Raw genomic sequence first — 286,008 nt, 5'->3', positions numbered from 1 at the left:
GTCTCACACAAATACACACACACAGAAACATGGATATACTGTACACACACACACACACACCTGCCTCTCTCTCTCCCACCCCTCTCTCTCTCTTTCTTTCTCCCCTTTTTCTTTCTTTCTCTCTCTCTCACACACACATACACGCACACGCACACACACACACACAAATTGTCCTAGCACAAAACCGTTCCCACAGTCCATCCCCTCAGGGGCAGTGTGAAGGTTAAGCTGGCCTGACCCTGTGTAAAGGCAGAGTATCCTCTTCTGGCCGCCTCCCTGCCCTCATCGCTGGGTCACCTCTGCGGGTGCTGTCACTTAGCAGACCACAGAGTCCAAGCCATGGAGTATTTATGAAGGCTGCTGCACCCCACCCTTCTATTGACTCTCACACAGGTATTGATTTCTCTGCATGTGATGAGAGGCATCTTGCTGTGGTCACTGCTTTCAGCGGAGAGGAGATGGGAGTGGGGGTGGGGTGGGGTGGGGTGAAAAATGGCCAACACTGTGTGGCAAATTCAAATGAGGAAAACAAGAGCAGGCCATACTTTCACCTTCCTATTGCTGACCACTGACAACTACCATCACAAGTACGCAAAAAACATTCTATTGGGTACACCTACACCACCCCCACAGAATGTCCATCTGTGTAAAAAGGTCACCTTTGTCAATTATGTAGCCAAAAAATACCAGTGCAGTGTGTACCTGTGTGGCATCCACGATGGACCGTTCTCTTGCCGTGAGACGGCTGCTGCTCGGAGTCGTTATGCCTGCGGAGGGCGCCACTGAACAGCGTCTTCTTCAACTTCCTCTGGCTGGCTTCCTCATCCTGTGGTGCACACAGAAAATGGCCTCTTTGTGAAGACAAAGAAATTACATTTATCAGTGGGCTCTATTTTAATTAACAAGGCAGGGAGCCCTTTACGCAAATTATTTCTCTCTCTCTCTCTCTCTCTCTCTCTCTCTGTGCGTGTGTGTGTGTGTGTGTGCGTGTGTGTGTGCGTGTGTGTGTGTGTGTGTGTGTGTGTGTGTGTGTGTGTGTGTGTGTGTGTGTGTGTGTGTGTGTGTGTGTGTGTGTCAGTATTGCTCATCTCTTTCTGTGATAAAATCTGTTTTATCTGCTCTGATTCATCCATATCTGCGACCAGGCGGATGAGTGTGTGAAAACATAGCCTGGGTACCTGACTGTGTGCGTGCGTGCGTGCGTGCGCGTGCAGTGCATCTCACACGGCTCTTCTCACCTCTCCCTTCCCTGTGTGTTTGGGACCGTGCCGTGTGGAGCCCACCCTTCGGCGCACAAACGGGGGTCTCTCTCCAACCTCCAAAGGAAACTCAGGGGGAACCTCTCCAATCAGCTCCTGAGAAAGGGTGGAAAGAAAATAGGTTAGTTAGGTTAGTACTGAATAATCTAGAACACCAACTGCACCCTAGTGTCACTTTTGCTAGTTTTTTTATACAGTCCATGCTAGTCACACATTTTGTTCTGAAAAAGCCAACGCCTTGATGTCCAGTAAACGCTCATCCAAAGCCATAGTTCCCTTAACTGAAACACGTGTCCGCTATCCTCTCAGCCTCCCTCTTTCCCTCTGTGGGCTGCAGCTGAGGCCGATTAAGTGTGGAGAGTTTGCAGGGGAAGAAAGCACCCTCAGCAACAGAAGGCCTGGGCTCACACGGCAGCCATGATGGAACGTTCTGGCAACCCACTGCCACACTGCCAGCCAGAGACAGCAGGCCCTGGCACTGGCACTGGGTCAGCGATGGATGGCACAGGGGGAGGTGGCGAAGGGGGAGGTGGCGCAGATGCACACGGATCAGTTGTTATGGGCTGGTTGGTAGGTGATGCGGGCAGGTGGTGTGTTGTGACTGGTGTTGCTGGATACTGTATTGGTCGATGGTTGCGTGTTGAGAACAGTGTCAGTGAATGCGTGCTAGTTTGTTGTCATTGTTGTTGTTTGTGATTGTATTTATATCAGTTAGAGGTTTTACTTCTGTTTTTTTTTGTATAGAAACTAGTATTCCCTTGGTGAAATAAAATCACCCAAATCACATAAAAACAAATATTTGAGTCATTGATTGCATGTGTCTGCATAAAGTGGATCTAAGTGGATATCAGGGGACTGAATGTCAGTACTCATGCCTTTGATGATCCTGGACTGCAGCCTGTCAGGCCGGTCAGTGGCTGTGTTTTAGCACATGTGCTGTGGAGTGCAGGGTGGAGGCTGTGGCTCAGGAGGGGGATGATGAGTGTCAGTTATGCAATGACAGACCAGCAACCTCTGAGGCATGCCTTTCCCGGAGATGGATCCGATACGTCCATTCCTGAGAACTGGGGAGGGTGCGGCCCCCACCATTTCTGTTCCTAGCTAGGCAGGAAGAGACAGGATGAGGAGAGAAAGGAGGAGGTGGAGGAGGTGGTGTGTGAAGGGCAGGCGATGCTTGGGGGAGTATATCAGCGGGGCCATTATGCATTGCAGTGGTCCGACATTTTTGTTTTGGTGGTTGGTGGTGATTGGGTGAGTTAGTATGTGGTGGGTTGGTCAAGTGCTCATGTTTGTGTACAGTGTATTTTCAAGAATGTGCCTTAAGAGCGTTTGTGGTAACTGCAATTGTTCTGGAGTTGCTGGTTGTGCGTTAGTGATTATGTCTTTTATGTTGTGAATGTGGTCTACGAGGGATTCTGTGGTTACTACTTGATTACAGGGTCTTTTCACTGAGCAATAAGGAGAAAGTTGTTTGTTGGTTGTAAGTTATCATAACTGACTGAGGACCATCTCAGTAACTGTACATTTTGTGATCATTTTGTTCCAGTTCAGTGACTGACGCTCACAAGACTTTTACTTTTACTAAATTTACTACATTTTGACTGCATCACCTAACCTGTGGCCATTTAAATTGAACCATGACAAACTATTTTTAAACCAAGGCAGCAACAAAAATAAATAGCTATTATGCTAGAATACTGATTTTAATAATTCCATCTATATAAAGAAGCATCCCACTTGAATATGTGCTACACTGCCTATTGCCTTATCCCTGTTAACAAATCCCAGCCTGCTGATATTCAGTGAGCAGCACTTCCTCTCTCGTGAGACTGCTTAATTAGGGGCAGGTCTGCTGGTGTTGGCAGCACTGACCGCTTCCTGCAGGCAGACGCGTCGCAGCTCGGACAGACGGGTGTTGAGGAGCGACTGCAGGCTGCGCCTCCGCTCCTGCAGCTCTGAGATCCGCTCCACGCGCTGCTTACTGTCCTGACCGGCCTGCAGGTCTGCACACACCAAAACACACACACACACACACACACACACACACACATGCACATGCGCACACACACACACACACACACAGGAAAATCACATATTGACACTCGGATACAAGACAGAGACTCAGACAGTTAAGTATACACATACAAATACACAGCTCTTAGACAGTGCAAACATAAATAAATAAACACACGAGCACAGACATGTTTTGCACACACATACAGTAACACACATGTATACATATTACACATAACATAAAAACAAATGCATAAAGCAACACACACACACACACACACACACACACACACACACACACACACACTGGCAGGCAATAATGTCCTTGGGCATTTTGAAAGGTGCTTCACTACAGTGCTTACATTTTTTCTGCCTCCATACTACTGTTATTATTATCTGATATGACAAAGATCTGTTATTTGTAGCTGAATTTATTCTCACCATGGCTTGTGATCAGGTCACCCTTGACCTCCATGGCATGAGTCTTCTGTGTGACCTCGCTGCTCTCGCTGTCTCCTGATTGGTTGCTTACCTAGACAAAAGCACAAAGAAGCCACTGGTTACTATGGTGACACTCTACATTTAGATTTCCTTCCTGCGCTGATATGATTCGAAGTCTGAGAATTTGTTGTCTACTTGCCTCTAATGAAACTTACATAGTCAAACATAGATCATGTAAAATTACAGAGTATTTTTCTGTTTCTGTATTATGTGACATATTTTTAAGCTACAAAACAGAATGTATCACAAAAAGGATGCAGACCTTTAAAAGGAGGTTGAGAACTTGTTTGAAGGCAGCTTGGTCTTACCGTCCGGCTGTGGTCATAAGTGCTGTAATAGTCTGGGCTTGTGGCCATTCACTGATGGCTGCTGACTCCAGACCCTCTGCTCGAAGCCCTGTAGTATCTCAAAACGCCCTGCGGGGGGAGCCACTGTGTTCACCCCCAGATTTCTTCACAGGCAGCGCTCTGGAACACACAACAAAGCAACAGTGAGCAAAACAGCTGCCAAGCCGAACATAGGGGCCACAGTGAAAGACGGCCTTTGAGGAGCCTGCAACCTACACACGGGCCAGCAGCGATACAAAAGTAGTGTATCTCTCAGAGCATAACAACAGAGAGATGGTGGTTAGGGCGTTTTTTCTTCAAACCAAGACATATTTTGAGAACAAGCCTATAATCAGAACGCCTGTCTTGATTTTACGTCCAAACACCGCTTGTCACTCAGCAGATCCATCAGAGGCGCACGTTCGTCCGCTCGGGCCCTTTGAAGTGGCAAGGCTCATTTGCAGGCTGCTCACCACGTTGTTTTCACTCCGTTAAAAACATGTGTGTGACCCGGGTCAGGGCTTTCTGACCTGTAATGAGCCCTTAAGGCTGCCTGGGGCCGCCGCGCTCCCCCCGCAACCTCCGCAACCCCCCCAGCCACATGGCTGACCCTCAGAAGGGCCAGGAAAGGCAGGAAGTCCAGCTCAGCGTGGGCAGGAAGCGGCTAGCCGAAGCGGGAAGCCGGAGAGGGAAACAGAAATGGCAGGCCGGGCACGCTGCGCTGATGACCGCAAAACAATACTCGCGGACACCCGCAGTCTAATAACACAGACCACTCACTTTCCAGGCACTAGTCAGGGTAGTTTTTCTCTCTTTCAGGAATGCTCAAGGAAAGATGTGGCGCCGGTAACAATCTAGGGGCAATGGCACACAAACAGACTCTCACACACTTGAAGGGGTGAGTTTTTTTTACACACACCTCAAGTGCACTTGCTGGCCACTTCCTGCAAAACACTCTCTCTCTCCCTCTCTCTTCCCTCTCTCGCTCTCTTCCCTCTCTCTCTGAATCCCACAGATGCTCCGCCAGGCCTCAGCACCTCCCATTGCCGTGCCCAGAGGCTAGTCTTCCGCGCTTGTTTTTCATTTCTCATGGTCACCCAGAGCAGAACAATTGTGCTCAAAACAATCATTATCATTTCCGTTTTGGGTCACTCGCATGGTTTGGTAGGGTCTTGGAGAACTGATTTGTAAGAGGAAAAAAGGCTGTGCTGAGAAGATTCAAAGTAAGCGTAAGTAACACTGTGTGCAGGACACAGTTGCAACAAAGGCTGGCTGACAGACAGTGTGTGACATATGTCTAAATAACAGGTATGTGAGAGATGGGCTGAGGGAGTGACTGAGTGAAGGGAGCAAAATGCTACGTGTGCTGAGCTGTGCAAGTGGCTACAAGAGCTCTCACACATGCCATACACATCAGATAACACACATACATACTCTCTTATGTACACTTTTTCTGCACACAAACTGAGAGAGATACACACACAGAGACACATACACACACACACCACTCACTCAAACACACACATACACACACATATACACACACAGACACAGACACACAAAGGTCAGTGAGAGGACAGATGAAAGTGAGGGAGCTAGCTGACAAGCACAACAAAAACAAACACATGTTGGTAGAGCAAACATACATGCCATGCCTGGCTCCGTTTATTTAGTGTAGCGTTACACCAAATGGAACACCACCGCGGCTAGCACCACAGTGATAAGCCTCTCACCGGCCATTGGTGCTGTGCCATTATGAAATCTCATTGTAGGCCAGAAGATCAGCTTTCATCTCCGGGCTGCGATGATTTCAGTTGTGCCAGAGAGCCAAGCCGCCTTACACCACATCAACTTTTCACACAAAGCTAAGTAGCTTTAGCAGCACTTACACTAGCCACCACAAAAGGCCTCTATGTTGTTATTGTTTTGTCTGGGAATGGCTTTATTGCTTACTGATGAGATCTTTTCAATAGCAACCTAAATAGAAAGTGGAGCACAGACAGTAGCTAAAAACGTGTGTGTTTGAGCTCATAATGGCAGGCTGGACTGTTTAAACAGGCTCTGGTCTCTGCAAACTACATGGAGATGATGCTCATTGTTAAAAGCAGTCTTGGTTTGAAAAAGATGAACTGAACTGATGTGATAGATAGAGTATGTAGTTCCTGTGTAGCGGGTGAAGATGTATATGTGTGAGAGACAGATGGAGAATGAGTGTGGATTGGCTCCAACTGAGCGTGTCTGTGTGTGTGTGTGTGTGTGTGTGTGTGTGTGTGTGCCAGACACCCAGAAAAACGAGACAAATGGCGGGACAAATGGCCTCCTGTCCTCACAAGATGTTCAGGCATTCAGGCAACTTCTCTGTCATGTCCGAGCTTGCATCACCTCTCTCTCTCTCTCGCAGAGCTAATGTGGAGCAATGGAAAACTCCTGTCCACCTATCTCCCATTCTCTCTCTCTCTCCCATTCCCCCCCTCCCCATTCTCTCTCTCTCCCTCTCTTCTCTATTATTATCTCTATTATATCTCACTCTTTTTTCTTTATTTGCCTTGTTCTTTACCCCAATGCTTTGTGTGCCACAACACTGACATTTTGGCATTTAAAGGTAGCATTTGAGATGTCAGCAGATTTCTGTTTCTTTGTTGGCATGCACACCTTCATGCCCATCTCTCTCTCTGTCTCTCTCTCTCTCTGTCTGTCTCTCTGAGCTGAAATCTGCCCCAACCCCCCACCCCCTCCACATTTTTTGTTCCTGCAGAAATATAAACGGCAAGACTCAGCAGATTTTTCCGCCTGGACTCGATGCGACCCCCCTCAACCCACAACACCCCAGCCCACTCCCTGATCCCGGTGGATCTGACGGACCCATATTGCATGCCGCTGGTAATTAATCCCGCACAAACGAGGAAGTGTGAACACAGCTGCATTTCCACATGGCTGCACCTATCCCAACCACAGGTTCTCCCCTGTTGCCATAGCCACGATTTACAGTCGCCATGGGCTCCACTGTACACACAATGGCTGAGAAAATGACTGATTCTGAGAAAAAAAAAATCTGCTTCTTTCATAATGCAATTATTTAGGTCATTAAACATTTCACCAAGTGAACTTCAGTTGAACTTTTTTGTAATTATTAAATGCTGCTGTTGTTGTTGAAAACAGCATATGAAAGGAATTTCAGGAAAAAAATGTCATGCCTCAAGTAAGCAGAGTGAATAATTCATGCACAACCTTTAGCTAATACACAACCCCCAGCAACACTTCCAAAGCATCCAGTCCATCGTGAAAGGCGATGCATAAACTGCCAACTGCCATCCTTAGCAACAAATTCACCCTCAGCAACAACAACAAAAAACTTGTCACCTCATTTTTTGAACTGAAGAGAGTTTGTAGATAAAAGCCACCACTGAATGGGGCGGCATTTGCCCACTTTACCGCATGAAGGTCAACACATGACCAAATGGCTGCCCCCCGTGCCAAGCTCCTGCAGGTCTCTGGCACCTCCTGGTCAATCCCATGGATCCACTGACCCTTAAGCACCAGTGGCCAAAGCGCTGGAGGACTTGACTATCCTCCCATCTGTGTTCAGACAACGGTGTTGAAGCGTGTGGGGAGATCACCTACTGCTGCCAGTGCACTGATTACTTATTTATCAACAAGCATTTAATTATTTAGGCTGTTAACACTGCTGGTATTTGTGGTTGTGATTAAGAGAGCAGCGATTTCAGGCAAATGGATGCAAACTAATTGGGAAACTAAGTGTTTAAGCTACCATTTGCAGAGATCTGCAATATGTAACAACAATTTGTCCTTCCACCATTGCAGTGAGCTGTTCGTAACCCCAACTATGCACAAACCAAGTGTTTGTTCCTTGAAGTTAAAGGTGCCTTCTGGATGTAAAAGTTGCTCCCTGACCTAGCGAGGGAGTGTTCCTGTTTGGAAGATGAATGGGAGGAGAGACAGAACAGCGCCACGCCTCCACAAGGCTCTGGGGAGTTTTCCAGGTGCTCCCAGCACCTGCAGAAATGACCGTACGTACGCGCAGGTCAACCGCCGCGACACACAAACAAGATTCCGCCCATACTGGAATGCGCTTCTTAATGAAAAGAAAGGGCAGAAAAGAAGAAGAAGAAAAAAGAAAACACAGCTAGGGGTCACTACGCAGGAGACAGAAGAATACAACAAACCCTCCCTAAAACCCACGTCAAGCAGCTGTGGGCAAGCAGGCAGGTCAGAGGCTAACAGCTGAGCTCGTCTGCTGTTGATGACTGAAGATTACCACCAGTCGCCCCCCCCCCCCAACTGCCCCTGGTGCTCATCGCTGGGCAGGGGCCAAACTAAATTTGCCCATTCTACAACCTTCTCCACCCACACTGACAGCACTAGCCAACCTGCTCAACACTGGGCGAGGCCGAGGGCACTCTCTCACACACACACAGAGGCACACACACACACACACACACACACACACACACACACACACACACACACACACACACACACACACACACACACACACACACACACACACACACACACTACTTCCTCTGACTGGCAGGGACAACAGCTCCAGCTGAGCTGCGGGGGTCGGAGGAGACGCAGGAGTGGGCGACGACAGATGGCCTCAGCATATGCGACCGAACTCGCCTCAGCTGCTCGGCGTCAACCCGCAAAACCTTAAACATTCAAACACATTAAACATACATGGGGTTTTCACTGGCCCAGAGACCGTCTGGTGGGAACTCAGGTAAAAACAAACCAAGCTCAACCCAAGCTGTGCTAACAAGTAAGGGGTGAAGAGACACTCATTAGCGTTACACAGTAAGAAACAAATGTTTTGACATGGACCACCAAACTGAAACGGCAGCCAGGTGGTGGAACTGGCTTGATGCTCTTTCCATCCCTTCAACCTGTGTCTGTTACCCCTTCAACCTGTGTCTGTTACCCCTTCAACCTGTGTCTGTTACCCCTTCAACCTGTGTCTGTTACCGAGGGAGAGAACCTCAGCTGCTAATGTTGATTGTGTGAAGATGTGTTGATTGTGTGAAGATGTGCTCTTAGCACAAAAAAAAACAGTATGACCAAGCAGCATGACCAAGAGAATCACTCTAACAAAAAGTTATGTTATGCACCATTACATTCATTTGACATCACTGTGCATGTTGGGTGAAGCCTGACCAGCAGCAAGATTTATTTAGGGCAAAAATGGGCAATAAAAAAACACTATTGAAGCATCAGCCTCTGAATGCGGTTTTCCACTTTCCACTCTGTTGGACTCTTCGCACCAGGCGAAACACCTTTACATACAAAGACCTCAACATAGGGTGCAGACGCCAACCTCGAACCAGTAAAAAAAGACAGAAAAGCCACAGACCGGACATGGCCCCACTGTGTTCCTCTTGACCACCTTGGGCATGCACCCTCCCTCAGTTATTCCAGTGGCGACGAGGCAACTGCACCCAGACAGCAAACGCATACATGTCATACCAGAGACTTAATCAACTGAGGCGGCCCTCGTCAGCTGCCCTAGCCTCACAGCACTGGTCCCCTGGCTCTCTGTGCTGCATATCAACCTCATTCAGATCTTTCTAGAAACCACCCAGGAGCAGAGATATAAAATATGGGAAGTAGAAGTAAATCTTGCAGTAGCTGTTGTTCGTCAGGTGACTGGGGATGAGGGAACTGCCCTCTTGGGGGACAAACAGCAGCTACTTGCACATCTGGTGGGCATATGCCCCCCCCCCCCCCCCCCCCAGTTCCACCCCCAAACTCCTTTTTGTCTGGGGGCCAGAGGATGGTGGGGGGAGAGAAAGAGGGTATCGGCATCAAGACGCAGCCAGCCTTCATGTTTAACAAAACCACAACACAGAACACATTCCACCACACAGCCCTGTGCGTCTGAACTGTGTTATAAAAACTACAGACGCGGATTACGTGCATGAGAGGGATTCAAGAGACGTACAACATGCCTCGTAGCGTGTTCCGAGATCTGGGCGAAAAAACAGCCGTCGCCACTGCCGAGGAGATCCACTTAAGTCTCCGCCGGTCAGCAACAGGCTCGCTCTCATGCAGCCTGCCGGCTACAGGGGATTTACGGCTTCTTTTCATTTTTTCTTTCAGTCTTTCTGTTTTTTCTCTCCCTAAAACCTGTGGAGAACCACTGCAATGATTCTCCCAAACCCCTGCAAAAACCAAAAGCTATGAAAAGGATGAAAAGACCCTATGAGAAGAGCTTATGAGGAGAAAGGGAAGCACAGATAGAGAGAGAGAGAGAGAGAGATGAAGAGAAGATGAAGGGGAGGAGAGGACAGAGATGAGAGAAGTTCATATGTGAGGGATAAAAATGCTACACGGAGAACATACAGAATGATGAGGGAGGGATGAGAGAAGAGCTCATGAAAGAAAGAGCGACCAAGATGGAAGAGGACAGGGCAAGAAAGAGAGAGAGCGAGAGAGAAGTAGGAAGACTCGGGGTGTAAGGATATAAAGGGTTTAAACTCATTAAACCTTAGATAACACACAGACTACAGACTGCAAGACCACTCTAAGACAAAGTTAATTTAAACATGAGGACTGCCGATGGAGAGGGAGAGAGAAAGAGAGAGACAGAGAGATGACAGGCTACATGGCAAATGTACGTTGGTTTGAATGTTTAAAGCTAGAGGAGGATTTATTTGTGTGTGTGTGTGCATGTGACTGTGTTTGTGCATATCTGTTTGTGCATGTGATTTTTAATGAATGTGTGTGTGTGTGTGTGTGTGTGTGTGTAGGTTTTATGTGCATTTATGGTAGGTTAGATCCGGCAACTATAACAATCTGGCTTCTGTGATCAGTGCTGTGTGCATGCACAATCAGCAGAATCAAAAGACAATACAACGTGTTGCCGTGTTTTTCTTTTACGCTCACATAAACCCAATATTCCAATCTGCACGCACTCTCCATTTCAGAAATAAAGACCTACAGAACACAAAGGGCCCGAGCTTGGCACATAGTCTCTGTGTGGGTCCGATTTGCATGCATCAGCCACATTTTGAGCAGACTTCAGCGACTACACCCCTGCACAGAAGATTTTTTTTTGCTCTCGCTCTCTTTCTCTATTCTGTCTGACAAGCCAAACAACACATCACAGGGAGAAAAATCTGCTCGTTGTTTCGCAATTTTTTCTTTAGTTTTGATGTGCTTATAGGCATCGAGAGACACACTCTATCATAAAGCATTCAGAGACAGCTTCTCTGCAGGCAACCAGTTCTATGATACCCACACACCCATCTGAAGTAGTCTACGGGGTCTGTGACTGATTGTAGACCAGCTCAAAATGTTCCTAGTACACATTAGGGATGCTATTTCATTATAGTGTCAACAAAATACGGCAATCAATACAATGCTTCACATCACCTGACATCACACATGACACAATGGGATAAACTTTCAGGTTAGAGCCTTCTGATAGATTTAAATATAACCAGTACCACTTACTGTCCAGGGGTGCGTTTCCCAAAAGCATAGTTGCTAACCTGTTAGCTAACCTGTGAAAGTGCATTGCAACCAACAAAGTTGCTAACTTAGTTAGCAAAATTGGTTTTGGGAACGCACCCCAGTTAAGTATTTAATAGCCTTAATTTCTATTAGCAATTCTAGGCAGCAGAAGTCTGTTGTTATATTGTTATACCAGTGTCCTCTGGAAAATGAGGACTCCAGTCCCTCAATAAAAAAAGTAACCGAGGAGTTAGCACCAATGGGAACTTGGAGGATGAGAAAGTCACATGTTTCCATGAGACAAAAGGCTTCCTCCAGTCCAGAGTGCAAAGTAAGTGCAAACCCTCTCAGTCAATGCATGATGATGAACAGTGTAAACCTATAAGCTTCTACAAAAATGGTTGCAGTGCATGATGGCAGACTGTGGTATGCATGAAGTTCTAAATCAAGTCACTACAGTGAACTGCAGCTATCCCATATCTATGCTGGTACATATGTTATGCTCCTCTGGAATGATAACATTTGTCACGTTTGCCCATATGCCAACATTCCAGAGGAACAGCTGATTAAGAAAAGAACGGTGGCCAGTGAGACCTATGCTGACAGCAACCAATAGTGATGACCAACCAGTGTTTTAAAATACAACCACATGAACATAGACACATTCAGAAATGATTGTGTTGAGTCAGGCAAAGAAACAAACACAAAATCCATTGTCAGTTAATAATATAAAAGGAAAAGCCTTCGCCATCATAAAGAACGATGTTTTTTAATGTTCTACTCAATCTATGTTATCGGCTCTTGCTCCAATAAACTGATGAGGACTTAACCCTGCTCCAAATAATGGCAAAATGGTTTCTAGGTAGCACTCCAAACGCTCTGCTAATCTCCTACCTGCCAGGCAACAACCCTGCTCGCCGCCACAGATCAACATCCCAAGCAAACACCCCATAAACTGCACTCCACAGGGCACGCTGTGAGACCCTTGTTAACACATTAAAGAGCAGATACTTGTCACACTCCACACAGTTGCCTGGACATCACTGATAAATCATACTGACATCCTGGTTTCATACTGTTTTTAATCACCATAAATCTAAACACCAAGACTTCATATTGCCATGTTAGAAAAGGACCCAGGAGAGAAGTTCTCCTCCTGCAGTGCCTTCCATGCATTCCTGCATGACACTGTAACTATACACTTCAGGTTTTACGCCCATGTCCCCATTTAAATAAAGCATGTCTCTTTAAGCTAAGCTGTGGTAAGCACATACAAATTTCAGCTGAGTCTGTGCACACTACACCTTTTTTTTCCGAGCACAGGGGGAGGCTTCACCCTGCATTAGCCTCATCTTCAAACCTGGTCCAGGCCTCTGGACTTAAACTCAATGAACCGTCCAGAGTGCACTGCAACCCCCCGAGGACTGGAAATGAGGTGGGTCGCCATCCTCGCGAAGAAGGACTTTGCACAGATGCATCCGGCTGTCATTACCAAGTGCAAACAGTGAGCTGTAATAAAAATGCTGTTACAGGTGCCTTATAGCTCCAGGGAATTGTCCACAAAACCAAAAATCAATCTCAGAGACAGGACTAAGAGTGATGTTCAAATTAAAATTGCAAATGTAAGCTGTTTGATGTCTGAGTGTCATATTGTGTGATGGCTATACTGTACATCATAATGTAATCATAGTAGATTAACTGCACTGTAACGTAAGTGATATGCCTGAAATTCCCATGGGAATATAGGGTACAGTCAGAATGTTTCGGCTGTGTCAGAAAGTTAGAGGAAACTTATTATGATGACCATCCAAGAAAGGCAGGCTATATCCACAAGACAACAAACGACTGTGCACCACTTCAACACAGGTAAACAGGATTATGTCTTAATTCAATAAGGATACAAATGAAAGAGTAACCTACATTCATAACAACCAAAACTCGGTGTAATGATTTACACATTAAAACCAAACAGTATAGCCTACCATTGGGGTAACATGTAGGCAACGCACAATTTCTATTTATGTGAGGACACTGCACAGTAGCCTTCAATAACACTTACCTTCAATGAAGCTTGTGGGTCAAATTAGCTTTTTAGATACAGTCGCCATATCGCCTTAAAGTTCAGTCATCTTCCATGGCTGAGCCTCCTTAAAAACCATTATTTGTAAGCATCAATCCCATAACAGATATTCCACTGTAAAAGGCGACTGTCAAGATGCAGAGGATTCGTTCATACAGAAAGATCCTCCTTCACAAAAGAGCGCAGCAGAATGGTTTTCATGAGAGAGAAAAATGGCGAGAAACATAAATAAAACGCGAAAGGATTTCCAAACAGCTCGCATACGATGCCCCCTGAGACAAGAGCGACTGTTTCAGACTGACTTCTACTCTCAGGTTGGAGGAACTCTGCGCACCGAGAGGGGCGAGACCAAATACTCCCGTGAATGGGGGGTAGTAGGAAAGCGAACGGCTCATTTCTGCGAGAACATCAATTGGCATCAGAATTATTCCAACTGTCAGGTTCATGAAAATTACAGATTGAAAGAACTGCAGTTCGTGACCGACGCGCTCACGTCACCCATTACCAAACAGTTTGTCTTAAATCCTATACTCCTACTCCTGGAGTTCCAAAGTCTCTCTCACCTGTAAACTTCTCACTGTGCCGAGAGCTTGGCACAAAAAGTTCACTGAAGTTCGTCCAAGTCACTTCAAAGGAAGACCAAGAAAGACTGGTGCTGGCAACGTGAAATGATGACCATTCAAACACGCAGCTCTAAAATTCGAGTCCCGTGTAATAGTTAAACTGCTTAACGTTTTGTCCAACGAGTTTAATAGTTTAACCTACCCACACACTTTTGAACAGACAGCAGCCTGTTTTGATACAAATAACCATGTTGCATCTAGTTACTGTAGTAGGCCTACCAAAAGGAGATTGCTATCTTTCTTTAATGGCCAGTGTGCTCATTTGCAAACCAATAGCTGGTAATTTGCCTTCAAATGGGAAGCTTCATTGAAATGTATGCTCATCCACACCCAAGGGTTTTGCATATCTACATCTCAGCACAAATTCTGTATACAAGTTAGTGTCAATTTATACATGTTAGTGTATTTAGCTTACACCGCAAAAAAGGATTATATATTATTTCTCTTATTTTGGATCACTTTGTCCTCCAACTGTATCTAAGTAGCATACCAACATTAACCAAAAATATTTTATTTATCTTACGTATTACTAAACAAAGAACAAATTCACAAGGTGACTAAAATGGTTTGTCATGTAGGTGAAAAGTCAGTATTATCAAAAGGTTGGGCAATGATACCGGTGTGTATGACAGAGAGAGAGAGAGAGAGAGAGAGAGAGAGTATGCATGTGTGTGTCCAGTAAGCCTGTGTTCCCTTTCAAGGGCACACATCTTCTAACAGAGTATCCATCACATAGAGCACAAACAGTTTTTGACTTCCGTAATCAGTGCCATGTGAACACTGAGCTTTTGAACTCAAAAAAATATGCCACACTCCATATGGTTTAGAATCACACTGCTCTTATGTGCTCACCATCACAAACCACAGATTTACAGGCCTCCTCCATACATGAAACATTGCATTAAACACTTAAAGCAATTTATGTGATAACAGAATCAGCACTACATAAATACGCAGAGCAAGAACAAGCGCCAACGCACAGCGGCAGTCAGTCAGCTGCTACCCTGTCATCTGGGATTTGCATTGGGGAGAGCGGGACAGCCTCTGTATAATTTTGAGCATGTGGATTGAATGGGGGGAAGTTCAACCGGAGCTTGGTGAACGGAGAGCATCTCCTGCCCCTTTTCCTGGAATTCTCTAAGGGCCATGGTGGCGGCGGGTTCTCACACGAGTCGAGAGCGACTAACTGTGCGAGTGTGTGTGTGTGTGTGACCTGGTGCTGGGGTAAACTCCCGCAGAACCTATGGCAGGAGGTTCATCAATCAGACCAGTGTGACACACAACAACATGGTCCCCAAATGATAACCAATGCGATTAAATACAAAGCCATTCTGCTATGGTTTTTAAATCAAATCCCCTCTAAATCATAAATGTATATAATTATACTGTATGTCAACACTAAAATGCTGTTTCTCCACTCTATGAGAAAGTAAACCCTATCATTTTTCATAGGGTTGTAATTGCATTTTGTGGGGGGAAAATCCTTACACAACATGCAACAGCAGAAAACTCCAAAAACAGGACGAGAGGAGTGAGGGGGCAGAAAGCTGGTGCCATCCAGGCACCAAATGGGGGCTTGTTTGGGGATGTTCTGGGACTCTGCCATCTGTTAAACAGATCGAGACATAAAATGCTCCCCCACCTTCCCCTCACACAGGTGTTTACCATTAGCCAAGGTCTGAAATGCTACTTTACAGCAGTGAATTCTTCCTCCAACACACTTGTTCCCGAAAACCACAACACAGGAGTGTTTGGCAACAGTGCTTGTCAAAGGGCCTACATACAAATTAGAGGAGTAGGCTTCAGTGGCACACAACAAACCTCCTGGTCTTTGTGTGGTGGCTTGGTGTGCTAACATTATTCCATTGGAAAAGCACAAGTTTATCTATAGTCTTTGGGCTATCAAAGCAAGCTTTGCTCCACTGTTCCATTAATATAAAATATATGATCCTGAGTGTTGGGAACTAGGATGTGTTGGGTCTTATTTCTATGTGATCATGAGTAACACATCTTCTTGGGTCTTGTTTAAAAATTGTTCATGTCCTAGTTTATGTGTATATGCAAATACAACAAACCAACATAAGCAACTCCCTGATTGTAATAGGCAGTAATGTATGCCTTAGGAAAATCCCATCCACATTTTCATGTGGGGGCAGAGAATCAGCCATGTTTCCAGGACAATCCTCTTGAAGGTCTTGCTGAATCTTCTCTGAAGCAAAGGCACACAGTCCTCTGCTGAATGGAATTCTTAATGGAAATGGGGATTTACTGCAGTCTTAAGACAATGGGCGCCATAGCAGCCAAATGTGTGCTGAAACGTCTAAACACTGTAAATGTGTGTATGTGTGAGTACGCTGGGGGTGGTGGGGGCGACTTCGTAACAGCTGATCTTGACACATTTAACGCAGCTCCTTTCATTTCATGTCAGTTGGCAGAGTCATTTTTCTCTCTCAACAAACCTTCTCCTGGATTAATCTAGACAAAACCCCCACTCTCTCCCTGCAGAGTCAGTCCCTTCACACAGCTCCTGCTCACTAATCCAGCGCTTGTTCAAACTCGCCATGAGGAGAAGTGTCGGTCTCCGAGACGTGGTCACACTTCACTGGCCCCTCCGCTATTCTCCAGGCACACTCGTTCGAGCTGTCTCTTGTTCAGTGAGCGCCAATCTTCATGAAGACTGACCACACACTGCATTGTGCGTACATTCCCTGTACAAGCTCATTTAATCTAAGTTCCATTCAGCTCGCTTGTGAGAACCCTAATGGGCAGTCTGAGAGACAGTGATTACATCAGAATGAATTAGTCTATATTAAGAGAACCTACGGGAGGCCTCAGCTGCTGAGCAGTGCACTAACAGACTGGACATGACCCAACTAGGTGTGGCTGTCTGGCTGCCTCTCTCATGCTATCACATTACCTGATGAGTAATAAAGTCAGTGGACATCTGCGCTGCTGAGTGAACACGCATGAGTACGCCGGGGGAGCAAGAGAAAGCACAACAGTGGGGTCAGGCTCATCATGTCAGAGAGCTGGGGCTTTTTCCTGCACCGAGAGAGAGAGAGAGAGAGAGAGAGAGAGAGAGAGAGAGAGTGAGTGAGAGAGGACGCTACCTCGCCACCTTCACAGGACACAGCGAGGCAAGCCCCTCCCTGAGCCGCGCTTCCTCTGCTTCCTCAGGAGGCCGGGGTTCCAGTCCACTCCCAGGCCCTGCAGACAGCACAGCACAGCACAGGGCCTTCACCTTTCACTTTCAGCTCCACTCTCTAACAATAGCAGGAGGGCCTACAGTACATCCCAGCATATGCTACACACATTTAAGAAAAGCAGTGAGATAGTTGATATTTGAAATAGTGTGCGTGCTTCCAGAACAACAGGTATTGTAGATTTAAGCAATAAGCCCCGATAGGTCATAGGTTCCAGTGATTTTAAAACAGCTAAGGGGCGTTGTTAAGCATGACACGAAGCACTGGAATCACTGGAACCTACAGACTCGAGTGGCTTATTGCTTTTCTAAAACGGTTACTACATATATCAATCAATATATCAAACAATTTATTCATAGATAATCATTCTTCCACCAATAAATATATTTCTTCTATCAGAATGGTTGCAAAGCAACGTCGAGACGCAGCAACTTTAACATTTGTATTAATTTGTGCTGGCACAGTAATGAATGTGGTCAACGTGAAGGGTTGCACTGGGTTTTACAACGACAGAACAGGATTCAGTCAATCATAATCAAGGACCAGAACTATCCGTTTTAGAAATGTCCAATAAATTAATCACTGCAGTATATTTTAGCATGGAATTGATATACTGTACTTATCTGATCAACAATGTCAACACACTGTATCTCTATACAAGGCTCTGGCATCATCCGGTACACAGTGTGCAACAGAAGCATGGCCCACATTCATCACTGTGCCTGTTTCAAACCCAGTAACTTTATTGTTTTATGACTGACCTTGACGGTTAGGCATGTTTGTACGAAAACTGAAGTGAACGTGATGATGAATGTGTGACATTTCATTAGTGTACACATAAATACATGTCAACAGGATCTCATTTGCAGACACAAGTCAATGCTCTCCCATTTGCCTTGAAGAGGCATTTCTGTGATAACCACAGGCAGATCAGCTACAACACCTTTAAACTTACACTCACACATGCCTAAATTACATATGGCATGGGAGGCAATGTGGCATTATGTAATAGCTTTCCTACCACAGGAAAAAGTGATTCAGTAATGAAACCTGAGTGTTGTCCTTAGAGCTCACAAAGGGGCTTTAAGGAAAGGGAAGGGGGGAACTCCTGACAAAAGCACCCCCCCCCCCCCTTCTCCAACAACAATGAGCTATCCAGGCCAGCTCATTACTTTGTAGTTCTTTTGTTTTTGCAAGGCAAGGAGAGAAGACTTCACAAATACAGTGCAAGAGGAGAAAAGAGAGGGGGAGAGAGAGAGAAATCTTAAGCCTCCTTAGAGACCAAAATGCTCTTTGACAGAGTTACAGAGTCCAGGCCCTTTGGAGTTGGTGCCTTTAATTTGACTTACAGAACTGAGGACCACAGGGGTTTCTCTCTCTCTCTGTACTCCCCAGTGGCAGCTGTGGGAGAGAGGACAATCCTAATAGTCCCTTTAAATTAAGCAAGATCCTCTGAGTTCTTTTAGTTCTGCTGCTTTGATTTATTGTGTGATTTACAAGTCCTAGCAAACCACAGTTCCTGACACTCTTGGCTATGCACACGCTTGTGTAGAATGCTGCAGAAGGCTCTGTGGTGATAGTCAGTCTGTGATTCAAATGTTGATGATATTGCTCTCTCTCAGGCGTGTTATGTCTTGTGTAATGTCTACTGTTGATAACACACCCATTTCCTTAAATTGTGTTCATTCTGTATAAGTGAGAGTTTCAATTTATTGCAAGCTTATTTAATTCCAGAAAAAAGCAGGAGGGGGAATGGCAGCCAAGGAGAAAGAGGGACAGAGTGGGTAAAAAGAGACACTAATGAAGTATTCCGATGCAGAGGTTTTGCTGTGAATGTTAAGACGAGACATTCGGATGATTTTTTAATGTGGCATCCCACCACTCTGCCAATCTCCCTCACCCCCCCGACAGTCTGCTTTCTCTCGGGCTGATGGGAGACTGCAATGGCCTGTGAGAAGAACTTCAAACAGCCACGGCTCTCTCTCTGTTTCTCTCCCTCTTTCTCTCTCTCTCTCTCCCTATCTGTCTCTATCTCTCTTCTTGAGTGGCTTTGATATTGGGTGCGAGGAGCTCGTTGCTGAGCAGAAAACCCCAACACAGCCCTTGGTGCACTGCTGGTATTGCTGCACCAGCAACTCTGCTCTGTCTCCTCCTCCCCCTGCCACCCTCATCCCCACCACCACCATCAATCAGCCCAATTAAGAAAAAAAATACCCGGCCCATACAAAGCACCCTCGAAATCAGCAGAGGGCATCCCTTCGCCTGAAAAAGATCCAGTGAACTCCTAACCTGCTAAATCACTACCCAGTGTCTCTGAGCTCGGCATTTTAGACCTCTCTTTAGATAACAGTTTATTTAGTGCGCACAAAATGCCACCCGAGTGCTCCAGAGGCGCTGCCCTCGGAGTTGACGAGCGATGATTAAGATCTGATGATGGGGGATCTCACTCTAATTAAGAGGCTGGTGGCCCCCCGGGGGTGGAGGCAAATCTTCCAGCTTTGCTACAGTGAGCACAGGCCAGCCCCCTTTTTTGGAGTTTAATCAAAGTGTGTGTGGGTGTGTTTGTGTGTGTGTGAGAGAGAGATAGAGTGTACTCATAGAGTGTGTATGAGTGGGTGGATGTATGAAAGAGTGCATTAATGTGATTGTTTCTCTGACTGTGTGTGACGATCACTCCACATGCGTGTGGAGCCTGTGTGAATTTTTCTGTGCATGCTTGGAGTAGTGTGTGTGTGAATTTCTTTTCACATATACTGTTGATGTGTATGGGAGCATATATTAGTGTGCGTGTGTGTGTGTGTGTGTGTGTGTGCGTCCCACTGCAGGGAGGATGAACAGCTGCACTGTGGAGGTGGGGGGGAGGTGTGACGGCCCTGGCAAACTAACCAAAACACTCCACAGGGTCTCAGGCTTGTTGAGACCTGTGTTTCTCACACTCCCAGTCTCCCCGTGAGCTGCGTCCGGGCTCTGGGAAGCTGGAGGCTGGTCTGCCTGAGGTTAGCAGGTGACGAGCTCTGTGCGCCTAGATCATTAGCACCAATGAGGCTTCCAAGAGTAGCATGCTTTTGCATCATCACATCTACTCTGTTTGGCACTATGTGTGTGTGTGTGTGTGTGTGTGCATGTGTGTGTGTATGTTTGTGTGTGTGTGTGTGTGTGTGTTGAATGGGAGGGCCTCAGAGGCTGTGTTGAAAGCACACAGACGACGGCTGTTTTGTGGAAGTCCAGGAAGGGAGCACCTGTTTTTTTTGTCTTTTCCCTTCCCCTCCCTCCTCTGGTTCTTCCAAGTCCCACGTGTTTCTCGTACCTGCTCCATGCCCTACCTGCCTTTCATCAGCACCGCGCAGCATTCCCAGCATAACACCTGAGGGGCCTGGGGCTACCATTCCATGCTATCACCATGCTACACACAAACAAGCGCTGAGGTATTAGCAGACAGACAGACGTGCCTCTCGGCAGGTTTAGCAGAACAACCATTACGTGCGGGAGGATTAGGGAGCAACAACACACGCTGGTAGCGATGAGACTGTGAGTTAGGGGCTGGGAGCAGACAGATAGCGCTGCGTTATCACAGCATGAACGCCCTCTGTGGATATCACTACTCATGTGAAGCACGGAATAATACAAGCCATCCGTACAAATTAGTGCATTGTGTGCAGCCAACGAGACGTGTGCAATCAGACACCGACTGCTTACTAACATTCAGTATTGAAACAGTGCAAATACTTCAACATCAACCCATGTATTAACTGTTAATGTGTCTACAGAGCTTTAACCTGATGAGGTATTCAACAGGTAATGAAGAGCTACAGAACAGTATAGAACCCAGGAGGTAAGAGCTCACATATACAGTAACTTAGTGTGTAGGTTGCTGCAGTGCAGCAAAAAGTGCTTGGAAAGAGCAGGGCAGAGTCTGAGGCAAGAAACACTTAAGGCAGTTCGGGTTAATCCATCACAGTCAACCCTGAAATAAGCAGTAATTGCTATCATATACACAGTGTAAAGTCAGACTATCCTGTTTTGCAGAGCACTTCACTGCATGCTGATTAGGGAGGCACTCAGACTGTAAAGAGGACTAGACCGCTGGCCACAGAGCACCACGGGGAACGGGGAACGGGGAAGAGCAAGAGTGCCCCCACTGGCACTGACCAGGAGCTACACAGACACTGCAAAGCAAAACTTCAGAGGTTCTGATCAGCTGTTAACATTTAGTTCATTTTACGACCATGTTGATCCAGAAACACTCCTGCCATTAATGAGAACATGACTGCAAGCAGTCAAATATTAAAAAACATTTTCGTAATTGAATATCCTGAAATTAAGATTAAAATAAGTGTCAGAAAATACACAAGCCACAATTCAAAATCCATGGAAAATCATTGAAGCTTTCTAGTTACTATAATGTTCTGAATTCATTAAAGTCAAATGCAGAACACAGAAATAATTCCATCTTCTCTGTGCTGTGTTTAGGCTGATAAAATATGAACTATCCGAGGGCAACAAATGCAGCGTACTGTGGCAAATGGTGTCTTTAACTGACTGTGAAATGTTTGCCGCTCCTACAATAACACTCCAGGGTGAGGGATTCCGTGTGTTTTTAGGATGATGCAAGCAGGCAAATGCTGGATGATTTTTTCCCCCCACACCCATTGTCTCATGCACCATAAGCTGCCTAAGCTAAAAGACTAAGCTTTAAAGATGGGATACTGATGGAAAGCAAAAAACTATTTGTTCCCTAAGGAGTTCAAGGCCAGGTCAATTTATGTGGCTGAAATGCAATCTTGGGGGAATCAGCAGAGAGATGGGCAGATGAAGGTGATGAAGGTGACTTATGGGACGCCCAGTGTGCGGTGACAGGAGAGACAGAGACAAGAGAGATGGAGAGATACTATATCGCCACGGCTACGCCGCTGTGTCTCTCCTTCTAGCTCCTCAACAGGCTGTTTAGATTCACTGCTCTAGTTCAGCCTGTTCTGTTCCCACCTCAAAAAAGAAGTTAGTCTCCCTCCCTCCCTCCCTCCATCCATCTATTTCTCTCTCATCTTGCTTTCCCTCTTCTCTTCTTTCTCTTTCATTGCTGTTGCTGCTGTCTCCATGCGCTCTCGCCTCCACTCTGCCAAGCAGCTCGTCCTTGACACTGCAGTGAGCGCTTCCCAGCACAACTCTTTTCTTCCCCTACTACAGTCACACCCACTCTATAGCTCGCAGTCTCACACCAATCACTCTCACTGGCTCGCCTTAAATGCTTCTCTCTGGAAAGAAGAACAGCAAATGAATGAAGATCTCCTGCTTCCAAAGGAGTGGCTCTGTTCATGATGGAATATCCTTTAATGCCCTGTAGTCAAGTCTCTCTCTCTCTCTCACTCTGTCTGTCTTTCACACAACCACTCTCTCTTTTTCTCTCTTTAACTCTCTCCATCTCTCTCTATCACTCGCTCTCTCAGTGTTTGCTTCACAACATGACCTACATTTTTCTGCCTGAGCGAAGCGCACAGATCTGTCACAGTTCGACTTCTCCACAGAGCCACAACACTCAATGAGCTAAACTGTACGACGTGGGGGAGACAAATGTGTGTCGGGGGGGGGGGGGGGGGATTTAGAGAGACAGAGAGACATAGAAATAGACATTGGGAGAGGGAGAAAAAAATGAGGAGACAGTCAACGGCAAAGGCAACCACTGCATGGCAACAATGTGGAAAATCCCCTACTAAAAATAGCGGCATATCGCGAGGCTAGCTGCTCTGACAGTGCAGCCAATAACCTTTCACCCCCGGGGCGCTGGTGTGGGGGGGTGGGTGCGGGGGGTGGGGTCGGTCCGTCAGAGTGCATTTGCGTGAGTGACTCAGATCCAGATGTCGGGACTGAGCCGACAGGGTCACGTTCACGTTCAACCCCGCTCACTCGCTCGCTCTGCGACGGGGCGATGGCGTCTGTGAGACAAATGTGGCCATGTGATGCGCAATGGCTGCAGTGACTGCTGCAGTTGCCGACGAGCGCTTTTAAGCTATTGTGTGCACAGATGTTGCTGTGGCAGCCAAAAGCACCTCCGTAGTGCCATCCAGAAGGGTACTCGGCTGTTTACTTTTATTGAGTGAGGAGGGGGGTATGTAAGGGGGTCGTCCTTCAAACGCTCTTGGTGTGTTTCGCTATACAGACATTCCAGCAGCATTGGTCACACCCCAGTACAGCGGCTGTCCCACTGGTCAGGTCAATTTGCCTCAGACAGTTGATGTCTTTGAAGATCCTCGATAGCCTCATCCTTCATGTCGCTCCACGCAGGGACTCTGCCAAATCAGCATGTAAATGGCAGGGCCCCCTCTTTAAGATGGAGGATTATTCAGGTGGATGTGTGGAGAGGGGCTCTGAATAATGAAAACCAAGTTGAAGTGCCCCGTTTAACTGCAAGGTGTGGCGACTAGTGCTCAGTTTCTAACATCATTCTTCCCCCTCAGAGAGTAAGAGCAGAAAACTTCAAAATTGGGCAAAGTAGTTTGTTTAAAATCACACTGACTTTTGAATGAAGTGAGGCTCTAATTCCGTTTTAGTGGGGGTAGTTGGTGCATTTAGGCAAAAGCCATTCATTCAACAGACCACGACAACAGAATTATTTAGACAATAAAACATTCACAAAGGTTACAAGGTGAACCTAAGTCCCTGCTGAACACCACAGTGAACTTGAGTGAGACCCTTTGAAAGAGCCATCTGACATCAGACCCAGAAATGCCTCGTAATTAAAATGTGGCCAGCGAAGTGGAAGCCCCGCTGCTCTTTGAGGAATGGCCAGTCCGTGCAGGAGTTAATGCTTTCTAGTATGTGGGAAAAGCCACTAAAAGCCACTAATCTGCTTAACCACAGCCTATCCCGTTTAATTTCGTCCATATTGTAAAGCACTATTGACAAAACCATCCGGAGAGAGTGTGATTTGGTGTGACTAGTGTAATAATTCACTGGGTTTTATGCAGGGCTTTGAGGAAACTATTTTAATCTGTTTTACATCAAAGCGCACTGACCGAATTAAAGCCCTCACAGTGTTTCTCTTATGATAATATCTGACAAGGCAAACAGTCTCGATCCTGCATCATATGGGTAGTATTACCTGACTGCAGCTTTCTTTGTCCTTCCACACTACCAGAAACTGCCCTGCACTGCTCTGAGCTCTGAGAGTCAATCATTTGAAATAGTTATATGTATTTCTTCATAATTCCATCTGTGTTAATAATATTGTGTCATATGAAAAGGTTAATGGCTATGTAATTAAAGGTTAATAGCAGGCTGTGCTAAAGGTTATGGCACTGTAATTAAAGGTGATTATTCACATCTTTTTAGGGTAAGCAGCCATAGCTCAGTCAGATTTTCAGAGAACAGAAGGGCCAAACCCACGGAGCGGACTCAAAAGGCTCAGGCAGAGAGTTGGCAGATGTACTCTCTGTGTTTGAAAACATGAGCGTAAGCTGCTCTTCAGTCGGATGAGAGACTGTCTGTCTCCTGCCTCTGCCTACCTTCACTCTGTCAAAACACTCTCTACCTTTCACTCCTCTCCCACCTGTTTCTCATTCTCCATCCAACTTCTCGCTTTTTAGCATTCTCTCTTTGCTACTCAACGCTCTTCATCAATGTCTGACTAACTCCATCCTTCTCTCTCACTCCTTTTTAACTGACTATCTATCGCTCTGTCCTTAATCTCATCAATCACAGCTTTACCCATGCTTGTAGTCTGTTTAGTTGCACTGAATCCCTTAAGCACCGAAATAATTTTAGCCTCGCTAAATTATATTATATGATTTCTTATTTTGGCTATAAGTATTCAACCTCGTCTGATAGCACTTTGAACCTGGACCTGTTTCTCATTATCATGCTTGTCCTGCATGGAACTCCAAATGTGTATTTATTGGTCTTTGTAAACTATGGGAAATATCTGTGTTATTTGCTTTCATATCATTTCAGATGCTCTCTCTGTTTTTTCTTCTTCAGGCCAGATGATCTCCAGGGGTTTCTTGTTTCAATTACATGGAGATGCTGACCATACCGCAAACTATATCCACCTTTCATTCTCTAGCACAGGTTGTAAGGGATGGCTTAGTAATGGTCTTGCTGTGTTGCTGTAACTAATGTGTAATATTTGACTCTGCAGTAGGAGCCATATGTCTGCAGCTTTATCATTACACATGTGCTGACCTATTTGGACTACTGTAACACAGCACAATAACTATCATTGCACACTACAGTTCAAGATCTCAACACTGAACAAAATATATTTAGTTTATACAAAGTAACATTTTACATTTAAATAAATACCGCAGGCCATATAATTTACTCATATCAAGTAGCATACACCATCTTTAAGCCGCACCAGAAATACAGTATCTTTAAGAAGTGGCCTGAATGCACCAGTTAATAAACACTCAGCCATGTCCAGTTATCCAGTTGTGACAATGCTGATTTTATGACATAGTGGCCTCAATAACCTCCTTAGTGTCCCCCCTCCCCTGCATGCCCCTGTGAGTGCAGGGTACAGTGTGGCAGCTGAAGCGTGCAGCTACAGTCGTGCATCAAGTGTCTCTGGCCAAGGCCTCCTCATTGTCCTCAGCCTCTCTCCTTCTGATGGCTGACCTAGCTATGTCACAGACACAGTCTCACACCCAGCTATCACCAGCAGCCTATATATAATCTGCCTCTCCTCCGCTGCCTTGTCTTCTCCCTCCATCTCTCTCTCTCTCCCTCTCTCTCTGCTCATTCCCTTCTACCCTTCCCTCTTCTCACTCCTCCTATCTCTCCTTCTGCTCTCCCTAGCTGGAATCCTCTTGTCTCCTCTACTTCTCCCCCTCCCCTCTCAGCCCAGCAACAGCAGAGGTTGGGTTTTTAGAGTGCCTCTAGTCACTATCAGCATCAGCATGTGCCCTTGCTGCTCAACTCTCTAGGGCCCACATAGCACAGCACCATGCAGCGCTACCCCCCCCCCCCCCCTCACCCCCCCATCCCACACACACATCTTCTCTCTACCTTTTCTCTCTTTCTCCCTGCCTACATCTCTCCCTCTTTCTGTCCCTCTCCCTCTATCCTCTCTCTCCTTTTTTCCCCTCTTCCTCTTCTCTCTCTTCCTTTATCGCTCTCTCCTTCTTTCTCACTCTGTCTCTCTATCCATCCCTCTTCCTCTTTCTGTGTCTATCATCTCCCTCTCTCTCTCTTCCTCTCCATCTGCAGGGCTTCACACCTTGGCTTTGGCACACTAAGCAGGGACTGCGTCGAGAGTGCAGCAACCCACATTTCTCCCCAGCTCTGGCTGTCCCAGCTGGTGGGGGTGCAAGGCGCAGGCAGAGAGGGTGAGAGAGAGAGTGAGAGAGAGAGAGAGAGGGAGAGAGAAAGAGAGAGTGAGGCAGAGAGCAGGAGAGTGGGAAAGAGAGAGATGGCGAGGGTGAAGGATGGGCGAGGGAGAGAAAAAGACTTTGATTTAGGCTCTGTTTAAAATATTCACCCAGCCTCCAGTGGCACAAGTGTGTGTGCTGCCCTGAATGTCTAATTAGAAACTCGAAGCAAAGGCTGTCCTAATTATGCTCCGCACAGGATTCTCTCTCTCTCTTTTCCTCCCTCTCTCTCTTCCTCCCTCTCTCTCTCCCTCCCTCTCTCTTCCTCCCTCTCTCTCTTCCTCCCTCTCTCTCTGGTTTTATATCTCCACCTTCAACCACAAATCACCTAATACATCAAAATGCTCCCTTTTCTGCCATCACCCCTACATCCTACCCCTCCCTTATCCTACTTACATGTGTGCTGCTGTGCACCTGCACTGTTTAGTGGACGGGCTACTGCTGACTGAATATTACATGGAATGCCACTAACTACGCCCTCTCCATGTTCCTATCGACTCAGACGGAGCCTGGCAACAACACCACCCTCTTTTGATCGATTCTAAAAATGTCCCAGTGACACTTGTGGGTGAATCTTGAGGAGATAAAAAAAGAAAACAGCAAAGTTGTAATCAGCACAGCAAGGCACAGTGCATGGCGGCAGTGTCTTGGAGATAGAGGGGGCTAAAAGTGGAAGCAGTTCAAAGACCTCCCGCCTCCTCCTGTTTGATCCTAATAATTTAGCCCCGCCACATAAAAAAACATCAGTGATTCCATATGTGCTTGCCGCCTATGAATGGAGGGAGAGAGAGACAGAGAGCGAGAGAGAGGAGGAGGAGTGGAAAGGGTGGGGTGGATTAGTGGAGAGGTCTCCTCTGTAATATAGGTTAAGAGAATTATGCCTGTGGAGCCCTTTCCACCTCGGCCCCAGGGCCGACCCAATTCACACATGCAAGAGCTTGAAGGAAACTCAAGGAGTAATCCCATGATTACACTGCATATAATGATCTGCAAAAAGAGGATAATAGCTTAAGTCTCTTTCTTAAGCCCAGCTCAGGCCCAACTCGCACCAGAGTTTGGGCCGAGTCTTAACACTTTGCATGTCCCATTGATATGATTACATTTATATGAGAGAATGGATGGGGGGAGAGAGACATATTTGCACTGGGAAATGAGAACAAGTGAAAATAGACAGAAGGTCGGAAGGACAGTCCTCTGTTTAAAATTAATGAAGTGTGAGGGAGAGAAGGAGAGAAAGAGAAAACATCAGCATGTTGCTGAGGGTGGTACATTCACTGGACTGGGTTACTGGGTTTAGAATGAGAGGACTGAGGGAGCTGTTGCAATGATCAGACACAGGATGAATAAACCTCTCTTCTGTCTCTTGTAGCCTGCCCTTAGGCAGATCCAATTAGCCTTACAACAACTTAACAATAGCTGTCAATCTTAAGCGGAAGTTAGTGGGCAATATAAATGACATCTGTTTTTCATAGTTTGACTAGAAGGAAACCAGTTACTGACCTGTGCACTGGCATGATGGCCAAACGAATGGCAAGTGGAAAGTCTCTACATTTCAAGGTAATTAAACGGTCGTCTTGCCAGCTGCTTCTAGTTAACAGTCTGTTTCATTTGCAACCAGTGGACCTGTTCCCGCTCGCTGCCTCGCTCCCAAATGGCACACGCACGTGGCATTGTTGCAAAGCGCGCTACCAAGCATCCTAGAGCAGATGCAACCCTCCCCCACATAGCGGACTGAATACATGTGTTAACATAAATGAAACCAAAATGAGGCCATATAAAAGAGAGGAAAATCAAATATATTGGTGCTTTTGATGGTCTACATCTTCAACACGCTATCCTTCCTACCTGTATATGTACACGAGGACACCTTCGCTGCGCACAGACAACTCCCTGGATCAAAGATGCCATTTGAGGATAAATAAATAATCAACTAAAAAAAAACATGTATACCTAATAAAACACATTAAGATTCCGTGATTTATCACTGGCTGTAGGCTGAGAATGCTATCACAAGTTATCAATGTGTGAATTAATGTTTTTAAATGGGCTAATTGCACTTAGGCTAAGGCAGTTACATTGCCCTGTTTTGGTACAGACTACACCAGCTGTGCAGCTAAGGCAGTCATTCACAAGTTGGTCTTCAGTATTCTAAAACGGTCATTATTGAACTACATTTAGAAAATTGTGACCTACATTGTTGTCTGTCAAGTAGGTCCCCAAACAACACATCAGGACCAAATGCGTCAGCTGTGTGTATGAATGACAGCTGTACTGACACATGTAACAACATTACATATTGCATTACATAAGTTACTAACTAAAGGGAGAGGTTAATACATTTCCAGTTCATATTTACCTGAGGTAGGATGTTGCTCCAGTGTTTCGGTGCACAATTCCAGCTTTTTGTTCTTATCATAGAAAAATCTTTATCGTTGACAAATCCGCCATAACAAATCCATGTGATGTCCAACTGACACGCGTATCTCTTAAAATCTTCGCTTTCATGTAGACTCAGAAGTAAGGCTATTTAGCGCATCTTCAGCGGATGAGAGATGCTCTGCTCACCTCGAGTTAACTGGACTGGATGTCCACATTCCCTCGTGCTCATTGTGTGCCTCTGTTTACTTGGAGACAGGCATGCTTTCTATTATCCCCACCCCTCTCGCATCGCTTGTACCGCTTCACAGACAAGGGTTTGTTATCATAGCTTTAGGTACACTCCGTCGCTCACGCCAATCACATAGCCTACAATTGGTCCGATTCTACATTATATTCTCCCATTTAACCCTTTCAGTGGAACACATGACAATAACTAAGAGCACATTAATTATGATGGGTCTATGCGCTGCAGAGTAAATACATGAAAAATCAAATAACAGCGGCAATGAATTTAAGGTGGTTGCATTATTAATGCAATTTTTGCGGAGCTGTCGTTGACCATGTTATATATATACTGCTCAATATATATATATAGTGAGCAATTTGTTGACAGGCCTGTAAAGGGTTAATGCCATAATCCACATCAGCCTTGAAAGAGATGGACTGAAAAAAGATAAATCATTGTGTTTGCCACAACACATTTGCTCAAGGTAGCCAAATGAGAAATGAGGACCTGTACTAAGAGTGCATTTCATATGCACATCTTAAAAATAGAGCCACAGTGCGGGAAAGGCGCTTGGTGAGAAAAAGGTGTGAATAACGCCATGGGGCGAAATCATCGCTGGCTTGGAGATTGTGTAAATCCAGTAATCATTTAGGGTATGTCATATTTAAGCATCTACAGGATGATAATACTGTAGTGCAAGTGTAGGCCCCATATACCTTTTGCCCTTCCAGCAAAATCATGACAATCAATGAAACCAGTTCCCTGCTATTTTGTAGGCTATTATTGTAGCCTATTGGGAGTGTCAGTATGTTGTGGTTTACCAAGCCTGGACATTAAAACAACTTATAATGTCCTCAAATTTAGCTTAAATTACTCCTGAAAATGTACCAAAACCCCTTAATTTATATGCAGTCTTCCTTAATTTGTAAAAAATGGCATTCATTTTACCTTAAATGCCATTTTAAGGTGTGACCCCTTAATCTACATTTAAGGTGTCAAATCAGGGGTACCCTTTATTTGTTGTGATTAAGGGGGTAATTAAGGACAATTTAAGTATATCTTAATTTTATTTTAAGGTGTTAATTCAGGGATTCAAAACTTTATTCAAACTAAAGTGTTACAGTGCAAAGTTTTCAGACTATTTCAAACTAACCTTTGCCGTTTCTATATTATTTTCCATATTGTAGTCTAAAATAGATGCAATTCAGTTTCTCACCAAACTACAATATTCTACAATCAGAGCGCAAATAGGGGGTTTAGAGTAGTTTAAAAATTTTATTAAAAATAAGACCATTGTGAGACTAAGAGAAGATGAAAGGTTAAAGGGTCTGAAAACCACATATGAACGGTGTGTTCACTCTACTCTTGTAACCTTGTACTCGATGACTATAGTTCATGGCCAGTTTTTAGCCAATTCAACAGGAATGGTTTTAACGTCTGCAACTGCCCAGAACTTCTTCCAGCTGGCACACTCAATGAATGCAGTGTGAGTGTGTGTGTGTAATGGGAAGATATCACCCATCTCCTAGATCTGCCTAAGTCACCGCTCCTGTAGTGCCACATGAAAGGCTTCTTAAAGGCTTCTTTTCAGGCAAGTTCCTCTTCATATTAAAATGAGACAAAGGAGCTCTTTCAAGAGCAGGCCACGCTAGCCACGGTGCATCCATGCACTGAGCGCCTCTCTTTAAACTGCCAGCAAGAACGGAGCTCAAGTGCAGGTGGCTCAGAGTGCTGATTGACATGTATGCCTCTGCTACATGGGCCACCATGAATATTAATAATTATGCTAAATTAAGGATTCCCAGTTGTTAATTCTTTATAACGAACAAACAAACAAATAAGTTAATGAATAACACATGATGCTTCCTTTCAGTGTTTCAACATTTTTTTTTCTGCTAATGAACAACCTACATTACTATTATATATTCCTTACTTTCTGTTAGTCCAGCACCCAAAGGTAGGCCTACAACAGCTAAATGTGGGCCCAGAGCACAGCCCTCTTTCCAACAGCTCTTCCCAGAGTAGGCTTCATCTGTGTGCATTTGGATGCAGGTGAGGACCCCTCTTGGCTCCATCATTCCACCTACTCTGCCACCCATGACTCGGGCCATTCCAGCAGAGAAAAAAACATTCTCCTGCCCACTCAAGAGGTGACACATCTACCTGTAGGTGTATCTGAAATACTGTATTGGGGAGCTCTTACAAGTAGGCCTACAGTCATCCACTTCCACATGTTTTTAAAGGCGCTCCGCCATCCTCTGGACAACTTTGTTACTACAACTTTGAATCCTACTCCAGAGACCTGACTTTGCCCACAGAAATCTCCCCGCGGTGTTCAACACAGCATTTGTCCCCAGGCCTTGTAGGAATGACACACTACAAGCCACATCATTACGATGCCAACCCGTTTACGTGTTTGGAACTAACTGAACCAAGAGACTGAGGCAGAGTTGTGTTATATCATTACAGCTGTGTGTAATACTTTTTGTCTTAGTTACTTTCCTGAATGTTGATAAAGTCTTGATGAATGTGTTATTTATTTTCTATCATGAATAGACCGGGAAATCCATAGTTTAAAAAACACACATACTTTAATAAAACTTGCTGTCTGTGCTATTGTGCTATCTGTGAAAAAAATGTCAGTAGAACAAGAACATATTTCAATAGAAACATTTAGAAACATTAGAATCATTTTGAACCATTATCAACATTGATTCCCCAAATGTTGTATTTTACAGAGCACAATCCTACTTCAAGTCACACAATCCAAATGTAATCTAGTCATTCAGATTCTGATAGATTGAATAATGTAGTACTACTATGACATCCTAAAGCAAAAGTTAGGGGAAAATATTTTCAACATAGTAACTTAACAAGAAGGACGAACTGTTGGAACAATTCCAGTGTGCAGATATTTCTCAATCTTACAGAGCAAACCGATAAACAACGATTTACATGGATGGACATATTTTGGTATTGTTTGTTTTGATTTAAAAACATCCTCTGAGGTTTATAAAGAAGGAAGCCAAAAATGATCCCACGTGACTTAACTGAAAAGAGGAGAAGAATAATCATAATCAATAATCCGTCATCAGTGGTTTAGCTCAAGTTTAAACAGCACCTTGAATTGTTAGTCAATGCAACATGTTGATCTACAAGAAAGCTAAATAATTTCAATCTGGTTTAGTCAGATTAGATTTACTTCCAACAACTGTGAAGCAAAATAATACTTAGAACAGTATGAATGTAACACAGTAATATTTAAATAGTATTTGACTTTTTAAAAATCCAATTGCTTTTACTTCCACTTACAGAAGATAAAGAAGGGAAATTAGGTAATTATAAATGTCTTACAATGATTTTTTGGCAATGCGAATCAAATCTTTTTCAAGACAAACTGTGTGATAAAATGGCAAAATATGAAGAAAAGAAAAAAACATTTGGAAAACTTATTTAAAATGTTAAACAACACTTTAAGCCCAAGTTATACAGAGTAGACTGTTCGTCTAGTAGCACCTGGAGTGGTAGTGGACCTCTTTTCAACCACAGAACTGGAAAAAAAAAAAACATTGACATCCAGAACTGAAAAAACACAGACATCCACAGAGAAGCAGTGATACTGGGTAGCTGTCCTTGCTCCATAGCACCAAGAGGAACTTCAGAGGTTATATGAGTCTTATCTCTTTTTACAACAATGGGAACCCCAACGGACCCAATTTCAGAGTGGAAAAGTGCCAAACGCTGTCAGCTCTACAGGTCTGATCAAACAGGCTGGTGCCACTTCCCCTTGGTGACCTCTCTCTGTGGGGACTTCCTCGGCTGCACAAAGCACCTGTCCATGTTGCATCACTGTGCCTATCGACCTGCAACAGCAAGGCAAGGAGGCATGTCCGCCCCCCCCCCCCCAAGAGGTAGAGAAGAGCACCAAAGGTCTGCCATCTCAGCTGCACCTGGCTCCAAGCCCTCCATCATGTAGTGTGGATGACAGATCAAAAGGCAAAGAGTGTATCTGTACAAGTACAGACATATTGCTATGGGTTTTCCTGAAAGGTGTGGAGGCTTTGCCTACTGTTCCTTCATTGTAAGACACAATAATTCAACCGGGGAGAGCACCAAACTGTCAGTGGCCTTCAAAGACTTGCCTGGTCTCTGAACTAACCAGAACCTCAGTCCAGCAGGAGAAGTACCCCCCTCCTCCTCCTCCTCCTACACAGGTTAGTCAGACGAGGGCGGGTGGCATCTGTCGCAGCTCTCACCCTCCTCCTCGGGATCCACCAACAGGTGGCAGCCGGCCGCTCGCCCGCGGAGCACGGCCTGGTTAGCCAGAGCAGAGCCCCATGGGTAGCCCTGGCACACAGCCAGGCCCTCCAGGTCCAGCAGCAGCTCCACCACAACGCTGACAGTGGTGAGCCGAGGCGGATGGCGCTCGTAGACCGGGTGTGCCGGCGGCAGCGGCAGGCCCTGCAGTCTCAGCCCGAAGTGGAAGCCCGGCTCGATCTGGAGCACCGTGTCGGCCATGGCTGAGCGGCGCGAGCACTGAAGCAGCTGCAGCGCCGGGCCCTTGGCCAGCACGGCCATCCAGTGGGCCGGCAGCACAGTGCAGCGCAGCGCGGCCAGCAGGTGCAGCAGCTCCGGCTCGCCCGTGCCCTCCAGAGGCTCCGAGCCGTCGGCAAGACTGAAGATCCCAGACATCTGGAAGAAGAGAATGAGAAAACGGCAAGAGGCAGAAGGGAGGTACAGGAGAGAGTGTAAGGAAAAAGAGAGAAGGAGAAAGACAAGTGAGAGAGTGAGAGAATTTAAGTTAATGTTATTTTGTTTAAAGTACAACACTAAACATGTAACACACTTCAGAAAAGACAGTAGACCGTCATGTATAGACAGAATGAGTAAGCTAGAAATACATTTCTTTATCAGGGCAACAAGTCATCAGATTTTCATTGCTCTACCTATAATACATTTGTTTAGACAAAACAAAAAACTTTGAAGTCATTTTTCTCAGTTTGACACTCTGGTCAGTTACTGCCTTTTGCCTTTGTAGGGCAGTATGGTTTTGGGAGTTACTGTAAACACAACCCTCTATTTTTAAAATCGAAAATACAATCAAATTGAGGATAGATATTTATCCACATGATAAAGGAAGTCTTTAATTACCCAAAAATGACAATAACTCATTTTCGACCAAAAATGCAGTTACTGCCTTTTGGCTTTGTAGGGCAGTGTTTACGTAATGAAGTGATAGCTTAGTAAATTCCCGCAATATGGCAAAGCACAGCGTTCCCTTTCTGCGCATAGAAAAACTCGGTATTAGCGCTTTCTCTGTACATCCAGCTCAGAGTTATGCTTCAAGTCCCATATCAGTTAAGTTACCCAGACAGCTTATTTCCACCTGAGAACCATTGCAAAAATGTGCCAAGATGCAGAGAAATTAATCCATGCCTTTATCACTAGTAGGTTAGACTACTGCAATGCACTTTTTACTGGTCTAACAAAAAAGCATATAAAGAAATTGCAAAACTTTGCTGCTAGACTTTTAATTACGACCAAGAAGAGGGAGCACATCAGCCCTGTGTTAGCTGAACTGCACTGGCTTGCTATAGAATTGATTTTAAGGTTCTGTTAATGACTTACAAAGCTCTAAAAGGCATATAACCTTCAAATATCTCTGAGCTTTTAATATCCTATCAACCACAAAGGAACCTTAGATCTTCCAATGCTAATCTTTTAATTGTGCCCAAAGTGCTCAACAAGCAAAGCGGAGAAGCTGCTTTTATCCATTATGCACCAAAGCTATGGAACACCCTGCCTCTATACATCAAACAGGCAAACTCTGTAAACATCTGTAAAAAAGACCTGAAATGTGAGAGCTTTTAGTTAACTCACTGTTATCTTGTAACCTATTTCTTCACATTAACTCACATTTTACTGCCGCTATTTACTGCTGCGATTTATAGGGTCTTCCTATTTTTACTGCATTAATTGTGATGTATGTGTTGTTGTATTTATCTCTTGTGAAATCTCATTTTTACTTAATTCTAAATCTCTGATGTTATATTTACTGATTTGCTTGCTTGTTTGTTTGTATTATTACACATTTCTTTCTTTCTTTTCTGTCTATTATTGTGTTAAATGCTCCAAAAGTAAAGCACTCTGAGCTGCATTCTGTGTATGAAAGGTGCTATACAAATAACACTTATTATTATTATTATTATTATTATTATTATTATTATTAAAAATAAAAGATGAAAAAATATTTATAATATATATATATAAACATTTAATCACTCACAACAGGTGGTAAGTCTTCTGGTTCTACTGGCTCCTCTTCGACTGGCTCCTCTTCGACTGGTGCGCCCATGTCCATGCTCACCATCTGCACGTCTTCACTGAGCCCCACAGCACCTCCTGCTGGTGGAGCTACGAAACTGTACACAACCATGGGCCCCTGAAAGCACAGAGCAGAGTCGTATAGAGAGTTTGACCAAGTAGGGAATCAAATGGGTGCCATGTTGTGGACCAATATTTCTGTAAGGGCCTTTTACATATTGACAAATGTTGATGATAACATTTATATGCCTGTTATAATGGTGAAAATAAGTGATTTATTTCAACATAGCATATTCGCTCCATAGGGTTACGCCGTAAAGTCATCTGACGTTGCGTTGGTATCCAACATGGTGAGAGTTGGCCAAACTCTCTCTATATATATGGCTCTGGCACAGCACAGTGACCCCTGCTTATGCCTAATGGAAAGAATACACATTTTCCATATTAACATGCACTTTGAGATAAGTATTTTTCTCTTGTGTGTGTACAGCCACTACATGTTTCTTGTACCATACTAGATTGATTTCTGATGTCTTTGTATGAAAAAAGGTTTAGGCAGAGTTCTGTATATCCACCATATCTATTTTGTGTTTTGCTCACCTCTGATCCATTGGTTTGGAGATAGCTGCGCTGCAGCTCCATCTGCAGATTTCCGTTCTGAGGAGAGGAAACATGACCAGAGACAGCAGACAGGGGTTTGTTTACATTTGAGTGGAAACTGGGGGGTATTCCATCAACCTCGCTAAAGGCCAAACCTGGCTTATTTCGATAAGTCTCGCTAATTTTAGTGAGAATTCCATTCCATTAACGAGGTTAACGTGAATCCCAGTTTGGTAACCATGGGAATTTATGCCACAGAACTAACCTGCTCCGTAGCAGGTTAACTTTCAAGCTAAATTAAGCTGTGTTGCAAAAAAAAAAAGTCGGAAAACGAGTCCAAAAAGATGGTTCCGTCAATCTGTGCTCTCGTCACCTGTAGCCTACAACTTCAAAAATAGAAGTAGCCTAGGCCTATAGAAATGTTTTTACCGACAGTGCACCAAGCATGGATTTACACATTCATTAGCTCCAAAGAATGTATGAAGATTATACGATTAAAAATGTTTTAACTTCACATGCGTGTGGTTCTAGGAATCGTGCTACTCTGCGTCATTTACGTTCAGTGGTGGTGTAACGTGCAGCGAGACAGCATATGAAAGGATTTATATTCTTGCGTGTTCGCAGGTTCGCTTCCCATACGAAGTATTAAGGCTACATTGTTTATCACCTTGATGATGGCATTTTTAGTTATAATTTTTGATGAAAGACATATGTCTACTGCTGATAAAGGGTCATGCACATTTGGTAGGCTGTTCAGTGACAGCTTTGCCAGTGGGCTATATTATATCTGATGCAAGCCAAAGGACAATTATTCTGTAGCCTAGGCAGCTAATAAATAAAACTGCTTCATGTGTCGACGATTGTTCATGAATGTCAAATCAACTGTGTGCTACACAGATCAAAAACTAGGCATAAATTGAATTGAAAGCCATTGCATTTATGATAATTATTTTTCAAACACTTTGGGACTTATGGGAGACAGTAGGCTATTATGTCGATACTAATTTATTTTATGACCACCTACACCTAGGACAATAATTTGGAGTGAACTCTTTTAATATAAGAACGTAGTCTATAGATAGTTTTGAATATATAGCAAAGTTGTTTTTGAGTTTATACTATTTATTCATTCACTCGTTTTGTTCAAGCATAGACTGTAGGCTATAGCTAGTCTATGTGTTCAAGAGTGAAGCCAATCAACCTTGCAATTGATTTCAAACCATTAGCATTGTTGTTTTAAATGTATGCTTTCATTATTCTCCAATTTCTGTAGGCAATCTATTTTTTTCTCTCGATGTTAAATTTGATGACTTTCGATGAAAATCCTGTAGATGGCGCTTGCCTATCGAACAGAAATCATCTAGTATCGTCTTAATTTTACGACATATATCGTCTTTTCGTCAATCTACTGTTTTGGTCTACTTTTCTACCTCATGCACGAGCAGAGATGAAGCTGAACTAAACCTCGCTTGAATAAACGAGGCCAAGATGCCGCTAACTTGAGTTAATGGAACGGCTTCAGCCCCAAGTGAAAGTCTACGCTAGTTCAAGCCAGGCTATTTCTGTTAAGCGCCGCCTTCATTAGCGAGGTTGATGGAATACCCCCCTGGAGTTGCTATTTGTAACAACAAAACAATAACAATAAAGGCTTGGTGAGACTAAGGTGGTGTCAATTACTAAACCAGGGTGCTTGCCCTTTCCCCCTATTATTATTTTTTCATATACAGTGCCTATAAAAGGTATTCACCGCTCCTTGGATATTTCCACTTTTACTGCTTTCATAAATGTAATCTTGATCAATTTAATTTGCTAAGTCTTTTACAATCACTTACAAATATTCCCATATATTAACTTTTTAGGTCACTTTGACATTAATCGCTTATTTTGCATTATATACTTTTAATTAATTAACATTACTTTGTAGAAATCTGCTTTGTAGAAATCTTTCAAGTCAAAATGAAAGCAGATTTCTACAAAGTAATGTTAATTAATTAAAAATATATTCTGTATTTTCCGGACTATAGGTCGCTAATATAAGTTGCATCAGTCAAAAAACGCCTCATGAAGAGGAAAAAAACATATATAAGTCACACCGGACTACAAGTCGCATTTATTTAGAAATGTATTTCACAAAATCCAAGACCAAGAACAAGAACTTTTTTTAAGGAGAAGTTCAGTGTGATTTTGACCTAAAGTGTGTTGAAACATGATACCGAGTGTGAACTTTTGTCTCATAGCCCATCTCGGCTTGTCCCCTGCATTCCGAAATCCGGCGCTAGTTAGCCGATGCTACGAACAGGTTTTCAGTGGGAGTATAAATCATCTTGTAAATAAACTACCAGTGCTTTTTCAAAGTTCTCAATGTCTCGTTTTAAATGCCAGGGCCCTCGGAAGTCTACCAATGAAGTGTGGAGTTATTTTGAGCCTCGTAAATGGTGTAAAATAATTATTTATTTGCATGGCTAGCCCAATGCCCAAGGCACTCCCAATGAAAACCTGCTGGTAGCATCGGCTAACTAGCGCCGGATTTCGGAATGCAGGTAACAAGCAGAGATGGGCTATGAGATAAAAGTTCACACTCGGTATCATGTTTCAACACATTTTAGGTCCATATCACACCGAACTTATCCTTTAAGTGCGAAAAAATATCTGACCTGTCGCTCCCGATCTCATTCCACAAGCCTAGAGTGCCCTCTCGCGGCTGTAGACGGTAATGTTTCATGAAGCGTTCATGTCAATTCATACTGGTGAACATTTAAAAACATGTTAAATTATATATATTTTATATGACAAACTATCAAAAGGGGAACTTATACTGTAGTCCGGAAAATACGGTAATGCAAAATAAGTGATTAATGTCAAAGTGACCTAAAAGTTCATGTCAAAGTGCTTTCACTTTGACATTAAAGAGGGAATTTTTGTAAATTATTGCAAAAAAAGGCCAAATTAAATTGACAAAGATTCCATTTATTAAAGCAATAAAAGGGGAATTATCCAAGGGGGGTGAATACTTTTTATAGGCACTGTATGTATTAAAACTTTCATACTTTTTTCAAGACTTTCACCCACATTTCCATACGTTTCCCTGCTTTCCAGACCTTGGGGCACACCATTCATGAACAGTAAGTACCTCCTCAGTACACTAAAGGAATCCACAAGTGTCAGTACGGTGGAGGCAGCTCTTTCTCATGGGCAGGTCAAGTGATGGGTCTGGGTGAACTCACATGAAAGACTATGGGGAATGTGTGCGAAGACTCCTCAGTGTTCAATGCGCCACTGACATAGTCATTGCTGATGTCATCATTCTGAGACAGGGAGACAAAAGATACAATGCAAAATTGCAAAGAAAGGATGCTCATTGCTCATTGAACCAATACACAGAACCAACCAACCACTTTTTTGTCTTTGTTTATATCTGGTACCGCTATAGTTATAGTATAGAGTGTACTGAGAAAAAATATCAGGCAGTGACAATGCTTATGCTGATGAAGAAAGGATTATTAAAAGAAAATAAATAAGTGACAGTTACCACAGCTACCTGTTCTAACTCAAACATGCCATAGTCTTCATCATCTTCGTTGCCCTCCTCCTCGTCCCTGTCCACACTCTCGCTTCGTTTCCTCTGCTTCTTCTCCTCCTCGTCATCTGGGTCTGTGTAGTCTTCCTCCCAGACCGGCCTCTTGTGCTTCCTCTTGGACCGTGGCCTAGTGGGGAGGATGTACTGCTTCATATCATGCTGTTTGGTCTCATACTTGGCCTGCCTTTTGGAACCGTATTTCTGGAAAAGGACACCACAAATATCAGCGGCATGAAATAGGTTTACATTATAGCAGTCTCTAAATAAACACTATTTCAATGTCTCCTGCAGGGCAGACAAATCATGGATTGGCTGAAGGACCAGTTGGTGATTCATTTAATAGTTTACAAATAATCAATGAATTAACTGTTGCAGCCTTAGTCTATCTTCTGAACTCAGCATTTTGTGTCTTGTTATCCTGTGTTGACTGATTTATGCGCCAGCAAGCTTTCTCACCTTAAAAGTACCCTCATAAATACACTGTCGAAGTCGGCACTTCTGCTTCTTTGTGTTGCGGCCCCCAAACTTGGGCTTGTCCTTGCAGTGGTCACATTTCCCACAGTCTGTCCGAAGGCAGGCCTCACACTTGAAGCACGTTCGCCGTTGGCGCTTCTTTTGAGCCTGAAACTAACATAGTGAGAGCAGGTGACTGACCCAAAATTCCCAAAAAAGTCAAAACAGAATGAGAAAGTGACTAAAACCTACAATCAGGTTCTTTAGATAAATAGTTTTTCAGGCACGTTTTACATGGACAGTTATTTTGTCATGCCGATTAAACTATTCAGAATAAAAATTGTGTCACCTGTTTGCATGGGTCAGGTTCTAATCTGATCTGGTGCTTACAGGCTCTGGATAATCTTTGCTTGGAATAGCCATTGCTGCTTTGCTTTTCATTGAGAAGCTACAGAAGGCAACCCGATCGACTGTATATATGGCTATTCAATCAGAATAAGAACAGAATACACCCCCCAATTTTATTTTAATTATACGGTTCTTTTTGGATTGGCAGTTATATTCTGATCAAGGTGTGTCATTTTTATTCCGATTGAGCCCTTATTCCAATTCTAATCAGATTAAAAGTGTCCATGTAAACCCACCTAGTGATGCTTGAAGTGTAACTCTCGCTAAAATGCAATCTAGGGTCTTTTTGTGAATGTACCCGAGTCAAACTTCCATTTAAAAGCATAATTAGGACGAAAGTGCCACTTTTAAGTTTGACCGTATTGTCGTTTTCGGGTCAAATGGCCTTTTGATTGGGAGTGCTACTATGGCACTACTACGATCGCATCAAAATCACTATTTTTAAAACAATAAGAAGGCTCGACACAACATGAAAATTTGCTCAAAGTATCACCAGGGTCTCAAGGGTCGCTTGAGTTCAAACATGAACTCAAGCATTGAGAACATTGTTTGTGTACACAGAGTTTACTAAAAAGAAAGGTTTTGAACAACTCACTTGGTTTTTCCGCTCGCCGCCATCTTGCCAGTCAAGAAGTGAGTTGTTCAATACATTAAAAAAAAAACATGAAAAAAGTTTCATGTTGTGTCACGCCTTGTTAGTGTCGTGATTTTGAAATCGTGATTTTGATGCGATCGTAGTAATGCTTCTAGCACTCCCATTCAAAAGGCCATTTGACCCAAAAAAACGACAATACTGTCGATCTTAAAAGTGGCGCTTCCATCATAATTTTGCTTTTAAACGAAAGTTTGCATTTTGGCGAGAGTTAGGCTTTAAGGTTTATTCTCAGGACTTACTTCAGCTGCTCTGTCTTCATTGTCTTCAGAGTCACTGTTCTGAGGATGCTACCATAAAATGAGATTAGATCAGATTAAAAAATTTTTTAAACCAATTAAATTCATTAAGATTCACAAAAACAATTACCGTCAAATCTTAAAGGAGACAATGTCACACATGAGCCATTAATGCAGCAATAGTCGACATACACTCTCACCACTTTGCCTTTTTACCTTTTTAGATTTGAGCTCTGACAGTCTCTGGGATTTCTGCAAAAAAATAGACAGTAAATGTGTTTGTGCCAAGAGGTAGATTGTAATGCTTGTATAGACACTGAGTAACCTCCGATATGTTTACTTCTGAATGAACCTACCCAAGCAGCTTTGATATGGAGCTCAAAGTAAATGAATCCCTCCTGACTCCTGAGAGACTTTAATAGCGCTTTTTGTTTTCACACCAGACAACATTGTCACTGACTCTCTTTGTGACATACTTTAACTCACTCCTTATGCTTAACTTTCAGGTCATCGGATCTCTCCACACTCACCCAGGGAGGAATTTTCATTTCATGCTCTGAGCTCTTGACTTTCTTCTGAAATTTTACCACAAGACAAGTGTAATTTAATTTAATTTATTTAATATTTTTGGAACTAATAACATCAGCCTCATTAATCAACCTGCTAAAGAGGTTCATAGAAGATGAAACGTGTGTCTCAAATAGGAAGTGATGGTAAAAATGACTCTCTGTGAAGCTCCAAAACATTTGAATTAAGCAACCTTACAGACTCTAGGCTCACCTCTGTTTTCAGGTTTGCAGGATTGGCAAGGACCCACTTGCCATGTCCAATCTACAACACATCAACACAAATTAAAACACCACCAGACAAAGCACAAATTAACACAAGCATGGCATAACAACATGCTGCTTCAGACATTTTTTAAAAATATTTATATATTTTTTCTATGCTTTTAAATTCGATAGCACAGTGAATAGAGTGACAGGAAGTGAGTGTTTTTCAACCTTTTTTTAGTGTCTCTGGTAGGTTATTTCACACACTGTCTTAGTAAAGTGTACCTTCTAGGGCGGCTCAGAAATGAACACCAAGTACACATACCTTCTTGAAGACAATGTTCCGGTTGGGATTGTTATTATTCAAAGCTGTAGAAAACAACGAAAGTTTTCAGTTTTCAATTTGGTTAAGTGACACACAGGCTATAAGAACCGCCAATAATCCACATCATGTCAGTATGTGACTGTTTGTCATAAAACGTCTGTAATCTGTAATGCTTGGAAAAGCCTCTGATGACGTACGAGTGCATGAGGTACAGAGCTCCTTATTTCCCACTGAAGAAAAGGGACGTCGACACTTCGCACAATCCCTGGAGGACGACAGAGACAAACAACCACATCTCAGTATGATCACTAAACTTCCTATGGCTAATGTTTGATGAGAGACTATACTGTACCAGAAGTATGGCTATAATAAATTACAAATACAATTTTACAAGACCATGAAACTGAGGTCTGAAAATAGAAAAAAAATGTTCTACTCACAATCTCACAAGGCTGCTCAATAATGGCAAAAATCATGAATCAATTATTTTGATTTTGCACGATTGCTCAATACTCAAAAAAATAAAGAGAAAAACAAATAAAATAAAAAAAAATGGTGCAAAAAATGTTATTTATAACATGGATTTATAATTCAAGACCAAACCAGAAAAATTGTTACAAAATAGAATATGCTATGTTGTTTTAATAATCGTTGGAAGTAGTAATTGAAAATCTGATTTCAATCAATTGCACAGCCCTACAATCTCACCAAAATATATCATATTAGGGATCGGCCGATATATCGGGCCGATATTTGCGTTTTGGCATCGGCCGATAAGCCGCTGCATTCGCCGATAGTTTTTTCATTTACATACAGGTTTTTTCATTTACACACAGGCGTCCACAGGCAGCTCTGTGTTGCTGGAGACGCTGCAATTCATGTGCAGACTGCCCCTCCCCCACGAGCAGAGTGCTGAAAGCCTGCTCTTCACAACAACAGTAAACTTAAAACTTTCAAAGCATCTTTTAACTGTTTGACTTAGCTGAAATATTGCCATACACTTTGAAGGTGGAAGCAAGTTTGTGGGACCAAATGGAAAACACGAATGATAGATAGGTAGCCTACTTTTTTTTTAATGCTTAATGATCGTTTATAAAACTGCTTGCCATTGTATTTAGGGAGCTGCAAATAGCTAAGTTGTAGGCTATCCATATTCATGCGGTAGCTGTTACAAACACTGGTCATATGATTAAGTAGCCTAATGCCAACGTTGTTCCGTGGTATTTGTGGGAGTTTTATTCAGCGACCACCTGGCTGAGTGTTGGACGCGTGTGGTGTGTGTGTGTGTGTGTGTGTGTGTGTGTGTGTGTCTCCCTCCCTGAATGCCTGTTCTATAAAACATGCTTGCCATTGTATTTAGGGAGCTGCAAATAGCTAAGTTGTAGGCTATCCGTATGCATGCGTTAGCGGTAGCTGTTACGAACACTGGTCAATCATATGATTAAGTAATGCCGACGTTGTTCCGAGATATTTGTGGGAGTTTTATTCAGTGACCACCTGGCTGAGTTTTGGACGCGTGTGGTGTGTGCGTCTCCCTTCGAGCGGGGCAGAGTTGCCATCGCTTTTCGTTTTTATACCTTTTGACGTTGATGCCGTTTAGAACAGAAACATCTGACACCACGTTATTTCCACGTTATTTTCCTCTGCTGATTTATGTTCTGTGGTTGACAAATCTGGCAGCTTTTTTTAGAAAAATATAGACATAGAAAATTTTAAACCAAGCAGTCTAAAATGACAAATCAAGCACTTTATTTCAATAGCTACTTTTCAGGCTTATTGTTTTCTTAAATTTTTTGACATTTTGTGATGACTTGAATTATGTCTTATAATATGTCAGCAAGCAATGCATCATCAAGGCTGTGTTGTAAGATGTTGATGAAAGCATTTTGCACAGTTAACCATATCCAGTGCACCCATCCATAAGTTCAATAAATGTTCCTTTTTTAAATTGAGACTTATAACATTTGTTATCATCATTTGTAATTATGTGTCATTTGTATGATGTAAACTGAGGGAGCAAAATAAAAGCAGTATCGGCTCCAAATATCGGCTCAAGAAAATCGGCAGCCTGTATCGGTCATCGGCTAAGGCTGATGGAAAAAAAATCGGTATCGGTATCGGCACTAAAAAATCCATATCGGTCGATCCCTATATCATATATACATCACCCTATTTCAGAAGTTGTAACATAAATTTAAGAGCTCACCTGACCACTGGGCTAAGCCCAGGACGCTGCCTGTTCGCAGTGAGCACCATTTTTGGATCCATGATGTGACGGGTCAGTGGAGGTGAGGGGAATCTGGGCTGAACCTTCATAGAGACATGTCTATGTGGTGCACCAGAACGCACTTCATTTTTGGGTCTCTCAACGGGACTCACTGGCTCCAGCGCAGGGTGCAGCCACAGGGCATTGCTGGCGAGTTTACTGGGGCTGGTAGCAGGGCTGAGGTCTCCAGGGTAGAGTGAGGGTGAACGAGTGGCCCGTTGCACCAGCGGGGAGATCGGGGTGAGGTGTGGGGGGCTGCCGAAGTCGCTGGAGGGTCGGGATGGCTTAGAGTTGCGTTTTGAATTTGGTCGCTGGGGTGTGATGACGCTTTGGGGTGTTCCAGGCAGAGCAGTCGGGGTGGATGACCTTTCAGATGGGGTGGTCTGTCCTGATGAGATTCCGTGCTCTGAGTTATTGAATTGTTTCTGCTAAAAGGAGACCAACAGGATATATCCAATTAATACTTTTATTAAGCCTAGAATAACTAAAGTGAATTGTTGTCAGATATTAAATTCACCAATAATAGTTTTGATTATTCATTCATCATTTTGATATGTTTTTAACAAATCATCCAATTTCACTTAAATTCAAATATATTTGAATATTTTCTGGTTTCAGTATTCCCCTTTGATAGTAAACTGAATATATTTAAGGTGTGGATAAATCAAGACCATCTGAACAGCTCATTTTGTAATTTTGGAAACACGAATCAACATTTGTCTGATATTTTATATAGACCAAACATTTAATCCACTAAACAAACATATTAATTAATAAAGACAATGTCAGTAAATAGCTACAAATTGTAGTAATTGAGGGCAAATGCAAATCTTAGTGATAAAACCCTTACATATTCTTGTCATCCTAATGGCTTGTTAAGATTTACATACTACAACTATGTTTAATAATTATGCACCTTTGATTTTGTCTTGAACAATCCCCCCTTGAAGTCAAAGCTGCGGAGGTCAGTGCAGGTGAGGTAATTGGCAAGCGCAACTTTACTCCTCAGACGGACACCATCTGGACTAAAACAGAATGACAGAAAGGGAAGATTTTTTAAAACTACAAAAATAAAATAAAAATAAAAATGATTTTTATTATTAATTTACAGTTGCTGCTTTACACAACGACCTGTTTGTACCTCATATAGTAGGTGTCTGATCTATTCCCTGAGTGTCGGAAGATCTCTTTTCTCTTCCATCCTTTTCCCAGATTTGGGCAGTCAACCCACAACTCATCGAGCTCAGCGGGAGACCTCTTCTGCTGGGAGACAGTCCAGCTGAAGAAAAACAACAGTCATATGCAGGGCATGTGTGAGAATCGTTTATAAGAGCCGTTTTAAATTATTAACACCCAACAGAAGTGGTAGCCTCATCTTGTATAACTTCTACAGGTTTTTCAATAGGCTGTTCGTCATTATTAGTGGAGCTGCTGTTTAGACAGAGTTCAAAGGCCAACTAAAGAGGACTTCCTGAGACCCCAGTGCCCAGTGCAACTCTTTGGTGGCAGAGATGAGAGAAAATCTCCAGAGTTGCCATTAAGGCAGAGGTGAACTGCAGCTCATACCTAAAAAAACACCCAGTGGAAGAGGTTTACATACACTAAAGAAGGTCTCAAAAAAGGTCTTATCAAAGCAACCACATACAAGCCATCCCGATGAGTCCTCTTCAACACGTCTCTCCCTGTGCCAGCTTTCTCGTGACCACCTGTGTGGAACCCCTGGTCACCATCATTTTCGTCCTCCTCAAAGTCATCCAGGGGTTCCAGCCAGCCTGCAGGAGGGGGCCCATTGGGGAGATCCCCAGCCTCAACCATGGGGGGAATCACTTGTGCCTCCATCCTATGCTCGGATTGAGGCCAGCCCTTTAACCGAGGCATGGACCTCTCCGGCTCAGATTTTGCCACTTCTGTTTCGGTTGTCATGGCCGCTTGGTTCCATGCAACACCATCATTAGCAGCCCTGTCTGTTCTGGTTTCACTTCACCCAGCAGGTTCCTTGGTCATTTGCATCAATTAATTAGATGGAGGCTAAGAGGCTAAACACCTGGAAGCTAAGTAATTTCCTGCCCTCTTTTGTCACCAGTAATATTATGTCTAAAGCCTCATGTAAATTGGGGTCTCTTTCTCAATAACCAAATCCAGTTGAAAGACATACATGAATTTCAGTTGTTATAAGCAGTAATGAGATGTCATTAATCCACTTCTTCAGTGTTCAAACAGAAAAGTCAAAACTGTTGAGGAAATGCACAGATTGAGTGGCAAGTGAGGAACAGAAAAGGATGGGCAGGAAAATAAAGAAATGAGAACTGAGAAATGAGGATAACATGACTGTATATGACCATATGGTGGGGTCAACATCTTACCCTTATTCCATGTCCAGATCAACTTGTTCACTATTGGATTAGGAAAAGTTTACCTTCTTCATCCTACAAAATAAGATGAACAGAGTGTTACCAATCTACCCAGTATGTTATAATACAGAAAGTAGACACAATTATTGCATATTTCCCTGTGATCCCCTGCGATTATCTGAGTGAAATCATTTTGCTTTAAAATAATTTCCATTGATCTGCATAAAAACAGATGGATGAAAATAATAGATAAAACAACAAAGCCTCAAAGGCTAACAGAAATGTAATTTCTATCTATATGATCTTAATGGCCAAACTGCAATCTCTCCTTAACTTTACTGGAAGCACAATGTTTGATACGTTTTTGATTGGGGGACAGGCTACCCCCACTTTGTTTCCAATTTTTGGAGTCTGGGCTGCCTACAGAGACTGCCAGAATGGGCAACTAGCCACTATACTAGTACTAGGTAACTATGAGTCCACACGGCGAAAACTGTGCTTTTGTGAAAACGGCCCGAAAACTAAACTTTCCACCGACTCTCCAACAGGTTCCAGAGTGGGATTTTTTGAAAACGATGCTTTCTGATCGTTCTCGTATGAATGTGACAAAAAATTGTATGGGTTTGAAATCGCATATGATCACTGACTGAACCTTTAAATGTTCTTTAATACCCAAATGAGCTTATTTGAATTACAAAGATGCCTAAAGCAAAGATTTTGAAAAAGGTTTAACAGTTCTGAGATCCATTAGAATGATGAATTTGGCACATGGGAAGTGTTAACATTGTTCCACAGTAGCCACACAATGCTGCGCCTGCAATCATGTGTGACGGCCTTCTGCTTATTGTCTACTTGTTTTCAGGTGTGCTCAGGACTTAACGAGCTGATGAGCTGCACCTGTACACTAGAGTCCTGATAAGAGGACCGCTTCCTGTCCCGTAAGGAGGGCCATTCTTACTTTGGGTTTTGGACATGCTACACTGCACTCAGACACATTACAAACACACAACATCCATGCATTACTGATGACTGACTTTGACCCACCTCACACTGTTCGTTTGTTTGTTATTTGGTTAGTTTGGTTAATAAATCCATATTTTAGTTAAAGATCCAACCTCTTGACTCCCTCTTTTGTTGTGGCCTTACCCCTAGGTCATAACATGGGGGCTCATCTAAACAAACTTTTTTTCTCATTAGTTTACATTTTAGTCGCACATTCGTTTTTAGATTTGATTTCTGTGTTTGCTCTCTTTAGGTTTGCCTGCAATTGTCTTTTGTTTGTCACGTGCCTTGCCTTGCTTGGGTGCAGGAGGGTAGTTAATTTGTTGCATGAAGCATATTTGGTGTGGGATTATAGTATGTTGGGATCACCTGGATGTGTGCTCAGGTGCAGAGCATCAGGTAGGCTAGCGCTGGAAATCCCACAGTTTGTCTTTTGGCGCCGGTAGAAGCAATAATTTGGTTAGCAGTCGTAGCACTTGATTGGTGTCTGCTTAGGTGCAGGCCAGCAGGTGTGATTTGGTTGGACTGCTGCTCGCATAGGCGTTCGGTGTAGTGCCGTAATTTTTTTGGGTCTTAGGTTCTCGCATATTAGGGTTTGAATACCATTTTGGAAATGCGAGGTTTGTTCTTTGGTTTGCATTATTGGCTTGAATGCCATTGTGCAAGAATGTTTGTTTATTTTGTTGCTTGTGTGTTAAATGTGCGACGTATGTTTTTCCGTGACTTGCCCCAGGCTGGTCTATGGTCATTGGAGCCGTATTCACATAAGTTTTGCTGACATTTGTTTCAATATTAACAGGTTTCATTGCCTGTGTTTGGTGAATGCGTTGCACTTCTTTGAAGGGGGGTGAGAGGTTGGTTGGATAGTATAGATAATTTTGGTTTCTTCAGTTATTGGTGGAATTTGTCAGAGGTAAATGGCCTTTTGGTTTATGTTGGTCCTAGCCTTCGTAGTTTTGTCTTGTGCCATTGCTTAAAAATTGTTTGCCACTTTAATTTGCAATGCACTCTGTTCTCCCTGTTAGGCTTTAGTGGCGTTTCCCCTTTGGGTTGCGTCAAGGGGGGTCATAGTGTTGTGGCAATGCGGTTTGTGTCAATCATCTTTGGATGATTTGTCTCGGGAGCATGTTCGTGGGAATTTGTGGGGTTGCCTATTGCAGGTCGCTTTGTAAACCCACTGGTTTAAGGTGCACAACAACCCACCGCAAATCCACATGAAGACCATAGGTAAGTTTAGCTAGCTTTGGGGCAACGTAGTTAGTGGGAAAACTTCTGGGGTTAGTTTTGCCTCATGCCAGCTAGAGTGGTAAACGCCTGCTTACTTTCTTTTTATGATTTGTTTGTTTTGCCTTGGATTTGCTACATTTGAACTGTCATACTGGCTATTAGATTATTTTTTTTGATCCGTGTTTTTTGATTGGTTGAGCAAAGGCACATAATTCAATTGAGACCTAAGAGTTTGAATTTGCAGAGCATTAGAATGCCACTGTGATTATCTGTTTGTTCTTGACATCTACCTTTTTACTTTTTTCCAGGGTAAGCTGGAGTGCTGAGATTGAATGTGGTGCAGACAATACATTTTAATAATTGCATATTGTAGTTTAATGTTAATTTTCCATATTGGATGTTTTTTGGGCCCTGTAGATTTAAAATTCAGAAACCTATGGTTTCTGTTTTATGGGGGAGGGTGTGACTGGCTGTTAGGCCTTCTGCTTATTGTCTACTTGTTTTCAGGTGTGCTCAGGACTTAACGAGCTGATGAGCTGCACCTGTACACTGGAGTCCTGATAAGAGGACCGCTTCCTGTCCCGTTAGGAGGGCCATTCTTACTTTGGGTTTTGGACATGCTACACTGCACTCAGACACATTAAACACACAACATCCATGCATTACTGATGACTGACTTTGACCCACCTCACACTGTTTGTTTTGTTACTTGGTTAATTTGGTTAATAAATCCATATTATAGTTGAAGATCCAACCTCTCGACGACTCTTTTGTTGTGGCCTTACCCCTAGGTCATAACACATGTTTGTGCTTATTCTGCCTTGTGAGCTATTTAATCCACCAATGCTGATTACCAAATTGTCATTAATCGGCCTTACTGATTGGCCAACTGATTAATCGGTCTATAACTACTTGGCCTAGATTATGCATTATATCAATATTAACAACTCAGTTGGAGGTGATGGCTGAGAGGAGGATGCTTCACAAGCTAATGACCATCCTGAATGATAGTCTTCTTAAACTGAAGAGCACCTTCAGTGGCGAGAATCTCCCCCAAATGTTCCTTTAAGAGATGATATTGGGTTGTCTGGCCCCGCCTATCTAGATCTTCTTTCAGGGAGATCTAGTCTGGAACACGATAGTTCATAACCATTTCCCTCAGACAAGAAAAATGTCAGGCCAATCAGCGACGAGAGGGGAAGACAGAAACCGAAAGTTATTGTGATAAACAGAAACGGCAACACCTGCAAACCAGGGCCGGTTCTAGCCTACTACACTTGGGTGGGCTGAAAGAAATTTTGGGTGAGCGACATAGCAAAGAGCTCAAAATTGACATGCACACAAACAGCATGTTGATGTGTATTCAGGCCTGAGTTTCAGAGCTTCACAACAATGAGGTTGAATTTACAGAAGGTTTCAAAGTACAGAATGTGTTTAAAGCTTGTAGTAGCGGTTTGGTCTTATCAGCAATTTAAAGCTTGGCATGCATCACTACACATTTCTGGACATCATCTGGTGAGTATTTTTGTTTGATTCTAGGCCTACTTGTTATTTTACATTGCATTCAACCAAGCCTACACAGAAAACTATGCAATAATCTATATTCCAAATAAAATGTATCACAGTGTATGTATGTGGGAGGGGAAGGTGTGTGTGTGTACGTGGATGGGAAGGTAGATTGTTTGTGTGTGTACATCAGGACGGATATTTACCTAACGTACATACTGCACATTTCAGCTACCATTACACTCAACACCAACTCATCTAGGCCTATATCCGAGCTGGGTTTGAGGCTGCAAAAAACAAAAAAACAAAAAACTCTTGGCTTTGTTTTGGGTGGTCAAGACACAATGCTAGCCCACCCTGGCCCATCCCAATGCAGTTGGAAAAATGCAGAAATATATTTTCAGCAAAGGTAGACCACTGTCTGTTGATGCTGTTTATTGGCAGTTTGTAAAGTTTAGGCGAAGTAGGAATTAGGCTAGGCCTTACTAGGAATCTCTGATCAATGTGATTGGTAAGTCATGGACCAATGATTTCAAAGTTAGTGCCCGTCGCGATGCAAGTGTTGCAAACGTTTCCCAATCGAGTCACCACTCTCTCACTTCGTGATTGAGTTTGGGGTTTTCCAGCCTAGATATTGGGTGCAGTGGGGTGAGAATTGAACGACACACGATAAGAATCTGGTATCTCAAGGTACAATTGCCTTGTCTTTGCCAGCTTTCTGCATACTATACCGGCAGTGTTTGCTATCCGAATCTGCAAGTATAGGGCTTGAAACTGAGATTCTAGTATTTTTGCTTGTTATGCAAAAATAGCCTGTTTGCCGTGGTCAGAGAGGCTGTCTAAAGCCTACCCTGGTGTTCAAAGTTACTGGTTAGAAATTATGCAAAATCTGAGTTGGTGCCTCACATCACTCAAAGAATTGAGCCTATTCCATAAAAACAAAGACAACTACTAAAATACCAATAGATGCAATTAAGCCAAGAATATCCATGACATTAATCGGCGAATGTTCGGGGCTTACGTCGGATGTAAGAAATATGTCACTAACATTCGAGCGCCCCCTGGATGTTCAGAATTCTGCTCCAGTGGTTAAATAGGCCCAATCTTGTGAGAAGTCGGTCACTAAAGTAACTATACAGTAGCCTAGTTACATTAATACAAACACTAAATTAAAGAATTAATCTCGCCAAATGTAGGCTACACTGTACTGGATCTGAGTTACAGCGAGGATGCACGAGTGGCCTCAAAACGTGTACCCCCGCCCCCTAGTAGGCTATGGAAGGCGAAACTGAAAAGGGGGAGTAAATAGCGAAAACACGCGCTGTGTTGCAATCGAAAATTCACTTCAGAATCGCATGTTAGTTTGAACTAATTTGCAGGGGTGTGTATTAAAACACGCTCTTTTTCACTGTAGCCTATAATGGCGCTTCTGTAAAGTAGTATTTAAACTGCTTTTATCCAAAAACGGGCCATCCAACCCCCCTATTCCTCCATTTGGTCGTGGTCTGAGATCCCACTCTACGCGGATTGATGTTGCTGTGTCACAGCCGGTCACCTTCATGCAGTGTTTCCTCACACACTGAACCCAAACATCTGATCTTATGTGAAATGTACGAATGTGTCATTCATTCTTTACTGCCACCACAGTAAAATAAAATAAAAAAAGTGAATGTTGTATTGTTCAATGGCCGTGGTTGGTACATTCGTACCTCGGTTACTCTAAATGATTGTAGGCTATGGCCTAGGCTACAAAACTCCAACGGGTTCCTTTAAGGTTGCCGTTTGAATTAAAGTCAAATTAAAGGCATGGTGAATGCCTGCATAGCCTAATGCAGGCCTATAATGCTGAAAATAAACACACAAAAAAACAAAACAAAAAAAACATAAAATCTTAGGATAATGATTATAGTTTCTTGCTTATCTTTGGTCGGCCGAAGACCAAAAGCACTGATAAGGTAAGGAGTTGCATAAAAACGGTGTCGAAGTGTCCACAATTGGGCCTAAAGCCTGGCCTACTCAAAGTCGGTGCTTTTGAAGAAAGGGAATCCTTGGCTTGAAAACTAGATATAAACTACTGTGTATGCCGACTATTTTGCACATTTGAAACACATTCACAATAGTTTAGCCTATTTCAGCATAGGGCCTATTTAAAAATATGTAACCAAACCACAATCAGTGTTAAACCCCATCTTACAGTTCACTTTGCAACTTTGACAGTTGCAACGTTGAAATTCTGAGTTTCTGAGTTTTTAACTTTACCTGTCAGAAAGGTAAACTAAGGTTAGAATATAGATATAACCTACAATTTATAGCTATTACACTAACACTCTCTCCAATATTGGGTTAACCCACCTTGGGAATGTTACAAATAATCTTGGTTGCTTGGAGTTATAAAAACAAAACATCAATATGTGGGAAAGTCATGTTTCCTTAAAGCTTGCACTTATGCAAACAATGTTACCTTGCTGTGACAGAAGGTTGCAAAACACTGGACATAAATTATTTAATAAATCTACAGCACGCACGATCTAATATTGTAGATTTCGTTAGTGGAATTAGCCCTTGTGGTCACCCAACAGCTCCAACTCCTTTCTACGACAGCGAAAGCTTGCTCACGGTTTCCAACTCGACAGGAAAACATCGGTAGTCTACGGACACGAATCGCTCCATAGTTCAGCGATTTCATGGACAAAGTCCTCATTTAAAATACCACGACGTCATCGAGTTGAATAGACATTCGAGTGTGATGACAAACACGCGTTGCATTAAACCACATCTAGTGTGTAATAAAAGAAAATAAGTCGATTTACTTACTACAACGTCGCCTCGAGAACCCCCGTCTTTGGTCTATCGGTCCTGCAGCGCGAAACACTGAGCATGTGCAATAGGCGTGATAGCGTGGCTTGAAGCGCTACTCACGAAATTCGCCGCTACTCGCTAGCGAAAAGTCTACAATTCAAAGTAAAATCTTACCGATCCGATAGATGTAAACCAGAGAGGGTGTTAGTAATCAATAATATTTGTGCAAACTGTGAAATACAGTTTCAGTTTGCTAGAACAATACAGAATAGTTACCCCAACCACATTAAGTCAAAGCAAAACGAATTGTCGTCTACGAACATTGTTTGAAACAAAGAAATACTGTCTCGAACTTCCAAACTCTTTGAAGTCTAGATTTGTTTGACCTATTCTGATTCAGGTCTGATTTGTTTAACCTATTATATACACCAACACCATGGCCCATGTAGTCTAACCAAACTGGTTAGTTATTTAGAGTTAAATGAGATAAGGCTTTGTTCAACGACTTCATTGCAAAGGCAGAGGGCTGTCGCCGGGGGGGCTTGGCCAATTAACAATATTTTGCCAAATATAAAAGTCTATTGCTGATATAAATCACGAATTAGCCTACTCTACTAGGCCTATTCTAGTAGACTAAAACACGGCTTGATTGGGTAGCAGATAAGTCGAGAGCAAAACACCAACATTCCAACACCAAATATCAACACCTAGCCTAGTCTATAATCAATTTAAAACCCCTAACCCATTTCTGCAAGTAGACTACAACTGGCCTGGGCCCATTCATGATCACTTCAAAATACAAACTTAAAACATAATGGTGTGACAAATTGCTAATGACAATTGGGATAAACTATTGGAACAGTAGGCCTGTCCAAGATACATTTGTGGCCACTTTCATCTCATCGGAAAGTGTCTGACTGATAGACATTGTATGGTATATAACCTAAACAGACATTTCTTGAATTTTGTGGAGCATTTCATTTGATTGGTTAATGGCCTGTAAACAAGTAGGCCTAGCCACTTATGTTGTTGTCTGATGTTTTTTGCTGGCATATGACTTTTTTGAGTTATGGAATCACATCTCATTTACAGTCGATTTCATTTTCACATTCAATTTCATATTACTACTTTTTCTAAGTAACTTGTCTCCCAGGTGTAGTTCTGATGTAGATCAACTTCTTATAATTTCTTAATACACTGCAAAAAATAAAATCTAACCAAGTGTTATTAATCTTATATTAAGATCAAAAAATCTATTTGGTAGTTTTTAGTATGAAGAGACTAATCTAGCGCTCTTTCGAAAGATCAATTTGAATTATTTTAAGGAGTCTTATCAAGACAAATTTGCTCAACGTACTGGCTTGTTTTCAGGATTAGACGTCTTAAAATAAGACAAACACTTCCTAAATTAAGTCAAATGATTTTATGAGAAAGCGCTAGGTAAACGTCTTTATACTGAAAAAATACCAGATTTTTTTACGTCTTTATACTGAAAAAATACTAGATTTTTTGATCTTGATATAAGATTAATAACTCTTGGTTGGATTTTATGAGATAAGCTGTTTTTGCAGCTCCCAGAGATATGATCTCAAAGCAGTATGCCTAACACTGGTTATTGAACAGTCACCATTTCTGTGAACAAAATTGATTAGGGGAAACAATTGGATGAACTGCAAAGCAAGTGCAACTGCAAAGCGATCTACTCACCAAATCTGTCATGATTCAGACACACATATTGCACATCATGAACCATACCATTTGTGCCCTTCGCATTTATGCCAACAAAAAAAAAAAGAGTATTTAAGTACTACCACAATGTTATGTCACACATTTAATTATTTTATTTTGGAGGATTGTCTAATACATAATTCTTACTCAATAATTTTCAGCACCTTGCAGCCTACTTAGCTTAAGGCCACACATGATTAGCAATGAATTTTTTTTTTAAAAAACTTGATGTAAACACAGTAAACTAAAAAGAAAAACAAGTTCATAAATCGAGTTCATCTTATATTTCACTTATTTTTTTAAAAGTATGGTGATCCATTCCACAACTGTCCCCTGGACATCTTCCACAGGGTTACAACCTATAAAAATAGAATAATGTCAAAACACATCCCAAAACAGGTATACTCTAATTCCGATATTTTATGCTGATATGCACAGGAAGCCATGGACTGAGACCTGAGATTATCTCTCCTTATTGGTGCGAAGGTCTGTGGTGAGGGGGTCGTGCTGAATGGTTTGGTGCAGCATCAGAGCTAGCAGGCCGGCTCGATTTGTCATCGCTGTGCGAACGTTCCGTTCTTGTTCAAACAGCTCATCCAGTTTGTACCACTGTGAGTGTTGAGGACAGAAAGAAGGGAAAACATAGGTGAAATAGTATCCAATCTCAGACCTAATGAAAATGAACTCAGTGTAAAGACCCCAGGCCCTTGAACATCCAATCAGTTCATGTAGTCTTTATAGTGATGAAAAATGCCAGAAGAATCTTCAAGCTGCCTGAAAGTGGGTTAGAGCCATAGACAGTAAAATAAAGAGCAGTTAGCCTATAGCTAGGCTATAGCTAAAAGAGAGCTATAGGCTAACTGTAGGCCAACAAACAGTGAATTATGGTAAACAAAAAATGTATTACTTGTGTCAATTATTATAACCTTGACGACCTTTGAACCAAAACTTTGAGTACCTAGTCAATTCATGTAGTCTTTTTAGTGTTTTTTTGTTTTTTGTGGAAGCATCTATTTTCTATACAAATCCTATGAAGTTCAGCGTTCAAAGTGCTCAGCACCCACGAAGGAAAAGCACTCTTGGTGTAGGCTGTTCTCCCTCTGTGCTTAGAGTGCATTGAGTTGAAAACTGTTCAACTTTTTATAACAGCACTGGGGTCGTCAATGTTACTCCTACTGCTGGCCAATTGAAATAGAGGAAGGTGTGGGACCTACATTGTCAACAATGTCAGTAGAGCCGGAGGAAAAACTCAGTCAACCCAGTCATATGTGACAGAAAGACTACTGCAACCAAAACTACAAAGCCTAGAGGGATGACCTATTGTAATTCCAAATTAGCTTTTGTTTGTCAGGGTCATAGGTTGGTTAGCAGATTACTCAACATCCTATTAGCTAGTTAGTTAACATCAAACAACGTTCCAAAAAGGAAGTGCTAGCAGACTGTTATGGAATCCTAGCAACAATAAAACATTTGAACGAAGTGCTCTGAAAATGAGATAATGGGCAGGTTTGGTGGACACAGGCCCTAACTATGCAAGGTTTGAAGAGGATCTATAAAGCCACTTGGGACACATAAGGGGCATTCAGACATGTATGGACTTTTTGCAGTTCCTAGAACCTCTTTTTTAAAGCATTCGACAGCATGGAACTGGGGACTATTGAGTTCCTTTGACCATCCCGGGGCAGGGTTTTTTCATTGCGCTTAGTGACCTAGGTCTACTTTGATTGGTCCAACTCATAAGCCAAACCCACTGTCAATCCTGAATTTGCAGCCATGCCATGTTTAAAATCCACGCTGCCTGTGTAAGAAAACATACTATTATCAGAGACTTTATTAACTAGAATGGCCGGCATGCAGACTCTGCTCTGGTCCTGACCCAAATGGATAGGGAACAGCCTTGTGCAAACGGTACATCACTGTCTGTTGCAATTCACCTGAAATATGTAGGCCTACTCATACGACACACGCACACAACTCAGTAATGTTAAAGCTAACTAAACCTCATTTCAGTTTCATTTGCCCTGTCCTGGATCTTTTTGTTCTGTTTAGTTCAGTTTAAGTTGCATAGGCTTCTTTAAGTTAGTAGTGTTTTCCTCCACTCGCTTTGACATGCCTGCTGACTATCAGTAATACAAATCATAATATCCAAAAAAATGTGTAACTAACGAGATAAACAAAGAATTCCCCAAAATATCAGAGGTAATTGCACACACTTTAGGACACCTAGGACAGTTTAGCCCAGGGGTCGGCAGCCTTTTCTCTTAAAAGGGCCATTTGTTTAGCAGAAAATAAAAATAAATCTGTCTGGGGCCGCTAAGATATCGGAACCATTTAAAAGAAATCATTTTAAACATCTTTATCTTTATTAACCTCAGGCATATCTGGCATACTCGACATACACTGCATATATGCCGTGTTGTACAGTATAATATTTTCACTAACTGTTAATGTGTTGGAACAGCTTGAAGATTAATGACTATATGAAACTGTTCAAATTATTTTATAACTTCCATTTTTAGAGAAAGCCAGGGAGCCACTGGAGAGGAGCTAAAGCAGCGACTTTCTAATGAGGAGACACAACACTCAAAAAATCCTACATAGAAAGTCATGGGATTAGTTTGTAACAGCAGTTGTCTACACAGATCCCGCCCCTTCCGTGGCCAAAAGTCGATATGTAAATACATCATGCCAATCATGTGATTTGATCTCGAGTGTGGTTGGTGTTGTGAAGCCTTGCTCACATGCAGTTCTGCCCGAAATAGATGCCCGATAAGTGCCCAAACAACATGTGGCACGTTTGCGACTGCCAGAAGCCAATTGTAATGCTGTGTAATGTGAAATAGGCTTGGTTGTTGATCAGCCACCGTGGGAAATCCCCTAGCACAAGGAATTTAGCTCCTTTCCTGGGCATGTCTGTCTTAAATAACACCAGTGTTCTATGCACTCACCACTCGCACCCGCTCCAAATCAACCTCTGCTCTTCTGAGCTTTTCCCAACAGTAGTGCCTGTTGCACTTGCGCTTGGACACCCTGCAGTATTCTCCGGTTGGATCAAACACATCACGCACAAGGGGGCATCCACAGACCTCATCAGCAGGAACCTGCAGGAGAGACATTTCGGCAAATTAGCTTATTCACCATCATTCATAAAAATAAAAAAACAATTCTGCTCTTATGCCTTTAATGTGATAGAACAGTGAAGACAGTGACATGAAGCGAGTGGGAGGGACAGATGGGGTGAGATCGGGAAATGACCCGGTTTGGACCTATGCTTGGGTCTCCGAGGGCACGCGGACCCAAGTATGGTACGGGCACTGTAACCAGTTGCATCACAGCATCTGCACATTTTGTTGCTATATTTAGGTAATTTTCAATGTTTTAAACTAACAAAAAAAATACACATAGCCCCTTTAACATTTATTATATTGTAAAAGTTAATTCAAGAATATCACCTTGGGGTCCCTTGAGTGTTCTGGACACAGCACCTGAAGCCTCTTACAATAGGTTTTACTCTGTGGGTTGTACACATCACAGAAAAGCCTTGTGGCCCTGGAAAAGCAAAACAAATCAAAGGGAATATTTTAATATTTATTAGTGGTGGTAGGGTTTTCACAACTAATTATTTTTACTAGTTGACAAGTTTTTCCATAATAGATGACGACTAGTCGTTATGTAGCAGTACAGTGCTGGTGTTAACATTACTGCTAGTGCGAGCTGTCTTATAAAGTTATTCATAGCAGGACTGTCTGACCTGTAGCCTTTTATTCACAACTATTTGACCGCTGACTAGCTGTTATAATAGTCCACTAGTTGATAGTAAAATATATTTTTAGAAACCGCATGCTTGGCAAATGATTAAAGCTGAACAAACCTACCCTTCGATGCGTGTGGGATACATTGACCCAAATGACGTTTGGCTCTCATACTGTGAATAGAAAAAGATTTTATGTGAGTTTTTGGGCTTTTAACTACTACACATTCAAACAGAAAATGGTATTGACTTTTACGGGGACTGAATCATTTTCCAATCAACACAAACATTTCCAAGATCTTTGGGACATTTCTGGTTGTTGTGTTTCATGTTCTAATGATGAAACACACTGTCAATTCCCACTTGTCTACAATGCAAGAGATCAGAGTAATAACAGAGTAATAATAATATACTGATACTATTAAAGCAACAGTACACATTGTCCCCACTTTTCACACAAAACTTTAGAACCAACATAAATTTCAGCGCTGTGCATTTTGTTTACACATAGGATTAATTATACATTTTACCCCAATCAGTCCACAGCTCCAGGCGTTCTGAACCAATGAACCATGACGATTTTGTTTGTTTGACAAACTGTGTATAACATTGCAACTGTGATGAATAGGTGTACATTGAGGCTGATGAAACAGTGGAAATTAGTTACCTTTGCATAGCACCTCTCCATGTGTCGTAGCGCCACCTTTGGGTTGATGGGGTGACTACAAGACACACAGAAGATTTGGAAGTCTGTGTCTTCATCCCCTTCAGTGATCTAGAATGTTATAAGAAGGCATACATTAGATACGTAATACCGAATCGACACCGACCAAAAAAAAGGAGTACATTTTCATGATTTACTTCCATTTAACATCACCCAAGTATCATATTCAACAATTTAAATTCCCAAAGGGTAAAATAGGGATTGTTGGTTATAGGAGCAGTTTAGCACACTCTGCGCTGTGCTTCTTCTTTAAACTTCCTTTAGAAATCAATATCTTGTGGTTCAAGTAACCAAATTTAATAATAGCAGATTGCTCACTCATCTCATCGATTATCACAACCAGGCAAAATCCGTAGGTCAGGCTATTTCAACCCTCACCAGAATAACTGGCATGACATTTGGACAAAGATTGTATCTTTCAAAACCTTTACGCTGCGCAGCATAGCACCATGGGATATATTTTAACACCAGTCAATATTATCATTTTGATTAAAATAAGAATATTTGAAATGATAGTTATTTTAGAATGTACCGTGAAATATACACAAAAAGGGGGAGTAATGTTCTTACAAATGTTATATTACGAAAATTACTTCCATTGTAGGCCGAGACAGTCAAGGCCGAGTATTTTTGCTCTCAATTCCGAGACAAGACCAAGTAAGCAAAAACAGACCGGACTTGAGTATTACACCACTACTGGAGACATTAAATATTTGGTCTGTTGTGAGCCGGCATTTTTTTATTTTTTTTTACTAGATTAGTCTGCTTTCAGTTTATTTGCGTAACACATGCAAAAACATATATTTTATTACTTCCTACTCATAGCCATACTGTAAGAGTTAAGGTTTGTGTGAAAGCATTCCCCTCCTGTCCCCGCTCCTCACCTCTTGGTCCTCATGCACCGTGTGCTGCTTGGCTTTGGCGATGATGCCCTCCAGTTCATGGAAGCGGCGCTCCATGTCGGTGAGTCGCATCCGGGCCTGTTGCTGGTCGCGTCGGATGCGTTCCAGAAGCTTCTTTCCCTGCTCCTCGGCAATACAGGGACTCCCCTGCCACTGCTGAATACGCTGAGGGAGGATCTCGTAGATGCGGCTGACCACGCAGGGAGAAAAGGGCAGTTTAGGAACTGGCTATCAATTTTATCCAAATGCAATTACTTTATTAATATTATTGAAGGCCAGAAGTGTATCGTATAAAATAAGGTGTATTGGTGCGCTCTTGTTCTTTCTGCTGGTGGTTCGAGGTGATCCAATTCCAATACATTTAGCACAAAAACCCTCTGAATGTTTATATTTCTCAAAACCGATATGAAATTGTCAGACGCATGTGTTCTCTCTTTCAATATCCTATACTAGCTAATCTTACTTTGCTGCCAGCTTCATGCCACAGTCGTCGGAGCAGTATTTGGAGCTGACCCGCGCCACCTCCACACAGCCAGGCCCCAGACACTGCCGCAGCCCGCCGTTATCTTTCACCTCCGCTCTCTCTGGGTGTCGCACCTTGTCGCGGTGCTTCTGTTTCTGTTTATGCCGCCGCACTTTGGTCTCCTCTTTCTGAACGAGGAACACCAGACAACAGAAGGAAAAGAAATGTGAGAAACCGCAAGAAACATAGATTACACCGAGGCAGAGAGCCTTTAGAGAAAGTTTCATACTAAACCATTATCTATAGCTGTCCTGTTTAACTTGCCTTCCGCTCAGACCTCTTTTCCCGTCTCTTCACATGTTTCACCTTGACAGCTCTCTTGTGGAGGGTTGGGTCATACTGACCCTCCTCTTCATCGGATCCCCAGCCCTATACATCAGACACACAGGCACCGTGTGTGAGAGCATTTCAATACAAGTGTTTCATGTTTTATGGAGCATACAGATATCATTATGAAGTCATTCAGAAAAAGGAAGGGTTTTGTACTAATGTTACAGCAATGTACACCATGAGCTATGTGTTGGGAGATGAGGTTGCTAACCGGGTTAAGCTCATCGTATGTTCCAGCCCTGTACTGCTTGTAGAGCTCCATCTCGTTATCACTGAAGTCGTCAGACAGCTGTCCGTCTTGTGAGTAGTAATCCTGGTCCCTTGACATGTAACACTCCTCATCCTTCACTCGCAGCATTTTCTGACAGACAAAAAAAGTGATAAGATAAATGATAAGAACACCAGGAAGCCAACATCTGGTTCACCTTTACCTCAGTGAAACTCTATTATTTAATTAATTTGAAAAGAAAATGTATTGAGCTATACAAAACATGCTGCATTCAACAAAATGTGCATATAGTGACCTATGAAATTGTGAAGCAACACGTGCAATATGCACAATACGTGCTCACTAGCCTAAATGTTGGGGATGAATCTATTTTACACAGAGCCCAGAATAGACTGGTCGTATTGCTCTAAAGCTTACCCTGGCCCGAACTTCACACTGTCTCAGTCGACACTTTTGCCTTATCTTGTTGGGCCCCCCAAACTTCTTCATGTCCTTGCAGAAGTCGCACTGGGCACAGTCCTCCGTGCGTCGGCATGGCTCACACTCCCCACACATGCGGGCAGATCGCTTCACCTACGGCAAAGAGGAGAGAAGCACGATGAGCCAGACTCTAAATTGGGCAAGAGGGGATGCTGTAGTCAAGGTGAGGGGACAGGGTGAGCAAAATTAGCCTACTTTGGATCCACGTCGACGGTCCATTTTGAAGTCAGGTGTGCTGCCGCCACCGCCACGTTGTCTAACCATTCTGTCGTCCTCTGCGTCTTTGTCTTTGCTTTTCTTTTGCCGATATTTGATCTCTAATGAGCCGTTTTTGCCTGTAAAACACAAAGATTCATCAGGGACACATCTATATGATAACTAGGATGGATTTGTGTGCCTGTCAATTGATGACATCAACTGTAACTGTAAAATCTTTTGGTTATCTTAAACATCATAATGTTACTCACTGCGGCATTTTTCACAGTACCATTCCCTTATGGCCTTAGCCATCTTCTCAGATATACCGATGCAATTCCCATGAAACCATTCATTGCAATTGTCACAACCTCTGTTATGAAGCAGGAAAGACATGACAGAAAACTCAGCAGAACAGATAAATTGTATTCACCGTTGACTGCATTCAAAGATCCTCTGGAACAGAACCGTCTCTGATGTAATCAAAAGACTGATCACACTTCAAATTCAAGTTCAGATATGGGTTATGTTGGTAGTGCTGGGTAAATTAACTTTATAAACTAAGTTTAAAGGAAATAACCAGCATAAGAAAGAATCAGCAGTAACGTTACCAGATTAACATTACAGTTCAAAACACGAACGTTGCAGGAAGGTCAAACAAAAACATGCACGAGGGCAGAATCAGAGTGAGCCTAACTTTACTTACATCATGAAACAGTTGATATCTGGCTTGCGGCAGACACAGTAGACGGGGGCGTTTTGCCTGCCCATTCCTACCTCGCCTCCAGGTCCCTGGTCAAAATCTGATACCTCACTGTCCTGTTAAAGCAGAAAACATGTGTCAGTAACAATTGTTATGCATGTCATTTTAAGCCTACCAGCCCATTATTGTAGTAGGCGGTCAAAACTGTAAGTTCGTTTGTTTGAGTCGGCTAGCTGACTAGCTAACTAGGCTACCCTATCTAGACAGACAGATTTCGTTGTCGATATCTTAGTAAACGTTACCTACCATGTCGACTGGCCAATGGTTATATCAAGCTGCTTTGTTACGTTAAATAAGACAATATATCAAAAAGTGTGTAATCGTCCAAATGTATAATAAAACCCAGACCATAAGGACCTATCTGTAAGTCATTGCTCAAACTCAAGGTTTGTTTACAACCTTTACTCGAATGCTATCGAAACAAATGTTTAGATGAACTTCCGCTTAGCTTTTCTTCTCGTATTTCAGTTTGTGGGTAGCTTCTACCTTGGAAAAAAATATCTTCAGTGCCACCTACTGTACATGTACTGTCAACGCAGGCGACTCGCACGATGCGATACAGCGATTAGGCAACATCAAAACATTGCTCGCAAGGCCTTAAAAAACTACAATAGGCCTATTGTATTGCTTTACATTTGAGGAAATAACTGTAGCCTATAGCCTACCAATGTACTAAAACATTAGTAAAACAGTTTTACTTGCTAATGTACACAGCCTAATGTTTTCACTACTGTTTCACTGCTACACTGTTTTTTCATGCTATATTAGCACACATGATCAATGGCTGTGGTCAGGCTTCTGATACAATACTGAATGAATGAATGGCTATAACCCTATTACCTCAACCTGTTCTTGCACTGAAATAGTTTTTTATTCTACCTTGTCTACATTATACTTTTCTCTACTATTTGTCTATATTATTTATGCTGGTCTCTAGACCTTACTCTTGCACTGTTGCACTAATGTTGGACTACTTTTTGCACCTTCACCATGGACTAATGTTGGACTACTTTTTGCACCTTCACCATGACACTCACTCTCTTGAGCACCTCACCAGTCCTGGCCCTGTCCCTACAAGCATCTTGATTACCCTCAAGCATATTGGACTTTTCTTAATTTAACTTACATAGTGTATTTAGTTTTGTTAGTTTTCTTATCTGTCTTATCTTCTACTGTCTTTATTGTACAATGGAGTTTAGTTATATGTTTACACTTATACTTATGTTTACCATTTCTGCTGTAAGTGCATGTTGTGTGTTATGTCTGTATGCTACTGAGACCCTTGAATTTCCCTTGGAGGATCAATAAAGTATCTATCTATCTATCTATCAATGCTAGGACTATTTACAGTAATCTTTATTCCACATTATAGGCTACCATTTGTGCATCTGAAGACCCTAAATCTTGCAGAAATGCAAAGTGCATGATAGGCCATTAGGCTTACGTCATGCAATCTAGTCCTGCGAGTCTAGTAGCCTATTTTTCATAGATATAGGGCCTATGCTAGATATCTAGATATCTTTAGCCTACTAAAAAAATACCCAACATAAAAATAGCCTATTCATCGTCATCATTACATTAGGCTAGGCATACATTAGGCCTAGGCTAGTTTAACCAGATGACAGAACAAACATGTCATGAAAGAAATTCATTGAAAGAAATGTAGGCTAAGAAATGCATGTATTTATTGTACTGTGGCTACACAGATAATTCCAGTAAATTCATAGTAGGTTTAGCGGTTAGTTTATCATATTAAAGAACAGGGTTTTTACGGGGGCATTCATGCACTTATCGGGCTACCTTAGACCTAATTAGTCCATATTCATTTCCTAATTAACTAGGCTTATATTGTGCCAGACCTATAGCCTTGTATGAGTATCAAAAGACATAATGCAGCCTATAAAATACGAATGATATGACTATGTATTTAACAATGAACAATTAGTCTCAATTGCAGGGGTCTGACATTGACGTTGCAAAATGGGTTAAACTGATAACGGTCACGTTCATAGGGAGGAGGTAGCCTACAGTAGGCTATAACTTGCGACATATCCTTTAGACCCTCCAGTGGAGCCTGTAGCTTGACAGCGCAGATGTGGTCTAGGTCGGCTTCCTCTGTGGAACTTCACGGACCTGTTTCCGAATCCGTCAACAGGATTAAGGGGAATTCTCAGACTTGCATGATTCTTCTTATTCATATGATTTAATCTACCGTGGTCTAAGACTGGAGCTAAAGAAGTCAAGGTAGGTTAACGGTTTATTGGTGTAGTGAGGTACCATATCGAAAGTAGCCTAGTTCTCAGCATTAAGTTTGTAAATTTCAAGACATTTGCTGCCAGACTATTATTCAATGAGGCTACACCATAAAACCGTTTCGTTTGGGCACCCTCATCCACTGAATTTGACAGATGCAAATTGCAGTGGAGTTATGAATAATATATTTTTTTAAAATACAACAAGCTATAGTGAATTGATAGACATAGCCTATACATCAACGTCTTACAATAGCACATAGACTAAGTAGGCTATGTGGATTAACAGACCATAACATAAACTTTTATGTCACTTTTACACTGCTCCTGCTCCGCGGTAAATGCAAAAATCATTGGGAGGTTGGTGAAAGAAATTGTTCTAAATGGATCTTAAACAATTGATATGTAATTTAAGATAGTTGTGGCTATACCATCAGACAGTTAGAACAGCTAAACTGACATATTGTTGGGGGGAAACGACGTGTCCATGATAGCTGAGACTCCACAATAACATCTCATTTTGTTCTTTTAAATCCAAATCAGTGTTAGGTCTTTACACATTCTCACTCTCTTCTCAATATGTCAGATTTTAGTTAATATCACACAACATAATATGCACCCCATGCTTATCATGACAACATATCACAGAAGGTTGTAAGCACTCAAATCTGTTTTGTGTATTATGATTAAGACTGATTTAATTGCCACAACATCTGCATGTGTGATGGTAGTTCAACACCTCAACTTTAAGGCACATCTCTTCACACTTGTTGCAAATGCTCAAGGAATTCATGGCAAATGACCTTACACAGGAGTTTAAACTGTTTGTAGCTGAAAGAACTGAAAAGAACAGATCATTCAAATGTAAATGTATTTGTTTAGCGGACGCTTTTATCCAAAGTGACATAACCATGAGGAATAACATTCAAGCAACATTGCATATTGCACATATTGTAAGGTACGAGTTTTACAATGTCATAATGTAATAACCCTGTGTCTACATATCACATGTATTATACTGATAATTCATTTCTTCCCATGTAGTATCCCATTACACAATACACATTGCATTAGTGTCACCCAGCACATCCAACCCTTTCCAACAAGATGGATTGTATTTGTTTCTCTTACTCTTCTCTCTGGTTAGGGGTTGCTGTCTGTGTCTCAGGAGGAGACAGAAGCCATGGATGTGCATCCACAGGCAGAGGGGGCTGAGGTTGGACGGGATCGGCCCAAGAGTGTGGACAATCTTCAGAACCACTGTCTCCAGCATGCCACAAAGGAAGCAGAGGATGAGCGCAAAGGTAAATGACACCTTTGTGTCATTGGTGGTGTTGGTGAAAACATACACTTTTTGACAGATATTTAGTCGATTCAGAGAGCAAGGATAGAAAAATGTTGCCTATCCAGTATTTTCTTTTTATATATATATATATATATATTTTTTTTTTTTTTTAATACATCTGGTCACATTTATAAAAGGATTTGATCATTTTAGGTCTTTTTCGAGATGGACCTGTGGTCATGTGTTTGCATGTCATGCCCAGGGCGTTGGGCGTTCCTCACATTAGATCAAGATTAATCTGTTCGTACTGTGAGTGGAAGGGGAAAAATGTTCAATTACGGGTTAAACACGTTGGAATAGTAGGTCTAATATTCTGAAGTATCCAGTAAAAAGTGTTTACTCAGTGTATGCTGATCTGGCAGAATTAGTTTGCTTTTGTGATTCAATATGAATGAGTGTGTAAACAATTTTTTTACAAACAGGTCCTCTGTAGAAAGAGCAGTTTCTGGCCACTATAGCACCTTGAAGGCTTCTTTCAAGTCTCGGTTCCTGAAGTATAGACGTACCACAATTTTTTGTTTTGTTTTCGATTCAGGGATCAGGTCACTTCATTCTGTCTGAAGTATTGGGATATTACTCTATTTCTCTCTCTCTGTCTCTCCCTCTCTTGCATGTGCGTTTATATTGTTTCTACCATTTAGCATCAGACCAGGGGACTATGACTTATGACTGTGTTTTGACTGCTTGAATTTTGTAGTTTAAACAGACATCTCTCTCACTCTCCGTGCAGAAGCTCCTCTCTCAGGCAGACCAGACCAGAGCAGCAGTAATGAGTCTATAACAGATGTGGGCTGTACAAATGATGACACTCTCCTCCTTCCAAATCATAAACCCATAATCTCACAGACAGTAGACAAAGGTAATTCTCTGAATCGTATGTCTTCATATGTAGATTCATTATTTGTATTATTCATTTTCCACACATTGTTTCATAATTTGTTTATAAGTATCACATGAAGTAAACGACTCAAGCACATACGTGATCAGTCACTTTCATTTAAGAAAAGTATTACTGGATGTGTCTGTTGTGACAAAGTGATTAAAGGATGATTCATTCTTTTTTTATTGCTAATAATCAGAAGTTATCTCTAGGTTGAGGTCCAAGTAGTCAGTTTCGGAACACCATATGGGAGTGGATGAACTTAGTAATGTTACCAAAATAGACAACCCAGTGTTACCAGACATACCAAAACCACAGTGATTGTACATTCAAAAACAATCCTTAAAGAAATGATGTAACTTCAGATCATATGATGCTCTCCACTTTCAGATGATCCGCACTTACAGAACCCTGTGGTATCCAATCAGCCGGTCGCTCAACCCCTCCAAGAGGGTGTGGCCAACGGAGCCCCACCCATCTGTACCCCTCCAGCGGCCTCTGTTGTCCTGGTGAAGCCTGGTGCAGCGTCACCACAGAAGTGCAATGGGCACAGCCTTCACCACCATCACCCACACAAGAAGCGTCTGCCGTCCACCACCAAGAGCCAGCAGAGCTTCAAAACCAATGCTGCCCAGATCCAGGAGGTGGCTGGAGACGGTAAGCAGCAGAGGGGCCCTTTATAGTTGAATATAGTTATAGTGAAATGTCAGGGTGTGCCATAATCTCAATAAACAAGCACATTATCGTATATGATGGCAAAGAAAATTCACATCCAGGATCACATTTTTTTGTTGACCTAAATAAAACCTATAGGACCTGTATCATGCAGTATATGCCTTGACACTTGGCCAGTAGAGGCTTGGTTGTTTTCATTCCTTCACTAGGACAGATATTTGTTTTGCTTAATTTATAGATCTTTGTTTTGTGTAGTGTTTCACTTTACTTAAGTACAGATGCACCCCTTAACACCCCCCCAGAGATTATTGTTATCTAAAGCTCCCCCTACGCCCCTGAGTTGGATAGCAGTGCGTTCGGGACCCAGCCTTATCTCATAGTCCTGCTGAGACATTCCGGCCACACTGTTTATCTCTCGTGTGTCAGTTGCTGTCGCTCTGTCAGCGTTTGATAAAGTGCTGTGTAGGTAGCACAACAGTGTGGACTGACTGACTAGTCTTACTCAGTCTCTGACTCACCAAAGCCAATCAGAGTTGTGACAGCAGAGGCTTTGGCCTAGATCGGAAACACGCTAGTTTTCAGTATGTTACACTTTCCTCTCATCGTGAAATGAGCACCATATGGACACAAAAAATACTGAACATTGGATCATAGCACCCATCTGTATACCACCCATATTCAAATATTCAGCTCAGCTGTATATATTTATACATATATTTATATATATATACATACCATGCTATTTCTTCAGATAGCAAACCAGCAGCAATGCTATTAGTATATTTCCTAGCTCTCTTACATTGTGTCTTTGCAGAACAAAACCTACTAAAACCAGAAAAAAGCACCCCTTAATCTTAATACGATATGATCACCAATAAGTAGACCCTGGATTCATGTGCATAGCAAGTGCAAGTAACAGTTTTATTTTATGGCTTTTAGAAGTTGCACCCATTAAGCTCACATTCTTTACTAATTCTTAAATTACTTGACTCGACACATAAGCTTGGTGTCATGTCACTTTGACATTCTACTTTAATGCTTTGTCAGCTTTAGCACCAACATGTGCCAGGCTTAACTGAAATCCTCTACTTTTCAAACTGTTATTTCTGAAATAATTATCCCTACCATGGCTAAATTAAATTTCACTAGGTCATTGCAGTGGGCCAAGCACTACACAGCTGTGTGTGCATTAGAACCTCTACAAGCTCATAGAAACCCTCCCAAAATATGTTAAAGTCCTCTATTAATTGAACTTTACTGCCAGACCTTTTCAGCAATTTCAGCTGTTTGTCTGTTGTTTGTCTGTTGTTTCATGTGTGTGCAGGTTTTTATTCATATGTGTAGTGGTCTGCATTCATGAGTGTTGGCCTGTACATGTGCTGCATGTAATGGTCTGTGTTTGTGTGTCCTGTATTTTGTATTATTATGTATATTATGTATGGTCTGTATTCGTTCTGTGAGCTCCATGTCTCTGTTTCAAGGTGCTTAAGTACACTGCCCAAACAATGTCCTGCAAACCCGAACATTCTAAAGTTGCCAGCTGTTGTTCAGAAAACCAACTTCCTGCTCCACACTGCCCAGACAGTAATTAATAAGATTGACTTTTGGACATGTCAAACTTGAACAACTCCATCCAACAAACACCACAGGCACAGACTGATGGTACACATGGACCCAGCCGTTGGTGTTTGTTGGTGTTTGTTGGAGTTTGTTGGGACAGTGCACAGCCGCCTCAAGCGTGTGCATGTACAGGATATGCAAGCATAGGTGCCATGTTCATTTTTATACTGGTCTGTGCTCATGGGTATTCTGGTGTGCATTCTTGTGTGTGTTAGTCCGTGTTCACATGTCTACTGGTCTGTGGTCATCATGTGTGTGTTGGTGTGAGTTCAGGTCTAGACTGGTCTGTGTTCATATGGCCGCTGCTCTGTATTGATGTGTGTGTGTTGTTTCGTGTTGCAGACTGCTGTGTCCACTGCGTGCTGGCGTGCCTTTTCTGCGAGCTGACGTCCCTGTGCTCCGTGTTTGCCCAGTGCCTGACGTGCGGCGGCCTGGGCTGCGAGGCGCTGTGCTGCTGCGGGGAGGCTGCCACCGGAGGCCTAGCCTGCGGCGAGGACGCCTGCTCAGCCCTGTTGGATTGTGGGATACTGGAGGACTGCTGCCAGTCCTCGGACTGTCTAGAGATCTGTTTGGAATGCTGTGCGATCTGCTTCCCTGCCTAAACTCAGTGTTACATGGTGGAATTCATTCCAAGGGCTAAGTACTAAGGAGTAACTGAGTATTGTGGAAAAATAGCATTCTTTGGCATGGCTCTCTTATTTATTTTAATTTGTTTGAATGTAGTTGAAAAACAGGGTTGATTCAAAAGTAATGTTAGACAGAGACTCTTTTTGTCCGAACTAAGCCCTAAATGCCCCAAATGTTCATTTGATGAACCCATGAATCCCACAGACATGTATGGTATGTTTTAGAAAATGTCATACCAACGCTGAGAAGCACACAGATGCCCAACTGGGCTGTTGAGAATTAGTCACATGAAAATGAACCAAAAAGTAATGGCATCACATGTGATTGCTCAAATTCTCCGCATATGTCCCTGTGAATATTTATCTGCTGCAGAAAGTAGTAAAAATGTATTTTTGTCTTTTTGTACTCTTGAATGTGCTGTATTCTCATTCATACTTATTTACTTTAATTTTACAAAACATTAATTGCTTTATGTTTTTGTTTAATTTTATGACATTTTTTTCACACATATATAACTCCCCTGAATGTCCCCAGTACAACAGTAGTGTAATCCATCACTCCAGCATAGTGTCTTTCTATGCTATTTACTTTGTTTCTCTTACAACAGAGAGCCCTTTTAATCTCTGCCCGTGGTAATGAATGTTCTCTCTCCATCTCTATAAGCAATGCAAAAATAGCCGGCCTGGATAAATCATAAAGCCTTTTTGCATACTCCCCTGTGCCTGTTGAATTTCACAGCCATCCTCAAGATGACTCTGCCAAACACACCGGCTAATGGAGTGTCAGCGGACATCACTTCAGAGAGACCACTGCATTGGCCCCGTCTGCCGGGGTGACAAAGAGAGTGCTCAACAAAAAGCATTGTTGGTCGGCTTGGCCTATTAACCTAGTCAGGCAGGCAAAGCCTCAAAATGACTTTTTAAATACAGTTGTCCAAGCCAAGATGTGCCTTAATTCCATTTTAATTCAGTTCAGTTTGGTTTTGTTTGTACAGCCCTCTCTGCAGCGGATATTGTGTGAAAAACGTTTAGCAGTGAACAGTGGATTGGGTGAAACCACAGCACTGTGAGACTGAAGTTAATTTAGTCATTTGCGGAAAGCTTAGGCTAAGTACATTTACACACAAAAAATATGCAGAATATAATAGGAAATGTATAAAAAAGAGGATGGAAAAAGAAACCTGACCTCTCAGTAAATCCCTGATTCAAGTGAACTCTCAGGAGCATTTGATCCAAGGCCATCACCACCTGTTTTTCAAAAGTCTATCAGGTCCAAAAACTTGAAATGCAGTGTGAGGTTTGTGACCTTTTACAGACTTGGCAGACAATTTGGCCCCAGAGGAAGACAGGATGGCTCGGTCTCAATTCTCATCTTACCGCTTACCTACTGCAACGGAAAAATCCACCCACACAACAACCAATTTCTCACCACGGCTAGATAATCACGCCGCACATTTGAAAGAGCAAGGACCACACGTTCAGATTTTCCTGACGCATACTGCTTCATCTGAAGTCATCTGAGTTGACTTTTGACTTGGTCTTTGTCCCGCTAATTATCACGCTTATTTAACATCCACAATATTACAGCACCCGTGCCATTGCTGGCTCTTCTGCCCGACTTGTTGGTAGACATGAGTGTTTTTATCATAGGATCAGGCGGTGGAGTGGGCAGCAAGAGGAGCAGGATGGGCTTGTTTATTGTAGCAACATGCCAAGTGGCATCAACAGGAAGTGGAGGAAGTGACTGAAATGACAGTGCTGGAGGAGAGGGGCGGCCTCCGGGGGAGCGGCAGGTCCCGCCCCGCCCGCTCGCCTCTGACGCCTGACCTCTGGCCACTGCGCATCAAAGGAGCCGTCGGCCTGCGCCAGCCAAGCAACCAGGAAACAGCTTTCGTGGCTCTCACAAACACATGTTCACTCACATACACACACCACACACACACACACACTACACACCCACCCACCCACGCAGACATACAAAACCTTATGCATGCACAGTGGGGCAACACACACACTCAATGGACATGCACACACTCACCCACACAGACACTCCTTTGATAGCCCGACACACGCAAGACACGCACCCGACAGGCACACAATCATGGCCTGATACAAAGAAAAGCCACACTCACGAAACTACCATTCCACAGCGGCCGCTTCCCATTCTAAAGTCACGCATTGCAAAACTTTTTCACTTCGCTGGCAGGGCTATGCTTGATTTCTCTCTAGCTCTCAGTCTCTCTTGACCAGGATTCCAAGAGAGAGTGCTGACACTGCAAAAGAAAAAAAAACAGAAGGCCTCAACCCTACAATAGATGAAAACAACTGTTCTGCACATTCCGTACAGTGAGCGAAGACCATGAAACCATGAACATCTTGTATGGAGGAGATTGCGGTTACAGGAAAAAAATGGCATTCTTTGATGGAGCATTTTTCAAAACGTAAATGACACCCCATAAACCTAGCCAGAGAACAATTGACATCTGGAATGGACACAAGCTATTGTCTTGTAAAATAATGCTTGTTTTGATGTGTGAAAAAAAAGTTGTCTGTGTCAAATTCAGAGTTAAGTTGTCCAACATTACATACTGACTGCTATAAAAGTCAGTTTATGAAAAATGTTGATATATTGTTAAGTCTTCTAGTCCAACTCCATTTTTAACTGAGATTATTTCACCATTTTGGTATCTTATAACCTGTCGGAAGGCAACAGCAAGTTTCATAGTATTGTTGTGACTACTTTGAGACCAGACATGATGTATTCTGAGTGTGAGTGCATTGCCTACTTTATTGAGTTAACTATTCCTTTGAAGATGCGATGGAGGAAGCCTTTAAAAGGAAGAAGTTAAAGTATGCTGAACTGGTGTCAGAAGCAAAGGAACAAGGCTGGCAAGCACAGACAAGACCAGTGGAGATTTAGGTTTAGGTTTTAGAGGCTTTGTAGCAAATATCTGTTAGATTTTGTTTTTTGAGGACGATCCCTGAAAAAAGCTGAAAAGAAGTTGTCTGAGGCAGCTGAAAAAGCAAGCCAATGGCCAATTAAGCAATGCACTCACAGGGGGTCACGCTATGACCTGAATTGACTCAGACATGACGTTGAAATCTTTTTGCTGTGTTCCTTAACTTGATGTCTCTGTAATGTGTCCCTACCCATCATGAGTGTGGAGGGGGGTGGGTCCAGGAGGTGTCGTGGGCCTAATTCAGTGAAACACAGATTGCAATGCGCAAGAAGGCTGCACTGTTGGTGATGTGTTTTTTTCTGTTTCAGTTCTTTGGTTAGGCATTCAGGCTTCTGGTACTGCATGTTGTGCAGTAAAGGAGGGCCTTTTCAGATCTTGGGTACAACATGCGGCGCATTTGCAACTACCACCAGCCTTGCATTGTTGTTGTAACTCACATTGTGTTTTAGATAGACTTGGTTGTTGGTTGGCCTCTGTAGCAATGCATGTTGTACCGTGAAGGAGGGCTTTTACGGATTCCAGGTACAACATGCAGCACATTTGCAACTAGGAACTCCCCCACCTATAGAACAATGAATTGAACACCTTTCCTGTGTATGTCTGCAATTAACCACTTTGGATTTCAAAATGTTTCTTTGATGAAGCCATTCAAAAGTTTGGGATCATTAAATGTCCATTGCATGCTGAGTCAATTGTTTACAAAAATGTCCTGATCTTCATATTAACTTTGAAAGATGTTTTTGTGTTTTAATTATAAAAAATGACACCAGTTTAAAATCTATCTATCTACCGGTATCTAATCGTATTATTCTCATGGCCAAATGTTATATACATAACCAACAAATTGCATCGGCTACACCAATGTACAGTTCAGCACTGAATTTGAGTTATTTGTTGACAGTTGCAAATCAATAGAAAACAAAAAAGCTATAATTTTGCTAAAACATAACAATTTGTAATCCCCAAATGACCATGTTTAATCTTGTTTGTGTGATTTGTGGTTTTTGTTTTGTCTGGTTATTGTTTTTCTTTTTTCCCCTTTTTACTTCTCTGTCTCCTTCTTTATTACTGTATTTGTTATAGATACATATTATAATTGAGCATTGATGCCAGTGTTCATATTGAATTAAGTTGAATAAATGCTTCCTCTTTACATAGTTTGGAGTTGCTTTGGGTGATTGTCCTCTTAAAAGGTGGATATTGGATTCAATCAAGTGCCATCCACAGCATATATGGCATGGTATTGCAAAATGGAATAATAGCCTTCCTTCACAAATCCTTTTATCCTGTACAAAAAAACCTCACCACCACCAATGCCACCCCAGACCAGATCTTTTTCTGTGATTTTCAAACCTTTTATCTCTGTTCATTCTTCTCCAGTACGTTCCTCTGTCCGCTGTCTGTGGTCTTTTGCCCAACTGAATCTTTTCTTTTTATTGGCTATTCAGGGGCATAGCCTTCATGTCTTAGAACAAAAATAGAATGAACATTTTAAGGAGAAAGGTCCTCGTTCCTGGCCACGTAGTGTTCTACTGATCAATGACCAGCACTCTCCTGGACTGAACTGGAGGAATATACTAATAAAAAAAATAATTAAACATCAACTTTATATAAATATTTTACATTTTCTACTATGTCTAAGCGTCCCAACAACCGAGTTTATGCACCAGGCCTATTTCATGTTTAAAATCGACATTTGGGCCCAAAGCAAAGCTAGCGTGCCAGTGCCTGCCAAAACTAATAACAACCCATCCCGCTGGCCCGTCCACTCCTTTAAAGAGTTCATGCCTCAAATAACAAGACAGGGCCCCATTCTTTGCCTAGAACACCCAGAGATAAAATGCAACACCCTCCCGTTACAGACTGTGTTATATGCTATTAAAACACACCGGCCAGGAAATTCATCCAGTATTCATTTACCAAAACAGCATGCCCACCCATTCCAAGAGCCCACGAAAGCACTGGGTTAAACCAACACTGCTCAACAGGTGGCACGACACATGTCCAAAACTAACAGAGCAGCCAGCCTGGAGAAATAGCTTTGTGGAGAAATAGCACCCAATTAAACAACAGAGAGTGAGTGTGTGTGTGTGTGTGTGTGTGTGTGTGTGTGTGTGTGTGTGTGTGTGTGTGTGTGTGTGTGTGTGTGTGTGTGTGTGTGTGTGTGTGTGAGAGAGAGAGAGAATCTGATCATTCTATTGTGGTGTGGTTAGAGGTTTTAAGTGTGTGTGAGCTTCAGTAATTCCATAGAGCATACTCCTAAAAACATGGTTAAAATTAGCATGACCAGAATCGTTCTAGTTAAGTCAGTGGGGGCCCACTTTTGAAATATGAGAAGTCATGAGTGTCTTTGTACATCTGCATCCCCTGCCCGAATCCCTTAACAAGCCCTATTTTTTTAAAAGAGAGTTGCTTGACTAAAAAAAACCATATGATTTCAAAATGATATGCATATGCCTTATTGTCATTCAAATCAACTGTACATATTACAGTGCTCATCAATGATTCATTGGTATATCACTGCTAGTCTGAACACAAGAACATCAACTCATGACCAAGAGTGCCATCTAGAGGTACATATTTGATTCTATAAGTAAGATTCACTATAACAACTGACTTGCATTCCACATTTGCTTCAAACACCCTTCTTGAGGGAAATTGGTTAGCAGGGGTATCTTTGTTAGTACAAAAAAACATGTTCAGAAATTGAAATGTATATTCAATTCATAGTCATTTCAATACTTAAATGCTTGTTAATATGATAAAACCACAAACTGCCACTTAATTCTGGGACAAAGAACCGCAAAGACAAAGATAGAAAGTTTTTAAATCACTTTTAATAGATATTTTACGTAAAAGGTAAAAAATAACATACCCAGTCAGTGACTAAAACAAAGGGAATTGAAAATCGCCATCACGTAGCTGTGGTGCTAACAGCCTATGACAGCACCCGCACTCCTCAGCCCTAAGCAGAAGTGAGAAGAACGATAACACGATAGACAGAAGACATCAAAATTTCCCTTTCACGTCTCAGCGAGGTCTCACTTGTGCACTGCATATGATTATCATAAAATACAACTCAAAAGAGAAGTAAAGTAAACATTACCATGTATCATATGGCTCCACTACAGTCCTGATCACATGTCTAGTGTATATGATGAAGGTAAGATTATTTCTTTTTTCCGTTGTAGTACACATTAATTGCACATTACAGCCAGGACATACAAATATTTTACACATAGAAGGTGTCTCGAACATTTTTTAAATGTCTCGTGGGGGGAAAATGCCACAAAATGTTTGTTTTCAATTGATTATTGTACTTTCTCTCAAAAAACCATGGTTGAAGAATAATTCATGAAACCTCACACTTCATTGTAAATGCCTCACTTAAGGGTATTCGTAACAACACTGAATATTCTGACAGGGTGTCCACAGTATGTGCCATGAAAAACTGCTAAAGATACTAAGATGTGTCTGCAGCAAATATATGGTGACTTGATCGCGACTGCACAAACACTTCACACATCACAGTTCACAACAGTTGCATAGGAACTTGCACACATGTCTTTTATCTTTTTGGAGACATACCACTTTAACCACCATGCTGAATGTGCAGGGTAGGGTTAGGCAAGGCAGGCAGGCAGGGCAGCCACAACACAGAGGCTGTGCCAATGACATCATCATGTTTGCGTTTGAGTGGGTGAACTCGGCCTACAGCACAGAAACTGGCCACGGTCAGAACTTAACCCCGGGACAGGACTCACTCACAGCTGCATACACACACGTGCGACCCACACACAAGGCATTCCCTTATGCTACACGGGTTCCACTGAAATGTCCTGCATTTAATCTATTAGAACCTCACTGCTCATAAAACTATTATTAAAAAATCTCTCGACAAGTTTTTCATAGACTTTTGTCTACACAATGAAACAGTATTAAAGAAAATAAACTTTCTAACAAACTATGATTATTATATTCATATATATGTAGATAGATATGTATATGGTTCACAATTAATTATTGACTTGTATAATTCACTTTCAGTAGATAATGGCATTTTGTGATGAACTAAAAATTGAATAAAAATACTTTTATTTGTAAATATTATTGGGAGAATTTTTTTAAAAGTAATTGTCTTTACAAGTGCTGTCACAACGACACATAAAAGTGTTGGCTACTCTTGTCCTCCAGTCATATTGCTTGACACACAATCAGATACTAGGTTCAAACATACACAAACAAGCCATGTACAGTATGAACAAACAGCTGAGAACAGAACAGAACATCTAGCTGTCCTAATGTGTTGACCAGGTAACATTGGACTCTTTGACAGTGAAGATTGAACACTGAAGGTTTCTCCTTCATTTAGCTGAGTGATTTCTGCAAAAACAGGGGATCCTGGGGGATTTGGCGTGGGCCATGCTGTCAGTGTCCCCTACATGATCTGTGTGTTGCTGTTGTGGCATCGACAAAACAAAAGTATTTTCTCTCTCAAGAGTAATCTACTGGTCGTTCTAAAAGCCCACTTGGAAAAACTCATTGGAATTTTCTTTCTGCCTAAAAAAACCCATGATGTATAAATTAAGAGTGTACACAAATAGCAACATACACCCAACGGAATGATAAAACAGTTGATCAACTCAAAGAGTGACACAGACACAAAAATCAGCACCATTTACACCACTAACGAGTAAAGTCTGTTATCCCTTTGTTAAGGCCAAATATAAGGCATCATGGGAGTTGGACACAACTCTCCAGATGCTGTCTTAGTCAGGGCCATGCAACACCAGTGTTATGTTACATGACTATTTCTGTTAGAGCTGCTATGCAGAAAACATGCATGGAGGGGCGACATCTGTACAAGAGAAAGCAAAGAGGAATGATTGAACTGGATACGCAGCAAGTAAACTACCATAAACAGCATTTTTTACAGCAGCCTCATCGTGCTAGATATCCTTACATTGCGAGAGCCAACGAGAAACGTAACGCTATGGGGGACTCTCCTGAGCAATTTAAGAAGTCTGTGCAACTCTGGAAAGCACACAGAAGACTTGCCTGCCAATTATTTAACATGAGCACAGCACACAGAGAGCAAAGTGTGGACTCCCCCGCCTGGTCTGGTTGAAGTTACCAGGAACTGCTTACAGCAGCTTTGCAGACTGGAATTTGACGCATTTGACAGGAACTCAGCTCTGACGCAGAACGTGGCGGCTCTACACAAACATTATAAGACAGGATTATGCGCGGGGGCATGATTGACACTCATAAAGGGGCACCGCTGCACAAAACAGATTTTTCATTTAGGTGCTGTGTCGGAGGGGAATTTGGATGCTTTGCATGACCTGAATCAAAATATGCGTTTATGCCAGACAGGAAATAAAGGATTCGGTCAATTGCGGAGTTCTACACACATACCAATGGGCCATACCGAGATTAGTAGCAAGGTAAAAAATCTTCCACCTAATCTCGTCTATGCCATCAATGAGTGAATTAATGAATAACCTCCATTTACAGATTGAGGGGTTAAGAAAATATACTATGTAAAAACAACACAGAGAATATTACAAAGACAAATGATATTACAAAGGCCATCTTAACTACAAAATGACACGGTCTGACAACTCTGAGGGTCTGTTATGCAAGATGTTCTACAGCTCTTTTTACTTACATCCTCCCTCATGTGTAAACCCCACACACACACACACACACACACACACACACACACACACACACACACACACACAGGAAACTGGCTTCTCTGCTTTGCCATCACCGCCTCTCGGCTCCAGCAAAATCCACAGGAAAGACAGACACACACAAAAAATTCCCAGCAGACTAAAAAAAAGGAGAAAATGGGGAAAAACATCTTTTCTGTTCTTTTTTTTCCTGAGCATTCTACACCTACCTCTTCCTCTGACCCAGAGCAGACCATCATTTACCTCATTCACAGATGGCTTAAAAAAGGCTTGTTTTGAGAAGACTGCTGTGTGTATGTGTGCTATAAATCTCGAATGCTGATCGATCCCTTTCATGTTGGGTGGCTTTCTCAGCAAAAGAAAGCAGCTCTATTTTCATCATGATGATTTAAAAAAAAAAAAACCCTCTAGGTTGTAGATGATATAAATGCAATGCCTGACGCTCTGTCAGAACCCATTATTGTATCAGATATTCTGCTCCGTCTCCATGTTTTCTAAAACAGAGTGGAGACAGAAGTATCCAAATCATTGGCTTGTGTATACAGTGAACAGGGAGCTCAGACCTATTTTGAAAGCTGTACAGTGACATGAGAAGAGCATGATTAAAGGGGCTTTCTGTCCCTAATCCTGTGGTCTATGTACATCAAATCTGTATCACATATAGTTATTGTCAATGACTGAGAAACCTAAAAGGTTAAAAAAAAAAAAAGAAAAAAAAAAAGATTGCATTGCATTGTTCATGAACGGTTTGAACCTGTTCCCACTAAAACAAAACCGCCTCGTGCACACGTCGCTAGAAATGCTAGGCATTGTGGCTATGGAGCGGCTCTGAAGGGCCGATAGACGATCTCCAGGGCCTACGTCGGGGCAGGGAGAGAAGGAGCCGTGTGGAGAAGAAGGGACCCAGGGGGAGAGGGAGGGGGACAGCTCTGCTAAAACACAGTACTATCAGAAGATGCCAGAAGGTCCACATTGCCAAAGCACTACGCTACAGTTGGCCCGAAAACTCAATATGACAGTGGACGTCTGAGCATGGTGTCTCCCATGACGTCCCCAGGGAAAGGGAGGATGGCTTCCAGAGCCTCACGATTCTGAGTTTGTGTCTCACTCAACGTCACTGCTATGCCCCAGTCGTCCGTCACAAGTCCTCGTCCATGCTGAAGCTGCTCCTGCGGCTGCTGGTCTTGGAGGCGCCCGGCGAGACGGACGAGAGGAGTGGGTCGGCGCCCCCTACTGGCGACAGGGCACCGATGGCGCTGCCGCTGCTGCCGTCGTCCATCAGGATGTCCCCCAGGCCCATCTCGGCCATGAGCGCCGGGCTGAAGATGGAGCCGGCCGAGTCGTCGCCGAGCTCGGCGAAGGTGAGCGTGCCCAGATCCAGCGCGCTGCCCAGGGCTCCCGGGGAGGCGATGGACGCCGAGGCCTCCGACAGGAAGGAGGAGGCGGCCGACTGGCCCAGCGCTGACCCCCCGCCCAGGCTGAGCAGGCTCTTGGAGAGGCAGTCGGCCCCCGCCGCTTCCAGAGTCGCCGCTGTCTGCTGCTGCTGAGTCAGCAAGAACTCGGAGCTCTGGGCAGCGGAGGCGGCGAGGCCGTGGAGACGGGCCTGCATCTCCAGTTCCTGTGGGAACAGGGAGGGGAGGGGAGGGGACAGGCTGACCGTTAGTGTGATGCAACTTCGGAGTAACCATTACTCTGCCTCCTGTTGGTGTCTTTGCTGACACTCGGCACAGGATGAGCGTGTGCGAGGTTGTGTGCAATCACAGCAGAAAGGAAATGAGTGGCCGTGCCTGGGGCTTCCTTCTCTCTAGATCCTTCTATTTGCCCGTCCATCTCTGTCTTCCTTCCTGTGCCCTACACTCTTAACCCTAGAGCGCACACACACACACACACATATGCAATCTCAAATGCACACACACACACACACACACACACACACACACACACACATGTATGCAATCTCAAATGCACACACACACACGTATGCAATCTCAAATGCACACACACACACACACACACACACACACACATACACACACATGTATGCAAGCTCAAATGGACACACACACAGACACCCTATTTCCATTCAGTGAGTTCTGTTGGCATGACAAAACTGCCAAAGCAAAATATTTAAACAAACATACCGGTAACAAAAATACCAAATGCAGAGCAAAAAAAGCTGAGATGTGTGTGTGTGTGTGTGTGTCTTTCTCTCCATCTGTGTAGTGTCTTTGGCCTGCCCCTTACCTGGATGCGGAGCAGCAGGCTGCGGTTGTGGTGCTCCAGCTTCTTCTGCCTCATCTCCATCTCCTTGGCACGCTGCTGGTCCTTCTGCAGCTTGCGGATGTAGTCCACCGACGCCTTCAGAATGGTGCCCTTGTTCCAGCGCATATCCCTGTCCCCCCAGCAGTGGCGCAAGGAAAACCAGCACATGGTACAAAACAACCACAGAGATAGAGAAACAGAAAAACAGAGAGAGCGAGAAAGAGACAGAGAGAGAGGACAAAGAAAGAAAGGAGAGAAAGAAAGCTTTTAATTCCTTCAGTTAAAAACACTAGAGTGAAAAACATCTGCATTTGTGTTGTTCTTTGATACAAACATACAGGGATGTGGGCGTCAACAGGTACGCCATGCTGTTGGAGGTGCAAACAAAAGGTGCATCACCATTGAGATCACATAGATAGGAACTGGCTGAAGAGTTATAAAAGCATTTTGTCATGTGTATTTGTATAATGATGAAAAGTTTTTATAACTATCCATATGTGTTCACTTCTGACACCTTGGCTATCATAATAGTAACAATAACAAGCTCTTTCACGTCTTTAGAACACCAGACATATCGGAGGCGCCTAATGTTGAGAACCAAAATTCTATAACCTGCTATATAACTTGGCTGGAGGGCAGAGTGTAATTGGATGACATATATCCTAAAACACAGTGATAAACAGTCAGTGGATATCAACTCATATCCAAGGTGAATTTTACACAGCTGTCAATGCATCTCCAATGTTATTTGCACCTCCAACAACATGGCACAGAGTTTTGAGTGGTCTATCACGTAAGCTTGTGTCAAAGAATAGTTTCTATAAAGCGTTGTATTGAGAGCTCTCTAGGAATTAATAAAATGAGCATGACCCTTCTCTACAGTTAGTCTATAGTGATCACTGGGGTGGACATTTGAGGAAGTACAAATCTTCGGCACTACTTCCTGTACTAGCAGTCATCTCTTCTTCAACCCAGAGCAGAGCGCAGAACAAATGACTCCCATATGCTGGCTCAGGGCACTGCTGGAGGAGGAACTAGACAGACCTTGCCCTGTTCCACTAGTTTTGAACACAACTAGACACTGAACTATAGCACTACTGTGTATGTGTGCAGCTGGTATGTAAGATGTGAGTAATACTGCAACATCATTAAAACTCACGGGTCGCTTGTCTTGGGGATGAGCGCACCCAGCTCCTTGATGCGGTCATTGATGTTAAACCGTCTCCGGCGCTCAACTACGAGAGAGAGAGAGAGAGAGAGAGAGAGAGAGAGAGAGGCACACAGGGCATGAAACGGTCAGGAAGTCAACTGAATGTTTTCTTTGATGCGCATTCCTCTGAAAGCCAGGTAGGAAAAAAAAAAACACAGTCTGTTTTCAGAGGGAACATTTCTCCCTTGATTTAACTATGAGTGTCAAAGTTCAGCAGCAAGGCATAGTCCAGACTTGGCCATAGTCTAATCCGGGATGCTTGGGATTGAGTCCCCTCTTAAAACGTCTGTGCTGTGCACGTTTAGGGCGATACAGGTCAATGAGAACTAGGGAGGGAGAGTCTAAAGTCTAGAACGTAAATCTGGTGATAAGGACTTCCTGTGGACGCCTGAGACAGACATTGGAACACTGAGTGATGAGGAACTCACTGAGGTTGTGGTTGTCCTTTTTCTGCCTTTCCTTCATAAGTGCTTTGGCCTCTGCATCTTGGAGAAAGAGAGATAGAGATAGAGAGAGACAGAGATAGATAGAGAGAGAGACAGAGATAGAGAGAGATAGAGAGCGAGAGAGAGACAGAGATAGAGAGATAGAGAGCGAGAGAGAGTGAGAGAGAGAGAGAGAGAGAGCCAGAGAGAGCGAGAGAAACACACTTCCATTATTTTTCATTTGTCAAGTTCAATAAACAGCATATACCCCTTAGGGTCACATAGTGCATCTCTGTGGTCAGTGGTCAGTTTGTACAATGTAAATAATCTCCAACCCAGCGAGAGGACACATTAAATTATTTCTCAGCGGCACCGTTGAGAGTGAAATGGGAAGTGGGTAGTGGGATGTGGAAATGAGACTAGGGCACTCGCCACCAGTGGACCTCAGGCCGTTCTCTGTGCATATAGAATAGCACCTTACTTATGTGTACATCTTTACATACTTTTTACATATTGTGGGTTGGGTTAGATCACTTTGTAAGGATTATGTCCAAATTCTATGGGTTGCAGTTTTCAAGGCTTGTGCCAAGATAGACAACAAGACTGTGAAGACAACAGAAAAGTAAAGAAACAAAGAAAGGAAGAAATGAAAGATGTGTATCCTGTGTGTGTTTGTGTGTGTGGAACCGGTCCTTACCGGTAAGCTCCCTCTTGACGTTGTGCAGGTTGGCAGGGCAGGAGTTGCTGACGGTGATGGTCTGCGTGGCCATCCCAGCACTGCTGTACACATCCAGGAGGTTGCCCGAGACTGGCAGCTGCAACACAGCCAATCAGAGAGTTCGGTTAACACGAGGCACCACCCACTCTGTTATCTCCATGGCGAGCCTCAGATAAGCGTCCCTTCCAGACAGCGTTCAGTAGCATGAGGATATGCCAGGGGCTGATAGCCTTGGTCAGGGAGGAACTACAGTATGCAAGGGGTTATCGGGTGCTAATCTCACACAAACATTTCACGTTAGCCATGCGGCTTCTGTTAAACTTGCTCCTCTATTCTCCTGCAATGTCCGAAACATCTCATACAATGGCGTAAAAGATCAAAAGACAAAGCCAGTCATTGTTACGTTAAAGTCAATGTTTAAAAAGTGATATGAAACTACAGAGTGCAGCACTAAACCTGCTGAAATGCACCTGTGGTTTAAAAAAATTCCTTCTGTCAGCAGGGACATTGAGAAATCCCCTACAACTTCATGCATGACAGTCCGTCGAGCAGCCGTTACACATTGCAAATCTAGCCCAGCATTTGGATTGGGCAATGACCAAGGACATGGCTGGAAGGCAATGAAGAACTATAGATCTCTCTACGGACTGACAGTCCACTTGTATTTAACTTAACGGCGTCGGCAGGGTTAAACAAAATCACAGCAGATGACTGACTGACCACAGGTAATAACAAGTGAAGGCAGCAGGCTAACCAAACTGATGTCCTCATAAACCAGTAATGCTTCTTTGACACACACCCTAGGCATGCTGTGCTTCACTGTACTCCAACACTACTAACATATAGCTAACATGCTGATATGAAACACACAGTGTGCACTTTGGCTCATATAGGTCTATTAGGTTTAAAAGTACCTGTAACATGAAAACACCAAACACCGGACAATCAGATCAGAAACGTTAACGGTAAACTTTAACCAAGTTTCCAGTTCCACGTGTCCATTAAAAGCGCATGTGGTCAAGGCAAACTCACACCCATTCAAGTCATGTGAATGAATGAAACAAAAAAAAGTTAATTTACCTCAGTCTTATTTCTTTTCTTTTCATGCTCCTGCAGTAAAACCAAAATCATCTTCTCCCACTCAACACACAGCGCTTCCTCTTTCCACACTGACTCGCGAGCACACACACAAAAAAAGAGAGGACTGTTGTAAAATGGAGAAATGTCTTTCGGGAGGAGACCACAGCCAAAAAAAAAAGAAGAAGAAAAAAAAATCCACTATCTGCTCTAACACTCGTTCAGGCCCGCTGTCACTGCAGAATCTCTCTCACTCTGTCTCCTCCCTCTCCCTGTCTCTCTCTGTCTTGTCTTTCTCTCCTCCTCCCCTCTTCTCTCTCTCTCCCCTACTCCCCCCCCCCCCCCTCCTAAATTGACCCCATGCCACCTCGGGCCTGGTCACTAATAGCCAAGTGTAAGAAGTGAATGTTTACTCCCACTGCTATATTACTGGATTCCTGAGGCTCTGGCACACAAACTCCACAGCTCAATTAGCCCACCAGTGACAGCCAGCCAGCCAGCCTAGACACGCTGGAACAGAAGTGTAGCAACCTGTCAATGCTGTGTGACGACTATAAACCAAATGAAGGACTTTGTTAATAGATACCTGATCAAGGGAAACTTTGCTGCAAATTGTCATTGGCCTACAGTGGCTTTCAGCTATGTATAAGCCTCGAGTTGTTTTCAATAAAAACAATACAGTGAGCGCCAGTGAGCATAGCCTTGACTCAATAAATACACATGTGTTTGATATGATAAGAAAAAATGGGCAAACTATGTGCTTGTGCAGCTTTTCCTCTCCTCAGAATGTTGTGGACAAACCTTATCAGACAAGTATGTGGTTGAACAGGATGGGTGTAGAGGGCAGCTCTGTCTATTCTTTCACACAAGAGCAAGGAGCAGCCCAAATCAATGATTAAGGCTGAGGCAACCAAGAAACATGCCTACAGTGCAAGGCACATTACCAAGAAATCATTGATTGAATGCATTTCAGAGTACACAACACACACACACACACACACACACACACTAGTGTTGCACGGTGTATCGATACTAAAAAGGTATCACGATGCCTTAACGCAAAAAACGATACGATTTCCGACGTTTTTAGAATCGATACTTTATTAAGATTAACGTTCTGTGTCTGCGTGAACTGCTGCTCTCATTGCTCCTTGCATGAATCTAGGCAAGTGGGCGTGTCAAGCAGGCAGCTCTGAGTGAGTGAGTGCGCAGCCAACGTCAACATACAGTAGTTCTTTGCCGACCGTCCTCGGCCTTGTGGATAAAACAAAAGGTGAAGTGAAATCTGCAACTATTTCGGATACATCGCGAATAGTGAAGGCAAGCCATCAGGTACACAGAGGCCCGTTTGTGAAATATGTTTCAAAGTCATTTAAAAGCAGTAGGCTACGCATGGAACTTGGCTTAACACCTCGCAGACATATCCCAACATTTTTGTTCAAAGAACGGCAGGTTAACGAATATGCTATAGAAAACACGACTACATGGTTAGTGCCAAGTTCTTCTCTTCTGTTTTAGTCTAGCCTAAGTGAAACGAGTAAGGTTCTCTGGGATAAAGCGAACCTTCCTTCATCAATGAATTTTGAGAGACATAACGAGCTGTAATCATTTTGACGAGACATAACGAGCTGTAATCATAGGGTGCTAATGTGATGAAAGCGCAATGTTCACGCCAGAATAACATTACCATGACTTGTAAATAATCTATTTAATGTTCGGTCAGTACTACTGGTAATATTTGTCATGGCATGTAGACTGCAATTTGTTCAATAAGTATTGCCCAGATGTAGGATAGGCTACCCAAAATGCGCTAATTAAAGCCCACAGCATATAATACCACCAAAGCGTGTTGAGTCCTAATAATAATAGCGGCTTATTGTTACGTTGTAGCAAATCATGTTATCAAAGAAATAGACGTAGGCTAATGTAGGAATGCACACAGACATATTGCAACAGGTAATGGTGTAGGCCCATCTGATGAAGACCTGAGTGGTTGGAACGTCGTACTTGTACACTGGGCGCAAAGAAGACTATCCTCACATTTTTCCCTTTGCAACGGTCAAAGAATTCCCATGAACACGGGAAGGCCTAGGGAAGCCTATACTGTACATCAGATGGCCTAAAGATTAGGCCCCTCTGCATAGCATTCAGTGATTTGCATGCAATAATTTCAACACTGACCTTGATCTAGCCTAGTTTGGCTATTTAAAGCTACTTTATTGGCAAAACACAACACAATGTAAATGAACTATAACAAAAAATAAAGGACTTAATCACACACATCAAGTAGGCCTACTATTTTACTGACTAAAAATAATAATTATGTAGGAATTGACCTGCACACTACAAAAGTGCACCGAATTCAACACAAATGACTCAATACACTTGGAGGAGGTATGAGTCCTTTCTTTTCCAGATATCTTAGGATTTCGCCGTAGTATCGTTTCAGTATCGAGCATCGTGATATTTATGGCAGGTATCGTATCGAAGTCATAATTTTGGTATCGTGACAACACTAACACACACAACACACACACACACAACACACACACACACACACAGAACACAACACAGAACACAACACAACACAACACATTTACACAATGTGTGCTCAAACACACACATTCACACAAGAAAGGTGACACCGACTCATGCATAGAACTTAGAACATAGAAGAATTGTGTATTCAGCAACATACCGTGTTGGCGAGCTGCAAGTTGGAATCAATCAGTGTGATGAAGGGGTCATCGTTCAGACTGGACTCCAAGCTGATGATGTCCTCAATGACGTCTTCAATCTACAGTGCGGAACAATCAAACAGAAACACTATAATGGATCAATATAAAGCCATGTAGCCACAGTGGTAGCCATTTGACACATCTCAGCAAGCCTTCTGTTGGAGGAGCCATCACTTCCCCATCTGAGTCACTCGGCAGACAGGGCTAAAAACACACTGCCTAGTGCTTTTGTGGATGACACATGGACCACACACAAATGATAGCCACTAAAACTCAGCACCCATTCATTCTTTCCACAAAGTGACGGGGTATAGCCAACAGCCAACATCAGCTCGGCGGAGCTGAGCAACAAGATGACTCAGCCCCCCACCCCCCACACAGTATGGCCTCTTAGCATTTAACATCGAGCTGCCTCTTCTGGATACCGACCCCCCCCCCACCTCCATCCTGTGCTGAGCTGCAGGTCCCCATGTGTGGTCAGACACACCTACGGCAGCTCAGGCAGGCTGCGTGGCCACCCGGTGCAAAGTGTGCAGAGGTCAGTGGGTTGCGCGTGTGGCATTTCCCAGCACCGTGTGGCAGCAAACGCATACAGGGCCCCTGGAGAAGGGGGAACTCGACCAGCTTCACACGCTGGTGACAAAGCATGCTATTGTGTGCTGGCCATGGGGGGAACTGAGCTCACTTCAAAAGAGAACTATAATGTCAGATTCGGAGGCCAAATAATCGAAGCAAACAGTTAACTGTTGTCGAAGACCTTGTAAATAGCTTTACATATTAATGGGCTTACGGTGCTAATGTAGGCAAGCACATTTCACTCATTCATTTGTTATTTAACTTAAATGTATGCTGGTGGATATTCAGCCAAATGAAATATAGAGCAAATAGGTCCTTAGATGCTGTGTAACCCGTTTCTGTTGCTGGCGGTGTATTTGCCTATTGAGTTACATTTAACATTTAAGTAACATTTGCCTTATATTTTATATTGAAAAAGACTGTCTATTGTGCGTTGGTGGTATGGGGCAAAAGCCATGGTAGGCTGATAACATTCATCCACCTGCAGAAATAAGGTGACATTTTCAAGCGATCTAATGCAATCTGCTCAATCTCCACATAAAGGGAAAGGCATAGATTGTCATGAGAGGCGAAGAGGAGTCCATTCTTTCATGATCTTTTTACTTTTTCATTCATTTCATTTGAAAGATGAACCTCAGATCTGTAGGTGTATGAGGTTGCCATTATCTTTGCCACACCCTTACACCCCCCATTCACCCACACAATGCGTGATGTAAAGTTAGAGTGGACAGAGTCGATCTAATGCAATCAGCTCAATCTCCACATAAAGGGAAAGGCATAGATTGTCATGAGAGATTGTCATGGTGATGTAAAGTTAGAGTGGACAGGTCACACACCTCTTCTTTGTTGGAGCTGAGACTGAGCACGGCCATGGGGCTGCTGGGCGTGCTATTGGCTGCCGGGGCCAGTTCCGGGGCAGAGCCAGAGAGAGTCGAGGGGGAGTTGCCAAGCTGCTGACTGGCCACGTTGTTGCCCAGCGTGTGGGACAGGTACTCCTTCACCTGCTGACGCTGGGCCTGCTGGATGTGGTACCTGGTGGGGTTCTCCAGGTGAGTCTGCACCTGTAAAAGAACACACAGTCGGGAGGTTAAGGTTCAGCAAAGAAAAATACGCAGTTTCAGGCATTAAACACAATCCTCCTACTTTGCTGTGCCTCAATAGTCTTATCTATTCTGCCAAATCATGTATGTTTTCTTTAATATGCTAACATTAAAAAGATGGTCCTGTGCCTTTGGTATGTTACTGGTAAGCACCTTGTATTGCAAGTCTGCACAAAAGGTGCTATATAAATAAAGACAGATTTGATTTGATGTGATAGACCAGACGCAGCAGAGGCACGGTACTTATACAATATACCGGTAGATTCATGATTGGCCATTTACTGCCCTACATTTACAGGATGCCACCAGATGGTGCTTGGTCATTACACACCATTATGGTACAGCTACACGTTCACTTTATCCTCCATAATATAACAGTTTTTCTCCATCTGCATATGAAAAGAAATGAGAGCTCTTCATAGCAGCTTCATCTCTTTGAAATAGCTTGCAGTAGGAGTATGTGACAAGTGGCTCTGTAATTACCATCGATGGCACATAGTAGAGAAATCTGCTAGGATAAAGCTAATTAAACACACTAGAGAATCCAAAGAGAGCTACCCCAATCACACTCATATGTGCAAACAAATTGGTTGTGTCTACAACATCAGAAAATAACATAATAGAAAAAAATATCTGCAGCAATATATCCAATACATATTTAGTAAAACAAGACAAAAAAGTAATGGCAACAGAAATCTAACTATAGGATTAAATGAAATACACATCATCAGAAAACTAAGATAAATAACAGATGGATGACAACAATACAAACTAAATAACCAAATCAGACATTGACACTGCTTCTCAGAGTAGACAGCAGTGCTGTATAATATTTATCGTGAGGTTTCCCTTTACAACAATGTGCTGTTTTTTTGATCATCCCACTCTGATCAACAGCTGTGTGTCCAAGACTGGGGTGTGTCTACCAAATCCTGTGTCTGAGTGGCCGGCCTCTCATTCTCACCTTCAGCACCTCCACGGGCACCTGTGCCGGGGCGGCTCTGGCGGCGGGGAGCATGGTCGCCATGGAGATGGCGGGCGTAGTGTCGTTGGCGGACCGGAGCTGGGCGCTGTTGGCCTGCTGCTGGGCCTCACGCCGCTCTTGGTCTTGCGCCTGCTGCCGCATCAGCTCCTGCCGCATCAGCACCCGCGACGTCATGGTGGTGCTGAGAGACGGCGCCGGGTCGGCCGGGGTCACTGAGGCACTGGGGGGGGGGGTCAAGTTCAAATCAGTTCACCAATTTTACTTCAGGGTACTGTTAGCCAGCACAGATGTCTCTATGTGTTTGTGCATTTGAGTGTGTGCGTGTGCGTGCGTGTGTGTGTGAGTGTGTGCGTGCGTGTGAGTGAGTGAGTAAGTGTGTGTTTGTGTCTGTGCGTGTCAGGCATGATACTACTGTTATGTTCATGCTAAATGAATGATGCAAGGGGAAAGGGGAATGTGGTTTGAGGGCTTAAGGCTTGTGGCGTAACAAACTGCTCACCCCCACATGCCTGATCAGAAAGGTGCACAGCTTTAGCTCAAACAATAGTTGCTACTGTATATTCGCTGTGCTCATACACTACTGGGGTTATATGGTTAGGCCAACTCCAGGTTGCCACCTAGCCTGTCTATAATAATAATCACTTTACAAACAGGGTATTTCAGAGATCTGGAGTGTTGTTCTACAATTGTCTATGTAATGCTATTTTAAGACTTGTAAGCTAATTAAGATATGGAGTGATTTTTTTGTGTGTTTGAGAACTAAACAGATGGCAAACCTTCCCAGAGGAAATGGGCCTCTAAAAACAGCAACCCTCAGCGTTAGTCTGATCTATTCATCTAGTCTTTTTTTCAACCTAGGGTCTTCTCCTACACTTCTCTTTTTAACACTCAATCAAAAGTCATGGAGGTGGTCTTCTTAAGGGGACTGAAAGAACATTTTTCAAAGACTCTGTACAGGGAGCATTTCTGCTGAATCACTGGGATGTTGCTGGTATTCAAAACAGTCTGGGGGCAAAATGAGGAAACTCAATACTGGCATGGTAATCTCTTCCAGACGGCTTATCGTGGTGTGATTTATCAACACCACAAAAGGAAAAGGTCCAGCGTCAAAAGATGGCAGAGGCTGTGAATCTGTTTGGGTTATGAGAACTCTCTCTCTCTGTGTCTCTCTCTAGTAAACCTTACTGGTTGGTGGTTTTATATGACTGCATTTTTGTTAAACAGGTTAAACAATGGTTTAATAGAGGAGTGTTAAATCTCTCTCTCTCTCTCTCTCTCTCTCTCTCTCCTCTCTCTCTCTCTCTCCTCTCTCTCTCCTCTCTCTCTCTCTCTCTCTCTCTCCTCCCTCTCTCTCTCTCTCTCTCTCTCTCTCTCTCTCTCTCCTCTCTCTCCTCTCTCTCTCTCTCTCTCTCTCCTCTCTCTCCTCTCTCTCTCCTCTCTCTCCTCTCTCTCTCTCTCTCTCTCTCTCTCTCTCTCTCATCTGGTTATAGCTGAGTCACAGGGGAAGTCCCTGGATGGAGACGGAGGGGATGTTCTGTAAACAAGAACCCAACACCTCTCTGCTCTGCCTCCTGCACAGCGCAGCGTGTGCAAACCTGTCACTGGACCACAAACCAGGTCGTCAGGGCAGACAGAGGACAGAAAACGAAACCCAGAATGTTTTAAAAAGGCTTGCCGAAAACAGCCTGCATAATCTCATAACGCCAACAGCTGAGAGGCTTTGAGTAAATTGAGTGGTTCGTCTGGACACACTACTGTGAGGAATTGAACCAGGAAACCAGAAGACTTGACAAACGTTTACTTAATACAGCCGAGTGGGGAAAAAAAAAACATATTGCATATATACATTTACAATACAAGATAATGCATACAAACAATGAATAGGAACCCATTATTGTTTCACATTCTTGATCCACTTATAACTGTTAATAACAGACAAATAAAGTATCTGAACCATGCGGTACCTTCAAGCATTAAGTTCCTCATAGAAATCCCCTTTACAATGTGAATGAGAACAGGAAATGGAGGATACCAAGCTTTGGTTTCCTCTAAAACACAACTACGCTCATCATAAATCTATAGTGAGGGGGTGGCAGCTCGCAGGTTTTAAATCGGTGGGATTACCGTGCTTTAGAGATTTAGTAGTTCACATAAGGCTGTTACTCGCTGGTCCGAGCAGTCGAGCACGGCAGGTAGTGACTCACCTGAGAGAAATGGGCTGACTCTTCAGTTGATAGAAGGTGTCCGAAGCAGACGCAATAATGCCTTCGACTTCTATGTCAGCGACTATGCCAGATTCAGGAAGGACAGGCTCCAAACTGTGAAATGGAAAACACCACAATGCATTAGGTAGTAGTACCAACATTCAAATTACATTAGGACAAATATAAACCTTAACACCTCAGTAAGTTTGAATGTGATTGTTTTGAAATAATTCAGACTGACAGTGTGATGTACAAAAAACCTGGGAGGAGTATGACTAAGTGCTGTGCTATGTATTGGTTCTGCCCACTCAACCAACCGGCACTTAACATTTTTCAGGTGACCCATATAACATCCTATATGAAGTTTTCAAGTTACAGTTGTAGAAAACTAGCAACAATGTGATTTGGTAATAACAGAGGAAATGTTGTGAGAGCTTCAAACACAAAGTAAGGAGATCCAACATGAGAGGTATTCATTTCCATAATGTAAGTCTCACGTTCCCACTTCCCAGTGCTTTACAACAGCTGATCTAATATAATAAACTATACACACTTGCAAAACAAGATGGCCACAACAGCAAAAAGCCTGAATTGACAGATCAGCTAAAGTAATGGGGACATAGGCCATTAGTCATAACGTACAGATTGTATCATGTATCATTGCATAAAGACGTAAAAATCTAAACATATCACTACGAATCATAATGATCATTGCTGACACTACACAGGGTAAAACTCTTGCACGCAACGCAAATCGGTTGTAGCTCATCCTCTTTAACACACAGCAGGTGTTCTCATTCTTGACAGACGTGAGCGACATCCTGTGCGTGATCCACACGAATGTAAACACTGATGTCCTGCCAGCACGTTCACAATTCAAGTTACACAATACGCAATGTGACATAAGACGAAACTTCCCAACGCGTCTGGCTCGTAAATGAAGAAAGGTAGGATCATCGCACGGGAAGATTAAAGTGTCGTGGGAAAAATGAACACTCATAACGTTACCTTCCGAGAGCGATGGTTTGCTGCCTCCGTTACATGAATGGGCAAACATACGTAGAACAGCAAAGCCGACCTATATCCAAACAACTTCTAAATCTATAATTTGTGGACGGTCGAAAGTTACACGACAGAAAGATATGTTTAAGAAAAACCCCAACGATTTATTTAATACTACTTGCAGTACATGATTAGACTGAGTAGCCATGTTTCTGCGTTCGAGCCGACGCACTCTTTTTCTGACCGGTTTCCGGGAAAACCATCGCGGGAATACGTTTCATCGCCAGGCTGTTTTAAAATCCAGACATCAAGGTTACGAGTCGCGACAGTGAAAAATCGTTGCACCGGACACTCTCACGCACTGTTAAATAAGCCTGCTCAGTTGCTCGAGATAACTACGGTCCCAGAGACCAAAACACATAACGACTGAGTTTCTAAAAATAGGAGGTTACTAAACTAAATCCTTCCTTTCCATGACCACGAGAGGGCGACAAACTCTAACTGAATTCGTTATTCAGACTACTGTTCCTTGCAAACTCACATTTTGTATGAACTGATTGTCAATCATGTAACGTTGAAACGTTGCATCTGACATCTCGCCAATAAAGTAGGCCACTCCTGGAAAATTCTGACAGCTGTAGAGTTAACTACCAGAACATAAAAGTAAGGGGATACATACATCGCAAAGTTTTATTATTAAAGTTTTAAGTTTTTCCATAACTAGGCCTATACTATATTGCAGACAATAAAGTGAATCAAAACTGCTTAAGTCAACTTAATTAAATCCTTCAAACATCTGAGTGGAGCAGAGAATAGTGGGGTGGGGGTGGGGGTGGGGGTGGGGGGGGGCGTGGGAGAATTTGCTGAGTCACATCCTCTTGAATTCAAGGTCCAAACCAGAGGTTGTAAAAATGGCCATTACAGCGTGAGGGTTTTCAGCTTAACATTTTCAAAGCATTCTTTGATGTTATGCTTACAAACATTTGGGGGACTATTCTGTCAACTACACAAAGAATGTTCCCAGCCCTCTGAAATCCCTTGATGGTAGCCTAGTGACTAGTCTACTTGGTTGTCTTGCGCCTGCATTCAAACCATTACTGTAGTCTGTCATTAAGCCAGGGATACACACACCTATGCCATAAAGATACACATGATGACATTTGTATGGGATTACGTAATGCTTGTTGTATATTCAAGTGAGTAGCCTAGCCATTGTGATATTTTCTCTTCAGTGTGATTGGATGTGATCGTAATAAAGCCATGCTCTGTTATTCTCACAAGTTAAAAATCTAACCTCTCAGCCACTCTGCAGAATGTCAGACTGAGACATTTGGCTGTAGAATATTGACCTACTGTCAGGCCTACTGTCACTGGGGTGCTCTGAAGTGACTCGTCTACAAGGCCAGGGGAATAGAAAACAAAGGCAGAAATCAACTGCTCTCATGTTTTAGGCTACATGCATTTTACAAGCTGTCTGTTTGGCCAATACATCTGCTCCCTCTCAAGCGATTCATTACAATGAACAACAGCCTGTTTGTGAAAATCATAATGACAACAGATAACAATTCTCTTGTGATATCTAATCTAGCACCAACAATTTGACATCTCCCCCTGATCTAATTACCATAATTGTGGCCATGGGGCAGGAAAGACTGGTATTAATTTGACCAGCATTCATTACACGATAACAAGTGCTGTTCTTCAAAAATATTTTCAGCACCTAGTTTGCCGACTTGCCAAACTAGCCTATATGCTACTTTCAGACCACTTTTGGTCAGAAAATGCTGAGCTGACCTAATGTTACACCACAAGCTTCCTTCAGGCTATTTCAGCAAAAATGCATGGCCATTGTGAAATGTCAAAACATTTAGGAGATGTTCCAGGCCAGTTCACACAAAAGACCAGACACAGACTATTTCTCAGGTTGACATAATGTTTTTTTTTGTTGTTGTTTTTAAGGTATACCAAGCAGTTTTATTGAACGTACAACATTTGAAGTTGACAAAGATTCCTGCTTAAATTGTAAAGAACTTAGGCTACTACTACACACTTATCAATAAGTCCACCACATACGACAACTATAATAACCGTCAATGAATATTATTCTTTAAACACATATTGACTTTGTAGGCAACATTCTTGGATTTTACAATTTGGTCCTAATTGCCAGCCAAAACACGAGAGATGTTATCTTGATCAAATCAATGGTTTCGGCTACGCTGTAGCTCAGACAACAAAACCACAGGCAAAAAGCAAAATAATCTATTCAAATGTTACAACATTTCAGCTGATGGTACCCAAATATTGCGCATCAGCTCACCTGATCAAGTTCATAGCCTCTGCATCAGAGTCGAGAATCACGAACACTGTCTGGGGTTGCTCATGGGGCACCCGGTGTCCCGATAACATGAGTTGATTGGCGTTTTGATAAAATTCCACTTTTCCATTTTCTTCACCCTTCTGTTCTGAGGCAGAGAGGGCAGACATGTCTCCGCCGGAAACTTTGATCCTAGGTTGACTTTGGAGGAGAACAAGTCGACGTGGTACAGCTAGCTTTGTCGTTAACGTTACTGTTTTGATGCTAATATTACGCCTACTAAGCTGTTAGGATGACGAACTTGCTTGCAACTAACTTATTATATTCTTACCAAACTAACGTCAACGTGAGCTGAAGTTAGCGATATCGGCTATGCACAAAATAAAGGACGAAAGGCTGTTAGCAACCGAAAGTCAAATTATTATGTGAATCTTCAGATGTCTTGCTAACGAACTAACGGCAGCGTTAGCTAATGTTGGATACCTTTGTATCGCGAGCGATAACTTTTTGGCGTCAAATGATAACGTTACGAAAACGTTGCAGAAAATCTATCCTCACCCACTATAAACTGATGTACGTCCATTCAATTAACAGTAACGTTATAGTAGTGATCCAAAGAAAACCGCCAAACGAACTGTCTGGCCGTTCTCACCTTTCCCGGAATGAATGAGCAGGCTACGCTGTGTGACCAAGCCGAATACTTAGCTCGCACTAGCTTGACCAGTGAAAGTAGTCCACTGTATCGTTTCTGTACAAGAACGGGAGGGGAAAATCCACGATGACTCAACCTTCAAAACAACAGATCAGCCGAGTTTGGATAGACAAGACCGAGAACCAATAGAGGAGCTTGCGTAGTGGTACTTTGTTTCTCTTTATCCAATGTGGTTACAGTGGAAGTTTGTTTACGTTACCAATTATTTCATCACCCCTTCTTCTTCTTGGCTACACCAGCGACAAACAACTAAATCACTTTCCATTACATCCAAACTAAAATGTAGGCCTAGGCCCAGCTATCCAGTGTTTTTTTCCGTTCGCCCTGCATAATGGAGTAAGGTTGAACCTATTTGTTAAAATAGCTTTAAAGGGCTATTTAAAAAGGTTCTCTCAAAGATTGTGTTGTCTAGGCCTATTCATAAACAATGAAGAGTGTTGTCAAATTGATTGACACTGACCGTTTATTTTATTCTTTTTAAATTCATAAACATTGTCATGATCTTGCACAGATTTTATCGGGGATGTCAACATACAATGGTACCCAGTGGCCTGCCACTAAAATAATAATAGTAATAACAATAATGATAGCAATTGTAATAATCATGTCATGTGTACAATAAACCTAAACAGTTTACCATGAAAAACTGTGCCATATAGTAGGTTTGGTTTAGCAAGGCTCCTTAATCAATCCAACGTTGAACTTTGCTCATGTCTGGGCCATCACATACAACATATTTCACCATAGGCAATCACAGTCCCTGTGCATCCTCCAATGTTCCTCCGTGGGTTGTCTGGCAAGATGTAACAGGCAAGTCAATTCTCTCCTCCCCACTCACACTATACTCACTCACAGTGCATAGATGCATCAACTGCTGCTGTATGAGTCTGCTAGCACAAATGGATTGAGGCACTTGCTCTCTCACTCTCTCTCTCTGGGAGTATGGCATGTAATGGATGAAGCCCAGAAATAAAAAGGTAAAGGCACAAATCAATCACTGTTTCAGCTATAGAAGTCATAGAGAAACATCAGCACCCAAGCACCTTGTCATACTTCTGCTGCCCCAGGTTTTTTTTGTTTTTTGCCTCTGCTGTCAAGTACTTCTCCAGTCACCCTGGGAGCCATGTTTTGTGCATGTAGCATGTGTGGCCTATTGTTAGACAATTCTGAAATAAAGCAACTATCAGCTGATATAATTTTATTTGATTTGAAGAAATTAAGTGTAAGATTGTTCATAGCAAATTTAAAAAGTCTTCTAATGACATCTGAATTGTTCTAGGGCTGATTTATTGTTACATAACCAAAATATTTTTAAATGTACATTTTGTATTTTTACTCTAAACAGCATTTCAGTTCACACTGATGGAGTGGTCCACATTTGAGTTTGGCCACAAAGACATTTTTAGACTCACACACAGTGAAGGAACATCTCCTGAGGTGGGTTCCAATGGTGAACTGATACAAGGCCACCGATGACCAACTGTAGATATCCCTGATTTAAAATGTAGCTACAGTTAGACAAATGAGGACCACTAAGAACTTGTCACTAGTTGACAGACTATCACTCTCACAGAACGGCTAGCATGTAGCCATACGAGTGTCACTGTGAAAAATCAAATCATTTACCATTTCAATCTTGCCAGACGTTCCCATAAGAAGGAGCACTGCTAAGGTGTCATGGACTGTGGTGACCGTCCACTTCACAGGGTTGTAACAGTATAAACAGAAACACAGTCCCCCCCCCCCCCCCATATCTAGGTTGTAACGCTGTGATAGCTATTCACATCTGCAGTGATGGCAGATTGGGCCCCATCTTGAAACTAAATTACAGTAACTAAAAGCACCACGCCAGCACAGCTGTTTCCGGGACACGGCAATAATCTGGTCATGTTGGCTGTAGGAGTAGCCTCCTGAAAGAGTGAGGCACAGAGCCCTATCTGAATTCAAAGAAGGGTATATTAAAAAAGGAACTCGGATGTTCAAGATATCGCACAATCTCTTCAGGCGGGGCGTAGGCTGAAGCGTCCTATGTCGATACATGCGTTTGTACTCAAGATGAACATGCGCTGAACTGCAACTCAACAAAGAAAAAATCAGATATCTGTCACCAGGATAAAAACAGTGAAAAATGAGGCAAGATTACTGCTTTAGGATAACATGAACATGATGTAACCAAGGCGCCAGTCTACTCAAGTTTACTTGCTAGAGTGTGCATAATCTGACTAAGCCTCAGTAATAATGAAAAATAAACAATAAAAACAGAAATTCATGCACTAAATTAAATTAGAGGTACAGAATATTTAATCTGAACATGAACAGATTCTACTTGCTTTCAATTAAACCACCTTTACATGTTAAAACCCTTGATTTGTGTGTTGGCCTGATGCAACTGGAATAAAAAAAAAAGAAAATTACAATAAATACAAGGTATAAAAATAAAATAAAAAAACACACACATAGATAAACACAATTAAACAGAAATGTACTGAATGACTCATTCAATGACTCAGTCATGTTCCTGCAGTATACTTTGGCAAAAGCAGAGGTAAAATAAAAATGATGATAACACTAAGTACTGTACTGTAAGGCATGATTCAGAAAACTATAATGCTGAGGGGATAAAAATAATCATCCAGCAGGTGCATACAATGGTCATTCTCATCTCATAACTAAATGACAGGCTTCTCTGTTTTTCTCTCACAACAAATACTGGACATTAATCAGCACTATATGATGTTAATAACATCTGGAACTGGTTGACGTGGTCTCACATACTCATCTCACGACTTGAAGTGCGCATATTCTGGATTTTCTTGCTGGACAGCACACGTGAAAGAAAGGAAAACTGACACAAAATGACTGTTTATATACAACCCTTAGCATTCTGACTGGTTGGGTCTGGCTTTCAAATAGAGAAATTGTTTGACAAGAAAGAGCAAGATCAAACAGTACCAAAAAAACAACACCAAATTAGTTTCACAGGTATTCTGAGTTGGTAAGTATTGTAGAAATCAAATAAAAGTAAAAGTCAAAGGTTTCTTTTCTTGAGTAAACCGTATGGGGAGTAGACATAAGAGCTATAGCTATTCCCATTAGTATGATCCATCACATTTATCAGAAGTCCAAATCAGACCACAAATGACAGAAAACACCAAGCTTCTCAACGATACCAGACCCACAAAACTGGGCTTTGAGGAGAATAAATTATATTTACAAATGCAGGTGCCAATACCCTTTTGTAATTTTGTATACACAAAAAACACTGCTATTCAAAACACTCAATATTTCAATCATAACATCTGCCATGTATTTCTTCATATATACTTTCTCTCTCTCTATTATTTATCAAAATGTTTCATAAGGCTTTACCACTGATGTTATGATGATAAGAATCTGCCCCAGTTTCAGACTTTTTAAAATCATCTTGCTACAAATTCGCTCCCATTATCTACAGTCTTATCAAATACCAGAAAAAGCCTTTCTATCGCTGACCTGACTTCCATGCACAAATTCACAAAATGACATACTCAAGTTAAAAACATGAGCTTTAGGGTGTATATTTCAAAAACTAAAGTTTCAGTCACAATCAGTTTATATGTATATATATATGTATGTATACACACATACATGTATACACACACACACACACACACATATATATACATATATATATATACACACACATATATATATATATATATATATATATATATATATATATATATATAAATGAAACAATAGATATTCAGTGAAAAATTGTTTTCTTATTGGGGAGTTTTTAATCTCCTTTCTGTACAATTGATTGAGGGGAAAAACGTTAGCCAGCCTTATAAAGACGCTGTAATACAGCCGCACTCCACTGGATGGCAGAGGGGCTGTTTAGTAAAATAGGACTTAGTCATCATAAAAAAGCAAATCCCCTCTACAGTGCTGAGGGCCATTAGCCCTCTCAAGCCTGTGTCTAGCACACTGGACAGGCACTAGACACTGACTCTAATAAGATTGTTAAAAGTGGCTGAATTGCTTGATTGGTCTTTAAGCTCATAATACAGCACCCTTGGGAGTTGCCCTGTCTATGGGAGATTTTGCACAATAACACAGAGCCATTTGGCCCCTTCTAGGTGTTCTTTAAAGTGTCTATGTATATGCTTGTACAAGCACCACTATGGGAACCTTAACAGGACAGGGACCTATTGCCAGATTATACGTACGTACATACATCTCTCTAAAAAATACAAAGTCTCTAAAACCCTTGGCGCCATTACCCATCAGTGACACACTGCAGTCTCTCTCATTGTGCAAGCTGGAGTGTCATCAGCATGGAGGCTAACAGTGGCATATCCTCTCCTGTCCTCTTCTCTCTACTCCTCTCGCCGTCCTTAAGCTCACCATATCCCACAACTGAACTTGACTGCTCCTTTCCATGTAAATACACTCAATGATATTAACAGAACTGTCACAGCGAAGTAAGAAATATCACAATCCTTCTGCCAGCAAGAACAAAGTTACAAACACTCCACCCCAAACAGACCTCACTCATTAATAAACAACACAGCAAAGTTTGGCAGAAAGAGTGGGGTGCTATGCAACTGAACAACAGAAGAAGTATCGCTAGCCAGAGGGAAAGGGGGGTTTCTATTCAGTAAGAGCGTATATGGTGTTTTGTCTCTGATGCGTCTTCTTTGAGGGTGTGTACACTTTGGCAGGATTGCAAACACTGGTCACTCACAAGATGAGCAATACACGGAGAAACGTACCTTGTAGATATTGCATGCAACTGACAACTGACACTTAGTACAGAGAAGTGAGCGTGTGTGTGTGTGTGTGTGTGTGTGTGTTTTGACGTGTGTCTGTATGTCTGAGAGGGTGTGTCTGTGGTTTGTAACTGTTCATGTACGCTCGTGTTTTTGTTAAGTTTTTCGAGTGTGTGCAAAAGGGGATGATATCTGTAATATTTTTTGTTTATAGACAAATCATGTGCTTTCTCCCACAGGGGCTAGCTCCTCCCCCTCTTCCTCCAGGGCCTCTGAGATTGGCCCGTGGGACTGTAGTTCCTCCCCCCTGCCGGCTCGTGATAGGACCTCCATCCAGCGTCGCTGCAGCTCCTCGCTGTCGGCGCTGAAGTAGACCGTCAGGTGACTCTGGCTCATCTTGAAGGCATGGCGGCGCTCCAGCCGGTCACATGGCTCTGGGAGGGAGACTTCGAACCCAATAAGAGGAATACTGCGCTGGGCTTTCACATCCTGAGCATGACACAAGAAGAGAACAAACGAATCAGCTGATGCCTCAAGCGGCCGTGCATATGAAACATGTCTCTTGTTTCTTAGTTTGTTGACCTTGCACATGAATGCACGTGAAAAAAGAGGAATACAACTTTCATATGTGACCCAAGTTAAACTGTATTGTACAATGTAGGCAATAAAACACATGAGGTTATTAAGTTAAGTTAACAAGTGCAAGTTGTTTATACGATTGGTTTGCTACTGCTTACATATTAACACTGTGCTGCAGTATATCTAAAACAGACAGAGGTTACATTGCACAAGAATACAAGGAAAACACCACCACAGGAATGTCTCACCTGTGGTGCACCATAGATGTAGAGCACCAAAGGTTCATTCTCTGGAATGACAAACCAGGCTTTTTGCCAGCCACGCCCCCCTCCTTTCTCCATGTGGTGCAAGAAACTGCAGAGGATGCTGTTTTCTGCTGCCACGGAGGCTTGTTTCTGTTGGACACACACACACACACACACACACACACACACACACACACACACACACATACACACACAGACACAGACATACACACACACACAGACACAGACACACACAGACAGACACAGACAGACACACACACACACACACACACACACGCAGTAAGGGTTAGGTATGTCATTTGTTCATTTCAACACCACCATTTTAACTGATAGTAGCCCATCTCTAATATCAGCATTACAGCATATAAGGGTTGGACTTTCAAGAGAGTGATGTCTGTCACTGGACCATGCACTCTGTTCATGCTCGTTGAGTGGCTTGGCACTAGCTTACCTCCAGGATGGAGCGACGTCTCTGGGTACTGCTAATCAAGCTGGCAGGAGAAGGAGGCACTCCCACAAGCGTGGTGTAGCAGTCCACACACACACGGTTTGCTCGGTTGTTGTCATACAACAGGCGAGCACGGAACTCTGAGCATTTTCCGCACACCACCTGAACGAAAGAGTCCAAGAGTCACTTCTCTGAGGCTAACAGGAAGACATCAAATCAAGACTCGTATATGCTAGCTATATATGTGACTTTATAAATGAGAGAAATTATTGACGTGGCGGAGAGAGAGAGTGGAAAAATCTGGATTATCCTCAGTGAGTTGCCATAGTGATCATTCAATATGCGTGCAATCCGAGGAATAAGCTATAGGCCTTCAGTGGCAAAGGGGACAAGGAAATTGTAGCCTTGATGTAAGGACCCTTACATGGCCACAGGCTTTGCAGTGGTGGCGTCTCTTGGTGATGGAGTTGAACGGCTCTTGACACTTCATACACAGAGTCACCTCCTTCTCTCGGATAGGTGTTGGGGCACGCTTCCCTAGTTCTGTGCAGTTCTGAGGGAGAAGAAAATAAAAGGACTGTTATTATACTGTGAAAAATCAACATCAGAAAACAAGGAACCAGCCAACAAGAGATGTGCAAGTGTCTTACAGGAGAGTTGGGAGGAGTGTAGTCCTCTTCGCGGAAGGAACAATTCAGCATCCTGAACGTCTCCATAGTCTGTTCATGCCTCTGGATAGTAGCCTGTATAGCCTGGAAAGGGTAGCAGAGGAAAGAGAAAAGAGATATAAACAATAGAACACTTATTTGGAAGCACTGCTGCACACATCCAGAATAGGGAATAGAGATGCTTAAATAGTTTTTACAAAATGGTACCTGAATCCAGTCCTTCTTTTCCTCTTCAGTCCTGCATGAAACAAAACAGGCATTGGGGTTTTACTTCTCTAATCCGTTAAAACAGTGTTTACTCATGTCATTTGCAGTGGGATTGTCATTCAGAATTCTCTGAATCACCTATTGTCTTCCTAGCAAGAGTTACCATAGAGAAGGTTTCTATAGATTTCCAACAATCTTTTGGGAAATCTCATGGGGACCTAGACAGTTGCTTCATTGTGCTTCTGTTAAACAAACAGCGCTGTTGCCTGGCAGAGGGGAACATGCAGAGAAAGGCATTGCTTGCTGGGACTCTATTCAACCAACCTGGCCTGAAGCTCCAGCGAACGCTGCTTCCCTGACACAAGGAATGTCCTTGGGACGTTCATGCTGCTGGTCTCTTTCAGCTGAGAATCATCAAGACACGAGGAAAAGGAAACATTACAGGTCACGAAACTGCAGTCTGTAAATGCAGATTGCTCACAAAGGACAATAACAGAACTACAAAGACCTACAAAACATCCTCTAGTCCAAAACTACTAAGTATAGGGGGTGTAATGATGCATTCAATTAACAATTTGGGTTGATAGACAATTCAGGGCTCACAGTACAAAAAATTGTTTTCAAATCATTTGTTTATGTCAGGCAGTATTTCCTTTATTCTGCAAGTCATAAAATATCATAAAAGAGCTTTTTGCAAATGAGCAAATCTAAACTTTTTTTAATTTAGCTCTAGGGGTTTTCTATGAAAAGCATGTTGTATACGGCCAACAACTACGTTTGAGTTTTACTTCTGTGAGATTGCACAAGTCCATGTGCCTCCCCCTTAAACTTCCCTTGCCACTGCACCCACAGTCTAGTGCCCTGAGGAGCAGCATCCACATGTCCCTATCCTGCCCTCATTATTGACAGCAATGTAAAGTTGCTACGCCCTAAGCCTTGGCTGTATTTGTCTTTGTGGAATGTAACATCTCCACGGAGCCTGTAATTGACCAAATAGGCTTACTAAGGCAATATCCACCATCCAAGATTAAGCTAGTCAGATGAATTTCCCTCATCAATGAAGATCAGTGAACCCATTTTCCATTGTCAGGCAACTTGGTTTGCTAACATGGTTAATAAAAAAAAGTCTATTGGTCACCCATTTATTGTGGAGCCACAGTGCGTTCTTACACCCCTGCGTATTGTCATATTGCTGAACTGAGAACTATTGAGACACAGTCCATGGTTACACCCCTACGTAGTAATGAGTCAGTGGGAGTTCCCTCACCAGATCACTTCACTTCATCAAGCCACATGTGAAATATTTATTATTTATTATACTTGCACAGGATGTGTTTAAAATGCATTTTGTGTATATGAGAGTGCATAGTAGAAAGACTACAAACCTCCATGCCGTCTACATCTATCCGGGCCCTGACTCCATATTTCTGCCCTATGAGTCGCAACTTTGGAACACAGTACAGTAACCTGTCATTGAACTGTGGAGAAAGTGAGAGAGGGAGGGAGAGAGAGAAAGAGATATGGATGGAGAGAATAAACAGAACAATGTAGACAGAAATGAATGAGATAACATTACATGTAAGCTTTCAAGCACTTATGCCAGAATGTTAAGTGTTTAAATTGCAGTCCAGCTGAAGAGTGTAAAATAACTCAAGAACTTAAACTTATATGACCTATAAACAAAGGGATGTGTCCAAGAATCTGCAGCCAAAATATGAATAATAGCTATGAAATCCTGCAAAAACAATGACCGCCCAGCATTGCCACAACTCCACACTCACCAGTATGAGGTATCTATCCTGTGAGGTTCCATTTTTGGCCGAGAGTTTGAGGATGTGCCCCTCCTTAATGAGCTCATTAGTAGGGTTAACGATATCCTCTTCTCCTCCGAGCAACTCGTACACCTTCAACAGCTTTCGCATGCGCTCCTAGGATACACACACACAAAACACGGATGCCAGAGCTTTTACTGCCACTGTTTTACATCCCACAAAATTTGCACATAGAGGCACATATTTTAGCCACATTAAATCACTGGAGAAACTGGAGGTATCGAGCCATTGAACCATTGAGCCATGGATATGACCTCAAAGCAATAATTAATGCAAACTCAACAAAGCTGTCTCTTAGGGTTCAGGAAGAATTAGATGACCTTGCTGCTGGCTGAATCGAAGCACTGCTGTAACTCGAAGCCGGGCCAATTAACAGTTCCAAATGAGAGACTTTCAAAAACAACTTCACATGAAAGAGACAGGCGTCCTCTAATTACAAACTCCAGCTTAAATGGCAGTGTCTGTTTCCCCCAGCTGCTCCCTGGAGCTGGGTGCTGCAGGGTCGGGTCTGGCTGGATGGGGGCATGAGTGCTGATGTGGTCAGACATTTGGCACGGTGAGAGAAGGCTGAAAACTCACCATCTTCCTGATGGCTGCGTTGGAGTGCTCGGCAGCTGTGGCGATCAGCTCCAGAGATTCTGAGAGGGAAATGCAGCACATCTCGGGGTTAGATAAACAGCGTTTGTCTCCGATTTGTTTTGACTACTTCCGCTTTTGTTGCAACCTTTGCTAGACGACACAAACACTTCACTTATCATGCGTTTATACAAAACCAGATAAACACTTAACAATGCCTATTTCCATAACAAAATTCAGGACTGAGTAAGACAGTTGTATAAATCCTGATATATGTGTTGTACACGCACATCTAACTTTTTCAAAGATTTTTGTCCCTGTCCTTGTCAAGTTGAATTCAGCACGTAAGTATCACTTTGACAGTATCATTACTGTTATACATTTATTTAAACTACGCCCCTGACAATAGTGCTGAGGCCCACTGGTGAGAATGGGCTGTTTCTCCCAGAATGAGGGGCAGTGTGAGAAGCTGGACTGGGGGGGGGGGGGGGGTGCTTCTTACTTTGTGCATCCTTGAAGTCGTCAGCGTCCTCAGGGAGCCTGTGCAGGTAGTCTTTGAGCAGGAGCTCGTAGCGCGGGATCCTCTGCACCGGCTCCAGCATGTGGTGCTGCAGGGTCAGGTTTCCACACCGCTCTTCTTTCTGCAACACACACACACACACACACACACACACAAGGAAATAAACAAACAAACATCAATTCAGACATTCAGTAACCAGTATTTTGTCATTTAGCACCTCTGCTAAGATGCTAATTAAAAGAAGTGATTTATGGGTACCTGGAAGGCGGTGATTTTATCTATTTAATGTTCTCCTTGGGAACTGAACCCTTGTTCTGAGACGAAACCCACCCCCATACACCATTACACCACCACGCAACCATACAAGCACAGCCGTTGGGAAATACATATGACTCAACAATACCAGCTTGCAGACATTGTAAATGACACAGACATCACCTCATTTACCCACGGCCAACTAAAGCAAATAAGCCATACAACACTTAACTTGATATGCTGGGAAATACCCCCCCCCCCCCCCCCACACACACACACAGACGCATAACCACACACAAACATACACAAATATCCACAGTAGAAACACACACACACACACACACGAGCTAGTAGACAAACAGGAATTTCAGTGCACCACTCCATGTGGTAAAGATAATGCAATGTCAGATACTTATTCACCAGCGCCGGCTCCAGAGGAGGCAGCCACTATATTGTTACAGACCACACGACTCACAGCTCCATGGCCTTATAAGGGGAAGCCCCGGTGCTTTTGCCCCCGTGGGTGTGCAGCTCAGCTGGCTCTCCGCAGCATAAACCCCCCTTCCTCTTCCTACACTACTCCCAGCACTACCATTTTTACCCACCTCTCCATCCCCCACTTCCCACACACACACACAAACACACACACAGATGTGCACATGAGGGACCAGCCATGTTAGTATTCTGCTCACACGGTGAGAGGTAGACTTTTGAAGTGGTGCAGAAGGCCCCCTGTTCGGCCCTCCATTTGTATTCCCTCTGCTTATACTTCTCCTTCCAACGACTCTGGGGCGCGGAGAATCGCCCCCGCTTTCATCTGCTAGATTACTCCTGACAGCGGTAGCCCAGTGGTCTCATTATTTTTTATCAAATGTTTGTCTTTCTTGGAAATGTTTTGAAATGTCGTGTGAGTTTTGGGGATTTAAAGGTGAGAATACGCCATATTGATCCTACACATTCATCTGAACATTGTGGCGTTGTAAGGGCATAAGCAGGTAGACGTTTCATTTGAAGATTTGAAGTCTTTGGCAGAACCTGTATCCATTAACTATTCCTTACCCTTAAGAAGACATCAAGAACATGTGCATTGCGTAAATGTTTTACACTTACGTGCTTTAACATTCAATTCAAATTTCTACTCTGGTACCATCCAGCAGCTGTGCTCCTAGTGTAATGGAGTACTGGTACACTAAATCTAAGAGTCGAATCTGCTGCTTACTCTTGCAGAAATGTCCACCAAAATATTGTCTATGTGACCGCATGTTTTGACAGTGTGCAACTTACTAAAAAATTGTTATGTTATGTTCATGTTATGTCATGGAGGTAAAACAGAAACAAAGCAATGAGAGCTTACATTTTGCACAAAGAGACAAGTACAGAGATTTTTCAAAAGTGTTTTGATTTTTTTGATCTCACCCACCACAGCAGTCACAGCTGTGACATTTTACCAACTGTGACTAAAAACAAAAAGTCTCCTATCTGCGGAGGCTAAGGAAAGTGGAGGGACTGTCCCTGCTTTACGGTTCCCTTCAGTCCCTTTATTAGCCCCCCTTCCTGGTCTTTAAAGAACCCTTCAGCTCCACGGGGAGGTTACGCTGTGTTTATACTTCAGCATGCCTATTGAGAGTCCCACCTGGATATCGTGAATGATGGCTTTAAACTGAGATGAGCGCTCCATCCAGGTGTTCACCAGCTCCATGGCTCGGTCGAAATTTTTCACATACTCCCCATACATCTTCAGAAAGGGAGCAAGCTTCTGCAGGATGTCCCCAATACGAGGATTCTGCTCCCTGAGGGAGAGAGAAGACAGAAAAAAAGATGCCGCAAAGGTCAAGGACGGCAACATTCCAGAATTCCATCCCACAGTGTCTGGGTCTGAATTCTAAATTCTGTTTCCTGCCGGCCCTTGTTGTGGATATTTGACTGAGTGTTTAAATATGTGTAACACTTCTGCTCCTCTCCAACAACCTCATGCCTGCAGTCTAAATAACATTTACGGGAACATGAGGACTTTATCGGAACAGTTTTATTTGAATCTGTTTAATTGCTTGCTCTGAACTGTTTTGAAAATGTTTGTGTGTGTGTGAGTGTGTGTGTATTGCTTCATAAAGAATAGATGATAAATGAACATGGTCTGTCTACTTCTTCTGTAGTTTTTTAGCCTCCCTGTTTACACCCTCACCAAAACAAACCAGGTGACTAACACACTGGCATTCCTAAAAGATACACAACGATCTAGAAGCGCCCTGATCCAGTTCTTTCTTACCACTCCTCCATGCGTTTCTCCAGCGCTGGCAGCAGGAACTGCTGGTGGAAGCAGTAGATGGAGCAGATGTTGGAGAAGATTCCCATGACCACCTCGCAGGGGAAGGAGCCTCGTGCCCGCGCCTCCTCCATCAGCTGGGCGCAGAACACCTGGTCCAAGAGGTGCAGCCGCGCCACATAGGCCTTCTCTGTGTGCAGCAGCTCGTTGGCGATGTTGAACACCCTCTGTTGAATCGACAGCTGTGGAAAAGTGCATGACAGATTGGGATGTCAGTGGGAAGCCCAACTGTTTTTTTTTGGGGGGGAAGGGTTAGTTAGTGGTTTGCATAATGTGTCTACGTTGTTGGCATCTGTGTGATACTAAAATACTGATGTTTTTTCATAAAATTTTACTTGGATGATCTCTTACAGATTACTCAAATTATATCCACTTTGAGACCCTGTTAATAACAATTTATGATTAAGGTTAGGATTAGGGATTCGGTTTGTCTAAGATGATATTCAGTAATTGTTTTCAATATTAAAGTCTGAACTTGAATTCCAGCAAACAAATGGAAACAAACCATCTGTAAATTCTCTGTAGGCGGACTATCCGAGAAGTGTTATCAATCACTCCGTTGGAAGTCCCCTTACTTACCTCAGCGGAGTCTTGCCTTTCTGTTTTGGGAAGGGCGAGAGGCTGCAGGGCCATGGGATTGATCTCGCTTTCATCTCCACTCCCCTCCTCAAGGTCGCTGTCTCCTTCCGAGTCTCGCGCTCCTCCACTGGACGCCCCACCTTCCTGTCCCTGCCCATCTGCATAGCCGCACGAGGATGAGGAGGAGAGGCGAGGAAGAGTCGGCAGAGGGCTGCAGGGATAGATCTCGCGTTCAGGGCCAACCCTGTCATCGTCGCCGGCGAAGCACAACTCCTCACTGTGAGATGGGGAGCTGATGCTGTCGATGCCACTGTCCCTATTGGCCAGCTTCCCGTCCGTCTGCTGAGGGGGGAGGGACAGCCGGTCGGACGGGACATCTGACTGGCTCGCCATCAGATCTCTCATCTCCACTGCATCCAATAGTTTGTCGGAAGCACTATAGCCTGACTCCATAGACAGGCGTTTTTCCGAGCAAGAGGCGCCAAGCTCCTCGCTCTCCTCCTCGTTGTCGTCCAGTTCCTCCTCCTTGTCCTCTTTCTCCTTCTCAGCGGAAGACAGTGGCATCTCCAGCACGTCCTGAGGGAGGGGGCAAGGCAGGGGGGTGTCTGAAACTGGGGGGGTACTAGCACCACTTCCTGATTGCTGCTCAGGGACTCTTGGGATACACATCACCCCTCCTGTGATATCTGGCACAACGATGATTTGCTCTCTGTGAATGAGAAAAAAACAAAAGGTTTGCCATTCAAGAGAAAACAATAAAAGTGTAAAAAAATGAATGACAACAGTACATCAAGAAATGCATATATTGTAGAGAAGGAGGAAATAAATCAATTACTTGGTAGATTTGATGCTATAAATAAAATAAAAAAAACATGCTGCAATTTTTTGACAGTTCTCACAAATCAAGTGTCACATTTTATGGTGATCTCAGAGGCCGTCTGAGGCAGAGCTGACATATCTCACCTCTCAAATTTCTCAATGAGGGAGTGGACACAGGTGGGGGACGATGTCCCCTCGGCCCGGGGGGTTGCAGACCGCGGTGCGCGGGGGTCCGCCGGGAGTGGCCTGCAGGGCGGTGGTGGGGGCAGAGGTTTGTCTGGGGGCCGGGGGCGCCGTGCACTCTGCTGTAGATGAGGTGGCTTCGGGGGCACTTCAGGAGACACATGACAGAGAGATTTATGACACCACATTTGACCTTGAGCAGCATTTCACACAGACACACACACATATATACATATATATATATATATATATATATATATATATATATATATATATATATATGTCAACCTGTGTGGTTTACCCAAATAAAATACATGTGAAAAATACATATACTCCATATATCTATATAAAATGTACAGAAAATATATACATACAGATGTCATAGATGACATTTTCCAGTTTGATTTAGTATTTTCATCTAGAATACCTGTATGGTTTTGACAATCTAGGTTTTTCAACAAATATGGATACTTTCCATATTCTTTTCTCAATCTATATTGTTAACATTTTCTTTATAAATGTCTTGTTTTGAATGATTTTACATTTTTGTGCACCATTCATTGAATTTTAAATCCTTGTTTACACCTATGTTGTTGGTGTTGATGATTGTTTGGGGAATAACGGAAACTGTTCACGTGGTTGCCACTGATGCAATCACACCAAAAATGACCTGGGCATTAGACAACAATGGGTTACCTTGTGGTTTTGGACCAGGCAAAGGCGGCCGTGTTTTTGGGGCCATGGGGGGCGTGTCTTGTGCTCCGTTCTCACTGGTGCCATTGCAGTGCTGAGGCCCTAGAGGACCGGGGTCAGAGCAGAGACGTTGGGGGGTCTCGTGCGCCCCAAGGCAAGGACCAGTTCCAGGCTCCAGGGAAAGGCTCTTTGTTAGGAGCCGAGGACTAGAGGAAGAGGGGCCTGTGGAGGAGAGGGAGTAACAGAATTAGCAACGGATGTGTTTTTTTGTTTAGTTCAAACCTAAAAAGGGGTTCTACAAAGCACATTTTACATCTGCAGTACATAAAGTGTTTCACACCCAAAATGACTGTTTCAGAGCTATAAAGACTTCTGCACCACTGCAAATTGCTACAGAAACTACTACCAAAGAAACCATAAAATGCCTCTACCAGACACAACTGGAAGAGCATTTGTTGGAACTAGACTGAACTTTCCTAAGAGTATAGACCTAAGGGAAAGAGAGGGGGGAAAACTAGCTTTGTCCAGCCAGTAAAAGTGATATTTGCCACGTAAGGTCTGCAAGACCGGCAGTAGATTAGTGACCGGTTGGAGAGAGAGAAGTCTTAAATGAAAGCTAATAAGGAGCAAATTAGACTGTAAGCTCCCACTTAAAAACCACTCACTTCACCTCCCCCACTCACCACAGACAGTACCTTATAGCTGACCCCCAAGCCTTCATTAACACACACTCGCTGGTAATTTAGTGAAGCCTGGGTGTGTTGGACTGAGTGTGTAAGTGCTTGGGTAGTCACTGTCCTGTCCTGTCCTCTGTCAGTGCGCCATGATGATTCTAGAACACCTGCAGTGGATCCGAGTTGGCTCGGAAACATTTCTCTAGTGGCTGGCTGGCTGGCCGGCCGGCTGCGGTGCTTTGTAAGTAGGTCAGTGTGCTACGCAGAAGGGCAAGAGAGTGCTCAGCAGGTCGTTGTTTTCCTGTACTGAATTTGGATTCTGGAGATCCCGTCAATCCACTGAAGCGAAGCGTGACCCGAGTGACCAAAAACACACTGAAGAAAGAAGTGCTGAAATAGAATCTGCTCTCTCTCCCAAGACTGCAGGGTCGGTGGGTAGCGGCACTTTGAAGGTGAGTTAAAATGTTTCAAGATGAACAAAGACAAAGATGCATAGTCATTTTCCCTCCTTGAACCTAGTCAGTGCAGTAGTCTCTTAAAGAGACAGTGTCAGATTAGCTGGTGAAAAGCACAGACGTTCAGACAATGTTGCGATCTTAAAAAGCCCGCCTGTCCCCTGCACAGACCTAATTGGTTCCATATGATGACACTCGTACCCACTTGCTCAGGCAGGGGGCTAAAATTACTTCCACATGTTCCTCTGAAATTGCTTAAGGGAGAGAGAGAGAGAGAGAGAGAGAGAGAGAGAGAGAGAGAGGGAGAGACAGACAGACTGAGCAACAGAAAGAAACCCACGCTATCTTGGCCCGAGATTCGCTTCACTGTTTTCTTATTTATTTATTGGGGTTTTTTTTACGTTAAAGTATTCCTGAAATGGCCCATTCAGACAATCCCATAAATCAGTGCTTCGTACCATTCAGGGAAAAATGGAGGCCTTTCTCTGATCTTCTGCACTGACCTACAAGCACATTTCTGGTGAAATACCCAGAATATTTGTAAGCTCTGGCCAAAATAACTGTTTTTCATGTTATGGGTTGTACACAGTGGTTTTACATGAAAAGATGTTTTGCATTCAATGCATGCTGATGTGTGTCTTTGCACACAAGTTAGTCAGCAAATCAGATGTGATACATCTGAAGTTTGTAGAGCTATGGACAACACAACATCTTAGAAATCGCCAGGAAACACAATGCAACACACAAACCACTCTGTAGTGTACAAACTCTCCCTCTAACCAATAAAAAAACTCTCTAGTGTAAAACTCTCCCTCTAACCTCACTGGAACAGCTGACCCCTTTTCACACAGCTTTTTTTTTTTTTCTTAAAGGTATGCTACTATTCGGCACAATCACTATTTTCCATGGTCGTCAAATGGTAGACAGAGGGGAAAATTCTTTCCATTTCTTTCTTTGCAGTTACAATGCTAAGCCGTCCAGGCAACTAGACAGATGGACAGTTTGTCTTCTCTCTCTCTCTCTGCCTCTCGTATGCTGTCTCTCTCTCTCTCTCTCTCTCTCTGCCTCTCTCATGCTGTCTCTTTTTGTCTGTCAATAATCACGAACATGCAAGAACTTTAATGAATTCAGGAAGAGGCTTGTTTAGTGCTGGCCAGTTGTATGTCTAACTAGAGCTGGACATGAACGTGCCCTAACAATATTCAATATGCTTTTAAAAGGTTTCCCCCCCCGATTCTTTTCTCTAAACTTTACTTATGACTGACTGGCATTTTCATGCTCCACTTCCCATAAAGAGGGCAGACAGAGACACTCACTCACTCACCCGCCCACACAAACACACACACACAGTGCCACACAGGTCACTACTGCGCAGAGTGAACAGAATAGCCTCTGCCTCTAGAAGCCATCCATCCTGCATGTGTGTTTACAGATGCTGTACTGAAGTGTTTGTGTTGTACTCAATATGTCCATGGATACAAATAGAAATAAAAGACTGTGTCCTGTAGAGATCATTATATCCTTAAATCACGTGGCGCTTCATGATTTTGTCTGGGTAGCGATGGGCAGCTCTGCTGAAGATGAGCGCTGTAGCAGCAGTGCAGATTTCTGGTGAGGAGAGCGAAGCGCTATTGTGACCTGTCCAAAATGCCATTCAAGATCGCACTCAGAGTGAGTGTGTGAAACGGCCCGATTTAGTGGCTCCCCGACCTGCCCAGAATGAACAAAACACACATATCCTGCACCTGCACTGCAAGGAAATGTGTGTTTTAGCTTTCCATTCAACAACAGCCATTGTTTCTTGAGAAAACATCTTGCCCGGTTTTGAGAGGTTGGTGGGAAATATGTGCTTAGGTACAGTGCAAGCTCATGAAAATACTGCTATTCAAGCATTACACTGTACAGTACCACAGGCCATTCTTGAGCCGAAATCTCTTCCAGCCGACTAAGTCAATCTTTGCTTGTAATGTGGCAAGGCAAGGCAGTTTTATTTATTGTGCAATTCAATGCGCTTTACAAACAAAATCAGAGAATTGCAATCCAATAATAAATAAAATCATAAAATGACCAAAAGGGGAACAAATTACACAAAAATACATAATTTAAAGTCATACAACACAGGGTGCATCTGGTTGGTTAAAAGTAAATGCATTTGATCAGTTAGGAGAAAGTAACAGAAAATAGTTTAGTCAAAACTGGTAGCAGTTAAAGCCGTTTTTTATGTAACCTGGAAGTTGGTTCCAGAGCCGCATAGCAGCTAATAACTGATTCACCATGTTTTGTTCTGACAATGCATTTTACCAACAAGTGTTTCCCCTGTAAACGGTGTGTATTGTATCTGGAAAGATATCTGGTAGTTTGGCCCCATCCCATTAAATAATTTAAAGACAAGCAGCAGTACTTTAAAATAAATGTTGTAACTTACTGGAAGCCAATGCAGGGACTTATGTATTGGGATGATGTGGTCAGTTCTACTGGTTTTTGTAAAAACTGTCGCTGCTACATTTTGTACCAGTTGAAGCTGTTTAATGGTTTAGGAAGGCCTATGAAAAGCCCATTGCAATAATCAACCCTATTGAAAATACAAGCATGAATGAGTTTTGCTAGATTATGTTATGTCATAAGGGTCTGTTTTGCAATATTTTTAAGGTGGTTAAAGCTGATTTAGTCATTGCTTTCATATGACTGATGAAATTTAGATTGCTGTCAATTAAGACACCACGGTTTTAACAGTATCCTTTGTTTTAAGCCATTTTGTGTAAAGAAGAGTGTCTTTATTCCCTTTTACCAAATATATTTATTTACATTTTTCCCTTGTTCCGCTAAAGAATGTTTTCAGGCATCCCGTTGTTAATTCGGTCAATATATAGACAAAGAGATTCAACAAATGTTGATGCATCAGCATAACTATGATATGAAATCAATTTGATCTTAAGGATTTGTCCAAGTGGGAGCATATAAATTGAATAACAGCAGCCCCAAGATCGATCCCTGGGGGACACAACAGCTTAAGGATGCTGGTGTGAAGGTACAGCTGCTGATGGCATCACAGAAGCTCCTTTCCAGTAGGTATGATTTGAGCACATTTAACTATACCCGAGAATCCATCCCACTCTTATAGTCTGTGTAGTAATATGCTGTGATCAACAAATAACTGCACTAAAGACCAATAACAGTAGGACTGATGTTTTGCTTGCATGCTCTGCTCTGTATTGAGGCTTATGTCATTTAAAAGTTTAATAATAGCTGTTTTAGTGCTGTGATTGGCATGGAAACCTGACTAAAAGAGGTCAAGACAGCCATTTTACCTTAAGAAAACAGTTAATTGATGAAAGACTATTTTCTCAACAATTATACCAATAAATGGTAGATTGGATATGGGCCTGTAGTTTCGTATGGAAATATCCAGATTATTCTTTTTGAGTAGGGACCTTACGACAGCTGTTTTCAGGGACTTAAGAAATGTGCCAGATTGCAATGATACATTTACAATTTGCAGCATGTCTGCCACTAATAGGTGGAAAAGACATTAGAAAAAGTTGGTATAGTAGGCACAGAAAGAGTTGAGATTTCTATCAAGCTGAATTCACATATCAAATAGAGTTCCCCTCTCCTTAGCTGGTGGCAGGGCTATTAGAGTAAACATAAATTATCACAATTCCCTATGAAGTGCGGGCCAAACAACTCTCAACAATGGCAGAAAATGTTATTCAATTCAGCAGGGTTAAAACAATATCTAAACGTTTCATTGAAAAACCGGACACAAATAACTATAATAGATATAACTAGATAACTATAATCTGCCTCTGACTATTTCACTACTCCATTACCTTGACTGGAGGTTTTAGCCACCATACATTACATGACATAAAGCATGCTGGCTACGATAAAACATCCCTTCTGCACTCACAGAAAAAAAAAACATCTGCATTTATTTCCATAATAGCCACATCCTGGCCAACTACTTCACTCACAAAGAGGCCATCTTAATCCAAAGACAGCGCAGTAGCACTGTAACACTTTGTGGCCTTGGTAAGAGCTGAACTTTATCTCTAGTAATTCACTGAAACTCGATCCGCTATGGCCTAGGCCTTACTGAGGGGAGTTGGGGGACACACCAACACAACAATCCTCAACTGTCAATCCCCGGCAAATCAATAACCCACTCGAAAACACACTGTTTCACTGACTGTCCACTAGATTTCAGAAACCATTAAATATTCATGCTGTTTCATGCTGTCAATAAACCACAGACATTACAAAGATTGACCTGACAGAGGGGACCGGACCGCAGCATCATGACTGCACTCTATGGTCTATTTCCAGTGAAAAAATAATAATAAGTGGACGGAAAGCATTGAGATATGATTACGTTCCATTCCACCGTGACACAGGCGAAGGATGTGTTGAAGGCTCCGAGCTACAAGGCCTATTTTTATCCCCATCAGTAGCGTCAACTGACAGGAGAGTCAACAGCAGGCTAGCACACAACTCGGAGCAACTGATAGATGTTTTGTGATCACTTCTCCATAAAGCCATGTTTTGCAGGTACTCCACAGAAACAAAAACACAGTCTACTTTTAGACAGGCTTTGGAACAAGGGCAACGATTGTAATATATACAAACTGTAATATATATATATAGATGTTTTATCTGTGTCTGTGCCAGTTCAAGCCAATGATATTCATGAAAATACCATAGTGCTGTACCAGGAATAGTTAAGGAAAGTGACTAAGATATATAGGTCCTACCTAGGCTATAATTAAAACACAGACAGCAAAATGTAAGAAAAATGCTGTCATCATGTTTGAACTACAAGTGACCTCTAACTTGGTGGTGGTTTGCTGATAATTTCCTACAGATACGCATAGTGATGTGCTGATGATGTACTTGCACCTATGACTATTAAACAGTAGCAGGCTGCTCTGAATTAATTTGAGACACACAAGTGTCTGCTAGCGGTGTCACATCTCATAAATAAGGCAAAAATACCAAACAGACTCGGAAGAACACCCTTGAACCGTGTATGTGGCAATGTATCTTGACATGACAAATAACCACCATATTTATATAAATATTTTCTGTTGACAAATTGATAAAGCATGTCCGGAAAAGCACATGAGTTGACAACATAACAGTAACATTGATGCCAATGCTGTACACCCACTAAATGGTCAGTACAAAGATCCCTTATTCCTGTAATATCACGCAGGGAAATGATTATTCACATCCATAGATAATGTGCATAAGTTCCTCAAAAAGCCTTAATAATGAAACATCCATCCCTCCATTTTTTTCTGTTTCCTATACACACATTGGCTGACACATACATATACATACATACATACATACATACATACACACACACACACACACACACACATACGGTTAATATATACTGTATAATGTAGACTATACACAGAACTGACAGGTTAACATTTCACAGCCCTCATGCAGCAGCTCTGCAGTGCATTAAGGCAGCAGCTCCAAGCTCATGTGTATCACCTGAAGGCACTGCCTTGCAACCTACATGTAGCCTACATGTTAGTGCGGTTGCATTGCGCGTTGCATGTAGAGGGGAATGACAGGTAGGCGTGTATCACGTAAAAAGGCACTATTGCTCTAGCCTACAGTCCAAACTGAGAATGAAGATAAAATGGCATTGCACTGTGGTTGAGGCTGGATGTCTCAACAGCCATTTGTCAATACAGGCATATAATTTCACAAACCTGCAGCGTCAGAGATTTGTGCCTTGAATCACATCCCCTAGGTGAAGCTCATTGACTACAAATGTATTGCCCATTGCATACAATGACACATTTTTGACAATATTTGAAATGATACAGATTTATGCGCTATCGACATGCTCTCATTTCCCAGACGTGGCAAACTAATAACCCTTTGCAATTGCATACTGACACACTGAACTATGGTTCATATCACATGGATGGATAATGCCTCGGTATGATCTATTACATGCTACAGACGCATTGACTGGACATTCGGTGTAGGCTATGGCTACTGCAGCTAAACATCTGCTGCACAAGATTCAATTTAAAAGTCAGCTATTAATAAGAAACACGAATTAATGAAATAATGTTGGAAATTAGGTGAATTGTCTTACCCCGGAGCACACTGGTTTTATCCATGTACATAGCGCAGCAAAACACGAAACCAGTCATTAAAAAACCGAACGGGAGACGCAACCCCCCAATCGCCCAAATAACGAAATGATAACAAATTAACTAGCACAGTTAAGGCGTATACAAATGAAAACCGGTCACTCCTTCACCGGTAGACTATAATCAAATATGTAGGTTAAACAAGCTAAGCGCGAGGGAGAAAGCCCTCATCAAAGAGTCGGGCGGACTGCGAGCATCCTCAGTAGGTCAAAAACGAATGCTCTCCTATTTTATCGTCGTCTAAAGCTAATCTAAGATACACATTAACGAAATGTGATTTGAAAAAATTGCACACAACGACGGAGCATTGTGGCGCTGCAAAATATCGAGCAGAAATAAAATGAAAACCCTCCTTCACAGCCCCCCACCCCTCACCGGCTGCCCTGCTATCGAGCTCCACAGCAGCAGCAGCAGCAGAACCGTCTACTGAGGGACTCGCATATAATATGACCCCCAACCCTCCCCCTTTTCCTCACACACACATAGGCCTACTTCTTCCGTATCGTCTCTCTCATTCTATCGCGCATCTTTGCCTCTATTTCAGTTTCCTTGACAACAAATTCACTGTGACTATGTCGGTGCCCAGAGTAGCCTATTTGGGCATGCACTGCCAGTTTTCTTTTCTTTTCAATCCAACAGGTCCACATCTTACAACCATTTTCTGATGCATGCGTTTGAAAAACATGGCAATATATACCAACAGTGTAATGTAAACTCACAATTTAAGGGCCTATAATTATGTTAGGCTCAATCTACAATGGATTTTCTGATCCACTGACTTAACTTTAGCCTATAATATTTGTATGAAGTACTAGCTGATAAAGTATTGGGAAGTCTTACCATGAATAATAAAAAAACAAATATTTGTAAATTTTGTCAAAATATAGTAAGCAAAACTATCCTACTTTTCTTTAAAAAAAAAAAAGTAATTTCAGTAAGACAGTGAGCCACTTCACTTACAAATCACTGAGCATTAGGATATGTCATGTGCTGAGCTAGGCTACACCCTCAAACGTGACAGAGCTGTGGCGTGTTGACATCATTCTACAGTGTAGCTACCTCATCTAACCAGATGGGTATTCAGACCGGATTAACACTGGGGTTAAAACAGAGGCAAAGCATTGAAAGAGAAAACCTTCAGCGACACAGAAAACAAGTGTGTCACCGCAACCCCACATCTCCTAAGTCCAGCATTACTAAGCCATGGGCCAAATATTAATAAATATAATTTCAAATAGACCAACAAATAGGCTACACAAAAATTATCACTGTCATCCATATTGGTGCCATAATATTGTCCTGCGTCTTAATTGTCAGACAGCTTCATAATCTCCCAACGAGAGTGAATTGGGATTAGAGACTACTGAGACTTTTTTTGCCCTTGCTTCACTCTCGCTGCCGCTCTAGTTCTGTCACCCCTGCTGGGGGCACTGAGCCATTCCTCTCCCTGGCCCTGGCGCAGGTTGTCTGCTTTAAATGGAGAGATTTACCCCCCTGATTTCCCAAGAGACAGGGCCATCTGCCCACTGTCACCAGTCCCATTATTACAGGCAATCTGCGCATGCGTGGAGCGGGAGGCAACATAACACTTCCTGGTATGGATATGGCCCTTACATGCACATGCTGGGCTGAAGCATAAACAGATTTATTAAATACACATGAGCTTGGGGGGAAGCATGTTCATATTTATTACCTAAATAAAAAGCCCTCATGACTGTGCAAATGACCTTCTACATCTTTTTACACACCGTGTATGACAGCCCACCACAGAATGTAACAGAATAAAATGTTGCCTTGTTACAATATCACTCTTTAGCATCCTCTTGGCGACTGTTCATAGGGACATATGGCATACAATACAGCTTACACTGTCAGCACAGACACGCTTAATGTACAACAAGAACCACCTTGACAGCCCATTGATCCTTTGTGACACGGGTGCTATTCGGATGAAGGTCAACTGGCTTGACCTTTAGTCCGAGTGCATATATTAGAATTTTATTGCTCTTCAGAGCACACAAAGGAATACACTTTATCCCTGAGTAATCAATCCTATTGCATTGCAGATGCAGTTGTTAAACAATGAGATATAACATTTGCTGTTGGTTGTTTTGGCTTGCAAAGTAGAGATAATATATATATATATATATATATATATATATATATATATATATATATATATATATATATATATATATATATATTATCTCTACTTTGCAAGCCAAAACAACCAACAGCAAATGTTATATCTCATTGTTTAACAACTGCATCTGCAATGCAATAGGATTGATTACTCAGGGATAAAGTGTATTCCTTTGTGTGCTCTGAAGAGCAATAAAATTCTAATATATGCATATATATATATATATATATATATATATATATATATATATATATATATATATATTTTATTAATTGGGGGAACGAATTGGTATTTACTTTCAATTGCCTCATCCCTGACACAACTTATACTTCAGGTATAAATCCAAGGGGAATAGTGAGGATTTGCATGTTTTTTCTTTATTCAGCCTGAGTAAAGGAAGTGTGAAATCCAGTACATTGTTTCACTTATCAGTTGGCTTCAAAATCCAATCACCACACCAACCCACCCACAATAATTCTTTCTCAACTTTATTGTCTGTTTGGGAAAAGGTAAACGCATCGTTGTACGTAGGCCAGTTGGAGTTTGGACATGGGCCAGTTACAGTAGAAGTGGTGTGGTTGGGCATGGGAGATGCCACGGCAACCATGCCAGTTTCAGCTGTTTGGACACAGTCATGGTGAAAACATTCCCAGTGGGGAAGAGCTGTTTCTCCCGTTTCCAGCTGTCTACATGCACTCATAAAAAGCCACAGGCAGGGGCATTTTTCCCATTTTTTCCCCTTCTTTATTTTTCCAAGCTGCTATCGAAAGCATTCACTCAGCCTATAGTGTGAATGCTCAAAAACCTCCCATCTGATGCAGTTAATGATAACATCACCTAAGTGAGATGATATATAACCATATTAACTTCTGTAATGTGTGGTAATTTGGGTTAGAGCCTTTAGCACAAAAGGCAACTAGTAAAGCCTAACGTGTATAACCAAAGCTGTTTACACTAAGTGCCATGATAAACATCAAAGGCCAGATAGTGTAGCTACAATAGAGGCCTTTATCTGAGTTTCCTCTGCAGGACTGCTGGTGGGGCTCCTTTTGTGAGGAGCCTGTGAGAAAATGGAGACTGTTTCCATCTCACATGCCTGAGCAGCTTCAAACACCACACAGGCCACAAGGAAAAGAAGAAAAACACACATGTAAAAATAACTAGGCAGGGAGATCAGACCCAATTTTTTTTATAAAACACAGATAATAATGAAATCTAAATGCCATAATGTTGTTCTTTACATCTATCAGACTGATGTCTGAATGTAGCATGACTTGTACAGGCTGAATGTAGTCATGTGTCTGAAATCTCTTTCTCCCCACTAGTATGGTGCAGGAAGCCTCATGGTTATGCATGGGATGTGAAAACTACAATAATCAAACTGTGTTAGAGAGCTTAGTATAAGACCAATTCTTGCTAATACAAATGTGATATTCATATTCATATATGAAAAGTGATTAATTAGTAGTCATATGAGAGAGAGAGAGAGAGATATAGAGACAGATTAGCCTTTACAACACAACTGCTTCTGGCTCACCAACCTCTTGGTGGGCCTATTTTGATGCCGTCATTGTGGCATCTTTCTATTTTGGTTCTATGGGGAACGTGAGTGAGTATGTGTGTGTTCTGGAATGTGAGTGCTTTGTGTACTAAGGACAAGCTTGGAATGCCAGTTCACTGATCTTTGACTTGGCCTTTTACAGACCAAAATGGTATAAATAATAGTGTCCCTTGGAATTGTGGGGTGGCAAAATAGTTTGAAATACCCATTTACTATTTTGACATTTAGCCTCAATCATGCTCTCAGCAGACCATGTGGTAACTGTAGTGGAAACAATTATATTCCCATGCACCCATCAACATAGTCCTACATTTCTGGAAAATAATGCCACTCCCTTGAGCCTAATATCTGTTTATAGTGAATCTATTGACCATGCGTGTGAAGCTGCCCCCAGTCTTATCACAGGGAACAGAAAAGCCTTTAAGCCTCCTTGAAAACAGCTTATTATTGTCTCTCAGTACTATTATGCTGACCCCCACATGAAAAAAAAAAAAAAACAAGCTGCTGGACAAACTACTTTTAATGTTATCCAGAGGGGAACACACACACACACACACACACACAGGGGAAAGAGAAGCTTCCGCTCAGTGAGAGGACCACCCCCTTCAGCCCTTAGCAAAGATGCAATGATGCTCGATGGTGAATCACACTTCTCCTTCAGCCTGCCTGTTCCCATAACACATCAGCAAAGGAAATGCAGAGCCCGAGGAGAGTTGGTGTGGATTTTATTTTTGTACGACAAAATGTTGTGCCCATCTCATTTACAAATGTCTCCGTTTCAGACGTTGTCTGTTAATCTTAAAGTAAATTAACCACCCCTGTGACAATACCCAGCACTACCAACTTCATCCCATGGTGGAGCCCCCTCCGAGTTCTCTAAGAATAACATCACTCTCCTACGGCCCTCAAAGTGTTGCCATTCCGTCTCTGTTGATTTCTGTGCCTCTGTTTCCCTTCTTCTATCTCCCTCCCTCCCTAACTTGCTCTCTCTCCTTCCTTCCTTCCCAGTCCTGCCACGTTGTCTGTGGTTCCCTATGGCATGGCATTCCCACACACTGACACAGTGACACAGTCACCCTCCCTCCCTCCTTTTCCCTCTCTCCCTCCTTCTCTCTTCTTCCAAGCTGCTCCTTCTGCAGCTGCTGCTTGAGATAGCGTTTCCAAGCATGCATGCTCACACACACACACACAGACAGACACAAGACCACGCTAAGACCACTTACCCACACATGCTGCCAGCTTGATTATACACACATTGCAGACACTCGCGCACACACACACACACACACTCATACAAAGTGCATAGCCAGTGGCTGCAGCCTCTGGTTTCAAACCACAGATTTTTAGAAAAGACTCGCTCAGTCCTACTTAATGCAAAGCTGGGTTTGTAAGAAAAAGGATTCACAAAGCCCCTTTTTGTCCTCTGCTGTCTCGTCTCGCACTGGAGGACAGTGACTGCGCAGCAACCACATTTCCTCCTGATTGAGTTAGCTGCTGCATTTAACACAAATCTAATAGAAGGTAGGGCCAGAGAACATGGAGGTAGTGTTTTTGACATGAGTGAAAGTAAAGCAGTTGAGAGGGAGGGAGAGAAAGATAGAGAGAGAGAGAGTGTGTGAGGGAGGGGAGAAGAGAGTAGGGGAGATAGAGTGAGATAGAAATGTGATGTAGAACACCTTCTCCTCCCACTCTGTCACAATCATCGCTCTCCAACACCCTCCCACAGTACCTGTGAAAGCCCTCTCCCAAGACACACTGCCATTCCTCACACGGCAACTCAAGGTGATAATATATTCATTGGCAAACGACTGACATCCGCATTCCCATTTACAGTTTAGGGGTGGGCGAGTAGGTAGAGGGCTGAAGGGGACAAGTCGATTTTACATCCCTGGCCAGCCTGGAGGACCACTGGTACAGCAACACTCCAGGGGGTTGCAGGGATGTGGGTCACAAGGCCAGGCTGGCAATCCCATGAGTCAATCCAAGGGAAGTGGAGCCGTAACCCTGGACAGTGCCAAGGCCGTGTGGAACCCAGGACAAGAGCGTTCTGTGCCAAACTGGCTGCTTAAGTTGCTATTTATACCAGTATGGGGTGAGACAGGAGCTCTTGACACCTCTCTGTGAGAGCAGTCTTCTCTTAAGCTTTAACTGAGAGTCCACCGTCATAGGGATTTGATGGTGTATAGCATTACAGCAAACAAATGAACACCAGAGAGGAAAGACACATACCAATCAGGGATACCCATACAGTGCATAGTAATACTCAGATGTTTATTGGTTCAATGCAACATCAACGTAAAACTAGTCCTCTTTATTATGTTATGACCATGCATTGCATTTTATGTAAAGGATAAACATTTGCAATTTCAAACAATTAATACACGTCGGTGTCTGACTGTCACTGTAAAAACCCATGTTGTGACAATGTGATTTAGTACTTTTTGACAGGAAAGACGTGTGTGACAGGACAATGTGAAGATGTAAGACCTGCTTTCTACACAAGTAAAAAAAGTGCAGAACATCAGAGAACTGTGTGGAGAGAGAAAATGTAACAGTTGAGAACCAATTAAGCTGTTCACATTTGCAGTAGCAGAATGCAGTCTGACACAAACTCAGGCTCACTTCTCTCTTAAAACACACAGACACACAATATTGAGGTGAGATATCAGAAATGCAGATATGCACACCAACAGAATGGAAACAGCCATCTCTATGTAATCTAATCTATCTACCAGATGGTCTTTATACAAGACTGGGGGCGTTTATAAAACTTCTTAAAGGGTATGACAGGCAATTTAAAGGCATAGTGCCGGCCTCATTGTTCAGCAGAGTGAGGTCAGTATACAGAGACATGGGACTGCTGCTACAGGATTCCAGTTTGTCAGGGACGGTGCCAAATTACAGATAAGAACCAGACAACCTTCACTTCAACAGTTGATAACTAAAAACAGAACGAGCTTGAAATGCTAATAAATAAAAACCACATCCTCAATGTATCTGAAGACTATACCGCTAGTGGTCGTCATTACCAATGCAACATAAAATAACTGACTCAGCTAATCATCCCATCTGCTACTCTGTAAAGCCCAGAGTGCTAAGGCTAGCATTGAACGAACTCTGTTAGTGTGATGATACAGTGGGTAAATTCAGAGGCAAGCTCAAATGCTATACAGGTTACAGTGGAGCACATCTGTTGTGGCATATTTACAGAAAGGGTTAGAGGTCAGCTGAATGGCTAGACCCAACCTGGCGAGACTTCCAAGACAGGACATGTAGTCAGCGCTGTCATCTAAACTATTTAGGTAGTCATGTATACAACCCGACTGCCTCTGCCTGGACCCAAATACACAGTACAATCAAGACACTCACCCCACACTCAGAGGTTGAATCATTCCGACAAGTTACCCTCTACTGCATGCAGTGTTCAAAGGAAATGTGAGAGACTGTTCATGAATGTCAACAGCTGACTTCATGTATGTGGTTCTTCTGGTCTTTATGCTGCACATTGCAGAAGGAAAACACACTGGAAGATATCTATCTGGACAAATCTATTGATAGATGCTATTCATCTCTAAAATGTGCAGTCAGCGATTGCACATGTTGTGTTTGTTTATGGTCATTATTTAAATTTCTTGGTAGACACCTTTGTCCAAAACATACATTATATTTTAATCAAAGACCAAAAAAAAAAAAAAAAAAACAAAAAAAAAAAACACACAACACACACACCAGAGAGGTAGCTCACCAGTCCCTTCAGTTCCCAGAAAAAAAGTGTTTTTGGGGACAGGCTGCCCCCAATTTGTTAATTTCCAGTTTTTGGAGCCTGGGCTGCTTACAGAGACCAGGTTTTTTTTCAAAGTATTTTCAAAGGGTGGGTAGCTAATGGATCATGAGGAGATTTTGGCTGAATGTGACAAAAGATAATATGGGTTTGAGATCATGTGACTGCACCTAAGGTAAATAAACCCATCTGCTAACGAGGTTCTATGGCCTATAGTTTATAGGACAGGCCAATCTAGTTTAGTAATAGAAAGTAACACAACTTCCCTTTCTTCAGAGAAAGTCACTTCTAAATTGAAGTGCAATAAGTCATGATGTAGATTCCACAGGTTCATTAGATTTGGAAGTGCAAAGCATTTTCACAGCATCCCATTTGCAGTGCTTTTTTATTGCTACTGTAAATGTCAATTAATATGGAGACAACATGAATAACATTCATGTGGTCAAATAGGTCATCGTTTAGTCCAGACCTCGTGACCAGGAAAACACAGAAAATGTTGCTCACTGCGGTGTCTAGTTAAACCCATGCAAGACTAAGCTGTAAGGAAAAGTGGCCATTAATGTTTGAGCAAATATGGGCCGGAGAAAGGAATCTATTTAGGCCGATGTACATAAAAGCCTCCCAGAACTTTGACAGAAATGCAACACTCTCCATCTGCCCTTTTAAGTCCCCCCCCCCTCCCCACTCTCAGATCGCAGTTGATGATGGTGTAAATGTTTTAAAAACAAAATATTAAAATCACTTTACATGATTAGTGGTTAAGAGGACTGATAAAAAATAAATCATAAAGTCTTGGGGGCAGATTTACTGTTCTTATGAGAACAAACACAAAGTGTAATCCTCTTGTCCTTAATGGTCATAAACAGTCATAGTGATAGGCTTGTGACTAAGCTACCAAACATCTACCCTTCCATAAGCCCCCAGTAAGTGGCAAACTGGCAATGTCAACTGAGCATGACAATCTTCCTTCTCTGACTGACAGCAGTTGATCCATTCCACTGCCATCCTACTGAATTGCTCAATCACAGCTTTTGCACCAAATCTCTTGAATGCATTTACCAGCCTTTTTATTGTATACCTGTGGTATTACTATCTGTAGTGATGGGCTTAATTGTTCCATTTGGAGCACTTCCTCTCCATCTTCAGCTTCCATTGGCTTAACTGCCATTCACACAAACAGTCATATCCACTGGTCAGCACAGATGCATCTCAAGGCAATCCTTAATTGGATTTCACACTATGGTGCTTGAGCAAACAGGGGAAAAAAAACTGACACAAGGGAATACACACTCGCACACACATGAATGGCAAACATGGCAGTGTAATGTCAGCATGAAGAGACAGGAGATGGAAGGAACAGCCACAATACCACACCACTGCTGGGGCCTTTGTTATGGCTTATTGCCCGAGTGCAGCACCCATCAGCATAGAGATGATTTTTATCATGTGTAGGTTTTCATGGGCTTGCAGTAGCCTACAGCACAACCCCCACCAATAAAGCCTAGATCTTCTTTCAAAACAGTTTCAATGCAACTTATGCCCCTTTGAAGCCTGAAACATTAAGCATGGTCATGGATCAGAGGCAAAGTCACTATAGGCTATGCCATAAGGAAACCATGACCCCAAGTTCCTTATCCAGCTGCTCTTGACAACATAGTGTAGTTGAAAGTGTGGATAGGCTACATTTAACAAAATCTCAGCCTTGATTTCTGAAAACGGAGTCTATTCGCTTCTTTATTTTGTAAAATAGCCTGTGACACCAGGTGCAACTCACTACATTCGACTCGGGAGCTATTTCCAGATGCTGCAGGCTCGGACTTTACAAGGACAGTCAACACATTTGTTGTGGCAGAACCGTGGCTCGAGTGACCGCAAACACATCCAGATTAGAATGACAAATGTCACTTTGGAATGCCGCGTGCCATCAGACAGATGAAAGCAAAGTATGAACATCTGTACGACTTACCTATCCTTCGCAGGACCGGTTGAGGACTCGGCAAGCCGCTGCTGATGTGGTATGAAAACCGCATTGTTTTGAACTGACTAGAAAAGGAATGTGGTGTCTCTGAGGGCAACAGCGGTGGAGTGAAGCTGATTAGAGCGCTCTTTGGTCGATTCAGCTGCATGCCTGGTCACAGTCAGGCATAAAACACAGGATGTGGCGTTCTCCGTTTAAAAGCAAATTAAGGTAGATTCCAGGCTCAGCATCAAATCCGGCAAAAAACTGAATTTGCAGAGTGGTCTTGGTCGACCATCAGGCTCTCAGTCAAGATGCCTGTCCCGGTAGTGGCCACTGGAATATCGTTGTTGTCCAGTTGTGGACTACAAACTAAACTGAAAAACAATCTTCGCACCGAAAGGCAGTGTCCAGCTTGTGTGCACCGAATCTGTGCTGTGAAAGTGTAATTACGATCAGAATCTCCCTGAACGACAAAAAACGCCATCAAAGACAGGGTGATTCACGTCACATGTAGGTCAAACATAGCAATTGTTCAGTCTAAGTCGCCGGTTATAATGGATCATAGCCACATCATCTCTGCACCGTTTCAATCGTCAAAAGACAGCTGTTCTTTGCCATATGCTTTATCGATAGGCCTATCACTATATTGTACAATTAAAACAAATCCTGGGGAGGGGTTGTAGATTCTCAACGAAACGAACGAAAATACTTAACTTCACTTAAGAGTTACATCGCCCCAGTGCTACAAAGTAGCCTACCCCTTTGAACCAACATTTAAACTCTTTCATACTCAAATTTCACCAACAGAAATGCTACCCTGCACTCGCTCAACAGTTGTCATGCCTAAACAAAGCCCTGACAGCTTTCTGAATATTGTGCCTCAATTCATTCATCTAACAGTAAGTAAATAATGTCATCGTTTTAAAGCATGCAACGCTATGTGAAAATAAAAGTACTCTAGCCTAGGATATTAGGACATGCACAAGTTCATTAAAGCGAGGATGAAGCAGTCTAGCCTACTCCTCACTTATTTTTACTTTTCTCCCCATTTCCTCTCGAGATGTTACCCCAAAATGTGCTCACTCAGCTCCTTCAAGCTAGATCCAAATCCGTATGAAAAAAAATTGAATCCTTCTCGTGTGCCTCTCCAGAGAAGTCCACATTTAATGCTCCATATATCGACTGCCTTGAAAGAAACTGCCCTCCATCAAATCCAAGAAAGTTTGTCCCCCAGTCCCTACCGGCTGCTGGTCCATTCTTTGTGTGGAACTTTTCGACGACGCCGTCAAACTGCAATTCCAAGCGTATCCCCCTCCTCCTTCCCCTGCTCCCGTGTGCGTCGACATATGAAACCAAGTCAACCCCCTCCTCCGCCATCTCTCTTCTTCCCAAAGTCTGTTTTTCATTTCGGTTTTTTTCCAAGGGTTTGTGCTTGAAACTTGATGCTAAGAAAAACGTAGAAAAATGTTTTATTTCCTATTCATAAAAACATAGTTTTTCGCCCAATGTGACCAGCTATTATTGAGCGCCTTCTAATAAAATATCATAGGCTACACTTTTTACATTAAAATATCTAAGGACGCAGCAAGACGTAGGAAGAACTATGCGCACTTAGAAGGTCATGGACTCATCCCTTTTGACCCAGATTGCTCCAGAAGCCCAAATAGGGATAACAGTCATTCTGGTATACACTGGGAATATTTCATCGACCTTCTCAAAGCCATCCGGAAGTTTGCCTGGTACTTTGCTATATAAATGAACCAAAGAAATAGCATTTCAGTTTGCTGTGCTTCTACAATTATGTATGGACAATTAAGACACATAATAAGAGTCCTCAAAAAAGTTGATCAAAGAGCACCAGCAGCTTTATGCTTACAAATAAGGACATAGAGTATAAATGTAAGATATAAATATGTTGCATGTCAGTGAAGAGTAGGTGACGATAACTAAAGTTTACCAGAAATATTCCATGCTTTTGGAATTTCCTGATTTCCTGTTCATGTTTGTATTCCTCTGAGTGAGCTAGTTGAGTCACTGAGCTTACCAGCTGCATTATACAATGTCACGACAGGGAGTATAATTCTTGGAAACTTAACAATTGCCCTGATATCTGCAGTAATGGGACCCGTATAGGCCAACATATTACTAGAAATTCACAACACAATACACCTAAAATATGCCAAGAAACCAGCCACGTACATCAGGCTTGCTTCCGGAGCTGAAGTCTACTTGGCCTTGAGACAACTACTTATGTCTGACAACCAACTACATCTGCAAAACAGCCAATGTGAGAGCCCAACACCGTTGAAACCTTTAGAGGGCGTAAGATTTCTAGGATTTTGCCAGAGGGTGGCAGTGCTGATAAAAGTCTGGATTCTCCCTTTGCCTAAACGTGAGAGAATTCTGGTGTCAGTTGTAAAAGTTAACTTAACACATTGTTAAAATGAGTATTTATTCAGACTTTAAAAATGTATAAAATGAACACTGACCAAAAAAAAAAAATGTGTTACACAAATCTCAGTCATTTTCTTTGGTCATATTAGAAGTGGAGAGGGACTTTCGACTGCGTAGACTATACCTTTGCTGAAAAGCAAACCAGGTCCAGAAACATACAAATAACAAACACATGTAATTAGAATACATAACACATTTGTCCTGAAGATAAAGGTCACCTAAATGGATAGATGTAAAGGATACGCAGTCTAGTGGATGTTGTGTACAGTATAGGCCTACACACAGCATATGATGTTATGGCAGCCATGGCTATGCATTATGAGAAATCCTACCTGTTTGTCCTCCACCATCACACTGTAGACCAGAGCAGATGATTGTTTGACACGTGAGCCAGAGGATCTCCGAGACCGTCTGGACTCATGGGAGGCAGAGGCCTGACCTGGCCGATCAATACTTTCATGCAGCCAGCCTACGGAGCAAAACGAGGAATGACTGTTCTGAAATGACCACTGTCAACAGCTGAGTACAGTTGTGCAAATTGTCAAAAATGGAAAATTACCAAGAAGCGCAAAGCCTTCATCAGGATGCACTTCAGACCTCTAATGAAGTCATTAGTGATCAAAATGGGTCACGCTAAAACATGGGTGATAATTTCATCCAACCCATGAGCAGATAAAAAGATTTTATAGATGACTCACCTTCATGGGATTCAGACAAGGACGGGCTCTCCATGAAGGTCAATGCAGTATTTTGAAAAGAGCTCTTACATGAATGGGCTGGACTGCCCACGTTGTCTTTCCAAATATGCCTTTGCCCACCTACTGCTTCTGAAAGACACTCTAAAAAAACAAAGACACAGAATTATTTATTTTGACATCAATGTCCGTGATGACGAGTGCAGTGGAAAAAAGCCAAGAAAGTATCCTACCTGCTTTATATAAGGCCTGCTGGAGATTTGAATGGGTTTCCTTCAGCTGATTCAATATCTCCAAGCTTTCTCGGTTTACATTACGGTAGCGCACAGCCACATACACCAGAACCAGCAGTCCAATGAGAACCATGGTTCTTCTAAGGATAGCAACTAAATAGCCGATTTGCTCCTGCCAAGGAATGAAAAAAGGATAAATATGTATCAGATAAGACAATCATGTAATTGATGTCTAATATAGGGCTATATTACCAGCAGTTTTACCTTTCAAAAAAAAAAAAACAACACTCACCATCTGTTGGTATCCAGGATTGTCACCATCAAGTACAGTCTTACATATCCATCTTTCGAGGTATACATTTAGAGCCACCAGTCCAAAAAGGACAAACCTGGGACGATTAACAAAATTGTCAACATTACAACGTATAACCTGTCAATTTAAAGGTGCTATTGTCATGAATGTATAAACATACACAACTAGGAGTAGACTGGATTAAATCATGTTTGTGATGGCACTTCAAGTCCACAATAAATCTTAGGGATGTTTGGTTGACAAACTTGGAAAGCAGACTGTGTTCCACCTGGCTCTCGAAATGCGCTGTGCAGATGTGAGGAGGAAAGCAGCGATGAACGCCAGACTGTTATAGAGCACACAGCTCAGAGTGTGCGACTCAGACATGATGAAGCTCTGCAAGAAGGCCACTCGGTTGAAGATTTCAGCAAAGGCCACCTGCTGTTCGCGCACCGAAGAACTCATCTCTTCAAAAATGTTTCTCATTCCTACAAAACCAAGAAAAGGATCGCTGTGTATACACTGTGTGATCACTGTGAAACACATATTAGAGATCAAGTAAGTTTTACACTAGGTAACCATTACAAGTACCTTACTTCAGCCCCCTGAACAGATTACCTTGAGTGGAGCTGAGTAATGTGGTCTTGAGGTCTTCTCCGTTGCGTAGGATAGTCTCCTGGGACCTGAGGGCAGCATTCTGAGCCTTCATAAGGTCCTCTGCCATGCGTTGTGTGGACACCAACCTCTCAGCCACTCCTGCTGAACTTTCGGTCAGCCTAAAGCAAGACGTCAGTACAAAGCAATTCCCTCATTTTTCCACCTCACTTTCTTGCTTGTCCAAGCCTATTCATAGGATGAAGTGCTGAAAACAATGGTGTCTACTTTGGGTCAAATCATCAAAGTAAAAAGTAATAAAGACAAATGACTGACAAGGTGCCAATTAACTTGCAATCTGCTGCTTTTGTCTTGTCACATGAGATGATTTGAACGGATTTACACAACAAGAAGCTCATCAAAAGCTGTACTTCCAAATCAGTTGCTGGATATATGCAATTGTAAACCTCCATCTCAGTGTGGTAAAATGGAGGTCATAGTTACCTGTGAATTGTATTCTCAGCACGATGCTGCCAGCGCTCACTTTGCAAGTAGTGGCAGATACTATGGGCATGAGTGAAAAATTCAGTGTACGTATTGAAAGCAACAGGATCCATGTCACGGGTGCAGAAGCGGATTTCACTGCCCTCTGGACATTCTGGAAAAGGTCGGTCTGATCTATGAAATAAAATTCCAGATTTACTCACAGCAGAGTCCACTAAATTGGTAATTATAACATGACAGAAATGAATAGGTAATAGTTTCTGGCTAATCCCATCTAAATAGTCTGAAAATTACTCAAATACTGGTAGACCACCCTGACCAATCATTATTGTATTTTCTTAGCAAAACCAGCAAATTAGAAGGCTCAGGATGGGTTAAGTGAAATGCTCTGATTATGTTAAGGGTGGATTAGGCCTCTTAGGCTAGGCTACGGTCAAGCCTTCTGTAGGCCTAAGCACGAGATCCAAACAGAGGCATAAACAAATGTAATTTGCTGCCGCTAGGGTGCGTCTAGATTTCTAGGCTAGGCAAATACACCAACCTTACATCAAAACTAACACAGGGAAACATTTAGTAACTAACAGACCTTCTAAGGTGACAGTGCGTGAAAGCCAAGGCTATTTTGTTTTGAGTCTCATCCGTAAATTCCCGACATCTTGTATGGATTTTCTCCAAGGCTCGTGACCAGCATTCACCGTAGCGTGGTTGACTTGCAAACTGTTGCAGCCTCTGGAGATGAAGTTGCCCCTTTTCCTCCAAACGTTTGTCAGTTTCCGCAGATGCAACCACATATCCACAATAAACTGCTACTTTGAATAACCAAATATGCCACATCGTGAGAGAAAACAAATAACAGTCCTATGCCCTGCGAGTAGGCCAGGGCCAATTAATAAACAGACTGGTACACTAGCCTATGGGTAGGCCTCAATGACTTAGCTTCCTAGAGCAAACAAGCCCTCAAATCTGCAGTTCATCATACGTTTACGTCTTCAAAGAAATTAAGTGCCGCTCAAACTGTAGGCTATCCCAGTTTGTTCGATGCGATTGCTTTAGAGAGAGGCATGGGTGACGCTGTTCTATTTCTGTCCCAGTTGGTTAATTGAATAATGATGATACTTAGCCTATTGGTAGCCTTCCCCAATTTAAAGCTACAAGTCATGCTTGAGGAGTTGTTGAATTTCCAGCACATCAGGCCAATAAGAGTTTCTCTAGGAATATTGGAAGAAGATGAGCTACCTCTCTGGTGTGTTTCTTTTGGTCGTTGGTTAAAATAATGTAACCTAGGCCTAGCCGTTGCTTTCAGACAAAAACATAATTGTAATAACTATAAACATAAACAAACGTGATTTCTTGCGCAATCGCTGACTGCACCTTTAATACAGCATCATGCACAGATACTTAGACTGAAAACAGAATTAAACCAAACTAAATTATTTTTACTTCAAACATGAAATGCAACATATCAAAACATTGTGTTTTTAAGAGGCAACTATGCAGACCTCGCGGGAACGTCTAATGTCTGCTTGTGAAATTAAATCTCGCGAGACCATACGTGCGAAAGTGATGGAGTGGAGGGAGTGGGAGAGGGTGAGGGGTACCCACAAAGATGTTGCGTGATTTTTTGGAAAATTATTTATTTAAATAAAAATGGCCGCCGCAGAGAGCGGAGAAGAGAGACTGTAAGTGTGAATTGCATATGTTCACCATTTAAAAATCGCAGAGAATATAGCAATACAGTAGTTTCAATTTGTAGTTGCGTATTCGTTGTTTCAATATTGTACGGTGTTAAAATGTTAGCCAGCTAGCAAGTTAGCTGGCTAGCTAGCAAAGGCGTTGAGAATACGTCACTTGTATTTCCCCCGCTCTCCCTGCTCATGCATGATCATAGCAATACTTTGTACTGCAGTTAGCGATTAGCTAGCTACTAACGTTAGTAGGAGGTGTGTTCGTGTCATTTTCTGACGTTTCTTAGAACTCTTTCAAATCAACTAGCTAGCTAACATTAATTAGTGTTAATGACAATGAATGTGTTCATCTCTTCAGAGCCTCGCATGCATAACATTATCCTCTGTGTATACATCACTGACATCTTACTGACAATTAATGGCTGATGTGTCGGTTAAACCTGCTAACTTGTTTTAAAATGTTTGTTCAGAAGTTGCTAGCCAGTTTGCTAGCGAGCTAGCTGCAGGCAAGGTAATGTTATTAGCTAGCACCGCCTTTATTTAGTTGAGCTGCTGTTCGCTGACAGAGTGGCTAAACTTAATACTCGAAAAGACAAACTGATCTAATGTGTGTCCATGCCACCCCCAGTGTATGCTGGGTTTCCATTAGTCAGGGGCTCGGTCTAAGGCTAACTAGTAGTACCAAGTGACTAAACGTTAGCTGTCGTTAGCCTTGGCTGAGTTAAGATACATCGATTAGCTAGCAACTAAAAGCTAGCTTGCCAAGTAATGGTACTAGACGCTTCTAAGCTTAGCAGTTTATACGAGTGAAGCTAGATCTACGCATGAACTTGAAGTGATCATTTGTCTGTAATGTCGTGTCCAATTTCTTTATGCTGGCTGTATCTTGTTGTGTGCCTATAAGCATGGACGATGCTGAGATAAGGGGCCACCGTGTTTATACGTACCCCATGCACTCTTCAAGTTATAAGTAACGTCAATCAATGATTTAAATTAAGACAATAGGTTAATTACCAGGTAGTTATGATTATATAATATAATATGATTAATTGTAAACAATTATTGGTTAGGACACACTACTTCATTATACCTCGCCGTTTCTGAAAACCATTTATCTTTTGCGTGGATGACTTGCAAGCCTTAACGTTATGTGTTCCCTGAATAGTGAACTAGTTCTACCGCGCAGCACAGCGATTTAGAACCATTTTTTCTTTGCTTACATGACAGTAGTTCATCTTCAGGCAGAGAATATGACCAGTGTTTGGGAAAATTGAGTTGCTCCACAACTCGTGGGTTTTGTTGGGGTTGCAGGATCCAAGTCTCAGGGACCAGGTTTATTCGATGCACAATATGTGCATTTCCCCCCAAAATTAATGTACAGACGAATGATATCAGCACTGGACAATATTGACCAACTATCTTTTTTAACATCATCATTTGAATATTTTCAAATCACCATGAATAATTCATCAGATATACAAAACTGTTGCTAGGGCATCTTTTATCTTTTATTTAAGTGCTCCCTATGTGCCATCTTAAAAAGAAAAAAAACATATGTTTGCAGAATCATTCACAATGCTGTTAATTCACGAACTCCTTTTCCAGTCCCAGCCATCAGTAGAATTTATTTTGCGTGCAAGGGGTTAAATCATTAATAATTTGTAAACTAACAATTCCTAACTTAGTAATGTCCACCAGCTTTGAATGTATTTGTTTGTGTGAAAGCACACACAACGTACATAATGCTACAATTGTTGTGAGACATGAGTAATTGCTTTAGAAATTATGTGACAATGCAAAGCTCAAGTCAAGTAGATATTACTAGTCAGTATTAGTAGCAGTAAGGAGAAGACAGGATACATGAATTGAGTGTTTACTTCCTCTTGGCGGAAGTGTGTTTTAGAATGGTGCTATACAAAGGAAGTTGTCAATTAGTTTTTGTGTTGTGCAATTGTGAGCATGAATTACATCTCTAGATCTTTGTATTAACATAGTTATTCATACAGACATGTCACACAGCCTGCCTATTCCAGTGATAATTAAAATAATGTATGAAAAATGTAGTCAAGATTGTCTAGAATTAGAAGCACACACCTTTTAACTCTGTTAAAACCACAGATTTCATACTGTAGGTTGGCCTTTTTGTCTTGCTGCGCAGCTACCAGTTTGTAATTGTTTTCATAATAAATGTACCCTCCAGTACATTTTCCTCAGAACTTAGTACTGCTTGACTCACAACCCCAAGAATTAGGTTTGTGCAGATCTATGCCCTCTGGTCCTTAAAGAATTTAAAGCCATTTTTCAGGTTGGAGTGACATTAGGAATAACATTTTACGAGATGTACACTCATACACATGGATGCCTTTGTTAAACTACATGAGAGGGTTTTGAACCGATTCCAATGGACCAGTTCTATTTTTTGTTAATAAACAGCTGTTTATTAACAAAAAATAGAACTGGTCCATTGGAATCGCTGTTAGCTATTTTATTAACAAAAAATAGAACTGGTCCATTGGAATCACAAGATTACAATTAATTGATAAGTTGTCAACTGTTGCATTAATCACCAACTATTTTGGTAATTGGTTAATCGGTTTGGGTCATTTTTAACTTGAATATTAATATTTTCTGCTTTACCTACTCCACTGACATTTAACTAGGCCTAATATGTTTGGTGAATGGACAGAACAAGGCTTTTGAGGACAACATCTTGGGCTTTGGGGATCACTGTAATTTTTTCTTTTTTTTTTTTTACATTTTCTGACATTATTGATTACACAACTAGTCGATTTAAATAAATAAATATTGACAGATTCATTGACTGGAAATAATTGTTAGTTGCAGTCTGAATTTCAAATTCAGAGTTCAGCTGAGGACAGATATTGGAGTATGATGTCACATGTACGCTGCAAAAGATAAATGGTAGTTGACAATGTTGACGAGTCTATCCAGACTGCTGAGTATTTATCTGCTACCATCACTGAGCAAATTAGTGTTTGTTGTGTGTGGACAAACACAGCTAATTTGAGTAAATGCCATGGAAATCATTCAAGATGTGAAGATATTGTTGATATCCTGCTTTTGTAATAAAGTACTGCATATTAATTTTCATCTAATATTGTTTGCACTGAAAATTTATCTAAAAAATATTTTTATACTGTTATTAATTCCATGGTTTTCATTAGTCTGTTTGAACTTAGAGTGGTTCATGTAGTGCAATAATACAGATTGACAACACAGAGATCAGAGAAGGCTTAGGGTGAACAAGGCCAGTCGTAAGTTGAACACCAACCCAAAAGACACGTGACACCACATATGACACTGCACACCCAATGATATTGTGTATATTTATCCCATTTCACTGAATGTAATTATAGTAATGCTGTTTTTAGACTATAGTCTTTCGGTGCCCAGAGACGCTTGCGTTGAATGCAGTGCTGGAAACGCATCCCGTTCACTTTACATGGGCTTACGTCATCCTTTGCCCAAGTGAATTGTAGTTCCGTTGCGTTGCTTTGCTCCTGTCGCCTTCGTCAAAAAGTTAATAAATTTTCAACTTTTGCTGCACCAACGGACAGCAATCTAAGGCACCAGCCAATCAAATTACGGTTATGCTTAAAGGCGTACACCATAGTGCACACCCCCGACTGTCAGGAAAACCCACTGGCATGCAGTAACGCAAGGCAAGCGTGTGAATCTAGCCTTAGTATCGTAGTGGCGCATTGGTTGTATGCAATGTACATTATACATTGGACATTATATGTCATTAACCGAAACTACACTAATCTCAATAACAGTGGCAGAGGATAGAACATATTACAAGCAGTGTATAGATCTAGAATAGGAATAAATCTAACAAGTCACAATTTTGACAGCCTCAACAGTTAGTGGTAGTGTCTTGCTTTGTTATCAGTTATTAAGTTCTTGAGAGAACCACACAAAGTCTTTTAAACTTATGGTCAGTATCAGTTGAGATGTGCTGCTTCTGCTGCCTGTCATTGGCTTCCTGAGTTCAGTGGAGGTGAGACTTTTTAGGATGTTTGCTTTTCAAATATTGGAACTCATGGTCATTCATTCATATAGTCACTGTCCTGCCTTTGCTGACCTGTCTGTAACTCTTGATTGTGGCACATTTTACAGTGAGGAGAAGAGTGAGGATCAGGAGGGCTCCACTGAAAAGACATTACCACAGACGCAGAAAGTGAAGAAAGGCCGGAGGGAACGTCATGAGGCTGAGAAGAAGGTGGAGTCTACCGCCGCGTCAGGTCTGCCGCCACCGCCTCCTCCGTTAGAGGAGTCAGCGGGTGGGGTGCTTCCTGGGAAATCGGAGCCAATGGACCCTTCCGGCAGAGCCAGCTCCGAAGCCCCAGAACCCTCCACGAAGCAACGGCGGTCCATCATCCGGGATCGTGGGCCGCTGTACGACGACCCCTCGCTACCACAGGGCTGGACGCGTAAACTCAAACAGCGCAAATCAGGCCGGTCCGCCGGCAAGTATGACGTCTACCTAATCAAGTGAGTCCACCTGAGGAGATGTTACTTTTGTTACAGAATGGTGTAATAGCTGTTGTTATTTTGAAGAAATCCACCAATTTGCACTCTCTGAAGTCTTAGCCTTAAGTTATTGGCACATACACATCGAGTTGCATAGTCAAGGGCTTGTTCTGTGTTCAGTATTTCCTGACAGTGGTAAGAATTGGATTCTTTGTGCTTGGTTCTGCACTCATGTAATGTTACTACAGGGAGGTCTATTTAGTTTAACAGCTCACTGAGCGATGTGAGCCTGACACATGCATACTTTTAAGCTGTGATGTTAAAGCAGAATGATTAGAGGATGAAGGTGTCACGCTAATGGAGCTCTCATGCACCTCTGCTGCCTCTGAGTTGATAAGCAACTATTACAAACTCTCCGCTTATGAGATTGAGAATAGACTGTGTAGAAGTTCAAGGCTTTGTATTGAGTAGAATGAAGGAGGTGCAATGGTCTTTATAGTGGGGTCATTTAAATAGTTGATAGATTTGTGTAGATGTGCGTGGTAGGTTATATTAGAGGACGTGGGGTAAATTGTCACTGTATAAGTTTGAGTGCATAACAGTGAAGTGCATTGTTGTAGTGCGCAGTTTGATTGGTTGGATAGGGCCCTGTTGGCGTGCTCCTGTTTTTGTGTGGCTTTTCAGGTTTTCTGAAAGCCAAAAGTGTGATGACAATTGATGTGGTGGAATTATTTTGTGTCCGATTCAATCGGCTAATGGAAAGATTGTGGATAAAAATGTTCACGCTGATGTACCTCTCTCATTTCTTTTTCAGCCCAGAGGGTAAGGCATTCCGTTCCAAAGTGGAGTTAATGGCGTACTTCCAAAAAGTTGGGGATGCCACCACAGACCCCAATGACTTTGACTTTACTGTCACCGGTCGAGGGAGCCCCTCCCGACGTGAAAAAAAGCCTCCAAAGAAACCCAAGGTGGTGAAGCCATCGGGAAGGGGACGGGGTCGCCCCAAAGGTAGCGGCAAGCTGCGACAAGTCACAGAAGGGGTGGCCGTCAAGCGCGTTGTGGAAAAGAGTCCTGGAAAACTGTTAGTCAAGATGCCCTTTGGAGCAGCCAAAGCAGAGGCCACTACCTCAGGGCTCATCGCCGTCACCAAAATGCGGCCGGGGCGGAAACGCAAGTCCGAAACGGAGCAACAGACCGCACCGAAGAAACGCGGCCGCAAGCCTGCGTCCGCGACTGTGGGCGGAACAAGTTCAGGCATGTCATACGCTGCGGCGGCCATCCTCTCGGCCGAGGCAAAGAAAAAAGCCCAGAAGGAGTCTTCCATGAAGCCGGTGCAGGAGCGAGCACTGCCCATCAAGAAGCGCAAGACGAGAGAAACCATTGAGGGGGCCGAGAGCCCTGGCCCTGCCACCTCAGAGACTGGCACAGGGGCTGGGACTGGGACTGGGGTGACGAAGAAGAGCAGCGGTCCGACAACAGCGACGACCACAGCAGAGGGAGGAGAGGAGGCAGAGCACGGGCGACTTCCCAAGAGTCCGGGGAGGAAGCACAAGGACGTCCCTCAGGACACCGGTAACGGAGCCAGCGGGAGCAGCAGCGGCACTGGCCCTGGCACCGGGTCTGGCACCGGATCTGGTACCGGGTCTGGCAGCGGCAAAATGACCCTGAAGAAGAAAGACCGCGGAGGCCAGCAGTTGAAGCACCACCATCTCCACCACCAACACCCGCACCAACAGGACCCGCTACTGGAGCAGCAGATCGCCTCCTTCTCTCCACAGGCGCACCAGCTCTCCCTTGGCCACAGCACGCAGGGGGGCCCTCCAGCCTACCTGGAGAGCGAGCCTCAGGACCTGAGCACGACCACGCGGATGAGGCAGGAAGTAATGACCTGTCAAGCGGAGACCCGAACCGGAAGTTGTGCCTCCAAAACAACGCAGGTGGTCACGTCCGACCTAAAAGGCAAGCACCAGGCCAGCGAGGCCGGGGAGGTGAGGGAGCTGAAAGACATTGTGCCCCCCTCCGCAGTGCCCAGACCGAGCAGGGAGGAGACAGTGGAATCCAGGACACCAGTGAGTGAGAGAGTAAGCTGACTGACTGAGCAGCGCTGTGTTTGGGGAAAGAGTGGATGGCAGATGAGAAAGGAGGATTTTTTTTTCGATTTCATTTTCCAAAAAAAAAAAAAAAGAAACAAACATGATGGCGACAAAAAAAAATCTAAACAAAACACACATACACACACACACAAACACATAACCCACACAACCCACACGAACACAAAATGTATACGTACTTAAACTAAAAGGCAGCTGATATGACATGTTCTCTCTGTGGGTTGGGCAGTTTGATATAACAAAAAAACATTGCTTCCTGGTTAGAAATTCCAACTTTTAAGAAATGGCTCCTGTGTTTGTTTTTTGTAGTTGTTTTTTGTACAGTCACGTATCATCCCACATCTAAACCATTACCAAAGCTCTTCTCAAGGCTTCAAGGTAATGACAAGCGTTCACATCAGTATCTGGCCATATTTTAATACTACACGCCCCTCTTGGCTTAATCAACCGTAATCACTTTTTCCTTGTTTCACTGCAGTCAGTGGGTATGTAAAACGTGAACTGTAGGTGTTCCACTTTACTTAGAGCGCTATAGGCCTAGCTGCTTTTTACCTAGACATCAAATGTTGTTCCTCACCCATAGGTTTTAACTGAGAAAGATGATTGAAAGATGACTGATAAGAACTTAAGTTGAAGTGCTGTTCAGAGATATCTGATGGCAAATGTGTATTTATGGTGATAGATTAGTCATTTGAGGTCAGGTATTTCTGTTTTCGACATGAAGGTCTAACCATATCATCCTTTCACAAGGATGCATCTGCAGTGGACAGGAGAGGCTTTTCTTTTTAAAGTATCAGAAGATGGTCATGTTCAGGCTGGCATAAGAGCATGGCACTTTTCTCTCTTGTTTTCCTTATTGTCTGATGCATAGGAGGCTAAAGCACAAACAAGAGAAAATCTTTGGAAGCACAGTCTAGATACTCTCCCCCCTCGGAAATGAGCAGTAGGCTAAACGTGCTTGCCCACAAATTTAACCCTGAACCATAAACCCCCGGCACTCTGGGTTTTTTTTTTGTCTATTATCAGTCATCCTGGTTAAAAAAAAACAAAAAAAATCAGCAGCACTTTGCATTATGGAACAATGTTATGGAACAGAAGACGTAAACAAAGCTCTATCCAAAGCTTTTGCCAGCATGTCACAAATTAGTGTGCTTTGTCATTAATGTATGGGGTGGGATAGACTCGATAGATAGTTGGCTCTTTGTGAAGTCTTTCTCTGATGGCTTTATGCCAGGTCCATTTCAACCATAATGTTGCAAAATAGAGTAGAATGTGTATCTATTTTCAAATAATTTATACCTAAATGATTGCCTAACTTTTTCAAGCCAATGTAGTGCTTATGACTATTAATCCAGTACGCTGGTACCATGAGATATTCCTTGACTGAAAATCAACATAAATTCTGGTTCAAGTTGAGAGAGATTTACTGATTCCTGCACAGAATTTCAAGCTGTGAAGATGATTTCTTCCACAAAATGAACATCAGTAGAGGAATACAGTTCAAGGAAGCTATTCGTTTAGTCAAGGGGGTTTGTTTATTGAAGAACGTAATAACCCTAGACAGCATATGTAAATTAAACCTGATTTCATTGCAGAAGAAATGCACCTTATTTTTATGATGGTTAAACTTGGTTCAACTTGTTGTGAAAAACAAATGGGTTCTATCAAGACCAAGCAGAGCTGAGGCCCTTTCCCACCGTACGCAGACAATCTGTTGGTTTACCTAACGTGACATGGCTCTGATTTCCCTTTCATGTCCGGAGGTTGGGACTGTAACAAAACCCAAGGAATTTGGAAACAGGTTAACAGTTATTCCAAAATATGTTTTCTGCACAGTGCAACACAGACTATCTTGCACTGGGCTAGCATACTACTATCAACTTATTGTAGAATTGTTCGTGTCCAAAATTAGACTGGTGTACAGTCTCTAAAAGCCTTTCCCACTTATAAAAACCCATATTACCGTGGGTAATTGCACACTGGTTGTGTAATTGTTTGAAGTAATGAAAATGCACAGTTGCCTGAAGACATTAATCAAGGTATATATTTTTTAAAGATAATTAGGCCTAAATGTTCTGTTTTGGACATAGTGAGTATATATGCACACTCCATTAAATAGAAATGACATAGTCCTTCAGTACAGACTGAATACCAAAACCCCTTGCAAGTTACGACAGACCTGTTATAACCGCACAAGATGTGCTGATTCAGTGCTGCAGATGCAACATTTTTCACATTTGCATGTGAATACACAGATCTCTTGATCTTTTCTATTAAGTGTTAAGTTGTATGTAAAATATATACAATTTTCACTCGTATCATACATTTACATCTACACATGTTGATCTTATGACTAGTGACAATCACTAAGAATTTAGTTTGGCAAAACAAAAATGTTGCCTTTTTTGCTTTTGTTTTAATACGCTCTCACTGTTGCATAATGTGGAAAAAAAAGCCTTGAAAGGTAAAACAAAATAGATTGCCTCATCCTCCACTTGCTTTCCCCTCTTTCTCGACCCCAACAAGTGGGACGGGACATGGAGAAAAATTGAGCATCTCTGCTCAAAAAACAAGGGCTACGTCATATTTTCAACCTGGCAAAATGGTAGTGGTAGCAAAAAATTACAGCAAAGTAAGAAAGATCTGAGAAACAGCCGAGAACATTTATGGTATCACACCATTACAAATGACTTTGATAAGGAAAAGGGGAACTTGACCGTTTTTGTCTCACTTTTGTATTCCGCATCAGAATTCAACATTTTAGTACCTGAGGCAGACAACCTGACTGAAATGTTGGGCGTTGTCTCGTACAACTGACTGACCTGGAGGGGGAAGCCAGGGGAGGATGTGGGTAGCTACTGTTCACTCGGTGAAGCAAACAAATACAACAAGTTGGTCACAAAGGTGACTAATATCAATACTGTCAGATTTGTGCAACATGACATTCAGTTAGGGAAAGTATGTCACATGAAATATTAAAGCAAAAGAGCATAGCCTTGCAAAACCTCCAGACATGAACTGCAAGTGTTATGCGTTCCGGAAAAAAGTCTACAAACTGCACTGTTGACTTTAGGAAACCAACAAAAGCTGCATCCATATGAAATCAGTGGGCTGGCTGCAACAGAAAGGGTAGTGCCTTGCTATAGAGATTGACTTATGTGATTAGAAGTGGCCTTCGATGAAAATACTTATCTTTCAACCCAATAAAGACAAAAAAATCTGTAGTGTACTGATTGATCATTTTTAAATGTGGGATCTTGCATTGCCAACTACTGAAAATATAATTTTGGTCAGTAACAGGTTGTTTGTGAATGGTTTGTGAATTATATAACCTGATATCCTTTTATTTTCCTTGTGATACTTTTGTATGCTTGAGGCCCTTTGTCATACACAGGGCAGCAAGTAAGAACCACACTCATGAGACTGTTTCATGAGCCTCTGGCCATGGGATATGCTATCTATGGAATGTCATTGTGTTTCCCTTCACTCCAAATACATGCTATATAATGTATGTGCACATGTATCTGTATGCATGAGTACCACTAGCGAATAGGACATTGCTTGCCCTATGATGTTCTAATTCTTTGAGGAACCATACCCCATTCAAAAGCTCTGGTCTCACCGAAATGGACTGGTTATTTAGCTTATCATAGAAGTAGGAATTTTTACATTCAGCAGTTGTAAACAAAAGGCTATGAGCATGTGTGCTGATGTGTAGTTATACAGATGAATTTGATCATTTGTATTGAAGGTAAACATACAATTTAAGATCAACACTGATGGAACATTACAAAAAAGTAAAACAGTCCTATTGGAGTTTTTTTTTTTCTGTGCCCACCACAGTAGATTGTTTCAAGGATTAGATATAAGTAAGCTTTTGTTTGTTGATTTTTATGTTTTTCTTTTAGATATAAATCATACACTCATATTGGGGATATGAAGTTATTCAATTATTTCCCCCTTCCAAGCAATAGTGTACTGAGTAGATCTGTTTTTGATTTACCCATTACTTTATACATGCTGAGGTTTAATAGGCTGTTGTATGGTATGTGTTGTATGAAAAGTGCAAAAACATTTTATGTTATATTTCCTGATTAATTGAGACTAACCAATTTAACTGAAGTAAACTACTTGACATCAAAACTAATGTAAGGAATGCCCATTTGGGATCAAGTAGAACACAAATTAACCAGAAGCTGTTGACTCCAGAGGTTCAGGAGTGAGAGGTTTATGGTGGATTTAACATAGTCTTGTGCCTTGAAGTTTAAGTAATAGAACTTATCTTTATACTGTAGTTGTATTTTTATTCTGAGTCCTGTGTTTGCCTCTTGTTGGTCTTCAATGCTTTGGGTGTTCTAGGGATTTGTAGAGATCAACCATATGTTTGCCTACTATTATGTTTCACAATGGCATAATTAAGGTGAAAGGTATTGGGGCAATAATGACATTGTCATAAAACAAAAGACATCTACTTGGTAATCATTTAAGGTTGTACATTTAAGCCACTGGACAATATTTGGGTGTAGTGAGATGTCTCCATCTTAGAAGAACATCAAGAAATTGGCCCACAGCTTGGCTTACATGGTATCTTCCAACTCTTGACTTCAAAATAGGAGAGAATGACAGAAATGAGTTCTCCAGCCATGACCATTCTGACAATGAGTTTAATATCTGCACTTTATAAAGTATGTTGCGTGGCAGGACATCCATTACCCTTTTGTATGTATTTTTTACCTTTGTCCAAAGTTGTTGTTTTATTTTCGTATTTTTAATTTAGAGGGAAAAGGGATGAAAAGTTCTATATCAACAAATTTATTTTAACAAAACAATCCTATTATAGGTGTCAGTGGTTACTCACCATTTGCCAAGCTAAGTCCTTGCCTTCCTGAAAGTGAAAAGTATAGTTTGTGTCTACTTTTATAGTACTGTGTTACTGTATTATTTGTTTGCCGTATGTAACTGAAACAAAATAGTAAACAACATTTACCTGCCTCTGGTCTAAAATGTTTATTTCATTCAGATATACATACAAAATAAAGATTGAGCTTGATATATTTATCTGACCATGAAACACATATGAGTGTCAATTATGGACTGAGTTGATCCACTTCCAGTACATGTAGGCTATTGCATGTTCAAAGCATATTTTTTTGCTCTAGTCATTGTGCATTGCTGTCAGAAATGGAATTGATTGGTTTTCTGTCTTATTAACTAAATTACACTGCAGTTGGTAGCCTAGCATGTCAACACAGTGATATTATTGTGTTTCTCCATTTGTCTGGATAGATGGAAAAAGCATGTCTCTTTTTTCTAATCTGTAGGCTTAACCGTTTTCATTGATTGTGCCACGTTAGACAGCTGGTCAGGAACTATTTCTCTACAAGCCTTTAATTGAGTAATTTTTTTTACATGAACAAAAAAACACCTATTTGCCTGTAGCCTACTTTATTTTGTATTTGGAAGTGTATTCTCTACGAAGAGAAAAATGAAATGTCAAGAAAACAGAAATTCAATCTTTATATACAATTTCATATAGGCCTACTTTAGTATAGACAGTCCAACTCTGATTTTGTCCAAATATTTTGGGCCCAGGGCCTATCAATCCTTAATCATTCAAATGAATTTGTTAACACCCAAACATACACACAGTGACCTGCAAAGGTGTACAGGGATGTCAAACTCATATTAGGCAGTGGACCGGATTTGTTGGAAAGAGACCTCATGGGGGCCATCATTGTCATGGTCATTTCTCTGCATGGGTAGGCTATCAGAGTGTTATTATATTAGTGGAACAGATAAGTTCATATATAAAATGTATTGTGCATTTTATGACTAAAGCATGACATTTTGTCCAGTGTTTCTAGAGTCCTTTATCATTTTAATGGCTCTATTATTGCATCGGCTGATGTACAGTTATGTGCAGAATAGCAGTGTGTTTAAAAAAAATAAAGCTCAAAATCCTTAGAATAGCTGTTCCATAATATCAATGCATTGGGTACACTACACTTTCAATTTCTAATCAAAACATGACCAAAATTTTGCATTTGCCAGTGTTTGCATTTTTCTTTACAAACTCAAACATTTACTGTATAAACTGAAAAATGTCTCAAGTTTTTGCTTTACTTTGAATCACTGCACTAATATCTAGTTGCATTACCATTATTTCTGAGAATTGCTTCATATCTGTGTTGCTTGGAGTCGACCAGCTACTGGCACCTGTGTACAGGTATTTCAGCCCAGGACAATTGAACTACATTCCACAATTCCTCTGCATTTCTGGGTTTTTGATGTCACCCCACAAGTTTTCCATAGGATTTAGGTCTGGGGATCGGGCTGGCCACTCCATAACGTCAATCTTGTTAGTCTGGAACCAAGACTTTGCTCGCTTACTGGTGTGTTTTGGGTCATTGTCTTGTTGAAACACCCATTTCAAAGGCATTTCCTTTTCAGCATAAGACAACATGACCTCTTCAAATATTTTGATGTACTGAAACTGATCCATGATCTCTGGTGTGCGATAAATAGATCCAACACCACAGTATGAGAAACATCCTCATAACATGAATTGAGCACCACCATGCTTTACTGTCTTCAGCGTACTGTGGCTTTAATTCAGTGCATGTTGGTCGTTGGACAAACTGTCTGCGGCCCCCATGCACTGAAGTCCACAAGCTCCTTGGTTGACATTCAGCTGGAGACAGCTTCTCCACCTCCTCCAAGAAGGCAGTCTCAACATTGTTATGAGACCCGGACTACTGTATAATCAGCATTAGTGCCTAGGGCATGGGCATGTTGCACATCTGCCAAGGAACAATCAAATCTGAATGATGTACACAGATTTTGAGCAACCAGACAATGTCTTTTCAGGGAAGACCTCGAATATTTCAGGATAACAATGGCTAAATTAATTCTGCACATATTTAAACAGTATTTCTCCATAGAGGAAGTGTCCAGGTGCTAAAATGGCCCGTCTGTAGTCCAGACCTGTCTAATTGGGTGCATCATGGAATGAAAAACACGATTAAGAAGTCCCCAGCAGCTGAAATCCTATAGGAATCCTCAAGGATGACAGTGCAGCATTTGGATAGCCAAGTCTTACAAATTCTCACTGATGTCGTTACCTTCATGTCACATGGACACACATGGCCAAGTGTAAACATTATAAACTTCCTTGAAACGTTCGTAGTCTTGGCACTTTATTTTGCTCATCTTTATCTTGTCTAATCTAGACCTCAAAATAGAACCATTTCGATCCAAACTACAATCTACGTGTAACACCTAGTGCCACTAGGTGGAAACCTTATGACATCATGGATTTTTTCCTTCATGGAGGATAGTCTGTGTGGTCTGTGCTCATTGGATGACCACTGGATTAGCAACAGGTTAGCGTTGCGTACTAGCGATTTTGGCGATTGACAGGACCATTGATCTTAATTTACTTGAGTTATTTTGAAGGGGCGATGGTACGGAGCTTTCTAATAGTCTTTATGGAATGTCATATGGAAAAGGGGAGATAAAATCTACGTACGCGATACTTCCTCAGTATGTCGAAGACTAAAAACGTTTACATTCACGAGTTACCCCCAGTTGTGCTCTACGACTTCACAAGGCTAATGGATACCCTTTCACAGTCAGATTGGATTGGATTTGGTAAGAAACCATAATGAATAAATCATTCAAGGACTCAGTCTTTAACTTTAATAATCAAGTGAGGCTCTAATTTTGGATAGGGGGACATTCGTTAGGATATTTGTCTGGTGTTAGCTGAAAAGTTAACTTAGCTAGCTAACGTGAAGTTATATGTAAACGTGAGTTATCCCACGATTAGCTATCAAAACGGTCAATGAAGCCAAAGGCAGACACGTTCACACCCTGTGTTTAGTAAACAACCGACTTGTTAGCTAGTTGTTCTTTTTTGTAATCCTCACTTTAAACTAGCCTTTATGAAAGGGACAGATAGGTAGGAAGCACTAACACACCAAGTGGTTCCTGAGACTGAGTGGCTGATTGAGAGAAAGATCCACCCAAATCCACTAGGAATATATTTTGAACGATTCATTCATGACACTTTTTATCATGTTTCACTATTACAGCCTCGCACGTGGTACTGGATCAAACTGAACTTCGATTGATCGAGCGTTATGAGGACAGGACAAACCGGTTAATGAACATTTGGAGCTGTCGAAATGGCACTGTGTCAGATCTACTCACTATTCTCACGGACCTGAAGATGTACAGAGCTCGAGATATCATCTTTAACTGTGAGCACCATTCGCCTATTGAGTTGTAATGCTGCAGAACTATTTATTTTGACGGAGGTGGTTCTTTAAAATAAAGTAGATTCTTTGATATTTTACACTGTTCACTAAAGCTCTGTTAATTTGTTTGAATAGTAACTTGAAAGTTCTAACATTCTAACATTTCATTCACAGGGATGCAGACCCAGTCACCCCCTTCAGAGCAGCCTCCCTGCCCCCCTCGTTCACCACCACGTTCGTCTTTTTCACCACCATCTTCTTTGTTCTATCCAGTCAAAGAGCCCAAGCATACCAAGCCAGTTTCAGGTTAAGGAACTGTTCATATCCCCAGAATTGTGTTAATCATGCTTTTTGCATTTTTGTTTTTACCAACTTGTGATATTTGTTTCAGAATGTCACTGTAAATCAATGGTCTTTTATTACAGAATCCAAACATCTACCCTTACCTGGTCCTCCACCTGCTGAGTTGGTGTCTCATGAAGGGAGAAAGCCTACTGCTTTACCAGAGGTTCAGATACAAAGCTTAATTTCACTTTAAGCAGTGTGTCTTTTTAACTTTGTGTGGGAAGTGGAGCATCATTTCACCATCACCTTGATAGTACTACTCTTGGGGCTCTTTGGTTGTGATGAGTTAGCTCCTCTCAGTATTTGGTTATGATATTTGTGGGTTTACAATATGTCATATTGTTACAATACAACACAGTGCAAAACAATACAATATAGTGTTTGATATTGTTGGTCCTGTTAACATACCTTTTTAAATACAAACACTGTTTTGCAGGCCTCTTCCGCACAACCAGCTAGCCTGAAATCGGTGGATCTATACAATTCTCTCTCCTCTTGTGCCATGTGCTGGTCATTTGAGGAGATTCAGAGAGGGACGGAGAACTTCTCTTTGGCACGCCAGATTGGAGAGGGGGGGTTTGGAATGGTGTACAGAGCCACTATGCGAAATACTGATTATGCTGTGAAGAAACTGAAAGAGGTATCTCAACTTAATGACTCAGACACTAAGATCCAGCCATTAGAAAATTGTCATGTTTATTTGGTTCAGTGGGCATTTTTTTGGTGTATTGTGACTTCACTGGCATTCACCCAAAAAATGATATTTTTAATAACTCATTACATGGATGTCATGGCATCACATTCAAACAGTATAGTCCGTGTGTATCAGGAATTTTTAAAGACATTTACAAAAGCATTGATTAAAATACCAGATTAATGCCCGAGTTGCCATGATTCTACTGAATGTGTTGACAAATATACAACCTTATATCTAAACCTATATACCTAAATTACTCTGTGAATGTCTGGCATTACAACAACCCTTGAATGATCTAGCTTACCATTGTCTTTCTTTCTAGGATTCTCAACTTGACTGGACATTAGTGAAACAAAGCTTTAAGACAGAAGTGGAGAAACTATCATTGTAAGATGACTTTAGTACTTTTTAAATTGCAAAACACTATCTCTTGCTTTTTTCCTTCTTTAAATATTTCTATTAAAGGCACAATTGCTTCGTTTGTCATGTAGTTTGTATATATCACATCAGTAATATTGTTACAGCACCTCTATAGAGTCCATGATGTATCCCAGAATGCAAGAGTAAATTAAGGGAAATTACTCAGATTTAGAACCCATATAAAGGTGTTGGTTGCATAATGTGATCGATTACTAGTGAGAACAATGAATTTATCACAACTGAAGTGATGTTTGAAATCAGTCTTGCATCAATTATTCTTTACAACTTTTTGTTAATCCAGGTAAGTCCATACATGGAAATCCTACATGCTGCTGCTGCATATCTCCTCATCTGCCTGCAGACCTTTCAAAATCAATGGGCTTCTTTTCCTCTGCAATTCTTTTCAGTGGTCAGTGTTTTCTATCTTTTGTGTGTCTCCTTTTCTTTTCCAAGGCCTTTGGGTGACATTCTAGCTTTGGCCTTAAAAAGCATACATGAAACACCATTCAAATATGCCACAGGGCAATAACTTTTAAAGGCGCAGTCCTTGATTGTAATCTTCTATGCTTTTGTCAAATTTAGCAACATTCTGCCCACATCCCTCTAGCAGCCCATTGTGTGTCTGTGTTCAGTCCTTCCTTTAGGAACACATACAACTTGCATGAACCACTACAATGGTGCAATGCACATACAATGGGCAGTGGTAGCGTAGTGGCTAAGGAGCTGGGCTAGCATGCAGTAGCCCGAAAAGTTGTGGGTTCAATTCCTGTCTTCCACTGTTGTGCCCTTGAGCAAGGCATTTAAAGGTTGTAGGAAATCAGCTTTAATGTTTGAGAAAATCAGCTTTTAAGTTCGAACTACAAAGCGCAGCTTCTAAATGCTCCATTCACGCAGGTGGTAAAATTTGTGAGGCATTATTATAACTTGTGAGGTAAGCTAGCCTATGTTCGATCAACTTCTGAAGACAACAAGAACAGCTTAATGCATAGACTAATGTTTTTTTAATAGGCCGCCAACTCTAAAACAAATTGAATTGGACCAATCGGGTGCAAACTCCGTGAGAGATCTGGTCAGCAACAACTGTTTAGGTGGCTGTTTCTTCTCCTAAATCTCTTAGCTAAAAAGAACATTTCTTCAGAATAATTACAAATGGATAGCCTATTTGTGATGACTTCTTGAAGAGGCCAAAAGCAAAAACACGAAGTTATCAGACCAAAGAAAACAGAAACTTTCCCGTTCTCACGTAGGCTTACATCAATGAGGAAGAAAACTTTAATGTGCAGCCTACACATTTGGCCTTCAAAATTATATTTCTAGGTCGCTTTACAGTAAGATACGTCTATGAGTGATTGATAAGAGGTAAAGGAATGTGCCACCATTCCGCTGCCGAACCATAGAGAACAATAGGAAACCTGCCGCTTGCCGCTGGTCAGTGTGATCCCCGCCTGACTTGTCACCAGTAAGTATAAATGTTACCTGTCAAGATGGGCAAATCTGATTTGAGAAAAAAAGTCAGAACTGAAGAATGAGGCTTGTAATGTGAACATAGTGCAAAGGTGTGTAGATTTCAAAGACAGTAGGGTCATTCCACATCAGTTCAACCAGGGCCCACGCACTTAGGTCTCAAAAAATTCTGAAAACATTACCAGGTGTACCTATGTTACCCAGGAGACGCACTGTAAAATTACTCTTATGTAAGATCAATACTTTCCAAGATACAGCCAGTTTTACAGGGGGAGGGGGGTGTCGATTTTGTCCAGCCTCTTTTTTTTGTCAAAGTTCACAAGCCCACAGCGCAAGAACTAAACCATGTAGGAGGCTCAAATTTTGCATGCTGGTACATAAATAGGAATAGTATGTAGCAAAATCGTCACGTTTGGTCTGGATAATCCTGCATGGTCATAGCTGTCCCTCAAAGTTGATACAAATTTTATTGGAGTTTTTGGCTGGGCTCTGTTTAAGCCTTCAGAAGACATATTTGTACTCAACATAGGCTCTTGATTTATTTTCCTTACTGAGATAAGTAGAAACACTCTCACAAAAAGCAATGAACAGAAAATAAATCCCTTCAGGGTCTGAACAGCAGACCTCACAAGTCTGAAAAATCATGTTGGTTATCATTTTCAGAGCACCCAAACACCTTGTGGGAATATACAAAGATTTTTTTAAATATGTTTTTTCTTATTCTCCATGATCCCTTCTTTTTTATTTTCCACCCTGAAAATGGGCAAAATGACCCATCGACATCAATATGTTTTATATAGAGTCACCACACTGCCACCTGTGGTTGTATAGAGTAACCTGTGGTAGCTCTATACAAAACATATTGATGTCAATGGTGCATTTTGCCCATGTTCAGGGTGGAAAGTGAAAAAGAAAGATTTGCATAAGACAAGTCAAATTGGTGTTTTTAAAAAGAAAATATCATGGAGAAAAAAATATTTAAAAAATCTTTGTATATTCCCACAAGGTGTTTAGGTGCTCTGAAAATGAGAACCAAAATGATTTTTTACTTTTAGACTTCTAAGGTCTGCTGTTCAGACCCTGAAGGAATTTATTTTCTGTTCATTATTTTTTGTGAGAGTGTTTCTACTTATCTCAGTAAGGAAAATAAATCAAGAGCCTATGTTGAGTACAAATATGTCTTCTGAAGGCTTAAACAGAGCCCAGCCAAAAACTCCAATAAAATTTGTATCAACTTTGAGGGACAGCTATGACCATGCAGGATTATCCAGACCAAACGTGACGATTTTGCTACATACTATTCCTATTTATGTACCAGCATGCAAAATTCTTGCGCTGTGGGCTTGTGAACTTTGACAAAAAAAAGAGGCTGGACAAAATCAACACCCCCCTCCCCCTGTAAAACTGGCTGTATCTTGGAAAGTATTGATCTTACATAAGAGTCATTTTACAGTGTGTCTCATGTAACATGGGTACACCTGGTAATTTTTTGAGACCTAAGTGCGTGGGCCCTGGCTGAATTGACGTGGAATGACCCAGTAGAAGTAGTTGTAGATCATAACTTACTCTCTGCTTATTGGCTCTTGCCCTGTGCTTCACCATTCCAGATATAGACACCCCAACATCCTGGATTTTGCAGGCTATAGCATTGGAGAGGGAACCCATTGCCTCTTGTATGCCTTTATGCCAAATGGGTCATTGGAGGACAGACTCCACTGTCAGGTAAGCCTTTTTATCCTCGCCCCCCCAGTTGGGGAAAAGGCTATTGTAACTGGGTCCACCAGTCGACGTGTCCACTAAAATAACCTCAAAAGTATTGGTCGAATAATAGGCATAGGGTCAACATATCTCAGTCTTCCTACATGATCGTCCAAATCTGGCTGAGAATGCAGATGTTAGAATTTGATTAATATTAACTTTGGTTAATATGATGTGACATGACTAAGGTCTGTAGTCGCCTGACTGCTCTTATGTTTGCTGTCAAACTACATCCGTTCGGCGTTACTCGTATGCACCCAACTGATTATCTGTTTTGGTACCATGCCAAAGCCCTTTCACACTGTAGGGACTTTTTGTTGCACTTAAAACACCTTTTTTTTCGTGCATTCGGACAGCATGGAACTAGAAATTATTGAGTTCCTCTGACCGCAGTACCTGTAACTATTTGAGCTCCTACTTTTGGGTAGGATCCTTTCCTGTGCATAGGAACCATGACTAATGTACATGCTAACTTGGCCAAGGCAGCAGAAGTGCCACTTTTAACAATCACTATAAAAATAATTCAGCTTCTTTTTAAATTTGCTTAACATTTAAAACTGCACGAGAAGACCGCAGAGGCTGACTACTGTCATGCGACAAATGCCTTCTGGACTGATGAGAAGAATAAGAATAAGGGCAATGCTATTCTTTTTTAATGCTTCCTGATAACACAAGCTTCTAGTTTGTCAATAAACTTCAGTAGCTAGATTGATTTCATTACTCTATGTTCATGTAACATATTGGGCTACTAACGTGTGTTAAAGTCATCTCAGAGTTCCTACTGTGTGCAGATGTGAACAGAAAAAAGCCCTAGGAACTGTGTAGGTCTAGGGTTAGCCTCTGCAGTTAGAAGTTAGTAGAACTGTGTTCTTAAGGGTCATTCACACCAGAAACGATAACTATAAAGAAAACTATAACTACAACCCCAAATCAGAAAAAGTTGGGACATTGTGTAAAATGCTAATAAAAACAGAATGTGACAATATACAAATCTCGTAAACCCATATTTAGCTGCAAAAAGGACATACACAACTTATTTCATGGAAAATATAAGTTCATTTTGAATTTGATTCCAGCAACATGTTTCAACAAAAGTTGGGACGGGGCATGTTTGCCACTGTGCTGCTTCACCTCTTCATTTTACAACATTCTATAAATGTTTAGGAACTGAGGAGAGTTTTGAGAATGAAATGTTGTCTCATATCTATCCGATATGGGGTTTGAGGTAGGGGTGGGCGATATGGACAAAAAATAATATCTCTATTTTTCGTGATTTTGACGTTAACAATAATTAGTCGATCCTTTAAAACTTTACAGCTCATTATTTATGAATAGCATCATTACAATAATAATCAATAACCTAACCTGTGACTTTTTAACCAAATCAACCAATGCATTGTCAGTCTGACACATTTCCAATGTTTCAACAAAAGTTGGGACGGGGCATGTTTGCCACTGTGCTGCTTCACCTCTTCATTTTACAACATTCTATAAATGTTTAGGAACTGAGGAGAGTTTTGAGAATGAAATGTTGTCTCATATCTATCCGATATGGGGTTTGAGGTAGGGGTGGGCGATATGGACAAAAAATAATATCTCTATTTTTCGTGATTTTGACGTTAACAATAATTAGTCGATCCTTTAAAACTTTACAGCTCATTATTTATGAATAGCATCATTACAATAATAATCAATAACCTAACCTGTGACTTTTTAACCAAATCAACCAATGCATTGTCAGTCTGACACATTTCCAATTCTGCCCCCACTTGCGTGTGTGGCAATGACATGTTCTAGCTAGCCGGCTACATTGAGAAGCTAGATAGGCCTAACAGTTTCCCAAGAGAAAGTCTGATATGAAGCAGAAGATCCTTTCAAACCTTTACTTAGGATTCACTGTAAAACTAAGCAGACCAACAGAGGACATCTCAGTTATTTCCTTTGATGTTTTGTTTAAAAGTAATCAAGTTGGCTTAGGCTAGAATTCCAAGTTACAGAATATAAACTAATGCCTTAGTTTATGGCTAATGTATTAGAGAAATCCCATAGAGATGCTAACGGTTAGCATAATCGATAAAAGTAGATAATTAGATTAGATTCAACTTTATTGTCATTGTGCAGAGACGTACAAAGCCAACGAAATGCAGTTGGCGTCTAACCATAAGTGCAAAAAGCAGAAAAGTGCAATGTGATATACAAAGTATAGACAAGTGGTGCATAGGCAGGACAAGATATATAGTGCAGTGTAGACAGTAGTATGCAGTTGGTTTACAGAAGGTGGTATAGAGTAATATAAGCGAACTTCAGTCCATTTACAAAAGGGTTGACTCAATGCCACTTCAACGAAGTAGCCGCACAAAATAAATATTAGGCGTGTGACAAGGTGGACCCACTTGCGATCATGTGACTTGCTCTGCTGCAGCCAGGGGCTTCTCTCGCATAGGCTACTCCTCCTGGATTTAGTGAATGTATAGGGTTTTAATGCATGATTTTGAGTGTTTTCCCCCCTGAGTAATTTAAATATTCGATAATGTCAATTTGCACATCAATAAAACGCTCATCACGATATTATTGCAGACGATATATATCGCCCACCCCTAATATGGGGTATTCTTAATCATGATTTTCATTCCATGATGCGCCTAATTTGGCAGGTCTGGACTGCAGACAGGCCATTTTGGCACCTGGACTTTTCCTCTTTGGAGAAATATTCTTTCTTCTTTATTCTTTATTTCAGACCCAGGGGGATCTATATCACAGTAAAACACAGGGTAAAAATACAAAAATATTGTTTAAATATGTGCAGAATTTATTTTGCCATTGTTTTCCTAAAATATTCGAGGTCTTCCCTGAAAAAGACATTGCCTGGATGGCCCTATATGTTGCTCAAAACCTGTATACATCATTCAGAATTGATTATGCTTTGCCAGATGTGCATGATGCCCATGCTGTATGCACTACTTAAGCCCAGAGGAGTCCATGATTTCCAAAAAGAATGGCAAATGTTGATTGATCTCACCACAGGACCTTTTTCCACTTCAGCTCCATTTTAAACAAGCTCAGGCTCAGATAAGACATGCATCACGTCTAAATACAATTCTATCTTTTGCATGGTAAAGTTCACACTAGCATTTGTGAATTGAGTATCAAACTGTGCTCATAGACAGTGGTTATCAGAGGTTTACCTGAGCCCATACAATGATTACAGAAACAGGTCTGGTTTTAATGCAGTGCCATCTGAGGTCCAAAAGACCATGGCTATCCAATATTGTTTTTCAGCTCTGTCCCTTGTTTGCAAAGATTTCATTGTATTCTCTGAATATTTTAATGATATTATGTACTGTAGATGACAGTGTTGTAGTACTCGAGTCCAGGACTCGGACTCGAGTCTGAGTCATGAGCTAAATTTATAGACTCTTGACTTGACTTGGACTTGAGCACTGAATCACTCGGACTCGTACATTCAGACCATGCAGACTTGGAAATTGAGACGAGGACTCGACTTTTTTTTTGTATGTCATTAGGCTATAACTGTAATATGTCATTAGAATATTATTTGGTATAGGATTTTAATATCTAAATTATTTTTAGTATTAACATTAGTGCAATGGAGTGTTACTGCTTCATGTCATACATCACGTCATGTTCCTACAAAACGGACGTTAACTTTAATGGCGCCAAATGCCTGGAGACATGAATGCCCCAAAGTTTGTCAGTTTTGCATTTAATAGTGACTTGACTCGGACTTGACTCGGATGAGTAGTGGACTCGACTCGGACTTGACTTGGATTTTTTTTTAATGACTTGGATTTGACTCGGATTGAACAGTGGAGAATCGGACTCGAGGCATAGTGACTAGACTACAACACTGGTAGATGATGAACTCCCCAAATACTTCACAATTTTATGTTATGAAGCATTGTAAATATATTGTTTCATCATTTGTCTGAAAGTTTACACAGAGTGATGAATACCTCTACGTCATTACTTTAAGAGACTCTTGCCTTTCTGGGATGCTCTTTTTCATACCCAATCATGTTGCCAGTTACCTTATTAGTATATATAGTTGTAAAATATTCCTCCTTTTTTTTCTTTATCATTACACAACTTTTCTAGCATTTTCTTGGCCCCATCCCAACTTTTTTTGAAATGTGTTGCTGGTATCAAATTCAAAATGAACATATTTTCCATGAAATAATCATGTATGTAATTTTCAACATTTGATATGTTGTCTGTATCCTTTCTGCAGCTAAGTATGCGTTTACTAGATTTGCTGATTATCACATTGTTTTTTTTATTTGCATTTTACACAACGTCCCAACTTTTTCCTGATTTGGGGTTGCATAAAGTGTCCACACTGATCAACAATAAATAGTCTCTCCTTGGGTCGATGAATGAGATGGCTAAAATGTGATGGATTCTGACTGGCTCTCTGCTTTTTATCGTTCTCAAAATCGCTCTGAAAGTGATCACCAACGACATAGTTCTTTATGTGGTTATCATTATAATTTATGTGTGGACGTTGTCATTCATATTAGCTAGAACAATACTTTTTTGTTGTTATAGTTATAATTATTGTTCTTGGTGTGAACATCCCTTTAGAACTATTGTGCACGAATGTGCCTTAATAGTATTTACCATCACTTAGCAGATCTTATTGTAACAACTGGAACAATTAATATGAACCTATTTTATTTGAAACTTGTATCAGTTGAAGGAGTTGGCATACCTATTCCATGTAGACAGGGATTGATTACTGCTTTAACAGTTTTCCCTTTGTTAACTACATGGACAGCGTGGCACTAACATTGGAGCACAGGTAGTACAGATAGTCAGCAAGTATAATGTTTTAAAGCTGGTGTGTGCAAGCAGGTGGTGTGCAGGTGTGAAAAAACAACAAACTGTCATGACCTCTGTGTTTGACTCTGAATGATCCGATTCTGTTGTATTATCAGCACCAGGCTTGGTTGTTTTTAGTTGCCTAAAATAGGCTAAGTCACTTCCTGTTTGTCTTCACTTAACTCCTGAAACATGCTGGTTGGCCCAGTGGAAAATCACCAGGGAGCAGGCAGTTTCTGCATTCTCCCATGCTATATTTAACAGTGGAAACCATGCTTATGAGTAACAGGGTGGCATTTCCACACTGAAAAAATACAAGTGTGAATTATTTAGCCAAGCGTGAAGCCATGCTAAAGATCAAAGACTTCTATACGTCAGTGGACGCTCCTCCAGTGAGGGAAGGGCTGACTACCATCTAAAAATTCAGAGAAAAATAAAAACATGTAAATTGAATTGACTAAAGACACTATTAATATTACTATTTTAAAATTTTGAATTTACAAAAAAACGTGTCCCTATCTAGGCATGCAAGAGTTATTCTTCAGGGGGCACATTGAGAGGACCAATTCCGGCAAAAAGGCAACTATAGAGAGCCGGCAGAGGTGATGCCACCATATGACAATGTACTAGCAGAGCATTGGCAAACTTTATCAGTTTTCACTGGCATGTCCAAAACCACTCAAAACAATTTGATTTCAGCAATAGCCACCAAAGGCAACCTTCTTCTCTTGGCAGATTGATGAAACCTGGAATGAATCCTGATGACTTCAATAATTATCTACCCATATCCAATCTGCCATTTATGGACCCTTTCAAGAGAGTTCCATTATCAGCATCATAGTTGGCCCCACAAGACTTCCTTTTTAACATTCCATATGTAGAGGAAGTAGATTGGGGCCCAAATAGAACGTTCAAGCATTGTTTTTGTTTTTATTGATGAAAGGGTCTATATCTAAAGTCTTTGAGAGGTAGTTGCATCTCCAGGACCACCTGAAAGAGAATGATCTTTTTGAGCCAAGTCTGTCTGGACATGATTAGATTAAATTAGATTAAACTTTAAACTAGAATCTCTTGCCAGCTTTGGAGTTCATGGCAGAGTCCATCCAGTGGTTCACGGACAGGACAAAGTTTGTGCAGAAGATGAGCTGCAAGTCGGACAGATCTGCAGTTATAAAGGGGATTCCCTTTGAGGCCTCTGCTATTAATCATCCATCTCCTCCCACTTGGCAGTATCCTTCGGCAACATGGTGTTCAGTTTCACTGTTATGCTGATGACATCCAGCTTTACATGTCTAATAAGTCCACTGCCTCTCTTCCTCCTGCTGACATCACATGTCTTCATGACATCAACTTCTGAGAATTACTAAAAACTAAGCAGGTCAGAGTTGTCATGGCAACTCAATGCTATTATGTCGTGTCAGCACTCACACCAAGTTTCCTGTGCATCATCCTGCTTCATTGGCTTCCTGTTGCATATTAAATTTATTCACATATAAGGCCCTACACAATCATGCTCATACTTACCTTGCTGCGGGGAAATTACACCCTTGTCATTCACAGCTCTCCTTAGATATGTGAATACTCAGGGCACCATTCAGGAATGTTTTCTTGGCTTTTTCAATATGTCGAACAGCCGAGACGCTGTCCAGGTGCTGCATGATGGTGCTGCATCAGGTTATGGCCTGAGACCTTAATGGCTTGCGGGCCAAAGTAAGAAAAGTGGCTCCAAGAGCAACATTTGTCCACTCCTATGTCATTCGCTTAAATCTGGTCTTGAGTCATGGCATTAAATTCATCCCCAAGTTAAAAGTCTTCTTTGCTCACCTGGGTGGCTTCATGTCTTTTTTTTTCCAAATCCAGCAAGAGACTGGCAATGTTTGAGTTGATAGAGTTGAATTGCTGCAGCCAACAGCTAGAGCTGCCAGGCAGTTACAGTGCAACACCAAAGTCCTTTTAGGCAAGTCCCTCCACTCGGCGGCCATATACCAACGTTTTATGGGCACTCATCGGGCACAGTCTTTGGGTCGAACTGTGCGTGCGCAAGGCTTCACGACACCAATCTTGCTCCAGCGGCGAGATCACAACACATGATTGGCACGATGTCTTCACAACACACCATATGATTGGCTCAATGTATTTACATGTCGACGTTTTGCCGAGGAAGGGGTGGGATATGTGTAGACAACGGCCATATTGGCGTGACAAACTAGCCCCATGCATTTCTATGGAGTATTTTTTGAGTGCTGTGTCTCCACATTAGAAAGTCTCTGGCTACACTCTGGGGGCATGAACATGGGGGCTCATGAATATGCCCCAACTAGTTTTAGACCAAAACTCCTTACTGCTGTTTTAAATGTGTCTGTGTCTTACATGCTTGCATGCGCCACCAACATCCCCACAAACTCTCATTTCACACCAACACCATTCAACCACAGCTTACTTCCTCTCTTACTTTTACAACTATGTGTGCATGTATGTATGTATGTGTATATATATATTGTCGTGTATATATAAACAAACGTGTGTGTGTGTGTGTGTCTAATATCTATATATGTATATATATATATATATATATATATATATATATATATATATATATATATATATATATATATATATACACATATACTGTATATAGATTCAGATTGACTTTGTTTTTAGGACATTCCTGTCCTCTCCTGGTCTCAGCGCCTGGGAGCGCTGATGGGAGCTGCAAAGGCCCTGCAATTTCTTCACTCCTGGTCACCACAGGTCATCCACGGAGACGTCAAGAGGTGTTGTACTCTACAATATACTACTTATGTGTACTGATGAGGAATGTGCAGCTCATATGTCAACATTTAGGTTTATGGAGGTGCTGTGGGCATTTGCCATGTGTCCAAGTGCCATTTCCTGATTCCATCCCATCTCTCTCTCCCACTCCCTTCCTGTCAGTCTTTTCACTATCCTATTTGAGTAAAGGCAGAAAAGGCCAAAAAATATACTTGAGGTTAATATAAAAACTTGAGGTTTAGCTAGTTTAATTTCAACCTCATATCATCATGCATCATCTGCCCTGTGTCACAATGTGAAATTGATCTTCTCAGATCAGAAAGACTTCAAAAAAGAACAATGCTGGTTTTGCATTGAAAAATGTTGGGGGCCCTGATCATTACGAGGATTATAATTTGCGTCCTAGACACCATGCAGACTTATTTGTATCTATCTATAAATTACAGGAACGTTTTTGTGTGTGTGTGTGTGTGTCGCATATCTGTCGAACCGTTTGTCCGATTGATTTCGCTGCTCTACTGTAGCCACTCCCCCTCTCATACCGCACTGTAGGCTACCATAGAGGATAGAAGCAAGGCATTGAAAAAAGTTAAGCTAGTGCAAGATGTATGGATGATTATCATGTCTGACATCAACAATAAAGATGTATGCGGTTTGGTTGCATAAAATGATTCCGCGGATTTTGCAACACCACGCCAACAAACACAAGTATGAAGTGGCTGTTTAAAACGACATACAAATGATGTGCAATAAACTGACACTTCGAATAGTCCAGGCTACTTCGAACTGTTTTTAGACTTTGAATAAACAAACGACAATTCCGACTGCAAGGTCCCAAATTGAAACAACTGACTTTCTTTAGGACATTTCTTCATGCAAAGCAGCTACAGACAATGAGTGGCAGACAAAGCTTGATGTCACTTATTGGTTGTTTTTGAGTCACATCATTGCAAATTTCATATGATGATGCATCATTCCACAAAAGGTTTGTCTTCTCTATCATCAAGTTATTCAATAGGCTAAACATATAGCCTTGACTCAACAGCTGTTAGGCTTATGTCATTTTGTCCTTTTTATGTCATTATGTCATTTTGCCTAAAGGTGATGATACATGGGGCAACTTTTTGGTAGGCCACTGCATTAGTGGCTCCATGCGTTCTGATTGGATGAGATTTGCCCTTAAAGTTACCCCTTAAAATATCAGTGGGAATGTGCCAGAACCACAATACTCCGGAACACTTCCCAGAGTGTGGAAACTGTCTTGCTCAGACAGTTGCATTGTGTTTATCATCACTTTAGGATGAATAGGACAAATTGTACCAGTTAAGTTGATTCACATGGAAGTGTTACTGTGGAAGAACTCCACTGTTTTTCAAAGGGCCATGGAAGGCAAAGCTGCAGCCTGTCATATGCCCTGATCTTCTTGTTAAGCTTTTTGTTTACCAGCAGAGGGCACTGTCAATAGCCAAAGTGTCACAGTTTTCAATATTGCAGCATTGTATATGTATGTTATTTGGTTGTTGTTAATGTTGTTCAGTCAGATATTGTGTCAGTTTTTTTTGTTCTTTTTGAACTCTTGTATAACCATGGTGTTGGTCTTTAAACTTATTCCCTTATATTTTGGTTATAAGCGCTGATAAGCACTGTTTGAAATGTCTAATTTGTATAGTGGTTTGTCTTCTGGCTTCTCAGAAATCTCACAGATGCACACTTGCATTCTTTTCGTAGTTCAAACATCCTTCTTGGAGAACATTTTGAGCCTAAGCTGGGAGACTTTGGATTGGCTCGATTATGTCAAACCCCTGGCAGGGCCACAGGCAAGACGACCACTGTTGCTCAGACAAAGACAGTGCGGGGTACACTGGCATACTTGCCTGATGAATACTTGAAGGACGGTCTGCTGGGAGTGGAGATTGATGTATATAGCTTTGGAGTGGTGAGTTCCCTGAAGCTTGCATTAAAAGAGCTATGTGCAATTCTGTGGGATTTGAGTTGTCTTGAATGCAGACACAGGGCACTCTTCCACTGACTTGCTTACTTGTAGTTAATACAGTGGCACATCTAGGACAAAGTGGTATTACAAGCTGTTTTGCACGCAAACTAAAGAGGATATCTGGACAGCAGAGCATAGGCTAGGGTTTTTTGACACTTCATTGAAACGGTTAGTTTTGTCCACATTCTGTTGCGATTTGAAGGTCTCTTTTTTTTTTTTTTTGTCGTTTTACACTAAATTAAATCCAATAATCACCTTCTGTATAAGATTGTGGCAAATTGTTCACCCCCTGCCCCTACTACCCATTGGGCCTCATTCACCATCCATTCTTATGAAGACATTTGTTCTTAAAATCCACTAACTTACGCAGTTTTCACAAAGATTCTGGCATTCACCAATGTTTCCTTGTTCTTAGGTAAAAACTAAATCTACGCACACTCAAGAGCACTCCTGCGCACATTTGAGTTCTGACTTGTTTGTTTCATCATTTCTGCAGGTGTAAAATATAATAGAATTTAAATGACAACTATATGTTTTAGAATGTGTGATGTTTTTGAATAAAATCTTTTTTTTTTTTATAAGATTTTAATAATAGATAATATTTTCTACATTTTTATTATAATTATGACCGCCGCGCAGCGAAGCTAGGTTTAGTCAGATTTTTTTTTTTTTTTTTGCATGCCCAAATTTCCGTCAAGGATTCCTGGGACACTGAAAGACCGGGGTACACGAAACTTGGTGGGCATGTTACCCCACATGGATAGCATGGAACTATCGTTTTTTGTTTTGATCTGTACCCCCCCTGCTGGACTGGACCCCCCGAAAGGAGGGTAGGGCAGACACAGTTTTCTGTGAATATCTCGAGAACCGTAGGGTTTAGGAGGACCATTTTTGTTTTTGTATGTTGATCTCAAGGGGCCATGTCAACCCATTCCATAACCACTCATTTCATGTATAGCGCCACCTAGTTAAACACAAAAAAGTAAAAATGAGGTGTTGTAATCGCAGGTATCTGTGACCTAACATAGTCAAAACTGCACGAAATTGGAAGTGTAGGATCATTATGACACCCTCTGTATGCACGCCAAGTTTTGTGGAATTCCGTTCATGGGGGGGCCACACAATAAATTAATTTGTTACTATACACCAACTGGCCTGTAGGTGGCCGGAGACAGTTTTCTGTGAATATCGCGAGAACCCTAGGGCCTAGGAGGTCCACCTTTTTTATGTATGTTGGTCTTAAGGGGGCATGTCAACCCATCCCATTACCACTTATTTCATGTATAGCGCCACCTAGTTAAAAATTAAAAAGCAAAAAATTAGGTGTTCATCACAATATCTCTGGCTGACAAGGTCTAAATTGCACGAAATTAAAAGTGTAGGATCATTATGACACCCGCCGAATGCATGCCAAGTTTTGTGTACTTTCGTTCATGGGGGGCTTTACAATAAAATAATTTATGTGTACATTTAGTGACGTACACCAACAAGGATTCCCGGGACACTGAAAGACCGGGGTACATGAAACTTGGTGGGCATGTAACCCTACATGGATAGCATGGAACCGTCGTTTTTCGTTTTGATCTGTAGCCCCCCCGCTGGACTGGACCCCCCGAAAGGAGGGTAGGGCAGACACAGTTCTCTGTGAATATCTTGAGAACTGTAGGGACTAGGGTGACCATTTTTTTCCCATATGTTTGCCTCCAGGGGTCATGTTAACCCATTTCATGTGCCCACATGTGCACAAACAGATACACACGCACACACATACATTCACAGTAATCATACGTATGACACATACTCACACAGTAGACATATGTACGCATGCATGCACAGGCACATACGCAGGCACACACACAAGCACGCACACACACACACCCACACACATAACATAAACATGTACATGCACACATGCACAAGAATTTCTCAGAATTATGAACAGGCAAGATGGTGGGGTTGTATAAAATGAATTTTACATGTGAAATCTATGAACTAATCATGTTTTGGTACTTGTTGTCTGACAGATACCAGTGAGAATTGAGTGTGGATAATGCAATTTAGTGAGACAGTTAGAATCATATATAGGCCTTTCAGCGTGATTTATTTTTGTGGAAAAAATGTGCTGGACTGGGCGGCGTCATATTTTGTACATCTAGTTTTAGTAATACTAATTATATTATTACATTTGAATAATAATAATAATAATGTATAATATTTTGATAATTCTTAATTAAAAATATACTTCTAAAAATAAATAAAGACAACAAATACCATTTTTTCCCACACCAAATACACCATTATACCAACTATTAAATATAACTTATTTTCCTCATTTACTGTTCAATTTCTGCTGCAATACCTTCACTTCAAAGCAGCTGTCATATACGGTAATCAGACTGTCCTGCTCATATACGGTATAATATACGGTAGAAATAATAGTGTGGTGCCTCAGCCTCAATTTGTGTGCACACGTTCCTGCAGTATCATGCCCTTTTATGATGATTAAAAGTTTACCTATGCTAATTAAAAATATCTGGCACGCCCTGGCAACTTAAAAAGAAATGGGATACAGTATGATAAGAATGAAGTCTACTTAAGAGTTTTCATAGGACCTTCTTAAGAAAATAATGTAAGTAAATTCTAAGGGCAATATTGGTGAATGCTCTTATTTTTGACATATATTTTATACGTATGCATTCTTCATTCATATATTTTACTATAACTAGGTTTTGCTGGAAGTGCTGACTGGTAGAAGAGCTTTGGAAGTTACTGACCGGTCTAAGGCTATATACCTGGTAATGGCAATGCCTTACTAAAAAAAAAAAAAAAACATACTCTATGTTGTTTAACTCTGAAATGAACACTAACTTATCACTCCTTTTACTCACAGAAAGACTTGGTAGCAGAGCTTGAGGACGAGGGACAAAGCACCCGCACTGGAAAAAACAGTCAGACTGAGAATATTTCGACAGCAGCACAACACATCTGCAGGAATCATCTGGACTCTAAAGTTGTGACTGGAGGTAAACCTGTCCCCAGTGGAGCTCTGGAGATTGCTCAGCTAGCTTGTCAGTGTCTGCATCGCAGGAGGAAGAAAAGGCCCCTGATGGCTGAGGTATGTGTATGGGTGTTATCGGTTCTGTTAAACCAAGCCAATCTTTCCGGCTGACACATTAGCTGTGCTTGACTGTACCCGAGTGGTATTCATTTTCCCCCTTAGGATGTAGCAGTGTTTAAATTCTGGGTTGAAACCAAGTTACTTGTGTCTCTTCACCCTGATTGATTGATTGATTGATTGATTGATTGATTGATTGATTGATTGATTAAATCTTGCAAGTAGGGCTGGGCGATATATCGGTATTACGACTACAACCAATATATTATTGAAAACGATATGTAGTTGAGACAATATCATAATACAAGTAGGGCCCCATACCTACATTCTTTGGCCCAGGATGAATTAGCTCTGATACATGCAATACACATTAAGGGTGACTTCAATTGTTTATGCAAAGGGCCTGAGGCACCAAAGTAGTTTAGTAGTTACAGATTACAATTTCAAATAAAAAACACACGACTACATAGGATCCATTACATGTGAAAACATTAAAAAATAATTTTATTAACAGCCTGCAGGCCAGGGTAATCTAATATTACTGCATTAACATCAACTCGCATGGAATTATGGGAACACTCAATGCGCCTTTTCAACCCTCTGCTGAAACTGCAAGCTTAGATTGCTTGCTTATAAACTCGCACTGCACAGAAACAAAATAAAATCATTCATATGCATACAATCCTCAATATGCGTGAATTAGGCCATTAGAAAAAGGCCATCTTACGAGCCTATCGTTGTGCAAAATCGTCAACGATGTTCCCAATATTTAATGCTCTGGCTCTCGTATTTTCAATGGACAGGATAGCTAACCCACTGAGCCTCTCCTGCCCCATGCTGCTCCTTAGGTATAGGTCTTAATAAGTTTGAGTTTGGAAAAAGATCGCTCAGCTGTTGCACAGTCAAAGGCAATGTCAGAAACAACATGAGAGCAGTACACCCTTTCCCCTTGCTCTTTACGCTCCTGCCGCTTCTTGCAGCCGCTCTTGTGTTTGAAGGGCATTTTGGTCAGAACGATGACTGAAATGTGCAGCCACCATCCATTCAAAAAATCACAACAAATCACTTAGCCTACCCAGAAATCCTTGCTGCATCTTAGTAGAAAGAAAGATACTCTGGCGAAACAGTATGACGACAAGATGGTAATTTGATTTAGCCGTTTTTATTTGATAGTTTGATTCTTAATGGTGAAGTTCTTAAAAAAAAAAGGAGGCAGGGCGGGGGTAGCGACGGGCCCCGGGAGGTCACGGGCCCTGGTGCAACTGCACTTGCTGCACCTACTATAGTTACGCCACTGGTAGCAGATCTAAAGTCCTCAGGGAGACAACCTAAACGCTGATTTTATTAAGAGGATATGCACGCGACTCGCGAGCAGTTAGGGCATGATTTTTTATGATTCCTGAAACCCCATTCAATCGTGCATAGGGATTTTTCTTACGAACCGGAACATGCAAAAATGAACGCATACAAAACGACGGTAGCGTCTATCACACTCTTGATGAGTGACTCAGTTACGTTGTTTAAGTAGCCTAATTTTTTTTAAAACTTTTTTTGTTGTTGATAGCAACATGTCTAGGCCATCATAGTCTACATTTGCTTGTCATCTAGGCCCTATCAAACCCTTACAGGTAAAAAAAAAAACTGCATTGTGTGACAAAACTGCAGGTTTTTTCAATATTGTTGTGCCCAAAATAGCCTGTTGCATTGTGCAGTACAATGTAGGCCTGCGTTGTCAGTCAGGGTCAACTTTTGGTCTTTTGTTATTTGCACAGCTTTATCAGAGCAACTGTAGCCTATGCCTATTGTAGGCCTATGTTATTGTTTACACTTGTTTGCACAGCTCTGTTAGAGCAGTCTGAAATTAATATAATTAAAACTGGCTGTGTTGTCATAATTGTTGTGTTGAGTGAATATATGAAGCACTTCGCTCTTTCTGTTTGAAATATCGATATCGTATATCGCCAATCAGCCCCAAAATATCGGGATATCAGTTTTGGTCCATATCGCCCAGCCCTACTTGCAAGCACGTTAAGTTTTTATTTAAATTATATTTTGCAGGTATTCAAAACACTCCAAAACAACTACAAGAATCAGATGTACACTTGCAGATCGATTAACATCTCGTCAGAGCTCCCTCAACCACCTCCTCCTCAGACGCCGGCCTGGACAGACACCTCTGTGGAGGCTCTGAGATCTGAATTTACAAAGCTAGGACCTCAAGAAGACACATACTGCTGCACTCAACATGTCCACGTGCCTTCTCTCAGTTCCATGGCATATTCATCTGAATTTCAAAAAGATGATGGGAGCAAAGAGACATTGGGCATGTACTTTTCACACCGCTTTCCCTGTGAATCAGATGAGAGTCAGGGGTTCTCACAATACTTTAGTTCTTCCGACTCTTCTACGCTTCCCAAAAGTAACATCCCCGGGACAATTCGGAGCCTAGGAGATGGGGATTACAGTTCATCTGGCTCACAGGCAGGTCTATCACAGACCAGCTCAGCAGCAGGTACAGCTTGTTGTTTCAGAGAGTTCACATGGCTTTGTATCTAAACAGCTCCTTGTTCTAATGACAAAAAAAATGTAGCATGTAAATGGAACAGTCATTCTGTCATTTTAACTTGCTCTCCATTTTCACAAATTTACAGGTTCATCTAGTGAAGGGATTGTGGTTAATGCCGCGAAACAGCAATTGGTACACAAAATGGCACTTTATGAAAAGGGATTGCTCGCTTCATCTGGGTTGTTCTCCTCTGGGAGTGGCTCTTGTAAGTTCCTGTTTATGTTTCCATAACATTTCTCAACTGATCACTTAATTTATAGATATGGGTAGATTATTTGAAACAGATAGGCTATTATTTCAGTAGGAATCAGTGCTATGCTGAAATATTCGTTTATAATATACAGCATTTTTTTTGTTTTAATGTTTTTATATTTAATTCAATTCATCACTCAAATAATTCAATCAATTAATTCATTAAATTAAGGTCACCGAGTACTGTCGGTACGGGGGAAAAAAACAACGAAAACAATCAGGCTGCCTAGACAGGACTAGCTATATTATATGTAGTATGGATGCTGTTCAAAATGACAAATAATGTTAACCCCCCCCTTTCAGATGGTGAAGAAAGTACCCAAAGCCAGGAGCCAGTGGAGAGTGAGGAGTTTGAATACTAGCAAACATATAACACCTATCCATGCAACAATATATTCTACAGTTAAAGCTGCAGTTGGCAAGATTTTTGTTGATCATATTCACTGAAACTGACACTATGCTCAGACAGAACAACATAAATCAGCCTGTTTTAGGAAAAAACCCACACTTCTACCTCCACCTAGAGCCTGTTATTTGTTTTGCAAAAATCCACAGCTCCCAGTTCTTCTGGTCCAATCAGAGCAGGGCTGTCCATCACAGTCTGGTGCGCACTGACGAGCACGAACTTGATGAGAGGGTGCTCGGAGGTAGTGGGGGAGGGGCATGAGAGTTGTAAACATTCAAAATTTTGGCTAAGTCCCCTCAATCTGTCAGACTTGCCAACTGCAGCTTTAAGGTATCATAATGTGTAAAATTCAAGACTCTTTTCCTCAGTGGCTCTTAGTTAATGGAATGAGTTGCCTAGTGTTCTGTGTTCCTGTGATAGTTTTGGATCTTTCAAGAGGGGTCTAAAGACTTATGTTCGGTATGTATGGTATTTGTCTAGTTTTCATTATTGATATTTGATATTGTATTGACATTATTGTTATAATTACTATTTTGCATTATTGACATTATTTTTATTATTACTATTTTGCAAAGGCGTCTGCTAAATACAACAACCATATGCATGTAATTCTGTAATCTTAAAGGCTGCTTGCATTGACCTGTAAGTTTGTAAGTACACAAGTAGCCTACCTTCATAAGCACTCAGTATGATACTTCAAGGATAATTCAAGCAATGTAATGACAAAGTTATTTTTGGGTTGGTGCCTGTTTAAATGTTGCTGCCTGTTTGAAGTATACCCAGCTTAAGCTATTGCTACTCATATTGTTTACATAAGTAGACTCGGTCAATGTGAAGTCGGTGGAAGTCACTGGTTTGTTTTGGTACTCAACTTGTAATTATGTCAGAATGACACAACCGTTTGGTATGGATGTTTTTTTTTTTTTTTTTTTTTTTTTTTTTTTAAACCATGTGCATTAATCAAGGTACAAAATATTGTATGTTGGTATTGTGGAATTGGTATTGGTAGTGTTATTTATACTCATAATAAAATGTAATTGATTTACTCCGGTGCCATTATTTGGAGTCACCAAAGAAATGTACCCTATTAAATGTATTAACAATGTATTAAACGCATCAGGTCAATCTGGACCTTGCCTACTCGAGAGAATTAACAAATTGTAAATCATGCGATGAAACATACCAATGAAAGAGCTAGACTTGGGAGTAATTGGCCTTCATAAAAAAATAATAATAGGCCTATATACTTTTCCAAGTGTGCACTGGCAGGTGGGTGGGGGTCAGAAATACTGCGAATTTGTCCATTTCGGCCTGTGTGAATGCATACAGTACAAACGCTTACCTCACCACCCAGTGCTGAGGCGCAGCGGTATTTAATTATCAACGGGGGTTGTCAAGAAGATGGCGGCTTCCTGGGCGGCATGAAAGGATGTAGAGCTACCAATATTGGCAGTGATAGAAATATCCAGGGTTGAATTTTATGACTGAGTACCACCCACAAGACAAATTAATTATTATAACAACCCGAAACGAGTAAGTATGTTGTGCAGCTAAGAGATAGGTTAAATTATGTTGCTTTATGAGATATCGGCTAACGGTGTATCCGCCATTTTTCTTGAGGGAAGCTAGTAAGGGGCTAAGCTAGCTGGCATATCTAATAATGAACTGTAAAGATAGCTTGACTCTTCACACTCACAAGTGAATAAACAAACTCAACACGAATCATTTCTTGATTATCTTTTCCTAAATGTAATGTTCCATGGCTGTCCAGTCGGTGAGCCATTTGGACATGTTTATCTCTACCAGCTAAGAAGCTAACTAGCGAACTATCGCAAGCTATCTGTAGCTAGCTATTTCTCTAAAATAACTAGCTAGCACTAGCTAGTCCGGTGGCTAATTTAATGGTTTTGTGCTACAATTTCAAGCTACCGAGTGAAATTGTTTCCTCTGTTTCATACGTGATTTGAGAGTTATCTTTGTTGTTGTGTCAAATTGCATCGAACATGCATGCTGTCAATTTGCAGATGATTCGATGCAGCACTTTAAAGTTGATAAGTCAATTGATATGTACTAGTTATGGACTATAACTAGCCAACGTGTGTAGCTTTTGAGTTAGCGTTGGGTAGTTGCCGCTAACGTTACGTAGCAGGGAGCTTTTGACTGAGGGTGGATTGTTTGGTTTGTTTGACAAGATGGCGACACCCAGACAAGAGAGGCATGAAAATTGACTTGAGCCGAATGTTGTAGAAACTATCTGAGCACTGTTAGCCACACATATGTAATGAGATTATGTTCGGGGGGATTCCAGTATGTTTAACAGCTCTATCGTTTTATAAAATACCTGACTTCCTGTAGAAAAACATATGCACAAAACGAAGTATAGTGTTTTGGGAAAGATAATAACACTAGAACTACCGCCCATCTGTATGTCAGCTCACCTAGCTTGGCTGGCTGGCTAACCCTACTTTCATTAGCTACGGGCTGCTGAGTGGTTTGTTGTTAGCAAGCTACAAGATGGCGGCACCCATGGAATCGCACCGCTTTGCTCCTGGAGATATTTAATAGATTGCAACAAATATTGCACGTCTTAATCCACGAAATACATAGATTTTGCATGCCCTGGTGGTTCACTACAATCTGCGCTTTTTATTCCATTTCTGTACCTGTTTCCAAAATCAGTGGCATATTCAACCGGCGTATTTCTATGCTGTAAAGCGTCTAGCAGCTACTGTTAAAATGGCGGCTCCCATGGATTTTTTGCTAGCATAGCTGGCTATCTTTGCAAAAAATAGCTTAGCGAAACGCTACATTGGAAGAAAGGACTGTACACGACTCATTTCGCGAGAAGACTTGATGCTTAACCAGATGCTGTGTCTCGCCAGTTCTTTGGAACGTGTCAGTGTTTATGTTGGATGTAGCTGCATATCCCCTTTCCCATATGCGTTTTAATCCGTTGAGCCAATTGAAGATTAGCATGCCTATGTAGCAAGGTATTCTGTAGCTTCTTAGCTGAAAATAAGTGGCTAGCCTATTAGCTGTAGATCGGACTAAATCAAGACCTGGGTGTATGTGGTAGTAGCATTTTTAATGTCTGGGTGAACAGTTTTCTCATACGGCTTTCGGTTGGACTTTTCTCTTACTGAAAAAGCAATGTCTTCTGGCACCACGTCTGGGACATCTGGCACGGTTCTACAGCCTCGATGGAAGCGGGTGTTGGGTTGGTCTGGCCCAGTGCCTCGGCCTCGCCATGGCCATCGAGCTGTTGCAATCAAGGAATTAATGGTGGTATTCGGTGGAGGCAATGAAGGGATTGTGGATGAATTGCACGTATACAACACAGGTAAGAAACTTCTCAGCAGTTGCTAACATGCATTGTTTGACAAGCCCTCACAGGTGTATCTTTACACAAACTACGTTCATGTCAAATGCTAACGTTACCCTGCGGTATATTTAGGGCTAACTGGCTAGCTAAATTAGCTAGCTAGTTAGCGAGCTAATTGTGGGCAACCATAAGTTTGTTTTTATTACATTAGCTTGGAACGGAAGACGTTGCAACTAGCCAAGTTAGCATTTTTTCCAACGTTAGCTATTTCGAACCCATAACGTTAGGTGGATTGCCAGAGAATGGACTAGCCCGGCAATTTGATGTATAAAATAATAAGGTAACCAACGAAAGGGTTGGTTAAGATTTCCTACCAAACACTACTGATGTGTAAACAACACGGTTCATTAATGAAGGAGCAGTGTAAAGACAAGGGTTGCTCCAACAAGCTAACGTAGCTTGTTAGCCAAGTAGGTTGTATTAGCTTGCTAAATGGTGCTCCTGGTCAAATTGAATGATGATGGAACATGAAACGTAACTCTTGTTATTTCTTTTATGACACTATGAAAATGATCCTAGCTGGTAATGCAGCGTGTTTATGGTCATTATTGGAATTGGGGTGACAAGTTGATAAGTTTTCGGCTATGATTATTTGCCAAATTCAAACAACTTAAGGTGGAACTTGCCAGCGAATGGAGGGAAAAAATGCTAAGAGAAATGGCGGGTTAATAGAATCTACGAGACGTCACTATATCAACAAAGCTCCGCCCACCATACGCCCCACGCTACGCTTTTGTTATTGTGTGCTTCAGGATCTACTTCCTCACATGGGAGATTAGGGGGAGTCTTGGCACAATGAATGTCACTAAATAAACACGTTGGAGTGGGCAACGGGTTTAGTGGAATGTGTACACTCCAAATTGGCCATTGAAGTGAACAGGCGTTCAAACGAAAACTATTTTTAATGGACTATACTGAGTAAGGCCTTTGTTATGTTTGGAGGAGACATAATTACTGATTTTGGTTTGCGCCAGGAAGTCCTAGGTTTCTCTAAGGTATGTTTGTTATGCTATTTACAGCTACAAACCAGTGGTTCATCCCTGCTGTCCGTGGTGAAATCCCCCCTGGATGTGCAGCATATGGATTTGTCTGCGATGGCACCAGGCTGCTTGTTTTTGGTGGAATGGTGGAATATGGGAAATACAGCAATGATCTTTATGAACTGCAGGTAAGACTTTTTGAGTTTTTTTTTGTTTTTCCTGTCTTGTTGAAGTGGTGGAATAGTTTTAATGATGAAAAGTGAGCACATATTGACCATAACTAGTTAGTATGTGGGTCAACAGTGTAATGCATGATTCTTATGAGATGTTAATGTGGTAACATTGTTCACTAACCAGGCAAGTAGATGGGAGTGGAAGCGACTCAAACCAAAAGCACCCAAGAATGGGCCACCTCCATGTCCCAGACTGGGGCACAGTTTTTCTCTTGTTGGAAACAAATGCTATTTGTTTGGAGGACTTGCAAATGACAGTGAAGACCCCAAAAACAATATTCCCAGGTATGTATGCAAATGACATATCAATTTATGCCTCAAGTGTTTGTGGGTGGAAGAAAACATTTCTTTATTTTACAGTTCTGTATAAATCATGTTGTTGAAGTGTCCTCCTTGTGTCCTCCATTTGCATAGATACCTGAATGACCTGTATACTCTGGAGTTGCGGCCAGGTTCTAATGTGGTTGGCTGGGACATTCCCATCACATATGGGGTATTGCCTCCACCACGTGAGAGCCATACAGCTGTGGTCTACACAGAAAAGACCTCAAAGAAGTCTCGCCTGGTTATATATGGCGGCATGAGTGGTTGCCGCCTAGGAGACCTGTGGACCCTTGACATAGGTAAGGTGATGGTTTGCATGTTTTAAGAATGAAATGTGTTCATGAGCCCTCAAAATGATGGAAAAGCCATTCTAACTCTAACTTGTGCTTAATGTCTTTCTCTGCAGATACACTTACTTGGAACAAGCCAAACATCAGTGGAACAGCCCCTTTGCCCCGCAGTCTCCATTCTGCCACCACCATTACCAATAAGTGAGTGTTTTATATCAAGAGTGTTTGTCTGTGGCAGACAAGAGAGCTTGCAAGGCCTTGTCTGTAGGTCCAACTATTTTTTAACTGAAGAAAAAACTTAGTTGCTTAGATGCTTACTAGGTTATGCTCAACTAGTTATGAACACTAACCTAACATTAGATATTCAAGAGGCAAACACATGGTTACACATCATATTAGGCTATTTTGATATGCAGGTTAATAAACATTAGGTAACAAAAGTCCTTAAGTTGCAGCTTTAATAGTCTTCTAATCTGTCTTGATTGCAAATACTTTTTTTACATTTTATTTGGGCTAGTGAAATTCATTTCAGGCTAAGCTAAGTCAAGAATGCTTGCCCATAGGGCTACCAGGAATTTTGAAATTCTGCTAGTCTTGTAAATGCTATTATTTTGGTTCCCCTACTAAGGACTGGTGTATAATTGGTTGTTGGAAGTAAGCATAATGTATTCTTTCTGCGTTGCAGGATGTTTGTTTTTGGAGGATGGGTTCCCTTGGTGATGGATGATGTGAAAGTAGCCACACATGAGAAGGAGTGGAAGTGCACCAACACACTGGCCTGTCTCAACCTGGGTAGCAATTCTGTTTTTTGTGGTATTGTTCACGTAACACTAAGAAATCATTTGTTGACATAATTGTTCTTTAAAACTATTGATGTACAGTAGTGGCTCATGTATACACTACCAGTCAAAAGTTTGGAGACACTTAGAAATTTCCATTCCATTTCACTCCATTATAGACAGAATATCAGGGCAGCAGTTTTCAGATTACATTATGTGCTTACATAATTGCAAAAGGGTTCTTGACTGTTGTAGAAAGAAATGGCTGATCTTGAAAGCAATATCTACATTGCCCATTATCAGCAACCATTCATCCAATGTTGCCAAGGCACATTCTGTTTACTAATCTGATATCATTTTAAAAGGCTAACTGAGGAAACATTGGAGAACCCTTTTGCAATTATGTAAGCACATATCTGAATATCGTAATCTGAAAACTGCTGCCCTGAGTAAAAAAACAATGCAAATGATCTCCGCTGGTATTCTGTCTACAATAGAGTGGAATGGAAATTTCTATGTATCTCCAAACTTTTGACTGGTAGTAGGGGTAACCCTAAGCCATACTTTGCAACTGATTTGTAAAAGCCTTGCGGCTGTTTTTCTCTCTCAGACTCGATGTCCTGGGAGACCATTTTAATGGACACACTAGAGGACAACATACCCAGAGCCAGGGCTGGACATTGTTCTGTCGCCATCAACTCAAGGCTGTATGTCTGGAGTGGCCGAGACGGTTACCGTAAGGCCTGGAACAACCAGGTGTGCTGCAAAGACCTCTGGTACCTGGAGACTGGTGAGTTATTTATAGTGGTACTCTCTGTGGTGCATTTGCTGCCCTCATAACAAAGTGTTTTTAAGTGTTTTGCATCCAATGTCATTACCGTATTCAGATTGATTATGGAAGCCTTTTAGTTCTATTAGTACTTGCTTGCACATAACATCCAAAGCTGTTGGGCACTTCACAGAATGAGTGAGAACAGGACTATTCAATAATGGAGGTTGAACACCTATGTTTTCATTATTTTTTCTAGAATGATTTGTTCATATTTACATAAGGCCCTCACAGGTTTCCACTGTGTTTTTATTTATTTGGCAGCAATCTGAATATATAAATTTAGACTAGTAGATGATGCCAAAACCACTAAAATATCACATTGAAGCCTGATCATATTGAACCCTGCAATGGGATAGTTTCTGACTAAAAGAAATGCTTTACGAAATGAGGGTAAGGCTGCATAGCCAATTGTGCTCTCAATTTGCGGTATTGATGATGGTGTACATACAGAAAAAGTCCAGGATTGCCATGAGTTGTGGAGTTTCTGGAATATCATGGCATTTTTGGAAAGTCTATTTCATACATGGAAAGTCAGGGAATTGTTTAGCCTAGAAATCTAAGCACTGCGAACGGTGAGTGCCCAGACCCTACATTTTAATGTGGGTCAGGCTAGGAATTGTTATAATTTTGGGGGGAAATGTAGGGTCTGGGCACATTAAAATGTAGGGTCTGGCCACTCACCGTTTGCAGTGCTCAGTCCGAGGGGCGGGATAATCAGTTGTCTTTCAAATTCCCTCTGCACGCAATAGGACAACCCATGCGTTTTCCCACCAGCGGAGCTAGTTGGCTAGTTCAAACTTTTGCCAACTTAAAACAAGCTTAACTCGTGTCACACTGTTGGCCAACAGCAACATCCATCTTCCTTGTTTTCAAGTAGCAGGGAATTCAAGCCAAACCGTTGCAACTCTGCCATCAATCATTATGTTAAGCCCGCCTAACCACTCTATACACGATTTGATTGGCCTGATAGAAGTTTAATTTTTCGAGCTCACAAGCCAACGGAGAGTTGCTAGACTAGCCCTGGAAGCAAATGTAATTTGCTGCTGCTAGGGTGCGTCTAGATTTCTAGGCTAGGAAAATGATGGAATATCAGGGAATTATGTTTTAGAGGCTTAAAATGCACTTGCCAAAATACATTGTTACCAATTTATTTCCACATGGAAATCCAGTTGTCTTTGTCAATGAAAAGTCAAGGAATTTTACATTTCACTTAAGAGTGGGAACCCTGTAAGTCACAAAGCATGAAAGCTTGAGTGAGACCCGTCATATAAACCTGTTATGATCTTGTTCCACAGAGAAACCCGCGCCCCCAGCCCGAGTGCAGCTGGTGCGTGCCAACACCAACTCCCTGGAGGTGAGCTGGGGTGCCGTGTCCACTGCCGACACCTACCTGCTGCAGCTGCAGAAGTACGACATCCCCGCAGCCAGCACCGCCGCCACCTCCCCGGCCCTCAGTGTCACCCCATCACTGCCAGGCAACTCCCCCAAGAGCCCAATACCCGCTGCAGCTGCCCCCTCCTCCCAGACTATGCCTGGCATCACACTGGTGCCACAGGTGTCCTCACCCACTACCACCATGCCAGGGAGCCCTCTGGCAGCAGCGTCTCCGCGTGGTCCAGGTATGTACCAACGTTAACAGTTAGAAAAGCACATGAAGTTCAATCTAGTCTTTATGATTTGATGATGTCTGGTTTAGAATGTGGAGTATTTTGGTTTTGAGTGTTTTAAATGTTAACATGTTGGAGTGATGTTTTTTTTTGGTTCATCCAATGCTTATTGTACAGACATCTTTCGGCATAGTCCCTTCATTGTCGAGCACCCTGAAGATGGCACTACGTTGAAACGTGTCTGTGCAATAAACATTTTTATATGCTTAGAGTTTTTCTCCTTTCTTATCATTTACACGTTTGGCCCTGCACTCTCAAAGACAAACAAGAGTTAAAGCGTCTCCTACCACACAATTCTCATCCAATGTTTCCGCTGCCCAGTAGTTTTGCAGATGTTTGTTGCTTTAGCCTCAGTGTTGCAGCATGTATGAGTCATTTTAAGACTCTGGTCTTTCCCAGTGCTACAAAAACATCGACTTCATTTGAAATGTCAGTTTGTCATTTATTTCCTCTCTGTTATTATTTCCTTCTAGCCATTCTGAAAGTTGCTGCCCCTCATTCGACCACAGGAACTTCCATCGTTACTGTGCGACCGGCCGCTCAAGGAGGGAAGTCCCCAGTCACTGTTACATCACTTCCTGCTGGTGTGCGCATGGTGGTTCCTGCACAGAGCACCCAAGGAACAGTACGTAGACTTGAGTTACAGTTAATGTGTAGGGGTATGTGCATGTATGTTACCATGCTAATACAGATGAAGTCTGTAAATATTTAAGAGTGGATGGAGTGAAGTACATGTGAAACGTTCTTATACATAACATATGAGGAAGTTTTATTAATGTGTTTTGATTAATTACGTTTACTTTTTTTTTTTTTCTTTTCATTGCATTCTGAAATGAGAAATAACAAGGATTGACATTGTGTGACTGACTGCAGTGTTCACAAGCATTCACATATTGTTTTGTTGTTCCTTCCTGCTGAAGCCCATTGGCACCAGCCCACAGATGAGTGGCATGGCAGCCCTGGCAGCCGCCGCCGCTGCCACCCAGAAGATTCCGCCCTCCTCCACGGTGCTCAACATGCCCGCAGGCACCATTGTTAAGACGATGGCCATGACACCAGGCTCCACCACTCTTCCTGCCACAGTCAAAGTAGCATCGCCGGTCATGGTAGGTGACCAAGTAGCTCTTGCTCTCTAGTGAACTACCCTGCTGATGTGTATTACAAAAGCTTTGCTTTGTTGATCACTTACTGGTGCCATCTACACTACTCACAAAAAGTTAGGGATATCTGGCTTTTGGGTGAAACGTAATGTTTCAGTACAGAAAGTACTAAAGCATTGAACTGTTGGAGATGGGCCATGATTCAGAAGTTTAGAGAAAGTCACATTAAGTTCACTTGTAAAGGTTATAGTGGGTTTAAGTTTCATCCTGAAATTTCACCCGAAAGCCAAATATCTTTTTGTGAGTAGTGTATCAAAATATTTTTTTTAAAGTAGCAAGAAATGGCAGTGAGTGAAGAAATTTAATTTTGATTTAATGCCAAAAAACGCCTATTGCCCTAAAGTTGGCATGCTAAGCAACTAGCCCGGGCCAATACCCTCTCATAACACCTATTGTATCTCAAGATGTATTAAGTCAACCTTGTCCAACCCATTTGTAATGTACAGCAACACCTGGTGTTAAATAATTCATCTTGTGTCTCAGGTGAGCAACCCGGCCACCCGAATGCTGAAAACAGCTGCCGCCCAGGTGGGCACGTCTGCCATCTCCACCTCCAACACGGGCACCCGACCCATCATCACTGTGCACAAGTCCGGCACAGTCACTGTGGCCCAGCAGGCCCAGGTGGTCACCACCATGGTCGGGGGAGTCACTAAGACCATTACCCTGGTGAAAAGCCCCCTCACTATGGGAGGAGGTGGCACACTGGTATGACTCCTTTTTGTAACCCACAAACAATTTGTTTTGACAGGCAGCCATGTGGAATGTAATTATCACCGCATTGTATAATGTGACCTTGTCTGGCCCAAACAGACACCACAGCGGATTATTCCAACTAATGTTTATGTATGTTTTTATGTTAATGGCCCTTTTATCAAGCATTAAATTGAACTGGTTGCAAACAAAACTTACACGCAGTATTTTCCAGTCACACACATACACACAGAGGGAGAGCTCTGCATCTATAAGCTATTAAACATGGTTGTGTTGTGTCTTGCTGTAGCTCTCCAGCCTGGGAAAGGTGGTTTCAGTGGTGCAGACCAAGCCTGTGCAGACTTCAGCAGTAACAGGCCAGGCAGGCTCCAATCCCCTCACCCAGATTATTCAGGTCAGCTGTGAACGATCTATGAACCTGACTTGTATCAAAAGAACTGGTTATGTGAAAGTTGTGGCAGTGTGCTTTTCTTTTGTTCTTTCTTTTTTCCCTTGGATATTGTGTATGTCCTATGTGTAGTATGGGCTTTTGATGAATGTTGTTTCCTCAGCAGGACCATAACTTTCTCTCCTGCATTTCACAGTTATCTTAACACAGTTGATCTTGTACCTGTGAGTGTTTTGAAAAGGACATCAGCCAGATATTTGCTTTTGACACTTCTCTTCCTGGCTTCTTCTCTATTTAGACAAAGGGTCCTCTCCCTGCTGGCACCATCTTGAAGCTAGTGACCTCTGCCGATGGCAAGCCCACCACTATCATCACCACCCAGGCAGGAAGCACAGGCAGTAAGCCCACCATCCTCAACATCAGTGGCATGTCCCCAACCACCACCTCCAAGCCTGGCACCACGATCATCAAGACCATCCCTATGTCGGCCATCCAGGGCGGAGCTACAGGTGAGCAACGCAGGGCAAAGTTCAAAGTCAGTCTATGAGTAAAGTTCTTGTGCAGGAACTAATGGCCTTACTAACTAGAGCTCTTAGAATACTGAGTCAAAATCATTATGTAATGGTCCAAGTTTAGGTTGTACAAACTGCTGTGGGAAATAGTAAATCTATTATAGAAATTGGAACAGAAATGTCTGATAAATGATGCTTATCACACTGCTGAAATGTCTGATTGTGATTTGGTTGAATGTTTTTTGATGGAATGGCGCAGCTCTGTCTCGCATTTCTGCAGGGGTGACGAGCAGCCCAGGGATGAAATCCCCCATCACTATCTACACCACCAAGATGGTGACCCCTGGAACAGGCACTCCTGGCAAGATCATCACTGCTGTGCCCAAACTGGCAGCGGGCGCAGGGCAACAAGGGGTCACCCAGGTAACCTAAAGATTGTTATAGTCAGGGCTGAGTGACTGAGGAATGTATTTATATTGGTGGAGCTGGAATAGGAGAGGCCAGCACCACAGGTGTTTAATTGTATTTTATAAGTTACAACTAGGGGAAATGTACATTCGCATATATGATGAAATCAATTATGCATACTATATAGTTATTGGTTGAAAGATCTTGCCAAGCTTAATAATTGATCATAGGTTATTATGCCGACATATCAGTGTAGCGTACTAGTTGTGCAGGAGCTTAAACATTATGGCAGTAATTCATGAGTGGCCATCTGAGGCTAGGGATCACCATTCTTTTTAAATTCTGTCCTTAAGAGGGTTGTGTGAAATTCATTAAATACAATTTAAAATAGTCATTGAAATTGATAGAAACATAGTCAGCCTCATTCCTGCCTGATCTTTCTTGCTATTGTAGTTCAGGCTTGTATTATGTCTTAACAGATTTGCTGCATTTGCCCCTCTTGCCCTCACAGGTTGTTCTTAAAGGGGCACCTGGACAGCCCGGCACCATTTTGCGCACTGTGCCCATGGGTGCTGGAGTTCGCTTGGTCACCCCTGTGTCAGTTTCTGCTGTCAAACCAACTGTTACCACCCTTGTTGTGAAGGGAACCACAGGTGAGGCCTTTGTGGTTTGTGTGGTGTGATGTTTCAAATGTTTAAGATCAGGGCAATTTTGGCTTTGTTGTTGCTCCCCCCTAATGCCTATGTTTTCTGCTCATTGAAGGTGTGACTACTCTTGGCACAGTTACTGGCACTGTGTCGACAAGCCTCGCTGGCGGAGGTGTTGCAAGCGCCAATGCTTCCCTGGTGACGCCTGCCACCACTCTTGGCGCCATAGCAACCCTGTCCAGCCAAGTGATCAGTCCTTCCTCCATTACTGTGTCGCCAGCACAGACCAGCCTGACCTCTGCCTCCATGCAGGTAGGACAGGGACTCCTTCATGAGAAAATAAAATATGTTGGGAAGGTGACGCGCATAAAGCAGTAAATCATTTATGGGGAGGAAAACCCCATAAAATAAAGAATTTAGAAAATGCTTAGAAAGTTCTTCCCAGATTTACAGAATTAGTCCATTTCACAAGATGGGGCCGCTGTGTAAATCAACTTCCTATGGAACAGCACAGTCCCATAGACCGCAAAAGAAAAGTCCACAGGAAAGACAAATACAGGAAGACGTTTTACCCTGCCAATTAAGGCATCATTAACATCAACGAGGCCGAACACCTGGACACTGTGTAATAGGCTCATCGGAATTATACTGACAAACCACCATGTTGCAATTGACCTGTCGTTAAGCCCCGTCCACCATTTTTACCGCGTGAAACTCGGACAACTTACCAGACTTTATTAGAAATACATTATGGAAAATGGCAGCTGACAGTATATCAAAGCAGGTTTTGAGGACGTTTTGGTCAATAAAGGATTTAATTTTCTCCAGAAACATTCAAAAGAGACTTAATTATGCTATGGAGGGGTATATTCAAAATTTTAAAATGCATACAAGGTGACGAGCTTAATGTGGAGGAGAGTAGGCTAGCCTATACAGATCACCGTGCAAAAACCACTGATGTTAATGCTAGCTAGCTAGTGGAAGATTAAGACTGATTATGTGAGACTACGTTAACACTTGATGTAGTAAGAATATAGTAGTTGGCTAATGAGCATTTTCATCTTGGGATTTGACAGGGAACCTGGTTACTGTGCCCATGTTGTTGGCTTAGTAGCCTACATTACGTCGAGTCGCTAGCGCAAACGCAAGAGACGTCCTGTAGGCTACTGTTGATGAAATATACCCCCGTTTTCTAGCCTCTCTGGGTAGCGGCTATCGGTATTACACGTCCCCCATGCACCATTTTGAGGAAATAAACTCCATAAATAACCATTAATTTGTAATTGTATGCCTTCTCCCTGTTGTTTCCTATGGAGTTGTTCGAGAGGATGTTTGAGTCAGTTGAGGCTGGACTGTCATTGGCTCATCTGCGTTCTAAGGGTGGCGTTAACGTTGTAAATCTGCCTTTTATTTTAATTTTTTTGCTGTATGCTGATGCTTTTCTGTCTGTCCATCAAGCCCACTCAGGTAACTCTGATCACCACGCCTAGTGGGGCAGAGGCGCAGCCCGTGCAAGACCTGCCCGTCTCCATCCTGGCCTCCCCCACTTCGGAGCAGCCCTCCACCACCGGCGCCGAGACTAGCGAAGCCTCCTCGGGTAACGTCACTCTGGTCTGCTCCAACCCGCCCTGTGAGACCCACGAGACAGGCACCACTAATACCACCACCACAGCCAGCTCCAACATCGGAGTGGAGCGCGTGTGTTCGAACCCGCCGTGCGAAACCCACGAGACTGGCACGACCAACACCGCCACCACCGCTTCGGCCAACATCGGCGTCCAAAGGGTGTGCTCCAACCCACCCTGCGAGACCCACGAAACCGGCACCACCAACACCACCACCACGTCCAGTTCCAACATGGGCCAGGCACAGGGGGGCAACACCAGCTCTACAAACAGCACAGGCACTCAGCAAGTGTGCTCCAACCCGCCTTGCGAGACCCACGAAACGGGAACCACCAACACGCCCACTCAGTCCTTCTCCAGTATGGGTCCCCCACAGAATGGCGCGGTCCAGCAAGTCTGTTCAAACCCGCCTTGCGAGACGCACGAGACGGGCACCACCAACACGCCGTCAACGGCCACCTCCAACATCGCTGGCTCTGTGCAGAGAGTGTGCTCCAACCCGCCGTGTGAAACGCATGAAACGGGAACTACCAACACCACCACAACAGCCACCAGCAGCTTAGAGACGGGAGAGGATGCAGGTAAATATGCTTTGTTGTTTAGCGGACATATTGCTTAAAACTGTTTGTTTCTTGTTCATGTGTTTAGTGATTGCGGATATGATTAGACACTTCCTGTCAAGTTTCATTTTACTGCTTAATTTCTTCTCAAATAACTTGAAGGGTGAAGGGATGAAAGAACATGCATTCCAACTATCAATTCATGTGTGTGTGTGTGTGTGTGTGTGTGTGTTTCCTGGCAGTACTAATTTGATTAGTTCCAGTTAATGTTATGATCAATGTTAAAGTTCCTAAATTGGAAAATTACGATTTTCCTCAGCTGTCCCTCAAGCGGCAGCACTGGAGTTACCATCAGTTTACAAGATGCTGTTTTTCCAACTGGCTACTGTTTCAGTGGTGATTTGCAGAGCTACGCAGAAACCCCATGTACGCACAAAGTGAGCAGCATGAGCCAAGAACCCATCCAACACATTTTGATCTAATTGGGGGAGGGGTGGGACTGAACTAGAGATGTAATGTAAAATTTAACATGACTATTATAGTGACCAAAATTATCACGGTTATCGTTGTTATCGTGGTATTTTTCAAATGTGCTGAAAGTGTTTCTAAGCCTACCACCAATGATGGACAGAGCTGATAATTGGCCAGTCCTGCATGCACAATAGCAAACAAAACTGAGTCAACAGAATAGCACAGTTCTTGTCATAAAAGTGGTGTGGCTCCTTTAATAGCAAAAGGCTCCCTTTTTGTACTCGGTGCGTTGTTAGTGCAGAGGGAGAGAGAAAACGCATATGCAAAACTAATAGAAGTTAGATAGGGTGGGGACTGAGGTAAAGTTAGTGAATTGTTGGTTACTAAATAAAGCTGCAACTCCTTTGATTGAAGCTGTATCTTGTTGTGTGCCTGTCACTCACAACTAGCCTACCATAACTGAGAGCCAAGACGATTTAAACACTTTTCAATTAAAAGTAATTTACAAAGAGATTGTGCCACACTGAAAGCTAATATTTTGTCACTAGTCCACTGTCCTCAAATACAGTTATACAGCAAATACAGCATTTTCAGCTCTGAACAAAACCATTCAGGAATTATCTCAACAAAAGCGGAATGTGTGTAATGTTTCATTCGTCCCTCCTGGTCTAGACAAGAAAAGCATAGTTAAAAACTAGCCTGTCAACTTCCGACAATTTCAATATTTTACAACATATCGTAAATGAATGGCTGTCACAAGTGACAAGCTATAAGCCCGTCGTTAGTTGTAGCCTAGTATATGCCACGAGTGCTTATCACAAAAAACTTCCAATATGCAGTAGGCAGCTGTAATGTATCAGACGAGTGGTAAAAAAGTTGAAACGCTCAAAAGTGTTATGCCACTTATCCTAACCATTTGGTACACAGATCGTCAAAGATTTTATTGTGGTTTACCGTTAACACCGGTAACCGTTACATCTCTAGACTGAACCAAGACTAGGGTTGCAAAATTCCGGGAATTTTCAAAGTTGGAAACTTTCCATGGGAATTAACGGGAATATATGGGAATTAACAGGAATAAACGGGAATTCATGGGAATAAACTGGGAATTTTTATTATGGCAAGTTAGTCTATAACAGGGAACTTAAATGTAGTGGACAAAACCATCTTGCAGCATACTATTAGTTAAAACAACCTGATTTTAATGCAATTTCAGTCAAATTTCTACCCTGCACATATGTCAATCACATGCACACAGCAATCGGCAAAGACTGTTAGACATAAAGGAAATCTATGGTGCGTTCATATGCATGGGGAAAAAATGTTCCAACCAATCGGATTTTGTTGTTGAGTGGTGTAGTGTATCTTGGGCAGTTCAGTGTTGCTAGTTTAGCACACTAGTAAACCATAGGCAGAGAATGGGATCCCTGCTAGCATGCTAGCTAGCTTTGTATGCTAAGCTAAGCAAAAATCCGAACATACAAATCATATTGCTTATTACAAAACAAAATGTTAATGTTTGTATATGAAACAGTTTGTATGAATTACCCAAAATTCCATGTTAATTTCCGTAAATTCCCATTAATTCCCATAATTTCCTTTAATTCCATGAAAGTTTCCAATTTGGAATATTTCCAAAATTCCCCAGCTTAACTTCCCATGGTAAGTTTCTGGTAAGTTTCCAGAAATTTACCGGAAATTTTCAGCCCCTTTGCAACCCTAACCAAGACCCTCTTCTTGGTAGAGAAAAGCTTTTATTGGTACTCTATTTTAAAAAGGAACATTTGAATTCTTGCCAGCATGGCCTTCACAAGGGCAGAACCTAGTGAACCAGGTGAGCTTTTGTTAACATTGCAAGGTGGGTCAGTTAGAATTGAGCTCCCAGACACTGACGTTTTGCATGTTGTCCGGTCGTTTTAACCGTGCAGTTGCAAATCAAACCTCAGAATGAGGTAGCCTCATTAGTCAGGTAAATTGGCGAGTGAGAAATCTTATCAGGCTATATCTATTTTATGTGGCTACACCCTATGGGCTACACCTGATGTGAAAGCAGCGCCTAAAAGTCTTCTAAAATAATTTTTACGCTACGCTTAACGGACCGCTTTAGTTGCACATCTGGCGCAGCCTACCTGTCACAGTGGGCACCAAGATGCCGTTCTCTCACGTCAGTCTACATGTTTCCCTGTTTCCTCTCTTGCAGCCCAGCAGAGCGGAGAGGTGACTCCGGGCGAAGGCAGTTCCAGCACTGCTGCCTCCTCCGTCTCCTCCTCCTCCACCGTCTCCTCCTCCTCCTCCTCAGCAGCCGATTCCACCAGTGTCACCACCCAGAGCAGAGCCATCACCACAGTGACACAATCCACACCCACACCAGGCCCGTCTGTCCCAGTAAGTTTTTATTTATTTATTTATTTTTTTATAAATAAGTTCTGTTCTGTCGATATTGGTATCCGGTAGGTTGATGGGTTAAATAATTTAAGCACTTTAGAAGTTGCTTGTTGTGGCTCCCCAACCCAGATGGACACTGTTGTTGTTTTTGTTTATTACCCTTTTTTAATATATTAACGCCTCCATTGTTTCCTCCTCTGCCCACTCCTGCAGGAGATCTCTTCCATGACCACCTCATCAGGGCAAGAGATGAGCCAGGAGCCCATGGACCAGTCGGGGTCTGAGGCAGTCACTTCCACAGACGAGCCCATGCAGACGGACCTCGGAGAGGAAGCAGGCGTCCGAGTAGTGGCCCTGGACGAGGCCAGTTCAGCCGGTGCCAGTGCCATGCTGCAAGTCCATGTGGCAATGGAAGCCCAGCCTGGACAGGGAGAACAGGTACTGTTGGGACTTGTGTATGTTTGAATGGGGAGGCACACTCATCCATTGTAGTGTGGTAGCAGTTTGGAGTTTCTTCACTATGATTCTATTTTATTACCAGTAAATAAAATAGTAATATAAAGAAATATACAATTTTGAGATGCAAGTAGTACTTGGGGGTTGGCGTTTTCAGTGACCAATTAGTAGTTAATTAATACTCAGGTTTATCTCTTCTCACAGGGAGCAGAGGGTGCAGCCGAAGCAGAAGCCGTTGGCATGGCAGCCCAGGACACAGGTGCTCTGGCGTTGCCCCAGGAGCTGATGTCTGAGGGCCAGCCCACCACTCTGATGGTGACCGGCTTGACACCAGAGGAACTGGCAGTGACTGCAGCAGCGGAGGCTGCCGCTCAGGCTGCAGCCACCGAAGAGGCCCAAGCCCTAGCCATCCAGGCAGTGCTGCAGGCTGCCCAGCAGGCCGTGCTCAGTCAGTATTTACTTTGGACTTTTGCACTTACACATACATTTTATTGCATTATACTGGAGTTATTCATCGTAAAACAGGTGCTGAATTATAAATTGATTGTATTTAGATATAGCTGTTAAGAAATGCACTGTGGATCTTTTCTTTTACTGTGCATGTAGTCACTTGAGCACATCAATCATCCCCACATACATCGTCATACATGAGCATTGCACTTTTGAGTGAATTTTCCTACCTATTTTTTGTTGACATGCCTGTTTCCTTTTCTCAGATGAAGGTGACCAGGCCCAGGATGGCCAGCAGCCCACCACCATCCCCATCGTCCTGACGCAGCAGGAGCTGGCCGCCCTGGTGCAGCAGCAGCAGCTCCAGGAGGCTCAGGCCCAGGCCCAGGCTGCCGCAGCCGCCGCTGCCCAGCAGCTCAGCACAGAGCAGGTGAGGGAGGTAGGGCAGGGATCTGGCATACCAGCTGGCTGGAGTGACATGGATTCTGTAGGACATAGACATTGATTATTAAGTGTATAGATTATAGATAAAGACATTAGGAGCACAGTTCGGCACTTCATGAAAATACAAAATGGTGATATATTTGAATTGTATTTTAATTTGTTGTTGTTGTTGTTGGACTATTAATGTTTGGTGATATTCAGTAATTTTGATAATATTTTGCTAAAACAGAATTAGAATGACGAGTGTATTTCCTTCATCAGGCTGCAGCAGCAGCAGCCGCATCCCTCCCCACAGAAGGCCTGGCCCCCGCCGACAGTCTCAATGACCCAGCCTCCGAGAGCAATGGGCACGAGATGGCCACCTCAGTCACAGGCGCTGTGGCCCAGCTGCTTCCAAGCACCTCAGCCGAGAGTGAGTGAACACACTCCTAATGTTGTGGGCGTTTATAATAAATGTACTTGAAAGGGAAGCGATGAAATTAAAGTTGTTCCTTTACTAGAACTGTCAAATAGTAGCCTTTATTCTTTTGTTACTGTTTCTGACCTTTCATGAAAATGTATGTAGTTTCATATAATGTATTTAATTTGAAAGTGAGAGATTGTTTTTTCCTTCACAATGAATGTTAAAGCAGACTTGTATTTAGCTATACTACAAATGTGTGAAATACAGAAGAAAAATGCTAACTCCTATTCTAATTTTTTTATGCAGCCCTTGCCACTTAATCTACTAAACCCCTCTTCTACTGCACTTTTTACCCCCCCCATTAATGCACAAATAGGCTGACACCAGACATAATTTCACTGCATTTCTTACTTCCAGTAACTATATGCATGTGACAATAAACTTCCTTGTATCCTTGTATCCTTGTAATAGTGTAAACTAGCCCATATCTCTATAAATAGGGTTGCTTTCTGCTTTTGACACCGATGAAGGGACAGAAGTGTAATTCATTGTTTCACACCTTCCTGTTTCCAGCTCTTGCTCCCTCGAGTACTTTTGCTCCATCCCAGCCAATGGTGGTGGCGAGCCCTGCCAAGATGCAGGCAGCTGCTGCCCTCGCTGAGGTGGCCAACGGCATCGAGTCTTCAGCAGGGGTGAGTCATGTGGAAAATCACTTATATCTCCCGCGAAAACCTATGAAGCGTATGGTTAGTGTTCCAGTGGAAGTTTTCGTTTTTTTATGCTATTGGTATTAACCAGTATCATCTTTTCCATAGAAACAAGAAACTCCACCGACAGTAGCCAAAGCCCCAGTCAAAAAGGAAAATCAGTGGTTTGATGTGGGAATCGTGAAGGTGACTAATATGGTCGTCACACACTACTACATGCCAACAGATGACTCCGCTGTCACAGATGTAAGTGGTCTTAATAGCAGACATAAGCTTCAGACAAGTTGATTCAGAGATTGACATGTCTTTTGTCACATTCCCAAAAACACACGATGGATGCTGACATGACTGAAAAAAGAGTTGAGAATATAGTTTTCCCTTCTGCAAATTGTGATAGCTTGGGAAGCATTCCAACCCCAAGCATTCCTGGTCTAACTGCCTGATTTGTTTCAGGATGACTCTGGGACCATTCCTGACTACAGCCAAATGAAGAAGGTTGAGCTGCAGCCTGGCACGGCTTACAAGTTTCGTGTGGCTGGCATCAACAACTGCGGCAGAGGCACGTTCTCTGAGGTGTCTGCCTTTAAAACCTGCCTGCCTGGCTTCCCTGGAGCACCCTGTGCCATCAAAATCAGCAAGGTGAGCTTTTTCAACGTATTTTCTGATGCATGACTCCTCAAAAATACTATGTTAATGGAAAGCTAACCTTTTAACCAGAGTTGTAAAAGCTGGGCTTCAGAAAGCAAAAGTCTTGCCACATATTTGCTCCAATCATTCATTAAATGAGCCGAGTGTAATTAGTACAACTCCTCAGCCAGATAGATAGTGCTAATTGGTGAAATCGCCTGTGGTAAGTGCACAGGTAGAACCAATACATGGTAAGACTTTTAAACCTCTGCTTTTAACTATGTAAAATCGGTTGAGAACTAGTTTTTGCAGTCATCAGAGGAATTGTGCATTGAGAATCAAATGTATTGCATTACTTTTGTTGTAATTGTGATTTTGAGGACGTTACTTGATGTCTGCTTGCACACCATTGAAAGTAATTAATATCGTACTCGTAGACAATATATACAACCTAGTTGTTTGGAATGTAGCATCAGTTTCTTGTAGATGACTCATAGGGCTCATGCCAAAACATCAGTGTGTGCATGCGTGGCATTTTGGGAAATAGATGCGTTCTCATTAAAGTTAATACTGTCAGATTTCAAGAAATATGTTTGTAAAGTGAAAGCAGCCTATGATTCTGACTTCGTCACCGTTTCCCAGAGCCCAGATGGCGCACACCTGACGTGGGAGCCTCCGTCAGTGACCTCAGGGAAGATCATCGAGTACTCTGTGTACTTGGCCATCCAGAGTTCGCAGACCACCGAGCCTAAGGCCTCGGCACCAGCCCAGCTGGCCTTCATGCGGGTGTACTGTGGGGCAAGTCCCTCCTGCCTGGTGCAGTCCTCCAGCCTGTCCAACGCACACATTGACTACACCACAAAGCCCGCCATCATCTTCCGCATTGCTGCGCGCAACGAGAAAGGCTATGGCCCAGCAACGCAAGTCCGATGGCTGCAAGGTATAGCTGACAACGAAGAGATATTTTAACGTTTCCTGTTTTTGCATTTTGCATCATGGCATTTTCAGTATGTTTTCAAAAAGAACTTTCCTGATCCATCCTTGGGATGATAGTCTCAGACTTTAGGCGTTTAGTTTTCTTGTAACTTATTTTCTTGTCTCTAACACATCATTATTAAAGTGTGGACTAAAGTATCTATACATTGATTTTCTTGACCCTTGGTATGATTGTTTGTCTTTGTAGAAACCAGCAAAGATGGATCTGCTGCAAAACCTGCCATGAAAAGACCAGTTGGCTCACCTGACATGTGAGTGTTGTATATTGAGACATTTCATAATTTGAGATGGGCTGTTGGGTTGTGCAGACAGAATAGAACATTATAGTCACTTGCCTCATACTAGCATCCTATTTTTTTCTGACAGCCCAAGACATGCTTTACATGTTTTGGTTGAGTTTTGTCACCAAAGCTGATTGATTGATTGATTGATTGATTGATTGATCAAAATACTTTATTGCCGTTATTTTACAAAGGATGTTTCTTCTATTATCAATCAATAAATAAAATGTCTTTGTACATTATTGGTCAGAAGGATAAACACTATAAAGCCACAGGGCTTATTTCCATTGTGATCCTTGAAGTATGTGAGCTTGGTAGTGTGTGCCAACCACTGTTTGCGGGTGTAGGCATGTGTCTTCAGGTGTATGTAAATATGTGCATATGAAGGAATGAAACAAAAATACAGAATACAGTCAATTCATAAGCATCACACAAACATTACAAACATAAAACAAGAGTAGAAAGTTAGTTTGTAAAAAAATAATTGTCATCAGGTACTCTTGCTGTTCATGTTGGGCTAGCATGCAGTAAAAATGGAAAAGTTGTGGGTTCAATTCCCAGCTTCTACCATTGTGCCCTTGAGGAAAGCGCTTAACCCCTAGTTGCGCTTAACTCCTAGTTGCTCTGGGGAGATTGGCCCATGTAATTGACATGCAAGTCGCTTTGGATAAAGGTGCCTGCTAATTGAATAAATGTAAATGTAATGTATCTTCTTTATATCCTGTCTCCCTCCAGGAAAACTGCTGGTCTGAAGAAAGCCAGATCAGATCAGTGAGGGAGCTTGCCCCCTCCATCTTGTCCAGGACCATGACTTGTTTTCCTCTCGAATACCAAGCCCAACACAAACACACTCCACCCCCAGCCACCCACGACGACAAAAATATATTTAAAAAAAATGAAGAAAAGAAAAAAAAACAATGAAATTTGATGTGAGAACCTTACCCCTCTTCCTCCCATCACTGAACATTGTGGTGCCATGGACGCCTTATCTAAACTGTATTTTTAAAAGTCATTATTAATGTCACTTAAGAAAAAAAATGAAAGAAGAAAGTTAAAAGCACATACTTACTTTTGCTTATTTTCCTGAAAATTTTGTGATGAAAATCAAATGGCAATGCTCTGTTGTAGTTTCAACTGTATTACTAGTTTGTCATTTTCTCTTCCATATCCTTTTTTTTTTTTTAGCTTATTCAGTACAAGCAATAGAGGAAGGAAAAAAAACAATATCTGCTGTCAGTTCATCGATATTTTTTTACATTTACTGGATATGTCTGTAAATTTCAATGGGGGTGGCTGTGTTGATATGGAAGAATGGTGTTGGAGGTTGTACAGACAAGCTGAGGAGTCACATCCAAACGGAAAACAAACACTTGCACTTGCAGATGGTTCACCCAAGGCAGAGGGGGAAAAAAGACTTTTTTTCATTTTAAAAACTCTGTAGTCATACATGAAACCAGAGTCCTGTAGCCCTGTTATATTGCATCACTGTGTGTTCATACATTACTGAATGGAGCTGATTAGAAGGACTGTACCATTTCATACTGAGGAGGAAAGGACTTTGATTCATATAGATGGGGAGGTTCAAGACTTTTGCATTGCATATGGAGAGAGAAAAAAATCTAATCTTGTATAAAGAAAAATGAAAAATTCCAAAAATTAGCAAATTGTGATGCAAAAGTTCTCTGTGTGGTTTATTTTTGTATTGTTCTTTTCTTTTTAAAAAAAAAAAAAAAAAAAGCTCTTTTCCCCCCTCTTCATTGTGTATGTGTGCTTCGGGGCAAAATTTTTAGAAGTCTCACGCTTTACCCACCCCAAAAGCTCTGCTTACCTACTCATTCCCCTAGTTTCCATATGCTTGTTCGAGATGGTGGCTATCTCAGGAGCCAGTGTTTTTACAACCATGTTCAACTGAGGATTTGAGTCGGAGTGGGAGTTTTTCTTTCTTTTTTTGTATAATTTGTGTTGTATTGTTATTTGTACAAAACTTAACAATACAAAAGGATCCACAATGAAAGGCTTTAGATTATTTTTGATTACTGTTGGACTGTCGAGTCTTTTTTTCTGATGGGGGAAAATCACATTATGTTCATTGTTTTCATCTACCCCTTCTGTTGATAGTAGTCTATTTTCCATCAGACCCACTTTCTATGTCTGAATGTTACATGATTTCCTCCCCCCCCCCCCCCCCACCCCCAAAGTTTCTAGATAACTGGTTTCTTTTTTTTTTCTGGAGAAAATGTCTAAGCATTCAGTCTTTTTAGGTTGTTTGTGACTTTGCAGATGATGTTTTGGGATGCAAGTCTGTGTATTGTGATGGAAATGTTTCCCAGAGGTTAAACTTGTATGTCTTTTTGAATGGATCTGAGAAACATGTTTTTTTGTTTTTTCGCATTTGGAAATGAGTGACAGATGATGGAAATAGCCAGAGTTTGAGCTCAGTTGTAAATTAGTTCTTTCACGTAGCAAGAGGTAAGAAAAACAAAACAAACAAACAAAAAAAAAGAAATCGCCTTTTTTATATAATTATCTGTAACAAACTGTTTTTACATGTTGGTCATCTATTGATTGCTTTTTGTGTCTTGACATATAAAAGAAATGGAAATCTGTCTTTCATGTGCGTTTTCACTTAGTAAGGATTTAAGTTAAATGCAAAGGCAACTGAAATCATTTTGCCTCTTGTATTATTTATTTATTTATTTATTTATTTATTTATTTGTTATTCATGGAATGCAAAGATAATACCTCTACCTTCTCTACTTTGTGCTACCATCAGGCCATTTGGCTACTTGAAGTGTGTCGTTTCAAACTTCATACTTCTATTTCAAACTCTAGCTGATACATTAGATTTAATACACAAAGTTAATACATTATATTTAATACACAAAAGTACATGTTAATAAAGCATGGTTATTATTTATTTATCAAAGAGACGAGAAAGGCAATGAAATGTATTGAAGGTAATTTGGACCAATCAGAGCGATCAACGTTTTGAGGCCCGCCCATGGTCAACAGCTTGTGCTTGTAACGTTAACCTATGAGTACTGCGGAGTATCCATAGAAAAAGGCAGGCGTAATGTTTGATGCTTAGGACAGGGCGTTTGTATGAATCTCAATAACTATCTAGCGTCCAACTGAATACCTTAAAGTACATCTGACCAATGGATCAATACAGTATATTAGGTAGAATTGGCGAAGGAGCCCATGGTATCGTTTTCAAAGCGAAACATATCGAGGTCATTCAAATTGTTATTGTTATCCTATGGTAGCAAAGATGCAACACTACTTTTGACTTTCTTTAACCTTACTTGTTTGCTAGCTATTACATGTAACTTGAATTATCAGTCTTGGAGCAAATGTATGATTTAACATTTTGGGCTCATCGCGTTTGATTTGATAGGCTATGTTACTTGCTAACGTTAACCTGTGTGCTATCCAAGTAGCACTGCTAACGTAATCTATGTTGCTATGCTAACGTAAACTGATACTGACCAGGGACCATAGACGAGCACATTGACACTCATGTTTTCCCTTTAAGTTTTTAACTCTCAAAGAAATGTTGTAACTCACATTTTTTAGACTGGGGAAACGGTGGCATTGAAAAAGGTTGCTTTAAGGAAGCTTGAGGATGGAATTCCTAACCAAGCACTTAGAGAAATCAAAGCACTTCAAGAAATAGAAGACAATCAATATGTAAGTGGCCTGATCAGCCAAATATATTGCAACACTTAGCCTATGATATAGCCTACCTAGCTACATCCTTGAAGTTCTTTTTTCAGGTTGTGAAGCTGAAGGATGTCTTCCCTCATGGCACAGGCTTCGTTCTTGTGTTTGAGTACATGCTGTCAGACCTGTCAGAAGTCATCCGAAACTCACAGAGGCCTTTGACTGAATCGCAGGTTAAAGGTTACATGATGATGTTACTGAAAGGGGTGGCCTTCTGTCATGAAAACTCCATCATGCACCGTGTAAGGTTTACTTGGGTTTAGACTTTGAATGCATTGTTTTTATGTCATGTAAATCAGGGTCCAACATAAGAAAATGGCCCTTCTGGCCCGGGGCAAATAAAAGAGCATGTTGGGCAAGTTGGATGGCCAGTCACCATGAGGAGTTAGTACAGCTCACCTGTGATGCTAACTGATTGAAACTAAGCATGTGAGGCTACTGAAATAAAGAGGGCGCTCATTACAACATAATAAATTAACAGTTATGTGTAAAAGTGACTTTTCTGACTGGGCCAGTAAATATATACAAGGGGCCAGCACAAATCTCATGCACTGGTAGGAGGGGCCTCTGGGGGGGAGGGGGGTGTTACATTGATGTAAATGATTATTAAACCTTAAAGATATTTATTGCTCAGTTAACACCTTTGTTCTTAAACTGTATAGGGGAGCTGTCATTGAATTTTTACTGTTTCTTTTGCTTCTACAGGATCTAAAACCAGCTAACCTATTGATAAGCTCCACCGGCCATCTCAAGATAGCTGATTTTGGTCTGGCCCGACTTTTCTCCAATGAGGGAGAAAGGCTTTACAGTCATCAAGTGGCCACCAGGTAGCATATGTCAGAAATTGTAACAGCCATAACAGGGAGATAAAGTGAATTTTAGTTAACCTCCTTGAAGATGTAGGTCACTCTGTTGGTATGCAATGTATGTACATGATATAGGCTCACTAATGTTTAATGTCTTGTCGTATTTGATCTCTGAGTGGCACACTCATTCCTTTAATGATCCACAGCTACCATACTATTTGGTTAGTGTGTGCCCATGACTCCTGATGTTTTCTCTGTAGGTGGTACCGTGCACCCGAACTTCTTTATGGTGCCAGAAAATATGACGAAGGTGTGGACCTATGGTGAGATACTCAAGTATTCCAGTTTTGCTTATAGGCTCTGTATTTTCAGTCAATCAAGCAGATTATTATGTCCTATAATCCTGCGTGTAGGTTGATATCCACCTAAACAGGCAGCAGATGGCAGTAGAGCACACATTGCCTTTAATCACACAGAAAGTTCTGTCTGTTTATAGGGCAGTCGGCTGCATTTTTGGGGAACTTCTGAACAACTCCCCTTTGTTTCCTGGAGAAAATGATATCGAGCAGCTTTGCTGTGTTCTGCGGGTGCTTGGAACCCCAAATCAACGTGTGTGGCCGGTGAGAGGATTATGCTCAGAAAACAGAAAGTGCGCTGATAGAACAAAACACGGACACTCATTCTGTGACTCAGCTGATAGTAGCCATCTCTAAAACTTCTAAATACAGAATTTGTGATCTGCCATCATTCCATGCTTACATGATTCATATTTAAATGATTTTCTGGCTATACAGGAGATCAATGAATTGCCAGACTACAGCAAGATCACCTTCAAGGAGAACCCTCCCATCCCTCTGGAGGAGATTGTACCAGACACCTCCCCTCAGGCCGTGGACCTGCTCAAGAAGTTCCTGGTCTATCCATCAAAGCAGAGAATCAGCGCAAGACAGGTGACCAGGCACTGCCATGCAAATGTGTTGTTGCCAGTTTTATTGTAATCTGTGCAATTGTAAGGTTACTAAGGTAACTTTGTGACTATTTGTGATCTGACTTCTAAATATCTGTGGGACTCTCTGTGGCTTTAGAATATTAGCTGAAATAAAACAGAATATTAGCTGAAGATGCAAATCTATTAATGGGTCTGTGTTTAGTAAGTCAGCAAGAAATGCTTAGTGCAGTGCTCTCTGTGTGATTCAAAAATATTATTTGCTTCATTATAATGCAGGGACTGTGCTCACACTGATGTTGAAATCATTACATCTTTTTTAATAGATAGCCTTAAATAGCCCTAGGTCTGCCTCTTTTCTCCTAGAGGTTTACCTAGTTCCACCTGAGTTAAGATATGAAACCTTCATTTCATATAACTATATTCAGCTCATCAGTCCTTCAGAAGCAGGACTGTGAAGATAGCTAGCATGCTGTTTCACATCCTTCACAAATGCATATTGTAGGGGGTTTTCAAATAAAGAGGATTGCCATTAACTGCTGTTTATAACTGCTGTGTCTCCTCTTTGTTTTGTCTGCAGGCGTTGCTGCATCCCTACTTCTTCACAGACCCCCTGCCCGCCCATCATTCAGAGCTACCCATTCCCCAGCGTGGGGGGAAGCACTCCCGCCAGCGTCTCCAGCCCTCGCACGAGTTCTCTGTAGATCGACCCCTCCATGAAAGCTTGGTAGATCCCGCCCTCGTTCAGGGATATGCACAGTAATTATTATGATGATCACAATGTGAATACTATTTATTCATTCCTTATATAGGTCATTTGGATGTATTTACTATCATTCATGTAATAATGTCTCTCAGTGTACAGAATAGTTCAGTCCTTTGGTTACTTTTCATATTTGCTCCATACTCTGTGAACAAACTCTTTTTGGTAATTGACAAACACATTTCAGGATAAATATCCAACAGGGGTGGAGTGGTGTATGGTGTGACTGGAAAGTATCACACAAGTAGAGCATCCCTCTCACTTGTGCAATGGGGGCATGTGTTTGAATTTGAGATAAGAGGAGGTGGTTTTGGATGGGAGAGGATGAATCGGGTGGTGTACAGTGGAGATAAGGCTCTTTCATAGAAGTTTCCTTCAGGTTAACAGCCACCCTGTTGCCTAAGAAACTCAAGCTAAAAATGTTTACTTTTTAAATGAAGTATTTTGTGAATGTGTGATTTGTAAATTTGGTTGAAAATTATAACATTGTAAATAGATGTTAAAAAAAGTAAATGTACTTGTAAAAAAACTTTGCCTTAAACATTAAACCCAAATTTGGTTTTGTAGTTTTGTGACCAATATGTTGCATGGCTTATTGTGCTTATACAAGCTGCCTTTATCTCCTCAGCCAAGCATATTAAAATCTCATTATGTGAAGTCCCTGGAGTGACCAATGGTATAAACAAACTGACATCGTAACATTACGCTCACATATTGGTGTAACCAATCACATTCTCTTTGCCTTTGAATATGTTTCCCGTTTGAAATTGGCAAAGTCTGATTTATTGTCTACCTCTTTTAGATAGCTAAAATGTTCATCAACTCCATTATTAGCCAGCCCTTTGTTATAGTATTGTCCAGGTTCACCTCACTTCCTGTCTGATCTTTTCGCCTCTTCTCGATGATCTGAGGTTGCTGCAGGCTTATACCTATTCTGAATTTCACTTCCTCCATTTTGGCTGTCTATTACCCAACTAAGGTTGCGTTGTTGAAAAGCTATAAAGGAAACACTCAACTGTTATCTTCATGCATGCAAACGCTAGATGCTATTAATAGCTTAATATACCTTATCATAATTTTATCATGGTGAATCACCATTGAGTGCGAAGCAACACAGACGCTATGATGAAAGTGCAGCCTAGATGCCAACGTGCTTAAGGGCCAAGAGGATTCTGTCTACAATGCTTATTTCACTTCAGAGTCAAGTAACACAAGAATGAGAATTGAAATGAATATTCTCAAACATTAAATTTAGTTGTGTGTCATTTGAAATATTATTAACATATTTTTGTCATTTTGATATTACAGGACTTTCTTGTCACCAGGATATAGCATGCACTCCAAAGCCTAATGTAAACAGCTTGAGTGGGTATTATGTGTACAAATACTGTACAAAACTGGTTTCACGTTTGTGTTCAGTCACAGAGCATTGGTCATATACTACCATGTCAGCCACCGTTCCTCTTCCCCCTCGACACCCACACAGACCTCTCCAGAATTTCCCTGAGAAATGAATAGACAAAGGGAAAAGAACAGTCCGCTTTGCCTAACAAATTACTTCCACAGTCCTTCTACTGTCTGGTCCCCTTGGGTGCTATTAGGCCATATCTCCCAGCATGATTGCCGCGTTTGTTGTATTTGCATTCGAGCTCTCCACTCAACTCACTCAGTTCAGTAGCGGTGATATCAACAGATCTCCTTTGCATTCTTTTACTGTTGCTTGCCTTTGTCTGACAAACAGTTTCACTAACATAGAAAGACCAGAGTCAGTGGGTCAGAACCAATTCAGGCTACACAAACTGCCATTCCTGAATTGTTTGTTTTAATTGACACAAACATAAATGTTTCTTTCATTCGTGTGAAGTGACTGACATGAAATATCAATATGTCTAATAGGTTTATGACTTTATGTTATTATAATGATGCTGCACTAAAATCTGAACTGAAGTCCTTGAATTGCTAGAATTTTGTAGCTCTGTAGCTAACCTTACTACCAACTTATCTATTTTAAGGTCCTGAGTTGAATGTGTATTTACTGATGTGATCCTATTTGTAAATCAAAACTTGATTGTTAGGAAATTCAAGAAATGTTGAGCATGTCTTTGTTTGTGTCTAACTGGTTACATAGTGCAAGAATTAACCAGACAATTGGAATCAAACTGATATCACAAAGCTGTGCTAAAGTGCTAAAATCGATGTTGACCACCAAGACTTCTACTACTCTCTACAGTGTTAAAAGCAGAAACAGGAATGATGGAACTTGTGGAAGACTAGAAGTAATTCTTTCTCTGTGAGATGCCTCTGACATGCACTTCCTGACACTCAGAATAACTGGTGTAGGAGGTGTGTCTTTCAAAGTGTGTTTTCTGAAGTTGACCCTCTAAAGTTGAGCCCTCCCTTTGTACCCTGTTTCTAACCTTAGCAAGTGCAACTCACTGTCAGTTATCCCTCACCCGCTGTGCCACATGGTATCTCTCCCCTTCCTCTACTAATCTACATCTGCTTCAGAGAGATACAAGACTCCATATACAGGTAAGTGCTGCATATGATTGCTGCATATGCCACAATCTACTACAAATTAAGTGTTGGATAGCTGGGTGCACATTTTCAAACCTACCCCTTTCAAAGTACATTTGATACATACGTAAAAGTAAACAAATGCTAAAAGAAGGTCCTTAGTAAGGCAACAATAATTGTATGTCATCATTGTTTATTTATTGTAGTGTATGTAATATACTTAATGGCACTTAGTTGAGGAAATCCATTTTTTTTATCCAAATTTTAGATATGCAAGTTCAGTTTAATACAGTACAGAGTTCCATAGTGTCATTACACTAATTAAGTACTGAACTAATGAAATGACAAAAGGAGAAAGTGCATTTGTTTCATTCAGAGACCTGTAGCTACAGTCACATCTTCAGTACATCATACCTGTCTTTGTAGTGGTTGTGAGTGATTTAACTCCACTCAAGAGTTGAATGGTTCTCTGCAGTAGCAGGCACTTGTGATCAGCTTATATGCCCTTCTTTACAAACATATCCTTGTCCTCCGTATCAGACTGTTAGCTCTAACCTTGGCACAGATATGCAAATGAAGGATCAATGACCGATATTTATATCAAAATGTATTTCCTTATGAAATTCCAAAATAGAGAATCTAGGTTGATTGTTATTTTTTTATGTTGGAAGAATAAAAAGCCCCATCTACATTTCCATATTTCATCCTCACATTTGTGGAAAAACAAATGTAATGCTCTGCCCTAGTCATATGGCTCTGTGACTGCATAATATTTGACCATTTGAACCGTCATTCTCACTGCATCACTGGTGTTCATGTTTGGCTGTGCAGCAGCAATGATGGACACCTCAATGGAGCCGCAGTCACGCTGGTTGTCCCCGGCGTTCCTGCCCCCCGAGGCCTTGGCAGCCTTCTCCTTGGAGTCAGCGTTTCTGCCTCCACCTGAAGAGGAGCCGTCGTTCTCTGCCGTGGAATCTGACCTCAGTGTGCTGCCGTCCCTATTCACCAGCTCAGCCCACAGTCGACACACGCCATCATACAGACACAGTCCAGGTCAGGCAACGTCAGTCCCAAACACTGACACGACACGATACGGCTGAAAAGTACACTCACTCTAATATGTACAAATATGCACAGATACAAAATTTTACTTATTGACCTTTACTCTACCTTGACATTGATGAAGTAAACAAAATTAGACTATAAATGACTGTGAGTGAATGAGTGAGTGAGTGAGAGTACAGTAAAATATGCTATTTAGTATAATACAGTTTAGCTGAAGTTACTGAAAAAGATTTAGTGAAGATTCTTGCTAAATGACCTCTGGTTCATTGCCCTAAATATTGATTCAAATAAACGATGCACTAGTTCTAAACAAGTTGTGCCTCTGCATTTTCACCTTCCCTAACAGTTCGGCAGGTGTACACCTCCCCTCCCTTCCTGAACAACATCTCCTGGTTAGATGGCTCAGCAGGGCAAACTCCGACTACCTCCTATCCCCCACCGTCCTCCTCCTCTTCCTCCTGGCACAGCAACCCTTTCTCCAAAGCCTCTTTCCACCCGAGCCAGCACCTCTCCCCATCACTCCTCCCCACAACTGCCCCTCTCTCCTCCCTCAAGTGTCTGAGAATGGAGCCCCCCGGCCCCGGCCAGGACTTCAAGGAGAACCTCCGGCTCCAGGAGTGTGTGAAAGGGGAGAGACTGACTCCCCAGGAAGGGGCTGAGGAGGCTGCCCGTCTCCACGATCCCCACCTGGTCGGCCCGGCAACAGCCGGGGGCTATGGCCACTCTCCACAGTCTCACCCGTACGCTCCCACGCACTACACCGCGTACATGACTTCTCCACAAGACCACAGCAGCGCTGCCATGTACCTGCCTTCCTCCTTCTCCCCCAAAATGCGCAACAAGATGGCCTTCTATCCTCCAGGTAAGCCTAATGGTCTCTCTGGTGCAAAACAAAGGGTTTCAATACAGCTATATAGATATAACAATACACACAATCTCAATAAAAAATAATGTAATTGTATCAGCCGTTTATTATGGGATTGAAGTGGTAAAGGGACATTGTGTACTATCTGTGAATTTTGAATTCTGTGTGTTTTCTTTCCTGTGACAGAGGCAAGGGAGTGTGTGAATTGTGGGGCCACTGCCACCCCACTCTGGAGGCGAGATGGTACAGGCCACTACCTCTGCAATGCCTGCGGACTGTACCACAAAATGAATGGACAGAACCGACCTCTCATTCGACCCAAAAAGAGACTGGTAAAGTTCTTAATGATTATGATTAATAGGATTTTCACATGTTGGTTGGAAGGTCTGCATCTCTTTTGTTCATATTCATTATTATTCACTGTCAAGTGTCAGGGAAAAAGAGTACTTTTGACGATGTTTCACTGTGCTCCAAGAAAGCCATCCTGAAAGTTTCACATTTCACAAAAAGTCCCTAAGTGTGTAGTATGTATCCTCTGTGTAGTAATGTAAAAGTAAATAGTCTTGTGTTAGTGCCTGTAACTCATTACATCTCCCTCATCACTCTAGGTTGTGAGCAAGAGGGTGGGCACTCAGTGTGCCAACTGCCACACCAGCACCACAACCCTGTGGAGACGCAATGCCAGTGGCGAGCCGGTATGCAACGCCTGTGGCCTCTACTTCAAACTCCACAATGTGAGCATCCTAACTGTCTTCCAAATGTAGAATTCAGAAAATTTGAGTTAGAAGACTGCAGAATAGAAACAAGGACTTTTCTCTACTTGGTCCATTAAACTTGCCCCAAGAAAGTATAATATTATTGATTGACATCTCCTTCCATTATTAAATATAAATTGAATGTATTTGCTTTTGTATCATCGTGAAGGTTTGCCATGATCCCCACCTGCATGTGATGTAAAAGAGGAAAAGAAATGAGAAATACAAACGTAACTGTTTTTCAAACGTGTGTGGTTTCTAGGTGAACAGACCTCTGACCATGAAGAAGGACGGAATCCAGACGCGCAACCGCAAAGTGTCCAGCAAGAGCAGGAAGGGCAAGCGAGGCTGCCTGTCCGAGACGGACTTCTATGCCCACCTATCCAGGGGACCGGTCTCCGAGCAGCACATGGACTCCTACTCACTGGGCCCTGCCCCTTTCCTATCCTACAACCACTCGTCTCACATCATCCCCTCCCCCCCGCCCTCCCTGCACCCCGCGGTCTCCCTGCCTTACCCCTACCATCCGAACACTACTCTGCTGCCCACACTCGTGGGAGGGGCCAGGGTATGATAACCTGATGAGAATGAGCCAAGCACAGTTATGTGTTTGTGGTGTGTGCATATACCCTTACTGACGAGTTGGTGATACTCTTGTGGATCAGATGTTAGTGCAGTCATATTTATTGTTTTTTATTGTTTGTTGGATGGATGTTTTTTTTGTCAAAGAATAAACCTAACTTTTAAAATTCTGTATGACAAGGAAGTGTCATGTCTGTAATGTGAAAGGTCTTTTGCATTTGAAATCGTCTTTGTGAATTCAACATTATAACCCTTACAAAAATTAAATGTTTGCGGCAGATTTGCAGCAAACTTGTGGGTGATTTGTGGGAAACAAATGAGTTCACTAGAAAATATCGCCAGAAGTTTGCCAATGTTGGCCGCTAGAGGCAAACTTCCAGCAAAGTTCTGGTAACAATGAGAAGTTTGCCACTAGGCAAATGTGGCAAATGTGTTCGCAAGTGATTTGCCATCACACTTAGCTAATAATGGCAAACTTCCAGTGAACTTCTGGTGACAACCCTAATTAGAGTGCATTTTTTCTTAATATTATTATTCTTCTCACGCTTTTTGTGCGTTTAATACAGCTTCAACCGTTTAACTTAGAAACTTCATTCAAACTGCGTTGCGTAGGTCTTACTTATGTGACTTCAGCTATGTATTTTTCATTTTTGTAACTTTTATACTTTTTAAAATATTAATTAAAAACTACTAAAATTTCCCCATTGACTTAACATTAGATTATGACATCACAATAGAGCAACTAGAGAATGTAATTCCAGGGAATTACGAGTGCATGAAAATGCAAAAATGGTTGCTGAATAAAATATTGTTGAATATTGTTTAAAATATAATCCAAGTAAAAAGATGGAGGTCAGATAGAGAAAAAAGTTTGGTGGGGAGTCATAGTTGATGACAACTGACAGTTGGAATGGCTGAACAGTTAAATAGTCGGATAGTAAAAATGGTTAGGTTGTTTAATAGGGAATTATTATAGTGAGGACTTTTATTTTGAAACAGTTGTGGGCAGAGGAAACAGTTGGCAGGAGTCATAGTTGATTACAACTGAGAGTTGGAATGGCTGAACAGTTAAATAGTTGGATAGTTAAAATGGTTAAATTATTTAATATAGAATTATTGTAGTGACAACTTTTATTTTGAAACAGTTGAGGACAGAGGAAACAGTTGGCGGGAGTTATACTTGATGACAACTCACAGTTGGAATAGTTGAACAGTTAAAAAGTTGGAAAGTTTAAATGGTTAAATTATTTAACAGGGAATTATTGTACTGAGGACTTTTATTTTGAAACAGTTGTGGGCAGAGGAAACAGTTGGCAGGAGTCATAGTTGATTACAACTGAGAGTTGGAATGGCTGAACAGTTAAATAGTTTAAATAGTTAAATTATTTTATAGCAAATTATTGTATTGAGGACTTATTTTGAAGTTGAAGTTGTTGGCAGAGGAAACAGTTGGCGGGAGTCATAGTTGATGACAACTGACAGTTTGAAAGGCTGAACAGTTAAATAGTTGGATAGTTAAAATGGTTAAATTATTTAAAATGGAATTATTGTAGTGAGGAGTTTTACTTTAAAACAGTTGTGGGCAGAAGAAACAGTTGACGGGAGTCAAAGTTGATGACAACTGACTGTTGCTAGAGTAGTTATGGTGGTTGCTATGCTGGTTGCTAAGTTAATGTTGGTTGCTAGGTTTTAACTGTGAATGTGGTTGCTAGGCTGTTACTAGGGTACTTGAAGTCGTTTCTAGGTTGTTGCTAGGGTGTCCATGGTAGCTACTATCAGAAATAAAAGAGTTACTACAGTGGTTTGCTAGTATAATCATGTGGTTGCTATGGAAACTGACATAGATGCTTAATTTCAATGGTTGCTAAATTGGTTGCTAGGTAGGTGGTGGTTTAATATAGTAGGTTAGAGGCATAGTTGATGATAACTGACAGTTGGAATAGTTGAAAAGTTAAATAGTTGGATAGTTTAAATGGTCAAATTATTTAATAGGGAATTATTGTAGTGGAGACTTTTATTTTGAAACAGTTGTGGGCAGAGGAAGCAGTTAAACAGGATCTGTAGTCTTAATAGAGCCAGATTGTATGCTTAAAGCCTGAGACAGACAGTTGCTGGAGGTGGCCGGAACACTTGGCATAGGATTCTAAGTGCCCTACTGTGATGTCATAATCGCCAATGTTAAGTCTATGGGGAAATTTTTAGTAGTTTTTAATTTATAGTTCAAAAAGTATAAATGTTACAAAGTTGAAAAATACATAGCTGAAGTCACCTAAGTAAGACCTACGCAACACAGTTTAAACGAAGTTTCTACGTCAAACGGTTGAAGCTGAATTAAACGCACAAATACGTAGAAGAAAAATAACTAGAGAATGTAATTCCAGGGAATTACGAGTGCATGAAAATGACGCTAGGACAGACATGGTGGTTGCACAGCTTAATAAAAGTTGATACTTTAAAAGTAGACAGTTTAAAAGTTGAATGTAGATTGGGAGTTGATCACACTAGTTGACTGAAAAGCCCAGGTTGCCAAACAGTTGTGGGCAGAGGACACAATTGGCGGGAGTCATAGCTGATGACAACTGACAGTTGGATTGGTTCAAATATTTCATAGGGAATTATTGTAGTGAGGACTTTTATTTTGAAACAGCTTTGGGCAGAGGAAACCGTTGACGGGAGTCATAGTTGATGACAACTGACAGTTGGAATAGTTGAACAGTTAAAACGTTGGATAGTTTAAATGGTTAAATAATTTAATAGGGGATTATAGCAGTGAAGACTTTTATTTTGAAACAGTTGTGGGGAGAGGAAACAGTTGACGGAAGTCAAAGTTGATGACAAATGACTGTTGCTAGAGTAGTTATGGTGGTTGCTATGCTGGTTGCTAGGTTTTAACTGTGAATGTGGTTGCTAGGCTGTTGCTAGGGTACTTGAAGTCGTTGCTAGGTTGTTGCTAGGGTGTCCATGGTGGCTACTATCAGAAATAAAGGAGTTACTACAGTGGTTTGCTAGTATAATCATCTTGGTTGCTATGGAAACTGACAGATGCTTAATTTCAATGGTTGCTAAATTGGTTGCTAGGTAGGTGGTGGTTTAATATAGTAGGCTAGAGGCATAGTTGATGATAACTGACAGTTGGAATAGTTGAACAGTTAAATAGTTGGATAGTTTAAATGGTTAAATTATTTAATAGGGAATTATTGTAGTGGAGACTTTTATTTTGAAACAGTTGTGGACAGAGGAAACAGTTGAAAAGGATCTGTAGTCTTAAGAGAGCCAGATTGTATGCTTAAAGCCTGAGACAGACAGTTGCTGGAGGTGGCCGGAACCATATGGCTCTGGCCGGAACACTTGGCATAGGATTCTAAGTGCCCTACTGTGATGTCATAATCGCCAATGTTAAGTCTATGGGGAATTTTTTTGTCGTTTTTAATTAATAGTTCAAAAAGTATAAAAGTTACAAAGTTGAAAAATACATAGCTGAAGTCACCTAAGTAAGACCTACGCAACGCAGTTTGAACAAAGTTTCTACGTCAAACGGTTGAAGCTGAATTAAACGCACAAATACGTAGAAGAAAAATAAGAATAAGAAATCGGATAACAGTAGATTGCATTTTCATGCACTCTAATAAGAAGAAATTGGATAACAGTAGGGTGCATTTTCATGCCCTCTAATAAGAATAAATCGGATAACAGTAGAGTGCATTTTCATTAGAATCCTATGCCAGGTGTTCAGGCCATCTGCAGCCACTGTCTCAGGCTGTCTCAGTCTTTAAGCATACAATACGGCTGTATTAAGACTACAGATCCTGTTTAACTGCTTCCTGTGCCCACAACTGTTTCAAAATAAAAGTCCCTTTAAACTATCCAACTTTTTAACTGTTCAACTACTGTCAACTGTTCAACTGTTGTAACTGTTGTAACTGTTAGTCAACTATGACTCCCATCAACTGTATCCTCTGCCTTCAACTATTTCAAAATAAAAGTCCTCATTAGCTAGTTAAAATCATTAGCATTGTTAGCATAATTAGCATTTTAGCATAACTGCTAAAAATGATTAGCTAAGTTAGCTGAGTCACATGGTTAGCATGTTAAAATCGTTAGCATAGTTAGCATGCTAATTTTTTTAGCAAAGCTGCTACAAATGATTATCTAAGTTAGCTAAGTCACATGGTTAGAATAGTTAGCATGTTAGCATTGTTAGCATTTTTAACAAAACTGCTAGAAAACATGAGCTAAGTTAGCTAAGTAACTTTGTTAGCATAATTAACGTTGTTAACATAGTTAGCATAAGTGCTAGCAAACATTAGAGCCATTTCAATTGTCAGTTATCCTCAACTATCTACCTATATAGAGCCTTTAAACTATTTGTCTATCAATATGCATTAAACTATCAGTCTATCAACAACTTTTAAACTACCTACATTTCATTTTTAGACTTTCAACATTCATGAAACTATGTGTATCAACATCAATTCAACTATCTGTCTATTAACAACTTTTAAACTATCTACATTCAACTTTTAAACTGTCTACTTCTAAACTATCAACTTTTATTAAGCTATGCCAAAGTCCTTTTAGGCAAGTCCCTCCACTCGGCGGCCATTTGACAACGCTTTTTGGGCACTCGTAGGGCATCCATTTCGGCAGAAATGCGCGTGCACAAGGCTTCAAGACACCAATCTTGCTCCAGCTGCGAGATCACAACACATGATTGGCACGATGTCTTCACAACACACCATATGATTGGCTCAATGTATTCACATCACACCACATGATTGGCTCAATGTATTCACATGTCGACGTTTTGCCGGGGAAGGGGTGGGATATGTGTAGACAATGGCCATATTGGCGTGACAAACTAGCCCCATGCATTCCTATGGAGTATTTTTTGAGTATTTTTCTCCACATTAGAAAGTCTCTGGCTATGCTGTCTGTCCTAGTTTCATTTTCATGCACTCGTAATTCCCTGGAATTACATTCTCTAGTTTGCATAATGATATTGCTGCAAATTTGCTGCAACATTACCAAAAGTTAACCGCAACTGTTTGCCAGAAACCTAATTTGCATGTAAAAATATGACCTTGCCGCAAGAAACCTGACATTTCTGTAAGGGAAGGCATCAATGACATTTGATTGGTTAAAAGGTACTCTAGGCATGATGACGGTTCGATTGTGTGAAAGGCTTAGACAATCTAGAGTTGGAATAGACAAATTTATATGGCAAACAATTCTTATCACTCAGGATTATTTTAATAATTAATGGACAGTAGAAAATGAAATAGTGACCATTCATCAAATCAAATAGAATTTATCTGTATCTATATACACCGATATACAGTTAGGAACAAAATTATTCACACCCCTGACAAATGTTGATTAAATGTTGTTTTTCTCTTGACCAATATGTTTGTTCTGACTGAAAGTGACACTGCCACATGCCAAAAGGTTGTAAGACAATGTGGGAGAGACATGGAATCAAAAAAGAAGCGTTTTCATCTTTTGCAACTTTTTATGAAAAATGGCCAAAATTATTGTCCAAAATTATTCATATCCTTTTTAAATAATCAATAGAAAAATATTTATTTGCATTCACAGCTCTCAAAGTGGTTCTTATAATACCTACCATGCCTTTCCGTGTCTCCACAATGATTGTAGACCACACCTTTTAAACATCTATCCGGGTTTTCAGGCAGGAACGATTATTTGCCATCACTCTGGCCTTGTGCTCACTTTTTTGATGGATTGAGGTCTGGACTCTGGCTGGGCCACTCTAAAATGTTGTCTTTTTTTGATTCCATGTTTCTACCACATTGTCTTACAACCTTTAGCCATGTGGCAGTGTCATTTTCAGTGAGAACAAACATACTGGTCAACATTAAATCAATATTTGCCAGGGGTATGAATAATTTGGTTCCTAACTGTGTATATATATGTACACTACCGGTAAAAAGTTTGGGGTCACTTAGAAATTTCCATGCCACTTATAGACAGAATACCAGCTGAGATCAGTTGCATTGTTTTTTTTTTATCAGGGCAGCAGTTTTCAGACTACATTATGTGCTTACATAATTGCAAAAGGGTTTTTGACTGTTGTAGAAAGAAATAGTTGATCTTTAATGCAATATCTACATTATTATCAGCAATCATTTATCCAATGTTCCAAAGGCACATTCTGTTTACTAATCTGATATAATTTTAAAATGCTAACTGAGAAAACATTGGAGAACCCTTTTGCAATTATGTAAGCACATAATATAATCTGAAAACTGCCTATAATGGAGTGGAATGGAAATGTCTAGGGGTCACTTAGAAATGTCCATATAGCTTCTGTGCATAACAAAATGGTAGCACATAAAAATGTGAGGAGGAGAATTAAAACAACAATCAATACATACATCTCAGAATAGAATAAGAAAAACTAAAATATGAATAAAAAATGAAAATTAAGTAAAGTAAAACATAAATAAATAAAATGACTAAAATATGTAAATGAACAGCAAAATGCAATAAACAAGAAGAGAGTGTTACAAATAAATACAAATGGTAAAAGAGCTAACAGACTTGAAAATGAATTTCCTGCATCTAATATCTAATCGTGCAGCTATTCGTGGGAGGTATACTCTGTCAGTTATTCATGCAAATCTCCCTTTTGCCGTTATCCACTGGCAGAGATATAGGGATTCCATGTACACATCCTCTACATACAGCACACTGCCCCCACCTACCCACACACACACTACACACACAGTCACTGCTCCACTCCCCTCCCGCTCCACTCCCCTGTCATCCCCCCAACACACACACCAGCCCCTTGAGCCGTGGATCTGTCCAAGGTTTCTTCCTTGGTAAGGGAGTTTTTCCTTGCCCCTGTTGCTCTTGGGTGCTCCTTGTTGGTGCCCCCCCCCCCCCCCAATCCCAATCCTCCCCCACCTTTCTTGGGTGCTCCTTGTTGGTGCCCCCCCCCCCCCCCCCCTAAATGCACAAATAGGCTGACACCAGACATAATTTCACTGCATTTCTTACTTCCAGTAACTATATGCATGTGACAATAAACTTCCTTGTATTTCATTATAACAATTGCTTTAGAATGGTTCAGACCATGGCTCTGGTTCAAATTACATGCGATAGATAATCTAGATTTTACATCTGAGTTTTCTTTTTTTCAGATTTAAACAGATTTGATTTAATCAGTTAAGATAGTTCATAATTCCATACTGAATCAAAATGGATGATAGTCTGTGGTACAGTAAGTGTGCTTCATAAATGGTTCTGTTTGAGTCCAATTGTCTCAATATATGGTGCTAGAAAATGCATAGTTCTGTTTAATGCGTCACAACATAATCAACCATACACTGTAGCATTCATGTAAAACATGAATAGGATGAGATATAGTGCCCTGACCTTAACCTGAAAGACAGGCAACCTAATGAATCCCAGGCAGATTAATATGAGTGAGACAGAAAGGGGTCGAGTGTAGGTTTTGCTAGAGTGAATAAATCAGTTGGGATTGAGAAAGAATGACAGCTTTGTGTGATCCAAAGAAAGTGCCAGTGTAACAGACATCTTCACAGTGTTAGGTCAGGTGGTGATCCTAGCAGTGTTAGGTGGTGGGCCTTCAGGCAAAACTGTTAAACAAAAACAAAAAAAGCTGTATAAGTCACTTCAGCAAGACCAATCACTTCAAGATACAGTACAGGAAAAAGATGGCGTTCAGAGAGGGGGACATGGCAGAGCTGAGGCGTGTGCAAGGGGAACTCAAAGTCGATTTCCCTAAAAGGTTTCTCTTACCTAGGTGTGAAGATAGCCCCTATCATTGACAAAATTGTGCCTAATAACTACAACTCCTTAACAGATAAGGTTACTCACCTTATAAATAGATGGACAAATTTACCGATCTCTATGATTGGACGAATAAATGTCTTGAAAATGTCTATCCTACCTAAATATTTGTACTTGTTTCCATCTATTCCACTTGCTCCCCCTCCTTCACTCTTTAATGTACTTAAAAAACTCTTCTCAGACTTTATTTGGAATAACAAGCGCCCCAGGCTCAGACTTTCCCTATTATACTTACCATATGATAGAGGTGGTCTACAACTTCTTAATCTAGAATGGTATTACTGGGCAGCTCAAATTAGAGCAGCAATGTTTTATTTTGAGAGGGATCTTCCTCCTGCCTGGGTTTTAATAGAATCTCATTTAGTTAACATTCCTTTAAACCTTTATATATACTCTGCAAACAAACAAAAACTAATTAAACATACTAAAAACCCCTTTCTCAACGGTTTGGCACAACGCTCTTGCATATCTGGGAGAAACTAATAAACTATACCAATTCTCTCCAATTTTTGGTAGTGATGACTTCATACCTGGTAGAGCAGATTCAGGGTTCAAAATCTGGGCTTCTACGGGTATAGCCAAAATAGCTGACCTCTACAATGATAACTTGGTTCTTATGTCATTTGAAGAGCTTAAGTCAAAATATGGGATTCCTGCGAAGCACTTTTTAAAATATTTGCAACTGAGGAGCTTCATCCTCTCCAAACTGAGCAATGGTATGAAACCTCCTCCCCTATCTTTCCTAGAAGACTACACTTTGGCTTTTTTACATGCCAGGGGCCAGATTTCATTATTGTATAAGCTGTTTGTTAGTAAGTCTAAAGAGTCATCTGAACGCTTACTACAAGCATGGAGAACGGACTTGGATTTAACAGAAGAGGATTTAACAGAGGAGGAATGGTCAGATGCATGTCTCAGGGCTCAGACCCAATCTATCAACACAAACTCAAAACTACTGCAGTATAAATGACTAACTAGATTGTATATAACTCCAGCTAAATTACACTTATTTCATTGTATCTGGGAATGTCCACAGATACTATCATTTTGGAGGAGAGTGTTAGACCTGGCTAGCCAAATCATTGGTGAGGAAGTTCCTCTTGAACCTAAATTATGCATATTAAATCTCTACCCAGAGGGCTTCATTACCACCCAAAGAGTAAAGTCTTTGCTGGATATTTGTTTCTTAGAAGCCAAAAGATGTATTGCTTGCTCTTGGAAATCAGACACACCTTGTGCCACAGCACAATGGTTGAGGGGAATGACCTTTTATTTTGCTTTAGAGAAGATAAGCTACTCAACAAAGAACAAACTTGACAAGTTTTGGAAAATATGGAATATTTTCTATAAATTCCTTGAGAATAACAATATGGATGTAGATGGTTGGATGGATGACAAATAGGACTAAGTTGTTTATATTATAATATATATATATATATACAGTGATGGCCCCCATGCTAAAGTTGACTGAAAAGAGGAATATAAAATCATCTTTTGGAAATTGATCTTAATGCCTTAAGTGAAAATTGAGGAAATATCTAACCTTTAAGGACACCAATTTTCTTAGTGAATGAATAATGTATCATAAATAAATAAATGTTCTTCCTTAAAATACTGGGGTCATAAGTATTGCCACCCCTATGTTAAATTCCCATAGAGACAGGCAGATTTTTATTTTTAAAGGCCAGTTATTTCATGGATCCAGAATACTGTGCATCCTGATAAAGTTACCTTGGCCTTTGGAATTAAAATAGCCCCACATCATCACATACCCTTCACCATACCTAGAGATTGGCATGGTGTTATTATGACCGTCGCGCAGCGAAGCGGCGGTCATATAGGTTTAGTCAGATTTTTTTTTTTTTTTTTTTCGCATGTCCAAATTTCCGTCAAGGATTCCTGGAACACTGAAAGACCGGGGTAGACAAAACTTGGTGGGCATGTAACCCCATATGGATAGCATGGAACCATCGTTTTTCGTTTTGATCTGTAGCCCCCCCGCTGGACTGCACCCCCCGAAAGGAGGGTAGGGCAGATACAGTTTTCTGTGAATATCTCGAGAACCGTAGGGTTTAGGACGACCAATTTTTTCCGTATGTTTGCCTCCAGGGGTCATGTTAACCCATTCCATGTGCACACATGTGCATAAACAGATACACACGCACACACATACATTCACAGTAATCATACGTATGGCACATACTCACACAGTAGACATATGTACACATGCATGCACATGCACAAACACACATACGCAGGCAAACACACAAGCACGCACACACACACACACACACACCCACACACATAAACATAAACGTGTACACGCACACATGCACACAATTCAAGAATTTCTCAGAATTATGAACAGGCAAGATGGGGGTGGGGTTGTATAAAATGAATTTTACATGTGAAACCTATGAACTAATCATGTTTTGGTAATTGTTGTCTAGCAGATACCAGTGAGAATTGAGTGTGGATAATGCAATTTAGTGAGACAGTTGGAATCATATAGGCCTTTCAGCGTGATTTATTTTTGTGGAAAAAATGTGCTGGACTGGGCGGCGGTCATATTTTGTACCGCTCTGCGGTACATCTAGTTTCAGTTAGCCTATTAGCTAGTTTGATTTGCATTGAGCTCAATGAGCAACAAACCAGCTAATAGGCTAACTGAAATAACACCATGCCAATCTCTAGGTATGGTGAAGGGTAAGATCTATTTCCAAAAGATGATTTTATATTCCTCTTTTCAGTCAACTTTAGCATGGGTGCCAACACTTTTGGCCATCACTGTATATATATATATATATATATATATATATATATATATATATATTAGTTATTTATTTATTTTATTTTATTTTTTATTTATGGTCTTTTTAGTTTTGTTTTTGTCTTGTCGCAATTTTGAAGTGTATACAATGTAATCTTTACGATTGTAGAGTGGAATTTGTGTGAGTACAAACCATATGCTATATCTATGCTTTATATCCAGCATCTCTTCTGTTATAATGTGCCTTATTGTGTGCTATTGTGCCGTTTTGTATTGTTCTGTTTATTTGTAAAATGAACAAATTCCATAATAAATAAATGTTTAAAAAAAAAAAAAAAAGGGGAACTCAAAGTCAAGCTGAAGGAGGCTAAGGAGGACTACAGAAGGAAGGTGGAACAGAAGTTGCAGGAAAACAACTTGAAGGAGGCATGGGACGGCATGAAGATTATCACTGGCCTGAAGAAGAGCAGCAGCTCTGTGGAGGGGGACCTGGACAGGGCGAACCAGTTGAACCACTTCTACAACAGGTTTTTACTGCCCTGCTCCAGCTCCAATGGCGGTGGTCTGTCCACCACCCCCAGCTGACTCAGACACGGCTCTTGTTTGCGTGCCTGCCCTACCCCCACCTCCCAGCCTCTCCAGTTCTGCATCCCGGTGACACCCAACGACCAAAGCCACCATCACCTCACGCCCTGCCCCCGCCTGACGCCTCCTTGCCTGTGTCTGTTGAGGTGTCCACGACACTGGCAGCCTTGATAGGGACATCAAGGAGGTGGTCATCTCCCAGCCCCCACCCCCACACTCCCTCAATACCAGTGCAACACTCACCTCCATCACTGGATATTGCACCCCTCCCCCACATCACGAACAATGAGGTGACAACAACCTCAGTCAACAGCCTTTAGACACACAGATCCCAGATGCACCCTCCTCAGGATGTTCTACCAGTCTGTTGTTGCCAGCGTCCTCTTCTATGCAGTGGTATGCTGGGGAGGAAGCACAAAGAAGAAGGATGCGGGGCGAATTGACAGGCGGGTAAGGAAAGCTGGCTCTGTAGTGGGAGCTGAACTGGAGTGCATCACTTCAATATCTGACAAAAGGACCCTGAACAAACTGATCAACATCTTGGACAATAAGTGTCACCCACTCCACAGCACTATTGTTAAGTAGAAGAGCCTGATCAGCTGGAGACTTTGCTCACTGCCTTGCACAACAGATAGACTGAGGAAGTCATTTGTCCCCAGGGCCATTGAACTGTTCAATGCTTCACTTAAAGGAAGAGGAGAGGACTTAAGGGAAGAGCACTTCTCTGCATACTCTGTCTGCCTCTTCACCCCCTCCATGTTTGAATACTGTCTGTCCACTAGCCACTTTTTACCACTGTCTTTCTGCCTCACTGTTTGCGTGCTATATTAGCACATTAGCACATATGCATAACCTCTCCCTCCATGCCACAGCTGAACTGTGGCCACACTTATACCTTTTCTTAAAATAGTTATATATATATATAGATATATAGACTTATTCTTGCACTGTTGCACTGTTGGACTTACTCATTTGCACTATCACCATGACCACTATCACCATTGCACTATCACCGTGACACTCACTCACACAGAGCACCTTACCTTACCTTACTATGCACAGAGAATCACAGGCTCAGTCCCTTCCTCAGTCATTGCAAGCACCTCTTGATTGATTAATCACCACTATGTGGATACCATTTTTAGAATTGATTTAGAAGTGTTAGTTAGTATAATTTGTATTTTAATATATTCTTTATCTTCTACTGTCCTTATTGCTTAGTTGTGTCTGCTGTTAGTGAATGTGTGTGTGTTGTCTGTATGCTACTGAGACCTTGAATTTCCCCTGGGGGTCAATAAAGTATCTATCTATCTATCTATAACAAAACCAAGAGCAGCCCACTCAGTGTTGAGAGCCAAGTTCTGGTTCTGACATATCTGTTGTTGATGTGAGATCCACAATGTAAAAGCACACAGCGTATGTCATAGCAAATGGAGCCTCAGCAACTAAAGAAACGTAGAAAGACAGTAAAATATTTAGCCTTTTCTGACCTTGTAGAAAGGGTCAGTGCTTTTCTGGGTGGGGCACAGGAAATGCTGGACAAAGCAATGGGGCCTGCGGATCCACTGGACTTAAGGTGTTGGAAACCGGCATAATGGTGTACGTATGGCAGTATCATCATAACTCCTTCATAACTGTTCCACTCTGCCTCTCTTCCTCCCTCCTCCCCCTTGCCTCCATCTGTTTCACGGGTTGACCACATAGCTCTGCTCCTCAGCCCCGCGTTGGAGCCACATTGTGCAACGCAGGAGGCTTATGGTTTTCCGGACTTTCAGAAAAAAGTGTAAAAGGAAAGGAGAGATGCACAGATGGAAGACTGCTGGTGATGTTGTGGCTGCGCTCCCACACATTTCAGAGTGGCATGTTGGTCATGTTTTTATTTTTTCGCTTCCTCTCCTCTGAGTGTGCCCAATTTTATCTAATGGGCTGAATAGCCATGTGAGGGAAATGGCAGCGGATGACAAGGGGAGATTAGCAACCACAGGACACGTCCAGCTAACGCACAGACCCATCCGTTGGTGCCCATGGCTTCAGTAACTCCCTCCCATGCACATACACAGACACACACGCACACACACCCACACACTTTTGACACCTGCATCTCTCTAACTGACTGTTCACTGTTATTTGTGATGCTGAAAACCACTGAATCTTTCTCACATCTGTCAACCTGACCCAAATCACACAAACACTATTACACTTACACTAGTTACACTATTGTCAACAGTCTGCACTGTAACTTGAAAGGCTTCGGTTTTTTACTTATGCAAAGTCACTTGTAATATTATCCCTGAACGGAAGGGAGAGATTGCCAAGGATAGATGTGTGGTTTCATGCAGGTGAACGTTATCCATGCAGGTGAACGTTATTGTTGACTCATAATTTCTCTGAACAGCTTGTTCCACCTGACAGTGGGAAGAAACATGCTCTTCTAGTAATCCTGTACAGTACTTAATGCCCAAAATAAACATGTCAGGAACTTAAATCCAAAAACACAATTCCTTGACAAAAAATAACTGCACTACTTCAACTGTCAAAACTGCAGTTTTCTCAGTCTCAAAATTCCAGTTTTGGAGAAGATATTTGCAGGTTATATGCAGGAAATGCAATATTTTGGACATGCAAAAACTGTATTGCACTACATATTGCTGTATTTACTGCAGAAATGCAATATTTTCAGCATAAAAATATAATTGTACTATTGTAATATAATACTATATTGTGTTATTATACTTGTACTTAAAAATAAGTAAAAAATGCTTTCTCGTCCCATAACTGCAGTTATTTTTGTAAGGGTTTCATTTCAGTTTCTAACACTCAATACAAGTGTGGTTTGGAATAATCATATCCACACAATCTCGATTCAGCCACATGGATGATCCTCCTTTAAGCATCTAAGGAACTGAACATCAGGTTATATAATGTTGCTGTTTTTCATTCACTGTGAAATGGCCCAGCCTTTCTCCTCTCACATTCAGACTGATGATATGTCTCCCATAGTTTGTCCAGTCCCATAGGATTTTTGCTGCACTGTGCAGTTTGTAGCCTGCATGCATTGTCTGCACCCACTGTTCATATCATGTCCCTGAACTAGTACCTTACTGATGACCTTCTAAATTAACTGCACATGAAGTGGCATGATAAACATCAATAAGAAGTTACGCCTAAATTCCATAAACTGATGACAATTTCAGAGAGGCCAATGTGAGAAGCCCTTCAACAGGTTGTTTGTGAAAAAAGTTGTGAGTAATTTAATTTCAAGTATCATAGGTGACTCCATGCAACAATGTAGCACTGGTTGCTCCAAAATAAAACACATTGACGTCATTATTTTGCGACTTTCACAAGCTAGGGGCGTGTGATACCTCTTCGTGCTTTGTAAATGGTTAACTAGCATATGGACAACATATCATAAAACGTAAGTGTAGTTCATCCATATTCACATAAGTCTCTTCTTAACCTATGCTAGTGTAGTCCTATTGCGGATATGAATTGGTCTCACCTGTTTATGTCCAGCTCAAAAGTGAAAAAGTGGCGCTGTGAAAGCTGACAATAGCTAGCCAACGAACATAGGGCTTCCAGGCTAGCGCGCATTATTTTTGAATGTTGGGCAGTCGGTTGAACCGGTTGCTAACATATCTAGACCACCGTTTGAGGAAATTCTTATCTGTATGTCTTACCGGTGCCAAGAATAGTATGATAGCCTACTTTCCTGATATTTCGAAAACGCAATCAAAGTAGCCAAGGAGAGAAGTAACAGTTTATAACATAACGTTACACTGCTAAAGGCAAATTTAGTTCACTAGTGATGATAAAATCACAGACTGCATGAAAAGAAAACACTTGTTTATTAAAATATTATTACTATATAATGCACCTCCATAATTCATTAATACGTATCTTTGTGTCAGCTTTTAGATAGGCCAGAATAATTGTTCACATTTCCGGGCTTTGGATCTCATGTTTGTTACATGTTTTAGCGTTATGGGTCCGATATTTAGATGGATGTTTGTTTTATTTTATGACCTGTAATAGACGGCTTCAGAGACTAAAGTGAAGGTGTGAGATTGAGATGGATTCTGGTACCGACCCCTCCGGACCCATAGTGTCCAAAGGTTCTGTCAGATCGCCACAGCCGACAGACATCACAACCAAAGTAAGCAAGTCACAATAACCATCAGGTATTGAATATAAGGTCCCCCAAATTAGCTTCAACAGCTGTGCATTGCAACATTGTTGTTAATTAAACATTTTCATCTACCCTCTGGATGTACATTCTTCAGCTTTTGGTTCTCTTGAAGACCCAGCCTGCATAATATTTTATTCAAAGTACACACTTATTCTAGATTAAGCCTTGTCTGTGTGATAAACATTAAGACAAGAATGTGTTCTGTCTTTGAAAAGTTGTGACTGAGATAAATAATGAAACAACCTTATTTTTGTAGGTGTAAGTGTAATCTATTACCAAGTCCACCTGCAGTGCATCTTACCTATAACAAACTGAAGGACAGATCCTGTTAAACCTGTTAATATTTTGTTGAAAGAATAATAATGAGGATCTTTGAAAAAGTTTCCTTTAAAACAATCTTGTGTTCAGTCAGTGCATATCGGGTCTGTGTGTTTTCTGTTATATTTTAGTATCTGAAGATCGTAATGGATTTAAGAGTGTAAATCACTCCTAGAATACTCTGACAACAATGTTATAGTGGTGGCTGCTCTTATGTGTGAAATGAATTACCGGTACACGTGGAGAACTCAGATTGCCAAGTTAATTATTACCATGGCATCTGGAATTTGACTCCTTAGCTACGGGTGTTTTTTTTTTAAATGAAAAGGGTGAACATTGCCTGTCAGAGCATTTCTGACAGTGCAGACCTGTCGTGCTGTTGTTCGTTGTATGCAATTCTTTATGAGCTTTCTGTTCCCCACAGAGGGCAAGCAATAAGGGTAAAGGCAAAAGGTCCACCCTTCAGGAAGCAAGAAGAAAAGGAAGAATGGACAGAAGCAAAGGAGAAGAAGAGCTAAGCAATCAGCTGAAAAACATGGTTTGTTACAAATTGTTTTTACTTTTCTTTAGTGTGTGATAACCTGCACATTAAAAGCAGTGAGAAAACGGCAAACAAAATGGGAAGAGAATAACTTGCATTGATGCTCTCTTCACTGCATGGCTTACCAGTTTTGAGCTGAAAAGCTCTTCACTGCATGGGTGTCTGTCTCTATGCTCTGTTTGTAGGATTTGCACAGCCAGACTAAAGCTGCTGGAACAGGTCTCATCTCCTCAGACATTTTCACCCAGTACCACTGCCTTTGGGATACAAGGTAAAGGCATCTTATGAATAATGCCATTGCCTGGTAACTGCACTTATGTTTAGCGTTAGCCTTAATGTGTGCATTTGGTATCTCTCTCCATCTATTTTGTGTCTAACCTCACACACACACACAGATATGGTTGACCCCTCTGCCTTTTTTCCAGAAGAACATTTGATTAAACATTGATGCAACTTGTGTTTATTTGTAAACAATTAAGCCCCCACTTTTCTGCCATCTGGTATTCATTTACAGTTCTTGTTTGTATATTCTTTATATCTACAGTGACACAACTCATCAAGTAATATAACAAAATATCATGTTTTTGGTGCCCATGGTTGTTTGCACTTTAATTTGCTTTCTTTGATTTGTCACCCTTTTAGACTTCACAATACTTGGGTACAAAATGTAAACTATTTTTCAATATTTTTATGTTTATGTTTCAAGTATGTATAAAATAAATGGAAGGAGTACTGCCCAATTAAATCAAACAAACACTTGTAAATTGGCTTGGACATTCATTTCAGTGTCACTCAGGTTTGTCACAACCACAGACTATTTGCTTTTGGTTGTCACCGCTTAGCCATCCAGAATGCCCGGAGAGAGTCACTACTGTGATGGACATGGCTGAAAAGCAGGGCCTGCTTGCCCGCTGTGTGCGGGTTGATGTAAGAAAAACTCTTTATTACTGTAGGGTTGTTCCAGCAGCCAAATATTGCCGGACCTCCATTCCTTCAGTTCTTGACTGTACTTTGTCTTCTGTTTTCATTTTAGCCAAGAGTTGCCACTGAGGAGGAGCTGTTGCTTGTTCACACGTAAGTCATGTTTTACTTATTCAGTGTTTCTGAGCCTAGTTCCTAGCCTTCCAGTACTCTAAGGTCTTGTGCTCTGAGATCATTAAGCCTTTAACTATGTTTCTGATACTGTGGCCAACCAGATGACTTCTGAGTGACTGTGAATTTGATGTTTAACTTTTTTTTCATTAGACGGTGATGCTTCAAAGGTAGTGTGTGTTCTGTTTAATTTGAAACCATGCCCCTGGCCTTTTTTCAGGAAAGAATATATTGAGCTCATGACGCGGACAGAGAAGATGACGGAAGAGGAGCTGAAGTCTCTCGCTGACACCTACGACTCCATCTACATCCATCCAGTAAGTTGACTTTGAAAATTGCTCCTATAATCTGGCCATGATGTATGTGAAGGGCATGTCTTAACTGGGTCTTCACTCTGGTGCCTTCTTCCACAGAATTCTTTGCAATGTGCTACCTTAGCAGTGGGCGCTGTCCTGCAGCTCGTAGATAAGGTGCTGACATCAGAGCTCCAAAATGGCTTCTCTATTGCCAGGTAAGTCATAGTGATCATGCTGTCTTTAGGGATGCCCAGCTTACCTGCTAGAGATGAGGTAGACACACTTCTGTTGTATTTATCAGGATCTTTACAGGACTTGCTAACAAGGTCTACAACATGTATTAGGGTTGTTGGCCTATTTTAGAAATTGTTCACAAGGAATAACAAATTCCAGCTACACATTTATGTTTTGGTGTTAAAACATTGTGTATATATCCATCTGGTTTACAGGCCACCTGGTCATCATGCACAGGCTGGCCAAATGAACGGCTACTGCATGTTTAATAACCTGGCAATAGCAGCACGCTATGCTCAGAAGCATCATGGGGTGAAAAGGTAAGTTGTTTGTTGTTTTCTCAAGGCCTTTAGAAAATGCACTGACTGCACATGGCTCATGACGATCATCATTGTTATTTTAGAGTCTTAATTGTGGACTGGGATGTGCATCATGGGCAAGGAATCCAATACATTTTTCAAGAGGATCCAAGGTATGCCTCCTTACACAAAGTACACAGTTACTTTGAACACTGCTTTGAATTCATAGCTATACAACTAGCTACATGGATATAGGACACAGTTGTGACATTGTGTAAGAACTTCTTGTTCTTCAGTAATCAAGAAAGGAATACATCACATTTTACATAGTGAAATTCTAACCCTAACAGTAAGTCTGTGGGTGTCTCATCCTCTCTTTTTACCTGTGTGTGGTACTGCAGTGTGCTGTACTTCTCCGTGCACCGGTATGAGCAGGGAGCGTTCTGGCCTCACCTTAAGGACTCGGACAGCAGTGCGATCGGCAGCGGTCCAGGAGAGGGCTACAACATCAACCTGCCCTGGAATCAGGTGGGCTACTGAGTGCTGACCGCGTTCTTCTCACTAATGAGGCGGGGCAGTTATGGGCTCAGGACCATTTGCCAGCACATTACTTTCTCCTCTCTCTCTCTCTCTCTCTCTCTCCCTTTCTGTCTCTGTCTCTTTCTCTCTCTCGTCTTCCCTTTTGTTTCTCTCCAACTTTCTCTTTTTATGCTGTTTTTTGTCCACTCTCTTTTTCTCCGTTCTTTCCTTTGTTTCTGTCTCAGACCAACACACATGTCTTATCAACATGGCCAATTGTCTTCTCTCTCATCATGTTCTCTTTGAGTTTGTGTTGGTATATTTCTGAGCCTCTTCTCTGTTGTGTCCTCCTTATAGACGGGAATGAAAGATGGAGACTACCTGACGGCGTTCCACCAGCTTCTCCTTCCTGTGGCCTATGAGGTACAGACAGAAGATCGAAAGAAAACAAAGATTTAGTAGCTTTGGACAAAAGTGTTTGCCAACTACTTCAGCTATATAACAGAAGAAGATGATGGCGTTATCACTTTCTACTTTTCCATTTAAAACATGGCATGAGGTGCATGCGCATTTAAACACTTTGTTATAAGTGCCACAGCCTAAGGCACAAGTCTATAAAGCATGCCATTGTGTCATATCTGCTTCATTAAGCTGTGAGGTGAATAGAGATGACTGTTTTTGTTATCATGTCTGTTTCTCCCCTGCAGTTCCAGCCAGAGTTGGTGTTGGTGGCAGCAGGTTTTGATTCTGTGGTCGGTGACCCCAAGGTAAAGAATTGCTCTTTAACGTTTCCTCAGGAATATGAAGTATAGGCGTATAACTGTATATAGGGGTATGTTTACAGTTTTTTTTCAAAAGGGGTCTTTGGCAATTTGATCACAAGTGGACAGCCAGGACACATCACCGTTTACACATGTATCCAAGGTGTATAGCTAGAGATGTTGTTGACTATTTGTGTTTACGTTTCAATACTGCCTATGTCACATCCTTTAAGACTTATTGTCAGGGATGCATCAGAATACAGTAGTGTTTACACTACAAAAGATGTGGTCAAATGCATCCCTGACCACCTCGGCAAGTGGTTTGAGTGATCAAATCACAATACATCTTGGTGGTTGTTTACATGTGTATTTAATTTTCTGCTTGTGATCAGGTCACCCAAAATGCATTTTTAAAATAAGTATGTACATGCAGTAACTGTCTGGTGTTGGTATCCCATGCCATTTCATGAATTTACCTTCTCCTTGCATGTGTGCTGTTTGTCTGTCTACAGGGAGAGATGTCCGCCAGTCCTCAGTGTTTTGCTGTTCTTACTCACTTGCTAAAAGGTTTAGCTCAGGGTAGACTGGTGCTTGCCCTTGAGGTAACAGCAACAAAACACACCTTGCCTCCACTTGCACACTTACAACAGTGATTAGATCCAATTTCTGGATTTCTGGGTTCATTGAACTCAGGTGAATGACACCTTGGCAGGGTAAAGGGGCAGCCGGGGCCTACTGGTTAGCGCTTCGGACCTGTAACCGGAGGGTTGCCGGTTCGAACCCCGACCAGTAGGAAGCGGCTGAAGTGCCCTTGAGCAAGGCACCTAACCCCCCACTGGTCCCTGTGCGCCGCTGTTGTAGCAGGCAGCTCACTGTGTCGGGATTAGTGTGTTCTTCACCTCACTGTGTGCTGAGTGTGTTTCACTGATTCACGGATTGGGATAAATGCAGAGACCAAATTTCCCTCGTGGGATCAAAAGAGTATATATATTTATAGTATAAATACTTATACTTAAAGCATCTTCCTGTCGTTTCTGTAGGCTGTGCTGTAGAAAAGTGACTTTCTTTGACTCTGTTTATACCTTCAAACCTGTAAAAGCGCTGCATTTTAAATTAATCTGTTGGTTTACAGCAGACAGCCGGCAGATAGCGATAGCTTTGAAATTTTAGCGGAATTTGGTTTTAGCGAAATCAGCTAATTATTGTATAAATTTGAGGGATTTTTTCTGATTGTGTTGTATTTTATACCATCCTATACATATTATTTCCAAAATATAATGTATTATATATATTTGATTATTATATAATATTATACATTCAAAATACTATTAGGTCATTAGAAGAGAAAAAAAGTGATATTGCATTTTTTAACACCACAGTCACTGATATCAATGTCCCAACAATTATACATTTTCACATTTTCAAATTCTTTCACTGCTTTGCGATCCTTTCATTTTCACTTGTTCTGTGACTGCAGGATACTGCTGATGTTTGCTTGTTTGTTTGTTTCCTCGTGTAGGGAGGATATAATTTGCAGTCGACAGCAAAGGGTGCCTGTGCCTGCTTGAAGTCGTTACTGGGGGATTCCTGTCCCCACCTCAGTACGCCTGTGGCTCCGTGTAAAAGGTGAGGATCCGGGAGGGACACCCGTGCCAGCTCAGGGCTGTAGCGGTGGAGGCGTGGCAGAGCAGTGGTAGTGCCACTGGCTGACAAAGTGTGTGACGATGCAAGTCCTTGTCACTTTGGATAAAAGCTAAGTCCCATTCACTTAACTTTTACTGTGCCACACTGGTGGTGACCTATAAGCCAACGAGCATATAACTGCTTATCGCATGTATCAGCACAAACACATCTGATTTTGTGTTGCAACTGATTCAGTAGACCTGAAAATCATATGGTTTAGGACCATAAAGGTATGTATGTATAATATGTTGAGTGCAAAAAGTGTTTTGCACTGATCCGTCTTTGCCTTCGTTGCAGTGCCCTGAAGTCCATCTCCGAGACCATCACTGCCCTTTATCCATACTGGACCTGCCTTCAGACATTTGGTATAAACGACAGTACTCCAAAATTGTTGAACTTGTCCTGGTATCTTTTAAAGCAGGGTAATTATGCAGTAATTAAAACAGTGACTATAGTTTTAGGTGAGTCTTACAGTCTTCTTTTGTAATTGTTAGTTCTAGTGTATGCCAGATTTGTACCCAGTGAGGCTCATGCATCCATGTCTGTGTAGTGTAGTCTGTGTAGTTGGAGATATGTGCTGTATCGTTGTTTGTGTTTGTTTTACAGAGGGAGGCCCCCTACCACAGCAGGATGAATCAGACGAGGACCAGCCAGAAAGCCAGCTCACTGGTCTGGTGTATGACCAGAGGATGATGGAGCACCACAACATGTGGGATGGGTAAGGGATTCAGATGCAGGATTGTCTTTGTTCTCTGTGGTGCATGTGTGGCAGCTTTTTTCAGGCTTGCTTGACACAACACTGTAATTACTAAGTGATTACTAGTACTAAATGATTCCAATTTCTGATTAGCTTAATACACTGTTTTGTCATCTTAAAGACCACCTTCGGTGAAAATCATGTTTTTGACCTTGTTAATATATCTCTATAATTTCTGGCCCACCTGGGCTGTGATTGGTGGAAACGTAGATCCAAAGCAAAAATCCTCAGCTATGACATTATTTCCCTCAATGTCTTAGCCGATAGGGATGTGCCATGTATTATCATTACTGATATACTGGTCAAATTCCTCCCCATGATAAGAATTGGGTTTGATATAGTTGATTACATGATTAATAGTTTCTGCAAGGTGAGAACAAACATTAGTGAATGCAAAGTTCAAATTGTAGACAAGAAGAAGATTTCATTGCTCAATTCAGGCACCAGTTCATGAGGGCGTCATAAGGGTATAGAACCAATCCTGTATACTTGGGGGTGGAACAATTCTTCATAAAGAGGCAAACAAGCTAGTGTGTCAGCTGCAGCAGTCAGTAGCAGGTGAACAGGTGTGTGGAGAGGGGGCGGGGCCAAATAGATCCCAATTCCCAAAATGTGTAATGATGTAAAGTTATGTTACGCTTACGTAAGCTATTTCAAGGCCATGAGGGGATTGTTGCTAGAGTGCGTCTTGCCCAATTGCCCAACTTGTGGTCATACATAGAAATGCAATTTGTATGTAGCAGCTAAACTAAAGACACTGATGTACACTGTAATACACTGTACACCTGTGTATATGATATGTATATCAATATACAGTATGTGTGTAAGTGACATGTATACCGTCTGTTTTCTGTGTTGTTAGTCATCACCCAGAACAGCCAATGAGGATCGCTCGCATTTTCTCACGCCATGAGAACCTGGGACTGGTTAACCGATGCTACAGCATACCTGCTCGCCTGGCCACAGAAAAAGAGCTGGCCCTGTGTCACAGGTATGACGGAGGGGTTTCCCGACCTAGACTTCAGGGGTGCCAGTGCTGGTGTACCAAACATAAAATCCTCCCCAGTCTTGTGTCAGTCATTCCTGAATCAGGGGTTAGAACCAATCAACTGGTTCAGAGAATGGGTGGATTGAAACCATGACTTGAATTACATCTCTACATCTCTTTCAATAAATAGACTGCAGTGTTTTCCTTAGAATTGAATTCCATTTGTGGTGGTTGGTTTGCAGAATTAACTTGAATACAACCATTTTAACAAATTAGCACAGCGTGGTTATGATGCTAACCAGATTTAAGCACAATTTAGTACAACCTGGAAAATCATTGTGTGGTGGTCAATGTTGATATTGTGGTGGGCCGCCACAAATAAGTCAATGTATGGGAAACACTGGACTGTAATCAAGTCATAATTAAGTCAAACATTTGAATAATTGTTATATGACAAAAGTTCTTCCTTAATGGGAAAAAAACACAGTCAGTCTTGTCTAAGTCACTCGTAACTTCTCAGTGATGAGCACATCCAGAAAATCAAGGGCACAGAGGGCATGAAGCCCCGAGACCTGCACCGTCTGGGAGGAGAGTACAACTCCATCTACATCAACAATGAAAGCTACAAGTGTGCCCGACTGGCCGCAGGGGCCTGCTTCAACGCAGCACAGGCTGTTCTCACTGGACAGGTATTCAGCTACTGTTCAGTCTGAAGCTTTTTGATTTCAAGGATCATTTGCTGATGAAAGACATGTTTAAAAGCAAAAATAGAACAGAATTTTATTTAGCTTTATTATTAATTTTGCTTGGAATTCATTATGCTACTTTTAGATGTTCGATGTGGAAAAGATGTAGAACACGATGTAGGAATTGGTCCTTATACAACACAATGTAGGAACTGGTACTTATACAGTATACCCCATGTCATCAGTTTTTAAGGTACCGTGTACCCATTAGAGGCTGGTTGGTACAATAGCAGGCATGCCCGGACACCATTCTCCATTAATCAGTGTACCATCAAAATGAGTTTGAAGCCATTATTTTAAGAAAAGATCTACAGGTACATACTGTTGCTTTAATGTTTCAACTGTGTCCTCTGTGCCTGGGTTTTGTCCCTGTGAAGGTGAGAAACGCTGCGGCCATTGTTCGGCCTCCTGGTCACCACGCCGAGGCGGACAAAGCGTGCGGCTTCTGCTTCTTCAACACGGCAGCACTTACCGCCCGCTACGCCCAGAGCCTCTCGCCCAGCCACAAGCCGCTGCGTGTGCTCATCCTGGACTGGGACGTTCATCACGGCAATGGCACCCAGCATATCTTCGAGAAGGATGACAGGTGGGGCCTCATCTACAGCTTCAAGCCATCACCTCTGTAAAATAGGGTATAAGCAGTAGGAAGCTAACTTCCCACTGAGTGCAAGTGCCCTGATGTAAATCTTTAGTGTGTGCTGGAATGCTTCTTGAGATGAAATCATCAAGGAAATCGAGTTCATACATTAATGAATGGAGATGCAAGTGATGTTCCTCCTCAGTCATCGTTTGCTCACATCACCCCCCAATCTTCATAGGGGGCTAGGACTACTCTGACATCAGATTTAATGTCAGAGAACTTGTAGAACAAATAATGCAGGTATTTGACATTTAGCTCCAACCTCCTCTTCAGAAGTACTGTTGCAAACGAATGCAAACGTTGCGATCGAATGCAAACGTTTGGGAAAGATTGATGTGCCCGAGGCTCCAGACTTTAACCTCGTCTGTGCTGGTTAGCTGGTTAGCTTAGTTTGTACTTCAAACTAAGTTTGAAGTACAAGACTGATTGCTTTCACACTCTGTAGAGCAAGTGAGTCAATGGCTGAATACTGACAGTAAAAAAACATTACATTCTGCACACTACAGCAAGCCCAAATCCCCCATGCCAGGATTTATGAATGGAAATAAATCAAGGCTGACATGAATCATGAATCGTCTTATTTTGTTGGCTCCGCTCCCTTTCTCAGTGTGCTGTACATCTCGCTACATCGATATGAGGATGGCACGTTCTTCCCTAACTCTGAGGATGCCGACTATGACAAAGTCGGGGAAGGCAAAGGTCGTGGCTTCAACGTCAACATTCCCTGGAGTGGGGGGAAGATGGGAGACTCCGAGTACCTGGCAGCCTTCCACCACATTGTCATGCCCATCGCCAGAGAGGTAGGGAATATACTGAGTACTGTTTCTCTTAATAAGACTCATTCATGTACACATTTATAGGTGGTTTTTGGTATGGAATCAAATGACTTGCCAGATGCCAAGCACAAACACGTTTTGTGTCCTTTTCCACTCAATTTTTTACCCAGTAGAATGCAGATGATATTATCTTGTATCGATTTGGGCATGCTTTATTATGTTACTTAGCTACTAATATGGGAGAAAAGGTATAAAAAGACTTCACTCTCGCGGTAGTGGAGTTGATTATCTTGTGACTTGTTTCAGTCCGTATTCATACACGCACACACATCATCACACACATCTGCAAAAAGACTCGGGCAGTGCCCAGATAATATTCAATGAGCTAGGCAGCAACTTCCAGAACAGCAATTCTCACCATTATGGGCAGTGTGTGAAAATCTCCCTTCTCTCCCCTTGTAGTTTAGCCCAGACCTGGTGCTGGTGTCCGCAGGCTTCGATGCTGCCCGGGGAGACCCTCTGGGAGGCTACCAGGTGACCCCGGAGGGCTACGCCCACTTCACCCATCAGCTCATGACCTTAGCAGCCGGAAGAGTGATCATCATCCTAGAGGTCAGGTTATGTTAAATAATTAGATTTCACGCATTGTAATGACACACTGTACTTTCTTCCATAATGTGTAACACAGTGATATAAAGTGCAAATTATACATTTTTATGCAAACTCCAATGGGAAGTTTTAGACACACGCTAGTCTTAATTCACTTTGAATCCTTGGTGGATTCCCTAAAGGAATAGCCTTATAGTAGTACAATAACTGATGACTGATAAAGGTCAGTTAATCTCAGTCTTTTTCAGTTGGTTAGGCCATGTTCTAAGATTGGTGGCTTTGTGTTGATTGCACAGGGTTAGGGATGTAACGATTACCGATTTAACGGTAAACCACGATAAAAATGTTGACGATAACAGTTACCGTTTTCATTTCAAATATCATAATTATAACGGTTGATTACCACGGTGTGGAAACCGTGTGTTTAATCCTTCCCAGCTTCATCCGAACCTGCTTTTGACATAGGCCTGGTACAATGAAACAAAACTGGTACCCTACTGATTCTGTTGTCTAATTAATGGATTTAACCGCGATTCGGATTAGGCTACACCTGCTTTTAAAAGGCAGAACATTTTCACCGCAAAACGCGCGCTGTATCATGTAGCCACTCTGCGTCTTTTTATGTGCGCGTCCACATTAAATCCATTCCACTCACGTTACCACACCACATTGACATTGAGGAATACACAGACACTGTGACCTCCTACATCACCAAATGCATCGATGATGTTACAGAAATAAAACACATCACCACTCGGGCCAACCAGAAGCCATGACTGACAGGAGACGTCCACAGACTGCTGAGGGCCAGAGACAAAGCCTTCAGAGCTGGAGATGTAGCTGGCCTAAGAACAGCGAGGGCTAACCTGTCCCAGGGCATCAGGAAGGCAAAAAAGGATTACACAGACAAAATAACAACACACTTCAAAGACAGCAGAGATGCACAGAGCCTATGGCAGTGCATACAGGCCATCACTGACTACAAGCCTGCGCCACGGAGCTGTGAGAACAACACCTCTCTGCTAAATGACCTGAACAGTTTTTTCGCCCGTTTTGAAGCACAAAATGACACTCACCCACAGAAAACCCCACCTCCCCCCCACGACCAACCCCTGTACCTGTCCTCTGCCAGCGTGAAGAGGACACTAGCCACCATTAACCCACGCAAAGCAGCAGGCCCAGACAACATACCAGGACGAGTGTTGAAGGACTGTGCAGAAGAGCTGAAGGATGTTTTTACAGACATTTTCAACACCTCTCTGGAGCAAGCAGTCATCCCATCACTTTTCAAAACTGCCACCATCATACCCGTGCCAAAGAAATCATCACCATCATGCTTCAATGACTACCGTCCTGTAGCACTCACGCCCATAATCATGAAGTGCTTCGAACGGCTAGTCATGTCACACATCAAAGCCACCCTACCCCCCACCCTGGACCCCTTCCAGTTTGCATACCGAGCCAAACGATCCACGGAGGATGCAATCTGCTCTGCCCTCCATCCAGCCCTCACCCACTTAGACAATAAAGACTCATATGTGAGAATGCTGTTCATAGACTTCAGTTCAGCATTCAATACCATAATACCACAACAACTCATCAGCAAACTGGACAAGCTAGGATTCAGTACCTCCCTCTGCAACTGGCTGCTGGATTTCCTGTTGCAGAGACCACAAGCAGTATGTGTCGGGGACAACACCTCAAGCACTCTGACCCTGAGCACGGGGGCCCCTCAAGGGTGTGTGCTCAGCCCCCTGCTCTTCACACTGCTAACACATGACTGTACAACCACTCACAGCTCCAACCATCTGGTGAAGTTTGCGGACGACACAACACTGGTGGGCCTCATCACTAAGGGCGATGAGGCTCACTACAGAGAAGAAGTAGACCTGCTGGCTAAATGGTGCAAAGACAACAACCTCCTTCTAAATGTCAGCAAGACCAAGGAGATTGTTGTCAACTTTCAGAGAGGCCACAAACAACTGCCACCACTGTCCATCGACGGAGATGCTGTGGAGAGAGTGAGCAGCACAAAATTTCTGGGGGTGCACATCAGCGACGACCTCTCCTGGACCACCAACACAGCATCACTGGCGAAGAAAGCCCAGCAGCGCCTCTACTTCTTGCGCAAATTGAAGAAGGCAAGTGCCACGCCTCCTGTCATGACTACATTCTACAGAGGGACCATCGAGAGCATCGTCTCCAGCAGCATCACAGTGTGGGGCGGAAGCTGCACAGATCAGAACAGGAAGACCCTCCAGCGCACTGTTAACACAGCTAAGAGGATCATTGGAGCACCACTCCCCTCCCTGCAGGACATTTACACCACCCGCCTCACCCGCAAAGCACTAATGATTGTCAAGGATACAACCCACCCTGCACACGAACTGTTCAGCCTCCTGCCCTCTGGAAAGCGGTACAGGAGCCTCCGCTCCCGCACCACCAGACTGGCAAGTAGCTTCATCCACCAAGCAATCAGGATGCTGAACACTCTACCCACTCTCCCATCACTGACAGCCCCCCCCCCACCCACCAGCCAACCAGGAACCTAGGAAACTAGGATCCTGTCTACCAAACCCCCCCCCCCCCCCCCAACACCGCCATGTGGAACTGCACTGTGACTGCGCAGCCAAACGTGTTGCTGCTTCACATCAAGCCTGATATACTTGAATTACTGCATACTGCATATCAATGTAAATATACAGGTCACACAAGCACAAGTTTAAACTTCATGTAACTGTTAAGACTATAGAAATATACAACACAACTACCTCTATTTTTTTTTTTTTATATATATGTCCTATATTTCTATTTTGATACATACATGTTCTATATTTCAGTCTTGCACTTTAATTTAATGTTTATTGTCTATGGCTATGTCCATAGTATGTCTATGTCTGTATTTAAAGCATGTCTATGTCTGCATGGGAAAGTAAGAAACGAAATTTCAATTCTTTGTATGACCAGTGCATGTAAAGAAATTGACAATAAAAGCCGACTTGACTTGTTATCAGGAGAATACCGTAGCGTAAAGTTTTATTTTGAACACTTACTGGGTCTCACTCATTGGATCCAAATAACAGAAATAGCAAACTCCAAGTCATAGTAGGGTAAGAGCACATAGCCAATTAAACATGACCAGGGAAAAAGTGAACGGGACAACACACAATGCGTAACGTAATGCTGTGAATTAAGAATGCTCAGCTCAGCCAAGTTCGTTTGTGCAGTCAGGAAGTAGGCTTATGAATGTGAACAAAAATATGCCCTTCTCCAGTAGTAATAGGCCACTTTAAAATGCACCAGAATAAAGGAATCACATCTACTCAGTAACAATTTTTTTATCCCCACCCCCCTCAGCACCCCCTCTATGAGCACCCACAGGTGAAAATGAGTTCCAGCATCCCTGGTTAAAAGTTACACTTTTGATAAGGTTTTGCCTATATTTGTGTAATATAATAAACACTGTCATACTTTTTAAACTATTTCAGCTTGTGTAGGTCTATCGGTGTTTTCTGAACATATTGAACACGCTTTTAAAAATACCGCGATAATACCGAAAACTGTGATAATTTTGGTCACTTTAACCGTGAGGTTAAATTTTCATATTGTTACATCCCTACACAGGGTGGCTATAATCTGACCTCCATCTCTGAGTCCATGGCTATGTGCACTAGCATGCTACTGGGAGACCCTTCGCCACGGCTGCCGTCCCTGCCCCCTCCACATCCCAACGCAGCCATCAGCATCAACAACGTCCTGCGTGCTCACGCCCCCTACTGGAGCTCTTTGAGAATGCAAAGTCAGTGTTTGGTATTTCCTACAGTCCCATGTTGTTGGGGTATGTTTTCAGAAAATATAATTACATACAATGTGCATTGGCGGTATTAGATCATGACCTCCTCTGTCTGTCCACAGTTCCCCAGTCCCTCCGGCTGGCTTTACCTTCTCCCAAAACCAGAGGGAAGCGGACGCCTGTCGGAAAAGACAAAAAGACCTCAAGGCAGTCGACTCCCGCCAAAAGCCCGGGTCAGGGGTTTTCACCAGAAGCAGCCTCCCCTGTGGCCTCTTCACAGGGCACTGGCCATGAGGAGTCAGGCCTGGAGGACCTCACCAAGGGCCTGCTCTCCCTAGACCTGAACACAACTACCTCAGCCAATAGCAGCCCGTCATCTGTTCCTGTGGGAGGAGCTAGACGGAAGGTCAAGCCAAGTCCTCAAAAAGCATCAGAAATGAAGAAGGGTGCATCACCCCACAACGTGACCTCAGACAACATGCAGGAAGAGGAAGAGGAAAGCAAAGACAACCCACAGGGGGATGCACAAAGCACAAATGAGATGCAGGTAAGTCTGTGTGGCCTGAACAACTGAAAGTAGTTGGCACTGAACCACCGTGTTCCAGTGACTGTTGCGGGGAGAGCTGAAGGCATTGTCTTGAAAATGTGTCAGCTGTATGGGAGCGCACCAGCGTAAATCTTTCAATTTCAAACACACAATTTGTTTTGGCACATATTGTATTACTGTTTGCTATCTGAATGATCCTTAATGTCCTTCAGTTAGGTCAGTAAGAGTGCAAGAGGTGAATTATCAAAGTATTTATTCAAGGATAGACTGGGTGGGCGGTTAAATAACATAAAGGCCTCCAAGGCCTCCGCCAGGGTGGGTCTAGATTTCTAGGCTAGATGAACTCTAATATACATAAAGACTGAACCAAGAACATGGATATATCAATGCACAACTCCAAAAAAAATGAATGCAATATGAAATATGAAAAAAGAATAGCCTAGAATAGATCATCAGAGCAGCCGCTCCACAAACGTGTCTTAATTAACGTCATGCAGTTAACAAGGTGCGAAGGAGCTTGCTATTCTTCGCAACACTGTCTATCACGTCATCAGCATCCAAGTTCATTACTACCTCTTTCTCTGTCGCCATCAGCATAAAGGCATCCAAATTATCCTGTGACAATCGGTCCTTAGGCGATTCTTGATTAATTTAAGAGTGGAAAAACTCCGTTCGCAATTCGCATGCCACTTGAGTAGCCTACATGACAGTGTTAGTATAGGAATTTATATGCTAACCATATTGTTGTAGGCACAGGTAAAGAGGTTTAACTGCTGGAGAAGGAAATAGCATCAGAGAGCACAATTCTTGCAGGTAGCACATTTCTTGCTCACCAGGTTTATTTCTGTATCTCTATCTCCGCGGCATCATCAAAGTCCGATGCTCTGACTTTAGGCCTACTCGTTTAGAGGAGAGTTTTTCAGGCTGTGCGTTGCGAGGTGTGTCAATTCCGACTGTAGATTCTTCACTACATTTAAGCAGACATTTACTTATGTTTCGAAGTGCATTTGGGGGCAGTTTATTAGCTTTTATAAGTTGAAAATTCCGAGGATCAAGGCATGCTAGATCGGCATACAATTTCCCGTGCTGAAGGAAGTAGACGCATTCGGTTTTGAAATTCCCAGAAGTCATTGCTTCATATAACTTTTGTAAACCAATAATGAAATAAAATATTCAGGCATATTTATTGTATTTCAATTTCAAACAATGCACTTTTTAAACATTTGATTGAATAAGGCTACAAAAGAAAGAATGTAGGCTGATGTAAATATTGAGGGTCACCATGACTGTAGTGATTGTCCGGCCCACGAGAGGCCGCGGCCCTTCTGGCATCTGCCCAAATGCAAGACTGTCCAGTCAGTCACTGGTCGTAGCGATGTTGTTGACACCACAGGTCGTATAGGGTATGTAGGTCATTTAGACTGTGACCCCTCCTCCTTTATTTTTTTGCTTGAATCAGCATTTCCACCTGCTTGCACCAGCGTAAATCTTTCAATTTCAAACAGTCTGGCTTTTATGGAAACGCACGGCCAAAACAAAACAGCGATGCTTCGCGAGAAATGATGGGTAGCTATTTCTTAATAGCCCGTCAGTTTGTTTACTCGAACGCAAGTTGAGGTGTTTGTAATCACACCTTATGTTGAAGAAAAAACGCGAGCTGAAAAGTTTAACTATTTTAACTTTGAGCTCCTCGCTTTCTTTCTGCTTGATCATTTAAACGTGCCGCGTTCAGTAGCGTCGTTCCATACAATTGAATTCGAGCGCCTGGAGGTGAAAAAGCGTGTCAGTCTGAACGGCCACTGAAGAAAGAATCTGATCTATTTATACTATTTGCATGTTAAAACTTCTCTGACAACACTTATTCAGAAAGCCGACCAGAGCAACTTCTGAGTCCCAAGGTAAGAGTACAGGTCGCAGCAGTTAACAGCTACTGTACCTGTGTCCAAAATCTGCTCATTGAAGACAGAAACGGAATTAGTAGCACACTTCCTAGACAGTTCAGTTTAGAAATGTGTTTAGATTCAACAGGGTTTCTATATTAATGTAAATAGGGCTCTGAGTATTGTAGTCTGTGGAAATTGGTAGAACATAATTGCTGTTTTATTTGGATTATGGGGGATGTATATAAATCTATTTACATTTCCATATTTAAGCCAGCTGCTGAAACTGGTACAGCGGCCACAGCAACAAGTGACCAAGACAGTGTGGAACTGGAGGGAGCTTGCGGCACATCTAATAATATTTTTATCATCTGTGGAGGCGAAGACATGGATTCAGTAAGGATTTGAAAATGTATTTTCTTAATCACTGTGCATCATGCTTTGTTGCCCATTCAGTCCTCATGCTTTTGGTGCCCATATTGAAGTTGTCAATGTTGTCTTTTGTAACTTCTTCCAGCAATGTGTGATGTACTTTTAAAGATACTAACTCAAAAAATGTCAGTGAAACAGAGCACAGTTAATTCTGTGTTCTGTGTAGAGATGATTTTTCCAGTTACTTTTCCTCTATTAGTTTATTTTCGTTTCCAAACATTTGCCTCAGGTTTACCATCATGCCTCTTAAGCAGAAAGCAGTGCTCAGATACTCTCCTGTGTCTCGATAAGAAATGGTAGTAGTGTGGTAGTGGTAGTGACTCGGGATGCTGCTCTCCCTCCCCCTTCCCTTCCAGGGTGCAGTGCAGCCTCTGGCTTGGTGCCCCCATTTGGAGGCTCTGAAGCCGGTCCCCACCACAGGCATCAACATCCAGCAGCCATGCGACGAGTGTGGCTCAGAGGAAGAGAACTGGCTCTGTCTCCTCTGTTACAAGGTGAATGCTGACGCTGAAGCTTTTTGTTTTTTACATTCGGTCATACTGTATTTAACCATTTCTTGTGTCCATCACAATGTATAGAACAGTGTAGTGCCTCCTGGGACGTAAACTATTGATCCAAACATTGTTAATAGTACAGTAGTAGTATAGTGAAGTATTTGTGAGCACAACTATGTTTCCCCTCTTCTGAAAAATGTAGTCGATGTTACAGTACATGCAGGAATTACATGCTCATCATCCTCTATGTTATGGAATTAATGAGTCTTGTTTTCTTTATGACCAAACCCAGGTACTCTGTGGTCGCTTCGTTAATGAACACATGGTGATGCATGGCGCGGTCTCTGGCCATCCCCTGGTGCTGAGTTTCTCTGATCTCTCTGTGTGGTGCTACCCATGCGAGGCCTACATCGACAATAAGGTACAAGCTTTCACAACCCACCTCCTTCACATAATGGAGGTATCTAAGAAATTAATACAACCATATTTTTTGCCACGCCAAGTTTCAAGCTTTGATCTGTCAAATAAGGCATTTTATCACATATTACAACTTCCCTCTGGTTTATAAACTAAATGTGAAGAAATTAGTAGTGAAATACTTAAGTGCACAACTGCTATCAGGGAGGGCAGGACCATCAACCTTTTCCTCAGACTGGGCTTAACCAGTGCCTCGTAAGTTTCTATGCCAGTGAATCTTAACAGATCTGTGTTGATCCCCTGTGATGTCTCTCCCTCAGGCCCTGTATGAAGCCAAGAACACAGTGCATGTGGCCAAGTTTGGCCAGGACATGCCCGTCCCTGCTGCCGAGAAGATGGGAGACGGAGCCGGGCCGTGAGAATGTGAGTGTGTGTGTGTGTGTGTGTGTGTGTGTGTGTGTGTGTGTGTGTGTGGAACACGCCCTCTGGTGGCCAGGAGAAGTACTGTTGTCCTGAAGCAATATCAGCTGTCACCAGACAGGCTGCGTCTAAAAATGTGCAGCTTCTTAACGAGACTCAGAAGTGCCTCCATCATCTTCTGTCTTCTCCTTGAACCTCTCTGGTGCTCCTCACGTCAGTGTGTTGTCCAGGAAAGTAAAATAAGCTGACCATAGCTGTTTATTTGAATACAATTTTTTTTTAATACCGTTTTGAATGATATCTTATAACACAGGGTTATTCTGTCCTTCCATCTTTTATTTCTTTCTCCTTTTTTGCTCAGTGCCAAATTGACAAATACTCCACTTGAGTGATGCAAACTTACCAAAAGGACTTAGTGGGAGGTCTTTGTGTTCCTCAGACTACTTCTGCACTCCTCTGCTTGATGTTTTCTAACTGTATGCTTACTTTGCGTTCCGTTAGGAATAGTGTGGGAGTGCAAAATTATTTTAGGACTGAACAAATCCCACCCTGGCCTTTTCATCAGCTTTGTGCTAAAACATTGTGTGCTGCTTTAGCTTTTCGTTGGATTCTACTTCATATATTACTAAAGTATATCGTTGATTTCTGCAGCAGAATCATGTGTAATATATTTAGCAATATTTTGTCATCTTCCCCACTCCTCCCCCATTTTTATCCTTATTTAAACATTGCTTCTCAATCCAACAGAAATCAAATAGAGATTTTGCTATCGGTTTTGAGACACAACAGAGCAAGTAAAGATATCAGTGTTGTATTCAAGCAGCTGATGTACCATGACGTCAAGCCAAGGCACATAAACTTACTGTAATATTACTGTATGCCCGGAGACACACTCATCTTCTATAGGGATGGGTGCTGCAGTTAGATAGCACTTCATGTGCAGAATGATGGTGTTTTTTAATCTTGGCTAATCACACACTGCAGTCAAAGAGTTTTTAGATTTGTTTGTCTGGTTATCAGCTCAGCTGCAACTTTTTTTTTTCTGAAGTGAGAATATCATATCGCAAAACATGTTTCTCTTTGTGATAATCACTTTTGTGTCATAGCCAACTGAACACACAATGAAATACGCATGGTGCCATAAGGGGGTAGTTCACATCACCAGCGGTGCACAAGTCACTTTTGGATAGTGATTTCCCAGCAAGTTGCATGCTCTGTAGAAAGCACACGGAACAGTTGGACAAAATGAAGGAATTCCCACATTACTGCAGTTGATCTCTCCATGCTCTCGAATGTTAAACTGCTGCAACTACCTCGCAAATGCTTCGCAAAATATTGATATTGTCCTTATGTGACACAAACACATACTGTACATGCCACATATGATAGTGACAGATGAAGAGAGACATTAAAATGGAGGGTATACCATTTTTTAACCAAACTGTTTTGGCCAGGACCACTGTGAAATATTTCAGGCTTAATAAATTGAATGAGTGAAAGTCAGAACTAGAAAGGAAGGTTTAATATAGAACTAGGAGCAAAGCTTTAGGAACAATACCGACTCAAATATTCTTACACTGACTGTAACATTAATTAGACAAGGTAGGTCACATTAAGTGTATTGGGAGTGCCTGTGCTCATACTATTGTGATGATCCTTTCACAAAGCTGCATAATACAGCATAATTTCCTGAATAATGATGGGAAAATCACAGGTGTATTTGGATAATTAGATTTCATGTTCAGGGCTGGGAGGCATGAAGCGTTCTGGGTACAACATCATAATAACTATAACAGTTTATATAAGTTGAGACACAACCAACAGGGTTACTCTCCCTACAGTTCAGGTTTTGAAAACTCCTTTGACCTCTCAACAGGACTGAAGTCATGGAAACAGAATCTGTTTTGCCTCCGCTAATGATGTGGAGATCAGTAAATGCAACCACTTAGTGTTCATCATTATGGCGTTGATAATGCCACTTCAGTTGGATTTGGTTAGCATCTAGGAGCCCGACGCGATCAACTATTCAACTTACTTGGGTTTACAAGTAATACAGAAAATGTATTCTACATTAAAGACACACCAAGCCTTTTCAGTATAATTAATATAATTTTTTTATATAACTTAATATTTTTTTTTTCCATGAAGCATGTCAAGGTTAGCAGCAATAGTAAGAATGTCTATGCAGAGCATGGAAATATCAATATTTAAGAATGTGGATCAGATTTATCATGATATGAGGGTGTTATGGAAGTTCAAATCCTCTTTAACAACACAGTGCAATACTATTATATATTTTTGACATTGGTACCTAAAGACAGTTTGAAGTTGAATTGTTGATTTTGTATTTATCTTTTATCATCTCTCTGCACCTGACGCACATGTTCAATGCCAATGTATCTCTTCTCATCTGTAGCAAGTAATTCCTGTAACTTATTGTTTATTCTCTGTAAACATTCTCATTAAATACATCAATTGTTGTGACACCTGGTTGGTCTCGGTTCTTTTTCTATTTAGTGTAAAAAAAACTGCATAATATGGACAGCTCCCAGAATGCAGAGTCACTGCTGATACAGATTGCTCTCAGCATGGTGAGTTCATTCAGGCTGGCTGATTGTTTATTCTCTTTGCTGCTGTGCAGGATTGCTCTGTGGCCCCCTGCCCCCTGTTGGAATTGATACCAAACTGAATGAGAAAGGGAGGGGAGATTGGTGACGGAGGAATAAATCACTGCTGGTGCATCTCTTTAGGTGTCTGTCTCCCCTGTCACACACACACACTCTGTTATACATATCTGTATCTTACACACACACACACACACACAAATCGTCTCCTGTGTCTACTCCTGACTCATACACACAGGCTCATTTAATCCCCTTTTTGTCACACACACACACACACACTCTCCTTTTTCTGTCATGCACACACTGACACATCTACCCCCTTTTTTGTCACACAGACACACACACATACACACAATCTCCTCTTTCTGTCATACAAACAGACATATACATACACAACCTCCCCTTTCCGTCAAACACACACACACACACATGCATCCCATCTCTCTTCTATTCCTTGTCCTCTCCTCCACCCTATCGTTATTTTCCCCCTTGCTAACATTTTGGCTCTGGAGGCAGAGCTTTGAATTATAGCACTCCTCTCTCTCTCTCTCTCTCTCTCCCTCCTGCTCCTCAGGCTGAGCCATCATTCCCTTTGCCATTCTGCATCGATGCACAGCACTGCAGCAGATTGTGCGCGTGCTTCAGTGTATGCGTGTGTGTGTGTGTGTCTGTGCACTGATGTCTCTGGGCATAGAAAACCCCTCCCCTCCCCCATGCTCCTCTAATGCCAAGCCTCCATCCCTCCCTCCCTCCTTTTTCCCCTCTCTTCTCATCTCTCCTTTTCTCCGGTGCTAATGGTGTGGGCCTGTAGCTGATGCCGATCATCCTGCCATCGTCACCGATCCAAAAAAGGGAGGAGGAGACTATTTTCTTTCAGCTTGTTTTCTTTTCCTGCTTTTTTTCTGAAGTCATTTCCCGCCTCTTCATCTCTGACCAGACTATGCAGCTCCCTGTAATCGACCCGTGATTAGATTTCTTTGGCGCTTTTTTTTTCTCTCTCTCTCTCTCTCTCTCTCTCTCTCGTTCTTCGTGTGCTTTTGGAAGACAGACTCGCAGCCAGGCAGTACCTAGAGGAGAGGTGATTGTTTACGGCTTTTGTTTTTGTTGTCGTTTCCTCCCTTGCTCCATTGTGCATCTCATTCTCTGTCATCGCCACACTCACAGGAACCATCCACCAACTGTGTTCATTATCTGCTCATATGCTCATCAAGCATGTTTATTTGGTCATGATTCTGCTGTCCTTGGTTCCAAAGCATCTCTACGCAATCATTTTCCTAATTTCATGTTGGTGTGGTGTGTTCTATGGTGTGTGATTCTGCTGCCACTAGTTTGGTGTCTCTTGTTTATGGACTGACCCACAAACATCCTATATATGCTGTGTCTTTTTCCTGTGTTTTTAAATCCATCCCTGGATGCCATTAATCCGCTGCCCCTGAGCCAGGAGAGCCTGATCCCTTACTGAAGGATGTTCTTAGTGTTTGTTGTGCTTGTTGTGCAACCACATTCATTTTAACACCTGGCGTGCATATTTGTGGGTCTTCTTGTGATTGTCACTATTAAGATTTGACCCTTCTTATCAGCATGTTATTGGGCCTCGTGGGCCTGTCACATTCTTATATGCATACTTGTGTATGGCATGTACCATCATATTATTTGTTGTTACTTGTTAAGATAATGTATTTATCAACCTTCACTCTATAGCTTGACTTTCACAGTTATTTAACCTTAACCTTGACACCATGTTGAGCCTTGTGAACCTGTCACATTTCTGTTTGCATGCTTGTATATGGCACATACCATTGTTGTTTCCTCTTACTTGGTCTTTTTGATTCATCATCTTTTGCAGTTCTTTAAACGTAGCCTTGACCCTGATAGTTTCATGCATATGTATTGTGTGAGCCTTACAAACGCTCATATAGTGAGCCTCCTCTCTTCTACCTGTGAATTTGTTATGCTCTCATCATATATGCTAAACTTCAGACACTATCTACATCTCTAATGACCTCAAACCCTGTGTCCACTTGTACAGCCATGCAGGTGCACACGTCGGAGGTGGCGCGCCTCTACCAGACGGAGTTTATCCGCAGCGCCCGGGCGGTGGGCGTGCTGTGGGCCGTCTGCACGCTCTGCTTCGCCGTCATTGAGGTGGTCATCCTCATCCAGCCATCGTGGGTGGGCACGCGGCAGCTCCACTACCGTCCCGGCACCCCACCGCCTCCGGCCGGCACGCTGGGCCTGTTCGAGGTGTGCCTGGAGACGGGCTGGCCCGTGCCCGAGTGCCGTGGCTCGCTGCGCACCCTCACGCCGCTGCCGGCCTTCCAGTCACCGGCCGTGCTCGTGTGCATCTCACTGACCATGGTGTGGGCGTCTGTGGGCTGCCTGTGTCTCTTCCGCTTCTGCAACTCCGCCACGGTGTACAAGATATGCGCCTGGCTACAGCTCACTGCAGGTGTGTTCATGCATATGTGATGAGGGGATGTGTCTAACCTGTCTGTTAGAGAACAACAATGTTTGCAAACAACGTTTGCCTTTATTCAGATAGGATAGTGAATAGACTGACAGGAAGCGAGTGGCAGAGAGAGGAATGGGGTGGGATCGGCAAATGACCCCAGCTGCGCCACAGGGCCCCCCATAATCTTTTTTTCTCAATTAATCTTTAACTCAATTTTTCTATTTAATATTAATACTCATTTCTGAAATAGTACTAGACTACGTAGACCGTCATGTTATAAACCTTTGACACATATAGCAGCAATTCAGTTTCATTCTGTGTAAACTACACCATGGAATGCTGACAGACCATTCTATCTATCTCTTGTATGCACACAGGCTTCTGTCTGGCTCTGGCCTGTGTGCTGTTCCCGGACTCTTGGGAGAGTGCCGAGATGCGTGCCCTCTGTGGGGAGAGCGTGAGCAGCTTCTCCCCCGGAAACTGCACCGTGCACTGGGCATACGTGCTGGCCATGCTGGGCATCCTGGATGCCGCCATACTGGCCACGCTCGCCTTTGTGCTGGGAAATCGACAGGATGCCCTCCTGCCCGACGATGCAAAGGATGGTAAGCTGTGAGAGTCGCCATATTTATTACACTGGAGACTGCAGGCAGGTTGAGGCACTCTGATGATTGTGTGTTATACTAAATACTGTCCAATTTAAGGGTGAATAATAACCATGAATAATAATATTTACACTGTAACCCTAGAGGTTGTTTTTCAAAGGAACCATGACAAAACTTTATCTTAAATTCATTTTTCTGTATTCATCTACTATTGCATTCAGATTTTCATTGCATGCATTTCTAAAAAAAAACGGATTATTATTTCAAATATACACAGCAGAGATGTTAAGTTCCCGTGCTATAGGTAGGGGATTTCACACAGCGGTCAATCTACAACCAAGCCTATTTACCGTCAAAACCAAAATCACTAACAAATCACAAATCACTAACAAAAACAACACCAACAGAACAGCCTTAAGAGCATTTCACTGGGGTTATCTCAAGCAGGCACCTTCCTTCATAGGCGTTTCACTGAACTAGGCCCACGACACCTACAGAAGACTCAACAGTGATATCTGGCGTCCCAGACTCACCCCCTCCACACTCATGATGGGTCCTCTACCAACAAATACTGACTACGAACCAAACAGGACAACACAAAACCACCAACAAAGCAGCCTCTGTGCGCAACAAATAAGTTTCACTAGCACAGTGGTTCTCAAACTGGGGGTCGCCAAACATATTGGAGGGGTCGCAAAATGATTTGCATTGAAGACATTTTTCTGAAGGTTTTTAGACCAACCTGTTTTAAAAACGGGGATATTCAGTAGCCGTAGATGTAGGCTTCCAATTCACAGTGTTTCCATAATGTTCCTCAGAAAGTGGATACTCTGTTAACGCAAACTCATATACTGTATCTACCTGCGCCCCTTGCAATGATGCCTCTGTTTCCAATGCCCATCTCGCAAACATTTCGAAACCAAATTTCGCTGGTTGGAGAGAAGGGGGTCGCGAGACTTGCCCCAAGAACCACTGCAAGTGCTTATTGTGCTATATCTTTAGAATGATTGTCATGGTTGGCCTAGAGGCAATCTTTCAGCAATAGCTGTTTGTTATGTTTGTCATTCATGTCATGCTTATAACAATGAAATGACAGCATGTGTCATTTCATTAAACATGTGTTTTAATCTGTACACTGCCAATTTGTCTTCAGTTACAGGATTACTTCTGTCACCATAGACCACAGTTTGAGCCAAGGACAATCAGTGTGCCGTAAGGTAAGGTTAACTGTATGAGTTAATGGCCATTCCATTAGGATATTGGCAATTGGTCTTAAGACTGGACGACCTTGAATACAAAAGTGCCTATTGATGCTTGGCAGTGGCAAGTAATGGTGTTGTTTTCTTTGCTTTTCTCCCCTGATGTCCTGTTCTGTTCCCCTTGTGTTTGTTCTCTCTCTCTCTCATCATCTGCTCTCTTCCTCTCATTAATCCTCTCCTCTTTTCTTGGTGCACTCCATCTCGCTCCCTCTCTCATTTCTCAGCTTTTGATCACTGTCCTTCCTTCACCTTCACACTACAATCCCCTCATTTCATTACCAAGGAAGAAAGAAGAGGAGAAAAAAAAACAGCGAAGGAGGCGTGTCCCCCCCCCCCCCCCCCCCCTCGCCGTTACATCATTGTCCACGTGCCCCAATTACATAATCTCTCTGCATAGAAACGGTCACCTAGCAACTGTATCCGAGCCGAGTGGCGATGGAGGACATGTGCTGTGGTTGATCTTGTGGCTATGGAGGGGAGTGGGGGAGAGTGGAGGAGAGAGGAGACAGCCACTGATGTTCTACCCTGATTCAGTTCGTCTTCATAAAGGAAGGCATTTGCTTTTTGTTTTAAGGTAGCTCCAACTTCACACAGAGAAAACCATAAACATGTTGCAAAACATGGTCTGAGATGCAAGTGTTTAGTATGTTTATGAAACTCAGTTAGCATATCATACATGTTTAATCCTCATCAATGCAATAAGTAGTGCTGTTGAAGTGAGGTGAGAACTGGGGTCGACCCTAATGCCTGTTACGTCTTTGTCATGTTAAATCGTGCTAAAAAAATACTACTAGTCAGCAGTATTGTTTATGGCAGTATTGTATGTTTGAATGTTTTTACAGTATGTTACTGTGCATGTTCATCGGTTTGCCATCTGAATGTCATGAGCCGTAAAATGGATATTATTTTGTAGATTTTTAGACACTTTGTAAAGACTTACACGAAGAACATACATGGATAGAAAGGAATTATTGAGAGTTGTGCTTAGGGAAAATGTTACAATAAATGGTCTGAAGATACTCAAAAATATTACATTCCCTTATACATTTAGGAGGTCATATCAAAATCTGTTTATTAAAGAACAAAGCACTTTTTTTAGTTAATTTTTTATTTTCATATTGATTGCCTGCAAAAAAGGATATTGTGAATTATACAAACTATATTTTTGCAGAAACCTTTAAGCTAAAAGTTCAGTGAATTTACACAGAATTTATTATAACCTTCACCAATCCTGCTGTAGGACAAGTGTGCAGATATGTATTTTTGTATCAGTTTTTAGACTACACAAATATCGAACAAAGCCACATTAAGAGGAGACAGCAAAAATTGATCTACAGATATTGATCAATGAACTCAAGATTCGTGGGCAAGACGAGATATTTCTAGAGGTTGCACATCCAGTGAGGGGAGAAGCACTGACATTTTTTTTTTATTTTATATATTTTTTTAGCTGAGGCCATTTAGGCAAGCTGGCATTACGGTAGCAAGTCAGGATAGAGTAGACGTGTGTTGCACGCATCAAGCTGGATATATGTAAGCCCATACCCTTTAGCCAAAGAGACGAGAGAAGGAAAAATGCATAAGGAATTCACTGCCTGCATTAGACATGTTTTAGACAGCTGTTCTGTTGTCAAAGATACATTTGGTGTGATCATTTTGAGTCTTTGCTCTGACGTCCATCATAATCTTTGTGCTCACCTTAACTGTGAATATGTAGATCTTGTGCCTGCCAACTAAGATGTCTATGCCTTCATCTCTTAGTACAAGACCATTAGACTATTTTAGACTGTGGGAGTACAAGACCATTAGACTATTTTAGGGAGTCAAAAGTTGGAAACTTGTCGATGTCTTTATTGTGTTAACTCAATAACTTTACTGTTTGTGTACTGTTTGAGGAAAATTCTCCTCTTTAAAATCTAAGTGCCAATTGTGTTATATCCGCACTGTAAACAATAAATATGTTTCTGTGATATGAATTTGTCAAAAATCCCTGTTCTTGGAGTGAAACTGTAAGCACAATGTAATAACCACAATCCAAGACAGGAAAATGGACAAGTGCGTAAGCTATTAGTCTGGTACCAGAGCAACTCCAGCAGTTGTGTTTGCGTATTCAGTTCCTGTGAGGTGTACTGGATTAGTAGGAAGTGTAATATGTCTGAAGTGCTGTCAAACCTAACTGTGTGTGTGTGTGTGTGTGTGTTGGTGGGTGGGTGGGGGTGGAGAATCGATTGGAATTGCATTGCCATTTTGACCCCTCTCAGCTGTGGTCTTGATTTGGATATAGCCACTGACGTGCACAGGCTGTGGTAGACGCTGTCGGAGGGTTCCTTCCTGCTGTGAGCATCACTCACACAAGAAGACCCACATAAGAACAGCTATGTTATACACTTTCAAGTTCCTTGTATTGTAATGACTTAATCATTTAAGATATTTTGGTGCCATGAATTTTGAAACTGGTTTCGGAGGCAATCATTATAATTTCATGGATTCTAGAACAGAAACGTCTTCCTAAAAAGGAGAATGCAACTGTGTCATCATCACATTAACTTGCCAGAAAAGCAAAGAGACAAAACCAACAAAGTGTGACCGGACATTAACGGCCAGTTATATTGAAATCATTTCACACCATCCAACCAATACACTGCTGGGATGTTGACAAAAGAACTCAAGAAGCTCGGTAAAACCCAATAAAGCTATTTCATTCCCTCCTCCACCCTGGAGGGCTGTTGCTTTTGAACAAACAAAGCTTCATAAATACATTTATATACGGTGCGCCTCAGCAGGTTATGACATTAATGTTGCATTTAGTGTGCAGGAGAACTGTTTGCTGTGGAGAGATGCTGCATAAAATGGACGAACATGGAGGCTGGCAAAACATATTCTCTCTTTCTGGTCTCTGTCTGTCTGTCTGTCTGTCTGTCTGTCTGTCTGTCTGTCTGTCTGTCTGTCTCTACTGGGGTAGATACTGCAGGATGTGTTGGGCAAGCAGGTTGGGATCGTAGGCAAGGGAGCGGCGTTTGCGGCTGTGTTTCGCCGGTTGGGGCTCCACATCGATGCGCTTCATCCTCTGAAGGCCAACGATTTGGGAGGTCATTCTGTGCTGCCCCACGTCTCCCCCCAAGGCGGCAGCCTCCTCGTCCTCGTCCCCGAGTCGCTTCACCCGGAGCAGCGACACCTGGTCAGAGTTCTGGGGAGGCGGAAGGGAGTCAAGGGAGCGGCGGGAGCGTCTGAGCGTGGGGCCGCTGCGACTCGCTGCAGCAGCGACTGCGTCCACGTCTCGCTTCGCCCGACGTCCCCCTGAAGGACTGGGGGAGCTGCCCGGGGAGAGGCTCGACAGGATTTTCTCCACCAGGTATCTGTACAACAGAGCCAACAGACCAGTAATGAATTACAACATGCTCTTACGCAGAGGAACATCCTATATGTATGCCCTGCATTGGACACAATTTGTTGGTTTTACTATGCATTCTTCAAAATAACACCTGGGATAGGTACAGAATATCTGCATATACATATATATTTATATTTGTTTTGATTAGTCTTGCAGACCAAAATCCCTTAATACCATACGTACTCCATATTCAGGCCATTACAGCTGCTCTCATCTGTGATGTGGTGGCCTGTGTGAGCTTGCGTGTCATTTTACCTGAGGACCTCTTGGTCTCTGTCCTGCTCTCTCTGCTCTGGGATCCTATTGGCTGCCTCCTGTTGCAGTCTCTCCTGCCTGTAGCGGTTCAGCAGGGCCTGGGTGAGCTGGGGGTCCAGGAGATCCTGCCAGGCTCCCTGCGCCTGCGGCTTGGCCATGCTCACGCCTGGCTCGGTATCATCGTAGTCAGGCGGGTAGGGCCCCTGGAAGTCCCCGGCGTCCTCTGCGTCCTCCTGGGCACCTCCCTGGCTGTTGGCGTCGATTTGGCTCAGGAGGCGCATGATGCCAGCCAGGTAGGCTGCCTCCTGGTCCCGCCTCTGGTCACTCTCCACCAATTGCTGAAGAGCCTGGCTCAGGCCTTTTGCCTTCCAGGCGTCTGGTTGGTTGTAGAGGTCGCTGGCGCGTACCTTCATCTCAACGCCCGGCGAGTATGACATCATCTGAGCTTCGTAGGGGAGTGAGTCGCGGAGGTCCCGTCGGACGCGCATCATTCCGCCATCGAAGTTTCGTCCACGTCCATGAGCTGCAGACAATGGCTGAGAGAGAGGGGGGGGGGGGGGGGGAGAGAGAGAGGAAAACAACAAATTAACTGCAACTATGAAGAGGCAAAAAATGTGATATCACAGAACAAAAGTGCTTCACTAATCTATATAAAAGAGATACATCAGGTGACAGCTCCTGACAATCACTGGCTTTTATGAGTCAGTAATCTCCTGTACATTGTGCCTATTAATGAAGATAAAATGATGCACTCAATCTTTGTAAACACCAAAAAGAATTAATGTGTGTATATGAGCTCCACCAAAGGTTTAAAAAGTGTTTCACCTACATCAGCAAATGTCGGACATGGAGGTCAAACTCAAGAAATCATCACAATAATGTTACAAAAAAAGTAAAATGCAAAAATGTGGTATTTCAATGACTAAAATGGCTGGAGGTCATAGAAGAAATTAGACTCTTTATTAGCCTATATTTTTTAGAGGGATGTAGAAGCTGCTTGGCTCAGACTCAGAGGGAGGGAGGTTGCTCCAGTCCCCCCCCCCCCCTGCAAAAGCCAAAGCTTCCTCTACTTCCTTTAGACATGAATTCTTAGAAAGCCGTGATTCACATCTAATGGCCTCAGCATTTGTGCGCATCAGGTCATTCATTCATGACTCAGATTCTACTCTCAACCACACACTTGCTCTTGATTAGATGTATTCAGAGATAAAGTATGTTTTATGTTGCCCCTCAGAGCTACATTGAATCGTCCTTCAGCAGAATTTCACAGATGAGTGGAAGCTTTTCTATTATTGCAACAGCCAAAGACATGAATTCATGTTGTACAATAACCACCCTTTCAAGTGGAATGGATTTACAATTCCTTTGTAAATCCAGTCAACTAATACTGCAGCTACATGTATCACTGATCAAGATTACTAAGATTATCAGTACATGCTTATCTAGTCTGGGCCCTTGACCATCGCAAGTGAGAGATTGCATGCTGCAGTTCGTCAGAGCCTCCCATGAGATTGTGACGACTAAACTCCAATCCCATCTTCCTCAGCAGTGCTAAGCTCGGGGTCTTTTTGTAAATCACTTCCACAGATTGCAAGAAAGTGTGAAGATTGCTCATATTTTATGGGATACAACTTCATGGCCATTAGCACAGCACCTTCCCAAAAGCTTATATAACTATGCCAGTGACGAAGGAAACAGATAGACAAACTAAACAAGATATAGCTGTCAAAATTCTACATTTTAATAGAAGTACTTTGCATTTGTAACTACTTGTATGTAGTACTGTCAGCTGGATTTCTTGTGCCATCACGCACCACTAGAGAAAGAATAAGCACCTGTTCCATGTTAATTAAAACCTCCATTTAAGTAATTACTGAAGTCAGGAGTAGGTAATTATGCTCAGAAGGCTCTATCAATTGCATCCCCCATTAGGTCATTTAGAGAATGCGTCATTCAAGTGACACTGGACAGACTCTTTGTCAGTATTTGTGCTCCCTTATAAGTCATTACTCAGTTTATTATGTATTGCTGGACTTTAAACAGCTCGGCTATATGATAACAGATAAATCAGATCAGAATGATGTCAAATGGGAGGGGGGAGCTGTGGCGCAAGCGGCAGCACCATCTCACATTTGAGTTTGATTCTGACCTCATTTCCAGCCCATCTCTCTCTCCTACTCTCTTCCTGTCTCTCTCACTAGTGTCTTATCGACATATAGGCAAAAAGCCTAAAAAATATCCTTAAAAAAAGATGTAAAATGGACATTGCGTTATTTGTTAATTATTTGTTGTGACAGTGAACTAATTACAGGGGCAGTCCCCCCTGGAGCAACTCGGGGTTACAGGCCTTGTTCAGGGGCCCCTAACCAGCACTAGAGCACCACTACCCACCTGGACATGAGCTGGTTAGTGTCCAGTATTTGGGAAATGCACTTGCTCAGGGCTAAAATTGCTCCAACACTTATAGATCTTTCCTCTCGAACCGGAGGACACACTAATTTCTTAGATCCCACCCGTAGCTCAAGTCAACACAACCACATTCTTTCTTCTGTGCTTCCTTTAGGTCCCTAACCTAAGTCACAAACTCTAAACATTTTTTTCCGGCCCTGGAACTGAAACCTGACTCAAGTGGTTTCCGATGGTGACTCTGCAGGTGCCTGAAAAGTGCTTATCTGTGTTCTTCTGTGTGAGTGATGAAGGAGCTGAACAATGGTGGCTGGCTGAGCGATGAGTGATCTCTACCGTGAATGATCCCCACGGCAACGAGCTGCTCCATTCTAATCTCCCGCAGCCGCCTGATTGAGAGCCTTGTCATTTTAATCAAGGCTGGTATTAATAATACTGTTCTCCCTCTCTCTCTCTCTCTCTCTCTCTCTCTCTCTCTCTCTCTCTCTCTCTAGTGCTTCTGGCTTGTTCTGGTTTTCTGTCATTCTCCTTGCTCCATTTCTCTCACAGCTGAGTGACTCAGTCTTACTTTGTGTGTGTGTGTGTGTGTGTGTGTGTGTGTGTGTGAGCGTTTGTGTGTGTGTGTGTGTGTGTGTGTGTCTGTGTGTGTGTGTGTGTGTGTGCATGTGAGTGCGTGTGTATGTGTGTGAGTGTGTGTGAGTGTGTGTGTGTGTGTGTGTGTGTAAGTGTGTGCTTCTGGGTGTGCTTCTGGTGTCAGTGCTGATGATGTGTGTGCCATCCCTCACGGGGCACTGTCAAAAACAAGTGCACACGCTCACGTCTTCCGCACATACATCACTGCTGCCCACGTTTGCTTTTCACATCCTGTCTTGTCAGAGAGCACCAGCAGTGGCACAGGCGCTCTGCCCTCACCCACTGGAGGACTCGGGACAAAGGCAAGGCCACCGCAGACCAGCTGCACTGTCACTGTGTTTGGAACATCCACTCAATCCCAACATGGTCAACTATATAGTGACTGTATGCTGGTTATTCCCCATATAGTGCACTATAGTGACTAACTGTATGCTGGTTATTCCCCATATAATGCACTATAGTGACTAACTGTATGCTGGTTATTCCCCATATAATGCACTATAGTGACTAACTGTATGCTGGTTATTCCCCATATAATGCACTATAGTGACTAACTGTATGCTGGTTATTCCCCATATAATGCACTATGTAGTGAATAGCTGTATGGTGGTTATTCCCCATATAATGCACTATAGTGACTAACTGTATGCTGGTTATTCCCCATATAATGCATGTAGTGAATAGCTGTATGGTGGTTATTCTAAAATGGTGGATGTTCTGAACAAAGGGTGCAAGAATGGATCCAGAGAACTGACTGCAGTACAGATTTGCTAGATGCTTAAGTGTCCCTAGTTGGAAATGAAACACCTTATTTTCCCAGTCATACTGCCTCAGCATTAGAGAAACAGTTGGTGTTCAATTTGCAAAATTTGCAATTTGCACAGAGAAAAGTATGGTGGCGTGGGACTTATAGCTACCTGCCCTGAATGTATTAGTATAATGTGATTTTCTTAACATGGCAAGAGGCAGCATAACTTTGTGTAGTCCCTATGATGTCTGGGGAGCCGAGTTAGAGGGTGAGTATTTCAGTGCCTCTAAAACCACACAGAGAGAAAGATAGAGAGAGAGAGCGAGAAAGAGATAAAGATGAAGAAGCAGAAGAAGTGTCTACGAAAGACAGACCAAAAGGCACAAAGGACAGACAGGCAGATGTGTTGTTATAACCATTAGAGCAGAAAGAATGAAGGAAAAGAGAACTCTCAACTTAAGTTGACTTGTGCAGTCACAGAAATCAGTATCCCAGTAACTCAGACACATTATCCCCCCTGGCTATACTTTTAGTGATTAGACTCCACTAATGATGTTAATGGGAAAGAAGAGTTGTGGCCACTGACAATGGGCCTGGAGCACTGCGTTTTATCACCCACTGTGAGTTTGATCTCAATCAAGTACTGTACTTTGGCAAATGCCTTTTAGTGGAGACTGCTTTTGGAGGATCAGGTTACACAAAAAAGCACTAATATCCTAAGGCTCTGAAAATCCTATAATGTGGAGGCATCTCATACGTAACATGGCCATGGGGCATGGTCTACATTTGCTCAAATTACCATGGTGACATGCTGTGTGTGTGTTCTGAAATGCATGTCGACTGGCTCAAACAGTATAGCAACATCAATAAAAAATATTCCCGCTCAAGGGGGCTTTCAGTATGTCTCGCAGCCTATGTCAGTATGTTTGCAGCGGCGTGTACTCAAGTGCACTCTGGGAATACTCTATTTCTGAAGCGCTGTGACGCATTGTGCTCGGCCTGAGTCGTCCTCCATCTGATTTGTGGCTGAGACTTTGCAGGCAGCATCCATCAATAATGAATCTGTGTGTGACGTCTGTAGGTGAAGGAGGTGCACTCCTTGCGAGGGGTTGGGTTGGGGTGGGGGTAGGGATGGGTATGTGTGTGTGTGTGTGTGTGTGTCTGTGTGCATGCGTAGTGACTCAGAAGCCTGGTGAGTCACTGTGGCGCACAATGACGTTCGCACAGCTCCGTAGTGGGTCGGCGTGCGTCGTTAAGCAGTTAACGATGAAAGAGAGGATGTTGTGTGGGTTGCTCTGGATCTTTTCCATCTGTTCAAGGGATCTGTTCATATTAAGGGTTTATTGTATATTGATAAATGAAGATTTGTTTGAGGTTGTTGGTCTATATTATGAGAATGATCTGCCTTTCCCTTTTTAGATTATTTTAAGTGTGTCTGCAGCTAATCACCATCCAATTTTTAAATTAATTTGTTACTTCCTGCTGGAATGAAATGATCCCTTTTGCATTAGACTGTAATAGATGAATTACTACAGTAGTTTTCATACAGCTGTATGTTATAGTTCCTTTTATATTGCAGGATAAATAAAATATACTGTGTAGTTTCTCTCCTGTCATTGTGAACTGGAGGATATGTGTGGTGAGGTGTGTGTGCGTGCATGCGTGCGTGTGTGTGCGTGCGTGCTGCATGCGTGTGAGTGCACCTGTGTGTGCGTGTGAGTGCACCTGTGTGTGTTTGTGTACACACATACGCACACATTTACTGGGAGGAAATGGTTTGTGCATATGCCCACTGAAAGCAGTTGCCATGGCAGCATGCCTCTCCCACTGCAAACCAACATGTTCTGTGAAAATTAGATTTCCCAGACCGCTTTATTGATTCCATTTAACCCTGTATTGTGAAGCCTTTAAAATACTTTTTTCTCTTTGAAAAGAGGGGCTTCACAACCTTTGTCTCTATCCATGTTATATGTCTGCAAATACAAAAACAATTCCAGTGTCCATTTGGAGCTGTCCGTGGTACTTATCTGTAGGCTGGTTTGTTAACTTGCTGCATTGAGCTTGCTAGAGTTACAATAACACTAGATTTTTATTAAATTAGATTAGTGGAATACACGAAATTATTTAATTTTATTTAACTAGATTAGTGGAATACATACAGTATGAACTTCCAATAGAATGTGTTTATGACCTTGTAAAATGTCAGCATTTAATTCTGTGAAAATGTTATCAAGGTCAATAATACAACCCTACACAATATATTCTGTTTCGTGTCTCTCCACATTTTTCAGGCCATGATTATAATGATGCATTAATCAAAATTCACAAATGAAACCTTACATCTGAATATATAATGCTATGATATCGGCCAGATTCAAAACTCCAGTTTAACCTATACGCTTAATGTCAGATTAAATGTCAGAAACAGATGGTCCATGCAAGGGAACGGCAGCATCCTGAAGGTTGTGGGTTAGAACAGACACAGCTCCAGGGCCCCAGAAGACTACAGTCCTTCTTTCTGAGTATTTCAAACTCTTTGAATGTAACTCCAGACCAGTGACAATGACAGATGGAAGAGCAAAGTTGTTTTGACTGTTTATGCATCACATACACTTCTATGCACTATTACAGAGATAGCTGCATTTTGTATAACAATTTAGTGGAGTGAAGCATTGCTTAAAAAAATAAATATTATTCTATGTACCACTACCCACCCAAACACACACATACTCCAAAAAAACAACAACGAAAAAACACACACACAGTTTGATCTATCATTTTAAAGTGATCTATTATGACAGGATGGATTTGTGACATCAGATTACTGAGATAATTTAGATAGAAGACTATTCAATTATTTGTCTACAATCTGAGCCTGTAATTACGGACCGACTCTCTGTAGATCATTTGCTGTTGCTTGGCAATAAAGGACATAGCTGGGTCTGTGTTTGTGTCTCCCTACCTCCCTTACCACCACTCAGCCATCTCTTAGATATCCATCTGTCTGAAAACACCCAGCATGATATCTATAATTAGATTTGAACAGACTGGCTAGAGGAAATATCACCTCCCTTACAAGAGCCTTGACTATCCCATCTAAACATATACTTGGATGACACTTTCAGTTTTTAATGAATTCAACTAAAAAGACTATTCCTGGACAGGGAAATAGCAATGTCCCCAGCAACATTTGCGCTTTCAGATTGAAATGATGACTCATTACAGGCTAGCTGGAGGGTATCCACATTAAATCATGCAACAAATGGGTCTGTGATCCCCCTTCACATGTCTGGGCTCGGTTCGTTTTTCCTTACAGTTGCCTAACCCCCCCTCAGTCCTGTTTTATGAGATGGCAGCTATAAAAATGTGGACAGATGCCCACGTTGTTGCTGCGCTTTTCTCTTACCTTTGCTCTCAGCGCTGGCGAGTGGAGCAGAACGAGAGAGAAGAGGAGGAGGAGAAGAGTGCTGGATAGAGGGCCCGACATCCTGGAGGAGAGAATGAGGCTGCCCCAACGCGCAGAGAAACACGGTCACTGAGACACGGCAGGGAGACAGAGAGATCCAGAACGAGGGAGGGAGGGAGGGAGAGGGGGAGGGAGGGAGGAGTCTTCTTGTCACAGCCAAAGGGGAGGGATGTAAGGCATTGTGAACATGACAAGAGAGGAGCAGCCTGGAAGAGGAGGAAGGGAGAGCTGAGAGGTGATACACTAACGTGATTCATTTCATCACGGAGGCGTGGGCTAAGAAACACAAATATAAACTGAAGCTCTGAACCTCAAGCTGCATGCATGACAGGAAATGTGCTTTTAATTGAACTCAAGACAAAGTTGATCAACTGCAGTGACCATTTTCCTTATGCACAATACAATTATGCACAATAAATTGTAAACAGTTCAAATAAGAGTTGAAGCAAGATACATTATTGTGATTTTACAGAAAACAGAATGATGATCTGACCATGGTGAAGAGTCAGTCTCTTAGGCCATCTACATGAGCACATATTGTACTCTAGTGTAGCTATACTGACAGCAGGGATTATAATGGCTGCAATAGTTGATAATAATGATCATCATTGCCCCTAATCGCCCACTTCTGTAACTCATCCTGTTTACTGTTGCACCCATTCATAGCTTCAATTAGGCTTGAAGAAACCCATCCCCCTTGCAGTTATTAACTCAGCACTGAACTAAAATACTGCGCTAATATTCACTTTGCACAAATATTCTGTCAAAATGCAGTCTTGTGTCATCAGATCTGCTTATCTGATGCTGACGAATGAACCACCAAACCTTCCACTTAGAGGGCACTGTTACAACATGTTATCAGTTCTCACACAGGCTGATGGACATACATAATCTAGTAGCTAGCCATTATATATGAAATATTATTAAGGAGATAATATTCAAAATATCATCACAGGAAAAGCAGAGGGTACAAATGCACAAGTGTACAAAAGGAAACAATTAGTTGATAAATATATGTTGTATGCAAGAATTTATTTGATAAACTGACATAAATCAACACTAGACATCTAAAAGGTTCAACTTATTATCATTATTATTATTATTATTATTATCATTATTATTATTAGGTGGTAAAGCTGAATTATGTAAAATCACATTTCACTATCTCATTATTTAAATCAATTATTACATTTTTAAAACACACATGAGCAGAATCATGGCCATGCAAACAAGTTGTAGGCCTATCATTGTACTCTTTCATTCACTTGTAAGTATATGCAATATCTTCTGTACGATATGAGTACAACATGAAAAATACGTAATGCTAATCAGTGGCATTTAATTTAGTGATAGAATATTTTAGCTCACTTGCATCCTACATGCTCCTGGCCCAGGCATATAATCATGATCTTGTTTCATTGCCCTAATGGATATGTATAATGTATGTATATTTAAAAATGTGATTAAAAGATGAAGCGCTAAACAATTCTTAATCATTTACATGTAAGAATATAGAAAAAAAAAACAAAGCGTGTTTTAAAGGATCAAACTTTTACAGTGTCTTCAGAGACACAGAATGTCAGGTTGTTCCGTTGTTTCTCTGAGAAAAAAACAGGAATGATTATTGTACTGTATTGGACAGTATTAAATTGAACTGTAAACAATATCAGCATAGTGTTCATTCAAAACTGTTATAAACAAGATGTAGGTAATAAGTCTTTTCTACGTAATTAGACTATTACTTATTACTAACGCATGATCCTACATGCCTGATGTTTACAAAGTAGACCCTAATGAACTTATCCATGAAATACACACATCAGTATGGCATGATGACACAGACCCATCCCTGCCTGTGACTCTCACATAGGCTACTGCAGCAACTTACCTATGTGTATCTTCCACAGTGTCGCCATGATCACTACAGAAATCACGATGATGAGCATGAACCCTAGGAATCCTGCATAGACCTCGTAGGATGGAGACATCTGTGTGCCTAAGAATGGAGAGTGTGAGCACATTAATATCTCCATCTTTAGACGGATGCCAATGGGGCTCATTAACTCTTCTGCAGAATGCTATTGTATTTACACTCACCAGAAGTGTCCGTACGCTTACGGAAGGTGAACACATCGCTTAGAAGAGTTCTGTTGGGTAGTTCCTCAACACATGTGAAGAAAGCAGGTGAAGACACAATGATCTTGAAGAGGTGTTCTGTTCCACTGCTGAAGTCGGGGAATTGCAGGGTGTAGCTTCTCTTTTCCATCATCACTTTCAGCTGCAGTCGGTTTTGACGAACAGTAACGCGGTGTTGACAGGAAACTATGACTTCGTCCACATGGCTATCCTCAAGTCTGTACACTCTAATCAGTGGGTTTGGGACATCTGAAAAAATAGACCATGTATATGATCAGCAGAGGGGGAGAACTGGGTCCTGTGTGTGTGTGTGTGTGTGTGTGTGTGTGTGTGTGTGTTTGTGTGCGTGCATGCGTATCCGCTTACATATATTAAAAACTACAGGCCCAATTGACTTCAAATTTAGAATGATAAAGATGATAGGATAAAGCTACTATAGAAGGTCACCATATACAAACTGATTAAAAACACACAAACCTGCATCTGTAGTGTATGATGGTTGAGCTGTGTGGAACAAAACCAAAAAGTCATATCTTCAATGGCATAAAAAAGTCAGAAACCGTCTTTGATGCCCTAGAGTCCTATACCAGGTTGGACATTGAGCATATGATTAGGATGTACATTCTATTGTTTTAAATTGTATCGGTAGAGTGTGTTTTTGACAAACACAGGCAATTGCAAATGTTTTTTCTTACTGCATGTATGCATAAAGAGGGGCAATGTGGTGCAACTGACTACAGACATTCGGGTCCAAGTGCCCATGGGGACCCAGGTTGAGTGATCCCACCCCACCCTCTCTTTCACACACACACTCACTTCCTGTCAGTGTCTTCACTATCCTATTATAATAAAGGCAAAAAGTCCCACAAATACACACAAAAAAGTATGTATAATATAAGCTGATATATAAACCTACTGGGTCTCATCCAGTACCTCCTTGGACCTGAAATATAGAAAATGTAATTCATTTGGAATAGTCTTGGACTTAGTATTTTAATATAATATAAGACAATGAGAAAAGGTAGCCTACATCCAATTTATTGATTTTCAAAAATGTATTGATTTAACTGATGTTTACTGAAATGTCAGTTCATCAATAAATTGAATGTACCATGGAGCAAACAGTGTTGCGCTTTTCTTTTCTCATTTTCTTGGTTTTGCGAAATAGCTGCACATGCATTATAATCTATCAAGGTGGGCAGGTTCCTCTGTATCTTTTAAAGATTTATTTAGGGTGAATGATGTAGGATGTAGGAAATGCAGGAAATGTAATTAAAACACCCGGAGAAGTATAACACAGAACTGATATATTTGCTTATAGCTTATTCTTTTACACAAAATTACCACTGTAGGTGCATGTAGCTTTAGCTGCTGGCTGCAGCAAGTCGAGCTAGGTAAAACTGATTGTTTTTGTTCTTTACTCGGTGACCACGAGAAACAGAAATCTATGTGAAAAATGGCCAGAATTATCCTTTAATGGTGTACAAATGTGGGATGCAGTCCATGTGATTTAGTCACATACTTTGGGTTGCCCAGTCATATCTTGAAGCTGAAATAAAGAAAAGACCAAATTCACAAAAAATATAGATTATCAGAAGAATTTTACTGTCATGAAAGAACTGATGAAGTGTAAAGAAATTTCAAATATATGATTATCAAAAAGGAATATGTATAATGTGGTCCTGTAACTATAATATAAGACACTGAGAAAAGAAAATCGCAACAGTGCTTGCCCATATCCAATTTATTGATTAACTGATGTTTACTGAAATGTCAGTTCATCAATTAATTGGATGTACCATGGAGCAAGCAGTTCTATAGAGAAAGATCTCACAAATGTTTTTTCCATACTGGATGTATGTATGAAGAGTATTTATAACATAAGCTGATAAATCAACCTACTGGGTCTCAACCAGTACCTCCTCGGACCTGAAATATAGACATTTGCAATTATTTTTGAATGAGGATTATATCTAATATATTTTAAACTCATTTAAAAAAATTAAAGGAGAATTCCGGAGATTTCTCACATCTCTGTTTCTTGAGGTTACTGAGTACTGTAGGTATGGAAAAGAAATCGACAGTCGGTTCTACCGAGCTTGATTTGCTGCAGCCAACAGCTATAGAGCTACCAGGCAGTGCTACACTGTGGGGGCATGTTTGAGCCTCCATGTTCATGCCCCCAAAGTGTACCACTGTAGGTGCCTGTAGCTTTGGCTGCTGCGACTCGAGCTAGGTAAAACTGATTGTTTTCGTTTTTTACTCGGTGACCACAAGAAACAGAAATCTATGTGAAAAATAGCCAGAATTCTCCTTTAATGGTGTACAAATGTGGGATGCAGCCCATGTGATTTAGTCACATACTTTGGGTTACCCAGTCATATCTTGAAGCTGAAATAAAGAAAAGACCAAATTCACAAAAAATATAGATTATCAGAACATTTTTACTGTCATGAGAGAACTGATGAAGTGTAAAGAAATTTCAAATGATTCTCAAAAAGGAATATGTATAAAGCGGTCCTGTAACTATAATGTAAGACACTGAGAAAAAAACACACAACAGTGCTGGCTCCACAGTAGCCACGGTAACTGATGTTTACTGAAATGTCAGTTCATCAATATATTGGATGTAACATGGAGCAAGCAGTTCTATAGAGAAAGATCTCACAAATGTTATCTCCATACTGGATGTATGTATAAAGAGTATTTATAACATAAGCTGATAAATGAACCTACTGGGTCTCATCCAGTACCTCCTCGGACCTGAAATATAGACATTTAAAATTATTTTTGAATGAGGATTACATCTAATATATTTTAAACTCATTTTAAAAAGTTAAAGAATTCCGGAGATTTCTCACATCTCTGTTTCTTGAGGTTACCGAGTACTGTAGGTATGGAAAAGAAATCGATAGTCGGTTCTACCGAGCTTGATTTGCTGCAGCCAACAGCTATAGAGCTACCAGGCAGCTACAGTGCTACACTGTGGGGGCATGTTTGAGCCTCCATGTTCATGCCCCCAGAGTGTACCACTGTAGGTGCCTGTAGCTTTAGCTGCTGGCTGCTGCAAGTCGAGCTAGGTAAAACTGATTGTTTTCGTTTTTTACTCGGTGACCACGAGAAACAGAAATCTATGTGAAAAATAGCCAGAATTCTCCTTTAATGGTGTACAAATGTGGGATGCAGTCCATGTGATTCAGTCACATACTTTGGGTTACCCAGTTGTATCTTGAAGCTGAAATAAAGAAAAGACCAAATTCACAAAAAATATAGATACAGTAATCAGAACAATTTTACTGTCATGAGAGAACTGATGAAGTGTAAAGAAATGTTGTCCTGTAACTATAATATGGTTATGGTTATGGATTTAGCAGACGCCTTTGTCCAAAGCGACACATAAATACAAAACAACATAATAATATTTAAAATTGAACAGGGAACAGATTAAAATGTAGGTCAAATATAGTAAGTAGAATAGTTGTAGTACACAATAATATCAATTCAAGCAATAGCCTAATAAAAAGCAATGTAAAAAAGGGGAAAGGCAATAATAAAACAATGTCAATTCAATCAATAATATAAAAACAATGACATGCTAAGACTACATTAAGGAGAATATCAATAATAAACAATAATGTCAAATTAATTAACAGCCCAATTCAAATAAAACAACATTATATAAACCATAACACATAAGCGCTTAAACAACTAAGTATATGTTGAATAGGAATGTCTTTAGACCCCTCTTAAACGACCCAAAACTACCACAGGAACGGAGAGCACTGGGCAGTTCATTCCACCAACATGGAACCACTGAAGAAAAGAGTCTGGAATTAGACCCAGTTTTCATGACTGGTCGACACAACATACGCTCACCAGAAGACCGCAGTGGGCGGTTGGGGATGTAAGGCTTGATTATTGAATTAAAATAACTAGGAGCAGATCTAGTTAGTGTCCTATAGGCCAAAGTGAGAGATTTAAATTTAATTCTGGCTACTATAGGGAGCCAATGGAGAGTAACTAGGAGAGGAGTTACATGCGTCCTCTTTGGCTGATTGAAGACCAGGCGTGCTCCAGCATTTTGAATCAGCTGTAATGATCTTGTTACACAAGCGGGTAAGCCAGCTAATAGTGAATTACAATAGTCCAGCTTAGAGATGACCATGGTCTGAACAAGAAGTTGTGTGGAATCTTGTGTCAGATAAGGTCTGATCTTCCTAATGTTGTAAAGCATAAACCGACATGATTCAATCGATTCGATTGCAATAGAAGCTATATGCTCAGAGAAGTTAAGTCGGTCATCAATTACAACGCCCAAGTTTCGTGCCAATCTAGTTGGGGTCAGTGAAGTTGAGTCAAGCTGGATGTTAATCTGTTGGGGAATAGCTGTTTTAGCTGGAAACACCAAAAACTCTGTTTTTGAGAGATTAAGCTGAAGGTGCCGATCTTTCATCCAGGCTGAAATATCCTTAAGGCATGCAGAAATCCGGTGGGAAACACTAGAGTCATCAGGTGGGAAAGACAGGTAAAGTTGAGTGTCGTCTGCATAACAGTGATAGTCAAATCCATGGGAGCGAATGGTATCACCTAAGGAAGTGGTGTAAATAGAGAAAAGCAAGGGTCCTAATACTGATCCCTGAGGCACACCTGTGGTGAGGTCATGAGACTTAGATACCTGTCCCTGCCAAGACACGTTGAAAGAACGCCCTTTAAGGTTCAAACCAGTCAAGATAATATAAGACAATGAGAAAATTAAAACACAACAGTGCTTGCTCCACGTTAGCTGATGTTTACTGAAATGTCAGTTCATCAATAAATTGGATTTACCATGGAGCAAGCGGTTCTATAGAGAAAGATCTCACAAATGTTTTTCCATACTGGCTGTATGTATAAAGAGTATTTATAACATAAGCTGATAAATCAACCTACTGGGTCTCATCCAGTACTTCCTTGGACCTGAAATATAGACATTTAAAATTATTTTGAATAATGGCCTTGGACCAAATATTTTAAAGATTTATTTAGGTTGAATGATGTGAGATGGAGGAAATGTGATGGAGTTAAATACTTGGGGTTGTCCTGTCATATCCTAGAGTTGAGATAAAGAACCATCAAGACATGGACAGAGTTTGACAAATGTTCAAGACATTAGATCCCAAAGAAATATCAAATAGGATAATCCATAGACTGTATATATACAGTCTATGGGATAATCAAAATGAACAATAGAGCTGGTAAGTCCCGCCCATTCGCTAAACCCCCAGTGGACCTCTAGATTAAAAAATCGTCAATGCACCCAATGCACAATGGTCCCGTTTGAATTGTGCCATGAATGTGAACATATGTTGTCTGAATTTTTAATATAATTTTTCATGTTACGAGTTTGACAGTATATTATATGATTCTTCGGCTATCAGTTGTGGAAAAGACATAACGAGAAAAACTACATGTCGCCTGTGACGTGAGCTAGCTCTAATCACTAACATTAACTGAGATGCTAGTTTTTGTAATGGCAGGAATAAACACACATGGTAACAAAAATATTCGAAACATGTCTAGCTTCACTCAACACATTAACACTATGATACAGTGTGATTGTAAAGTTGTATGGTTCACTGTGTTCAAAGTCGATCTTAATAACCCTCTACATCTCAACCAACTGATGGTTGTTATGGGAAACTAGTTCGCTGTCGTCTAGCGGAAAGTTGTAGTCCACAAAGTGCTCTCACACAAAGTTTAACCGCATCAAACTTCTACCCGCTCAATTGTAGCAATCTTTACACGAAAATTTATATTAAAAATTCACAGACAACATATGTTCACATTCAATGCAAAATTCAAACGGGACCAGAAAATAATTATTTTCTCACATTCACTTGCATTAACGATTTTTCAATCTAGAGGTCCAGTGGGGATAGCGGAAAGGGCGGGACTTACCAGCTCTATAGAGTGGTGAAGTCCCGCCCCTTCTACTTCCGGTCCATGGGATCTATCTTTCAAAAAATTATGAACGGGAGTTAATGGAGAGATAACAATTATTTTTTGGTCCAGTTTAAATTGTGCCACAAATTTCACATATGATGTGTGTGAATTTAAAAGATAATTTTTCACGTCAAGAAAGTACTGTTGTTCGATAGACTTCAAAAGTTATGTTGGTTTTGTGCGAATCCACTCAGTGGACTACATCTCTCGTCTCGAACGATGTACGTCACCAACGTAATGAAACGATAAGAGCTGTTATGCTAGTTAACGGTTGCATCTTGCTGCCTGCTATATCACTTAACAGTATGTAATGTACAGTCTATGGACGAATACAACTTACCTGATGTGTTTAATCCTCTGACTCATGGTATTTTCTTCGGCAAGGAAAGCCCAATTAAGACCTGTTGCTGGTATGCTTGTACAATTTAGTGTGGCTGTGAATGAGCTAACGTCACTAGCGCGACTGATGGGTTTGTAGTCGTTGAAATTACGATCTTTCACAATGTTGTAATTCAGTAGTTACGAAACAAACTGCAAATGTCTTTACATGAAAAATTGTCTTTAAAATTGACAAACATCATATGGGTAATTCAAGGCACAAGTCAACCGGGACCAGAAAATACTTTCTTTTTCACCATAGACTGCCGTTCAAATGTTTTTGAAAGATAGGTCCCATGGAGGCAATCGGAAGGGGCGGGACTTCACCACTCTCAGAAAACTGTGGAACTGTTATTAGGCATATTCGATCTACGTAATAATCAGGTAATAACGTTCGCAGCGGCCATTTTGTTGATATAGAAAATGCATAGGTAGGTCTATTTAATACAGCTGTCAATTGACAAGCGCGACAGCGCCGGTATTATCGCTGTAGGCTATTTATTTATTTGTACAAAATTTAACGTGATGGTATAGGCCTATATGTTGTTCAATAGGCTACAGGCCGTTCTAACAACAGCAAAGAACCCTAGAGTCACCCACTGTCAGAAACATACCTGTCAACTTTTTTCCAGCTGTCTTCCTTTTTTAATATTTTCCCGTGAAATATCCCATATTTTATTACTCTCATTACATTAGCCCCATCGGACTTGTCCGTCTATGTACTATTGTCCTTTTGCTACCCCCTGCCCTTCCAGCGAAAATATGTTTTTAAAGATCTCAAAACTGTACTTCCAAAGCTACACCAGCATGTTGATTTTCCAACAAGAGGAGATAACATCCTGGACCTGGTCTACACTACACACAAAGGAGCATACAAAGCCACCCCCCTCCCCCACATTGGACTTTCAGACCATATCACTGTTATGCTAATGCCCGCATACAGACAAAGGGTAAAAGCGAACAAACCGGTTCGTAAGCAGGTAAAAGTGTGGCCTGAGGGAGCCTCCGATGCTCTTCAAGACTGCTTTGACACAACAGACTGGGAAATGTTTAAGCAGGCAGCCACTTACAACAACCGGACAGACATAGAGGAGTATACAGACACTGTAACCTCTTACATCACCAAGTGCATCGATGATGTGACCCACACAAAAGACATCATCACTCGGGCTAACTGGAAGCCATGGCTGACAGGGGATGTCCTCAGGCTGCTGAGGGCCAGAGACAAAGCCTACAGAGCTGGGGATGAAGCTGGCATGAAAACAGCGAGAGCCAACCTGTCCCGTGGCATCAAGGAAGCAAAAAAGGAATACACTCACAAGATAACCACCCACTTCAAAGACAGCAGGAACGCACAAAGCCTATGGCAGGGCATTCAGGCCCTCACGGACTACAAGCCCGCGCCACAGAGCTGTGAGAGCAACATCCCTCTGCTCAACAACCTGAACCGCTTCTTTGCTCGCTTTGAAGCACAAAACAGCACCTGCCCACAGAAGACCCATCCCCCTCTACATGAGCAGCCCCTGTGCCTCTCTGCCGACAGCGTGAAGAGGACACTTGCTGCTATCAACACCCGTAAGGCAACAGGTCCAGACAACATCCCAGGTCGTGCGCTGGGGAGCTTAAGGACTGCGCAGGGGAGCTTAAGGATGTCTTCACAGACATCTTTAACACTTCCCTGAAGCAAGCCATCGTCCCATCATGTTTCAAAGCTGCCACCATCATACCTGTGCCGAAGAAAACTGCTCCATCCTGCTTCAATGACTACCGCCCTGTGGCACTGACACCCATCATCATGAAGTGCTTTGAGCGGCTTGTCATGTCACACATCAAAGCCATTCTCCCCCCCACCCTGGACCCCTTCCAGTTTGCATACCGAGCCAAGCGGTCTACAGAGGATGCAATCTGCTCTGCCCTCCACCCAGCCCTCACCCACCTGGAAAAAAGAGACTCATATGTGAGATTTCTGTTTATAGACTTCAGTTCTGCATTCAACACCATAATACCACAACAACTCATCTGCAAACTGGACAAACTGGGACTCCGTACCTACCTCTGCAACTGGCTACTGGACTTCCTCTGTCAGAGGCCCCAAGTAGTACGTGTTGGCAACAATACCTCAAGCAGCATCACACTGAGCACAGGGGCCCCCCAAGGCTGCGTGCTCAGTCCGCTGCTCTTCACCCTGCTGACGCATGACTGCACTGCAACCTACAGCAACAATCACATAGTGAAATTTGCTGACGACACAACTCTGGTGGGTCTCATCACCAAGGGCGACGAGACTCAATACAGGTTGGAGGTCGACCATCTGACCACGTGGTGCAGGGACAACAACCTCCTGCTGAACGTCAGCAAGACCAAAGAGATTGTTGTTGACTTCCGGAGAGGTCACACCCAACACCTGCCACTGACCATCGACGGTGCTGTGGTGGAGAGAGCGAGCAGCACCAAATTCCTGGGGGTGCACATCAGTGAAGACCTCTCCTGGACCACCAACACTGCATCACTGGCGAAGAGAGCTCAGCGCCGCCTGTACTTCCTGCGGAAACTCAGGCGAGCAAGTGCTCCACCAGCCATCATGACCACATTCTACCGAGGCACCATTGAGAGCATCCTCTCCAGCTGTATCGCTGTGTGGGGCGGAAGCTGCACTGAATACAACAGGAAAGCCCTGCAGCGCATAGTGAACACAGCTGGAAGGATCATTGGTGCTTCACTCCCCTCCCTGAAGGACATTTACACCACCCACCTCACCCGCAAGGCGACCAAAATTGTGAGTGATTCAAGTCACCCAGCTCACAATCTGTTTGATCTACTGCCCTCTGGGAAGAGGTACAGAAGCCTGCGCTCCCGCACTACCAGACTCACCAACAGCTTCATACACCAAGCTGTAAGGATGCTGAACTCTCTCCCTCCTCTCCCCCCTCCACCCTCAGCTACATAACATCCTGGACATTGGACCCACAATGGCCACCTGCACTACTCCACTTGCACACTTGCACACTTGTACACTTTACAACTTGGTGTTGTTGTCCTGAAAACACAACACTTCTGCTGCTCTTACATAACTTGCACCACTATGCCACTTTCTTTATTACTTAGGTCAAACAGAACTACCCAAGCCTTTTATTGGCCTGACTTTGCACTAGTATTTTATTGACTGTCCATGCACAATTTCAACCAAATTTTGCTGCTCTTATTTTTTCATTATTATATGTGCCCTCTTATTTACTTATTTACTTACTTTTTTGTTTACTTGAATGTTATGTTTGTCTGTGGACTTAAATTGGTAAAATATGTCTTGTCTTCACCATGGGATAGTGAGAAACGTAATTTCGATCTCTTTGTATGTCTGGAACATGTGAAGAAATTGACAATAAAGTTGACTTTGACTTTGACTTTGACTTTGTTTTGCTTGCCTGAACTGAAGGCGACCTTAAAGTGATCAGAACAGTGTGGGAGAGAGCATTTAACGCCAAACTTTAAGCAAAGTCTCATTAGACCTAGCTTCAGTTAGTGCAGCAGTTTTGTACGAATTCTTGCTCTCACCAGAGGGATAGCAACAGAAAGACGAATGTTGAAATTTCCCTGTATTTTGGGTGAGTAAACTGGAAAATCTCCCTTATTTTCAATGCTCAATGTTGACAGCTACAGTATGGTCAGAAAACGAGAAGAAAATGACTGAGGAGTTGAGTCAGCGCAGGAGAGACTTGTGGCTAGATAGGATAAATAGGCTAAACTTACAGCCTCACATCCATCGCCATTATTATATTTGTATTAAGCTATTAATACTATATTAAGTTAAATACGTTTTAGACAGTACAGACAGCAGACAGCTGCCCCTATGCAGTATGCGGAGACATCAGCAGTAGCCTGATTTAGTCGCCTACCGTAGATTACCTTTGGACGTATTGCATTTGCATATAGCATTGCTAGGTATGCAATGTTAGCCAACGTTTTACAGTAGCCAAGGCTAATATTTTTTATTGATGGTGCGCCCTTAGCTCGTCGGCTATGCACGGCAAGTGGCAAATAATAGGAACAAACTCAGCGGAGAAAGATATCAGTAGATCATTCTGATATGTTGTGTTTTGTTCACTTGGATTTTGGAAATGTAGAGAAATATGTTAGCCTTTTCTGCCTCCAGAACATTGCATCATAGATCATCCTGTAGCCTAGAAGTTATCAGACAAGAACGATCACTGGCTAACCCCCTTTAAACTAGGCCTGTCAAACTCGATTTCTTTTAAGGATCCGGGTTATTCTGAGTCACTCACTAAACTGATCCGGGTTGAACGAGTCACTCAGTATTGCTAAATCGCAAATAAATTCAATCCTACGTTCAAGCAGTGCAGTGGGGTGCTTCATTTCGTTAAGTGCCTTCTCATGTTGGATGTGGATCCTCCATGATTTGAAACCAGGTTTTTGCAGTACTTGCATTTAGCCTTTAGAGTTTTGCTCTCCTGGTCAACGTGCATCCACACATTGTTCATCTTTTTGGTGCTCATGTTCAGAAACTTTGATCTTATTGACAGAGAGGGTAGCCTATATTATAATAATTCATTATTTGTTGTTGTTTTGTTAACAATAGAAAAGTGTGCCTAGGTCTAATGCTACTCTGCTACAATGTTTATTACCATTACTATATACTAATAGTAGGCTACTAGGAATCTATTCTAATAAGTATTATAGGCTGCTAATACTAGGCAACTAATTACTATTAATCATAGCTATACTGTTAGGTAGCCTAATATACTATAATATAATATAATATAATATAATATAATATAATATAATATAATATAATATAATATAAAATAGCCTAATATAATAGCATCAAAACCTCTACCCACTCATGGGAAAGAAAGCAGTTTGAGCCAGACTGTTTATTAACAGTGTCTTAACTGTGTCTTAACCTAGCCTAAGCAATTGACTTTCAATGTAGACATAGAAACAGGAACGTAGAAATGCCCTGCAGTAAATAAATTATTATTATTGTTATTATTATTACTACTACTACTATTCTCATTAGGCCTATTATTATTATCACCTTGACACGAGTAGAAACTAGGCTACTCGCTCGTCTACAGATCCACTCATGACAACGTAGCCGGCTGATTCGGCTGACTCGCACTCATAACAACAACGTAACCGGCCCGCCTGGCTGATCCGACTGACCCAGGTAGGCTAGCCTACTCTCCATGCAGAGCTTGCAATGTTTCGCACTGTCTTCGCGACCTAATTGCATTTTAAAGTAGGCTATGCGTGCAGAACATATGTTATTTTAGAAGTGAAAGCATGGCTTTTGTTGTGGATTTGCTTTTCACCTTGACGAGGAGTTACTCGCTCCTCTAAAGATCCACTCATGACAACGTAGCCGGCTGATTCGGCTGACTCGCACTCATAACAACATAACGTAACCGGCCCGCCTGGGTGATCCGACTGACTCCGGTAACCTACTCAAGCAACTCCATACAGAGCTTGCAATGTTTCAGATTGTCTTTGCGACCTAATTGCATTTTAATATGCTACATCTATACACCAAATCTAATTATGTCTAGGCTACATGCAGAACATTGAATGTTATTTCAGAAGTGAAAGAATGGCTTTTGTTGTGGAATTGCTTTTCACCTCGAGGAGGAGCTACTTGCTCTTGCAGATCCACTCATGACAACGTAGCCGGCTGATTCGACTGACTCATACTCAACGTAGCCTAACCGGCCGGCTGATCCGACTAACCCGGATTGCTACTCAGCCGCTCCAATCTGAGTCCCATGGTCTGTGAGTCTGCAATGTTTCCGGCTCTGCAGGAAGTTAACCAGTTATCTCGGACTGCCTGCTCACTCAGTCGCTTGAGTTGATTTGTGGAGTTGTGGTTGCCTACGAAATTGTTACATTTTTGGCAGCTACGATGGCTAGGGCTAGGAGGCTAGCTAATGTTGCAAGAGGTTTGTGTGTGGCGCTTTTATATCGTTTTAGATTGAATTGTAGTAGGACTCAACTGATCCGAGTTAATGATACTAGAGACTCGCGACTCATGGGTTAATTTAAAGACACGGGTGAAAGATCCGAGTGAGTCACGACTCAAACACCTTTACTTTAAACTTCTTTAGCAAAGTCCTTGGGTGCAGGTTGTGAGCAACAGGCAAACGCAAGATACAATTGCAGTCCAATGAGATGCAGCTTTATTCTCTGTGATCATGGCAATGTTAGACGATGTCGTTGGTGGAACAAATATAAGTTAGCCGACCTTGACTCAAGCGACTTGAACGCCTTCAGCTGTGTGTGCCGATTTATGAACAGACAGTTAGGCTATGAATATCGGGGTAAGTTACAGCTGACAATAATGACGGATCTTTACTTAATGCTATATTGAGTCTATTAGATATGGGTCCACAACGATTAAGTTTATCTACTCTTGATATTGACAAGATGAAGCCGTTAGGTTACTGTGCTATGCTCAGCTCAAATCTACGCGCTGCAGGCGATTGTCACATAGACTACTAGCCTATAGAACTGGAATTTCATATCAACAATATGGCCGCGGCAGTGTTTGCGAATAAGCCCTATATAACAGCAATATGGTTGTCATGGTTGTGGCATTGGTACAGGATATAAACATGGCTGGGGTAGATATACACATCTATCTATCTATCTATCTAGAATATGCCCAGTAAGGTGCATTCTGTCTATAGCATTTCCAACTTCACTGATTGACTTCCTTGATGATACTTAGATTCGTAGGCACTAACAAGTACACAAATTGTGTCTCAAGCATACAAAATCAACCTACTGGGTGTCATCGACATCGAGTTCCATTGTGGATCTGAAATATAGAGACAATTTAGTTCTTACAGAACTGTCCTAGGTTGAATGTTTTGAATATATTTATACCAATCAAAAGTTTGGGGTCAATTTCCATTATAGACAGATTACAAGCTGAGATCAGTTGCATTGTTTTTTTTAAATCAGGGCAGCAGTTTTCAGATTACATTATGTGCTTACATAATTGCAAAAGGGTTTTCCAATGTTTTCTCAGTTAGCCTTTTAAAATGATATCAGATTAGTAAACAGAATGTGCCTTTGGAACATTGGATGAATGGTTGCTGATAATAGGCAATGTAGATATTGCATTAAAGATCAGCCATTTCTTTCTACAGCAGTCGATAACCCTTTCACAATTATCAAAGTATCAATGGTGCACAAACGTGAAATTCAGTCACATACTTTGGGTTACCCTGTCATATCCTGCAGCTGAAATAAAGAAAAGACCAAATTCACAAAAAATATAGATTATTAGAACAATTTTACTGTCATGAGAGAATTGAAATGTCAAATATATGATTCTCAAAAAGAAATATGTATATTGCTTAACTCTTAAATGGGGAGAGACAGGGAACAATTTTCAGTTGGCTAAAAGAAGACTATGCATAAAGTACAACTATCAACCAACCAAATATGAATTTGAATTTGGACAGGGTATAGAGAAGGAGGGAAACAGATAGTATAAACTTGGCATTGTTTTTAACAAGTTCCATTATGAACTAGTATATTTATTAAAGCGGTTTTATTCCTAAGAAGAGTGCCTTGGCATCCCACATGTTTTTATAAGAACTGACTAAGTGTACACTCACAGCAATTCCTCTCGTCACTCCAGTCCATGCAGTCTAGGTCTCCATCACAGACCCAGTCTCGTTGTATGCATTGTCCGTTTCCACACTGATACTCGTCATAACGGCAGGCGGCATTTGCTGAGAGATGTCAGAGGTCAAAGAGAATTCACGCCAGATCTTTGTTAAGCAAGAACAATCTTTCATTTCATAATAGGTCATCAGCTCACCAGAGGGAATGAATGAAGACTTTGATCTGTCGTCATTTCTGTGATTGTGTCATTCTGAGTGTTACTTATATGTTTATTGTCTTATGTATTTATCATTGTCTGACTATACGATATGTGGTGGTGCGTTGTTACAATGTAAATGAGTGTGTTGCATTTTGGAGACACCAAGCGCTCCGACTGATGAACGGCCGGGGAGGCCTGATGTGTCGGAGCGCCTGTTGAATTCATACGGAGCTAATGAGGACAGGTGTCACTAATTGAATATACTTGTCTATTTAAAACTAGGAAGTAGCCATAGGGACGAAACACACTGACGAAGGCCACCAGGCCGAAACATTTGTCAATTAACCCCTGTGCTAAAATGGATTAAAAGAAAGAAAAAGATTTTTGGAGTGCGACCATTTGCTATTTTTTATGAGTTCCCTGGATTACGCACCCACAAAGAAACAAGAGAAGAATCGGGAGAGCGTGGTGTTGGCCAAGAAAAAGACTATAATAGGTCATCTAAAACAAAACTTTTCAACACTGGGCAACATTGGACATTGGTCCAACATTGTAATCTGTCTCCCTTAACAGGGGAGAGAGAGGTTTTGAATTAGGGTTGTGAGTGTACGAGTCACTGGGCCAGTTTCTCAAATTAAGAGACCCTAAAGGAAGATTTACACAGAGGTGTAAACCAGCTGATTCTACTTGGTACAGCTACTCAGTCAGATGAGCTAATAAGTGAAATCACCTGTGATACCTGCCATATTTTCAACATATTCTCACTGTGTGTTCACTGTGTGCTGAGTGTGTTTCACTAATTCACGGATTGGGATAAATGCAGAGACCAAATTTCCCTCACGGGATCAAAAGAGTATATATACTTATACTTATACAACAGATAGTCTCCGCGGAACAGATTGAGATGTGTATGTTCAAGTGTGGTTTGCTGCATCCATTTTAGTGTGTTTCTACCCAAATCTGTTTGTGTTAGTGCCAAAATCGGGCAAGTTAATCACAACTTTAAAACGCTAAAGCTCCAAAACTCATGAACTAAGCTCTAAACTCTAAGCTATGTTAACTTGCCAAGTAGTCTATTTTGCTGACATCACATGACAACATCATGGGGTAAATGCTGTTTTGACATTTTCATAGTAGAACAAAACTTCACAGTGAACAGCCTGAACTGATAGTGATAACACCACAACTAGTTCATTCACTTAATCACAGATAATCAAGATGAATTTAAAAATGCCTTTCAAGCTACCTAATGAACAAACTTTGACATTGCAAATTAATCAGAAAAGCAGACATAGCTTTCTGACTGAAATTAGTACCTACCTGTTTCAGCAAACAAGTGGCATAAATCTTCATTCTTTCTTTCTGTATGTATGAATGTAAAAACATAGATCCCTCCGTCTCACCACTCTATCCAGCCAGAAGAAAAAAGAGACCTGAAAGTATGCAGTGCTTGTGAATTCTCAGTGTAATAAACATTTTCAGAGTGCTTCCTCTTTCACTTCTCTCACATTACCTTCCATACTTTTTCATACTCTACTTCTCGGGTTCTGTAGTGTTTTGTAGTTGCCGATATAGCTTTCAATACACTGTCGGAGTGAGTTGTAACAAATCCACAAACTAAAGATTTGTCACTTTTAAAATGAAGGAGAAGCTGAAACAATGAGCAATGAATTGTTATGGATATTGTTTTCCACTGTATTTTCCTTTGTTTTCCACTTGTATTTAAATATGTTATGCTACCCCTTTATGAAACAAACAAGTTGTAGGCTGGGTTGGGGGTTGGTCTGATAGACGGGCCAATGATGAGGGACTGACAAGTTTTTTGAAAAAAAAGAGCGCCACAGGTAGAGGAGGAAGGTGGGAGAAAATTGAGACAGGTTACCTGGAAAGACGCTGTTATTTTTTCCCAATTGTATTTTTGGGATTATTATTTTTGTTGGACAACAGGGACTGTTTTTGGAGCGCAAGCAAAACCGTGATCGTCTTTTTTCACTTTATATGGATTAAACGCATCTGACTGGGCATTTTCCTGAATATCATAAACTTCTCCTCAAACAAGGCTGCGGTGAGGCAAAGACTTTCTTTTTTTCTTTATTTCTGAAGCAGACGGATGCCTCACACGGACTGAAGTTGTAAGAGACTGATTATTTTTTGTTCCTCGTTGAACTGGGCCTAAATTGTTTGCTGTGATTGTTTTTTTGGGATGCAGGAAAGAAGCCGGCTGTGGGAGGGGAGGGTAGTTTAAAAGCTGTTTTTGACTGAAAGGGGGGATTATTTGTTAAATGTTTATAGTGATAATACACGGTGAACGAAAATATTGAGGTATTGGTATTCATTCAACCATTGATTAAGAAGTGCTGGGTGTTTGTTGCGCCACCGTGCGCATCATATGTTGATAAAGGAACCGCAAATCCGATTGAGCGTTATGTAATAAAACTTATCATAAAGGACGAGGGGACCATTACAGAGTATGCATATAGTATATAGAGTCAGAACACTGAAAAGGGACAGTCTGTTTTGCTTTGTTGTGTTCTGTTTGTAAACTTTCTGTTTTGTTCTCCCTCTTAATCCCAGATTGGATGACCTATGCTTGCTTTGAATTTTTGGGCTTGTGATTGAGAGCAATAAATCCCGGTGGAAATAATTTTTCACCGGATAGGTTAGGCATGAACTTCTGACGGATAGGTTAGGCATGGTGACATAGCATTTGAATGCACCTGTCTAAAACTTTCACTGTCCACCTGTTTCAGACAATGGGAGCTGGTGACCTTCTCAAAGTGGTAACACTAAAACAAGGGGCTACATTAGAATTTTTGGAGGAGGAGATCAGGCAGTCTACAGAGAGACCTGCCCCACACACTATGATCCAAAAACATACAGCCAAACAAGGCAAGAAATGGTTAACCGAGAACAATATCAACATTTTAGAGTGGCAGAGCCAGAGTCCAGACCTCAATCCATCAAAAAAGTGTGCACAAGGCCAGAGTGATGGCAAATAATAATTTCTGACGCAAAACCCGGATTGCTGTTAAGGATTGCTTGTCTCACAAGCAAACACACACACGAATAGACACATAAAACACACACACACTCACAAGCGAAAACACACACACAGAGAAGCATACACAAAAGCAGTGCACACATGCACACACTCATTTACATACACAAAAGTTGCAAGAGTAGGGGATGGAGTAGGAGGTGGAGACGAAACATCCGGTAAGAAGAGCAAACAAGTGAACACTACTGTATGTAACCCCTGTACAATGCGTGACCTGCGATCACCGTGTAAACCCCTGAACTTTGTGTAAACTTAAGGTGAAAAGTTTATACCCTTGGCAGCAACAGTGCTGACTCGCAAAAGAAATGACCGAACAACAATCCATTCATAGCAGCATCTGTAGGTTTGGGGTAGCCAAGTGTTGTGTCAGCATTTAGAAAGGGTATAAATAGACTATTGTTCGTGAATGCCTTCTCGAGATACACTCTGGGTTTATTGCTGTTGGTATAGCTACAATTTCACAATACTTACCGACATAACAATGTGTCAGCTCAATGTGGAGTCTTTTGGTGGTAGAAGATTTAGCTCATGACTTCAACAAAAAAATTCACAGATAAAACTTGGCTTGTGTGTGTGGTGTGTGTGTTTACTCATGTGATAATACATTTTCACTTCTCATTTGGCAAAACAGACACTTATTGTTCAATCACCACGCCTTTGTGGTTGTAAATGAGAAGAATGTGAAATGTGAAAAGTTCAACATGTAACTAATATTCTATGAACATGTCAGAAACCCTACTTTCTCCTGCATAAAAGTGATTGGGTAAGACTTTCTAGGAACCCAGTATTCATTAAGGGGCAGCCGTGGCCTACTGGTTAGTGCTTCGGACTTGTAAGTGGAGGGTTGCCGGTTCGACCAGTAAGACCTCACTTCTCCCTGAGCGCCGTTGTAGCAGGCAGCTAACTGCGCAGGGATTAGTGTGTGCTTTACCTCACTGTGTGTTCACTGTAATCAATACATAAATAAACTGATTAGATACAATCTAGACAGAAGAACCTCGGAAAACCTGAAAGCATGAGAGAGTGAGTGACGAAAAGGGGAAGGAATGACAGAGACGAAGAGGGAGAAAGAATAGAAGAGCAGGGGACCCAAGGACCCCCAGACTCAGGAGAGCAGTAGGCCAGCAGGACAAGAGGAGCAGGTGGAGCACTCTCAGGTGTTTGGTTTTATACCCTATAGCCCATTCATGCATTTGGCACTAGGCAATCCCTTGAGGCCCTAACACTCTACCCCCATTAATCTAGCCTGGAAAATCCAGACCCTGATAATGTAGAAAGATTAAGGGTCTGGCAAAGAGCAATGTAATAGCCCAACTCGAGGGGCGGCAACAAGCATGCATTTAAAAATCTCACTGCACGCAATTGGATAACACTAGATCATGTTTACTCTGAATGATTTCGGACTTCAACGCAATCGGATAACACTACGACCAATGTGTACTGTCCTCCAACGTTGCAGCGCTGTCTTCATCAGTTTAGCTGGTTTCCCGAAATGCAGGGGGAAAAACGTAACGTGCATCATTGCTCTTTGCCAGAGTGTCTCGCGAGAACTCTGGATTTCCAGGGTACCATTAATCCAGGCCCAGCAGAGATGACATGGAACTAATTGGGCTATAAAACTATGACACATATTTCAGCCCACATAACACGGATCAATTAGAGACCAAACACAAATATTTTACATGAATACTGAATCAGATGCTCAAAGGATGCAGGAGGTATAATTAGCAGCTCTATGGTCGGGCTTTGGGTGCCGGATATACTGTAATCAGTGCATGGATGCAAACAGTTCAACTTGGGAAGCTGTGGTGTGACTTACCTTTTGGCCCCCCGAGCAAATAATGCCATTATCTACTCATCTGGATAATCATTCTCAGAGTGGATTTTGTCTTGCACCCATATATAAACCATACCACTTTACATTGTCTGTGATGGTGCCTTATGTGTGTTTATTGTTGCTATAATTTGAATAGTTCTTCTACTGTAGATAGATGGCTTCAAACTCATTTTGATGCTACACTGACTTATAATATAGAGAATGTCATCTCTGACACTGCTGATGCACGCCCCAAATGACTTGTATTACACTAACGTTGTTCTAGAAACATATTTCTGTCAAGACGCAATATGACATTGGGGTATAAATACCTATTCTTCTATTGTGTTGTTTTATTGTCTACCCTTATGTCCTTATGGAAAAATTCTAGAACTGACATGATTAACAGGGATTTGCATAATCATAACCTGAAATCCAATTGTTCAAAGACAAGTAGGTGTCTTTCATTTCTAATGTGCTATTTTAGATGTTTTAAACACAGGCTGTCTCCATGCCCGTTAAAAACTCCCATTCTTAAAACATGAGTGAAGTGTTGACACAGGATATGTAAGCTGCAATGGGCCGGCTTTTCCTTCTGCTTTGAACATGGCATGTTGCTTCATCTGTTCTTTGTCAAAAGATTAAAATCTCTCCACAATCAGTCTGCAAAAGAATCTGCAGCTGTTACATTCGTTGGAGTACTGCTATATGTGAGTACACCCAATTTTGATTTATCTGTATTTAGTGATGTCATTAAACATATCAGCACTCAATTGAGGACTTCCATTTTCTGTATGTATATTCCTCTCATATATTGTGCAAAGATAAGTAAGGATTGGTCACTTTAAGTAAGCTCCAGGCAAGGGGATTAAAGGGACACCAGGCAAGCCTGATGCTTTTTCTCTACGAAACTCCCCCTCGCTCGGTCTGAAGCTCTTTTCCTTTTCTTTGCATCTTCTGTCAAGGGTTTTCGCTGCTTCTTCGCCGGTTCTGCCATTATACACACGCTTTGCAACAATCGCTAGTGTTTCGTTAGCCTGCCTCTGTGCTGTGGATGCAGGATGTAAACTGAAACTGCTTCGGTCGGCGGGTACGATTCACTGAACTTGCAAGCGGGATTTTCTTCCTACAGGCAGTAGGGGCGGGCGAGAGAGTCTTCATTCACCCTGTGATGAGTCATTTAACCATATACCGACTTACGAAGATGAGTAATTAACACAAAAACGTTGCCTGGTGTCCCTTTAAAATCGATGCCTATAAAAGGGTTTCCCATTTAATCATAAGGGCGCCTCTTGTGTACTGCATATGTTCATGACCTGTGGAGCAATCTAACAATCACACAGAGATCAGTTAAAACATTTTCCTCCCATTTGAAATAAATGTGTCTCTGAAGATGTTATTGTCATTTTTCAGTTTAGTCTTTGACAGCAAAGTTGCTCTAATAAAACATGGCAGAGCTAGCAGGAACACAGAGTGTGGATGTGACCATCAATTACTTGAAGACACGTAAAGGAATGACTATGGCAGGTGAAATAGTAAGTCCAAAAGCCTTTAAAAACAACAGTAGGGCATACTTTATGGAGAACTTTTCCATTTTAACTTGGATAACCAACTTAATCATTGACAGTTAGATTACTCACTGTTAGTTTAATTCCCAACGAAGCCATACAGCTTTGTTTCTTGACATTGCACAGAACTGTCACAATGATGGCATGCTGATACAAAATATTATTTGTTTTTAAATATTCAGGCTCTCTGTTTATTTTCCATCATTGGCAAAACTGTTCCCGTGAATTTGGGTTGCTACATCATTGTACCCATTGCTGAGATGGTGTTGGGGATTTTCATGCTAATTGTCTTTACAATGGGATTGGAAAAGACTTCCTTTGAGGTCCACTGGCTTTTTTGTGTAAGTCTTTCAGACTATATGCACTCTTCAAAAATAAATAAAATGAATAAAAGCATTACTCACTAACCATATAAATAAATAGATACAAAAACAAACAAACAAATAACCAACCATGTGTGAATTAAAAGTTTGATTCATGCAAGTCAAGTCCCTGGTTCAGGCCCTCAAAAGGCCTACATATGTATGTTTTGGTGTTTGCCCTTCAGGACCTCCTCAGAGTTGTCACAGGGTCAGTCTTACTGTTGATCACCTCCATTAGATGTTTCATCATCCTGATTGCGAGCTCAGTTATGATGCTTTTAATGGGAGAGGTAAGTGAGGCGCGGGCAGTTGGTACAAGTGGAGACAGAGATACTTTGACTAAAATCAGATGTGACACAAAATTATGAAAAGTTACTGTACTGTTGGTGAAACTCACTCACATTCAATACCTTTCAGGTCTTTGCATTATGTGCTGGATGCTTGTTTGGTTATGATGCGTTCTTAGTTTATTCTACAATAAAGAATAAAAATACATCCACAACTGACCAGGATCCATCTGACCAATATCCATCTGGACAAGATGAACAGTCCTAATCTCAGGTAGGCCTACATATGCTGTGATCTATACCTAGCTTTCCATCTTGATATTGCTATTAGCATTCCATCCTAATGTCATACATATTATATTAAAAGGGCGTTCGTCACACTGATTAGGCATTTTAACCTGAATCATTTAATGGGTCAGCTGAAAATCATTCTCCAAGCATTTGACATATTTCTAATATCATTTCTACAGGGCATGTTTGTCTTGAAGACGGCACAACCAAGATATGAGGACGGAACCACAACAAAAAATGTTATTGGATGATTAAAAGTCTTAAAGGAGAATTCCGGTGTGATATTGACCTAAAGTGTGTTGAAACATGATAGCGAGTGTGAACGTATGTCTCATAGCCCATCTCGGCTTGTCCCCTGCACTCCAAAATCTGGCTAGTTAGCCGAGGCTACGAGGGCCCTGACATTTAAAACGAGACATTGAGAACTTTGAAAAAGCACTGGTAGTTTACTTACAACACGATTTATACAGACAGTATCTTCACGAAGTTTAGCGTTTGCAGCCATCTTGAATTTAGTCACGATAAGTCGAGCGACAAGTAAGAATGAACAGATATGATAAGGGATCAGATTCCAAAAATAAATCTGTGGAAATGCATGGATTCCAGTTTCTTCCAGTAGCAGAAAGAGAGTTGCCTTTTCAACTCTTCAGTTCTCTCTCTCTCACCCTGGTCTTCTTCTGTTAGTGTGCTGTAACTGTGAGGTCATTACTGACTACTATACAAACCCAACCTGTTTTATGTTTACAATTATTGTAATATCTATTGTAATAGTCTGCAAGCAAGCATTTGATATGCTTGTATCTTATATTCTGCTAGTCTTTATAGCAGGGAGGAGTGGGACACTAAAATATCACCATGTTATTATTAGGGCTGTGGGGAAGGTCCGCGGGGAGAGAGAGTGTCCAGGCTGCTAGAGGGTGTAACAAAGAACTTATACAAATAGTGATATCATGCCCTTTTTTAACCTCTGAGTAATCAGCCCCTTAAAAAGCTACTGGCTGACTGTAATTGTCTTCTGGTATGAATGTAAGAGAATCCATTACAACAGACTAGGCTACTGACCAGAACTAACAGTTTCTTTGGCAAACACTTGTGTGTTGCAACCTACCAATATTACTCAACACTACTGAGAAACACATTTACTAAAGTTGAAAGAGTAACCAAAATGAATCAAACAGTAATTTCTCGGTCAACATAAAACTGCAACAGTCAATTTAATGCCATTTAGACTACATTGACTGTGTCTCAATTGGCGTACTTCCGTGAGTAGGCCTACACTTTTGTGCAGCACCCTATGTGCACTGTGTACTGACGGAGTCCACAAATTTTAACAGAATAGTGTCGTCTCATCAACACTAACTCTGTGCACTTAACGGAACTGGCAATCTCAACATTTAAATATAACTTTATTGGTATCCTCTATTCTGGTCATACTGTGTCAAAACATGAACAGTTTATATTATAACTTTCTTGTACCTCTGTAACATGTGTTCCACTGCTGCTGCTTCAGCTTTCTCAACCACGATTATCACAAGTTTGAAAACGCTACCTCCCCTTCCGCTATATAGCCAAGATAGCGTCCGTTGAGGGCGAAAAGTGTCCAGCGTTTCACACTTATGAGCGCACCATTCGAGGACTAGCAGTGCACTTTGTGTCGTTGGAATTGTCAGTGTGAACACCCTCACACACTCAAATTAGATATTGTTAGTGCAGAAGTATGCCATTTGAGACAGTCTTTGTTTTACACCTGTCAGTTCATAGTCATGTGATGGGAACATATGCACAATTGTAAGAGCAGCTAAAACGTTTCTTCACCTGGCTAAACAGCAATGATTTACCTTATGACTGAGTACCTTAAGATTGTAGTCTTACAATGTAGGCAATCACAAAGAAAATAGGTAGGTTTCCTGCATGACCCATTCCGAATGAATTCTCCGATATAATAAATACAACACATTGGGCTTGGCAAGAAATTTGGCAAGAAATTTGACAACAAAACGGCCACACATTGATTCATCTACCTGACCTGTCATTATGAAGGATCCATGAAACAAGCCACATACAAAGTTATCCTAGAGGGAAACTTGCTTCCTTCGCCTGCAATGGTGACTTTTACCCTATTGAAAAGCTCTGGAGTGTGGAAGATGGATAGTCACAAGCATTCAAAGAAAGCCGAGCTGTGTGAACCTTTGGACCATGAGTGGCATAAAGTCACCTAACAGGAAAGTGAAGCCTGGTGAAGATAGGCCTATGCCAACACATTTGAAAGCTATGTTTGAAAATCAGGATAATTCCATGAAATATTGATTTATGAACTCTTGTTAGTTATTATTATTATAACCTTTATTTAACCAGGTTAGTCTCATTGAGATATAAAATCTCTTTTTCAAGAGAGACCTGGCCAAGATAGCAGAACAAATAGTTACACATCACAATCACAAAACAAACACAAAAGAGGTTAAAAACAAGAGTTAAAACATAGTAACAACATGTTTTAAGAGTTAAAAGAGTAAAAAGAGTTAAAACATTAGTATTGTTTTGTTTAAAAACGAATATTAACTTTTATTTGCATTATTCAAGGTCTGAAATACTGCATCTTGGTATTCATTGCACGCATACAGCTGTGGAAAAAATTAAGAGATCACTGCACATTTTTCTGATGTCATCCTACGGTTGCTGAGTGACAATTCGAATGAGTATACGGTCATATTCAAAATTAAAAGACCACTGCAAATTTTAGGAATTAGAGAAATGCTCATACTTATGACTAAAAACTGATAATTCTGCAGCGGTCTCACTACTCTGTTACTACTGACCTACAATGACCCCTCTGCTGCCTGCATTCCTGGTCATAGCGACTTTTGATGTGAGACATGGACAAGTGATGGTAGTTTTTAAGAAAATGGTGCTTCCTTGTGTGTTCCAGACAAAAGCTGACCATTAAATGTCATGAGTCAGTGAGAATCTAAGCAAATGCTTGTGGTTTAGCAAAGAGCGTAACAGAAACTAGAGAGGTTCAAACTAGTTTCATTTCTGTTTTGAGTTTAGCAAGCAAAACAATGGTTGCACTTTGCCCAAGAAAAGTACACTCAACTCAGCTGGTGTGAAAAACTATAAACCTGTCTCCCATCTTCTTGAAAGTGGTGTTCAAGCAAGTTTCTGATTTCCTATCTCAGAACAACCTATTAGACTCTAAGCGTTCTGGTTTCAAGAGCGGTCATTCTACCGAAATTGCCCCAGTATATTTGAGACTGAAGTATTGAACATAGCTAAATTTTACTTGACTTATCTGCAGCCTTTGACACCATGACATTCTCCTCTCTACATATCTGAGTTAAACATTTCTAGGGAAGCTCTTAATTGGTTTGCATCCTACCAAAGGATGTTCATTCAGTGTGTCTTAGTAAGGACAGATGCCAAAGTCTCACAACCTCACCACAGGTGTACCTCAGGGATCAGTACTTGGCAGGGACGGAATGGCAATGGGACGATCGTGAGTTTATTGCATTAGCACTATCCATAGTTCCTTTCTCCAAATGTATGCAATGCTATTACTTTGATTTATACAGAAACATATGTTCATATTCAATGCCAGAAATTATGAATGTACAGATTGATATGTATAGCAGTTGAATGGCCTGTTTAGGCCTATATTGACAATGTCCCTAAACTCATCCAAGTAAGCTATAGTTACAGATGCCAATTCACTAGAGCATTAACTTCAGATACTGTAAAATATGTATGTCTTCTATAATAATTTATGTTGCTGATCCAGGTCTGCCATACAATATAGTTTTAGCATCTTATTTTGATGTTATATTTCAGCATCTGTTTATTAATAGGAAATCCAAAAAAAACTTTAAGGGTCATTCCACGTCAATTCAACCAGGGCCCACGCACTTAGGTCTCAAAACATTCTGGAAAAAAATACCAGGTGTACCTATGTTATCCCGGAGACACACTGTAAAATTGCTTTTATGTAAGATCAATACTTTCCAAGATACAGCCAGTTTTACAAGGGGAGGGGGGTGTCGATTTTGTTCAGCCTCTTTTTTTTGTCAAAGTTCACAAGCCCATAGCACAAGAACTAAACCATGTAGGAGGCTCAATTTTGCATGCTGGTACATAAATAGGAATAGAAGGTAGCAAAATCATCACATTTAGTCTGGATGATCCTGCATGGTCATAGTTGTCCCTCAAAGTAGATCAAAATTTTATTGGAGTTTTTGGCTGGGCTCTGTTTAGGCCTTCAGAAGACATACTTGTACTCAACATAGGCTCTTAATTTATTTCCCTTATTGAGATAAGTAGAAACACTCTCACTTACTATTGTTCCTGAACTTATTTATCCTTCTTCCTGAACAATTGTCCTGATTGACAAAGAAGTTTTCTGTTATCAAGTAAGCATTGTTTTTATTTTAGGATGTTTTCAAGGATGTTTTCGTGATCACTGTAGTTCACTGGTGTAAGTTTTAAAGGTCATACAGATCAACATCCAAGATTTGACCTAGATAAGAACCATAAGATTCTGTGCAAACAGTAAGCAAAGTGGAAAAAAAAGTCAGAGACTTGTGGTTCTCACAACTGTGGTGTTTTCAGTCTGCAACTCTTGTAAACCATGTGTATTGCAAGAGGTTTACCTGTATATTGTTTTCTGTAATTTCATCCGAAATCGGCAGTTGTCAATCCCATACATTTGGTCAGTATTACTTAGTGACTTCTTAGCAGTCTAAGTACTCCAACTGCTCCCTTTCTTATGCAACTCAGGCTGCCAGACAGAGCCATAGATCTACAGTAGAGGCATGAACATATCATTTCCATAGAACCATAGCTTCCCTTTCATGTTAATTCACGAATCATTTATGGGAACAAATACACAAATTGGAGGCATGTGGCCCTAGCCTGGCTCTGCCCTCCTACGTACTTTCGCTCAATTTTAATTTCACTTCAGTACGTCGTCTGGGTTTTCGGTATATTTGCGGGTTTTCTCAGGCCAAATTTTACCTGTCCAATCAGCGAACAGAGGGGGATGGCTGAGAACGATGATGTTGAGGTCATGCACTAGTTTGAGGATGACATACATCACGACCAAACGTTATGGCGATTGGTTATGGCAGATCCAGATTGGCCCTAGGCAGAACCAATAGTTTTAAACCTAAACAGAGTACTCACCTTCAAGGAAGTTAACACTTGGCAATGGAAAGTGGCCAGACTCTCTGTACTTAATGAAATGTTTGTATGAGAGTCTGGTAGGACCAGGCTAATGGGGCCCCAATTTGAATGCAAAAAATCAAAAAATGCAAAAAGTCATGCGAGAAGCAAAGGGTCTTGTTCGTAAGCTAAATCTATTTTGTGGTAGCACTGAGCTGACTCATGTTTACATGCAGGATCCTGCTCATAGTATTGAATTAGCAAATATTTTTTGCCTAATTATTAAACAGATATTCCACCATTTGGGGAATTACACTCATTTTCCTTTCCTCACCTCCCCTTGAGTTAAACAATTGATTTTTACCTTTCTCCAGCTCATCCAGCCCTTCTCTGAGTCTGGCGATACCACTTTTAGCTCCAGCCTAGCATAGATCATTGAATCGAATTAGTCCATTAGCATCTCGCCTGCTAGCATCACGTTTAAAAGAGACTAAGATTTCCAGTAATTTTCCTATTTAAAACTTGTCTCCTCTCAAGTTAGAAAGTGTAATAATACTGAAAATTAAATGTGGCTATTTTTTAGGCTGATTTGACATGGAACTATACTCTCATTCCAGCATAATAATCTAGGAACACCATGGGCACAGCAGCACAATGATGGTTATGGTTATGGTTATGGGATTTTGCAGACGCCTTTGTCCAAAGCTGCTCCTCCTCCTGCTCAAGCGAGTAGGACGCATTTCACACTGCTCCTGCTTCACCTATCCTTTTAGCAATTTCCACCCTTTTCATTCTTTTATTTCATTTACAAGCTAGTTTAGCAAAGACAGTGAAACCAGTACTTTTAAATCTGAAACTTTAGTGATTAGTTTTTTACTTTAAATGAGCCAGCCAAGTCAATGAGCAAAAACTGAACGGCAATTCACCTTGAAGTTGGATTAAAACAAAATGCGCTCCTCCGGCCAGAGACCCAGGAGATCATGCCGAAAATCTACTGAGCTAGAACAGAGGATTTCTACTTTGGAATCAAAGATGCATGCCCTTCCATCAAAGACAGATGGACATCGAGAAGCATCTCATGAAGTGAGTACAGCAACTACTGGAAATGCAGAGAATGTAACCCAGCAGTCTAATATCACTGCTAATAGAGCAGATGAATGCATCGACCTCACAAAGGGAAATGTGAGTACAGAGCCTTGGCACAGGCAAGGTGCCAGACCAAAAAACAAAAAACGTAATACAAGAACTGTAATTACCTCAACACCAGTAAATTCAGATGTTAACTTCAGGCCTCGTATCAGAAATACAGACAGATCAACAAACTACTACAGGGCTTGTGGTCCTAAGGGAAGCCCACAGCCCCTAACACTATGGAACAGATTTGAATGCCTCCGGGACGTGAGAGAGGAATTTCCCAGGGAACAGACCCAAAGCAGGCAGCGATCAAACCACAACAATAGAAAGATGGGCACAGACAAGAAGCAGCACTCGACACCTATTCATCCCACAACCCTTGTTCTAGGCGACTCTACTGTGAGACATATAAATGGGGAGAGGATGATTGTA

At 41.8% G+C, this 286,008-nt stretch overlaps 16 protein-coding genes and 2 long non-coding RNA genes across 46 annotated transcripts in view; 10 read left to right on the top strand and 8 right to left on the bottom strand.

Moving 5' to 3' along the window:
- ccdc120a (coiled-coil domain containing 120a) overlaps positions 1-29,445 on the bottom strand; it is a 33,889-nt gene extending 4,444 nt beyond the window's left edge. The window contains exons 1-6 of one of the 3 annotated variants that reach the window (XM_042098758.1): positions 29,197-29,445; positions 4,082-4,240; positions 3,714-3,804; positions 3,132-3,262; positions 1,239-1,355; positions 703-826 (exon numbers count right to left, since the gene is read on the bottom strand). In XM_042098758.1, the coding sequence (XP_041954692.1) occupies positions 703-826; positions 1,239-1,355; positions 3,132-3,262; positions 3,714-3,804; positions 4,082-4,129 (511 nt within the window). In that variant the 5' untranslated portion in view covers positions 4,130-4,240; positions 29,197-29,445. Of the gene's footprint in view, positions 1-702; positions 827-1,238; positions 1,356-3,131; positions 3,263-3,713; positions 3,805-4,081; positions 4,241-13,631; positions 13,954-17,385; positions 17,466-29,196 lie in introns of those variants that run through there. The other 2 variants (XM_042098759.1, XM_042098757.1) reach the window with 2 other exon arrangements.
- Positions 29,446-32,017: 2,572 nt separating this feature from the next.
- mbd1a (methyl-CpG binding domain protein 1a) lies at positions 32,018-55,734 on the bottom strand. Of its 10 annotated transcripts, none has more exons than XM_042097574.1 (20): positions 53,963-55,149; positions 51,355-51,435; positions 47,426-47,488; positions 46,708-47,293; positions 46,204-46,341; positions 45,979-46,087; positions 45,003-45,490; positions 43,237-43,248; positions 42,994-43,061; positions 42,797-42,840; positions 42,479-42,529; positions 42,229-42,273; positions 41,915-41,950; positions 41,702-41,749; positions 40,403-40,573; positions 39,899-40,147; positions 39,594-39,674; positions 36,370-36,426; positions 35,732-35,887; positions 32,018-34,137 (listed from the first exon to the last, which is right to left on the bottom strand). In XM_042097574.1, the coding sequence occupies exons 4-20, from the start codon at positions 46,983-46,985 to the stop codon at positions 33,661-33,663; spliced, it is 2,508 nt and encodes an 835-aa protein (XP_041953508.1). In that variant the 5' UTR covers positions 46,986-47,293; positions 47,426-47,488; positions 51,355-51,435; positions 53,963-55,149; the 3' UTR covers positions 32,018-33,660. The 10 variants fall into 10 exon arrangements, with proteins under 10 accessions (XP_041953508.1, XP_041953512.1, XP_041953513.1 ...); XM_042097578.1 differs by having other exon boundaries at positions 45,003-45,487; XM_042097579.1 differs by having other exon boundaries at positions 39,908-40,147; positions 53,963-55,148.
- Positions 55,735-55,763: 29 nt separating this feature from the next.
- On the bottom strand, positions 55,764-64,017 carry cxxc1a (CXXC finger protein 1a). 2 transcript variants are annotated; one of them, XM_042097585.1, is made up of 15 exons: positions 63,819-64,017; positions 63,516-63,628; positions 63,082-63,182; positions 62,810-62,949; positions 62,552-62,707; positions 62,117-62,266; positions 61,840-61,944; positions 61,516-61,703; positions 61,035-61,242; positions 60,094-60,201; positions 59,551-59,600; positions 59,128-59,224; positions 58,624-58,776; positions 56,132-56,284; positions 55,764-56,034 (listed from the first exon to the last, which is right to left on the bottom strand). In XM_042097585.1, exons 1-14 carry the CDS (start codon positions 63,819-63,821, stop codon positions 56,138-56,140), a joined length of 1,719 nt encoding a protein of 572 aa, XP_041953519.1. In that variant the 5' UTR covers positions 63,822-64,017; the 3' UTR covers positions 55,764-56,034; positions 56,132-56,137. The 2 variants fall into 2 exon arrangements, with proteins under 2 accessions (XP_041953519.1, XP_041953520.1); XM_042097586.1 differs by lacking the exons at positions 63,082-63,182; positions 63,516-63,628; positions 63,819-64,017 and adding an exon at positions 63,243-63,461.
- A 1,609-nt stretch (positions 64,018-65,626) lies between these two features.
- Positions 65,627-71,376, top strand: zgc:113363 (uncharacterized protein LOC791449 homolog). 3 transcript variants are annotated; one of them, XM_042097866.1, is made up of 6 exons: positions 65,628-65,816; positions 66,707-66,782; positions 66,972-67,128; positions 67,900-68,028; positions 68,440-68,706; positions 70,687-71,376. In XM_042097866.1, exons 3-6 carry the CDS (start codon positions 67,008-67,010, stop codon positions 70,944-70,946), a joined length of 777 nt encoding a protein of 258 aa, XP_041953800.1. In that variant the 5' UTR covers positions 65,628-65,816; positions 66,707-66,782; positions 66,972-67,007; the 3' UTR covers positions 70,947-71,376. The 3 variants fall into 3 exon arrangements, with proteins under 3 accessions (XP_041953801.1, XP_041953800.1, XP_041953799.1); XM_042097867.1 differs by lacking the exon at positions 66,707-66,782 and having other exon boundaries at positions 65,627-65,816; positions 67,903-68,028; XM_042097865.1 differs by lacking the exon at positions 66,707-66,782.
- Positions 71,377-76,747: 5,371 nt separating this feature from the next.
- Positions 76,748-97,081, bottom strand: tfe3a (transcription factor binding to IGHM enhancer 3a). Of its 6 annotated transcripts, none has more exons than XM_042097854.1 (11): positions 96,247-97,081; positions 92,925-93,038; positions 90,700-90,940; positions 89,472-89,696; positions 88,020-88,118; positions 84,224-84,341; positions 83,530-83,586; positions 83,051-83,126; positions 82,230-82,259; positions 81,874-82,021; positions 76,748-81,247 (listed from the first exon to the last, which is right to left on the bottom strand). In XM_042097854.1, exons 1-11 carry the CDS (start codon positions 96,411-96,413, stop codon positions 80,768-80,770), a joined length of 1,755 nt encoding a protein of 584 aa, XP_041953788.1. In that variant the 5' UTR covers positions 96,414-97,081; the 3' UTR covers positions 76,748-80,767. The 6 variants fall into 6 exon arrangements, with proteins under 6 accessions (XP_041953788.1, XP_041953786.1, XP_041953787.1 ...); XM_042097852.1 differs by having other exon boundaries at positions 81,874-82,030; positions 96,247-97,080; XM_042097853.1 differs by having other exon boundaries at positions 81,874-82,030; positions 83,530-83,580; positions 96,247-97,080.
- LOC121713333 lies at positions 93,758-102,400 on the top strand. Its single transcript, XR_006032798.1, has 2 exons — positions 93,758-93,871; positions 101,949-102,400. It is a non-coding gene; the product is annotated as an uncharacterized LOC121713333 (long non-coding RNA).
- Positions 100,671-129,740, bottom strand: fgd1 (FYVE, RhoGEF and PH domain containing 1). Of its 2 annotated transcripts, none has more exons than XM_042097848.1 (17): positions 128,420-129,740; positions 111,661-111,879; positions 110,926-111,112; positions 109,963-110,671; positions 109,327-109,565; positions 108,694-108,850; positions 106,788-106,926; positions 106,289-106,347; positions 105,659-105,805; positions 105,263-105,355; positions 104,202-104,281; positions 103,878-103,908; positions 103,653-103,754; positions 103,427-103,555; positions 103,006-103,164; positions 102,537-102,683; positions 100,671-102,198 (listed from the first exon to the last, which is right to left on the bottom strand). In XM_042097848.1, exons 1-17 carry the CDS (start codon positions 128,577-128,579, stop codon positions 101,929-101,931), a joined length of 3,027 nt encoding a protein of 1,008 aa, XP_041953782.1. In that variant the 5' UTR covers positions 128,580-129,740; the 3' UTR covers positions 100,671-101,928. The 2 variants fall into 2 exon arrangements, with proteins under 2 accessions (XP_041953782.1, XP_041953783.1); XM_042097849.1 differs by lacking the exon at positions 128,420-129,740 and adding an exon at positions 118,911-119,356 and having other exon boundaries at positions 100,672-102,198.
- Positions 129,741-130,780: 1,040 nt separating this feature from the next.
- LOC121713329 lies at positions 130,781-134,319 on the bottom strand. Of its 2 annotated transcripts, XM_042097862.1 has the most exons (10): positions 133,772-134,319; positions 133,186-133,359; positions 132,706-132,863; positions 132,377-132,575; positions 132,088-132,184; positions 131,796-131,967; positions 131,566-131,706; positions 131,200-131,336; positions 130,903-130,996; positions 130,781-130,799 (listed from the first exon to the last, which is right to left on the bottom strand). In XM_042097862.1, the coding sequence occupies exons 1-9, from the start codon at positions 134,017-134,019 to the stop codon at positions 130,931-130,933; spliced, it is 1,392 nt and encodes a 463-aa protein (XP_041953796.1). In that variant the 5' UTR covers positions 134,020-134,319; the 3' UTR covers positions 130,781-130,799; positions 130,903-130,930. The 2 variants fall into 2 exon arrangements, with proteins under 2 accessions (XP_041953796.1, XP_041953795.1); XM_042097861.1 differs by lacking the exon at positions 130,781-130,799 and having other exon boundaries at positions 130,859-130,996.
- A 439-nt stretch (positions 134,320-134,758) lies between these two features.
- On the top strand, positions 134,759-146,466 carry mecp2 (methyl CpG binding protein 2). Of its 2 annotated transcripts, none has more exons than XM_042097859.1 (3): positions 134,759-134,864; positions 139,011-139,385; positions 140,179-146,466. In XM_042097859.1, the coding sequence occupies exons 1-3, from the start codon at positions 134,833-134,835 to the stop codon at positions 141,452-141,454; spliced, it is 1,683 nt and encodes a 560-aa protein (XP_041953793.1). In that variant the 5' UTR covers positions 134,759-134,832; the 3' UTR covers positions 141,455-146,466. The 2 variants fall into 2 exon arrangements, with proteins under 2 accessions (XP_041953793.1, XP_041953794.1); XM_042097860.1 differs by lacking the exon at positions 134,759-134,864 and adding an exon at positions 138,053-138,891.
- Positions 146,467-148,780: 2,314 nt separating this feature from the next.
- Positions 148,781-170,479, top strand: irak1 (interleukin-1 receptor-associated kinase 1). Of its 2 annotated transcripts, XM_042097850.1 has the most exons (14): positions 148,782-149,125; positions 149,569-149,736; positions 149,908-150,039; positions 150,159-150,241; positions 150,515-150,718; positions 151,098-151,162; positions 154,267-154,381; positions 161,918-162,030; positions 163,757-163,964; positions 166,748-166,816; positions 166,912-167,136; positions 169,195-169,648; positions 169,788-169,907; positions 170,258-170,479. In XM_042097850.1, exons 1-14 carry the CDS (start codon positions 149,020-149,022, stop codon positions 170,314-170,316), a joined length of 2,121 nt encoding a protein of 706 aa, XP_041953784.1. In that variant the 5' UTR covers positions 148,782-149,019; the 3' UTR covers positions 170,317-170,479. The 2 variants fall into 2 exon arrangements, with proteins under 2 accessions (XP_041953785.1, XP_041953784.1); XM_042097851.1 differs by lacking the exon at positions 166,748-166,816 and having other exon boundaries at positions 148,781-149,125.
- A 1,255-nt stretch (positions 170,480-171,734) lies between these two features.
- Positions 171,735-194,692, top strand: hcfc1b (host cell factor C1b). 4 transcript variants are annotated; one of them, XM_042097847.1, is made up of 29 exons: positions 171,735-171,893; positions 173,509-173,700; positions 174,762-174,910; positions 175,080-175,240; positions 175,370-175,578; positions 175,686-175,770; positions 176,255-176,361; positions 176,959-177,138; positions 178,476-178,799; positions 179,321-179,472; positions 179,768-179,953; positions 180,491-180,715; positions 181,011-181,115; positions 181,408-181,618; positions 181,902-182,044; positions 182,541-182,682; positions 182,792-182,988; positions 184,135-184,882; positions 187,533-187,717; positions 187,931-188,155; positions 188,378-188,621; positions 188,890-189,053; positions 189,329-189,479; positions 190,044-190,162; positions 190,286-190,423; positions 190,631-190,816; positions 191,447-191,744; positions 191,988-192,051; positions 192,817-194,692. In XM_042097847.1, exons 2-29 carry the CDS (start codon positions 173,511-173,513, stop codon positions 192,854-192,856), a joined length of 5,328 nt encoding a protein of 1,775 aa, XP_041953781.1. In that variant the 5' UTR covers positions 171,735-171,893; positions 173,509-173,510; the 3' UTR covers positions 192,857-194,692. The 4 variants fall into 4 exon arrangements, with proteins under 4 accessions (XP_041953781.1, XP_041953779.1, XP_041953780.1 ...); XM_042097845.1 differs by having other exon boundaries at positions 181,881-182,044; XM_042097846.1 differs by having other exon boundaries at positions 179,765-179,953.
- A 394-nt stretch (positions 194,693-195,086) lies between these two features.
- Positions 195,087-198,885, top strand: cdk20 (cyclin-dependent kinase 20). 2 transcript variants are annotated; one of them, XM_042097863.1, is made up of 8 exons: positions 195,087-195,314; positions 195,658-195,771; positions 195,858-196,046; positions 196,510-196,631; positions 196,871-196,933; positions 197,107-197,230; positions 197,405-197,560; positions 198,137-198,885. In XM_042097863.1, the coding sequence occupies exons 1-8, from the start codon at positions 195,240-195,242 to the stop codon at positions 198,317-198,319; spliced, it is 1,026 nt and encodes a 341-aa protein (XP_041953797.1). In that variant the 5' UTR covers positions 195,087-195,239; the 3' UTR covers positions 198,320-198,885. The 2 variants fall into 2 exon arrangements, with proteins under 2 accessions (XP_041953797.1, XP_041953798.1); XM_042097864.1 differs by lacking the exon at positions 195,087-195,314 and having other exon boundaries at positions 195,325-195,771; positions 195,895-196,046.
- Positions 198,886-200,490: 1,605 nt separating this feature from the next.
- gata1b (GATA binding protein 1b) lies at positions 200,491-204,273 on the top strand. Its single transcript, XM_042097928.1, has 6 exons — positions 200,491-200,851; positions 201,668-201,889; positions 202,248-202,763; positions 202,953-203,098; positions 203,375-203,500; positions 203,784-204,273. Exons 2-6 carry the CDS (start codon positions 201,673-201,675, stop codon positions 204,093-204,095), a joined length of 1,317 nt encoding a protein of 438 aa, XP_041953862.1. The 5' UTR covers positions 200,491-200,851; positions 201,668-201,672; the 3' UTR covers positions 204,096-204,273.
- Positions 204,274-218,629: 14,356 nt separating this feature from the next.
- Positions 218,630-240,212, top strand: hdac6 (histone deacetylase 6). The gene is made up of 28 exons (XM_042098438.1): positions 218,630-218,715; positions 219,333-219,453; positions 220,229-220,342; positions 220,531-220,616; positions 221,188-221,272; positions 221,379-221,419; positions 221,658-221,754; positions 221,851-221,948; positions 222,183-222,287; positions 222,371-222,439; positions 222,668-222,794; positions 223,143-223,208; positions 223,493-223,552; positions 224,059-224,148; positions 225,066-225,172; positions 225,527-225,594; positions 225,836-225,947; positions 226,849-226,977; positions 227,495-227,663; positions 228,098-228,306; positions 228,968-229,160; positions 229,599-229,748; positions 233,370-233,544; positions 233,661-234,085; positions 236,239-236,361; positions 236,754-236,891; positions 237,184-237,312; positions 237,629-240,212. The coding sequence occupies exons 2-28, from the start codon at positions 219,370-219,372 to the stop codon at positions 237,725-237,727; spliced, it is 3,348 nt and encodes a 1,115-aa protein (XP_041954372.1). The 5' UTR covers positions 218,630-218,715; positions 219,333-219,369; the 3' UTR covers positions 237,728-240,212.
- A 779-nt stretch (positions 240,213-240,991) lies between these two features.
- On the top strand, positions 240,992-246,640 carry lhfpl4b (LHFPL tetraspan subfamily member 4b). Of its 2 annotated transcripts, none has more exons than XM_042097997.1 (5): positions 240,992-241,430; positions 242,382-242,801; positions 243,182-243,409; positions 244,563-244,631; positions 244,893-246,640. In XM_042097997.1, the coding sequence occupies exons 2-4, from the start codon at positions 242,384-242,386 to the stop codon at positions 244,586-244,588; spliced, it is 672 nt and encodes a 223-aa protein (XP_041953931.1). In that variant the 5' UTR covers positions 240,992-241,430; positions 242,382-242,383; the 3' UTR covers positions 244,589-244,631; positions 244,893-246,640. The 2 variants fall into 2 exon arrangements, with proteins under 2 accessions (XP_041953931.1, XP_041953930.1); XM_042097996.1 differs by having other exon boundaries at positions 240,994-241,430; positions 244,563-244,626.
- A 604-nt stretch (positions 246,641-247,244) lies between these two features.
- On the bottom strand, positions 247,245-255,670 carry pcsk1nl (proprotein convertase subtilisin/kexin type 1 inhibitor, like). Its single transcript, XM_042097994.1, has 3 exons — positions 255,508-255,670; positions 248,315-248,850; positions 247,245-248,024 (listed from the first exon to the last, which is right to left on the bottom strand). Exons 1-3 carry the CDS (start codon positions 255,586-255,588, stop codon positions 247,619-247,621), a joined length of 1,023 nt encoding a protein of 340 aa, XP_041953928.1. The 5' UTR covers positions 255,589-255,670; the 3' UTR covers positions 247,245-247,618.
- A 910-nt stretch (positions 255,671-256,580) lies between these two features.
- LOC121713420 lies at positions 256,581-274,655 on the bottom strand. Its single transcript, XM_042097995.1, has 14 exons — positions 274,651-274,655; positions 271,701-271,817; positions 271,294-271,320; positions 270,860-270,892; positions 260,912-260,938; positions 260,440-260,466; positions 260,068-260,094; positions 259,606-259,632; positions 259,226-259,252; positions 258,620-258,646; positions 258,181-258,207; positions 257,665-257,952; positions 257,456-257,563; positions 256,581-257,167 (listed from the first exon to the last, which is right to left on the bottom strand). Exons 2-14 carry the CDS (start codon positions 271,726-271,728, stop codon positions 257,112-257,114), a joined length of 729 nt encoding a protein of 242 aa, XP_041953929.1. The 5' UTR covers positions 271,729-271,817; positions 274,651-274,655; the 3' UTR covers positions 256,581-257,111.
- A 2,624-nt stretch (positions 274,656-277,279) lies between these two features.
- On the top strand, positions 277,280-279,562 carry LOC121713422. The gene is made up of 6 exons (XR_006032819.1): positions 277,280-277,493; positions 278,197-278,318; positions 278,534-278,692; positions 278,899-279,003; positions 279,131-279,274; positions 279,471-279,562. It is a non-coding gene; the product is annotated as an uncharacterized LOC121713422 (long non-coding RNA).
- Positions 279,563-286,008: the final 6,446 nt, after the last annotated feature.

Source organism: Alosa sapidissima, chromosome 7 (assembly GCF_018492685.1).
Source record: "Alosa sapidissima isolate fAloSap1 chromosome 7, fAloSap1.pri, whole genome shotgun sequence".
Lineage (NCBI taxonomy): Eukaryota > Metazoa > Chordata > Actinopteri > Clupeiformes > Clupeidae > Alosa > Alosa sapidissima.
The sequence above is the reverse complement of the archived record's forward strand: the minus strand, read 5'-3'. Positions and strand labels throughout refer to the sequence as shown.

What these genes read in the sequence shown, in the direction of transcription:
- mbd1a (XM_042097577.1), bottom strand. Translation starts at nt 46,985, where the DNA reads ATGACAACCGAAACAGAAGTGGCAAAATCTGAGCCGGAGAGGTCCATG. An exon ending in ATGAAGACAGAGCAGCTGAA is followed by an intron (nt 40,574 to 41,701) that starts GTAAGTCCTGAG and finishes TCACTATGTTAG; the next exon opens with TTTCAGGCTCAAAAGAAGCG. An exon ending in TCCAAACCAATGGATCAGAG is followed by an intron (nt 35,888 to 36,369) that starts GTGAGCAAAACA and finishes CTGTGCTTTCAG; the next exon opens with GGGCCCATGGTTGTGTACAG.
- cxxc1a (XM_042097585.1), bottom strand. An exon ending in AAAAGAGGTCTGAGCGGAAG is followed by an intron (nt 61,704 to 61,839) that starts GCAAGTTAAACA and finishes TTCCTCGTTCAG; the next exon opens with AAAGAGGAGACCAAAGTGCG. An exon ending in CGGTGCATGAGGACCAAGAG is followed by an intron (nt 60,202 to 61,034) that starts GTGAGGAGCGGG and finishes ATAACATTCTAG; the next exon opens with ATCACTGAAGGGGATGAAGA.
- zgc:113363 (XM_042097865.1), top strand. Translation starts at nt 67,008, where the DNA reads ATGGATGTGCATCCACAGGCAGAGGGGGCTGAGGTTGGACGGGATCGG. An exon ending in AGCAGAGGATGAGCGCAAAG is followed by an intron (nt 67,129 to 67,899) that starts GTAAATGACACC and finishes CTCTCCGTGCAG; the next exon opens with AAGCTCCTCTCTCAGGCAGA. An exon ending in CTCACAGACAGTAGACAAAG is followed by an intron (nt 68,029 to 68,439) that starts GTAATTCTCTGA and finishes CTCCACTTTCAG; the next exon opens with ATGATCCGCACTTACAGAAC.
- tfe3a (XM_042097852.1), bottom strand. Translation starts at nt 96,413, where the DNA reads ATGTCTGCCCTCTCTGCCTCAGAACAGAAGGGTGAAGAAAATGGAAAA. An exon ending in TCAGCTCCAACAAAGAAGAG is followed by an intron (nt 88,119 to 89,471) that starts GTGTGTGACCTG and finishes TCCGCACTGTAG; the next exon opens with ATTGAAGACGTCATTGAGGA. An exon ending in CTGTTGACGCCCACATCCCT is followed by an intron (nt 82,031 to 82,229) that starts GTATGTTTGTAT and finishes GCGCCACTGCTG; the next exon opens with GGGGGACAGGGATATGCGCT.
- fgd1 (XM_042097848.1), bottom strand. Translation starts at nt 128,579, where the DNA reads ATGCAGCTGAATCGACCAAAGAGCGCTCTAATCAGCTTCACTCCACCG. An exon ending in ACCGGTCCTGCGAAGGATAG is followed by an intron (nt 111,880 to 128,419) that starts GTAAGTCGTACA and finishes TCTCCTCCACAG; the next exon opens with GCCCCTCTTCCTCTAGTCCT. An exon ending in TAGATGTAGACGGCATGGAG is followed by an intron (nt 104,282 to 105,262) that starts GTTTGTAGTCTT and finishes GATGATTCTCAG; the next exon opens with CTGAAAGAGACCAGCAGCAT.
- LOC121713329 (XM_042097862.1), bottom strand. Translation starts at nt 134,019, where the DNA reads ATGTGGCATATTTGGTTATTCAAAGTAGCAGTTTATTGTGGATATGTG. An exon ending in ATTACTCAGCTCCACTCAAG is followed by an intron (nt 132,576 to 132,705) that starts GTAATCTGTTCA and finishes TTGGTTTTGTAG; the next exon opens with GAATGAGAAACATTTTTGAA. An exon ending in TGATGGTGGAGGACAAACAG is followed by an intron (nt 130,997 to 131,199) that starts GTAGGATTTCTC and finishes TTTGCTTTTCAG; the next exon opens with CAAAGGTATAGTCTACGCAG.
- mecp2 (XM_042097859.1), top strand. Translation starts at nt 134,833, where the DNA reads ATGGCCGCCGCAGAGAGCGGAGAAGAGAGACT. An exon ending in GAGAGCGGAGAAGAGAGACT is followed by an intron (nt 134,865 to 139,010) that starts GTAAGTGTGAAT and finishes CACATTTTACAG; the next exon opens with TGAGGAGAAGAGTGAGGATC. An exon ending in TATGACGTCTACCTAATCAA is followed by an intron (nt 139,386 to 140,178) that starts GTGAGTCCACCT and finishes TTTCTTTTTCAG; the next exon opens with CCCAGAGGGTAAGGCATTCC.
- irak1 (XM_042097850.1), top strand. Translation starts at nt 149,020, where the DNA reads ATGTCGAAGACTAAAAACGTTTACATTCACGAGTTACCCCCAGTTGTG. An exon ending in GTCAGATTGGATTGGATTTG is followed by an intron (nt 149,126 to 149,568) that starts GTAAGAAACCAT and finishes TCACTATTACAG; the next exon opens with CCTCGCACGTGGTACTGGAT. An exon ending in GCATACCAAGCCAGTTTCAG is followed by an intron (nt 150,040 to 150,158) that starts GTTAAGGAACTG and finishes CTTTTATTACAG; the next exon opens with AATCCAAACATCTACCCTTA.
- hcfc1b (XM_042097844.1), top strand. Translation starts at nt 173,511, where the DNA reads ATGTCTTCTGGCACCACGTCTGGGACATCTGGCACGGTTCTACAGCCT. An exon ending in GCCACCACCATTACCAATAA is followed by an intron (nt 175,771 to 176,254) that starts GTGAGTGTTTTA and finishes TCTGCGTTGCAG; the next exon opens with GATGTTTGTTTTTGGAGGAT. An exon ending in AGAGACGGGAGAGGATGCAG is followed by an intron (nt 184,883 to 187,532) that starts GTAAATATGCTT and finishes CCTCTCTTGCAG; the next exon opens with CCCAGCAGAGCGGAGAGGTG.
- cdk20 (XM_042097863.1), top strand. Translation starts at nt 195,240, where the DNA reads ATGGATCAATACAGTATATTAGGTAGAATTGGCGAAGGAGCCCATGGT. An exon ending in TCAAAGCGAAACATATCGAG is followed by an intron (nt 195,315 to 195,657) that starts GTCATTCAAATT and finishes CACATTTTTTAG; the next exon opens with ACTGGGGAAACGGTGGCATT. An exon ending in AGTCATCAAGTGGCCACCAG is followed by an intron (nt 196,632 to 196,870) that starts GTAGCATATGTC and finishes TTTTCTCTGTAG; the next exon opens with GTGGTACCGTGCACCCGAAC.
- gata1b (XM_042097928.1), top strand. Translation starts at nt 201,673, where the DNA reads ATGATGGACACCTCAATGGAGCCGCAGTCACGCTGGTTGTCCCCGGCG. An exon ending in ATCATACAGACACAGTCCAG is followed by an intron (nt 201,890 to 202,247) that starts GTCAGGCAACGT and finishes CTTCCCTAACAG; the next exon opens with TTCGGCAGGTGTACACCTCC. An exon ending in TTCGACCCAAAAAGAGACTG is followed by an intron (nt 203,099 to 203,374) that starts GTAAAGTTCTTA and finishes TCATCACTCTAG; the next exon opens with GTTGTGAGCAAGAGGGTGGG.
- hdac6 (XM_042098438.1), top strand. Translation starts at nt 219,370, where the DNA reads ATGGATTCTGGTACCGACCCCTCCGGACCCATAGTGTCCAAAGGTTCT. An exon ending in GACTGGTGCTTGCCCTTGAG is followed by an intron (nt 224,149 to 225,065) that starts GTAACAGCAACA and finishes TTCCTCGTGTAG; the next exon opens with GGAGGATATAATTTGCAGTC. An exon ending in TCTGTCTCCTCTGTTACAAG is followed by an intron (nt 236,892 to 237,183) that starts GTGAATGCTGAC and finishes GACCAAACCCAG; the next exon opens with GTACTCTGTGGTCGCTTCGT.
- lhfpl4b (XM_042097997.1), top strand. Translation starts at nt 242,384, where the DNA reads ATGCAGGTGCACACGTCGGAGGTGGCGCGCCTCTACCAGACGGAGTTT. An exon ending in CTGGCTACAGCTCACTGCAG is followed by an intron (nt 242,802 to 243,181) that starts GTGTGTTCATGC and finishes GTATGCACACAG; the next exon opens with GCTTCTGTCTGGCTCTGGCC. An exon ending in GCCCGACGATGCAAAGGATG is followed by an intron (nt 243,410 to 244,562) that starts GTAAGCTGTGAG and finishes ATTTGTCTTCAG; the next exon opens with TTACAGGATTACTTCTGTCA.
- pcsk1nl (XM_042097994.1), bottom strand. Translation starts at nt 255,588, where the DNA reads ATGTCGGGCCCTCTATCCAGCACTCTTCTCCTCCTCCTCTTCTCTCTC. An exon ending in CGCCAGCGCTGAGAGCAAAG is followed by an intron (nt 248,851 to 255,507) that starts GTAAGAGAAAAG and finishes CCTCTCTCTCAG; the next exon opens with CCATTGTCTGCAGCTCATGG. An exon ending in AGAGACCAAGAGGTCCTCAG is followed by an intron (nt 248,025 to 248,314) that starts GTAAAATGACAC and finishes TCTGTTGTACAG; the next exon opens with ATACCTGGTGGAGAAAATCC.
- LOC121713420 (XM_042097995.1), bottom strand. Translation starts at nt 271,728, where the DNA reads ATGGACTGGAGTGACGAGAGGAATTGCT. An exon ending in GAGGTACTGGATGAGACCCA is followed by an intron (nt 260,095 to 260,439) that starts GTAGGTTCATTT and finishes TCTTTATTTCAG; the next exon opens with CTTCAAGATATGACTGGGTA. An exon ending in GAGGTACTGGTTGAGACCCA is followed by an intron (nt 259,253 to 259,605) that starts GTAGGTTGATTT and finishes TCTTTATTTCAG; the next exon opens with CTTCAAGATATGACTGGGCA.